The sequence below is a fragment of the Cyanistes caeruleus genome, chromosome 16 (genome assembly GCF_971803275.1).
Source record: "Cyanistes caeruleus chromosome 16, bCyaCae1.hap1.1, whole genome shotgun sequence".
Taxonomy (NCBI): Eukaryota; Metazoa; Chordata; class Aves; order Passeriformes; family Paridae; genus Cyanistes; species Cyanistes caeruleus.
The window spans coordinates 6,529,565-6,744,146 of record NC_141716.1 but is presented as its reverse complement, the minus strand read 5'-3'; the positions used below and the strand labels follow the sequence as shown (position 1 = coordinate 6,744,146).

Sequence of the window (214,582 nt, the reverse complement as noted above, 5' to 3'; positions counted from 1 at the left end):
CGGGAGAGCTCGGCTGCCTGGGGGTGGCTTTCTGGCAGCTCCACGTGCTCTTTGAGACCAGCCACCTTTGAGGTCTCCTCTTCGACGTAAACGGTGCCCATCGCTCATCCTGGCAGCTGCTCCGTGTGTGCAGAAGTGCCACCGTGTCCATTTGCTGCATCCGCAAAACGCAGTTCTGCATCTCCAGGGATGAGGGTGAGGGTAGATAGGGGAGCTTGGCCACCCTGGGATTAGACAGGGACAGGGAGAGCAGGCAGCTGCAGGCTGGGTGAGGTACAAAGGTCTGAAATTATGCAATATGAAGGCACCCACACTTGTTATTTTCAGTCTCTACAGAGGGGGCCAAGGAATGGACTTGAAAGGAGCAGCAAATGTTAAGCAGATGCTGAGGAGTGCTTTGTTTCACAGGCAGAGCTCTGTTGGGAAAGGCAGGAGGAGGAGGAAGAGCAATAGGGGCAGTGGTGCTGCCTTCCTCCATGTGCTCACGGGAAAACATCACATCTCCTCTTGCACCGTGGCTTTGTGGCAGAGGTGGGTTGTGGATGAGAGCTCATCCTTGCAAACCAGCACGATGCTGCAGAGGGAGCCACGTGGTGATTCCCCAGCACTCTGGCCCCCGGTCTCTGTTCCCACTGTCCCCACAGTTCCCATCACATGAGGCAGGAGGAGGCCAAGGAGCAACACCCAGGCATGCACTGCAACTGTAAATGCTGGAGAAGATGCTTGGCAGCAGAGATGAAGCAGTCCAAGCCATTGAGCACGTAAATTAAATTGAAACGGACCCTAGGAAGAGGAGATGAGGGAAAAAACAATTACATAGCCTGTATCAGCGAGGTCTTGCCACCCTACAGTCCTGACATTGCTTCTCCAGCCTCTCGTGCTGGTGCTGAGCAGATCTCCCTGGAGCTGCCTTGTGTCTGCCAGGATGCAGCCAACACAGCCACCTCCACCCCAACCCAGCAGAAATTCGGGTATCCCCGACAAGGATCGGTTCTGGCTTGTAAAGACACCTGGCCAAGAGTTTCGAAATCCAAAAATGTAAAAACCACCCTTTAAGGAAAGGCAGGAAAAAATCTGGCTTTCTGGGTGCAGATCCTCTTGGGATGTTGGGATCTGGAGGCAGATAAATGCTGATGGGGCATTTACACTTTGAAAAGTGACTTAAAAGCACATTTTAGAATCATGGAATCCCAGAAAGGTTTGGGTTGGAAAGGACCTTATAGACCCTTTAGTTAAACTTCCCCTGCCATGGACAGGGACACCTTCCACTGCAGACCAGGCTGCTCCAAGCACCATCCAACCTGGCCTTGAACACTTCCAGGGATGGAGCATCCACAGCTTCTCTGGTCAACCTGTGCCAGTGCCTGACCCAGAGGTTGCAGCAGCACCTTTCAGACCCTTAAGTCTGTTAGAACAAAATGTGTGTTGGTTCTGCAGAGCCTCTTCCACATGTTGCTGCTCTGGAGACATCCCAAAAACTCCCACTAACTGCTGTGTGCATGGGGCAGCGTCTCCACTGGTGGGATGGTGAGATGCTCAATGAGTGGGACTGGGAGCACTGGGAGCACTGTGAGCACTGGGAGCCCAGACTTGAGCCCATGTCTGCTGAGCCTTGTGCAAGGGACGAGTGAGGGAAAGGCCATGACTGATGCCCAGATCCAGGATGGGAGACTCAGCAATCCCTGTCTCCCAAGGCTTTATCCTGGGATAAAGGATCGCAGCCGGCTGCTGCTTCCCCTTTATCCTTGGAGTGGCAGGGGGACAAAGCCCCTTGGAGCAGCCACATGCTCAGACATCCACAGGACAGGCTGTGCCGAGGCTGGTCCGGCTCAAAGAGAGAGATTCCTGAACAAAGAGGGATTTGCAGCTGGTTTGTGCAGCAGCATCCGGGCCAGCCCAGCCTCCTCCCGCACGCTGCTCCACAGCCTGGGCCGCTGATTGGAAACCGGAGCCTGCCATCACTCCAACAGCCAGGAATTATGCTGATGGATTTTTTTATTATTTTTTCCCCCTCCCTGTTCTTGAATGCACTCAGCAAATATAACCAAAAGGGGGAAAAAAAGAAGAGTGAGAGAAAATCCAAACAGATTCAATTTTAGATATGGCAACAAAGCAAAATGGTTGCAGTGCAAAGCGGGAAGGCTAAGGGGGGAAAAGCTCCTGCCTCACAGAGGAGCTGGAGCTGTAAAGCTCCCAGCAGCCCTGAGGCTGCTGTTCATGATTTACAGGGTTGTAGTGACATGGGGCTGTGTCCCATGAGGATCCATCCCAAGCCAGGGGCACCAACAACCCCACGGAGGGCAGTGGGAGCTGGGGGATGCAGGACAGGACTGGTGATGAAGTTATGTGGATTCATCAAATCCTTCCTAGTTTTAGAAAATGCCTCCTCTGATGGGAAGTGAAGAGGCTCATTTTCTGTTGGGGAGTGTGAAGGATTTTCCTGGAGTCCCAGTAACAGCCTGTGCAAATGTGCTGCCTGGGAATGTTGTGTCAAAACCAACCCCCAAACTTGCCCTTCCAAAAAAGGCCCAAGTGAAATGCTGTGGACATTCAACTTGGTTTTGCAGCAAAGCTACTGGTGCATCCAGTCCGAGGAGCAGTTCTGATCAACCCAAATGATACTTGCTTTGGATCAATTGTTTATCTCAGACCTGTTGCCTTCCCTGGGCTGCCCAACTCCCACCACTTGTTGCCTTCTCTCTGCTGGCTTCCAGCCTGTGGATGTTGCCTTCCCCTTGCTCCAGCCTTGCCAGGAGGTCCCATGTGCCACCAACCCCAGTGCAAACAGCCAAGTACCTGCTCTGACCCTGCCCAGGTGCTGCCAGCACCTGGCACTGCTGCAAACCTGGCACCAGCCTGGTGAAAGCAGCAGCGCCGTAGCTACATCTGCATCCACCTCTCTGCATCCTTGTCCCAGTGAAAGCACCACAGCCATACCTACACTCACTTCTGTCCATCTTTCCTGTCTCTGTGTCATGTCCACTGTCCCTGGGAGTGTTTCTGGCTCTGAGGAGACAGAGCATTCAGAGGGCATCCAGCAGCTGAGAATGAGGACCAAAAATGAAGGAAGCAATATAGGGGAACAAAATGAAATGAAGCAATTATCCCTGCTCTGCTACTTTCTAATTAAGGAAAGTGTCACCCTTATTAAGAGGCCATTAATTCATTGTCACAAGTCACCACCAGAGTGCAAGTACCAAAAACGTGCCTGGGCCATGGGGAGTGGAGCAGCTTCCCCTCCTCCTTGCACCACAGGCTCCAGCCCCAGCAAGAGCTGCTGCTTGAGGCCACAGGGCTGCTCATGGATTTCTGCAGGAAATGCCCTGTCCCCACACCCTGGGCTGTGCTTTGGTGTGCTCTGCCACAACACTCAGCCTATCCCAAACTGAGCCCATCCACCTCCACCTGCATCCCTGTGACTGCACGCTCTTCCCTGTGGGCTCCAAGTGGATTTGTGCAAGGCTTGTGGTGAATTCTCAGCAGAGATCAGCTCTTGGCTGCTCTGGGGAACCAAGCTGCCAAAGAGCTGCCCAAATATCTCCAGCCCTGCGGTCAAGGCCAGCATTTCCCCCTGTATCACCTCCCATTAACAGCCATCTCTGTCTTGGCAGCCTCTCATTACGTATTCTGCATGGAGGGCCCCACATCAGCTTAATTAACAAGGTAAGAAAAACGGGACCTTTGAGGAAATCTTAATTATATTATCCATCTCACCCTGAGTGGCACCTGATCCATCCCAACACTGTTTTCAAGTTCATTAGCAATAAATCAAGATTGATTAGTCCTGGATGTGCAGCAAGAACACACCGGAGCAGAAGACTTCTGCTGCCATCGCTGTGAGACTCCGTGTGTGTTCCCATGCCCTGTCTTGTCCTCCAGCACCAGGCAGTGGGATGGTGACCAGGGCTACAGGATGAGGCAGAGGGAGACATGCCAGAGCTGGGATGTGGCTGTTGGACCATCCCAGGAGGGGCTGTTTCACTGTGCCACTGCCACACCCTGGAACCTCAGTCTTCCCTGGGATGCCTTTCCAGGCTGCTGCACCCTTCCAGGGATGAGGCAGCCACAGCTATTCTGGGCAACCTGTGCCAGTGCCTCACCACTCTCACTGGGAAGAATTTCTTCCTAATATCCAACCTAACCCTGTCTTCTGCCAGTTTAAAACCATTCCCCCTTGTGTTGTCACTTCATGCACTTGTTCAAAGTCACTCAGCTCCTTTAGGCACTGAAAGTGGCTCTAAGATCTCACCAGAACCTTCTCTTTTCCAGTTTTACCAACCCCAGATTCCTCAGCCTGCCTTCATTGCAGTGGTGCTCCAGCCCTCAAGAGCATCTCTGGGTTCGAGCTCTGGACTCACTCTAGCAGCTCCACAACCTTCTGATGTTGGGATCCCCAGAGCTCGAGGCAGCACTGCAGGTGGGGTCTCTCCTGAGCAGAGCAGAGGGGGACAAACCCCTCTCCCTGCTGCCCTGGTGCTGGGGAGGCAGCCCGGGGCAGGGTTGCTGGTTACTGGGCTGCCAGCACATGTTGCTCATATCAAGCTTCCCATCCAATGACTTGGGGTGGTTTGTAATCCTCCCTGTGCACCTGATGGGATGACAGGGTCCTAATTAGATTGAGTGTGCAATCCACTGGGGACAGGCATTCAATTGAAGCTGGCTCCAACTCAGCAGAGCCAGTGGCAGGCGCTGCCAGCCCTGTGCCCAGCATGCCGTGTCCTCCCACCCCAGGGACAGCACAGGCTGCCTTCAGCACCCGTGTGAATTTCAGTGTTGGAGGAATGGGGAGCATTCCCTGCATCACAACCACAATCAGTAGTGCTTCAGAGTTGGAGGTGTTTACATCATCAAGCTAGGCTCAGTAATTACTCAGCCAAATTTGCATGCATTTTCTATGGGCATCTCTGCTGGCTTTTTTATTTTCTGCTTGAAAACCTTGCTGGAATCTGCAAACTGCCTCTGCCACTGGGAAGGGGCTGCTGGATTGTTCCTTTCTAAGAAGATGCTGAACATAACTCCTGATGCCAGTGACACATTGGCCCTCTTATTCAAAAAATTTCCACCAAATAAAGTGGCAAAAATTTTTTTTAGAGACAGGAGTTGTGTGGCCATTGCCTGCCCCTGTGCCCTGGTGCTGCTGCCTGCATCCTCCTGCCTGCTGCAGGGAACTGACTGATTCTTATTGGTGTTTTCTTTTTACTTCAATTGTTGTCTGGTTTTAATATTGCATGAATTGATTCATCTGTGTTTCATTGTCGGCACTGTTTATTTTGGGGCAGTGCCTGGAGTATCACTGGCAGATAAGTGCTGGACAAGTAGAAGGTATTTTTCTTGCTCGGCAAAAGATGAGGAGTGACCAAGCTGTGCCTCAGCTCGAGAGGATCCTGAGCAGCCTCCAGTTCCAAGGGTCCTGGTGCAATACTCACCACCTCAAGTTCTCACCCGTGAGGACTGTCCTTCCTTGGATCCACCATGTAGATGCATTTTGCTGTATGCCCAGAGCTACCAAAGTCAAAACAGTGTCAGGGCTGCTCCTGATGCATCCCTGCTGCCTTGGGCACAGTCCTGCATGCCCCTGGGACAAGCCATGGGCATTAGGTGGCACCAGACACTGTCAGAGCAGTACTTCAGAGTACTTCAGAGCCAGCCTGGAGAGATGCTTTGCTCTGACCATCACTGTCCTCATCAGGACAAACACATAGAGCAGGGCACTAGGGGCAGGACAGTATTCTCCTGCCAGCCCTGGGAATATCTTTTTCACCCTTCTCGTCCACTTTATCCCGTGCTGGTGGGTCTCAGAAAGATGGGGCCAGGGCTGGGGCTCTGCCTGAATACAGTTAGTTGTGTTTCTGCTTTCTTCTGTGCCTCCTTTCTTCCACGCAGAGGAGCTGGAGGGAGCCAGAGCACCCTCAGGAGCACAGCAAGGGGCAGCTGGGCTTTGGGGCAGCATCTGGGCAGGATCCCTGCCTTTTCCAGAGGGTCTGGGATCCCCAGCACTGCTCTGTGCACCCCAGCTGCATGACAAGATAAATCTCCACCAACTTACTGCAGGAGCCCAGCTGGAGCCTGGAGAAGACATTTCTCCCTGTGTAACTCCCAGGCTCTGGAGAGAAGCTCAGCGTCTCCCTCTAACGATGTGCAGACACCTGCAGCCGTGATCTGTGGTCTGGGCTTCTGGTCCCCTCGCCACCCCACAGCTCCCTGTGCCTCCCCACCAGGACAGAAACAAACCTCGCTGTGGGAAAGATGGGCTTTTTCCTGGCTTCTTTTTCCTTTTCTTAAAACTGAATAAATTCTCCCAGCTCCCAGCTCTGTTGCTCGTGAGTGAGGTGAGGTGAGAAGAGTAAATTTTGTTGCATATTTGAAAAGGTCAGTATGGAAACAGAGGAAATTCTAATTCCTGTGTCCTGGGGTACTGGGGGCTACACACAGCACAGCCCTGGAGCTGCTTCCCTGCAGACCAAGCTGAGGGTCACAGACCCCTGACCCACAGGCAGGGAGGGAAGATCTTCAGCATAGCATGGAGGGATTTAAGGCTGTAGACATCTCCTAAGCATATCCAGGAAGGACTGGAGGGACCAAACTCACAGGGCAGGTTCAGGTGTGGGAAGAGTCAGAAGAGCAGTGAGTTAAAATAACAGTCTATAATTTATTATCAGCAGAGCAGTGATGCCTTAAGTTTTAGCTTTCATATTTTCCAGATTCTATACTGCATTGGTATATAACTCTGAACTTCATATAAAGTGGTAGCAAGTTCTCTTCACAGTGTAGTTAGACAAAACAATCCTTTTCCAGCCCAGGAACCAAGGACACCATTGCAGCTTCAGGCCCAAAAAGGATGAATAGCAGGGAATTGAGAAGAGCAATCTCGGAGGATGTAACTTCATAACCTGAAGCTGTGATTGGACAATTAACCCAAATATGAAAACGGACCAAAACTTATAAAAGTCTGAAACTCATGACTGGTCATCCATCTTGGGTGGAGCCACGGCTGGGCTCTTGTACTGCCCAAGGTGTATCTTTGAAGGCCTTTTAAAATAAATACCTACTTTATTCCTTTAACACTGTCTAGCCTCTGTTCTAGGTAGCCTCTCAAGGCATCAGAAGCAGGCAGGAGGGTGCCTGGCTGGGGGCACCGTGACCTGCCTCCACATCCCAATGCCCCAGGGGTTTTTTGGACCCCCATGACCCACAGCCCTTCCCTCATCACTTGAGGTGGAATGTGGGAAGGTGGCAGCATCCACCCTAGCCAAAAATCCCAATTTACACATAGGTTTTCCTTATCTGCCCACAAAGGCAGTCTGTAGCTCTGTATGGAAGAGTTTGGGAGGTGGGGATGTAACAGCAAGCACTTTCACTGGGGAGTAATGGTGAAGGTCATCAGGAAGGTGCCTGGCTTTGGTGGCACCATTGCCAGCCCTTGGGCAGGAGGTCAGGACAAGAACCTGCCAACGCCTGGATGAGCAGAGCTCTGCAGAGCTGGTGGGAGCATGGAGCAGAGCAGGACCAGGCATGGGGGCTGGGGAGGACCTGGCACCCAGTGATCCCCCAGCCCTACCCTGGGCAGCACCCATCACCACCCAGCAGCACCCCTGCCTGCTCCCCCCAGCCTCTACATGGGCTCCCCTGTCTGCCTGTGGATGAAGGATGAGCTCCTGGCACAGCTTCCTCCAGGACATGGCACCTTCTCAGTGCATCCACCCTGCTTTTACTCCCAGCTTTTCCAGCTCTGATGACTCAGCTCCTTTTTTAACTCACCAAGTGGAGCTGGGTGCTGGAGTCCTGGCCCTGCTTTGAATTTTTTGGCTGGTTGTATCATCTTATTTGCTACTGATAACGTCACCTCCCCGGACGCTGGAAGACAGCCCAGTCTGATGAGGAAACCAAAGCTCCCTAAATAATCTCTGAGGCATGGACACGAGTTGCCGGGTGCTGGGATGTTGCCCAAGTGCATAATGCTTCAGTGTCCTGCACATGGCTCCGAGCTGTCCCTGGAATCACTGCATTCCCTTTCTCCACAGTGCTGAGCCCTGCCTTTTGTCATCTCCTTTTTTCCATCTCTTTCCCTGTGAGCCATCAGGCTCAGGTGGGTGGAAGTTCATCATCTGTCCCAGCAGCTGGTTTGCTGATTTTCCTCCAGCCAAGAGCCATGTCTGCTGGAAGAAACGTTCCAACCCTGCACAGGAATGTGTTCTTTTAAAATTCCTTTAAAAGAAAGAGAAGGAAGAAGCAGGAGAGGAGCCCTGGAGTGTCTGGGAAGCTGTCTCTTCTTATTCCAAGCGTGTGGCTCAGGTCTCGTATCGGCGGTGCACAGCCCGTCCCAGCGGAGCTCGGTTCACAGTGTTGGTGCAATCTGCCAAACAGACGGATCAGCTAGGAGACATTTCCAAAAGAAGCTGGAACAAGGTGGGAGAGGAAGGAATAAACAGCCTGCAGGGCAGCACATCGCACCTCACCCACTGCTAGCCCCGGAGAACGTCTTCCCTTCTGTGCAAAAGGCCACTGACGGATTTTGGGCTGCGCGTGGCAGCCTGGCCCTGTGCATCACAACTCACCCCTGTGCTCCCTCAACAGCCCCACAGCCCATCCCTGTGTGCCCCAGCCCAGCCCCAGAGCCTCCCCCTGCCCCCTTGGCCCTACCTTGGCTGAGCAGCTGCAGGTTCCGGACCTCCTCTCGCACCTGGAGCTGCAGGACCTGCTGCAGGACCTCCTGGCGCTGCGTCTCCAGCGCGATCCCCATGCGCTGCAGCTTCTCCCCGTTCAGCCGCAGCAGCGCCCGGCCTGCAAACACGGAACCACTCACACTGACCAGCCCCATGGGGTGGGAGGGTGACTCCAGGAAAGGGCAACACAAAGGGGAGCCCATCAGCACGGAGGAATGAGGAGGGAGTGCTCTCTCACTGCCTGGAGCAGTGCGTGGAGTGGCAGGATGAGGAGGAATGACTGGCAGAGGATAGGGTTAAACTGGATATTGGGAAGAAACTAATCCCTGTGAGGGTGGTGAGGCCCTGGCACAGGTATCCAGAGAAGCTGTGGCTGCCCCATCCCTGGAAGTGCTCAAAACCAGGCTGGACAAGGCTTAGAGAAACCCGGTCTAGGAGAAGGTGTCCCTGTCCCTGTCCCTGGCAAGGGGGTGGAACAAGATGGGCTGTAAGGTCCCTTCCAACCCAAACCATTCTGGTTCGTGACCTCCCTTTCAGAGAGCGCCAGGTGGCAGCTCATGTCCCCAGCCTCTGACAGGTACCGGCACTGCAATCATGTAACCCATCCCCGCAGGCAGCAGCTTTCCATTTCTCCGCTCCACCTCCCACATGAGGAGATGTTTTCTGAGCGCAGGGGCCCCACACGGGCCGGTCGTCCCGGGGGAATGGGGGTGCCCATCACAACGCATTAGCGCTCCGGTCCCCACCGAGCCACTTCCCTCCAGTCTGGGGCTATTAGAGGAGGGATTTTAAACCAGCTTTTGTCCTTGCTTCCCAGCGTACACTCGCTAATGCTGCCTTTGTTGCCAGATCGAGGGCTGGCTCAGCTCTTGCATTAGGATTGTGCATCCCCCCCAGGCAGCTCCTGCCCTCACTTCCCTGCCACTGTCCCCTGGCCCTGGCCGAGCTCAGTCTGGCCTTGCAAATATTGAAGTTGGACCGGAATGATGCTCTTACACAGAGGTCAAAGCCCCCAGGGAGCAAAGGGGAGGGAGCAGATCCTAGAGGTGAGTCTCCTTGAAAGACTTGATTGGGAGTTGGATTTAGACCTGGACAAAGGTCTTTGAAACTTGGACTCCAACTGGGCAGAGATTTTTTTCTCTTCTGCAAAATTTCTCAGTATTTAAAAACTTTAAAAATATTATTATTGTATTCATCTAGGTGATGAGAAGACTCTAGGTGGTGAGAAGACTCTTCCCTGTCTTAGAAACCAATATAATAATTTCTAAGAACCTCCAGCCTGTCCTGGAGCTCACTCTGGTGGCAAGATGCCTCCTGCCCACCTAGGTCAGTGTTGCCGTGTCCCCTGCTCTCACCCTGGCTGCATGTCGTGGGTAGAGGGGACAAAAATGGGGGCCATGCCCATCTTCTGAACCACCAATGTGCAAAGAGCCTTTCCCAGGAGCACGTGCTAGTGGCAAATAGTCCAGAGGGCACGCTGTACCTGTGATGGCGTGGTGGGAGAACGCCTCGACGTAGATGAGATAGTTGTGTGGGCAGTGTTTCTTCAGCCATTTGCACACATCCTGCTGGGTCCACAGCACCACTGGTTTGACCAGGCTGCCCAGCGTGGGGCTGGTGTGGTAGATGCCATAGTGGTCACAGCCACGGACCTGAGGGGATGGGGAGGGGACAGCATTAGTGGGATTCAACCCTGCGAGAGGAAAATGGAAATCAGTCCGTGGGGATGGGGGAGAAGCTGGTTGGCTGCATAGGATTGGGGTGATGCTGGCAGACTTTGGCTCTACAGCCTTGGTGTCCCTGGGCTCACCCTGAAATCAGAGGAACCAGTAAGGGAGGCAGGGAGAGTGGGGATGGGAGGCTGAGCTGGTTGTTCTGCTGCATATAGACCCAACACTTTAAACTTCCCAGCCCTTCTGCTGCAGTCAAGAGACCCATCTTCCTTCCCCTACACATCTCTCAGCCTAGCAGAGCATTGCAGAGGCTCAGGAAATGTCTTGGAGGGGTCCTCAGGGTCCCCACCTCACCAGGCAGAGATGGGCATTTGCTGGAAACTCCCAGTGGGGATGCAAATCTGCTTCTCCTAGGGAATCCTCCAGGTTGGCTGGGAAATGGGGCTGGAGGATACAGGAATCTCCCTTTCCCTGCTTTTAGCGCCCAGGAGAGATTGGTGAGCTCTCCACTGTTGCTGATGCTGAGACTTCATCCTTCAGCAGCACCAGCAAACAACACTGCTCCAAAGCATCCACTTGTGCCCAAGCTGCTGGGACTGTCCCGGGCTGGATCACAGGCAAATTGAGGTGGAAAAGGCACCCCTGCTTCCCACAGCACAGGGGGACTAGACTGCCAGGGCTCACCCATGCCCTGGACACGGCAGGGTCAGAGCAGAAATAGCAGCTGATGCTCAACACACCGGCACGGGAAAGGTCTACAGCGTGTGGCCCGCGGTGTGCCAACATCGACCTCTGCGTGTGAACGCTGGCTAATTAAGCATGTCTAATAGAGGAGCAGGGATAATTAGTGTAAGAGGGACTCCGGACATCCCGCAGTTACTGAAACTAATGACACGTTCCTGAGAGATGCTGCAGAGGAGGCAGTGGAGGGCAGCTGGGCCGGGGTGTGCTCCCTGCCCCGTGCCAGGCATTGCCACAGAGCCTGGTGGGGCTGCTGCCTGTGCCCAGGGGAGCGTTTGAGCTTGGAAAGGAACTGTTCCTCAAGCAGAACTTGCTGGGAACATTCAAACAAGAGCGAAGAAGGCGAAGTTGGGAGGCTGTACATTAATAAGTAAGGAGTCCATCTCCAAAGCAGATGGAAAATCCAATAGACAGTGCACAGGATGCAGTTTCCAAACCAAACCCTCACCTTTGGGGGACACCCCGGCAACTGCCCGGCTCCACCAGACGCATCCCGGGAGTCGCCCGCCTGCGGGAGCGGCCCCAGCCCACGCCGGCTGCGCGGCTCCTTCACACTTGGCTGAGCGCGCCCGAGAGTGTGCCGTGGGGAGGAGGAGGAGGAGGAGGAGGAGGAGGAGGCGATTTGCTCTGGATTCACTAACGAGCGATGATGAGAAGCGGAGGGGCTGGGGGGAATAACAACCAGCTTCCCGGGAGCTTCCCGCGAGCTTCCCACAGCTATTATCCAACTAACCCTCCGAGGCACCGGGGAAGAGGTGACAAACAACTGGCAATTTCCCTGGGCACACACACGGCTGCACGCACATCGCTCATCAGACACAGCCCTGCACCGGGAATCATCCCAGCATCCCTAAACCCTGCTCTGCCTGCTCGGTGCGCATCCCCCGCTGCCCATGGAGGGTCCCCAAGTGAGCCCCTGCGCTCCCCAGAGGGGCAGGGGAGGTGTAAGGGATCATGGGCTTGTTTTCCAGCCGGCTGAGCTGCGCTGTCTCTCTGATAAACTCTCAGCCGTGAATATCGAGCGCCGGTGTGGAGGAGAGCAGGCAGGAAGGCTGGGAGGCTGCTCTGGCAGGAAGGCAGGAGGTGGCTGGGGGAACCAGGGGGTGGGAGCCATCCCTGGGCACTGCAAGGACCAATTTGTATCACCTCCCTTCGCTCTGGCATTTTTCTTTGCTTACAGCAAATTGAGAACCTTTCACTAAATCTTTCTGGGCAGCACATAGAGGTGGAGGAGGGAGAACCATGATAAGCCACAGCTGGCAGGTGGAGAGCAGCTGGTGTGTCCCCATGCAGGAGCCACGTGGAGGTGATGGGACAGTGCCACCAGCACATGGGGCATTGTCTCCCCTGGAGCTGCTGCTCCTGAGAGCATCACAGCCATGCCCATCCCTGTGTGGTCCCTGCTCCCTTCTGAAGCCAGACCAGACAGACCCTGTGATACAAAAGCATCTCTGTGTTGGCAGCTGGAAGCCAGGCAGTTGGATTTTCCCCGATTTCTTTCCAGCATTCACTGTCTGGATGTGACACTTCCGAACCCGACTCCCAGAGTGTGAAGGAGGGGCTGGAGCCACCTGCAGGGGTGATATTCTTTCCTGTGTCTGTGCAGCAGTGAATGGATGGAAACCTTTGGCTCACAGCCTCCATAGTAGAATAAAGCTTCAAATTTTAGGAGGACAGTGGTCCAAACCTGGCTAAGAGACACACACAAGTGCTCAGTGATTTTAAGGCATTATAAGGAATTTGGTCCTGGCATACTTGATGCAAAATGGTATTAAGTCCCAGCTCCAGGTGGGAGGGCAGAGAGGGGAGGTGGCACAGAGAGCTCACCCCAGCACAGCCCAAGGCCCAATGAAAACACATAATGATGTTTATATATGTTACTATAACTAAACACCCAATAATCGTGAGGACTTTCAGCGAAACAAGATCTGAAGGCCTGATCCTGCAGGGAAAGAGGAGTTGCTCCTTCGGGGTGCCCACGGTCTGGCAGACACAAGGAGCTGTGTTCCCCTTGGCATGCCTGGGGTGGGGTGTGGGGGTACCTGCGAGCCCTCGGTGCCCGGCTGCCGCAGGAGTTTGACGGTGCGGCCGCCGTCGGGGCGCTGGCTGCGGCCGTCGTGCCAGGTGAGGCTGCTGCCCGGGTTGCGCTGCAGGCGGTAGCTGAGGTTTTCGGCCGACACCGTGTGCTCCAGGAGGCTGCGGCAGAAGCTGAAGTGAGCAGAGGCGGCAGCGGCGGCTGCAGAGGGAAGGGGGGTGAGAGACGGCCATGGTGCCCATCCACCCCATGCCTGGGCACCCAGAAGTGCCTTTGCTACCCCACAGGACCTGCTGAACTCAGGCTGTGGGCCCCTCTCTCCAAAAACTCCCTGTTTCTGCCTTCCTTTCCCGTTGGCAAGAAGAAAATCCACGAGCCTAGGAGCCGCCAGCTGGCGCTGGGATCCAGCAGGCACCCGACAAGATGTTTGCCCACACAAACCCCTCACGAGCGACGTTTGTTTTGACACCCGCCAGCCGAGCAGACGCGGGACCCGCAGCTGATCCCCAACACGTGGTGAGAACCTCCTGCTTGTCACTGCCACTCTGCTGGGACAGAAACCGGCAGGAGGCCCAGGGAAGCTGCTTCCCATGGCCCAGGCTGACAGCAAACTGCCTCCACTGAGGGAAGGGGAGCAGAGAAACCCTCCCTGGGCAGCCTGGCGGAGAAGGGAATGCAGGCTGGTCCCCCAGAACAGACCATGGGTGCCTGGGGACAGTTACTGTGCACTCCAGTGATGGCTGAACCCACACCAGCCCTTCCATAACGACCACAATGAGACATTTACACACAACAAGTGCTTCTTGTCCCTTATTCATAGAATCATAGGATATCCTGAGGTGGAAGGGACCCGCAAAAGTCATTGAAGTCCAATTCCTTGTGTGTTAACAAGCTGGGAGTGCTGGGGTTGCAACGAGGTTGCAAAGCTTTCCTTTGAGGGGGCTGAAGGGACCCAGCTGCCATGGGAGGAGGGTGAGTGGGTATTAGGGGCTCACGCTCTGTCTGCTCTGGATAAAAGCCAGACAGCTTGACATAAGCAGCTCTGATCCGCGGAAGCAAAGACCGGAGCATCCCCCAGCTCACCTGCTCCCACCACAGGGAGTCAGGCAAGTCATGAACCACCTCCAAGAGCAGAGCAGCACCCAGATGAGACCCACTTCCAGGACAAACCACCCTGGGAAAGCAGGAGGGCTGGAGAAATCCTGGTTCAGCTCATTTTCCTGATTAGTGGGTTTTAAGAGGGAATAGGTTTCAAAGAGACCACTCAAGTACACCTTTTTGCAATAGGAGAACAACTGGCCAAAAAAAGACAAAATAGAGCAGAAAAGAGTTGTCCAAGGATACCCAGAGCACATCACACAGTGCTGTTTCTTAAACACACCCAGCAGGAAACATTGACATGGGGAAACTGAGGTAGGGGACCTGTCTGATGGCTGGGGAAGTGATCTGGGAGAAAGTGAGTCGGAGGGAGATCCATGGATTGGCTCAGTGGGGAGCAGAGGCAGGACTGGTAGGGGTGGTCTCTGCACCTGTCCTGGGAGATGGGGATGTCTCTGATCCAGCAGCCTCAGACACCCTGAGCCCATGGTGTGAGGACCGGAGCAGGCTGTGCTCCCTCCAGCCAAGGATGTCTGAGATGCCACTGTCCCATCCCCAGCACCTCGAGCACTGTAGCTGTGCTGGGATACCTCTGAGCTGGAAACTGCCCATCCCACTGGGTGCTGTGGCAGATGTAAACCTGGCAGGTCTGGAGTTTTGTCCTTCAGCTGTGCCAGGGCTTCCCCAGGACTTGCTACAGGGGGTAGAGGGAAGAGGGCTCTGGCCATCAGTAGGACCCATATCCATGAGGTGCTGAGGAGCACCTGCTTCCAGCAGCAGGACATAGGAATCTCTGCTCCTGCAGCAATCACTGCTGGAGGCAACACTGGGAGCGGGAGCAGATGGGGAAGAGGGGTGAAGGGAAGAAAGGCAGGTCTGGGAGCAGAGCCTGTCCCCTTGGAGCAGGCAGTGGCTCCCTGCAGCCCCGAGCTCCAGCAGCTCGTCCACAGCCTCAGTTTCCCCAGCTCAGCCCTTGGGTCCCAACTTTCCAGTCACCTGGCAGCGCTCGACATGGGATGGTAGGGAGGGTGCTGAGGGGGGCACGTGGGAGCATTTTGGAGCAAAGAAAGGATGGGAGCAGAGGAGCCCCGTGTCAGGACAGCCCTGGGCAGGGACACGGGAGTGACAACCAACACGGAGTCTCCTCTCCTTTCCGTGCCCTGCACACGGCGTAGCCACAGCATCCCCAGGAGCAACCAGCCACCCTCCATCCCCTCCAACCCTCTCTGCTAAGCCTGTGCCCTCCGGCCAGGAATGCACAAGCAGTATCTCCCCCCAGGCCCGCTGGCCCCACAGCCCCCCGGCCATGCCCCAAGACCCCTCACCTGGCTCGGGTGGTCCCTGCGAGCTGCGGATGGTGGAGACGCAGCAGAGGGATGGCCGGCCCTGCTGCATCTCGGCGGGAGGAGGGATGCGCGTGAGCGCTCGGCACCGCTGTCACGAGTGCGGCTCCATCCCTGCCTCCCCTCATACCTCGTCCACACCTGACTGATTCCCCCGAACGCCTCCCTCCCACCGCCTCTGAGCACCGGCTGCACGCTCATCCCAGCTCCGGGCGGCCCCGAGCCGGTCTCACATGGAGAGGGGGTGAATTACACCCCCTCCCCGCCGCCCCGTGGGCGTTTGATCCGGAGAGATGCTCGGTGCTTTCCTCTCGTGCCCTGCCTAATCCCGCGGCAGGGCCAGCTGGCAGCGGCAGGGCCGGGGAGCCCAGCGGGGGCTGCTGCAGGGGACACCGCACCCACCGGGCATCCGAGTGCCCCGGGGACAAGCGGAGCCGTGGCACGAGTGTGGCAGCACCGGGGTCACCGGGGGCTTAGGGCGCTCGGGTGCAGGAGGAAAAGCGGAGAAGGAGCGTGGTGATGAACAGCATTAGCAGGAAGGGGCCGCAGGGCTCAGTGTGGGCTGCTCCTGCTCCCGGCCAAAGCTCTCATGGTGGTGTTGGGGTCCGGGTTCCCACGGAGCAGAGACTGTGCTGAATCCTGAAACGGGATGCAGGGACCTCCAGGCTGGCTGAGCCCGAGCTGGAGTGGGGAAGGGAGAGCTCAGCTCAGGTCCCCAAACAGCCACCGTGACCCCACTGTTGCACTGCCAGCTGCTCTGCGGTCCCTGTGCCCCGTCTGCCTGCCCCTGTCAGTGACACCCCACTGCCTGCTTGCCACCGGGGAATTGCTGCCGGCTTGTTTCCATGGCTCTTTGATCCATTTTGGGCATCTCTCCAGCCACGCAGGAGGGAGAGGCCAGGTCCGGGTCACCGCAGGGAGGGCAGCAGCGGTGGGACAGGGTCTGCAGCAGTGACAGGGACATTCCCTCCCCTCAGCAGGCACAAGGCTGCTCCCGCTCCCGTTCCCTCTCCAGACACTTTTATGGCTGGTGAAACGTGAGCACTGGAGAGGCTCAGAGCAACAGCAGCTGCTGCTGGGGAGAGGGACGGGAAACCTCCCGGGGCTGGGCACCTCGGGGCAGGATGTGGCAGCATTCCCCGGCCAAAGCATTTCCATGTGGGTGTCGAGCTGGCTCCGGCTGATCACTACCAACAAACCGGCTGCCAGGGGACTTTCCGCGGATGCTTCCTGCTCGCAGGTGACCAGGATCTGCCCGGGGGACACGGTGGAAGGCAGCCAAGCTGCAGGAGGAGCAGGCAGGGGCACAGCAAGGGGAGCCAAATGCCTGGACAGGCAAAGATTGCCTGACTCCTGCTCTGTCCTCTGCCACCACTTCTCAGCATGGCCTCAGGAACACCCCTGTGTCTTTGATGCCATCGTGTGAGTGGCTGTCCCACAGACCTGCCCTCCAGATGGGGCCATGTCTGCCGGCAGCTGCAGTGGGGGCAGTCAGGCTTCCCGGGGTCAGACAGGCTTCCCGGGATTAATGGGAGAAGCTTGAAACAAGCTTTCACAAGGAATGAAATCGCTTTGTTGGTTTGCCTGGGTACCCGTGTGTGATGACCCTTGGGGATGGGTCGTCACCAGGGTTGTCACACCACCTTTGGGAGGAAGACATTTAGCACCAAATACAACGAGGGGTTTGCTTATAATCAGAGGTAGATTTATGGAGCTGATCAACTCTCTTGTGTTCCTGCAGGCAGGTGAAGATGGGACCAGAAGTCTCTGAGTACTCCCAGCGAATTTGCTCAATTCAGGGAGCAGTTTTGTGAGGAACTCGTCCTGCTGCTAGTGGTGTCTGCATGAGCCATGAGCTCAGCTGGCACTGCCATTGCCCTGGTCCCCTCTGTCCCTTCTTGCTTCACCCTGGTGTGGGGCAGAGCTGTTGCTTGTGCTGGTGGAGCCTCCAGGGATGATTGTCCCAGTGATGCTCTCTGAGATCCCCCAACACATCCCTTCTTTGAATCTCTGCCTACAGGATGGACCAGGTCCTGCCCTGAGCTATTCCCTAAGGTCTGAGGAAGATGGAAACAGACTCAAAGAGGACTGACACCCCCTCCAGCCTCTTCAGATTCCCCTGGAGTGCGCTTGGCTCAGGCCCTGGGCGCAATGATTGTCACCCCAGCGCTTCCCTCTGAATTCTCCACTTGCAGAGAAGAGATGGGAGCCCAGCACAGGGATGGAGCTCAGGCTGCTGGTGGCTGCCCACTGCTGGTGCCTCCCGAGGACGGAGGAGGAAGGGAACAAAAGGCAGATGTCCTTTCTGTCCTCCCCGCGCAGCACGATGGGTGCCGTGAGCACACGCTGAGGGAGTGGGCACAGTGTTTGGGGGGAATGTGCATGCCTTTGGGATATCTGTGATCCTGAGACTCCCATGGGTACTGCCAGGAGGTCCCTGAGCACCCCAGGACTTCCGTAGGGTTGGACAGTGTGAGAGTGTGGGGTGAGGGCAGTGGACAGGACTCCAGGTGGCTCTGGGCAGGTCCTCCTGGCAGGAGGCAGGTGTGGGAGCCCACAGGCACGGACACCCCTGCCTGCAGTGAGCCCCCTTCCACCTTGACATGCTCTTCCCAGGGGTCCTGTCCTGCTCCAGCACCCCAGGCCTGCCTACCCTGTCCTCACACCTGCCTCCCTTTGCTCTAGCCAAATTTTCCAGCCCATTTCATTGGTACACCACAATACCAAGGGTAGGGCACGGGGACAGACTCCCCAGAATGGGGGAGTAAAGGGGAATGTGGAGGGACTGACTCCCGGGATGGAGAGGACAGCACTGGGGATCGAGGGCAGGCAGAACCCTAGAATGGAGGGGACAGCACCGGGGGAGGGATGAAGAGCAGACCCCCGGCATGGAGGGGGCAGCTCCGGGGGATGGAGGACGGACAGACCCCCAGGATGGAGGGGACAGCATCGAGGAGAGATGGAGGGCAGCCCCTCGGATGGAGCGGATCCCCAGGTCCGCGGCTGGGGGAAGCGCGTCCCGCCCCTGAGCACCTGAGCCCCCCCGCCCGCGCCCGGTACCTTCCATGTCCTTGGGCCGGCCGCAGCTCATCCTCCGGCAGCGGCGCCGCGCTCGGGCGGGGACGGAGCCCCGCGCCCCCCGCGCCGCCGCCGGCACCGGGCGCTCCCGCCCGCCCCGCCCCGGTGTCCGCGCCGGGGGCGGCGCCGCCATCCGCCACCCCCGGGGGCTCCGCCCGCCGCCGGCCCCGCGCTGCCGCCCGCGCCCAGCATCCCCGAGCATCCCCCGATCCCTGCCGGGGCTGCGGGCATCACCCCCCGGTCCCTGCCCGGGGCATCATCCCCGCTGTCTGTCTCCAGCTGCGGGAACAGGTCCTTGGGGACACCAGGGTGCAGTGGGCACCATGGACGGGTTTTGGGGCATGTTTGCAGTGGGCACAGAGCGGGAAACACCTGGGTGTTCCCAAAATTTGCTCCCCAAATATCTCTCCTCCCCACGACCTCCAGCTCCCTGGATGGGTGATAGGGGGCAGGCAGAGGAGGGTGCTCACCCCCGTGGGGGCTGCATGGGCTCCAGTGGATGGTCTCAGCATGAGTGAGTACACACCAAACCTCACTGCTGCTTGGCACGCCAGCACTGAGCAAAACGGTGTCACCAGCACCTGTCACTACCCCGAGGTGACAATCCCACAGGTATTTTTGTAGGTGCCTGCATTTAGCTGTCCCAGAGAGGGACTGTGACTGCCAGCCCCTGCAGCCACCAAGGGACCGAGATCTGGCTGTGCACGCTGTGCGCATCCTGCACTGGGCTGGGAGACGGGTGGGAGCACCTCTGGCTGCCCAGGACAAGGACAGGCAGGTGCCTGTGCTGTAATACTCCACCTTTGCAAGGGTTCCCTGTCACAGACCCACTGCAGCACAGGGCAGCACCCTCACCCTCGTTTTAAGAGGAAGAGCACTCAGCTTAAGCACACTGTGTGCTGATCACTGCCCTGCTGGCTGGGAAGGTGCAGCAGGTGGCAGTGACCTTGCACAGCCTTGTGCAGGGTTTGTGTGGCTGTTCACTGGCCTTGCATAGCTACAGCATAAAACCCTCTTGGATCTGGGCTGTGCAGCTGTGTGTGTGAGAGCGTAGCACTTGCCAAAACTAAATTCAGCTCCCCAAATCAATAGGAGCTTTCCAAAATTTTGGATGCTCAATCAGGAGCTGCTCTGGATGAGGCTCAAGCCCCTGACAAGGCTGGATGCTGGCTCAGCTCTGCACTGGGAGCTGGCCAGGGCTGACACATTCAGCGAGCCAAGCATGCTGCCGGGCAGGGAGCGGGGACATCGAGTCACAAACCACGTGAGAAGTGGGGACATCAGGCCCCAAACTCTGTATGTAGACTGCAAAGGGTCTGCTGCTAAAAGATCCCTCGAGAATTCCTGGGGGGAGCTGGCATTCCTCCTCCTGCTTCAAGAAAGCGGGCAGGGCAATGTTGCTTGTTGCAGGCAGATAAAGAAAGAACGTGTTCTCCATCCCTTTGAATTTCCCATCTCTCCCTCAGCCTTTGTCTACACACAGTTTTGAGCCATGGCAGAAATTTTCAGAGAGAAAAACAGTTAAAGTGGGGCCCTGGCAGGAAAAGGCTGATGTCGCTTGAGAAATGTGTGCAGATTACACCAAGCTGTTATTAAAAATAAGCGCTGTGCTGTTCCCAGCCTTTGCTTTCCATGATTTTTCTGGTAGTAATTCCACTTCTTTCCTTCTGCAAAGGGTTCACGTGTCCAGGGGATGGAATTTGTTTCCTCCTCATCTGCAAATGAGCCTGGTGCCAGCCCAGCATCCCAATGGCCTGGGGATACTGTGGTGGGATTTGTGTGCCTGGGGAAGTTCAGACTGCTTGTCCATCTGAAATTCCAAAGGATTTTCAGAAAACCTTGAGCTTGAGGCTGCGTGGGGAGAGTTGGGGAGGTGGTGTGGTCCCATGCATCCCCACACCTGCTCCATGGTCCAGCCATCCTTGGTTTTACAGCATCCAGCATCACCCTTGGGCTGTCACTCAATCCCTCCCATGGTGGAGCGTCTTTTAAACAGCTCCAGCAACTCTGTCTTGGGTTTTGGTCTGACTTTGAGTCTTTTAATATCTGGTTGAGCACCTTACCACAGCTAAACAGAAGTTAAAGAGCAGGGAGGGAAAGCCCTAAACCGAGACACAGCTTGGGACGCTCCAAGCATGAGCCAGGGCTCCTTTTCCCAAGGCAGTGATGGTGTGGGAAGGGGACAAGCTGGTGACAGTGGCTCCGGTGAACACTAGACCAACAGGCTTCCCCTCCACGTACATATGGATGCGGGTAGGGAGAGCTCCCGTGGGTTCCATCCCTCCCCAACACCGGGCTCTGGGGAGGGTGCGAGGCTGGGATGATTCAGCACGTTCGTTTTTCAGAGAATAAAGGAAGTAATTAAACATCAGCTTTCCTCCCGCCGCGCCCTGCGAGGATGAGAGGGAGGAGATGAAAAGCCTTTAGACGGAAGTTATTTGTCCAAGGAGAAAAGTGGCTAATTTCTCTGGTGCTTTGCTTGTCTGCTCGTTAACAAAAAACGCTCGTCAGCAGGAAAAGAGAGCACCCAGCGAGGGGGAGGAAGCAGAATCACACATCTAGCAGTGGCCAGGCACGTGGTCTTGGTGGCCTTGGGACTTCTTGCCCTGCTGGATGTCACCTCCACAACACCCCCCATGGCACCCAAGCACGGGCCTGGGGGCTGTGAATGCAGCTGGGCATTGGGGAACCTCCCTCACTGCATCCCTGTGGCTTGGGAACACACACTCCCAAGCTAAACACCATGGAAGGGTTTTCCCAAATCCCAACCCTCCCCCCTCCCCATCCCGATTTTTTTTGTGCAAAGACTTCAAAATGAATTTGTTGAGGCACTTGCAGGGAGATGGAATCCAAAACAGCTTCGTGCTGAAGCCTCCTGCCTGCTGCGGGCTGATGGATGGTGCTTATCTCAACCAGGCATGGAAATATTTAGTGTTATGAAAATCTCTCCCTGAAAAGATTTTTTTTTCATGCTGATAATAAAAGAACTAAAGCTCAGTGCTGCAGGGCAGGGGTGCTGCAGGTCACATCAGAGCTCTGGTTTACGGAGCCCAGGAGGTACCTGTACTGTCCTCTGGCCCCTGGCTGGGCAGGTGACCCTCTTGTCACTCACAGCGTGACATCTGCACCTCCCCAAGGTTCATGATTTACTGCCAGAGGACATCCAAGGCATTGCTCCCTCTCTGTGGCTCTCTGGGACACAGAGAGGGGTTGAAACGATGGAAGCTCTTCCATGTGGAGGTTTATATAGATATATTTCTAATTGGATTTTGGCACGTCACGGTTATTTTCAAGGCAGCCTGTAATTATTTGAGAGCCTGATCACCTCCTTTCCCTCTGAACAGAGGGCTGGCTTTTTTCTTTTTAATATTGTTTCCCCAAGTGAAATTGTGAATTTGCAACTTAATCCAATGAGAATCCAAATGATGTAACTGCAAGGACACGGCAGGACAGCAGGATCCACCTCTGCCAGGCTCCTAATCAATGCCCAGCAAGGGCAAAAAATTTAAGAACAGTATTTTAATTCTTTTTGTATTAAAAAAAAATATTAAAAATTAAGAAGGTGTTCATGGGTACTTGATGGGGTGGGGAGGTTTAGTTGGTCCTGCAGTAGTTCAGCCCACCTTGTTCTGAGACTGCTTTGTGTCCTTGTGCAACTCTGCAGCAGCTGAGCGCTGATCTCTGGCTTGTTCTGTTCCAACTGAAACCTGATGAAATTCCCACTAATTACAGGGTTTTATTTTTACATGTGTTGTAATTTTTTGGGGCCAAAATAATTTCATCCAGCTCCATCTACTCTCCATTAGGAGATTCTTAAGCTCAAGCAGGACAGATCCTGCCATCCTCACCAGGTTTCTCCCCAGGCTGGGCATTGCCACCATCCCAAGTGCTGCATTTGATATTCCAGTGCTCAGAATGGGCACAAATGAAAACCATTATCCAAGCAGAGTTTTCCACCATCTCACAGCTAATGACCATACACCACCCTGCTGCATCTTAACAGCCTCAAGTTCTTATTTTCTTCAAGCTTGATTTCAGGGCTCCGGGCTGCATTCAATTGCTACTGAATCCGATTTATTATTTACATTGCGAGGTACAGCCTGGCATGAATTGATTTGCTGTGCTCTGATTGCCACTGCACGCTGCTCTGGGATCTGGGAGCTGGTTGCTCACGCAGCCAGGCTGCAAAATCACGAGGAAATGCCAGAGTTCAAACTGCTCGGACATCCCAGTGCTCGGTGTTCTGCTCTCACCTTTGCTTGCACCTCTCAGGATACAAGGAGTGCTGCTCCCAGTGGGGGTGGTGGGTTGGATTAACTGATGTCCCTCAAGGGTTGTTATCCTGGTGCTGCAGAGATCAGATGATTTAAATTCACCCCTTACTGAAGAGGAGAGGTTTGGGGAGCTGGAGAGGGCAAGTTTCAGTTTTTTTAACTGGTTTTTAGGACGGAGCCATGGATAGGAGTGCAGAACCGATGGAGAGAGCAGAAAGGAGGTGGAATAACAGAATTGGAAGGCAAATGGGAGACCTGATGTTTTGGGAGATTTAGCAGGCCTTTACCTTCATCACCACTTCATTTTTATTTCCATCATCACCTTCAGCTTTACCTTTGTCTTTGCCTTTGCCTTCACCTTCATCATTACCTTCACCTTCATTTTTGCCTTCACCTTCACCTTCACTCCTTACCCTGCCCATGGTTGGAGCTTGCACTACTTGGGTGGCAGGAATGAGTGAAAATCCCCCAAACCCAAGCCTGTGACTCCGGGGCAATGATGACCAGAGGCAGCAGCTTTGCTGACACCTCAGCTGTTGGAGATGAACCTGGAACAGTGGGCTGGAGGGCAGGACCATGGACATGCTGCCCTTGGCACAGGGACCCCCCTCCCCCAACTCATCCAGCAGCCCAAATCACTGGGCACCTTGGGAAACATCGGTCCATCTGCCAGAGCTCTTAACTTTGGACATCACGGGATGAAAAGACAATTTTAAGGAATGCCATTTGGGCAGCATCATTAACATTCTGCTGGCGAGAGACCATGCCCTTGAGCTCTCTCCCACGTGGGGATTCTTCCCAGAAAACCTGCGGCTGATGCCAGCTCCGCTCTCTGGATTGCTGAGGGTGTGAGCCTTGTGTTGAAGACCCTTTAGGAATCTCTGCTAATTGTCATTGAGACCTCCAATGGCTTTGGAGGAGACTCTGAGAGGCACATCGCTCCCTCCCAGCTGCTGTGGGATCTTGGCACCTGCTGCTGCCGGCTCTGGCAAAATTCCCGCCGCACAGCAGAGCTCGGCTTGGGGTGCAGAGGGGAGCAGATGCTGCAGATGAGTCCTCAGGGCACCTCTGTATCATAGCATGGGACTAATTAAAACTTCAGAATGTATATTTACCTAATACAGAGTTGATTTGTTAAGTAGGACATCCTGTCTTCAGAGGATTTCACGGCATCGGGTGATAATCAAGTGAGAACAGGCTCCAAAAGTGTTAATTTAGGAACTGAGACAACAGGGATTAAAAATAAGCCCCTGTTTTAGTCTTCTCTCACACTTCCAAGTCTGAAACCCAAGTAATCATCCCATTTGGGAGTGCAAAGCAATGGCACCACTCCCCAGCAAGCACCACACTGGCTGAGGATGCAAATGTGTGGCTTCAGTGGCCGAATTTGGGCTCTTTGCCCTCTCAGGGCTCAACTGAAGAGCTCACAGTGCTCCAGGTATTCCTGGCACCTCTGGGATGTCCTGTCCCTGTGCCTGGCACTGGCACACAGAAAAGGACTGGATTTCTGCTCAGGGCTTGCAGGCAGGTGTTCTGCAACAGGGATTTTCATAGACTCATGGGATAGTTTGGGTTGGAATAAACCTTTTAAGTCCATTCCATCTCATTCGAACCTTCTGGCTTTTGCAGGGACATCTTTCACTAGACCAGGGTGATCCCAACCCTGTCCAGCCTAACCTTGAACACTGCAGGGTTGGAGCATCCACAGCTTCCTGATCCAGTGTTTCACCACCTCTGCTGTAAAATAGTTTTCCTTATATTTAATCTGAATCTCCCCTCTTTTAATTTAAAGCCATTTCCCCTTCTCCTATTTCCACAGGCAGGCAGCAGCAAACAGTGTTTGGGATGAGCCCCAGCGCTGATCCTGCCCTGTGGATGCATGCTTGCAGTGCTATGTGATATTTAAAAACACGAATTCCCAGCCTCGGGAGAGCCCTGGGGTTTGTTTTCCCGTTGTCCCGGGAGAAGCTGCTGCCGCCTCTGCTCTCCCCTGGGACACAGAAGCAGCTTTGTGTGAGCAAGGGGCCGCAGTGACCCGGCCGTGGGCTGGGCTGCTCCTTGCCGGGCTTTGGGCTGGACCCTGATCCCAGTCCCTGGCAGGATCTGCCTTGGTAAGCTCGTCCTTGTGCTCATCCAAGTGATTTTTTTTTACTTTCAGACTTTTGTGAATGATTCTGGACATTTGTGTGCCCAGCATCCCCTCCCACTTTGCTTTCCTCAGCCACACAAACACACAAACTGAGCTTGGGAAGTCCCAAACCAGAAGTGGGATGACTCTGTGCACCCAGGAGAGAGATTGACCTGCTGTGGGTGGTCTCATCCCTCTGGGGTTTTATTCCCATCCCCAGAAATGCTGTCAAGGGTGGTAAGAAGCGTTGTGCCAACACGCAGAGCCTGCAGCAGCTCCCTGCAGGTAAAAGTGAAGTTGCATATTTGCAACTTTAACAGGTTCTGCTGCTCCTTCACCTGTTCAGATTTTGTTGCACCAGGGAGAAAACATCTTTTCTTCCTGCTTCACATCCTGCTTTAAGGTGTTTTGGGAGGGCAGAGCAATGCACAGTGCAGATGCCCCACAACACCCCACTCCTTCCCAGCTTGGGGTTGGGCCACCTCCTGACCCTGATGATCCCAGGAGCATGTCAGGGATTTCTCCCCACCTCGCTTCCCACCCCACCACCCCCCAGTTACATTAATCAGAATAATTGCTGATTAACTACCCCATTGGGCTTTTGGTCACATTCCTGCAGCAGCCCAGTGCCAGGCTTGGACAGCAAAAGGAAACCCAAGGAGAAACCCATGGAGCGCCCAAAAAGTAAAGCTGGGCTGGAGAGGATGCCAGAGGGCTGGATCCCGATCCCTGCTGTGCTCCAACAGTGTGGGAAGATCAGCTTAGAGCTCCCAGTGCCTCTGCTGCCCAGGCTCGGTGGGACACACAGCCAGTGCTCTCCCCTGCATTCACCAGGACATACTAAACACAGGGTCCAACCCCAGAGATGATTAAAACTCATTTATGGTTGATTTTACTTAACCTATAAATTATTCTGATTATTTTGTTGTGTAAGAGTTGCTATGTAATGAGAGAAGATTCAAAGCCCTAACACCAGCCCTGTTGTGGGCTCACCCTGCTGCCATCCCTCACCTCAGCTCTGTTTTTCAGGAGATTGTCCCAAAAGTGAAATTCCTGCAGCTTTCAGGGCCTCAGCAGAGATTGGGCACTTCCCTGCTGTCCCCATCTATCCATGGGTTTGGGAGGCTCCTGATGGGCTCCCCTTAGTCCTTCATCCTCTGGCAGGATGGGGGAACCCAATTTACCTCCAACCCCCCTAAACTGACCACATTCAGCCCACAGGGAAGACCCACTGGTGCTCCATGACATTGGATGTGCTAGAACATGGATGCAGCTCTGGGTATTCAGAGGGGTCCAGGCTCACTGGGACAGGCTGGGGAGTCAGGGGGTCCCACACACCTCCCTGGTGCTGAGGATGCTCCCATGGGCTCTGTCCTACCCCAGGCTGGACAGGAGAGCTGGGACACTGCAGCCTCCCTCACTGCCACCCCAACTGTTTGGCAAAAGAAATTTTTTTTTTTTTTTTTCTCTCCAGCGAAACCCAAAAATAGATTGATGGGAAGCGGCTGGGGGTTGGGATGCCATTAGCATGCAAAATGGGGCTATTTATCTTCCCCGCAGCTGGGTTCTGCTCCCAGACCTGGCAGGGACTGGCAGTGGGAGGCAGGGCTGGTGCTGGGAGGGGGCTGCGGGGTAAGGACAGTCCCCAAGACAGCCCCATCCCCTCCTCACCCCTCTCGCTGCCCTTGTCCTTGTGCTCTGTGACACCCGAGGGACCACGACCTTTCATTTCTCTGGAACAGCTGGACACGGTGTCAGGGTCCCCTGGAGACTTGACAGGTGGCAGCTGGATTAATCCTGAGCCCAGGTGTGGGTGGGCAAGAGAAGCCTGCCCAGGGCTCTGGCTGGGGAAACTGAGGCAGGAGGTCCTGGGACATCCTCGGGAAGGATGGATGAGCACAGGGGCTCTCTGTGCGCTCTGAGGTGCTGGGCCCGTACCCCTCACCTTGGTACCTTGGTATGGCCATCCCTGCTGTCACCACACACCAGAGTTAGAAGTGACACTCAGAAGGAATGAGCAGAAAAGCAGCTTCTGCTCCCAGACATAATTTATCTTCGAAATTTTTATCAGGAGGGAAGCAGAGAGAAGGGGGGAAGCAAGGCTCACACCTCACAGCCGGGCAAGCAAGGGCTGGGGGAAACAAGGGTGAGAAGCACCGAGGCTTTGTCCAGCTCCAGGCCCTCCTGGAATGATCCTGACCCTTTTGCTCCTTTTTCCGCCCCATTCTGGCTGGGGGTTGTTAAACACAGGGTGTCAGCTCTGCTCCCCGCAGGGCCTCTCGCCGCCTCAGAGGTCCTTTAGCAGCTACTCGTTTCCTAATAACAATAAAAATAATAAATTGCTATAAATGTTAAACTTCATGACAGCACAGATCAACATCCCCATCCCCATGGCCTTCATCCCCACCATGCTCATTCCCACTTTCCCCATCCCCGTCATCCTCACCACGCCTCAGGACCTCCGCGTCGCCAGGGGGCGCGCTGCTCCCGGAGCAGCTCTGCCCTCGCGGGCACTCTCGCCTGCTTCCGCCGCCGCTTCCGCCGCCGCTTCCGCCGCTTCCCGACCGCCTTTCCCGGCTCTGCTCCGGTTCCTGCTCCGCTCAGGCCTCGGTCTCACCTTGTCGCCATCATGAACAAGAAGAAGAAGCCGTTCCTGGGCATGCCCGCGCCCCTGGGTTACGTGCCGGGGCTGGGCCGCGGGTGAGACGCCGCCAGGCCCGGCCTGGCCCCCCCAGCCCGGTCCCTTCCCAGCCCGGTCCCTCCGCCGGGCGCCGGGGCTCTCTCGAGCCCTTTTTCCCGGCTGGGCTCGCTGCCCCACTCATCCCCGTCCCCTCGGGGTGGCCCCGCACGGTTTTTCGATGTTGTCCCTTCCTAATGGTTCGCGTTCGCTCTGTAGCTGGGCGGGTTTGTGTTTCAAAGCGAGCCTGGCTCCAAGGATGAGTTCAGATCGGTTCTTTCACCGGCAGAGGGTTGTGTCCCTCCTCATTCTGTGTGTGTGGGACCGCCTGAAAAATGGTCAGACTGGGGGCTTTTGTTGAGGATACAGTGAGGGGGTTTGGTGGCGGCTGAGACCATTTTTGGGGTGTCCTTTGCTGGATGTGAGTTGTGTTCGTCCCCCAGTGATTCACTGTTCCCTTCCCTGGGGGATCCTGCTGGCTGTGCCCCACGAGGCGCTGCCAGGCGGGTGTGGGGGTTCAGGAGAGCTCCAGCTGCCCCATCCCTTTGCCCAGACCCCCAGCCCATGGTGCCCCACAGCCTGCAGAGTCAGCTGAGGGACCCAGAGACGGAGTTTAGAAAGGAGGCCATGCACAGGATGTGTGGCAGAGCCATAAGCTGGGTGGTTGCAGTGTATTTATAGAAGAAGTTCTCCATATAAAAGGTTGCCTAGAAAAGCTGTGGCTGCCCAATCCCTGGGATTGTCTGAGGCCAGGTTGGATGGGGCTGGGAGGAACCTGGGATAGTGGAAGGTGTCCCTGCCCATGGCAGGAGGTTGGAATGGGGTGAGCTCAGAGGTCCCTTCCAACCCAAACTAGTCGATGATTCTAAGGCCGTTTTCCCCCTGGCTTTATGAATGCTGTTCATGGGGAGTGTCTGATGCTGTTCTGCCAAAAGAATTATATTTTCCTTGCCTGTCCTAAGCAGTGACTGTGACAGGCTGAGGTTGCAGTGAGCTAAGCAGCCCCTGGTTTATCCCTGCAGAGCCACGGGTTTCACCACCCGCTCTGATATCGGCCCTGCCCGCGATGCCAACGACCCCGTGGACGACCGGCACGCTCCGCCAGGCAAGAGAACTGTGGGGGACCAGATGAAGAAGAACCAGACAGCAGATGATGATGATGAGGATTTGAATGACACCAATTATGATGAGGTGAGAAGGTTTTCATCATCCTGCAGATGTTTTTTCCCAGGTGGAACAGGAGTCCCGAAGCTCCCCGTTCTTAGCTGAGGCTTCAAACCCAGAATTTCCTGTAGTTTGCAGGCAGCATTTCCTTTTTTATTTGTTGATTGAGACCTCAGTATGTACAATGGCATGGTGCTTACAGACTTTTGTTGTGGCCTTGCTCCATGGATTGTGGTTTAATTACTGATACAGAGCCCTGAGAGTCTTGGGAAAATATCTATAAATAAAAATGAGTTTAAGTATTTCAGGGGTTGTATTTTTTTTTATTGTCCACAAATAAAAATGTGTGTGCTTTGACAGGATTGATGACCTTTGATATCTTTTCCAACCTAAATGACTCTGTGATCCTGTGCCATTTATTGTCCTTAAGTGGCCTGTGTAGTCTCTTGTGTTTAAGTCCCACTTTGCTTGGTTGAATGTTATGATATTCTTTCTGCTTGCTTTCACTGGTGTAAAAAGAAAAAGTGGTTAATGGAAGAGAATGGCTTTTCTATCCTGGGATCTCATTTATTGCTGAAGAGAAGTGATTTAGAGAGAGAAGCAATTTTGAAAAAAGCAATTTTGAAGCAGTTTTGCTTCAATTGGTGAGAGAGAATAAACACCACCATGACATGGTAGAAAGAGGATGCTTTTACTTAGGGATGTATTAGTCTGATGCAATGTTGTCAGAAGCAGCCTGTGAATGCATTTTCAGGTGGTTGTTGTCTGTAGCAGAAACATAACAGGAACTTTAAAAAAATTGCCTTTTTTTCCTCTTTTTTTTTTTTTTTTTCTCCAATTTCCCAGTTCAATGGCTACGCTGGGAGTCTGTTCTCAAGCGGCCCCTATGAGAAAGATGATGAGGAAGCAGATGCAATTTATGCAGCTTTGGATAAGAGGATGGATGAACGCAGGAAGGAAAGGAGGTAGGAGGTGTTTTCTGCTTAATTGAGGATGACAGGTATTTTGCACCACTTACTTTGATAGTGAATGGGGTTAAATTGCTTAAATGTAGTTAATTAAGAGTCACTGTAGTTCATTAAGATGGTGAGGGAAGATGCTGAGCAATTGATATTGACATATCACAGACTGCACAGTAGACTGGAAATTGTTAGCAAAGTCACCTCATGCTTGTAAACAGGATGTGTTACTTATTAAATTCACTACTCATTAAGAGGAGGTTAAAGGCTGGAGATGTCTGTTACACTATAATACTGTCTTATTTGGTAAAGGATCTCTTGTTAAAATGTTGATAATCTAAGCTTGGAAAAAATGCCTTTTTTTTATGCCCTAACTCTTATCAAACACATTTTTCTGTTATGTCAACACTTTAATCAAAGACTTGCCAAGTGTTACTTTGAGCATAACCTCAGGATTCCTTTTCCTAAGGGAACAACGAGAAAAAGAGGAAATAGAAAAGTACCGTATGGAAAGACCCAAAATTCAACAGCAGTTCTCAGACTTGAAAGTAAGGAAAAAAATGTCTGAAATGTGACTTTTTATGAGATACAAGAGGTGGCTGTGTGTTCTTTCATGTGTGTTTGTCTCTTCACTCAGATTTTGTGTGTTGGCAAATGAGAAATTCGACATTCTCCAGATTAGAATTGCTTTCTGTTGGAAGAATAAACACTGTCCGTGTGGATACACAAGGCAGTGAAATTTCTTCAAATTTTGATATTGATTATTTTTGTTTTATGCTTTATGGAAGGTGCTATATGAATGTCTTTGAAGGAAGCAGATAACTTGTTGGCATTGCAGGAGTAGCTGAGCAGAATCTCCTGACTCTAAATCTTCTTTTAAATAAAATGTATTGTTTAAGCTGTTGTCTAATGATTAGTAATGTACCATTCAATGCTCCAGGCACTAGGATTAATCTGAATGTTTGTAGCACTGAATCTAATAACAAAATTGATTTGGAATCTCAGTCTGGACTAAAACCAAATTCCAATTAAATGCATCTAATTCTTTTGTACATTGGATTAGGAAAAAAAGTCTGACCCTTAAGTGTTTAATTGATCTTGAATTATTTCAAGAAAATAAATCTATTAAGGAGTTACAGCACTTAAAAAGCCATTTCTGCAGCAAATACTGATGACAACTCCTGTCTTAACAGCGGAAATTAGCAGAGGTTACTGAGGAGGAGTGGCTGAGTATTCCCGAGGTTGGGGATGCCAGGAACAAGCGGCAGAGGAATCCTCGTTATGAGAAGCTGACTCCTGTCCCTGACAGCTTCTTTGCAAAGCATTTGCAGTCGGGGGAGAATCACACTTCTGTGGACCCACGCCAGACAGTGAGTACACAGCAAACCTGGGCAAGCTGTGGCCAAACTGGATCAGAGATGAGTGTTAAACTGGGATTTGGGAAAAAGATTCTTGACCAAAAAAAACTTGGTGTGGTTTGTGAGTCAGCCAAAGGAATTCTGGATGTTAAACTCATATGCTTGATGGAGGCTTTCAGTGCACAACCATTAACAGAGAAAACATGGGGATAAGCAGAGAGAAACTGGCTCTTGTTTTAGAGATGGAAGAAAGTGTCTCTTTTCCTATTTGCTGAATGCAGGGTGGTGATAGTTTTGGTGAGTGTAACCATTTCTGTTACAATAACATCTTGCAAAAAGGGAGCAGAAAATCAAGTTTGCTTTCACCTAATGGTTTGCCTAGTTCTGGGATGATTGTGTTAAGAATTGTTTGCTTTTCAGTTAACTAAAAGTGAAATAATTTAGGTTGTTGCTCTGCGCCCAGAGTCTACAATGGTCATAGAATTGTAGGACTAGCTGACTGGCCCTAGATTTGCTCCAGGTGTCCATGGGACTTCTTTGCAGATATTCTTGTTTAAATATGCCATGTTCAGATGCCTGTGCTTGAATTTTTCACTTTCTTGTTGCTTATTTCACTGACTTGACTAAACTTGAGTAATTACCTATAGATTTGCAAATACTGTCTAGAGTAATACTTTGAGATCCAGGGAAGCCATATCAGAAGTACCTGTGGCAATTCAGCATCTATGTCCTGCACCTTCTGGGGGAGTGGACATCAGCCAATAATCTGAACTCTTTTTTTTTTTTTTTTCTTTTTTTTTTAGCAATTTGGTGGACTGAATACTCCGTATCCAGGAGGTTTGAATACTCCATACCCAGGAGGAATGACACCAGGCTTGATGACACCTGGGACAGGTGAATTGGATATGAGGAAGATTGGTCAAGCCAGGAACACCTTGATGGATATGAGACTCAGCCAGGTAGGGATGTGGGAAGGCAGGATCTGTCACAGTTATACCTGGGGTTGATGTTGTGCTGCTGTTTAAGTCCTGGTTTTAGAAAAGTGTTGAATTTTCTTGGGTGTTAGAAGATCTCAGAACAGCTGAGCTGTGAAATAATTTTGTAGTCCCTGTCCCCAAATCTCATGTCCTCAAAATGAATAGAATTTCATGAGAAATACCAGTTTGTCCTTGGAAGTCTTGGTCATTATGGGAGAACAGACTGCCTGGTTATAGCAGCTCAGGTAATGCTACCAAGGGAAGCATCTCTTCTGTCCTTTGTAGGGATGCAGGACAAACTGCTGAAAAACACTGATTTTTGACTTCTTTTTCATTGATTTTCTCATCTAAATCTGATTTATTCTAAAATGAATGCCTTTAGCTGATGGGGCTACAAGACCTTTGGGTGACTGCTTATCACCAAGCTGCTTCTTGTCTGGATTTTAATGTTAAAGTTGTGTATTTCAGAAATGGAAAAAAGCTAATAAGTAAGGCTTCGTGTTTTCCTCCTTCCTTGCTTTTGGAAACAGATGAATATCTAGGATTTTTGTAGAACCACAGTGTCTTTTTAGGCACTCAGGAGCTCTGAGTGGTCATTTCAGTAGCTCTGACTTGATTTTCCCAGGTATCAGACTCTGTGAGCGGCCAGACTGTAGTGGACCCAAAAGGATATTTGACAGACTTGAACTCCATGATTCCCACACACGGAGGAGATATCAAGTAAGTTTAAGAAGGATTAACAGATTTATCCTCTTAGCAGTGGCACTGATCCTGCATGTAAATGGAAATCTGTCTTGCGTGGGTGCTTTCAGCTGGCATTTAGTTTGTAAGAAATGCCAGGTGAGTTTTTGAGGATGAATTCTTTTAACATGAGATCTGGTCTAGTCTTTCAGCTGAGGTATTAGCATCTGACCTGGATGCATCAATTGTGGAGACTGTTTCCATTCCACCCCTATTTCCATGCCAGAGTGATGGCAGTGTGTGGCTGCTTGCCAGCCAGGAAATAACCTGTTTAATTGTACCTATGTGCTGCTAATTTAGGCTTGATTGATGAGCTCTGAGAGCCTCTTTAGCCTGGAGTTTGACATCTGTTTCATAAAGAATTGCTCTTTTAAGTCAGAGCAATACATGCAAATATTGATGCTAATTCTTGATTTACATCAGTGCTTGGGCTTATCAGTTTCTGGCTGCAAGTGCCCAGCTGTAATTCCCAAAAATTTTGCTTAAATCCTTAACTGGTTTTCACTGTGAAACTGTGAACTGGTTTTCACTGTGTTGGTCTGTATTGATAAGCTTGTTTTGGTAGAACATCATTTGTGTCTCCAAAATGGAAAAATTTGGGATCATGGTTACTGTGCATCTGAGCACATCCTGGTTCAGGAGAATTGTTTTCCAATGTGCTGAAAATTTTTCTTCCTGTTTTTCCTCTTTTAGTGATATCAAAAAAGCCCGTTTGCTCCTGAAATCTGTCCGAGAGACCAATCCTCATCATCCACCAGCCTGGATAGCATCAGCCCGACTGGAGGAGGTCACTGGCAAACTCCAGGTGGCTCGAAATCTCATCATGAAAGGAACAGAGATGTGCCCTAAGGTCAGAATTGCTTTGCTTCTCTGCTGATCCTTGTGGGATAGTAGGAAGAAGTTGCTCATGAGCAGCAAACTCTCTGTTAAGCTTGACTGAGGCTCTACCTGATACAGCTTCACTGTCTACTGTGTTACAAAACACCTGCTTAGGCAGAAGCTGTGATTTTATATTCTTATTGTGATGTAAAGGGAGATGGGTTGTTTTTCCTGACAGAGTGAAGATGTTTGGTTGGAAGCTGCTCGGCTTCAGCCTGGAGATACAGCCAAGGCTGTTGTGGCGCAGGCTGTGCGGCACCTGCCACAGTCCGTGCGGATCTATATCAGAGCAGCAGAGCTGGAGACAGACATCCGTGCCAAGAAACGTGTCCTTAGGAAAGGTGAGAGCTCCTGTGGGCTCAGGGAATGAAGGCATTGCAGTCTTTGTATTGTGTTGTAGGTTGTTCATGATGTGGCCAAAAGTTCATCTGCTTTTTTTGCTTCCTTGTTGAAATCGCAGTTGTCAATTTGTGTACTAATGGTGGAACTTGCTGCTATTGAGCCAAAGAACAAAGGTGTTGAAGTGTTTGTAAAACATCCTTCAGAAGAAAGCTGCTGGTACTGAACAATTCCAAAATGGAATTTCACTAATCTAAGCCAATTCCAGCTTGATAAGTAGATGAAAGCAATTAAAAAATGATCTTCTAAGGATAAAAGGGTGCTCTAGATGTCACCTTGTGATACTTTTTGGAAAAGATACCTTAATTGATTTTTCCTACTTGCCTGTAGCCTGTTAGACAGCACAGTGGCTGCTGCTGGAGGAGCTTTAGAGGTCTTGGGGTTCTCATATCGTTGAGCTGCAGGATTTGCTTTAGTGTAGCAAGTTTTGTCCTTGACAAACAGCCTTCTCTCTGGTGCTTACCTTGGATTGCACTTGGAGGTTTTCCTCTTTAATGGAATTGCTGTCTTTTCCAAACAATGATCTCTTCAACAGCAGTTTCTTGTGTTAGTTTAAGTTGCTGGGCCTGTATTAATAGAGGCTACTTCCTTCATGACTACTGAATTGTATTAGTTACATCTCCTGACTTTCATCTAGACAGGGAAAAGGGTCTGCATTTAATACAGTTACTGAATCACTGTGAAACAGTCTGCAGTATTGAATGGTTTAGGTTCAAAGGAATTAGTTGCCTCCTACCTTTTACCTCTTGCATGTAAAGTTGCAGATCTCTAGTGAAATGACCTCTTACTACGTCTGGATGAAAGGCACTTCAAAGTTGCTGGATTTGAAGTTCTAAAGAGCTCAGATATTAACTATCCAGTAGCTTTTTTAATTTCCATTGGCTCTGCAGTGCAACATGGTGTGAAGTGCTGCTCCTGTGACACCTCATGTACTTCTCAGGAACAGTAACAGATGTTGAACAGAAAAACACTTTTAAAGGAGCAGAACTAGATCTGTGAGTCCAGCTTGGGTAGGGGAGGGTCTTGTGTGAGAGCAGTGATTTAGCCACTGAGTACTGAGCTTTGCTTCAAACATTGCATTTATGAAGAGAAAAACATTCAGTTTTTGAAACCACCTACCTAATCTCTTGATGCAAAGCTGTTAGTGGAATGGAACGGGATTTATCATTCTCTTCCCAGTTTCTACCTGTTAACAGCTTCACAGTGCTCCTTTGCTGCCTAGGGAGCATTAGTGAGCTGGAGCTTGGAGCTTTGAGTGGCAGCATAACCCATTATTTCTCCCAAAATAAAAAAAACTGAGTGCCAGATAATGTCACTGAAGTGTGACCTTTCATAATGTGTTTCTCCTCTCTGCTTGCTGTGTGCATTGCTACCATCCATCAGAACCTCTGGAGTTTTTAAAGCCTCAGTCTGACTGGAGACCCAACAAGCTGAGTGGCTGAAATACAGCTTTGAGGTCTAAAAATTGAATTCTGTATTTATGAAAACGTTCTGTCCTGCAGAGTGATGCTTACAGCTCTTGGAGGCTGACATTATTTGCTTAAATTCTTCAAGAAAAATCTCCTGAAGCTGCAGACTTGGAGACAAATGGTTAATGTTTGTTGTAAATCTCTGTGTTGAGGTGGGATGTGCTCTAGGTTGAGGCTCAGCACTATGCCTGTGCCTGTGCCTCTGCAGCAATGCCTCAAGGAACAGCCTTGCCTGGAAGCCCAGCTAGTTCCAAAGTGGGTTTAGATGCCTTTTCCCACTCATTTTTGTGTTCCTGTGATTGTGCTTGCTTTATTGAAGAGGGATGTGCTCAGTCCTGTTACTATGGCACATTTGTGTACAGTCACCATGGAAGCAGTGAAAGTAATGCTGCAATGCAGCTGATTCCAGCAGTCTAGGGTGCAAATTGGAGTGACATAAGGCTAAAAAACCCCTTTGGTTTCTCAATCTCTCTCTTAATGAGACGGACTGAGGAAAGTTGTTGTTTAGCATTTAACGTTTCAGACAGTGCATGTAAGACAGGCTGCAGAGAATGTATTTCTACCAGCAGCAGCTAACTCTTGGACAGGATTAAGGAAGCCTTGAAGAATCCTAATTAGATGGAGCCCATATTGGATTGCTGGAAGCACACTTGGTACTCCTGGCTTAGTGTCAATGAGACCTTTACATTTTTATGCATCCCTGTTTTGTATTTCCATGGCAGGACAACAGCTTTTTGGGAAGTTAAGCTGGGGTCCATTGAGCTGTCAGGAGAGGCTTACAGGAAAACTGCATTGTGAAGGGGCAGTTTCAGCATGTAAGGAACAAGGCTGTATTATTAGTTAGTATTGAAGGTGCTCCTTTTCTATCAAGGCAGACCCGGTGTGATGTAAGCTGTCCAGTTTTGAAGATTTTCATCTGCTCATTTGCTGAAACTGGAGGCTTTGTTCTGCCAGGTGTTTTACTGAGGAGGATGCAATTACAGCATGTACAACAAAAAAGCTCTTGGCTCTCCAAAGCCTGTTTCCAATTAAAATGATTAAGTGTTTAATTTTCTGATTTTAAATTCTCATTGTTGAAGCAGGAGCCCGAATAAGCAACTTCCCTCCCTTCCCTCCTTCAGGACATTTCCTTGTAATAGCACAAGTCCTTTATTTTATCATGTTTTAAAAATACAGATCTCATTGGTAAGCTACTTTATCATTATTGACATAATTGTTTTGCCTCTCTAGCCCTCGAGCACGTTCCAAACTCGGTGCGTTTGTGGAAAGCAGCCGTGGAGCTGGAGGAACCTGAGGATGCCAGGATCATGCTGAGCCGGGCTGTGGAGTGCTGTCCAACCAGTGTTGAAGTGAGTTTAAAAAAAGTGAAATGCAAAAACCCCTACACCCCACTTCAGGCTGGCAGTAGAGCTTTGCAGGGAGAAGGCAGGGTGAGCAGTGTTTGTCCGTGCAAGGTTTTTGCCCATGTGCTTCATGCCACAGTGGGAAGGATGTGATGAGTAGTGGAATGTGTTTTTTTCCTTTGGAGTTAATTGTCTGGGGGTCATTACATGCCTCATTTTGGTGTGTAATTGTTAGGTTGGTCATGGCAGTGCACAGCTGTGCCTGCTCTAGGCACTGAGCCATGTTTGTGTCCATGTGTGCTGCCTTGACAGTTGGGAAAGTAAGTGAACATTTAACTTGGTGAATTTAAAAGTCACTCATTTCGGAAACACCAAACCAGGGTTTTAAAATCATGTTTTGATTTTAAATCAAGCTGTTTGAGGTGATGTGAACAGAAAATAGGAGGTGTACAGCCCAGAAGGTGGGGATGATTCCCAGAGATGATCAGGACTGAGCTTCAAGGGCAGTAGCAGCCTGTTTCTCCTCTCCTCCATTGGTATTCCACAGCCTGCTTACAGTGCTTGAGGACAGTTGCCAACCAGTAGCAAGCAGCGTGAAACTGCTTATCTCTGTGGGCTGACACTGCCATACAGCAGCCTTGTCATCTCCTTGTTCTCATCTCAAATCCATCTTTTGTTGCTCTGCAGCTGTGGCTGGCGCTGGCAAGGCTGGAGACATATGAGAATGCTCGTAAAGTCCTTAACAAAGCCCGGGAGAATATCCCGACGGATCGTCACATCTGGATTACTGCTGCCAAACTGGAGGAAGCCAATGGAAACACCCAGATGGTGGAGAAAATTATTGACAGAGCCATCACATCTCTTAGGGCTAATGGTGTGGAAATCAACAGGGAGCAGTGGATACAGGTATGTGCTTGGTCTTGAAGGTCCAGGGGGACTCTTCAGGTTCTGTACTGAAGGCTGATGATAGTGGTTATGAGGCAGAGGAATTTGGCACTGGCTTATCAGTGGAGGTCCCTGTGAAGAGACAAGAGATGAGACTAAAAAGCTCAGTAGGGTCAAGGCCATAAGTGATACCCTGGGGTAATGTCAGGTGTGTTTGGCTGAGAAATGTCTGGTTTGCTTCTGTCATGGAAGATAAGTAGCTTCAAGTTGAAGCAGCTGCTGCCTTAAGTAGGACAGAGGCTTAAAGCCTTCAGTGAAGGATTTACCTTTTTTTTTGCATATGTCTCATTTGGCTTGACAGGTATTTGTTTTCCCCACAAGTCTTTGTCAGATGGCATTATGAGAAATCAATACAAACACTGCATTTGCAGCATGTAGGAAATACTCTATTAGTCCTGTACTGAAGCTCTTTCCTCCTGGATATGTTCTGTGCTTTGTTTGATCATAAGTCTTTAAAGCAGATTCCTACTTAAATAGTTTACAGTGAGTCAAGGCAGCAAAATCTTATACTGCTTAAGAGCATTGATAATGAATTAAATATTTAATATTAAATGTATATCCTTGTTAATATCTGAAAGAATTCTGACTTTCTTTACAGCAATAAAACAATTAAAGGTTAATTTCAACTTCTCTTTAAAAAAATCCATGAGCACAGCCTCTGCATCACTGTGTTCTCGAGTTCCTTCTTAGTACTAGAACTGCTCCATTTCTGTTATCTGATCAGAGGGCTTTTCAACAAGTATAAGCAAGACATGCTTGGCTTTCTGAAAGCTTTGTGTGTCAGGAAACTCCACTTTTCCATACATGCTCTGGTGAGAGAGTCTTTGTACCTTGACTTTACAGTGCTTGATGGGATACTCTTAAATTTAGTTACTGCCAAGCCCTTACTGAGACCTAATCATCTCAAAGCTGAAAGGAGGTCAGTAATTTTGGTGTTGCAAAAATTTCATAAGGAAGAGCTGTATTTTTTATTGGCCATGTCCCTCCTTGGTTCAGCCCAGGGTTTTGGAGCTGTAGGGAAAGACTTCTGGGTCTGGAAAGATCCCACACATTGTCACCTTTTCAGCAGATGGAATTGATGTGATCTGTTTCTTAACCAACTTGTGAATGACTCTGTGTACAGCTCTAGCACTTGTGGGTGCAGGCTCCTGCTCAGTGTCAAGGTGTGTTTTAGCAATGAGATGTTTGTCCTGTGGCAGTGACCACAATGTCTCTGTCTTTGTGCATGAGGAGTTGGTATTGCAGACTTTAACCTCTTGTGCTGAGCTCTCAAAATGAGCAGGGCTTTCCTCTTGTTTCTAGGATGCCGAGGAATGTGATAAAGCTGGAAGTGTGGCCACGTGCCAGGCAATCATGAGAGCTGTGATTGGGATTGGCATCGAGGAAGAAGATCGGAAGCACACCTGGATGGAAGATGCAGACAGTGTATGTCCAGCTGTGATGCTGCTTTTTGTTTTGTTTTATTGTGGCTTTGTGTTTTTTAAATAGAGGAAATTCAACTGGTGCCTAAGAAACTGCTTTGTCAGTGAAAGTGGATGTGATCCCCACACCACCTGCCTGCCTTTGGCCAGTCTCAGCCTCAGGAGGATGTTACAGAGCTTTATTCAGATTTGAATTTTTACTAAACAATACATTGACATTGGTATAGCTTGTCTGCTAGTTTGGTGTGGATTTTTTTTGGTGAGTGTGAGACATCAACAGAGATTGAGTTATGAGTAAAGGAGCTGGGAGTTAAGTTTCAAGGCATAACCATTGTAACTTAGGAGTTAATGTAACACTGGACAAGGGAGTGGGTAAAAGTTTTACCAGGCTTTTTTTGCTTTAGGGGAATAGTTTGAACATGTGCTAAGAACTAAATTGTATTTCAACATGAGAAATGTCCAACTTCACTGGCCTTGAATTGGGCTCAGAGCAGTGGGGGACATATGCTGCGGTGCCTAGGGTTTTGCCTGTGAAATAACAAAATGAAGTGCTAACATGAGAGCCTTTCCAATGCCTTACTGATGTTTCAAGCTGGCCTGTGAGTGTCAGTCCCACTGAAAGGCCAGGGATACTTGTACTCTATAGAGGGATACTCGGAAATTCCTTCCCTGCTTCCTTTTAAAAAGCTGATTCTAAGTGTTCTGTTCTCTATTAATTCCTCAATTCACGGATTACACAGAGTTACTGAGTTCTGGATTGAATTGTGCATGTGTAATTCCTGCTTGCTCTCGATTCCAGCGCTCCCCTAAGCTGACTTAGTCCTGATCTGTTTTCCCTCAGTGTGTTGCTCATAATGCCCTGGAGTGTGCCCGAGCCATTTATGCCTATGCCTTGCAAGTCTTCCCGAGCAAGAAGAGCGTGTGGCTGCGAGCAGCCTACTTTGAAAAGAACCATGGAACCAGGTATGTGTGCCACACAATCCCTGTGTGGAGGGGTCCATCCCTGTGACAGGGGGACAGGCTGGGGAAGGAAGGAAAACTACAGGATGGTCCCTGGTGTGGTGCAAGTGCAGAGTTAGTGCAGCTGGATGAAATTCACTGGCGTTTTTTGCAGGTCTGACCTTGTTTGTCACTGTTGTGCTCAGAACATCCTTAAGTTTTATGAAGTCATAAAATGGTTTATGGCAATAGGGATTACATGGTAAAAATAGCTGTGAAGAGACAAGGTAGGAACAATTGTCTTTGAGAAGACATCTCTGGAAAAATATGGGGATACCAATCACTTAAAATGTGTTTTATTTAGTTTTCATAGATAAACTACTTCATAGCTAAATGTGTCCAAGCATCTCTGGTATTTTCTGATTAAACACTGTGAATGTGTATCACATTCTGAATTAAGATTGGTGTTATACTGTTACAGCTCAGGCTCTTTTTAAAGTTTATTCACAAAGCTTTACATGTCAGAAACTTTCTGCCTACAGCTTAGATTAAAGCAAACAAACTCTGCAGTAGGCCACTTACACACGTGGAATCATCCTTATTAAAGCCAACAAGGCTATGTTGTGGAAATGACTGCAGATGCTGAGTTCTTCCTCATTCGAGCCTTTTTTTTATTTGGAACAAGTGTATCTTTGGTTTTGATGTTTTTGCATGTTTCCCAGTGGTGGCTGGCTTTTAAGCCCCATATTCTGCCTGAAAAGTATACTTGCCAGAGGAGAAAAAAATAAATTGCATAAGATCAAGCCAGCCTCATCTAATAATTTTGAAAACCTTCCTGTCTCAGTTTCTACTAAGGTTCGTTAAGCAGAATGACTCTTTCCAAGAGAAAGGAGCTGTTTGTGTGAGAGCTCTTTCCACAGAGGCTATCAAAGGTGTCTGAACAATGAGCTGTTTGTGGAGTGCTGATTTCAGAACCCTTGTGAAAAAAGACCCCACCCTTTCCTTGTTATGAAACAACTTATCAAGGTTTACAACGCTGGACTTTGCAACAATATTTATAACACTGAGTGATAGTGAAAATGGTGTAAGAGAGCTCGCCTTTGGCAGTACCTTGAGGGTTTGTAACTTGCTGTTTCTTGTCTTCAGAGAATCCTTGGAGGCTCTTTTGCAGAGAGCTGTTGCTCACTGTCCCAAAGCAGAGGTGCTGTGGCTCATGGGAGCCAAATCCAAGTGGCTGGCGGGAGATGTGCCAGCAGCCAGAAGCATCTTGGCCCTGGCTTTCCAGGTAGGTCTGTTACACTTGTCAGAGGGTGTTAAATGTGACAGGTAAATCAACACCTGATTCTTGCTGCCTTTCAAAGTGATGGAGACTTCTGCTATTTGGTTGTTTTGTGTGGAAAAATGTTCTGTAAAATAGCAGCAAGCAGGAAGTAAGGCTGTGGGATTGCCCTTTTAGTTGTTCTACAGCAGGTTCTGACCTGGAACAAGTTGTCCAGAGAGGTTGTGGCTGCCCTATCCCTGGAGGTGTTGAAAGCCAGATTGGATGGGGCAACCTGGTCTGATGCTTGGCATCCCTACTCATGGGATGGGGATGAGATGATCTCTAATGTCCCTCCAACCCAAACCAGCCTGTGATTCTATGAGTTTGCAGACCATCAGTTCTAGCATGGCTCCCACTAACCCTAGTCATGGATCAAAGTCCTGTTGTCTTGGGTCTCCTCAGGGAAAGGATTGTGGTCTGCCCTAATGAGGTCACTGCATTACTTATGTCTTGGATCAAACCCACTAATGAAGGGAATTGCCTGCTGGATGCTGTAGCAAAGATACGCAGAGTGTTTCTAGCACTGGGAATTAGGCTTAAAAGCTAAATGAAATAAAAAAAGACAGGTCCTGAAATGGAAGGTAAAAGATACTTCCTTAATCTGTTCTCAGTGCTCTTTGTTACTAGGCTGAAAAGTTCTTGACGTGGTTACCACAGAAATGACTTTTATTGGAAGAGTTTTCACAGACCTCAGTGGGGAATTCAAGCTGCAGCTTTTTTGCTTGAGGGTAATAAAATGAGGGTCTCATTGTGGCAGACCCTGTGATGTTTTCAGTATTTAAACTGGAAGTTCAGAAGATCAAGCATTACTGCTTTTCAACAATTGAGAAGCATCCAGCTTCTAAACTGGCATATATCTTTGTGTTGGCCATCTGTTTTGGAGGATTTCTATAAACTTCAAAGGTCAAAGAAGACTGGGAGGAGCTTGCACTGAAAAAAATCCTACTGTGGATTGACAAAGTTCTGATTTCAATTTTAATCTGGATCAAACAGAGGATTAAATCTGCTGTTGATTCACTGTGTGCATTTGTCTGTCACTTTGTGTTCTTGCAGGCCAACCCCAACAGCGAGGAGATCTGGCTGGCTGCCGTGAAGCTCGAGTCAGAGAACAATGAGTATGAAAGAGCGAGGAGGCTGCTGGCAAAGGCTCGCAGCAGTGCCCCCACTGCAAGGGTAAGGACGTGTGGAGGGTGGAGAGGCTCAGGCCTCTAGGCCACGGTGGATTTGGGACGGAAGGAGGAGTTCCTTCAGTTCTGTGGCTGCAGGGATTGACCACATGGCTCCCTGCCATTGCCTTCCGGGGCATGTGGCCGCTTTGCTGAGCGCTCCTCCAGCGAATTGCGACACAAAGTCGTGGCATGATGGGAAAAAAAAGGCTAGGATCAAGTGAAGGGTTTCAATTGGTTTTTTACACAAATGGCAAAAGTCAGGAAATTCCCAGTTTACAGCTGTTTGTGTAATGTTTGTTTTGCATAAAAGCACATCTTGGAAAAAAGAGAAAATACTTTCACAGAAGATTCACTTATGCTTCTACTAAAGACAGCTCTGGGGTGGTTTGGTGCTTAAAGTTACACTCCTGTGTTTATCACCAGTTACCTCTGGTATGATAAACTGTCAATTTTCAGCTCCTCAAATGGAAACATTATACCTTGTCCAAGTAAATGAAAAGTTAGTTTGATCTCTATCCTCTGTTCCTCCCCCTCAGTTGTGGTTGCATCCTACATCTTTTTAACTGTGTTCTTCCACCCTGAGCCAGGGAGCTTCTGCAGCTGAGGCTGAAGCGCTGCTCTCACACTTGATGCCTGTCTTGTGAGGTCACAGTGGGGGAGTTTGGGAATGGGGAGGATGGAGATCAAAGAGCAGTGAGAGAGCCTTTGGCCTATAATATATTTTTCTTAGCTGTGACTTCCCTGCTTAGCCAGAAGGAAGGATTTGGGGGACAGAGAAGTACATGTACCAATTTGTATTGAGCAGGACAATTAGAACCTGAAGCCAAAAGTAAGAAAAGATGGTATTGGTAGCTTGGATCTGAGGAGATCAGATTGTGCTGGTGAAGGAGGCTCAGGTTTGTTAATTGGTTGTGCTGTTAAAGCTGTGCTCTTTATACAAATCCTACTTTTCCATCCAATCTATGATTCTGTGATAATAAAAATGCCAGCTCTATTAAATAATTATGTAAATAGGTGAGATGTAGGTTGATCACACTGCTCTAACTTCTTTAGTATTTGCATTTACCTTTCTCATTGTTACTTTCTCCTGCTATTATTTTACTTTGATATTTTAATTTTTGTTTTACTTCAGACTGCAGCTAATCAATAACATTTGAATGGATGCATGAAAATGGGAACCTGCTGCTTTGGGAGATTAATGGTTTTCCAATGGCTGCTGGTGGTAAACAGCTCTGGTTTGTTCCCAGGTCTTCATGAAGTCTGTGAAGTTGGAATGGGTGCTTGGGAACATTGCTGCAGCCCAGGAGCTCTGTGAGGAAGCCCTGAAGCACTATGAGGACTTCCCCAAACTGTGGATGATGAAAGGACAAATTGAGGAGCAAAAAGAGCTGGTAGAGAAAGCACGGGAGGCTTATAATCAAGGGGTAAGATGGATGTTACTGCAGGTTTGCTTTGTGCTGCTGGCATGGAGAGATGTCTATCTTTGAATGAAAATGGAGAGCCAAAGACATGATTTCTGTCATTGGTTAAAATAGTGAAAGAAAACAAAAAATGAAATAAGCAAGAATTTCTCTTGCCCATTACCCATATGCAAGATGACTTCCTTGCTTGAGAGAGTTCTCTGTATGCCTGACTCCTCACAGGCAGGAAAAAAGGCTTTGCACAATAATTCTCTAAGACCTGTAATGACTAAAACCAGAACTCTTAAAAGAAAATCTTTCTCAGCAGCTCTTAGATACACACTGTGAAAGGAGCTGGCCTACAGAGCACTTCTCTCTCTTTTAAATGGTAATTGGTGGCCTTGCGTATGAACACTCAGTCAACAGCCATCAAAGTAATTTGGACACAGGTTTCTGCAGTGTCCATATCCTAATGACTCCCTGCACACTTTGCTGTGGTTTGGGGATGTATGAGAGCCCTCCATCTGCAGAAGGAGTACTAATTGTAGCTGTGTTAAGGGAGGTGTGTTCTTTCTCTTACTGCTGGGATAGCTCAATCATACCTGATGTACCTGACTATTTTGGATACAGGAAAAACTTCACTTCTGTGCTGTTTGACTGGAGAAATTTGAGAGACATAATCAACTTGCTCTCTCTTCTTCTAAACTCTCTAGAAGGATATAGGGAGGGAAGTTCTTTTCTATAGGAGTAACAGGAATTTTTTTCAAATTTACCTGTGAGCATACTTTTTTTTTTTTTAAAACAGTTGAAGAAGTGCCCCCATTCCATACCCCTGTGGCTCTTGCTGTCCAGGCTGGAGGAGAAAGTTGGGCAGCTGACTAGAGCAAGAGCCATCTTGGAAAAGTCTCGCCTGAAGAATCCAAAGAATCCAGATCTCTGGTGGGTTGTGTGGAATTGAACTGAATTTGGGTTACAAATTCAATCTGTTCTTCAGGCCAGCTATTTCTCATCACCTCAACCATTTGAGCCTGGGACTTAGGACCACTCCCATCCTGGAGTTTCCTCTGGACTAATAACTTCCCTGAATAGCAGAAATGCTTTGGTGATCCTGGCTAGCTACTCTAAGGATCTGGGAACTAGTTATTTCTTTACTGATAGTTGTGGTGTACAGAGCATGCAGGATGCATGGGGCTCTTTCCTTTCTGTTACATTCCTGTTTTCAGATTGTTTTTTATCTGGACCATTATGGAATAAAAGTCACATTTATTTTTAGATGGAGGGGGAATGGGAAGATGTCAGTCACCTACACATATTCAGAATATGGGCAGATATTTGCAGTTTCCAGTGACCCTCAAGTGACTCACTGTTTCAGCCTAGTGAATGTTGTCATAAATATCATCAGAGCCTCTTCCCTACCAGGTTGGAATCTGTGCGCTTGGAGTACCGAGCTGGGCTGAAGAACATTGCAAACACTCTGATGGCCAAAGCACTGCAAGAGTGCCCCAATTCAGGTGAGCTGGATCTCAGTTCTACCTTAAACACAACTGTTGTTCCAGCTGATAGAAGCACATTTTTTTCCCAAGTTGTGCTTTCTGGACAGGTCTCAGAATCTGGTGTTTTGGAGAGATATCAGTTTTCCTTCTGCAGAGGAAATACTGAGGGTCTTCAAGAACAATCCCAGTTACTTTGTGCTCTCTCACACCTGAGGGATCATGGGTTGGTGTTCCATTTTTCTGCAGGGCCCAGTATATTACTGGATCCATGGTCCACAGTCTGTCCCCAGGCATCCTGCAAAAACATCTTGGATATGGGTGGGCTTTTCTCGGAAGCTGGTAGAAGTCTGCCAAGGTTTGATATGAAGGAAAGACACTTCAATGTTTGTAGTTAGGAATTTTAGTGGAAAAGGAATGGTCCCTCTGGAGTACAGCTGGCCTTAAGAGATTCCCAGTTGCTGGTTTGCCTGCACTGGTTGCACACTGTGAGTTTAATAACTTGTGCTGGCAGTGAATTTCCACCACAGTCATCATTAGGGGCTTATGAGCCATAAAAGTTCAGTCCTGGTTTTTGATTATTTTAGCTCATGTAAGAAAAGGCTAAGAGGTCATATGATGTAAGTCAGTTCTAACCAGCAGTGGAAACATTTTCCTCTTGGGATGGGAGGATAAAGTACCTAACACATTGCTATTTTGGGGTAGAATCGTAGGAAGACTTAATTATTTAAACATGTTGACATCTTTGGGGAGAAGATGTCACATAACTACAAATTGTAGTAACTTACTGCATGGCAAGGCTTGGCTTGCCTTCAGGCTAGGTTTTGAAAGGTGTTTAATTGGTGGCTGCTTAAGTCTCAGTAAAATAATTGGGAATTAAGTGCCTTTTATGACATGATAAACTAATTGCAAGATACTCTCTATGTGAGTGTGTCACCAAAGCAGTACCACCCAAAATCCTGCTTTGTTTCTGTGAATGACCTAATGAGTGTTTGCCACCACAGGCTGTTTTACAGATCTGCCTGTTGCTATGGAAATGGGCAGCAGGATCTCAGTTTTTGTTTAAACAATTGCTTCCAACTTTATCTTAGACCTCAACAAACCATAATCAAAGCCTGCAGGACTTGGCTCATTGGCCACCTGAGGTCATGTAAACCAGAGGTTTGGGTCCCTCAATTGCTGAGTTGATTCCTGATGGGTGGCAGGCTGCACAAAGAATAAAATAGAAATATTATGGTGTTTGTGATCCTGTATATAAAGAGCAAGAAGAAGTGAGTCTCTCTCTGTCTGTCACTGCAGTTATCAAAGCTTGTGTGTGTTCCCGTGGTGCTGTTTATGGGAAGCAAGAGAGCTTTGATGGAGTCCTGGCAGACACCAGCTCTCAGGCTTTGCTTTGAAGTGATCAGGTGTGCCTGGCTGACATGAGAAACTGCAGATTTCATGCTCCCCTGAGCATATTTCCTTCCTTGATTTTGGCAGTGAGAGAAGCTAGGGATTAAACCCAGCTTCCCTGGATCTACTCTGTCCTTCATCAGTGTGTGTGGAGCCAGCATCAATAACACTGTGGTATTCTCCAGCACCCTTGAAACTGCTCTCAGACTGTACTTTGCACATTTTGAGACTTCTGCCACTGCAGTTGCCTGTTCAAACAGATAGCTTTCCCTTTGGAAATGCTGATTTGCCCTCTCTGTCCCAGAGTTTGCAGTGTCTCATTTGAAAAGCCTGAGCTCCGGGTTAGGCAGTGCTGGAGCTGCAGGAACTGTGGTACAGAAACCCCCAGAGCTGAAGTTCCAGCGTGGTACACATAGTAGCTAAAAATTCAGAGTACTGAATGAAGTATCCATGTGGAAGGAGTGATCTGGGATGAGGTTGGGGGTGAATAGCTACCAGAGTAGGAGCTGGACTGCTGCTTCTGTTGCAGAGCACTGGCCTGATATCAGGGTGGGGAGGGTTAACCTCAAAATAACACTAAACAATCTTCCTACTTGATTTGATTAAGGAATCCTGTGGTCAGAAGCAATTTTCCTTGAAGCGCGACCGCAACGAAAGACCAAGAGTGTGGATGCTCTCAAGAAGTGTGAACATGACCCACATGTCCTGCTGGCTGTGGCCAAGTGAGTTCCTGTGCTTGATCCATAAAAATATCTATGTCAGTGTGTGGCTGCTTCCAGGATGAAACACTGCACTCCAGCACAGCCCTGTGATTCTGGCTGCAGCAGCTCTAATGAGTCCCAAAGCAAGGAGCAACTCTCCAGCTGTCTCCTAGTAACTGTGCAAATCTCTCCCTTGATTCCAAGCGGGGAATGTCAGCCTGCCCTCGAGCTGTTCTGGTGGGTCTGAGACTGGCACTGTCAACAATGCAGTCACACACAGCCCTTTGCCAGTGCTGGGTATTGGCACCCTGTAAGCTGCTTTCCTTCTATCCCTTGAAGAGGATTTCACTGTGCTGTCCAGTGAACTAGGCTTAATTAAGGGGTTCAGGATATGTTTTAAGTATCTGTGAAAATAGGGGCATTTTTTTTTTGTTATCTTTCAAGTTTTATGTGGCTGACTGTATAGTTTTCATCTTTTTCTCTATCCTAGATTCTGTCAAGTTTCTTTTTAAATTCTGAGCTAGATATTCTGCTCCTGAATGTCTCCTATGTCAATGTTTTTCAGCTGTGCCCTTTCCCAGAATGCAAACCACCAGCCATACCGTAGTTTGCTTCTCTGAAAAGGGAAGATAATCTACTAGGAATTTTCTTGTCCATGTTGAGTTATGAGGATTCCAGTGCTGAAAACCCACTGTTAGAACTGACTTCTGCCACATCTTGCTCTGATGTGTGAGCAGCCTTACAGCAGCCATGATGGAAACAAACTTACTTTTCTCCCTTTGTGAATAGCAGAAGAGGTTAATACAGGAGACATTTTGTTCGAAGTTGCCCAATTCTTTCACAACTCTACTTTATAAGCCAAAGAAAACTGTAGGATACACTCCAGTGACTGCAACACTGGGTTCTGCCAGATCCTGACAGCTGACTTGTTCAGCTTTAGCAGCAAGTGAGAAAAATGTTAACTTTTGCTTTATGGCAACAACTCCCAGGCCCCTTCTGGTGCAACCTCAGGCTGTTTAACAGCTAATCCCAACATAAACAGCTTCCACCACCCATCAGGACTTGCCTCTGTAGATACAGAGTTTCACACATCTGTGACAAACTTTTGTTAAGTATGTTGCTGGAAATGGCCACTACTTGCAGGTGTTAAACCTCTGCTATCATTGTTTGTGCTCTTGTAAATCACAGTTTATTTAACACAGGACAATCAAGAGTATTATAGGGCTTAAAAACAATCACATAAGCTGTATAATTTTATGACAGGCTAAGCCCTTTATGAGGGGTGGCTGATTTGATAAGGACCTTATAGCTCAAATGAATTCTTTAATGCAAAGAAGTGAAACCAATAAACTCTTGACTCAGCTGGTTCACTACTGGGGAGAAATTTCAGCATTGACCAGTGCCTGGGTGAAATGGCAGCAGTGGAGCTGTGCCAGGCTAGGATTTGAGTGCAGAAGCTTCCATACTTGTTTTTCCTTGGAAAATGGAGCTGACAAGGCAGGTCTGCTCCACTCCACTCCAGCAGGCTTTGTAGGTGTGAGCATGTGACCATACAGATGAGCTTTTAGAAGTTATTTAATTGTTAGATGCTAAAATTGACTTAAATTGAAGGAGTGGGAATAGATGTAGGCATGTAATCTTGTCTCTTCCACGCCAAATCTGGAACAGTAAAATTAAAGTAAATTGAGGCAGCAAAGGTTGAACTTCAGTAGTGTTTCCCTTTCAGCAGAATCTGTGCATGGGGCTAAGTTATCCTGCCTCACGGTGGGGCAGTGAAGAGGAAGCGCTGGATGTTCTTTCCAGTCCTCTCACTCTCTTCCCTTCCCAGGGGCAGGATGGTCTTTACTTCCTGGGAGAGCAAAGAATTGGAACATCTGCAGAGCCCTTAAGTTGGAGCTCTTGTGGGTTGGCATCTTCCTTTGGAGTGAGGTTGTTTGTCAGCTCCCCTCTGCTTTTCCCAACAGGCTGTTCTGGAGCGAGCGTAAAATAACCAAGGCCAGAGAGTGGTTCCACCGCACGGTGAAGATAGACTCGGACCTGGGGGATGCCTGGGCCTTCTTTTACAAATTTGAGCTCCAGCATGGCACAGAGGTGAGTGTGTGCCTGGGAACAGGGGAGGTAGCAGCAATCCCTGGCTGGCAGGGGTTGCCCAGTCCTGGGATTGCTGCAGTGCTGGGCTGAGCACGCTGCCACTGCTCCTGCCTGTGTGGTCACAGGGGAGGCTGGCTGTCACGCCTGGTCATGAGTGAGCATGAACAGGCCTGTGTGGTGGCTTTTAAAAGGTGCTGTCATTAGCTGAGCTGTGTTTCAGGCTGCTTTGCTGTCCACAGTCCTGCTGGTTCATGCAAAAATCTCTGAAATCAATCTTCCTCCTGTAAAACTCAAGCTTGCTTAGAGGGGATTGTGCTCCAGTTGTGGTGCTGGGTTTGTGTAACTGGGGCTGTTTCTTCCCAAATGTCAAGTACAGGTTGCACGTGAACACAGTCAGAGAACAGGCGGCTCTAATCTCTTCCAGCAGTTTTTACTGCTGGTACTACTGAAATGATGGGGGTGTTTATCTTCTGACTTCAGAGACCTTTCACTTGACACAGCTCCTGCAGGTGGTAATGCAAAGGAAATTTCTGCTGCAGTTTATCTGCAATAACCAAAATTTTCTTACCTGCAGCTCAGCCAGTTTGTTCAGCCAGGCAGGAGACTTGCTGCTTCTGACTTGGACTTCCTTTGAAAATAATAGAGCCCAAACCCCGCCATAATCTTTGGAAGAGTGTTTGAATCAGGGAGGGTTCAGTTTTTGGCTGTGCTCTGGAACAAACCAGGACAAACTGTCATTTCTCTTCCCTGTAGGAACAACAAGAAGAGGTAAGGAAGCGCTGTGAGAATGCTGAACCTCGCCACGGAGAGCTCTGGTGTGATGTCTCCAAGGACATAGAGAATTGGCAGAAAAAGATTGGAGAGATTCTTGTGCTTGTGGCAGCCAAGCTGAAAAATACCTTCTAGAGTGTGCTGGCCTCAGCTGCCTCAGAGGTCCCTGTAGGATTTAACCTGCTCGTGGTGCATTTGCCCTTTCAGTGGCACAGATTTTGAAGGACAGGACATGGATGATGATAAGAAAGAGCTTTCTCCCAAAAGGAAAAGCTGCTTCCTTCTTTCCCCAGCATGGCCATCAGCTTCTACAGCACATGGGAACATTGTAGCTGGTGTCACACAGGAGACAGGAGCAGTCTTGTGAGGCTCTGTTGGCATTTCCATGTTGATTCCCCATTCCCCCCTGCAAACACAAGCTTTAATTAGCGCTTGTATGGATTCTGACATGTGGCAGTCCCTCTGTTCTTGGCCTTGGCATGTGTTTCCTGTTCCCCTTTAGAGTTTGGCCCATCTGATGTTGGTTCCTTGTCTGTAGATCTGGGTTGTTGCTGTTGGAATACACTGATTGTCCCTGAAGGAGATGGGTGGAGTTGCAGGAGCAGCCCAGCAGCACAGGGAAAGTTCTGGGCTGGCTTCTGTTCTTCAGGTGCTGTAGTTTGGTCTCTGCTAACAAGCTGCTGCACAGCTTGGAGGTGTTCCTCCAACCTGAGCAGCTGGAGCATTTTGTCAAATTCAAAAGCATATTTTTAGAGAACTTTTCCTCAATTATTAAATGTATATAGTAAAGCTTATTCTTTTAGGTGTTTGAGTTCATTAAGCACAGTGGTGGTTTAAAGTAACAAGGCAAAACTCAGCAATCCCTGAAAGCCCTTTTGAAGGAAGAACATTTTTTTAGAGTTGTTGGGAGACTGCTGTTACACAGCTGTGACTGCCTGTGGCTGGGAGGTTTGATTTCTATCTCCAAGTGCAGATAGGAAAAAGCAAACTCAAGAGAGGGAAAGCTTTGTGTTTGAGAGCCTTTGTACACTGTCTTCAATTTTCTATACTTGTGATGTGTACTATTTTTACCCCAACCTCCTGACTTTCTTGTGATCATAGAATCAGAAGCTGTATTGTCTTACACCTGAGGCTATAGCAGCTGTATCTAGGTCTGTGGATGTGCATTATCCCATGTATTTAGTTGGAGGAGAAACTCCCTTATTACTTGTTGGAGAATATGTATAAAATACAGCCTTTTTTTTTTTTTGTTTCCTTCTGTTGTCTTTGAGTGTGGTCTTGCTCTTTGATTCTGACTGGGAAGAGTGGGTCTGATAGCAGCAGCCTTTGGACTTATCAGGCTCCCACCACTCTGGGAAGGTGCCTGCCAGTGGTGGCTGCACCCAGCTGAGCTACAGCCTCTTGCCAAAACGGATGAGAAGCCCAAAACGAATCTTTTAACGCTGGAGCATAAACGGTTGGTCAGGAAGCAAAAAGTCTTTTTCTCCTGGGGTTCATAATGGAAACTGTGATGCATTCTCTGGAATAGCTGATAGAAGGGTGTAGATCACTGATGCCCCGTGGAACTGTAGTTTCCCAAAGGTGAGTGAGGGGCACTGGGAGTTGAGAGCTCTTGCTCAGGGATTTTGTGCCATTGCTGACATCCTTCAGGTGATTGGGCTCAGAGAGAATGGAAGAGTTTGGGAAGGGGAGTGAAGATGATGTTTGAGGGAAAGGGTAGACATGGCAAGGGAACCTGGCTGGACAAAGATTCAAGACTGAGGCAGAAATTGCAGGATAAAAACAGGTTTAAAAGTAGCTTTCAGTGTGTGCTGTCTTTCAGCCTCTTGTGCTCACATGGGGGCTATATCCTGCTTTTCTGGGCAGGGAATGTGGCATTCTGATTCCTGGTGTAGTGATGTACTGGGGGAAGCTGGGTGCCTGTGGTGCATAAATCCCCCTGCCTAGCAGTGCTGTGTTCTGTTGTGCAGAATTGGGATGGGAAAGGGAAGTGGGAATTGCAGTGGTGTGGCTTTTCCTGCTGGACAGATCCCTGACATGTGTTGAGACCATTTCCCTTGAGCCAGATAACACAGCTGCAACCCACTGATGAGATCCTCATGCTGCCCCTGCCCCTTGCTTAGGTGGCAGCACCACATCTTAAAAGGAATTTTTGGGATGTGGAAACCCCAAGGAAGGGGCGCCGTGCTACTGTGCCACCTTCTCACAGCATCAGGCTTCTTCGGCCACCTGCCCCTGGTACCTGCAGCTTCCCTTTCCTTTGGGCTACATTCCTTAGTTTGGGGATTATTTTTTCTTACTTAAAAGGGATGGTCAATCTTAGAGCCTTTTAATGTTTGTAGATATCTTGGTGGTTTTTAAATGGATTATGGCACCCATGAATTTTAGCTATATATAGAGCTCAATAAAGAAGTTATATGGGTCCTGTCCTGGTGGAATGCTGCAGTGTGCTGTGGGTCCCACTTCCTGGGGAGGAACATTCTCAGCAAACCAAGCAGAGCTGGATTATTCACCATTTGTTCTATTTCTTACTCAATCACCCACATTCAGCTCCTCAGCAGAGCCTTGTTGCTGTCAGTTCAGTTTTTCCCAAAATTGATACGAATTGAGTCAGGGCCTGGATTGGGGGTGAGGTACAAAACGCAGAGGGGAAGGAAGAGAGGGCTTTGGTTGGAAGCACAAGGACGCTCCTCCTGTTGATATTTTGGGGGTCTCACCCTGGACGGTCACTTTTGCCACGGGTCGGTGCCGTTGTCAGTGTTCACCCAGTGAATCCAGGGTGAAACAATCGCCCCACACCAACAGAAATCGAAAGCGCGGGGGTTTGCAGCGCAGCGTGCAGCTCCGGGACAGGGACACGCGTGGCTTGGGATCCCCGGCTGGGTGCGAGCAGGGGGCACTGCCCCGCCGGTCCCTCCGGGGCAGGAGGACCCTCTGCCACCCCCGCAGCCCGGGCACGACGCGCTCCCCTCTGCGCTCCGCCGGGGCCCGGGGGGGCCGGGGCGGCCTCCCCCGCGGGGCCGGGGCTGGGCCGGCCGCGGTGCCGTGTCCCGTCCCCTCCCACCGTGGAGCCAAGTTCAAACCGCGGGCCCCGGCGCAGCGGGACGGGGCCGGACCGGGCTCCCCGGGACCGCCGCGGGGGCCGCGCCCGCGGGGCTCCATGGTGAGTGCGCCGGGACACCCCCTTCTCCCCGGGACACCCCCTTCTCCCCGGGACACCCCCTTCTCCCCGGGACACCCCCTTCTCCCCGGGACACCCTTCCCTGGAACCCACCGGAGCCCGCCGCACTGCGGGATGGGGCCGGCTCGGCCGGAGTGGGACCCATCGGGAGGTGACTGGTTCTGAAATGAGGCTTGGAGCGACCGGGAGAGGGGCTGGTCCGTCCGGGAAGAGGCTCGGACTGGTCGGGATGGGGCCGGACCACTTGGGAAAGGGCTTGGAGCAGTTGGAATGGGGCTGGGCTGGGTCCAAATGGGACTTGGGTCCTTAGAAGGGTGGCGATGGGACAGAGCTGGGAGTCCGTGAGGAGGAGGATCTGGTTTGGCTGGGGAAGCTGGTCCAGCTGGGATTAGGCTGCTGTGTCTGGGATGAGGTTTAGACCTCGCTGAGATGGGGCTTGAATGTGGCTGGTCCTGAGGGTCTGTCCCTGCCTTGGGGCTCTGGGTGGTGACAGGGTCCCTTTGGGTAGGAGGGAGTCAGGGACAGGGTCCGTCTGGCTGGAAGGACCTGGTGACTCCGGTGGGGCTCCCAGGCTGGTGGCAGGAATTGCCCCTTGCTGCCTGGGACTGGCAGGAGTGCCAGCAGGAGCTGGTCTATCAACAATGGTGATTCCCCTTATCTCCCCGTATTTGCTGGAGGATTAGAGGGAGGATGAGATTAGCTGTGCCTGTCCTGCATCTGCGCTTCCCAGGGCTGCTCCTTCACTGCCAGCTCTCCCCTAGGAAGGGATGTGCCACCAGCCTGTAGCTTGTTGCTGTGGGATGGGGGCAAAGGCAGAATGAATAACCCTAAATCAGCTGCTGAACTTGTTCTCCATCCTGAAGGGGGTAGAAGTCAGGAGCAGGATTTGCCATCTCAGTCTCCCTGCATCCTTCTCTTGCCACTGCTGCTTCCCTGCTTTCCATGGTGGGGGGAAGCACCTACAGCACCTGCCGACCTCCTGCCCTGGCTGTTCCCTGGACTACTCTGCAATTCCTTCCAGGCTGAGCACTGAGCCCAGGCTTGGCTGTCTTGGAATGTGGGAAATGGTGTGCTTTCTCCTGAAACTGGGTCCCAATTGTTTAACAAACCATTTCGGGGAAGTCATTCCCATTTTCATGATAAAATTACAGTGCTTTGCCTTCCTGGCAGAGGAGATTTCTGGAGAGTAACCCTTAGACTTTGGTCAGGGTGTCCTCATGGAAGCAGTGCTCTCCTTTGATGTCCCTGGGGATTATACCCTGGGCTCTCTGCTCAATCACCTCTGGGGTAAGGTCTCTCAGTGGTTTGCAGGGAGCAAACCCAGCAGCACAAGGAGGCTCTTCCCTGCCCTTCCCAGCTCCCAGGTAAAGCTCAGCACAGCTCTACTGGAAGGTGGGTGGTGATTAGGGATGCTGAGGAGCTTGGTGAGATTTCTGCTGGTTATACCTGGATTTGCTCCTCTCTTTGCATGTGCCTGTCCTCCGAGGTCACAGTTGTGTCCATGTGTTCCCAGAACTGTGCTGGCTGAATTTTGCCTTGTTAAGTCTCCATCACTCCCACTGAGCTGCAAGAGGGTAGGAAAAGGTTTCCTCTCCCTTTTGGAGCCAGGTCCAGCTCAGGATTGAGTAGGGAGCACAGAGCAGGTGCGGATTTTACAAACAAACCCCCCAGGTTCTCACCAAAGAGGACAGATGGAGTGTGCCTGGGCTTGGAATTCAGTGAGGGAAATTCTTCCTTCTGGCTTCTTTGAGCAGAGGAGCAAGTGCAGAGGTGCTGGGGAAGGCAGTGACCCCTGAGCTGAGGTGGGGAGCAGCAGGCACAGGCTGCAGGGAGAGCTGCGGCCCCTTCCCCCTCGCTCCTGCTTTGGCTGCGGCGCAGGGGTTGCATAGTTGGAAGGAGCTGAGCTGCTTCCTGCCTGCCCAGACCTGACACCTGCAGCACAAGGGTTGTTTGGGAGGGGGCTGTGTTGGGGGGGGACTTTTCCTGAAAATGTAAAATGATAGAAATACCAGAATGGGGCCCCAGGGCTGTGCCATCACTCAGCAATGCAGAGATGTGTTGAGTTGTTGGGCTCCTTTCCTGGCACAAATTTTGAGCTCCCCATCCTTTCTTTGCTGCTCAAATATCCCCAGTCCTGGTCACTCGAGCTTGTGCTGGCTTTTCTTCAAAGCTGTGGGATTCATCCCTGCCTTGGAGGGTCCATCCACCCCCTCCCTGTGCCCCTCTGCCAGCTCAGGTGTCAGCACTTGGGGTTCCCCGCCCGCAGGGGCCAGCACGGGCTGTTGGGAAGGTTTGGAGCCAGCAGGCTCAGCAGCAGCTGGGATGTGCTGGTGAGAGCAGATGCTTCTGCTGCTTCTGTCTGGCTTGTGGTGAGGGCCCCTGAGCCTGAGCTGCAGGGAAACTGGAAAAATGCTGTATTAGTTCCATTCATGCAGCAGAGGTGTGGCTGTATCCTTTTGAGAGTGTTTGGATCCATTTGGGCTGAGGTGTGGATGTTGCTGGTGGGGACCAGGCAGCTCCTGCCTCCAGCTCCTCTCCAAGGAGCCCAGCACCTCCCCTTGGGTCTTGGCACTTGAGGTTCTCTGGCCTTGAAATGACACAAGTGGGGATCTAGTGGAACCATGTTGGGGCAGAGAGCTGAGGGTTGAGCCCTGTAGACTGACACGGGTCCCTGGCATAGCTCTGTGCCAAGTACCCACCTGCTGGCACGAGAGAGAGCTCTGTGTGTGCCATGGGCATCACTGCTGGGCTGAAAGCTGGAGCAGTTTCCCAAGGGCTTTGCTCCAAGGAGAGATGGCTCATCTGGGAGGATGTTCTTTGGGAGAGGAGACAATTGAGGCTCCTCCATCACATGTTGCATCTTCAGGTACGGGTCCAATGGAGCTCGTGACTAGGGGTTGAAGGCAGAGCCCAGAACATTCCTTAATCCCCAGTTGACTCTGAGCCCTTCCCTGGCAGATTTTCCCCCGGGTGCTCTCCTGTGCTGTTCTGCTGCTCCTGCTGGTGGCTGTGCTGAGCAGAGGCAGGAGGTGCAGCATCGCCAAAATCCTCCGGCAGTACCGCGCCGTCATCTTCCATGAGATCCAGAACCTGGTGAGCCAAGACAGGCGGGCCCAGCTCTGGCTCTGGGAATGCTGCTGGGCTGGATGCAGCCCTGCAGTGGGATGTGGGGAGGGAATATGGACTCAGCAGTGTTGGGGAGGGGTTGTGTTTAAATGGGGGATCCTCGCTCCAAGTGGGAAGCACGGATCCTGCGAGGTGCTGGATCTTCTTGCTTTATTTCTCCAGAGAAACCTGACTGGGTCGGTGTACAGGAGTGGGAGGGCTGGGCCCGCCTGTCGTTCGGACAAGGTGAGCGTGGAGGGACCCAGGGCTGGGGCATCGCTTGGCCTGAGCCCCCAGGGAGCCACAGAGCCTCCCTCCCTGCCCGGGGCTCTGTGCTTCTCCTCTGCAGGACCAGAAGATCCTGCTGTCCATCTACAACATCAGCATGTCCCTGCCGGAGCTGGGGGCTGGCACCCTGCAGGGCACTGAGGAGCTGGCGGTCTGGAGGGTGGCCAGGAACACCAACTTTGTGCTCCGGGAGAACTGCAGGAAAATCAGCAAGGTAGGAAGCCCTCTACTTCCCAGCCACGTCAGTGGCTCCCAGGGCTGTGGGCAGACCTTGCCTTGTTTTGTGCTCTCCTGGCTGCCTGTGAGGAGTCTCTGGGCTCTGCCTGCTTGATTCTGGGAGCTGGGGAATGCTGATTGCACATCCATCCCTGGGAGCTTCAGAATAACCAAGGGAGGGAAGTTCAGTTGTGGCAGTGTGGGCCAAGCTGGTGGGGTTTTACCAGTGGCTCCCAAGTGAGTTTTTCCACAAGTGCCACGATGCCATGGCTGAGGGGAGCACAGCGCCTTGTCCTGGTGGGATGCTCGCCCTGTGGGTGCATTTCCCCTGTCCTGCTCTTGCTCATAGGCAAGAATTGGGATTTCTCCCCTAAGGGCTGGTCTGGGTTCCTCTGGCATCTCCATGGCTCTGCTGGGGAAACCCCATCCAGGAGAATACCTATGGCAGCACCAGCAGGGAAACCAAGGGCAGCAGAGTGCCAGCTCCCAGCTCTGCCTGACCCTGGCACATTGCTGGGACTGTCCTCACTGCCACTGCTGGGGACATGGGCTGGGGACAACCCTGCCTGGGGTCTGCTGGTGTGGGATGGAGCTGCTGCTGCTCTGGAGATCTGACCTGCTGTCCGTGGGTGTGCTGTGGGGTGCGCACCCCCAGCTCAGACAGGGACAGCCACCTCTGGGGACTTTGGGGACCTGAGACCACATCCTTGCCGTGGCCATAGGCAGTTTGGCCTCCTCAGCCATGCAGAGCCTGTGTGTGGTGGCTTTTGTCCCCTGACTAATGTCTGTGATGTGCGGGGGGGATTTCTGCTCCCTCCCTCGGCGCACGGACCGCAGAGCCCAGCGCGCACCGTCCCGGCACAGCCCCGGCCAGGGGCAGCAGGCCGCAGGAGGAAGCAGCTGCGGGAGATCGGCAGGAAGGTGGAGAGGCTGGCGACCTGCTGGGAGAAGCTCAATGCCCTGCACGCACCTCGCCAAGCGCCCTGGGACTCGTAGGGACGCCCTCGCCGCACGCCGGGGGGATGTGCTGCTCCAGCGGCTGCCGGGGGCTTCTCTGGGAACCCGGGACAAGCTCAGCCTTGAGAGCAGAAGGGTTCAGCCCAAGCTGAATTCATCCTCCTGCTCCAAGAGGTGCCCAGGGACCGGACCCACGTGGCTGGGGCTGGCAGGTTGGTTTGCTGTGGGATGGCTGTGGCAGAAACCTGGAACAGCAGAAACACTGGGAAGAAGGGAAAGAATCAAAAATAGAAGGTCAGGTGTGGATTCTTAGTTGCTCCTGGTCCTGCAGCACCTGCTGCTCTCTTGAGGACAATGGGTGTGTTTGGGGGCAGGAAGAGGACATGTGGGGCTGTGCTTCCAGGGGCTCTGCTGGAAGTGAGGCCACAGTGCATCTGCAAGGCTGTGAGGTTGTTAGGGCTGTGGGTGGGAATGGGTGTCTCTGAGGCTCTGCTGGGGGATGCAGAGCAGCCAGGCACCCACAGTGGACAGGGGAGTAAAGGTGAATCACTGGGCATCTGGGGCAGCCTGGGGAGCTCTGATATCCAAAAATCCCAGGCCGGTGTGGGTGCTTGAGGCCAAGGCTCAGCCTTGGTGACAGGCAGCACTGTGGGAGGGAATGCTGGGGCGTGGGGAGAGAAGTGAAGGGCATCCTCCCTTGTCACTGTGCTCTGCCAGCACCCTGTCTGTGGCCTCCACTGCTCTGTTGGGTGGCAAACAGCCTCTGGGAAGCCAGAAATAAGACCTCTCCTTCCCTGGAAGTACTCTGGGTGCTTTATCTGGTGATCCAGGGACTCCTGTGCTGTGGATGGAGCTGGCACAGTGCAGGGTCTGGCCGTGGTGCTGGGCCCGTGGAAGCCCAGGCAGAAGCTCACAGCAGTGGAGGGCACAGTGGCATCCTGCCTCTGCTCACTCTGTCTGCATCCCTGGTGTGTGGGCGATGGAAACCAGGAGCTGCTTTTCTGGAAGGACATTTCCCCTGGAACAACGGCCAGGAGGGCCTGCAGTGTGTCCGTGCCTCAGTTTCCCCATCCCACCTCCCCGGATGCTGTCTGGGAGGGGATGGCTGCGGAGGACACGAGATGGCAGCAGCGGGCTGTGCGTGCTGAGCGGAGCCGGGCACTGCCCACGCCGTGTTCCCATGGCCACGCCAGCATCGCCGGCCCTCGTCCCCACCGAGCCTCGGCCACCGGCCCCGGTGCGGGCAGGGCTGTGGCCAGGGGGGCGATGAGCGCTGTCAGTCAGCGGGACACCCCCCATGCCCTGGAGGAGGTAGGGGGGCGGCTTTCCCTGGGGGTTTCTGGGGGGTCGGACTGGGAAGGGGGCATTCGGGGAGGGGATGGCAAGGGATGCTCAGGGGTCCTTGCCCACCCTCAGCCTCTGGGTGTTGGGCTGGCAGGAGCTGGAAGAGCTTCATAACCGGGGGTGGGTGGGAGAGAGCCCCCCTGGCATGGGCACATCAGAGTCCCCGGGCTGCAGCAGGCTGCAGGCAGGACCGGTTGGTTTGATGGGGTGGGACAGGGACCCTGGACTGGGGGTCAGAGCAGGGGGTGCAGCCTGGGAATGCTGCTCTTGTGGGTGCCCTGGAAATGCTGTCTGCCTGGCACGGGGCAGGCTGGCACCAGGGGCCATCCAGGGAGCCACAGCCCAGCACAAGCCAATGCCAGAGGCCTCCCGGTGCCATGCTCCTCCCCGGCTGGCCCCATAATGCCTGGGCTCCTTCCTCTCAGCTCCATCCTCCTCCTCGGCAGCGAGCACTGCCCTTTCTGCTGCCCCCACAGGAGCTTTTGCACTGGTTTAGTTCCTAGTGGTTTTTTCGTATTCCTCCTCCTTATCCCAACCACTGTCCCTCCACAAACCACTGGCATCCCAAAATAGCCTTATTGACACTTGATATCCCATGGGTGAGGCTGGGGGCCACGGCAGGACCTGATAGCTCATGCACCAACAGGATCAGGACAGTGGCTGGGGACAGGGTGACTCACAGCCTTTCTCTTTATCAAGGCTGGAGCAAAGTCCCCCCTTCCAGTGACCCGTCAGCACCTTCCCAGATAAACCAGAGCAAAAACCACCTCCTTTTACTGCCCTTCCCTCACAGGCAGCTGCTGCCTAGCTGGGAACCTGCTGTGGCAGTGGGAATGAGTGCATGGAAAGGAAGGAAAGAGTGAAGGAAGAAGCAACAGGGAGGGAGGGGGAAAAACGAGGTCGAAGTGGTGGTGGAATCACAGCGAAAACAGCCGGAAAAAGGAAACAGGCCCTGAAAAGTCAAATAAAAATAGCAGCGAGGCGAACCCAAGTGTGCAGCACATGGGAGTGAGCGCATTTCCTTCGAGGGCAGCACCGCACGCTCCCGGCTGCTCTGGGGGGGCCGCTCTGATGTGGCTCCAGCTGCTGCCAAGGCCCCCCCAGTCCCCCTGTGCTGTGCCAGGCACTTGGCAGCAGCTCAGTGCCCAGCCAGCCCCTGCCTCGCCCGGGGTCCCTGAGTGCCCTTGTGCACCCTCTGCCCTGCAAAGGCTGCACACGGGTGTTGGAGCTGAGGGGATGCAGGGGCTGGGGGCTCCTGGCCGTGCCCACACCCCTGCCTTGTGCCCCGTGTCGCTCTGCCAGATGAATCCGAGCACTGTGCGAGCAGCACAATCTCGGCTTCCTCCCCTCCCCGCTTGTTTTGCAATCACAGCAGAGCCCCGCTGGGAGATGGGGGTTGGTGGAGGGGCTGCGGGGACAGGGGTAGGGGCGAGGATGGGGGCTGGTCTCCTTGCCAGGACTGGGGGGCTGCATCCCAACGCAGCTCGGGGCTGAGCCCAGAGGCAGCAGCAGAACCCAGCGTGCAGGGCACTGCTCTGGGGTACCGTGCCTGGGGCCCGTGCAGGGGTGCAATGCCCAGGTGCTGTGGGTCTGCACCGAGGTACCGTGCCCAGGAACTGTGTGTGGGGAGCTTGGCCAGGGGTTCATGCTGGGGGACCATGCTGGGGGACAGGGGCTCTTGTGGTTCCACAGGGGCACATTTCAGCCCTCCTCACCAGCACTGTCCCACTGAAATTCAGCTGTCCCCGAGCCATCACCATCTTGGGGTGCCAGCAGCTCCTCTTGGCTCTGGGGTACCCTCTGCTTCAATCCTCACTCTGCCGTGGGGCTGGGGGCCCGAATCCCGGGCAGCCCTGGCACATGCAGGCTGTGTCTGATGGAGCAGAGCAGCGTTTTGTTCTCTCCCATCGCCCTGCAGCTTCGTGAAGCTGCTGAAAGCCCAGATTTACAGTGTGATAAATGCTGGAGGCTCTGCAAAATATCTGACTGCTCCATCCTTTGGAGAGCAACTGGTTTGGAGGAGCGGGGAGCTCTGGGCAGCACACCCAGAGGCAGAACAGCGGGTCTCAGGGAGGAGGGACGGCCGGGACTGGGGCCATGCCATGACCCAGGTGGGTCCCAGCACCCCTGGCCGTGGGTCACCGGGCGCCTGAACCCCTCTGGTCAGCCAGAAAGCGCTGGCCCCCTGTCCTTTCTTGGGCTTCTCGCTGGTTTTTGGAGCATCTGCCGACCAGATTGTGGCGCGGCGTGCCGGGGTGCCCGTGCCAGGACATGCCAGCCGGGAGGCGGGGTGTGCCCCGGCCCAGCTCCGGGTGTGCTCCCTCCCTGCGCCCTCATCGCTCGCTCCCCTGCTGGCTGCCGCGGGCTGCTCAGCGGGAGCCTGCATCCTCATCCTCGCTGGGAAGGGCTGGGGGATGCTGGAGAGCGGCTGCTCCGCTGTCCCTGACAGCAAGAGGTTGGCAGCCTCAGGGCTGTGCCTGCGTGTGGGTGTGAGTGAGTGCTGGGATGTGTGTGCACGGATGTGTCTGTGCATGTGTGTCCACGTGTGTACACATGTATGTACCTGTGTGTGTGTTCCTGTGTGTGCCTGTGTGTCTGGGCACACAGCTGTGGTGCTGTGAGTGTGTGCAGGGCTGTGCACACGTGTGTGTGTGTGTGTGTGTGTGTGATTACCGGTGTGTACACGCCTGTGTGTGCAGCTCCTCTCACGGGGGCTGGGGCCGGTCCCGGCGGCTCTCGGGAGCGGGGCACTGCAGAGGGCCCGGGCCGGCCCCCGCTCCCATCGCTCCACACTGTCATGGGGCACATCCACACCGAGCTGCCAAGAAGATGGGGGGCTCCTGGGGCTCGTCTGGGGAAGGGGGAACCGAGCTGCCTCCCGCCCGCAAGACCCCTGGCCCCTCTGCTCAGCCCGCAGCATCCTGCGCCGGGGCCCATTGTTCGGCCGCGCCGGGCTGCGGGGCAGGATTTCTTTGTCAGAGCTCGGCAATATTTTATTCTAACAATTAACCAAACACGCCCGGGCCCCCAAGCCTGTTTGTGATTATTGGAGGGCGAATTCCCCAGCCTCTCTCCCTCTTGGTGTTGGCTCCGCCTGGGGCTGCACCGGGTGGAAGGGATCCAGCGCCTCTCCCACCCGCTCAGGGTTGGGGACCCCCAACCACGCCGAGAGCCCCCCACTCCCGCAGCCAGAGCTGGGGGGCTCGGTGGCCTCGACCCCCTCGGGAGCCCTTGAGCATGGCCCGCATTGTCTCGGCAGCAGCGGGCTCCGTGGGGGCGCAGGGGCAGCGGTGATTCATGGCAGGGGGGATGTGAATCACAGCCCTCGCTCTCCGGGCAGGATGCGGCCCCGCGCTCCCAGCTTGCCGCATGCCAACCATGGACCGCAGCCTTTGTCCTCCGCAGGGTGGAAGCGGCTCGCTGCCCGTGGTGGGATGGGATGGGGCCGCTGCTCTTCCTGGGATGCTGGCGCAGCTTTCCGAGCTCCAGCTTCGGGGTGGGATGAGGGTGCTGTGGTCTGCTGGTGCCTCCTGCATCCTGGCTCTCTCCGAGGCTCCTCGCCGTGCTTGGGCTGCATCCTCACTGCTGCACACCAGTGTTAAAAAGAGTTGACGCTTCCCTTTACCAGCTCTCCTGGAGGGTGAATTGTCCAGCTCAGGTTATCAGATCCCTGTAAAGTCCTTTCCTTGGGGCCATCTCCCTGCTGCCGCAGTTCCATGCTCTGGGCAGTGGGCACTGAGCTCCTTTCCTGTAGCTGTGGCCTGAGCTGGCAGCCTCCTCCAGGTGCTGCCCATTGTGGGCAGGGGAATCTGGAGCTGAGGGTCGGGGTGAGCACCAAGGGTGATGCCGCTCGCTGAGAGTGAAGCAGCCGAAGCCAGTGCCCTGCAGAGAGGCCATCTGGGTTCATCGGGGCGATTAACCATCCTAGGGGAGACACCTTGAGCAGGTCTTTTCTCTGGCTGCTGCCGGGAGTGAGCGGGTGCTGGGAGCCCCTGGGACATGGGGTGGGGGTTGCAGCTGCAGGGTGGGAGGGTGGAGAGGTGACCAGTGCTGTGGTGCTGACCCAGTTATGCTGGGATCCTTGACAGCCAGAGCCAGGCATGGGGCAGGAGCGAGTGCAGGCAGCATCTCCTGCCTGCTGGTCCTGCCGGTAACATTCCCTGGCCCTCCCTGCTGCTGTGCACACACCACTGCCTAAACCTGCTCCTTCAGAGCCAGGGCTCCTTCCTCTGTGCTGTTATCTGGCTCTGGGCTCTCAGCCTCATCCTGGATCTTAAAATACTGCGAGTCATCGAAGCAGAGCCGCTCGGGTGGCCGGGCCAGGCAGGGCAGCCGGAGAGCGGCACCGGTGAGCAGCCCGGCGAGCAGCGAGGCACCGACGGCCACCGCCAGCCCCGCTGCCTGGCACAGCGCCTGCCCGGCCACCCCCCTCTGTCCCTCCACCACCTCACTGGCATTGCCCCCAGCGGGGGACAGCTGAGAGGGTTGGGGCCCAGAGGTGTCCTTGGATGCCACCAGGACAGCCACGACGCTGGCTGCGGCACCAAGAATGCCGGGCAAGCCGTGGAGGTTGTGGATGCCACACTGGTCGTGGAGCGTGAGCTTCCTCCGCAGGAGCGGGCTGAGGAACCTGAAGCCAAGGACACAGGCCACGGCCGAGAGGCTGCCCAGGGCAAGAGCGGCCACTGGTGGCATGGCCATGTCGGCCACCACGCCGATGGCCACCCCGCCGGCCAGGCTGCCGTTCTGCAGGTGGCCGGGGCTGAGCTTGCCGTCCCTCTCCAGCAGGCTGGAGGCCACCACGGTGGTTATGGCACCGGCACTCATGGCCAGGAGGGTGTTCAGGATGGCACGGTGCTGGGCATCGCCTGGCTGGCAGAGGACAGCCACGAAGCTGGGCCAGAAAACCCAGAGGATGAGTGTCCCCACCAGGGACATGAGGTCAGAGCTGGGTGTTGGGGTCTCCTTGGGGTGCAGTGGCTGCTGTGTTGCCCTGAACAGAGCCTTGGACACACCAAGGCCGAAATAGCAGGAGAAGACGTGGATCGTGATGGTGCCGCCCACATCCAGAACGCCCAGACAGGTGACGATGACCCACTCGCTGGCCAGGTAGATGGGGATTTCACAGGTGGCCATGACGAGCAGCTGGCAGGGGCTGGCCCTCCCCAGGATGGCCCCCACGGAGATGAGCACTGTCACAGCAGCAAACTCAGAGATAAGGAGTTTGTGGAGGTCCAGGTGGATCTGGCCGTGGTGGAAGTGATGGAGCAGGCCCTGCAGCACCAGCGCCCACTGCAAGGAGAAGTTGAGCAGGAGGAAGTTGTGGGTGAAGGCGCTGAACCCGTAACGGGGCAGGAAGGTCAGAAGGAGTCCCAGCCCCACCACCAGCATCACCTGGATGTCCTGGAAAAAGGGAAAGGTGCTGTAGACCTGGTTGGCCACCAAGTTTGTATCCTCCGCCTGCACCGAGGGCTCATCATAGGTGACGAAGAGGGCAAAGAAGAGTAGCAGGGTGCCCTGGAAAAGCCCCAGAAAGAGGGGCAGGAGGCGACGGGGGTAGGTGGAGGGTGGCACAGCCATCCTGGAGCGGACAGGAGGGGATGGTGGTCAGTGGTCAGCAGGGCACTGGTGTGAGGTGACAGTCCAGCAGCGCTTCCGGGGTGAGCTCTGCTTGCTCCCACATCGGGGGTTTTATGGCCATGGTTAATTATTAACCCAAAATCCAAGTTTATGTTCCAGAAGAGGAGGGGTTTGCCCCTCCCCTCTTCAAACACAACACCCATAAAATAACCACATGTTCTTGTTTGGCCGCCATAAAAGTGGACATGAGGGACATGATGATTTTGAAGGGAAACAAGAAAAACCTGTGGTGGGGCAGATGAGGGAGAAGGAGCTTGGTGAGGAGCTGGCCAGGGGGCACCATGGCACTCACCACTGCTGAACTTATCCAGGAATGGGGACCTCCCTGGAGTGATGCTGGCAGCTCAGACAACCCCAGCTCCCTCTCTGGTGCTGCCACATTCCACTCCAGGTTGGCTCTGGCACTGCCACCACCCCATTCTGCCTGGTTTTCCTTATCCATCACTTGGATTTTGTGAAACGCCATAAAGCTCCGAAGTCAGGGCTGAAAAGATTATTTTCTCACAGGTTTGCATTGGCTTAAATGGCTGGAAATTCATTAACAATTAGCGCGCGAGAAAAACAAAGCCCAGAGCAGCCAAGCAGCTACCCCGAAGTTTCTGGGTTGCTGCTTAATGTGACATTTTGCCAGTGAATGTCTGGAAAAAAAAAAAAATTGAAAAAAAAAATATATGAGAACCACAAGAACAAAAGGCAGAAGGGTTGGTAAATATTTGTTCCAGAGAGGAGATATTTTTGTGCTGTCCCTGATCTCAACACCCCTGCCGCGGGCGCTGGCTCCGCGCCGCTCTTCGTCATTGTTACTGGAGGATGAGGCAGGCGAGGGCGCAAAATGGGAAACAATTGTTGAATAATCTGCACGAGGCTCCTCTGCCAAACCCTCCCCGGCCATTTTTCAACCCAAAGATGCTGGAAATGGGGGCAACAGAGAGGAGGAGGTGGTGCTTTGAAGGGAGTGCCTTTGATGGGTGAGGAGGGGTTGTGTTGTGCCCAAGCCATGGCCAGCAGCAACAGAGGAGTGGTGGGAGCAGTGAGGGTTTGGGGATGGGAGTTGGGATGCTTTGTCTGCCCCAAACACGTCCCTGCTGCATGGCTGGTGGTGCTAATGGCAGTGGATGCTCCTTTGGGGATTTCTCACCCAAGGAAATGTGGAACTGGGGTCTTCATGGTGCCATTCGGCTTCTTGCTGTCCCTGAGGTGCCTGGGGATGGGATGGGATGGGATGGGATGGGATGGGATGGGATGGGATGGGGTGGGGTGGGATGGGATGGGATGGGATGGGATGGGATGGGATGGGATGGGATGGGATGGGATGGGATGGGGTGGGGTGGGATGGGATGGGATGGGATGGGATGGGATGGGATGGGATGGGATGGGATGGGATGGGATGGGATGGGATGGGATGGGATGCTCCCATTGCTCCTGCCTCTGCCTGCACAGGGGAACAGCCTGTCCCACCTCCTGCGGCTGCTGCCAGCTCCCAGCTCCACCAGCCAGTGGTATGAAGGACAAAGGGATGCAGGCAAAGCCTCCCCCACCCATAGCTGGTATAAAAAAGGAAAAGAAAGGGGTTTCAGCCCCCATCTCCTCACCTGTGACCCTTCACACACCACACCAGCCCATCAAGGGGATTTTCAAGGAGCCAGCCTGGTACAGTGAAACCTCTTGGGCTGTTTGTGGGTGACATACAAACCCAGGGAGATGCTTGGAGCAGGCTGTGTTCCTGTGATGGAGGAGCTGGGCTGCTCTTACAGAGCTGAGGAAGCATTTTGGCTCTGGGTCAGCAGGGGTTGGGCTCCTCTCAGTGTGGCTAGAGGTGGGTGCTGCCTGCTTGCTTCTCTCCTGCTCCCCACAGCATCTCAGCCTGCCTCTTCCTGCTTTGGTCTGGGGCTTTTTTTAAGGTGTGGTTAAATCAAATGCTAAAAGGAAAAGCTATGGATCAGCTCTTTTAAGAAACAGAGTGCTTGGAAGACTTCAAGGTTATGGCTCAGTGCCTCCTGCAAGGAGGAGGAGGAAGATGCCGGAGGGATGCATCCTTCTGGAGCATCCCAGCACTGCCAGATCTCTGGAGAGGACAAAGAGAACATTGGGAAGTTTGGGACGTAAATATTCTCCTGGATCTGGCCATCATCTCTGGAAAAGAGCAGAGGTGCAGGGCACCAGGAGGTCGGGGTCCCTTGCTGGACTCTGCCAGCTCAGGAGATGCTGGGGACACACGGGGAAGCTCCTGTGCAGGGCTGGGCTGCTGGACTCAGTGCTTGGGGTGTTTGAGGGGGTGGCACGGCTGGCTCAGTGGGCATAGGGGGTTGCAGGATGTCCTTGGACACACACTCCTTTTCCACTTGGAAATCTTGCTCTGGCAGCACTTGGGGATTTGGGATGTTTCTCTGGGCTCCTGGGATTCCCTGTGACCCACAACCCCACACATCCCTACCAGCAGCACCCTCAGCTCTGCCACATCCATGGGCCAATCACTACCACATTCCTTTGATGAGCTCTTGGGTACCACAATCACCTTCCCTTGGGAAAAGGCCATCCTGTGAGCCTTTCCACCTCCCAAACCACATGAGGCACAAAAATCAGTGATGCCCAAGTTCCCCCTGGACCAGAGACCCCACAGCCGAGAGGGGGGAAACCCTACCAGGTTGCAGATTAAAAAATAACCTTTATGGCACCCATAAAAGAAGGTCGAAATTCCAAGAGGTCGCTGGGAAGGTGAAAGTCCCCCCCAGCCCTGGAGCACCCCTGAAGGCAGCGAATGATTAACCCCACAGTGCAGGGTGCACCACTGGGATGCCACGGTCCCTGTGGGGAGAAGGTCCAATCCCTCCAGTAACATTTTCCAGGCACACCGAGTTTTCTCTTGGCACCAAAGGAGAAGGGATGGAGGAAGCATCTGGCGAGGGCCTGGGCAGCAGGGAGGGAGGGGAGCATTGAATTCCACCCCCCACATCCCCCTTTCACTGGGGGGGGCAGTTGTTTTATGGCAGGAGGACTGGGGAACCATTTTAGCAGGATCCACGCTGGGACTGCTGCAGGAGTACCCCGCTGAGGGCTGGATACAAAGAAAAGCTGAATTAACCGAGGGTCATATAAGGCAACAGGATCTGACAGATCTGAGCCAATATATGCTGGCAGCAGCCAGTCCATGGCACTGTGAGAAACACTCCTGCAAATTTAACAAATCCCCATGGTCTAGAAAGTCATGTACAAGAAATTACTAATGAAGGGATCTAGTCATATCTGGATTTCCAGACGTTGGTCATGCTCCCACCGCGTTCTGCAGGCCATATAAGTACATGGATCTGAATCCCGGGTGCTGGAGACCGGGAGGGTTGTTACGATCGTCTTGCCTGACCTCCTGCGTCAGACGAGGGCTCCCGGCGAGGAGGGGATACCGGGCGGTGGCGGCTGGATCCTGCGGCCGTGCCGGGCTGGGGATGGATGGAGAGAGAAGCCTGAAGGGGAGCAAGGTTTGGGAATGCTGCCGTGGCAGTGGAGTGGCTGGGTGCTCCCATCACACACCGGCACCCAGGTGGGTGCTGGGGACCCGCTGCTGGCCAGGAGGGAGCGGGAGCTCCAAATTCATCCCCGCAGGGCAGCACCGTGTGATGGGAAAAAAACTGCTGACAGCACCCCCGGCCTGGGCATCACTCTTTAACCCGCTGCTCCCTCCAGGCTGGAGCTCCCCAGAATTCCCCATTCCCTAAAGAGCCTGCCAGAAAGCCGAGCTACCCGCGCAGCTCCGGCTCTTCCATCCCCTCCGCGGGTCCTACAACCACCGCCCTCCCGCTGCCCGAGGAGCCGGGAGCCATCCCCGGGGATGTTCGCAGAGCTCCGGACCAGCTGTGACCCCGGTGCCGGCTGTCAGGGGGCGGGCAGGGGGCCAGCCCCCTCCTCCCCAGCCCCTCGCAGCCGGGTCCTGCCGGGTGGGGGGGACACAAAGCCCAACAGACGTCACCCCGGCATCACGCGGTCCGAGTGGCCTTCTCCATCTTGTTAGCACATTGTGTAACACAACATGTGGAGGCGCTGGGACCGCACACGCATGCACTCCCCGACAGCCCAACCGGGGGGAAAAGAGGGAGGGGGAAAAAAAAAAAAAAGAAATTAAAAAAAAAAAAAAGAAAAACCCAAGAAAAATAAAAAAAAAAAAAAAAAGGAAGCAATTTAAGCTTTGAATCTTTCTCTTTAAAATGTTCTCATGGCTTCATTAGAATTTGCAGCCACAGAGGCTTTGAAGAACATGGTATAAGGAGTGAAACATCTGGAAAAATTAGGATTAATGAAAACATAATTCCCAAGACTAAAGGAAAGATTAATCCTGCGTTACCACTTGTGTGTTCCACAGCTTTTCCCCAGCTCGTAACACTGAACTTATTAAATCGCCCTGAGCTGAGTTTTCCTTTTCTCTCTCCCTCCCCTATGGAGCCCAATGGAAGCAGCTGATGCCAAATGTAAGGATAACCAACTGTGCTGGCCAGCACTGGTGTGAGCACTCCTGCTCTGTGCTCAGGTGGGCACCCAGGGCCCTGCTGACCTGCAGGGGGGCCCTGCCTGGGGCTGGGGGCGTCCAGCGGGTTTGAGGCTGGTCTCTACTGGGCTGGTGGGTGCTGTACCCCACTGGGGCTGCACCTGCTCCTGCCTGGGGTCCTGAGCAGCTCATGGGATGGGGGGTGCTGGGGAGCTAAAGATAAATGAATGAGCCACCTTCTCTGCTGCTGGATGCTCGGCCAGGGTGAGACTGAAGCGGCCCTGAGGTGCTGGTGTCTCTGTGAGAGCAAGGGTAGCCCTGGTGATGTGACACACTGTGCCATGCCACACCACTGCGCCATGTTGTGCCATACCAAGCTGTGCCACACCATTCTATGCTGTGCCATTCCATGCTGTGCCATTCCATGCTGTGCCATGCCATGCTGTGCCATTCCATGCTGTGCCATGCCATGCTCCAGGATCTGGGCTGTGACCAGGGGGTTGGGACATGCCAGCCCTGTGCCAGCTGGCAGTGTTCAGCTTCGCCACTGCAGTGCTGGAGGGTACTGGGGGTCACATTGGCTGTGCCACTCCCTGTTCAAGCCCCCTGGACAGAGCTGGCCTGAAGTCTTGGGCAGCTCCGAGTGGAGCTCAGCCATGCTGAGGGACCCTCTGCTCAGGGAAGATGCTCTGGAGTGACAGACCCTTTGTCCCTGTAAAATCCTGCAGCAATTCCTTTGCCACCAGCAAGTACCACCGGTGGGTGCCGGAGCTGGTTTGGGGTCACATCGGATGTTTGTCCCTGCAGCTTTATCACCACAGACACTGCTCTGCACAAACGGGTGGGGCTGGGTCGGGTCCCTCCCCAGACCATGGAATCGTGGCGCTTCTTGGGAAGAAGGAAAACAAGGAGAGCTCACTCCATCATGTGTTCATCCATCCTGCGCTGGGCACAGGGAGGCACTGCCAGCTCCACACCTGGGCTGATCAGCCCAGCACAGCGATCCCAGCAGCTGGAGCCTGCAAGGATCGGGATGCTCCAAACGCTGGGGACAGAGAGCAGCACCCGTTCTGCGAGTCCCTGCTGGGATTTGGGTGGGGTCTTGCCTGCTGGGTGCTCCCCGCGACATCAGGGTGAGGGAACCAGAAGTTTGCTGCATCCCCTCCTTGCCTCATAGCCCGGATTATGCCAGGACTGCATCTGGACGGGGCCAAAGGTGTGTTTGACCCATGCACGGAGAACAGGGATCATTCGCCCCAGGCCTGGTGAAAAAAGGCTGCTTTGCCCCACACACGGAGTGCAGGAGGAGGCAGCGTGCCCTGGCCACTCCCCAAGAAGGGGAGGCTCCCAAGGGCCTCAACAGAACCCCTTTCTCCCTCCTTCCCACGCTGCTGTCCCACTCAGCTCCAGCTTGTTTTCCAGAGAGGAAACCGACAACCTTGCTCTTATTTTTTTTTTTTTCTATATATATTTTTTTTTTCTTTTCTATTTTTTTTTTTCTCCCAGTGAGAGCGGCGGGGCCCAGCTGGGGGGCAGCGGTGCCGGCGGGCGCCAGGTGCCGGCGGGGCGGCTCGGGAGGTGCCCGCCGGCCGCGGGGGGACAAAGCCGGCGACGGCCCGCGGTGCTCGGGGCCGTATTGTGTGAGCGAGGAGGAGATGGATGAAGGTCACATCCTGCCGCTCTTCCGATGCCCGGCATCAGGAAAAAGCTGCGCTTTGTAAATATAAAAATAAACAACAAACTCTTCCCCCCATTTACCACCTTCCCCCCGCCCCAAAGAAAACAACAACAGCCCCCGCGGTATCGCAGCCACCTGCTCGGGGAAGTGATTTTTCATATAGGCAGGAAACGGGGGTCTAATTAAATCTGGGGTCAAGAACATAAAGGGAGAACGAGGTTTGTTTAGGAGTCCTCGAGGAGGGTGGGAGGGGGATGCTCAGCAGGGCTGTTGGGGAACCATAGGGCGGTGTTTTGGTGGGGCTGGGGGGGAAAGGGGAAATTAGGGGTGTTTTGTCCCCAGGATGGGTGGCAGGGCATCCGCTTCCTCCTGCCAGCGGGTCCAGCGTGCCACAGCGGACAGTGCTGGCAGTTCGGTCCTCACCAGAGCAGGGATGCTCTGGGGCACTCCTCACTCTCCCTGTTCCCCTGCGGGTAGAGAAAGGAGCCCGGGGAGCTTCACGCTCAGACCTACAAGAGTGTCCCCAAGCCTTCAGCGAGATCATATGAGGTTCCTGTTTCACAAGACGGAGGATGGCATTTCCATTGTGCTCGCCGGGGATGTGTTGCAACGGGGCAGCCGCTTCCATCCTTTGTCCTCCTCCCCGCAGAGGAGGAGTCTCAGCCTCTGCCAGGGTGACCCGTCACACCCTTCCCCTCCACCAGCCACCAAATTTGGCTCCACTGGCCTCGGCAGCCCTCCTCGGCGGGTCCCGTCCGCAGGCATCGCCCCACCGCCAGCGCTCTCCGGCTCCAAAGGCGCTTCCTTGCAGCCACCGCGCTGGGTGCCCTCGGCCGGGGGTCCCCACCAGGTTAGGGACACTCCAGGAGGGTGATGCCCACCCCGAGCCGCTCCCAGCGCTGACGCTGGGGTGCTCCGGCTGCCTTCCCCCTCCCGCTGCGGGGCTCCTGTCTAATTTTCACCACCAATTAATAAACGAGGGACTGACCCCACCAAAGCTTAAGTGGGGAGTCCTGGGTGCTGGCAGCAGCCCCAGCTCCCCGGGGTGATGCCACCCCTCTCCCACGCCCGCAGCGGGCAGCTTCCAGCTTTTAGGAAGCACTGCAGAGACCTTTGCCTTTGGGTCGGGTGCTCCCAGCCCGGACCCGCTTTCTATTCCCCGGCTGGGGTGTGCCGAATATAAAGTATCACAGCATTGTTATGAAAAATAATTCAAACCCACCAAAAAGGCCAGCAGCAGATGGAAGGGCGAAATCGGAGCAATCCGGGCTGGCTGTAACCCTTCGTGGGCAGGGAAGGCAGGGCAGGCAGAGGATCAGCATCCACATGCCAGCCCTGCCGCTGGTGCTTGCGGGTATGGAAGGGAAGGTGAAGGGCTGAAAGTGTCCCAGTGCAGACTGTGGGCAGGACACGGAATGATTTCCCATGGGAAAGGGGAAACTCGTGCCTGGAGGCTCATAAAACAGCCAGATTTTCGGACAGGCTTTAGGGATGCTGGGGAGTGCCGCCATCCCCAAATTCCTGCTGAAGGAAGGTACACGCAACCTGGGCATCACTCAGCTCGGTGGCTGCCCATCCCCACACTGCAGCGGGGCGTCAGGTCCCTTCCGTGACCACTGATGGGACGCAGGTGCCACCCACCCCACTGGGTGTGTGTCCCCTCCCTGCCACCAGCGTCCCGCCGCCCAGCCGGGTACCACGAGCGGCGCTGGGGACGAGGACGCGTCCCCAGCCTCGGGCCTCGCTCCAGCTGGGCGCTGTTTTGTAAGGACTCCTGGGCCTCTGCGGCGCAGAGATAAGCCCAAGAATTCGCCGTCAGTTCCAAATATCCCGTCCGCTTCCTCCCGCCGTCCTCGCCGCCGCTCCAGCCCGCTTGTCTCATTTCCGCAGCAGCGTGCTGGGGAGCGCTTCCTGTTTTCCCCCCGGCCCCGGGGCGGCGGCGGGGGCCGAGGGGCGCGGGGAGGAAGGGCAGGACAATGGGCGCAGGTCGGCACGGGCAGCTGCCCATCGCCCGGGATGGGGGCTCCTCGGTGGCCCGGGATGGGGCTGCGAGGGAGGGGGAAGGCGGATGGCAGGTGGCAGCGGCGGGGATGTGGGTCCTGGGTTGAGCTGAGATTGCGGTTGGGGTTTCTTTCCTTTCCTGATTGCTTTTTTTTTTTTTTTTTTCCTCTTTCTTTCTTTCTTTCAAGGGCTTTTCTGTAAATCAACCCAAGCTCCCTAGAGAGCATCGTCTCTGTGCCGCAGTGGGAGCCCCTGCTCCAGCTGGGCATGAGGACGGGAGTGAAGCCGGGTGGAGCACAGCCCTGGGCGGGGGGACCCTGCCCTCTATGGGGCAGTGGGTCACCCCGCCGAAAATCACATTTTAGGGTCCCTTCAGTCAAACCACCCACCACAACCTTCTTCTCCCCAGCCACAGTACGGGAGAGCAGCATCCCCACGGGACTGCCACCTCCTAGGAGCTGTGTCACGGGGCAGGAGGTCAGGATGTGGCTACCCCATCCCAAACTGCAGCTCTGAGACAAGGAGGATCCATTCCGGAGCTCTGCTCGCTTGGAGCTCAGCGACCTCCTGCCACAGGTAGGACCAGCCAGAGTGTCCCCCCATTTTTGGGGCTCCTGTCCCCCGGTCCTGTGTGAGTGTGAGTGTTTACTCGGTGCGTTTCTCACCGCTCGCAGCGTGGCAGGAGTTATTCAAAGGCGGGCGGAAGCGAGCGCAGCAACTGAAACAACAATGAAAAGGAAACAGAGCTCGAAAAATTCTCCGTTCATAAATCAACTGAACTGCAGGTGATCCCTGGGCAGGAGCGAGCTGAGGAAGAGACACGGCTCGGCTCGGCATGGCCAGCAGCCAGGCAGGCTCCGGCCCCCCAGGCAGGGATGGGGGAGGCCGGGATTTCCCAGGGTGGTCCTGAGTGGTGCTGGGATCCGTGTCCATGTCCCTGGGGCTGCACATCAGGGACTTTGAGGCAGGTGAGGTGCAAGCGTTGCTGGGTTTATTTTTATTACCAATTTTTATTGTACATCTGGGTGAGAACGGTGAAGCTGTGCTGGGTGGAGTGGGTTTGTGGGGTCAGCGTTGCACACACACACACAGGCACACGCCTCCTTTCCCGGCCAGAGGAATGCAAAAAGCCCAGGGATCTGCTGGAGTTCGGGGACCATGCCACAGCCCCTTGTGGCTGGCAGAGTGGGGGGATATTGTAATATTGATGCTTGAAGGGTTGCAGAGCAGTCTCATGCTCTTTAATCGTCTCCTGCCTTTTTGGCTTGAAATTCATCACTTTGGAAGCAGAGAAGCCAAAAAGGTGTGGGTGAGCATGGCTCCAGTCTGTGGCTGTGCCATGGGAGATGTTTGGGTTAACGGGAGATGATCCAGGGTTCTCGGCAGCATCAGGCCATGGCTCCTTGCTGGGATCTCATAAAGGCTTTTTCCTCCTTAGGAAATAGAGCTGCTGGATTGGGACGAGCTCCTCAGTGCTGGCAACATCTCTGCATGGGCAGGGGATGGGCATGGTTGGAAAAAAATCTCCCCCTCCTGCCTCCAGTTGTGTCCTGCAGCATCTTGCTGCAGGCAGGATGGGGGCCAGTTTGGACAAATCTAGCTGTCCCCTCCTAGCTGTGCCCTCTGCCAGCTCCTGTAAGCTGAGAACCAGTCCTGGGGACACCAAAAGGAATTTATGCTTTTGGGACCAGTGGATGGCCCCAAGGACCAGGCTGGTGGCAGTGGGCTGACCTTACAGCAGAGGAAATGATCCAGTTGTGTTCCCGCACTGGGAAAGCCAGGAGATATTGCATGTCCCCTTCTGCTGCTATCCGTCCTCCCTCCTGTGAATTCCCTGTCATCTTGTCTTTTGGCAGAGCTGGAAAACTGGGGGACCACCGTAAATAAATCCTGTGTCTTTAAGCCGTTTTGTACAGTACAAGAAAATGCACTCGTTGAATTACAGCTTTTTAATCAAATACATGTAACCATGTCACTTAAAGTGCTCGCGAAAAGCAAGGAAAAAAAAAACCCAACACAATTGGAAGAGTACGATATTAAAACCAGCTGCCTGCTTACCCCCACCACAGTTAATAGTTTTTGAATGTTCTGAATGAGAGAGAAACCAGAGCCAAGCTCCACTTTCATGTCCATCTTTCTGATCAAGCCCTGTCAGACGGGGGGGCCGGGCAGCCTGGCACAGAGGCGGGGGATGCGGGAGGGCTGCACTCCCTTGTCCTGCCGCTTTGCCCATCCCTTCGGGCTTTGTCCCCGTGCTGATGGGATGTGAGAGCTCACCGTCTTCCTGCCTGCCTGGGACCCAGCCTGGAGATGGGAGCACAGGTTGCCCAAGTCATGCAGAGGTGAGGGATGCTGCCCTGGGACATCACCACCACGTTATGTGTCCCCTCCTGACCAAATTTTACCCAATTCTACCTCTTGATGCTTATTCCTGCAATTTGGCATCGCCGCTCGTCCCCCAGAGGCACTGTGCTACCTACAGCATCCCTTCCTCTGAGGGTGCCAGCGCAGTCCATGGTGTCACATCCCTGTGCCCCATTCCCTTGGGACACACATGCCAGGACCACCTCAACGCCTGCCTCCGGCCTCACCGGCCACCGACCCCCCGGCCAGCACAGCCTGCCAACCACCCGAGCTGCGCAGTTCCCCCGCAACGTGGACCAATGCTCATTAAGCATGAGGCAGAGACCACCAAATATGTCAAAACACACTTAAAATTTATTGTTTCATACCATACGTTTGAGTCTCTTGAACGCTGGCCAGTGTTTCTCCCTCTCCGCGATGGGGCCTATCTGCTGTCACCGACGCTTCGCGTATATGTATAGCCCGCTTGCTTGCTGGCTTTTTTTTCCCTCCCCCTTCTTTCTTTAAATGCAAAATACAAACAATTGATGGAAAATGTACATTTGTTCCATATGGGACGGTCGGAGTGTGGAGAGGAGCCAGCGGAGGCATTTTTAGGCAGACTCCTCTCTCCAGCGGATGGCTGGATGGCTTCCCAGAACGGCCCCGCGCGGCCTGGCCTGACTCTCCTGACGAGCTTCAGACGCTCTGTGACGCTCCCACGACGGTGGGGGGGACGTGATTCAGTTCCCTGAAGGGATCAACCTCCCTGGGCTGCTGAGCACAGGAGGAGGGAGAGGCTTCCACCAAAACCACTGCAACATCCCGGAAGGGTTGAGCTTGGCTGCGAGGGAGGCGATGGGGAGACTTGCTTTAGGACTTGCATAGGAAGCTGAGTTAGGCTGGTTGGGTTGTGTTGGGTTATGTTGGGACAGGTTGACTGGGTCCTTGAGATAGGTTACATTGGATTGAGTGGGTTGGGTTGGGTTGGTTTGGTTTGGGTTGGGTTGGGTTGGGTTGGTTTGGGTCGGGTTATGCTGGGTTGTGCTGGGCTGGGTTGGGTTGGGTTGGTTTGGGTTGGGTTGTGCTGGGTTGTGCTGGGCTGGGTTGGGTTGGGTTGGGTTGGGTTGGGTTGGGTTGGTTTGGGTTGGGTTGGTTTGGGTTGGGTTATGCTGGGTTGTGCTGAGCTGGGTTGGGTTGTGTTGCTTTAGGTGCACTGGGTGGGTTGGGTTAGGTCATGCTGTGTGGGCTGTGTTGGGTTGTGTTGGATTGGACTAGGTGACTTCTGGAGAACAGTCCCAACCCTTCCATGACCCTTTGGCCTCCTGGTACACCACAGCATTGCTGAATCACCTCAGAAGAGAAGGACAAAGTGGTTCTGACAGATGTTGTGGGGCTCAGTCAGCTCAGAGCCAGTGAGGAGAAGGAGCCCCCAAAATCCCTCATGGTTCACACAATGAAGCCTAAACCTACCTCCTTCACAGGGACCTATCCTCTTTATGGGGACCCCAGCATGGTGCTGGGTGAGCAGATGTTGGTGTGGGGCTGGGGACTGGGGGTCCAGGGGCTTGTGGTGGCTCTAAGGCAGGGGAAGGAATGTGAGGACTGGTGGGGGCAACGCTGGGAGCTGTGGAGGGACAACAAAAGCTCCACAAGGGATGTAGAGGCTGAATTTCACAGCAAGAAAAGTGCTAAAGCATTTCAGGCTGCACAGATTTCCCAGGGCACATTAAGCACTCCTTGTTGGCTTTTCTTTTCTTTTGCAAAACCTGTAATGTTTATGACACCCCAGCTCCTGTTCCCTGCAGGCAGCTGCCCTCCCCTGCCTGCAGAGGATTCCTGCTGCCAGGAGCAGAGCTGGGGGGGCACCCAGCCTCACCCAAGTGTTCCTGCTGCCCAGCAGCTCTGGGCATGGCGCAGAGGAAACGGGGCCTTTCCTGTCTGCAAGGAGAACTGAGATTTCCAAACATTTCCTTTCCCAAACTGAGCTGCAGAGAAGAAAGTTAGGGAAGGCTTGAGAACTTTGCTTCTGCTTGACCAGGAAAAGTTGTTCTGGGAACTTTTGAAACCTTGCTTTGCATTTCAACCTTTTCCCTTTGGTTAACCTCCCACCACAGAATGCCATTACCTCTCCAAAGGTTTTGCCTCCTGTCTAAAAAAAAAAACCTGGAAAGTTTTTTTTTTTTTCCAATGCACTTTTTCTCGAGTCAGGAAATGTTTTGGAGCTGTTTCCCACAAACAGATTTGGGTGATTTTTTTTGTTTTCTTTTCTGGAAGAGAGGGAAAAATATAAATTCCACCACTTTGGTCTAGAGCAGCTGCCTGGTGCCACAGTGGGGAACCAGCACCGGCAGCTTGTTCCTTCACCCAGAGATGCCCCCATGCCAAACACCCAAAATACAGGGATCAAGAGGCTATAATTCCCTGTTCATCCCAGCCAGGATGACTTCATCAAGGTTGTTGTGTCAGTGTTCTCACCCTGACAGTGAGCTCTGGGCTGGGATGGCTGGGGCTGCCCTGGAGCTGCCTCTTGCCACCTTGCTCATCCCGCTTGCCCCTGGATGTGCCACGGCCTCGGCAGTGGGAACAGCGAGCCTGGAGCCGAACGCTGCCGGGCCAGGCTGGCAGGCACATGAGGTTTTAATATTTGGATGGGTGATGTCATCGAGCGCTCCGTAACGCTGTAAAAAATCCAGAACGTCTATAAAGCTGATCTGTGAACCTCCAGCAGAACACACACACACACATGGGTTGTGCATATGGATAGCCATGGATATCCATGGATATGGACATGGACAAACACACGTGCACACGGAGGGGTGCATACATGGAGATGCACACACACAGATGCACCTCCATGTGTGTGCACAGACATATCCACAGAGGGATGCACGCATGGATACACACAGAGCGACACATGGATGCGTGTGCAGGCTCAGACACACAGAGGGACAACAAAAAAGATGCACAAAAAGGAGCAGCACACTCCTGTGCAGAGGTGCACACGCATGGCTACACGCATGCACACACACAGCCCACCCAGATGCAGGCACACGGATATGCAGGGATGCACACACACACACACAGATGCCTGCACACACGGATAATGCACACAGGGATGGGTGTGAACATGGATGCATGCAGTGCTGCAGGTACACATGGGTGCTTGCACACGCCCATCACACCAGTGCTTGCGCACGTGCAGGTTTGCACATGGATGTGATGGGGCGCACACACACAGTCACACGTGGGTAGAATCCACTGCCCCGCACCCCCAGGGGACACAGAGCAGATGCCACCTGCCCTTAAAGCCCAGGTAGTTCCTGGCATCACCTCCCCCTCTCCCTGCATCCTGGGAAAGCCGGCAGGATGGCCTGTCAGGTTTTCCATTTACCTGTCAAGTACCTTCTCCATATTTCTGAAGTAACGACCTGCTAAAAGCCCCTTGCTCCTCCTCCCAGGCCCAAAACCATCCGGCCTTGAGCTTTGGAGAGATTAAGTCATAAAAATCGGAAGGGGCTGTGCAGTAACAGCCCCAGCCTGAGCCATAACGGCAGTGAAATCATCCCCAAACTATGTCAGCTCCAGCCATTTCCAGTCCCACGTCACACCTGAGCCACCGGCATGCAGTGAAAGAAAACACTGGGAGATGATTTCCTGGCCCCCGAGCAGCTGTACAGGGACAGAGGGAGGGGAAAGATTAAAATAATATATATATATATATATATATGTAACATATACAATATTGAACATAAATATATACAAAATATATTTTGTATATTAAATATACAAATATAAATATATATATATATAAATACATATGTATACATATAGGTATATACATACATATATAGATACATGTATATATAAATATACAAATATATATAAATATAAAAATAAATTCTAGTGTATAAAAATACAGATTAATATAGAATGTATATATAAGATATGAAACAAGATTTAAAATTATGAAAATATTATGTAAAAGAAGTGGTGTGGTTAAATCTCATCAAGGAACCAGCACAAACCAGGTTGGTTTGGGACACTTCTTGATAAAGCTGATGTCAAAACAGTGAGTTTGGATGAAAAGGGCTGTGTGGAACACCAAGGGATAGTAGGAGGTGGCATCTTTTGGAGCCTGGCACAGGTCTTTCTGCCTGCTGATATCTACTCTGGTTTTTTTTTCCTCTCTCCTTTCCCTTCTCTTTTGTTTCCCTGAGACCTGGGGTAGGGCTGGCCAGCAAGCTGGGGCTTTCACAGTGGTTGTGTCTTTAAGGTGGTGCAGTTATGGATGGGAATGAGCATCCATTTCAGCTTTCAGTACCTGCTGTAGCCCCACAGCAGCTTTCTGGGGCATAAACCAAAGTGTGGTTTGGGATGGAAAGGACCTTAAGAGTCATCCAGTGCTAACCATTTGCCATGGGCAGGGACACTTTCCATTAGACCAGGTTGCTCCAAGCCCAATCCAACCTGGCCTTGGACACTTCCAGGAACAGGGCATCTGCAGCTTCTCCAGAAACCTGTGCCAGTGCATCACCACCCTCATTCTAAAGACTTCTCATATCTAATCTAGATTGACCTTCCTCCTTCAATTCAAAAACCACAGTGAGCTGGCACAGTCTGAACCATGGGGAAAAAAGGGAATTTCTTCTGCAGAAAAGTGACTTCATGTTTCCACGATGTGATGGACAGCGGCTCTGCCCGGCATGGAGGGGCAGCTGGGCGAGGACCGGCCTGCTCACCGCTGCTTTGAACCGCAGGAAGTGACCGCATCCATGCCTGGAAGGTACCTGGAAGCTGGGGGCTGGAAAATAACTCAGGGCTTTCTTCTTCTCTCCCCTCCCTCATCTCCTTCCTCCCAGGCCGCTTCGGGGAGCGGAGTGGGATGGAGCCCATAGCCGGCTGCTTCCTTTCATAGTCATCGGCGGCGGCACAGGATGCTTCTCATTTGGTGTTGTGTTTGTTTGCTGCAGCGCGGGTTCTGGCACCCGCCGGGCGCCCGCCAGCCCTCCCGTGTAGGTAGTGAGGTCATTTTTCCATGTATTCCCCCTTTTTACATACTGTATATGGAAAGACAATGAAGCGCCTTTGTGGCGTTCCATGGGAACGCGTCGCCAGCCCCCGGAGTGGTCCCGTTTATTAGCGCTTCACATTCAACAACAACAAAAAAAAGTGAGTCAGGATTGAGTCCTGTTAACACTAATGTGAATTTAATTTAGGAGAAGCTTGAAAATTAATGTCATTTGTTAAATATCCATTTCCCCTAAAAGGCAATTCTTTGCCAACAACAACAACAAAAAAACCTCTTCTTCTATTCAATTTTTTCAAATTATTTTTTTTAAACAGCCTTTTTTGGCGATATCAGCCTGGTTTAAATCACTTGGTGCTCAAGGAACGGATGCCACCGGGTTTTAAGTAACAGATTGTTGTTCCTCCTTTTCAAACTGAACAAAAAAGCTCCCTGTAAATCATACAGTGATTCACAGGAGGGGGATGAAGCTCCGGCAAAGCACCAGCAGCTCCGAGCAGGATCCGGCTGGGCATGGTGACGGCTCGGCAAGACCGCCGCTGCTGGAGCCAGGAAGCAGCCAGTGAAGGCCAGGAGGAAGAAAGGCTCTGGTACAAGGAGTTTTCTTCCATCTCCGAGGACTGGAGAGAAAGCATTGGAGCAGCCTGGCTATATTTTTGGGGGGTTTCATGGGAAAACAGGGTGAGCCATGGGGACCACGTATTGATGCGCTGCCAGCCTGCCAAAACAATGACCACACCAAGGCTCGATTTGGAGGAGGATATCACATGTTTTATTATATTTTAATCTGAGAACAGCTGCTTTTACTGCTGGGAGCATCTCTGGGTGGCACGGCACGGTGCTGTGGGGCTGCTGCCAGAATCCCATCCCATCCTATCCCATCCCAAGCCACCATCCCGTGCTGAGCCGGGCAGAGCCGTGCTCGCGGAGCCCGAGGCGGCTGACGGGGCGGGCGGGCAGCAGCTTGGAAATTAATACATTTGCCAGGTTGTCAAAACATTAATCAACGGATACAAAAATCTGGAAATGGTTGGGACAACATGTATTTGCGGAAAATATGTGTTCACACAACAAGCACACAAGATGGGAACAATTATATGAAGATGTTTTAATAATTAACCAGAATAAAACAGTTTGCTCTCCATACAGTTCTAGACAATAAAAGTGTTTGCAGTCATATTTTTCTTTTGTACAAAATTCCAGTCAGTTGTTCCTCAATATTTACATTATCATTCCCTTTTCACAAAATATCTCCTTTTTTCCCCCCTTCCGTTTTTTTTCTTTAAATCCAGCTTTGCTACATAAATGCTTTAGATCTCATGGATATCCCTTGATTTCTTTTTAAAAAGTCTAATAAAAAAACCCCAAAAGACATTAAATACCATTTTATATATAAAAATGCTTAGTAAAAATATAGTTTTGTTGCCCAATTAAAATATATTGCTGAGAATACAGTAAAAACTGTCCTAAAGCCCACCCCTAATGGGCGCCGACTCTTTAACAGCCCCGGCAAAGTCTTTCTAAAAGCTTTTTCCCCCTAAAAGTTTGCCTGTCCTTGGGTAAAATACTGGGGACAGGTCACACTTTGGCTCATCCTGGTGTCATTGTTTCAGGCAGGATTTACTGGAAATGGCTTGAAAATGCCCCTTGGAGCTGGTGGGAGCTGGAGATGTGCCCTGCCGAGGGCTGGAGCGGGGAGCACGGCGGGGAAAGGCGTCTATCTGTGTTATATAGTTATACGGTATATCAGTGAGTTCAGCATGGTCTGTCTCTAAAAAAAATTAAAAAAAAAAATCAAAATAAAAAAGAACAAACAAGAAAGCGATGCATTTAATGAGATACTCTAAATATGATGGAGCTCGTGGTTAAAGGAGGATGGCTTTTTGTTTTTAGAGGAGAGTCGGGGCTCTCCTGGTGCGCGCATTGGATGGTGGGATCAACCTAACCGGTGATGCAGGGGCTATAGTAAACAGCACTGCTGGCATCGGACAGGGCGGATATCAAACTGCTCTCCTCGCAGGAGATGCTTCTAGGAGTCACTTTGGACAGGGAGACATGGTAAGGGAGGCCCGAGGCTTCGGGACGAGTCCTGCTCATGTTCAAATACTGGTCAAACTCGTTGCGGTCAACATCTGTCCAGAGCTCGGTTTGGTTCAAGTGATCCACGCTCTCCATGTGGTGGGCTTCAGGCGGGGGCGACAGCTGGCCCAGGTGGGCTGAAAGCCCGTTCTGAGTTCCCGAGCACATCTGGTTGTAGTAAAGGCTGGAGGGATGGGGAGTCCTCATGGCGTCGGCCAAGTGTGAGGGGGTCTGCGTGTAGGGCACGGCCACGTCCCGCCCCATGCACTTCTCCTGGGGAAACTCCATCTGGTGATGGTGGTGGTAGCCGCGAAAGGGCATCATGTTGCAGTCATCCTGCATGTGCGGAGGGAAAAACGCCGGCTCGGTCTGTTCCAAGACATCCAAGGGAGACATCTCAGGAGTTGGCAAGCCATAGTTTTCAATATCCGACCCCATGGAGTGGAGTTCTCTGAAGTGGTTAAGTGGGGGAGGCTGGGGGTGGCCCGGCTGGCTGCCGCCATGGTGACTCATGCTGAAGTTGTCACTGCAAGGCTGGGAAAGGTTATGCAGGAGGATATTGGGTTCCATCCTCTTGATTTTCTTGGCTTGCTTCTTTCTCCTTGGGCGGTATTTGTAGTTGGGGTGATCCTGGAGATGCTGGATTCGCAGTCGCTCTGCCTCTTCCACGAAGGGACGCTTGTCGCTGGCGCTCAGCGCTTTCCACGATTGGCCTGGAAGAGGAAAGAGAAGCTCTGTGAGAGTGGCTCAGCCACCCGGCACTGGCCACGACATGGGGACACGCAGGAAGAGGCAGCCCAGGGATGAAGGGCTCCTGCAGATGGCTTGACACCTGATCAGGGTCTCACTGCTGGCACCAGGAAAGGTTGGGGAATGGGTTCCCAAGCCTTGTCTCAGAAGAAGGTTCGGGCAGTGCTCAGCACTTCAGTGGTGGGAGAATGGGGGTACGTGGAATGGGAACCCCTCTGCCAGGGCTGGGGATTCTGCCTCCCACTGCCCCTTGGTACAGTCCACATCCTGCTTCCCTGCATTTCACATCCATAGCCTGCACCTCTGCAGACCAAATCACCCGTCCCAAAAACTCACAGCACCATATCCTGAATCCCACATCCCCACACCCCGCAGCCCCGTGTCTCTGCATCCTGCTGCTCTGTCTGCCCATATCCTGCTTCCCGTAGTCCCGCATCCTGCAGCTCCATTTACCCATATCCTGCTTCCCGTGTTCCCACATCCCGCATCCTATGGTTGTGCATCCCGCATCCTGCAGCCTGTATTCCCATATCCTGCATCCCTGCAGCTGTGTACCCCTCAGCCCTGTATCTCTGCATCCTGCAGCCCTGTTTCCCTGCATCTTGTGTACAAGTATCTTGTATCTTCACATCCTCATATCCCACAGCCCCATATTCCCACATCCTGTAACACCACATCCCACAGCCCTTGATCCAGTCCTGCATCCTTACAGCTCGCATCCCTGTAACCTGCAACTGGTAGCCCTGCATCCCAAATCCCTAAAGCTTGTGTCCCACAGCTCTTTAACTGTGCAGCCCTGCACTCCCCAGCTCTGTATCCCACTGCACCCCATCCTTGTACCCCAGTCCCTGCACCCTCATATTCTTGCACTCTGCATCCCGCAGTCCTGCACCCTTGGAGTCTGGCTAGCAGAGCCCCATATCCCTGCATTCTACAGCTCGCTGCCTTGTATCTGTGCAGTCTGCATCCCACAGTCCTGGACACTCACAGTGCACATCCCAAATCCCTGTCCCCCAGCAGTTCGCATCTCCAGCTCTGTATCCCTGCATCCCACTGCCTTGGACTATCAGAACCAAACCAAACTATCCCAACACCCCCAGCCCTGTACCCCCACCTCCTGAGCCCTGTACCACTGCATCCTGCAGCCCTGCACTCTTGCAGCCCACATCCCCAGACCTGTAGCTCTGTATTCCTGTATTCCCAGCCCTGTACTCCCACATCCCTGTCTCCTCAGCTCGATATCCTCCCCATCCCACAGCCCTGTACTCTTGCAGCCTGGATCCCCAGCCCCGCATCCCCATGTCCCTAGCTCTGTAAGCCTGCATCCCGCAGCCCTGTACTCTTGCAGCCCGCATCCCCAGCATCCCCGCATCCCTATCTCCATACTCCCGCATCCCCAGCCCCGCACCCGCATCCCCGAGCCCCCAGCCCTCCTCCCGCTCCCCTCCCGCTCACCCAGCATCTTGCTGAGCACGGCGTTGTGCAGGTCGGGGTTCTGCTGCGCCAGCCGCTTGCGCTCATCCTTCGCCCAGACCATGAAGGCGTTCATGGGCCGGCGGATGCGGGAGTCCTCGGCGGCCTTGCCCTCGGGGCGGCCGGCCGGGGGGCTGTATCCATAGCCCGGCTCGGGGCTGGGCGTGCGGCTGGGGGCCGCTCCGGGGGCCGCGCCGCCGGGGCCGGGGCCGAAGGCGAAGCCGGGCTCGGGGCTGGGCGTGCGGCTGGAGGGGGAGGCGGCTCCCGGGGGGCGCGGGAAGGCGAGCCCGGGCTCAGCGGCCGGCACGGCGGCGGTGACCCATGAACAGTCGCCCCGGGGTTGCGATATCTCCTCTCGGCAGTAGTTAGACTCAGATATATTCATTCCAGCTGGACAGCACTTTGTGTCCGACCCGACCGGGTGCCGGAGAGAGAATCGGGATTCCTGCCGCGTCCCACCGGGTCCAGCACCGCCGAGCAGCCGCCCGCAGTTCGCCTCCCTCGCCTGCCTTCGGGGGACTCGAGCTCTCCTGCGTTTGTTTTGGTTTCTTTTCTTTTTTTTTTTCCCCTATCTTTTTTTTATTTTTTCCCCCCTTTCCCCCCAAAAAAAAACTTTTGGGATGATGCTGGGCTGGAAGGGGCAAAATATAGCCGGGGTGGACCAATCAGCGGGGCGAGGGGAGGAGGAGAAGGAGGAGGAGAGGGAGAGGAGGAGGAGATGAGGGGGAGGAGGAGAAGGAGGAGATGAGGGGGAGGAGGGAAGGAGGGAAGGGGGGCGTCCCCAGGCACCAGCAGGAAGAGCCACCCGGGGAGGGTCGAGCTGGGACCGGTGTGGAAGCTGCTGCCCCGTTCCCTTCTGTCCAAGGAGGAGGGTTTTTAAATTTTTCTCTTTTTCTTTCTTTTCTTTTTTTTTTTTTTTTTTTTCTTGCTTTCTTGCTTTCTTTCTTTCTTTTCCTTTCTCTCTGTCATTCTTTTTTTTTTTTCTTTCTTTTTTTTTTTTTTTTTTTTGTTCCTCTCCTCTTTGCAAGCCCCCTTTCTCTGCTCCCTGTGCCCTGCCCTCGCCCCCCACCACCCGCGGTGCCGAGGCAGGGAAGCGTTCAGCTTTCCCTGCCGTGTGCAGGAGCACAGGGATGTTCAGGGCTCAGCGTTTATTTTTCTTACGGCTGACTCCGTGTGTGTGTTTTGGCCAGCGTTCCCCATCCGGGGCTGGGAGCAGCCCTGGGGTGAAGGCAGGGGTGAGCCCTCTCCCCCCGGCAATTTTCTGTGGGAATTTCACTGTCGGGCAAAGAAACTGCTCCTTAAGTGCTGTTTACATGAAAAGCATTGTGTTTTCCAGGGTCTGTGGAGGAATGGGGGGTGCGGTGCCGGCCAGGTGATGGTGGCTAAACCCAGGCTGCAGGGGCTGGCACGGCTGTGCCATCGCTGCGTCCTTGGGCATGGCTGGGCACCCACAGCACGCTGCCATCGCCAGCCACAGCAAAGCAGCTGTCCCCTGCCACCAGGTCACGGCTCCGCTCGCTTGGCTGCCATCCAGCAGAGATTTGCAGCGCCAAGGGCCGGGCTAGGTGGTCTGAAGGTCCTTCCTGCCCTTGGCACTGGGAGTTACGAGCTCTGCGGGACCCATCTGCAACCAAGGAGATCGGCTGGCGCACTCTGCCTGCCCCCTGACATCCCCGGGGCGACCCGGCGGACTTGAAAGAGATGTCCCAGCTCCGGGTTCCTGCCCCCAGGCCCTCTCTGGCTGTGGACATGCCCTAGACCCCAGCCTGAAATGTGAACCTCAGCGTTAGGAAGACTTGGGGCACTGGGTTGCGCAAGAGCCCAGCTCCAGCCTCTCACAGCCGTGGGGTATTGCATGCCATGGTTTCTGTGTGTCTGGAAGTGATTTGGACAAGCCGATCTGCTGTTAACCCTAAACAAAACAAAGGCCTCTAAAAAAAAATAATTTAAAAAAATCGTGTCTCACTTATTCTTCAGTCATCAACCAGGAGCGACAGAGGTTTTGGGTGAGATTTCCTTCATGTTTCTGGAGCTTCTTATTAAAATTTTGAAAGTGCAAATCAGCACCAGTCCACAGGAGAGCCCACACAGCTGCAAGGAGTGTCCTCTCCTCTCTCCCCCATCCAGAGGGAGCTGGAGCACTGCTTTGCTGGAGATGCAGTCCCTGCTGCCATCCACCGCAGAGCCCCTGGAGGCTTTGGCTCTCTGCCCCTGCCCTGGGAGAAGGAAGGTGGGTGCTGGGGGATCTGGGGACTCTCAAGCAGGGGCCTGTGGCTGTCTGTGGAGTGTAGTGAGCAGCCTTTGGGGCAGTCAGCCTGGGCAGCTGGTGGGGAAATTCCCCTTCTCCCAGGCTTCAGCCAAGCACGTGGTGCTTTTCCTGATCACATCCTCTCTATGGCCTCCTCCATGGCCCTGGCAGAATCCTCCAGGTGTGCTCAGAGCTGCCCTGGAGCAGGGGTTGGGCCTGGTGGCACCAGCTGGCATTTGGGATGTGCTGGGGATGAGCTGCAGCAGGGTGGGAGTGGGGACAGCTGGCTTTCCCAGCCCTGGAATGATGTTTAAAACTGGGACAAACCCTCCGCAGGGGAGGCAGAGCCTCATGTCCTCCACACTTGCTCTGTGCAGCCACTCCAGGGCTGGGCTTCTTCCACATGGGATAACCAGGGGGCTCAGGATGCTCTCCCTGTTGCAGGGGGCAGAGATGAGGGTGGTGCAGCTGTCCCTGCTACAATGGGATAGTTTGAGGACTCCTGACCATGGAGCAAAGCTGGGCACTTCGACCCTCAAGCTCGCATGAAACCCAGCCTTGCACTGGGTCTGCAAACCTGGTCTTACAGGGCATTTGCTGTTGGTTCTGCATCATTAGGGAATCATTAAGAAAAAAGGAAAAGAAAATTAAAAATTGCAAAAAAGGAAACAAATAGAAAAAATGAGATGAAGAGCCATGGAGTGTGGCATGGTTTTGGAGGAGGCAAAGGAGAAAGGGGAAGGAGAGTTTGGAGGGGGATGGAGCAGTATGCAAAGCACATAAAAATGCCTGTATGCAGAAATGCCTGGGTGCAAAGCACCCAAAATGTCCCCAGGCCAGCCCGGGAGGAGCCTGCCTTCCAGAGCAATGCCACCCCACCTTGCTCCCCTCCCTCTCCCACAGCCAGCACCACAGAGCTTCACTCCAGGGAGTGAAAGGTCCCTCACCCAGGTGTGGGGTGAAGTTGCAGGATCTGTGCCTGGCTCAGCTTTCCTGGGAGGGGGATAAAGCCCTCCTCTCACCCTGCTGCCCACAGGGCTGGGACATGGGGTGCTGGTGACCCCCTGGCTCCTCAGCAGCCACATCTGCAGCTGCATGCAGGGAGGAAGTTCTGGGCATCCCTAGGCAGAGCCAGGATCGGTGTGTGCCAGCCGAGTGACCTCTCCCCACACCCTCCTCGCTGGCTTTGGAATCAGGCAAGCTGGACCCCAGTAGAGCACACAGCCTTGGGAGTTGTGTATTTTTTAATTTATTTTTTTTTTATTCCCTCCCCAGGTTTTATTGAGCTGGCAGCTGGCTGACCCCACCCCGGCCCCTGGCTTCCCTTCTTAGCATCCCGCTCAGCCCAGCACCACACCTAGCAGAGGAAGCACGGCGGGACGGGCCTCCTCTGCTCCCCAGCACAAAGGCATTTTCCCTCCCTGCTCCCAGCCCTCCCACTCCCGATTATTTCTCCCAGGTCCAATGCCGAGCTCCCAGTCAGCTAAAAATAGATGTGGCACCACCTGGATCATCGCTAGGGGCCTCGGGGATTTGAGGACTCAAAGAAGGGTTGATGGGGATGGCAAGAAGGGAAGAGCCTGTTCCCAGCTGAGTCTGATGGTTATTGCTGCTGCTGCTGCCTGTGGGTTGGTGCAGGAGCCCCAGGCTGAGGCTGTTCAACCAGATCCAAGGGATTTGTCCCCAGAATTTGCATCCAGGTAACAGAGGTGGCAGGTGGATGCTGGCAGGATCCTGCAGCACAGCAGTAGCCAGGCTCCAAGCTGTGGTGGGAAAACTGCTTTTTATTCTCATTTTGCAGAGGGTGCAGGGCAGGGGCAGAAGCAGAATGGGTCCTTGGGTCTGGCTACAAGTGGTGCACCCTCCTCTGGTGCCCAGCACTGCCTTCCCTTGCTCACACAGACCAGCCTTGCCTCTAGATGTGTTCACACCACTAATTGATTAATCACCATGCAATTACCAGCAGTGTGTGGCTGGTGCCTTTGTATGTCCAACTGGATGAATGAGATATTTCACAGGAAGAGATTTGTTATTAATTATAGTGAATAATTATTATTAGGCCACACTGGTCATGTACCCAGAGCAGTGCAGCCAGGTGGGATGGATGTGACCTACACCCACACCTGCCAAAGGAGATGGGGATCCTCGGCTGGCCACGGCAAGTAGGGATGTTCCTCACACAGTATGGGGGGACCTGTGCAGCACAGCCCAGGCTGGCAGCTCCCCCAGTGCCCTGAGAGGTGCCCCTGTGCCTGCAGCTCCTGTGGGCTCCCCTGGGGCTGGGGCTGCTCCAGCCTTGCTGGAACAAAGGCTTCCCAAAGAAAGGCGCTTCCTGGAGAGCAAAGGACTCAGGGCTGGGGCTGTCTGTGAGCCCTGCTGGGAGGCTGAAGTCATCCGCTGGGAAATGCTGTGTTCACTGGAGCCTCCCTTTCTCCAAGGCCCAGCTCAGCGCCCGGTTTCCTCGGGCACAAATAGTTCAGTGGGTCAGGTGAAGCTGGAAAGTGTCGAGCAAGGCAGCTGGGGTTCAGGAGCATCCTGGCTGCAGCCACATGCCTGTACAAGGGTGACAAATCTCCCGTGACCCCAGACTCCCACCCAACTGGAGGAAAGTGGGAGGTTGTGCCATTCCCAGTCCAGGGAATGCCCAGCTCAGCTCATGTGCTCTCTTTTTTTGGCTGCCAGCTCCCTCTGACAAGTGAAGGGCCTCAGGGACAGCGGGAAGGTGTCCTGGGCCACCGTGGCTCTCTGCCTGGGTGCTCACTGCCACTCTGCCCTGCTGCCAACTGCGCTGCAGGTCCCCAACAGCTGCAGGAGCTGAGCCGGGAGCACGGCGTGGGCTGCGTCGGCCAAGCCTGGAATCAGACACCGCATCTGAGGAAACAGAGAAAGTTGTCTTTATTTTCAGCTCTTTTCAATAACCAGAGGTCAGCCTTGTTTATACAGGATTATAACTGGAACGACAACAGCGATATCCATTGTGTGAGCAGCAAAACCCACAGCTAACCTAAAAAAGCTGTTTGCTCCGCATGGGTGCAGCCACTGCACCTACTGGGCGATGGCCAGAGACCTTGGGCCCCCCCAGGGCTGTCCTGCCTCCCCTTCCCCTGTTTTTGCTCTGCTACAGCCCCTTCTGGCACAGCTGACTCTCTGGTCCCACCATCAGCTTGGGGGGCTGCACTTCCAGCCACATTGCCCTGTTTGCTTCCTGAGCTGCTCTCTGTGAAACCTCAGGTGAGGTCTCCCCACCCCAAGCATGAGCAGAACTGTTGCAAATCCTACCCATAGTACTCATGGACACCAAATCCCAGGAAAGGCTTCAGCACAAGGAGATCAGAGCATGCCGGAATGCGCAGGGCACACGCTGCCTGGAGTTGCTTCCCTGGCAGCTGATTGCAGCAGCATTCATTGCTTTAATACCCAGTTCCCATCACAGAGAGAACCCAGGCTTTTAGGAAGGAAAGTCTTACACTTCTAGCAACTATTTCAAGACTTCCATAAACACATTTTTGGTTGAGCATTAATGAATTACCTCAATGCAGAGCTACTCATGCCAAATACATGAATACAGAGTGTAGAAAAGCCGCCGAGAAGCAGATTTGGCTGCCATTCAGCTGCTCCGATCCGCACAATTTCTTTTCTTGATTATAGCAAGAAAATGCTCCCTGCCTGTGGCACTGCATCCTCCCAGGAACAGGCAGCTGGCCGACAGTTGGGCTGTGCAGAGCCTGGGCATGCCGGGGTTATTTGCTGCTTCCATCGCTTGAGTTGGCAGAAAACACTGCTTGCTGGTGTCTGTGCAGGAGATGCAGCCAAGAACCGGGATCCTGCTCCCTCTGCATGCCCAGGCTGGCTGCCTCAGGATGCCTGACCTCCTTTCGGGTGCTGAGGAAAGGAAAATTGCAATTAGAAGTATTTCTCAAGCTGGATTTTTTGGGAGGTGGGTTGGAGCTGCCCATCTGTGGCCGCGCAGCCACACATGTCCATGAGGACCACAGCCATTTGCAGCTCCAGCATGGCCCCTGTCCATGGTCTTAGCCCTGGGGACTCCCAGGAGATGATGTGATCCCCAAGAAAAGTGAAGTCTCCCATTTGAATACACCCTTCTCTGCTCTGTGCGTTCCCAAGCTCTGTGCTCACGTGAGAGAGTGGTGGTGGCACCACCATGGTCATCGAGCCCCCAGCTGGCAGCAGAAGGGTCACCCATCCTCTCTCTCACTGATCCAGCAGCACAGGACATCTACATCTAGGAATGGTTTGCTGTCTCAGGAGCTGCTGTGGCTCCTGGCATGGTTTAACTCAGCATGAGGCATGACCTCGCTGGGCAGCAGCAGATGGCAGATGGCTGCTGGCTGTGCCATGCTCCCCTCTTCCCTTTCCCCTCTTTCCTTTCCCCTCTCTCCTCACTTTCCCTGCAGCCCCCAGCCCAGTGCTTTCTGCTTGCCTTTTCCATGCACTGGCTGGGTTTTCCTCACAGGAAGATGTCTTCCTGGTTTCTGAGCATCACCACAACCAGTCCTGGAAGAGGAGCAGACCTTTGCAGCATCCCTGGAGGAAGAGGAACACTACAGCATCCCTGAAAGAAGGGGAGCCCTTTGCAGCATCCCTGGAAGTGACAAACTTCACCAAAGCTGGCAGCTTACCCCATTGCATGGCCACCTCTGTGCTTCACCAAGGCTTTTGACACCCAGCAGAAAGAATGACGATGTTGCTGAGAGAACCTCACCTCACACAGACAGAGAAATTCATGTGAAAGAGAGAAATTTTGGCTCAGAGTGGGGTAGATGCTGCTGTGGCTCCATGCCACAGTTTTTCCACGTCTTGTACAGGGGATAGGGCAACCCAGCCTCTCCTCAGACCCTTTAGAGACAAAAATCTCCCCAGAAATGGGAGGCATGTATCTCTGACAGAGTGCTTCTATCCTCAGAGAGAATAATAATAATAATAATAATAATAATAATAATAATAATAATAACAATAGTTACAATAATAACACCAAGAATAAAGAGAAGGATTTGAGAGCATTGCCTCCTTGCCAGCAGAACAACTTTTCATTTAGATGCTGCATTGGGGATATTGAGGAAAGAGGAAGGGGATGTGCTACATTTGCAGCTCAAAACCCCAAGAACTGTAACACCCCTCCCATAAATTTGCCTAAAAATGAGATTTTAAAGCTTGCCACAGGCAGCAGCGTTTTCCTTGCTTTCTGATTTCAGAGCATCCTTTGTGCTGCAGCTCGGAAAACAGCAGTGAAATCCCCCAGCAGCAGAGCCGGAGTTCTGGGATGCTGGGAGCATTCATGGAGGGGTTTGGCACAGGGATGCAGGGTGGGATGAGGAGGATGCTGTGGACCCCCACGGCTGTGCCGATGCCGGGGATCCCCGTGGCTGGTGGAGCGCAGGGGGCCGGGGCAGGAGGGAGGCGGCAGGGAAGGGCTCCAAGGGAAAGGCTTTGTTCACGGGCCAGCCGGGAGCGTGCGAGGGCCTCCGGGCTCCAGCGTTTCTCCTCCACTTTGCTCCTGCTGTGTGCGGGAGCCGAGCCAAGGTGGAGCACGGCGGGGTGGAGCGGGTCCCTGAGGAAGGCAGGGGACAAGGGACGGCCGTGCATTTGGCCCTTAAATTGCCTGGGAAAGCAGCTCTGTCTTTCCATCTCCCCGCAGGGCTCTTCTCTCACCCAAACTGAGGCTGTTTCCCAGGCTGCTTGCCCTGAACACCTCCACCTCTGCCCTTTGCCAGCGACCCCTCTTCTTGGCCCATGGAGCCCGTGGATCTGCAAGCTCAGGGGAAGGATAAGGAAAGGCTCATGACAGAATGGCCCTTCGTGGAGCTCTCGAGCTGGAGAAATAAGGTTAAAGGCTCTTATCTGATGGAGCTGCAGCCTTGCCAAAGCCTGTTGCTATCAGCTCGGGACACATGTGCTATTGGCAAAGCTTCGGGGACACAATAATACAAACAGTTTTCATTGTCGAGTCAACAATGATGGGAGAAGGAGCCTGGTGCTATTACCGGTATAAAAGGCACTGTAGGAAAGCTCAGGACAGGAGGATGCCGTCGGGATCAACAGCAGGGTTTAGGAGATTACAGTTATATTTGTATTCGGGAAGGAGAAACCTTCCATCCCCAGTGGGCTGGAGCCAGAAGGATGGAGCCAGAGGTGGGGGTTTAGGCTGCAAGGAAAAACTCTTAGAGCAGCACTGGAAGCAGCTGCAGCAAAGTGCTGATGGCAGCGGGTTTGGACAAGGGCAGGTTTGCAGCACGTCAGCCCAAGGTTGTGCTCTGCTCGTGAGGAGTCACTCCGGGAAAAACTCATGGCTGCAAGGCAAGAGAGGCTGTGCAGCAACAGCCTGAGGCTTGCACAGTCCTCCACATTTTCACTAAAAAGTCTGTTTATTTGGAAAAGCCAGTGTTTGCAGGGTGGATGGGTGACGTGGCACATACTGTACCCAGATCCTGCTGTCACTTGGGGAGATTTGAGGATGATGGGGAGAAGGTGGGTGCCTCCACAGAGCTGGTGCCCCGAGGCCAGGCAGTATCTGCGTGTTTCACAGGCATCCTTCCAACACCTGTGTTGCTCACCCCCACATTTCTTCTCCTCAGCCTTCCTGGCCCCTGTCAGTCTGAATGGGGCATTTTTGGAGAGCACACACTCCCATGCAATCCCACACCCTTGGATGTGGATGGTGAAGTGATGGGGAGCATCACCTCTATTGTGCCCATGGCAGTGAGGAAGAGGATGCAGGTTTGTCAGCTGTTGTGCCATGGTGGCAGGAGACAATCATCCATCTATCTGTCTATCTATCTATCTATCTATCTATCTATCTATCTATCTATCATCTTTCTATCATCTCAGGCACAAAAGCCTGCCCACCATGGGAGGCCGTGGGAGGCTGAAAAGCCGGACAGGAGGTCAGGAAATTGTTGGCTAATGTCAGGGACCGAGTGGGGCCAGGGTGGCCATTCCCACCGGGAGCGATGATGTCAGGCGGCAGCCGGGGCCAGGAGGCAGGAAGCCCAACGCAGCCAGCGAGTCTGTCCTCCTTGGACTTCCCCATGTGTTTTCATGAACAATGCACCTCGTGTCAGGGACATTGGGAGGCAGGTCCTCCTTCACCTGGGACACTGCAAGGCTCATCCTCCTGCACTGGGAGCACCGTGGTGCCGTTCCAGGTGCTGCTCTTTGCTCATATGGGCTCTGGGATGATGCTGGCGTTGCACTTTTTGCATGGGGATTTGGTGTGTCTGCTGCATCGCTGTGAGGTCTGGAAGTGGCAGCTCTGCTGCTGTACTGTGCTGCTTCCCTGGGTGGTACATCTGGCCTTGTGTGAGGAGAAGGCAGGCTGGTGAGCTCCAGAGGAATTGAATTGCTTGGAGAAAGGATGGCCATGCCAGCTGCTGGTCCTCTCCCACTTCCAGCTTGGTGGGACAGGGTATATACCTGCTTTGAGCATCCATGCCTGCTTCAGTGTCCAGAGATTCCATCTGGAAGTGGAAACAGCAATTACTCAAATGTGACAGGAAAGGCTCTGAGGGACTGACACACAGGGAAGCTGTGAGATGTGGGAAAGCCTCTCCAGGCCGCAGGTCCCCACTGAGGTGAGGAGTGCCCATGGCCCTGCCTCAATCCTCCCAGGCCAGGCAGCTGGGGCTTAGCTTTGCATCTTGGCCCCTTTGTGAACTGAGCGGACATTCAGAGCGGGCAGGGGCTGCCAGCAGGGTGGCTGGGACAGGGCAAGACACCTGGTCACAAACAGCAAGAGGGAGAGGGACTTCCCGAGGGCAGCGAGCTCATGGGTGGCCCCAAGGACTCGAGCTCGGCCTCTTCCCCCACCCCACCCATCCCATCCCAGCCTTGTTTTCTCAGAGGTGCCTCCGCGCTGGGGCCGGGGCAGGCTGCGTTTGCCAGCGGCTGGCAGCGATGGCTGTGCTGGTGCCGACAGGCCGGCTGGCATGCTTTCCCCCAGGGAGGCTTTAGCAGGAGGCTGTGCATTTCTGGGAATTGTGTTGGTTATTGTTCGAGCTGCAAGTGTGCGGCCCGCTGATGAGATCAGGGCTCGGTGCTCGGCGCTGGGGCAGCGCTGCAGAGGGAGGCACTGATGGGGCGATAAGCGGGAGCAGGTTCTTATCTGAGCTCCCATCGCTGCGGGGAGCAGAGGGCACGGCACAGCCGCGGTGACCTGGCTCTGCTCGATGAGGGCAGTGAGGAGGGAACGCGCTGCCTTCGCCCTCCGGCAAAGCACGGCTGAACTGCTGAGGTTATTCCAGAGAAAAGGCTCCAGCCCTCCTCACTGAGCCTCTCCTTCCTCCCTCTCTGCCAGTCAATCCCCGTCTCCAGCTCCTCTGAGGTCTCGACCCCAGTCCTGTCAGCAATGCCACACGCTTGCTCCTTTGCTGGCAGCACACAGGTCCGGTTGATCTGAGCTCTGTGGGAGTCAGTATCAGAGCTCTGCTTGCAAAAGCACTGAGAGGAAGGGGCTGGGGGGTTCGAGCCCCTTGCAATCCTTTGCTGTGGCTGTACTGAGAGGTGTCGTGTTACCCCATGAGAAGTCAATCATTTTCCTCCTCTTTCTCAGGACGATGCCTCCTTCCACACACTGTGGCTTTTGACACAGAGCGAGTCATGAGATCCCGAGGAGGTCAGACCTGCTGCCACGGAGGGCACTGCCGTCCAGAGAGCTTCCCGCTGTCCAGGTCTGGGGATTGCACGGGTGAGCAGGGACAGCATAGGAAATGCTACAAGGGAAAGCCCTGTGTGGGAGCCCAGGAGCCCCTGCCTTCCCACAGCAGACTTATCAAGGCACCAGTTCAGAGTGGTGCTTTCCATGGGCCAAAAGGGAAGTGCATACACACCAGACTTCTCGGGGTCAAGGATGCTGGGCAAGCAGTGAGAGGAGAGGCTGCAGGGGGCAAGGGAGGGAACCGGGGCGTGGGGAAGGAGACACAAATAGCAAAATGAATGGCTTGAACTTCCTATGTTTTATGGAGGCAAATAAAAGGAGACAGAGAGGGGGAGAGAAAGGAGACCTGAGTGTCTGCACAGGCTCTCACGCTCACACAGGCCAGCCCAGACCCCAGAAATTGCTGGGGGCTGATGTGGGATCACAGCCTGCACCCACTTGCTTGTCATGGCTCTGGCCTGGCTGCTTGTCTGGCCCAGTGTCCCCTGGGGGCATCTCATGAAGTGTGACAGGCTGCTGCTTAGCATTTATTCCTCTCCCTGTCATTATTATTTTGAACAGCAGCCAGTATAATTAAAATCATTAGGAGGAAGAGGTTTAGGGAAAATCCAAAGTGTCTCAGAAGAGCATCTGCAAAGCTGGAGGTCCAAACTCCACCCTGGCACTCACGATGAGCAGGGCCCATGGGAACCATCATCTCCTCTGCATCCTCCCTTCCATGCTCCCCATTTCTCAGGATGGCAGAGGCTGGGCTAACACACAGGGTGGTCCTGGCCACGTTTCCCTTGCAGCTGCTGCCCACTGTAGCCAAATCCTGCAGCTTTTCCTGGTGTAGGACTTGTCCCAGGAGGTCCAGATGGCAGTGTCCCCAGGCACGGGTTCTTACCTGCAGCCCCAGGACAGATGCAGTGGGGGGATGTAGGGAGTGGTGGACATGGAGCCTCTGTGGGCTGCTCTTCCAGAAGAGCAGGGGTGGATCCTGAAATATCCCCTGGGAACCATGATGCTTTCTGTTGTGTTAGGAAGTGCCACAAGAGGAGGTGTGGAGAGGTCCCTTGGCACCTCAAAGGAGAAAACAGGATGGTCTGTAAGACAGAAATGGAAGTCACCATTCATACCACATTCTCCAGGTTTCCTAAGTGTTTTGAATGGAGGGTTGACTGCTCCAGGCTCAAATGTCCCCAGGACTAGGAGATTAAAGACATCAGACATATACAGCAAGGAGTGGAAGGCAGATCCCTGCCTCCATTCCAGGGCTGACACAAGTGCATGGTTAGAGGATGAGAATCAGGAGCCCTCCAGCCAAGGCACGCTCCTGAGGGTGAAAAGGAGAGGAAACACATCAAAACCCTTCCCCAAAATAAGTCCTGCTCTGGCAAAGCTTACGGCAGCTGCTCCCATCTCCTGCCTCAGCATCTGCCAGCTACTGATTGTCTGCTGTTCTCTGGATGGGGTCACTCATTACCAGCTCAGAGCCCAGTGTGTCACCCAGGACACTCAGTCCTCCAAGCAGTGACCCAAGGCTGAAGTCCTGGAGACCTGAGCACCCCTGAAGTTAAGGGGGTGCCTCAGATCAGAGCTTCCCTGTGGGTTTTGTGGTGGGTGGATGGACAAGGCAGGCCCAGGAGTGCCTCTCATCATGCTTTTTCCAAAAGTGAACCAGACCAAGACCCTGGTGGTTGGGAGCAGAGAAAGGGTGGGGTTTGATGGCTGATCTCCAAATGACTTGAATTTACTGGGGACTGTGGAAGCAAGGAAAGCTCATCCAACTTGATCCAGCCTATTCGCTGTGTTCAAATCTGCTGAGAGTTGCTTGGGAAATACAGTAGCCCAATGAAAAAAACAGGTGAGATTTTGTGGGGTTTTATTTTGCAGGAAACTTCTCCTGTCTCTCCCAGATCTGCCTGCCAAGGACAGCTGCCAGCCAGGCACCACATACAGAGACTTTCAGGGAGTCTCTTGGTGTGCAGGGGTCAGCAAAAGCCCCCTCCCAGCCTCTCCCTGACAGACTCGCCCCTGCTCTGTTTTTAGCACATTCAAGTAGCTGCTTTCACAAGAGGTAAAAGAAAGTTCATGGATCCGTTGACAGATCACCCCAAGCGGGAATTTCTCTGGGAATTCCTGCAATAGCAGGTTGGCTCCCGCGGAGGTGGAGTTTCCTCTGGATCTACCTCCACCCAGGCTTGGGGAGCGCTCCAGCCACCGGCTCCACGCTTGGGGGGCTGGGCTGAGCGACGCCACCGCTGCTTTCCAGCCAAGGTCAGCCAGAAACCCTCCCCGCTCTGCAAGTGCCTGGGCTGTGGTGTCCTGTTAACCCTTGGGAGGAGCAGAGATGCAGGCCAGCAGGGTTGGGCTGCACAGCTGGCCCATGACCACGGGCACACAGGGGATATATATGTCTAGCAGGATATATAATCCTGGTGAGGATTTCGTGCCATTCCGTCCCTCGGGGATCCGCTGCCAAGCAGGCAGAGGTGGACTCTGGGTGAGGCTGGTTGCCACTGCAGGAGGCCAGCATTGGCAGGGTGATGGCTCCTGCTCGAGGCAGAGAGCGACGGGGTGATGGCACTCTGCATCAGTGACTGTGTGCTCTGGAATCCGAGACACGTCCCCGGCCATACTTGTGGTCAGGAACCATCTCTGCGCTGCAGCAACACAAACCACACTCACAGTGGCAGCAGTGCTGCTCGAGCGTGTCTCTGACGCCAAGGACCGGCATGACCCGACCCCACACACGGGACAGGCAGCTGCTCATTTCCAACCTTCTACAGAAGGTCCGCCTTGTTGGGACTTGTTTCCTCCTCCTTAACAGAGGTGGGCCTCTCCAAAATGTCACCCCCTGACTCCACAGCCAGACCCTGCCAAGGGCTGGAGGATTTCCAGGTGCTGCACAGGCTCCAGACTGTGGGGTGGTGGGAACTCATGCTCACAAACATGGGGTGAAGCCAAGAAGTTTCAAAGTATCATGCCAGGGAGTGGGTCTGGGGCTCACATTTGGTCTGGGGCCACCTTTGCTGATTTTGGGATGAACTGACATCCAGGGAGCAGCTCTCGATCAAGGGGATCCCAGAGCTCTGTGGTATTGCTATAAATCTCCTTTATAAATCTCCTGCTTATATAAATCTGGGCTAATTTATAAATTATATAAATCTATATAATATAAAGAATAGTAAGCTGGCAGCTTACTGGTGGGCAGATTTGGGGGTCAGCCACCCATCAAAGCTTTAGCACTGATCTGATCAATCCTTCTCTCTCTGAAGGTATCCAAAACCCGTCTGGACAAGTTTCAGTGTCACCTGCTTTAGGTGACCCTGACTTCGAAGGGCGGTTGGATGATGTCCAAGCTGTTGAACCCTACCAATTCTGTGATTATGCCCTCAGTGACTCAGCTGCCCCAGGACAGAGCGCAGATGGAGATGAGTGCTGGGAATTCTGGTTCCCAAGACCTGACTGTGCATCCCAAGGCCACACGTAGCATATCCCTGTGCTTCCCCATGAACTGCAGCTCCATCGGGGCAGGACACGGCCGCCCTTCACCAGCACAGTCAGGACCCTCTCGGAAACATCAGTGCTTGGCGAGGGCTGTGCAGGCGGCTGTGAATGGAAGTTCTCCCTCTGCCAGCAGCCGGCTGGAGGCAGCGACAGCGCTCAGCAGCAGCTCCTGGGGGATGCGCTGCCCTCGCACAGTGTGAGAGTGCCATCTACAGGGGGTCCAGCCTGGCCCCCCAAAACACCCGTCCTCTCACCACGGGTAACTCTGTCCAGCCCCCGAGGCCGCATGAGGGGCACAGCCTCGGTTTATCCATTAAACCCCATTATCGGGGTCAGCGCTGCTCCGCACAGCCCTGGACAGCAGTCACACTCACAGAATGCTGCAAGGGGCCTGCAAAGCCCATCTTGTTCCAACCCCCTGCCACAGGCAGGGACACTTTCCACTACCCCAGGGTGTTCCAAGCCTCGTCCAACCTGGCCATGAACACTCCCAGGGATCCAGGGGCAGCCACAGCTTCTCTCGGCACCCTGCGCCAGTGCTGTCACCACCCTCACAGGGAAGAATTTCTTTCCAATACCCCATCTAACCCTGCCCTCAGTCAGCATGAAGCCGTTTCCCCTTGCTCTGTCACTCCAGGTCCTTGTCCAAAGCCTCCCTCCATCCCTCTTCGCGCCCCTTTAGGCACGGGAAGGGGCTTTAAAGGTCTCCCTGTAGCCTTCTCTTCTCCAGCCTGAACCCCGCAGCTCTCAGCCTGTCTTTACTGCAGAGGTGCTCATTATCTCCGTGGCCTCCTCCGGACCCGCTGCAGCATTTTGGGGCAGGGCTGTTCCTGCCCCCGCGGTCGGGGGCCGGGGGTCCCTCAGCCCCGGCTCCTCTCCGAGCCCCCTGCGCGGGCCGAAGCGCAGCCCCCGCAGCGCTGCCGGCGGCCGGGCGGCACCGCGCGGCACGGGCGCGGGGCACGCTGGGAGTTGAAGTCCCCACCCCGGGCTGCTCTCCGGTAGGCAGCGGGTGGAGCTGGCGTTCCAAGGACTACAACTCCCGTCGTGTCCCGCGTGAGCCCGCCCTGACTGCGGCACCGGGGGCTGAGGTGGGCACCGGGCACCGACCGCAGCTCCCCCCGCCCGGACCCCCGTCCGGCCCCGGCACCGATCCCGGGGAGCGGCGCGATGGGCGGGGAGGACGAGATCGTGCGCATTGCCAGGCGCCTGGACAAGATGGTGGCCAAGAAGAACGCGGTGAGTGGCGACGGCAGGGCCCCCGGAGCCCGGTTGGGATGGGGGCCGCCCACTGCCCCGGCCTCTTGTCTGGCGGACGAGCCCCCCCTCTTTCCGCAGGATCCTCTCCTCGCTGCAGCGCTGGTGGACCCCCACCTCTCCCTCGGTGCTCGTTGTGAGGGGCCTCCCCCTCCCCAGACCGCATTTTGGGGGCCTCTCGTTCAGCGCCGCCCCGGTCATTACATCGTGCTGGATGGAGCAGAGGCTCCCCCCATTAAAATGGGGTTCCCACTCCCAGGCCCCTTCCTTCTCTCCCTTCCCCATCCTTGGCTGAGGTGTGGGATCCACCCACCGCCAGTCAGTGGGCGGGCAGCCCTAGGTGCCCCCGTGGGTGCTGTGGGAGCCTCCAATCCCCATAGTGAGCCCCCCACCCCAGGCCTCAGGCGTCCCCAGCGCACATCTCAGCACTCCGGGGCTCACCCTGTGCTGCCTGCCTAGAGAGCATCCTCAGCTCCTCTCCTCTGTCCCCTTGCGAGCCTTTTGGATGGGGAGTCCCCACCAGCACCGCTCTGGGGCTTCAGTTTGTCCTCGGGGAAAACCCCGGTGCTGATGGATTTGCTTCCTGCATTCTCCATCCCACAGCGGCACTAATGCTCATTCCCGTGGCCTCTGGAGTGTGGAGGGCTGGCCAAGCTGCTGTCTGCACTCGGGGAGTCTCGCAGGGTGTGCTGTGACCCGTGTGACAGCCTGGGGGGACAGGAGCCGGTATTTTCCAGCTTAATGGGATATATCAGTGCTTGTAGGAACACAGTGCTAAGGCAGAAAGCTGACCAGGGTTTGTGACGGAGGTAGGCTGTACATCTGTGTTTGGGGTGGGGGAGAGGGATTTGGGGCTGGGAAGGGTGTGGGGAGTGGGAGATGATGGGCGAGGAGGGGAGGGATTAGAGGAGTGTGATAGTTGTGTGGTGGGATGCTGGGTGCTATTATCAAATGAACTTTTGAATGTTGGACTGGCCCTGCCAACCGTGGGTAGGGCAAGCACTGTCACTTGTGTCGCTGTTGGAACAACCCAGGGAAGTGTGTTTGGGCTAAAGCCCAGCCCGTGATGTCTGTTCTTGCTGGTGGCAGGTTTTCAGCATCAGTGTTGAAATAGGAAAGGAGCAACTTCGCAGAATTTGCTTCCAGCTTCATTGGGAAAGAGGCAGCTTCTTACAGGAGGGGGTGCAACATTTCCTCTTGGCTGGCGTTTTGAGATAGTGCTGAACTGCAGCGTGTTGTGTGTTGGCTAATCTTAGAACTCTTCCTGCAGGACAGTTTCCTGGAGTACCTGTTTGTTGTTCTAGTTTTTTTCATGGATCCTCATTTGCTGCCATTGTGCCGAGTGGCTCCATTTGGAGTCAGGAGCCACCGGGTCACTTTGGGTGTCCAGGGCTGGAGGAACGGGAAGGTGTGAAACTGCCTGAGGGGGAAGTCAGTCGTTCTGGGTACGGTAAATGTGTGTGGTTTATGCTGGTGTGAGTTGCTTGTGTGCACGCTGAAAGCTTTGACTCTGCTTCGATTTTGGCATCTGTTCTGTAGGGTGGATTGCAGCTGGATTGCTTCCTGGGATGTGTTGGAAGCAGCCCTTCTGCATAGGGAGGACGGGATGTGAGGACAGGGCTGGCAGTGCAGGCGGCTTCGCTTCCCTACAATGGTGGCTGTGCAGGCCTTGTGCTGCAACTGGGCTTGGAGTGGTCGGTGTTGTAAATGAGCTGCTAAATGTGAACACTGGAAGCCTTGTTTGAGGGAAGGGGGTTGGGAGGAAAGAGCCAGCTGAACGGAGACAGGCCTACGCCAGGCTGGGATGTGCTAGAGGGAGACAAATGATTTCCAGTTCTCTGAGGGACTGCCAGTTTTAGGTATCTACAGATTCCTAGTCAGATTTTTCCTGGTCCTGGGTTGTGGGATGTAGAGATGATGTAAGGAGACTTCACAGAACAAGTTTCAAATGACCAACTCTTCAGCATCACAGCTTGCTGGCTTTGCTCCTGGTCTCAGCTTTTGTCCTGAGCAGAGTGGGGTATTAATAAGAAAACTAGTAAACAGCTACATAGAGTCACTGACAGTTGTAATTCAGAGTGTGTTTTTCAGGTGTTAGAAATGTTCAGTGTGCCAGGTAAGGATAATAAACTAATGCTGAGCTTGCACCATACACAAGCAAGGACCTCTAGCACTCCAGTGATCTTCTGTTTTGACCATTCCAATAATTCAGGTTGCAGGATCTACTGTCTGGAACAGCAACCCCAGCAGTGAGCTTACTGATGTTTCAGGGAATGCTTGTTGGTGTTTTGCCCTTTGAATTTAACTTTCTGTGTCTATTCACAAGATGTTGAATTTCTTTAATAAAAGCTGAGGTACTCTTTCTCTTTTCCTCTCCAGGAAGGTGCAATGGATTTACTGAAAGAACTGAAAAGTATGCCTATGACTTTGGATTTACTGCAGGTGAGTTGCACAGTTACGGAAAAAAAAGCTGAAGTTTGCATCTGGATGAGTTAAAAATGTCTAAATAAACTTCATAGATTTCCTCACACTTCTCATCTCATGCAAAGAATCAAAATAAACATTAAATCAAATAAAATAGTGCAGAAGTTGGGTTTTGGACTGTCAGTTAAAGAACTCTGGGTCACCATGTGTATAACTGCTCAGATCTTGTTTGTAGGCTGCAAAAAGAGGAAAGACTGGGTTAAAGTAGCAAACACAGAGGGCAGTCTTGGAAGAAGTTCTTTGTAATGTTGATATTTAGGACATTGGGGAGGAGTGAGCAGAATTACAATTTGGATGCTGTGATGCATATTGGAGTTTTTCACTCTAAGCTTGAATGTCACAAGTGTGTAGGGAAGGGATTTGTGGGAGATTGGATGTGTCTTCTGTTCAGTTGTGCAAGCTGGAGAGTGTCACTTCGCTCTTCCAAAGTTGTAAGGGTCATAGAATCATTCTGCAAGCCTTTGGATACTCCTATCTTGGTCATGGCTTTGACTTTGTTGTGGTTATTTGAGATTTCAGTAAGTAACTAATAATGAAACTGTTCTGGAGTGATTCACTGGGGTGTTCCTTGCAGTCCACCCGCATTGGGATGTCAGTGAACGCACTGAGGAAGCAGAGCACAGATGAAGAGGTGATATCACTTGCCAAATCCCTCATCAAATCTTGGAAGAAACTTCTAGGTAAGGAAATCAGCATGTTCCTGTCAGATTCAGCTTGTGAACAAGCTGCCTTCAGTGGGAGGCTGAGTTTTTTGGGAGAGCTTCTCTCTTCATCTGAATAAACATTCTAGCAAATCAGCCTTTTCAATTCCACCCTCTCTGTCTTTCGAGTTTTGTGTCCTATCATGCATCCCCCTAGATTTAGCTCCTGTGTAGCCAGCTCATCATTGGAAAAGCATTGAAAGCTTCAGGACTTGTAACTAATAACTCATCACATAATAATTAGCACCGTTATTTGTAGAAACAATATCTGTGCTCTGAACCCTCTGCCCCCACTTGTGCTCTGTGTGGCATTTACACCATGTGTGCTGTCAGCCTTGTGCAACAGCTTAGGAAGGGAAGTGCTGGAATGGATTTTGGGTGGTGAGCTGGAGAAGGATCTTAGCTCACCATCTCATAGATAAACTCACATGGACCATTTCCAGCTGGGGAGACTTTCCCAGTTTTGGGCTCCCATTTCTTGCTAGGCTGGATGAGTGTTAAAAGGGTTCTTTTCCTGTCATGCCTGGATTGTTACCTCCTCATTAGATTGGGTGTGTATTTGCTAGTCTCGGACAATTTACTTCTGGGTCAAACTTGTTCTACAGTATCATGAAAGACCTCTCCAGGGTTGTGCTGTTGGCTTTCAGCAGCACTTGGGAATCAGAAGACGCTATTCTCCCACAAGGACCAGCCTGTACTGGCCCTTCAGCTGGTGTTGGCTGGAAATTCTGCTTTTAATGGTGCTTGAGAGAACTTGATCTAATCCCTGCTCAGCAGCCTCTGAAAGAAACTTTTGTGAAGAGGCATGTCTTGTGAGGAAGCTTATCTCCCAGGCAGGGAAACTGATTGCTCTCTAGTTTGGTGAGAAAAGCTTTTGTTTGAATTAGTTTCTACTTGGAGGCAAGGAAAAGGTCTGTTGGAAAGCAGGAAGGCCATAAAGACATTTTCTCCTGATTCTTTTTGGGAGAATAGTAACTTGCTTTAGGCCAACAGTGGGTAGTGTGAAAACATTGAGGAGTATAGGCAGGGCTGTAGCACAAAGACCAGTTCTGAACTGATTTCTCTTTTGAATATAGATGCTTCTGAAGAAAAAAATGAGGAGAAAAAGAAAAGCCTGTCTTTGCCAACATCTTCCTCCAGGGAGACTGGTAACTCAAAAGACCAAAGGTAATACTTCCCTTTTACCAAAGATGACACTGTTGGAGAATTTAAATTTTCTTAAGGCACTTTAGTTTTTATTTTTAAGTGTCTGAGTCAGGAATTTTGTGTAGAATTTACCAAATTTCTGGTGAGAGACACGGAAAGTGTTTCTTCTTCAAGGTTCATCTGTGTAGTGTTATTAACTGTAATGCAGAAATACACATCTTAAAATACAGTGGCTTTAGTGAGTTTTTAAATTTTATTAGTATTTTATTTAATGTTTTTTACTCTTCATTATGTATTGTTTTTTCTAATAGTAGAACATTCCCCTATTCTCTTTCATATTGCATTTTTATGCATTTTTGTTTATTTCTAACTTTGCATTCCTTAGAATGAAGATTATTTTTGGCCTTTGCAGTGTCAAGTGATGGATGGGATTGATTGATACATTACTAAAGTAAAAGTTGCATTTCTTTGTCCTTGACAAATCCCAGCAGAGGTCCCCTTTTCCCTATGGCTGGTGTCTCCCAGCTGGCAGGTCAGCTGCATGCTTGCTCCTTGCCATGCCTTGAATGCTGCATCCTGTTTTCCACTGCCTGTGACTGCAGTTGTTGAGTGCAGGCAGTGATCAAAGAGGAGGGGAAAAATGGGATTTAAAGCTTTGTTCTAGAAATTTCTTCCAGCCTCAGATCCCAGGAGGGTGTGTACTTCCTAGATTTGGCTCTTAAGTGATTTAGCCAATTTCCCAAGTTTGACAGAAGATTTAGAATGTTCAGGCTGTAGTCCTGCTAGCTCGCAGGATTTTCCATGTTTGCAGCCTTTGTTGGTCGCTTTCTTGTCACTACTTTGTTTTTGCTCAGCTCTCTCAAGGCTTGACATTTCAGGGTGAGCCTTTGCAGCTCGATACAGAGCTGCTGATGGAGAGAAGGCTGATGCTGAGCTCCATGACTTTAAATTATTGGTATCTTGGGTTATCTTGCTTCCATAAAATGGGAAAAAGGATTTGCTAAGGATTGCAATGAGGGGACTTGGGAGACTTCACAGCCAGGATGGAGTTCAGTGATGCCATGCAGAATGGAAGCCAGGGCTGTCCAGATCTGTGTGGGATTTCACTTGGAGCAGGATCTTGGCTGTAGGCACAGAGGCAAAACACCTCCTTGCTGCCTCCTTGCTTTGTCTCTTATCATGGGGTGTGTGGAGTGGAGCTGTCTGGCTTGTGCTGCTGATGTTCCCATGTGCCCTAATGTGCTGCAGATACTGCAGTTTGATGGGATTTTTTAATCCTTGATGCTTTTTACATGTATTCAGCCTCCATCTTCTGACTAGCAAAGCGTCTCCTTGGCTATGAAGGATGAACAGAAGCCAATGGATTAGTGTAGGCTAGACCAGGAGCAGGGGCCAGCTCCTGGTGTCAGTCTGTTGAACCAGGCTCTCTTCCAGAGACAGGAATGTTTTTTCTCCAGTCCTGCAAAATAAACTACTAATCTGCCTTAGAAAATAATAATTCATTGGCAGAGGGGAGTCTCTGTTCTTTGAAGCAGAGACTGCAGTGGAGTCAGACTGGTTGCTCAGTGTGTGATAGCTGGTTCAGATGAGGCTGCTGTCAAGACACTAAAGAGATCAGTTTGTATTCAGATATTTCAGCCTCTTAGTCTGTGAGATTTTGGCTATGCCTTCCATTTTGGTCAGGGAAAAATATTTGACTAACTTTTAGCCTGAAACTCATCTTGCTTTCTGGAGCACAGATGTAGAAATCCCTGTGTAGTGAGTGGAGCTATCACTGCAAGACCTGAAGGCTCTGAGCCAGCCAGCATGTAGCTGGCACCTGTGAATTTAGATGCTGCATTACTCTAATCCAAAGCATATTCTGTTGTGCTGTAGAGTTTCAGATCCATAGTGTAGTACATTTTAATGGGCTGTGTCTAATGTTTCTGTCTCTGGCAGCATGAGGTTTTTCTTTTCCAGGATTCTCTAAACTGCCTTTATTAGGAGGTTTTGGATCTGTGGCCTGAATTTAGCTCTTCTGTGGGATTTTCTTCCAGTGCAGTCCTGAGTTCTGCTTGCAGTCCCTGGCTGCTGCTTTGCCACCATTTTGTTCCAGCATAGCTTTGTTTTATGTATAAACTTTTGCTGCCTGGATAGATTTACAAGCTCTTTCTCCTGCTTAACAGGAACAGTGTAAACCACAAGGATTTCCTGAAATAAGTCTTCTAGGTGTATTTGAGCTCTATTTCCCAACTATTCTATTTATAAACTAACCTCTAAACCTTAATAAATAATTTTCTGTCTTTGGAATGGCTGAGAAGTCTGTTTCATGTAATTCTTGAGGGATCAGCTCTCATCTCAGTGTATGGATAATGTGTGTATGTGCAGGCAAATGTGTCTTTCCTCATCAGCTAACAGAAGTGGGACTACCATGCATCTTGTTGAACTTTTTTCCACCCCCAAGGAATAAACATCTAAATATTCAAGTCAATAGCATTTGCAGATAGAACCTTTCGGAAAATCAGCTATTACTTCTGCAATTACAGGTTTGAAGTTCTGTGTTGGAAGGTTCATTGTAGAGGAGGTCAGTGTTCTGAGTTCACATTGAGGTACAGGGTTTTGCCCTGGGAAACCTTTGTTTGTTGCTTGCAAAATGATACAAAATTTAAATCTGTAAGAACTCTCAGGGAAACTTCTCCTGCAGCCCCTTCTCAGCACAGCACAACCTCTGCCCAAGCTGTCCCTGACAAGCTTTTTTCTAGCTCTTTGACAACCCTAGAAAATCTCAGGGCAAGGCATTTCCATAGCTGCCCTTGGCAGTATTTCCAATTCATAAGTCACCTTTGCAGTTCAAAACTTACTCTCTATCAAAACCTTTCATACTAAACCCATTTCAACACCATTCTGTGGATTTTTTCTTACCATCTCCCTTTGTAAGGAATTTCAGGACTTGTCTCCTTTAAGTTTCCCTTGCCACAAACCACCCATATTCTTTTGGTCCTTCCTTTTACTGTAAGTATGTTTTGCCTTTGTCCTTTGGGAAGTCTAATTTTTCCAAACTATTTTATGTAATGTGAGAAGCTGTGATTTTTTTGATGGGTTATTCCTGAATTATGGGTTATTCCTTAGTGTATGCTCTGGTATATACACCCCCATGAGTGCTGCCTGTGATTTGTGTGTAGCTTCTTAAGCACAAAAGTACCTGATGGCAGTTTCTACATTCCAGATGGGAGAAAATCATCATCTAATGGATTATTTACAGGCTAAGTTGTTTCTTCTTTTTGTAACATGTGCAGTGTAAATCCTATTGAATGTTTTGAGCTGTTTGGACACAAATCTGTTCTTTAATAAGCTCCTGCAGTGCCGACCAGTAAAACCAGCTGGTAAAAAGGGGTTTTATTCAGCTACTGGTCAAAGAGAAACACACAGTGAGCTTACACTACAATCTGCCTCACAGAGTGCATCATCTCCTTCATATGAGCAAGAAATCAAAGTTCTGCTTTGGTTTGACCTGAATGATTTGCTGAAGGTTCACTGGTGGATGCTTCTGAAAAGGGCTTGGCGAGATTCTGAACTGCGGAAATCCAGTAGCCCCAGTGGTGATTTGTGGGATTTGAGCCAGACTGGATATGACCTTAGTCACAGGAGCTCCCAGGATAAGTCCCTAAAGTCGTCTGGCTCAGTTTGTGTGGCAGCAGATTCGGAAGATTTCTAGCTTAGTGCTGTTTTTTTGTGGGCTGACTAATCCCTTCCAGGACAGTGTAGTGGAAGTGCTTGTTCATAACAAATTTATTTTTGATGGTAAAAAACTGGCAGTAGTGACTCAGCTTAACAAAAATTGTCAAGCCACTTGGATCTTCAAGAGGATATTGCCAGCATGGCATGGGTGAAATATTGAGGTTTCTTTTTTCCCTTTCTGTCTCTTTGTGCAATAATGGTACCAGGCATTGGCCATAAATACAGGGAATTTTACAGCCAAATCACCAAAGCCAGAGCAATCTCTGCTGAAAAAAAAATTGCTGTTCTGCTGCCTAGATTTAGGGGGGTGAACAAAGCTCTAGAAAATCATCTGTGAATCATACTAACCCAGATCTTTTACCAGCAGTATTTGCAGGGCTGACTAACACCATGTGCAGATGTTACGCTTTCTGGGTGCACAACCAGCTGAGCTGCTCATTGAAGTTCCATCTCTGCATGCAGACCCCGCAGGAGTGACTCACCCTGCCCACATCATGTGCTGATTGTACAGGCAGGTCTCCATCCAGCTCCCCTGGCAGGTGACCCGACTGAGTCAGCCACAGCAGGCAGGTGTTTGCATTCCCTTGCCTGTGCCCATGAGTGCTCACAGGTGGAAATGCAGTTATTTTTGAGAATGAAGCAGTATTTCTGTCCTGTGCTAGCCTAGCACCTGTATGAGCTTGCGTGGCTGTGTAGGGGTGCTCTTCTGTGAGATGAGTAATCAGTGTCTTGCTCAGATTACAGGAAAAAGGAAGAACCTTTTATGTTCTTTGTTGGTGGTGTTTTTTAAATATCAAAGCTGAAGGAACCATTTATTTCTTCTTCTTTATTTTCCTTAGCACAGCTCCTTTTTCTGGAGCTTTCTGCTTGCTTTCTGCCGAGAGCAGTTATGGGCCTGGTGTCCTGCAAAGTTAAAGAGGAAAGAAGTACCATGAATCTGCACTGCACTGCCAAACTGAAAGAGTGCTGATGGTCTCAGATGTCCTGAGTGTATTTGGGTTACTGGTGGTGTCCAACAGTAATGTTTTCACTTGATGCCCGGTGGTGCAGCAGCTGATACGTGTTGAACAACACAAGATGGTTGGCAGGGTTGTTCATGGATTAAGCCTCTGCTGGCAGCCAGCAGTGTCCACAGGAGAGTTCATGTCTGGGCTGAGGGCGTTGGCTGCCGTGTTGTGCTCTATGCTGATTTGGGACAGTGACTTCGCACTGTGTTCTGACTGGTTGTGTATTGTGATTAACAGGATGCTTGGCCACATACCTGCTGCTCCCTTCTCTGCTCTCAGTGCCCCAAACTGAGACATTCTGACAGGTGAAGTTTTTCTTTTAGCTCCAACAAAAGGCAGGAGCCTCCAAAGACTCCGACCACCCCTAAAATCACCACCTTCCCTCCGGCCCCCATCACCTGCGACGCTGTGCGCAACAAATGCAGGGAGATGCTGACAGCAGCTCTTCAGGCTGATGGTAAGTGCTGGTGGAAGCCCTGCATTGCCTCAAGTGCTTCACAGCTTCTGGACCATTCTGACAGAGACTGTCAGTGCCAGCTCAGCTTAGACACACTGTTCTGGAGCAGCCTTGTCAAAGGGTAACTGCCAGCAACTCAGTCTAGCCACTGGTTACCCCTTTGATGAACTGGCTGCTGTTGCAGCATTTTCAGATACACAGGGACCTTGCTTGAGCTGGAGGCATGACAATGTGTCAAGCAATGCCTGTTAGGAGCATGGGGTTTGTCACACAGGGTTAGTTGGGGTCTTCTGCTCTGCAGCATGGGGTGGTCTGTGCAGAAGTTTAATCTTTCAGGTGTGCAGGGATTTGCTTCACTTTCTAGATCTTTTCTGATTGCTGTAAAGTGAAGCTGTCTTCCTTGTCACGCTTGGGGCACCAAGTGAAGCTGTAACTCAATACAGGAATGGTGCTTATGCCAGTCAGCATCTGCTGTCAGACTCTGCTGTCTTTGCAGACAGAAGCTCCTTAAATATTGTGGTCCTCTGGATCTGGGATGGAACAGATCCTTTTGCATTCAGACTGTGCCATCTCAAGTGAGAGGCAACTGCAGGTGCTCAGCATGTCTGGAAGTTTGAACATCTGGTTGTGTCCACATTGAATATCCCTTTAAAAAACTGTGGTCTGTGCACTGCAAAGTCTTATTTATTTGGAGCCAAAGAATGTAGATGACAGATGGAGAAGTTCATGAGGTCTTTATTTCTAGCCTTCCTGTGCATGTGTTTATATGCTGCATTAAATGCTTTGCACAGTTCTTAGGAAAACCCTTTCCATATGAAATCTTGGAAAGAGTTCCCTTGAGCCCTTCCCCAAGCTCAGCTGTTCCTTACCTTCCCTGCTTTATGGTGTTGGTTATCATACTGGCTGTCAAAACCCACGGCAGTTATGCACTCTGTATGATGCTGTTTAACTGGTGTGTGGGAGAAGAGGGGAGGAGCAGACCTAAGGTGAGATGAGAAAGGAAGGCTTGATCCCGATGCTGCACACCTCCAGGCCCTCCCAGATGGTTGGTCTGAGTAGAGTTACTTCTCATTGAGGTGATTATCCGAGGAAACTCAATTCCTGCCTATATATGTTTGATTTCAATTATATGAAAAATATATTGGGAAACTAATTTCTTGGGCCAAGGCTGTTGTTAGCTTTGTCTCATGCAGTCTGTATCCTAGAGAGGCATAGGACACAGGCTGGCTAGATTAGTCTGTTTTCATCACTGCCCTTTTCCAAAGGGTCAGAGAGTAGAAAGAGCAAAGACCAAGATGCCATTTGATAGGAAGAGCATGTGAATCAAACCAGCAAACTGTTCAGATTTGTAGCTCAGAAATACTGAGCCTGGGGAGCCCTGGCTTGGTTGGAAGCTACTGAGCTCCGGTTTGTGCTGTCTTACAGACGACTACATCGCCATCGGTGCCGACTGCGAGCACATAGCAGCCCAGATTGAAGAGTATATCCTTGCTGTACAGTGCTTCCTCGAGGGCCTGCATGCCTCCAGCAGTGAAATCTTTGTGCTCAAAGGAAAAACGAGACTGTCTGTGCATAAATGTTCTGCTGCAGCTTGTCAGCATTCTGGGTCTGGATCCAGCTCTGCTTGGCTGAGTCCTGGGTCACTGTGGAGTTGAGAGCTCAGAGACTGTAATCCCTAGTTTATCCTTCCCATCAGAGTGCTGTTTCCTGCTTTTGATTCTGCTTCCAAATACATGCAACTTCCCTGTGCTCCCTGTTGAGGAGAGTGTGCTGATCTAGACAAAAGCAATGGAAAGGATAGAGCAATGAGGATCAAATTTCATGTTGATGTGAGATAAGCCTTATGTGAGGTTTTTGCTTGGTTTGGGAACTGTAGGGTTGGAGGTGCAGCTGGGCTCTCTCAGCAGAGGGGTTTGTGGCTGCCTTGCTGAGAGAAAGGGGAGGTTGTAGAACCTGAGCATAGCTGAGTATTTCCAGCACAGTGAAAAAGGCCAAGCTGGAAGTCCCTGGACTTTGGGATTGTATAAACCTGCTCTCAAATCCAGCACTGACCTCCCAGAGCAGGTGCTGCTGTTGGGTCCCAGCACCCCCATCCTGGCAGTGGGGGACAGTCCCTGTTCTTCATGGTTGGCTGGGAAGTGCTCGATGGCTCTGGGTTGGTTGCAGGCTCCTTGACTGCCCTTACGCATCTACCAGGATGTCAAGAACACCGACATGAAATACAAAAACCGCGTGAGGAGCCGCATCTCCAACCTGAAGGACTCCAAAAATCCAGAGCTGAAAAAGAACGTGCTGTGTGGGGCCATCACCCCCGAGCAAATCGCGGTGATGACCTCGGAGGTGAGGGAGCCTGAGGACCAGGGTTTGCTTCTCACAGGGGATGTCTCCTGAGGCTTAGCTGGGCTGTTGCCAGCAGTTTTCTCAGTAGCTGCTGCCAGAGTGCGTGGAATGAGCTTGCAATGGGGTTTGCAGTGTGAAGAGTGGTTTGTTGGGCCTTCACATCATCCCGGGGCCCTGGGTATGAACCAGAAACCAGAATTGGAACAGGCTTTCTGTCGTAATGCCCATCTGTCAGGCTGCCTTGTCCTGTTGGCTGTTTCCATTGTAGTGGGTGTGGTGGTAAAACAGAGCAGATGTGATTTTACTGCTTTTTTTTTTTTTAAAGGAAATGGCCAGTAATGAACTGAAAGAGATCAGGAAAGCCATGACAAAAGAAGCAATCCGGGAGCATCAGATGGCCAAGACAGGAGGGACACAGACTGACCTCTTCACCTGCGGGAAATGCAAGAAGAAGAACTGCACCTACACCCAGGTTGGTTTTTCTGCTCCTGTCTTGGCCTCTGCACAGGATGTGATCTGTCACGGTCATGAGCTTGCACTGCTCCATGACAGGCCCTGCAGCACAGCACGAATTTTGCTACTGGTGGACAGAAAACACTTGAGACTGTCTAAAATGTACTTCTGCACATGTTTCTGTGAGCTTGTGTAACTTTTTGGCTAACTTGTACAAAAGCAGGAGTTGTGTAGCACCGAGGAGGCTTTCAAAAATTCAGTAGTGGTCTACTCTGAAAGCAGGTGCTGGGAATGCTGGGATTCAGACAAGAAAGGAGTGGGTAGTGCAGAGGAGAGGCTGCAGAAAGTGAGTCAGACATTTTGATGGTATTAAAAATACAAATTAAGAATATAGATAACCTGCATCTGGATAAGTCCCAACTTACTTAAAATCGAACAGCATGAAATGGGTGAAACAAAAGGAAGAAATGAAGCTGTGATGTGAGCAGACGGAGGATTTTTCTTCCCCATGGCCAGCTGCTGGAAGCCTTGTGCATTACCAGTGCTTTTTAGCTCCCATATTCGTGCCAGGCATCTGGAGATAAATGTGCCTTTGCTGTGAGTCAGTGGTTTAGAATGTGCAGATACCCAAAAATGCACCAGCAGCCACCAGATTGCTGCTGAGTGACTGCGCACAAGCTGCGTGTGCAAGTGCCTGGTGAGACTCCTGCATCTGCTTGGACTTGACACACAAACACATGGAAAGAGAAGGAGATCCAGGAATCTGACCAGGGAGTTTCCTTTGGCTCAGCAGCAGCCTTGCATCCCAAAGGCTGGCTCAGGCAAGAGGCCTTGCTCTGCCAGTGCTCCCAGTAAGCATTCCTGGGCTGTCCCAGCACATGGCACTGTCTCCACCTGTAGTGGACTGGAGTTTGACTGCCTGGAATCTGAGCAGGAGACAGCAGTGTCTAAACAGAGGTATTTGGAGGTTTTCTGTGTTTTGGTTTGTTTTCTAGTGAAATCACTAGTGGGGGTGAGATGTCTCAAGTAGATGAACTGGCATTTATGAGCATGTTGGGAGCAGACAGTAAAGGGGGAGAATTACAGAATTTAGCTATCCAGCATTCTTGCAAAAATGATTAATTTGCATCATGAAAATACCATGATTCTTGCACATTGGGTAATTACACATGGAGATCACCATAATTGCCCCTCGGCACAGTTCTGCCTGACTGGTGTGGGGAGAACCAGTGTTTTCAGTCTAGATTTGCCTTGTGGTATTTAAATGCCACGAAAATCTGGTTTTTAGTAAAGTATGTGTTTCTGGCAAGAGCCAGTCAGAGGCAGCAATCACATCTGGGTTAAATATCAGAGTTCCTTAATGGCTCAAACACAAACCAGACTGGAACTGTGCAGAACCTGGTAACCCAGAGTGTGTTCCTGTGAGGCCAGGATGTAGGACTGCTCTGTAAATGGAAATGGCTTGAGTGCTTTTTTATGCTCTTGTGCTTGGGACTGAGGGGTTTGTCATGGCCACATCCCTTCCTGGGGCACAGTCTGGGGAGGGATTGGCTGTGGGCATGTCTACTTCCAGAGTCACCTGCAAGAAATGGGCAGCATATTGGGTGAGAAGGGAAACGTGCCGTCCCAAAACTTGTCACTGAGGTAGTGTCAGGCTGAAGGGGGTCAATGATGTGTGTATGTGTGTACTGCATGTACAACCACCAGACTTACTGTACTGGAAAGCTCCTTTTGCTGTCCCAAGCTCTCATTGATTTTGTGAACCCGGCATGGGTCCCTGGAGGCTGGAGGGACAGGGCCATGTGTGATGCTCAGCTCTCACCTCCCTTCTGTCCCCTGCAGGTGCAGACCCGCAGCTCTGATGAGCCCATGACCACGTTCGTCGTGTGCAATGAGTGTGGGAATCGCTGGAAGGTAGTGTACCAGGGCTGTTACTGGCACTGAGGGGTGTTGGGGTGGCTGCACCCACCATGCTGCAGGCACTTGGCTGCTGCTCAGAGGCGCTTGCCAAACCCTCACTGGCTCTAGAGAGTGATCTTCCCCCCTCCCTGCCCAGCACAGAAGCAAATACTCCTGGGTTCATCCACAAGAACCCTAACTCGCAGACCAGTGGGGGTTAAGTCTCACTTCCACATTCCCACAATCCCTGCTCTCTCATATCCCTTTTTCCATAACCTGCTTTACAGTGTTTTCCATGCTGCCTCTGCCCTCCGAGGGATAGTGGTGATGAAGTTCAGGATTTCAAAACTGCTCTTCCATGCTGTGCACAGAGCTCAGAGATGAGCAGAAATGATGCCACTATAAAGTGCTGAAGAGCCACAGTGAGAGATTCACATGGGAGCTCCCTTTGGCCCCTGCTTCTGAGAACCCCCAAGCCCTTACCAGCTTCTGAAACAAGTCCACACCTGGATCCTTACCTTCTTCTGCAGCTCCCCTTGGCAGCGAGGTTTCTAACGGGTTTCAACTCCCTTCTCTTGCAGTTCTGCTGACATGTGCCATGGCCTGAGAGCGGCAGCCAAACACAGACCTGAGCGCAGCCTCCACACGCCGGCTCCCACGGCAGTTGTGTTTTGTGTCCCAGTGAGTTTGCATTGTCACACGCTGAGAGCAGCAGCGGGGAGGCCTGAGCCTCGTAGAGAGCCACAGCCCTGGGCTGACAGGTTGGCAGGAGAGCTCACTAAACACACCCAGTCATTTCTTTCTCATCTAAGCGAGTACGGTCACTTTCTCTTCAAAACTAATATTAAACATTTTTGTCAGTTTCTGACTTTTATTTCAACTGTGTGTGATGCATTTTGTTTTTCCAGCATGGGAAGTTGACAGGCGGTCCATGTCCAGGTGGATGAGGACTGAATAATGCCTGGAGCAGCAGAAAGTGAGATGTGACTTGCAGGCACACCCTTGGTGTGTGAAGGCTGGTTTCTGTTACCTCATGGAATCTCAGCCACTGGGCCAAGGCCTCAGGCAGCTGGGTGGGCAGTACTGTTGACAGGACACAACTTTTGGGGCAGAGATCAGATGTTGCTTTCCATTTTGGCAGAATTCACTGGATTTTGCACTGATTCCTTGGCATCTTGAGCCTTTAAGTGCCAATAGCATTTTTTGCTGCAAAGATAAAGAATGTACTGCCCCAGGTCGTAACAGACTGAAAGCAGGGTGACACCAGCCACAGAAAATCCCACCCCAAACTGTTCAAAAGGAGTCCCAGGCACTTTCCTGTTTGTGCTCTGCTTGTAGCTTGACAGCTGAAAAACAGCCTGGAGTTTCAGAGGGGCTTGCTGGAGAGGCTCAGGAGGAGGGAAAATGCTGCAAATACAGGAAATTTTCCAGAAGCTTGGATCTGGACAAGGTAAGGGCTAGAGGGATGGGTGGGAGCTGTTAGCACTTAGCTGTAGAAGTGGAAGTTTGAAGCGAGCTCAAGGGGTCAGATAAGGAAAGGACCCTGTAGCAAAGCCAGCCCCAGGTGTCACATCTGCAGATGTGACCTTGTGAAGGAGATCTGCAGAACCATGTTCCTTCTGGGAGCTAACTAAAACCTGGTGGGGAAATTGCATCTGAGCTCACAACAGCTTTCAACCAGACTTAAAATCTCTTTTCTGTCCTTTTCATAGCCTTTAACCGGGGTCATGCAGCATTTGGGGGACCCCAGCAAGGTCTGTGGGTCTGAGGCTGCCCAGGGGCAGTGCTGTGCCCTCCAGCTCTTGTGCTGACGGGCAGGGCAGGAGCATTTGCAGTCACATCTCTCATGGCATCGCTTCCCTCTTCCAGAGTGAAAAACAAGTATTTCCACTGGCTTCCCAGCATGCCAGACAGCAGACATTGAGCAGAGACCTCGGAGATGTTTGGAGAGGAGTAAGCAGCCACATGAAAGCAGCGGAAAACGTGCTCCCAGCCCCTTTGAGGGCTGTGCTGCTCCGGAGGCAGGGATCCCACCAGCATCCTTCGCTCAGGGCTTTCACTTTACAGGGTGCAGCCAAGTCTCCCAAGAAGGAAAATATTCAAAGACGCTGACAACTCCTTTAAGCCTCACGAGTCTTGTGGTGAATGGGATTATTCAAGCCAGGCTTGGGAGGGAGCAGTGTCCTCGCAGTGATGCTGAAAAAAAAGCTTCAGGATCTGAAACCCACGCTGACCACAGCACTGGCTCGTGCACTGGGAAAGGGAGCCAGCTCTTTACCAGTGCCTCTTGCCTTTCTTCTTGTGTTCCTGTGAGGAGTGGAGCTGAGCTTGTGTACAGCCTTCTGGCAACCATGAATTAGGTACCAAGAGTCCCAAGCAGGAGTTTGGGAAAAGTACATGTCATTTTACAGTGCCATTTTCTGGGATAACATTAAGGAGAGCCAGGGAGGGGAAGCACACTGGATAAGAGGTGTTTCAGAAGTAAAGATTTGCTTGTAATGTGTTTAAAAGGGATTGGCAGCAAGAGAAAAACTAGAGTGTCTCGTGGCAGTGGGGTCCTCCCTGTGCTGAGACCTCTGTGGTGTGTGGAGGGGCTCCGACCCCCTGCCATGTCTTGAACAGCTTCAGGGATGTTCAGCCTGCAACCCTCAGGCTGGGGCCACAACTGAGAGTATTTCCCTTACTCATAGAGTAAGCCCAGAACTAAAACTTCCCCTGTGCAGGGTGGAGATGCTGTAAGGGGGAAAACCTGCCAATAATAACAGTACTGACATTCCTAATAAACCATTGCTGGTCTCTCTCAAAAATACATTTTCTTGAACTGTATTTCCAGCTTGGCAAAGAAAACTAAATTTACTGACATGAATTTCCACACAGTCATGCCATGAGGAAGGAAGGAAACAAAAACAAACAAAAAAAAGCTGAAAGAATTGGTTTGTTTAAAAAAATATGTTCAATAAAAAGCACTTTTTTTCTTTTGGAAGGGCTGAAGAGAGGAGGGGAAGGGGTGGATAAATAAGAAACTGCTGCGGTGGATCAGGAAAAGCAAAGACTGGCATCAAAACCCCTGTGTTGGCTTTGTTTCAGTGTGAAGGGCAGGGACAGACATGTTTTAATCCTGGATACTGAGCCTTCAGTAAATCATTCCTTATGCTGTGCAAAAGCATGGGAATTCTGTATCCTCCCTGTGCCACTTCCCATCCTGTGTGGAGCCCAGGTCCCTGCTCAGTGAGGGACCAGCGCAGACCCCCGGGCTTCTCCTGGCTGGCAGGGCAGGTCTGGGCCAGCTGGGAGCTCTCATGCAGGTGTCCTGGTGCCTGTGGGTTCTCCAGGAGGGCAAACAACACCTGCACAGGTGTTTTCCCCCTTCTCTGAGGTCCATGAACCAAGGATGGAGGGTGCTCTGGGTTTGGGGTGACTGTGTGGTGTCCTGGGGCTGTAGCAGTGCTGATGGGGCTGGCAGGGGAGGCAGCTGTAACACACCCCCTGCCCAACACCCAAGCACATCCTCATGGTCCCTGCTGGCACCTCAGAGCTCTGCTCCCTCTGGGTCCATTGGGAATACAAACAGGCTCTAGCACCACCCCCCTGCCCTTTGGGCCACCTCAGACAGCTGGAGCGAGGTAAACCTGACAAGTTTTTATATGTACAGAGATGCTCATCAACCCCCCTCCCACACCTCAAGTCCCTCAGTAAAAGCCAACCAAAAGAGCATTTAAAATAATAATAAAAAAAAAAACAAACCCAAACCAACAACAATCGACCTCCCCCCCACCTCAAAAAACCCCCAACCCAGTCCCCAACTGGGTCTCGGGTGGCAAACGGGGACGGGCCATGTCCCCAGGTGTGGTGGAGATGGGATAAAGTGACCTGTTCCAAACAGGGTGTGGGGGGAGCCAGGCCCCGGGCGCTGTCCCGTGCTCCCCCAGCTCGCTCTGGCCAGCGCTGGGGATGGGGCAGGGAATCAGTAGTATGAGCTGGCCCAGGCTGTGTCCTGGGGACAGTCCTGCAGTGTGGCCCAGACACCGGGGTGACAGTTCATAGGTAAAAAGCTAAAAACTTGGTGAGGTCTGGCAAGGAGGGTGGCAGAGGGGAGCAGGCACCAACCACCCCTGGCCACCATGTCCCCACTGGTGTCCCCACGGCTAGTGGGTGCCCTTAGGACTCCGAGGAGGAGTGGGAGACGGTCTGGAGCAGCGATTTGTAAATGGCAGAGTTCAGGAAGCGGGGATAGGAGTCTCTGTGCATCAGCGTGTAGATCTGGAGCTGTGCGTCGTCGAAGGTGTGCGAGGATGGCTCCTGCATCTTCCGGTTGATGACCTCCCGCACCCGCGAGTCCAGGCTCACCTGGGGGGCACGGAGAGAAAGTGGGGGCTGGGGGGCACCCAAAGACAAGCCCCCGGCCCAGCACCGCTCTCTACACCCCCTCTCACGGGAAACTGGGTAACAATGCGGCACCATATGAGGTGTGCTCCATCACAGAAGATACCGGCACTGAGGCCCTGGTGGTTGGGGAGGGTCTCAGGGAGGAGTGGGGATCTTTCTGGGTCCCCTCTGTGTTCCCCAGCTGGGCACAGGGAGGTGGGTTGTGGTGCTCCTGCCCTGGGTACCCCCACTCCGAGGATGCTGCAGGCCGGGATGCAGCATTTTCTCGGCCCGCTGGTGCCCTCGTGAGGTCTCGGCCCCGCAGCACAAGCTGGCCTGTGGTCCCACTGCCAGCAGCATCCCGGCGTTTTTGGGGGGCTGGAAATCCCCTTCCCTTCAGCTGTTACCCTGCCAAACTCATCCTTAAACTGTCACAGGGCTGTGGCGGCAGCTGGAACTGAGCCCTCTCCCTAAGAGCCCTCCCCTCAAAGGACCTGCCTCCTACCTCCTTGGGAGACAGGATGGAGATGTAATCCTCGTAGATCATCCTGGCCTTCTCGTCGATGGTGTGCTTGTTGCACTCGGTTTTGAGCTCCTCACATGCCAGCCAGAAGAGCATGTTCTCCTCGCTGTACTCAGTCCGCAAAAACTCCCGGAAGACGTTGCGCCCCGCCGGGCTCTTCATCAGCTTGTCAAAGGACTGTGCCCAGCCCTGCACCTCCTCTGGCGTGGGTTTGGCACTGACAGATCCATGGGAAGGCAAGGGGAAGGTGTTAAAGCCAGCCAGGGATCCCACTGTGTCCCTCCTGCTCATCCCTGGTCCTATCCCACAGGAACTGTGCCCAACCGCATCCCCTGTGCTCATGACGAGGCTGTTCCTGCTCAGGCTCCAGTGGTATGGAGCTTTCAGAGGTTACTTGTGGGGTCTGTCCTGGCTCTGCTCTGCCAGGCTGGAGCATGGCCTTGCTTTGGGATGGATTTCCCAAACTGGGATGTATTTTGGTCCTGGTTCTGCACAAATCCCAACAGGAGGGAAAAGCCCTTTGGTGGAGAGGCAGCTCTGAGCCAAGAGAGACTCACATGGGTCCATCACCCTTCCCAGCTGGGGAGGGAGAGAAGGGGGTGGAGAAGGAGGGAGGGAGACATTTGTTTCCCAGAAAATGCTCAGCACTTGCTCAAGCAGGCCAGGTACACTCATTATCCATGGCTAATTAGCACATCTAACCCTAACCCAGCTGTGCCAAGCACTGCACAGAGCCCCCATGGCTGGGTGTCACACTTGTCACTCAGGGAATGGGTGCTTGGTGCCAAGCATTCCTCGAGTGGGGTGCTGCCCCATCCTGCTCCTCCCTGAGTGGACATGGACACTGCTGCTGCTTCCACTTCAGTGCTGAAACCCCCTGGGAATGCCCTGTCCCCTCCTCTCCCTGTGGCTGCAAGGTGTTCTTGGCAGTGGGTCTAAATGGCAGAATGAGATCTGAAATCTACTGAGGTTCTTCCATGCCTCAGTTTCCCTGTGCAATGGGCCCAAGGGCAGAACCACAGTAGGATTCAGCCTGTGGCTCCAGGCTCCCTATTTCTTGGTGAGAACTGGGGATGAGCTGCTGGACACATCACCAGGAACCCCTGAGCCCTGGTGTCCTGATCCTCTGCCTGCTGTGTACCCCAAGGGCAGAACACAGTCCTGGCAGAGGGGACAGTGCCATGCTGTGCTTGTCCCCCACACTGCACTGCCCCTGCACTCACCACGCTTCACAGTTTGGGATGGTCTCCAGTTTGGTCTCCCGGGATGCCCTCCATGCTCGCTCTCGGTCCTCGTTCCTAACGGGGAGACAGAAAGGTAGTCAGGGGCATTGGGGACACATGCTGACCTCGCTTTGACCACTGAATCTCATCCATGGGCACCAGCACCACCCATCCATGGGCACCAGCACCACCCATCCATGCCCTCCTCTCACCCACTGGCCCGGTGGCACCCTGGTTTGCTCATGGAGTTTTGCTGTCACCATGTGAGGGTGTCCCTGTGATGTCCCTGTGCTCAGGCACTGCTGTGGCCCCGATCCTGCTCCACCACCCAGGCTGTGTGCCAGGGCCATGTGCCAGGACTGAGCTGAGCTGGAGTGGCCACAGCAGCCGGCAGAGGTCAGTGCTGGATCGGCCCAAGGCGAAGCCGTTGTGAACAATTGTGAGCTGTTGTGTCATGAATAATCACCAATAAATAAACAAGTGTTTATTGGTGATGTGCCAGCACTGGTCCAGCCCAGAGGCAGATAGGGGAACAGTGGTGTTGGGGCTTGGGGATGTGGTGTTCCCTGTCCCTGTGTCCCCTTGTCCCTGGGGGTGCTGGTGGCACAAGTGGAGAGCAGCCATCAGCCAACTTCCCCTGGGCCCTTGAATTTCGGTGCCCAGCACTGACCGCAGCCCTTCCTGCTTGCGACACTGTCCCTTACTGCTCTCACAGGACTGGCTGTGCAAACCTCTGCCCCAGCATGGTTTCCCATGTTCCTGATTCAGGAACAGGACACAGAAGGGTTATCTGTCCCATCTCTGGGATTTCTGCTCCATCTCTGCTTGCAGGCTCTTGCAGAGATGAAGGAGAGACACAGAGAGGAGGGAGATGCACAGGGCTCAGCTCCAGGGATTTTTGCTCCTCCAAGCTTCCTGCTCCTGGTGGCTGTAAAGACCAAAGCTGCTGCAAAGCTGGAGCCATCAGCAATCTCTGAATGAGCAGATGCTGAGGGGGAAGAGCAGATGGGCTCTCCAAAATCTGGGCTATCCAGAGAATAAGGAGCTGGAGAGCCTGAAGGACAGGAGATGCAGATGGAGGCAAGCAGCTGGTTCCATCCTTGGCTTTGGGCAGGGCTGGACTGTGTGTCTGCTGCTCCAAGGCAGAGCTTCCCAGAGGGCTCATATGGGCTGGGGCCATCCTTCCCTGGAGACCATCAGGGCAGCACTGGGGAGTCCCTCTGCTGCTTTCTGCTCTACATATTCTAAGAGATTTGGCTCACCAACAGGAGTCACAATGCAACCAGGACTCTGTGACCTATGGCATGACGAGGTGGGTGGGTGATGCTCGCTGACCCTGCAGGAGCCAGGGCCAGGCGGGCAGTGGGACGTACCATGAGCAGCTGCAGCAGCAGCACCAGCAGAAGCAGCAGGCGTTGGGGCGGTGGTTGCTGGCGGGTTGCACCGTTGTGGGAGAAGTCTCATGCCGGGACATCGGAAGGAGTGACTCTGTGGACGCGGGTCCTGCGTACTGAAAGGCAGGAGGGTGGAGAGGGTCAGGGAGCTGCCAGTGATCATCCCCCACCCTGTGCAAGCACACAGAGATAGAGGAGCAATCCCCATGCAGCAGCTTGCTGTGATTTACTTTTGGCTCCTGCTTGCCACCCTGGCCGGTCACCCCTCACCTGCGTCTCAGCCTCATACACGGTGGACGGGGCTGGGTTGTGCTTCAGGGGCTGTTCTGCTGCTCTCAGCTCCTCCCAGCCCGTGGGTGAGCTGTGAGACCCCCCAGCTAATGTCCCTGCCGCCTCCTGGATGGAGCCTGTGGGGAGGGAGAGGAGTGGCACCGCGTTACTGCACAGAACCCCCGGCTTCGAGCAGCTCTGGGGGCTTCTTAGTGCTGGGAAAGCCCTGGGCAGGTGGCAAGCAAGGGAAGGGCAGCAGGCAGTGTAAGAAAAGGAAGTGAGAAGGAAAGTAGAAGAGGAAATGCACTGGGACATGCTCTACCAGCTCCCTGCTTTGCCTGGGATCCCATCCCACACTTTGGGGATGCTGTGGGGCTCACTGCAGGCAGCAGAGCAGCTTGGCAGGGTGGGGGCTCAGTGCTGGCCCTGCACAGCCCTGGCCATGCCCTGTGCCATGAGGAAGAGTGGCTGAAATCCCTGGTGTGTTCAGGCACGGAATGGGGAAGTCAGAGCTGCTCCACGGCATCATGTGAGTGGACGGAAACAGGGTGGTGGTGGTGCTAAGTTTTCACAGCTCCTGGCACTAAACCAAACCTTGTTCCATGCCACCTGTCTGTCCCTGCCTGCACCACTGGCTCAGCCTGGAGCAGGGATGCTCCTGGGCAGGAGAGATGCTGGGTGCTGTGGTTATGTCAGGCCACAGCTGGCTCTATCTCCCTGTGCTTTGCCAAGGGTGATGGGCAGCAATCAGGGTGCTTCCCCGGCCAGAAAGGAGGAATGGGAGCAGAGGCAGCAGGCAGGGAGAGCCTCAGCATCCCCACCTTGAACAGCCCCAGGTCTCATTGTCTTGGGTCTGAGTCTTGCTGAGGACTCAGCAAGGGGACAGAGGAAGGGTGTGGGATGCAGCTGGGGACACAGCTGTCCCCAGAGCCCTCCATGAGCCCTGGGGGTAGAGCCCCCCTGTTGCCAGCACAGCCATCACCCAGCTTTCCTAGGCCCTCACAAACCCTCCCACAGTCCCAGTGCTCCCACAGGAACGAAAAAGGAGAGAGTCTGTGTTTCACTCCCAATTGTCCCTATTTATAGCCCCAAGTGCTGGCACGATGGCTGTGACCTTGCCACCCAGTTCAGCAGAAGCTCTGCTCCCTCTCACACCGTGCTGCCTTCAGGTCCACTTAACCCCACACTTTTTCCCCTTTTGCTTCCCTTGGCCCAACCATCTTCCACTCCCAGCACCCTTTTTCCCACTGCCCACCCACATCCCACTGCTCATCCCACGGCACCCAGCACTGCCAGGGCTGCGGCACCAACAACAGGAACCGGGGTGGAGGCTGTGGGAACAGGTGAGCAGGAGGACAACCTGAAGACTGGGAAAACCCTGCTCCCCCCAGCTCAGCCTGGCTCTGCCACAACCCTGAGCTGTGGAATGGTTGGACTGGGGGTGACTGTGGGACCGGGATGTGGGGACAGCGTGTGGCTTTGCTCTGTGGGGACCCCCAGGTACTTGGCCGGAGCTGACGTGCAAGTGGCTGAGCCAACACCAGAGAGGCAGCAGGAGGGGGTGGCATCCCCTGGCAGGAGCATCCCCTTCCCATGCCAAGGGGAGCGCTCAGCACCCGGCCAGGAGCAGCATCAGGTCTCTGCCACCCTGGGTGCTGTGGGACACACCCAGGGCCATTCTGGAGGACTGTGCTGTGCCATGGGGAGCAGGGACAAAGGAACTGTGGGCCTGCACAGGGGCCACAGGGACCCTGTCTGACAGCACCAAGGGGTGATGCTGGTGTGATCCTGATCCTTGCTGGCACCAAAAGGTGATGCCAGCACACTCTGATGGGCACTGAAGGGCACTGCCACCATGGTCTGAATTTGCAGGGACGATTTCTCAGCACCCCTTAATATCTCTGCCACCTCTCCACGCTGGCAGGGGCTGGGTGCTGTGGGGCTGTCACCAACTGCCCCAGTGCCAGGCCCCACCATGGGGCTGCTGGGGCTGGCGGATAGGGAAGTGCCGGAGGGAAGGCGAGGGCGTGCGCTCGAGGCTGCAGAAAGAGGAAGGATGACAAAAAAGGGACATTTCCCCACAGAGAGGAGACACCCCAAAAACCACCCTCCCTGAGCTCCCCAAGCCCCCTGTGACTCTGGGAGTCCCCATGTGCTGGGTGTCCCAGGGCTGTGCCAGGTGGCATCACACACTGGTGATGTCCCCATGATGTGTGGCACCACACTATCCTCTTGCCAAACTGAGTGGGGACCCTCCATGAGCTCTCCCCAAAATCACTTTCAAAGGGGAACCTCCCCTTCTACCAGGCCTTGCTGAGATGTTGGCCCCATCCCACACGCCTGCACATGAGGCTCCTTGTGTCCTGCTCACCCTGGGCAAAGCAGCCTCCCCCAGTTCTGCAGCACGGGGCACAACTCAGCACCCACCTCAGTCCAGGGGCACTGCCAGCACCACCTGCTGTCCCCCGATGTGCCCACCGACCCTGAGCCGGGGGTGCTGGGAGGACTGGGGGGTGTGGGAGCAGCTCTTGTGGTGTGTCCGTACCTGCAGCCTGGCCATCGTGCCAGCCAGGGTGGCCCCGGCCAGCTCAGGGGGTGCGTGGCATCGCCAGGACCGCCGGGTCCGCGGGCAGGGAGGTGGGGGAGAAAAGAAGAGAGAAAGAGAAAAGAGGCCTAACACATCCTCTCACAGGAAAGGGAGTGGTAAGGGAAGTGGCAAACTCAACTGAAGAGTTCAGGCCTTTTTTGGGAAAGCCCCAGCCCGGCCCAGACGCTCTCCTTGCTGCTCCATCATGGGGCCAGCTGCCCCATCGAGGGGCACAGTGGGTCCCACCAGGGGCTGAGCCAGCTCAGCTTCCTGACTCCTCTCCTGCCAGGAGGGCTGGCTCCAGCAGCAGCTGTAAGCACGAGGGCTACCAAGATGGGGCTCCCCAGCTGGGACCAGCACTGATGGCAGCAGCTTCTCAGAAATGGCCCGGGCACGCCGGTGCTGGAACAAGCCCACGGCCAAGGAAGTGGCTGTGCCCAGGGTGACAGGCAGGATGTGTCCCCAGGGTGCGCGCAGGCTGCACCGAGCCCCTCGGTGAGCAGCCCAGGCCACTTCAAAGCGCAGTGCTTTCCCGATGTCCCCGGGCTCCCCGCAGGGCACAGACAGCGGCAGCGAGGTGGGCAGTGCGGGAAGGGGCTGTGCCGAGGCTGGGCTGAGTCAGCCAGCACGGTCCGTGCGAGGTGGGATGTGCCAGCCTGATGCACCGAGCGCAGCCCCGCTCCCTCGGCCAACAGTGACTCACAAAGTTGTTTGGTTTTTTTCCTCTTCAGGAAAAAAAGAAACAGAAGAGAGAGAGAGAGAGAAATCAGCCGCCAACCTCCGTTTTCTTGATTAAATTCACCCTCGGCAGTGCTGTGGGCGGAGGAGGCTCCAGCCACCAACACCGCTTGTGGTCTCTGCTGGCGGCTGCCCCTCACAGGCACGGTCCCACCGCAGGTGAAAGAGGGCAGCAAGGGGAGAAAGAGAGAGGGATGCTGGCACCCACCCCCGCTCCCTGGGGCAGTGCCATGTGCCTGTTATCAGCTCATGCCAGCGCCCGGCTTCCCTCGCCTTCCCCGGGACTCGAGCTGTTATCTCCTCTCCTCCCGAGCCCGTTCGCCCGGCACCCCAAACCCGACGCGGTTGTGCTGCTGCTGTCCCCAGAGCCACTCCATCCCGGGGGGAACCTTCCCATCACCCGAAAGTCACCACCGGAAGGTTTTCCAGGACTCCCTTTGGTGCTACAAGGCAGGGAGGGAGCTGGGGCTGCAGGATACAGCCACGCTCCCACGGCCTCTGGCACCCCCAGCTCACAGGCACCGAGTGTATTTTTACTTTCTGGCCACCTCTTGCCACTCTCCACCCCAGGAGGGACCTTCCTTTTGTATTTTATGAGCCAGAACCGGGACAGCAGCTTTGCTGCTCGTCACAGAACCCTGCAGGGATCATTTGGGTGGGAACAATGAACAAACCCTCAGTGGCAACGCAGACACCATCCCTGGCCAAGTTGCTGCCATAGCCCAGTGATGCCTCAGCCAGGAGCAGCACCGGATCTGACCCCTCTCCATGCCTTGGAGGAGCTGCAAACACCCATCACCGGCTGGACCAGCCACGCTGGACCGGCACAAGGAGAGCCTGGCAGCCCAGGCTGCCCCCGTGGTGCTGGATTCTCCGGTGTCTAATAAGGGCTCAGCACAGCCTGCAGCTTCCCCACCCCCTCCCTGGCATTCTCCCAGGAGGTCCCAGCACCTCTGATCTCTGCCAAATTTGGCTGGAACCAGCCACTGAGTGCAAGCAGAGGCGAGGCAGCCCAGCAGGCAGCTGGGGTGGGTGACAGGGGGCTGGCACCCCCCGGGACCCCTCTGCCGGGGTTACCCCATGGGAACAGCCGAGGCACCGCCGCCGAGCCCCACAGCTGCCTCCCGCCCCCGCAGCCTGTCCCAGCCACCTGCCAGCAGCACAGGAAGTTTTAGGAGTTATTTTTAGACTCGGTTTTCAATCCCCCCCTCCTTAGCAATCTTTTAGAAAAAGATTAAAGAGGTTGAGGGCTTGAGCCCCCCGGCTCTGTGGGATGGGGCTGGGCTGACCCCAATCCTACCACAGAGGTGCCAGTGATGCCTGGCAGTGGCTGGGTGGGCTCTCCGGGTCCTGCCGGGGTGAGGGTGTGGTTGTGCCCATGTGGCTGCACCCTGCCGTGTCCCCGCTGCCCTGCGAGCCCGTGGCACTGATAACGCCGCAGATGTGCCCGCACACCTGGCCGAGGAGGCAGCGGCCAGCGGGTACCTTTGGGCAGATCCTCTGCCCTGCAGTGATTTCTCTGCCGTTCCCAGAGGCTGGAAAGGCAAATCCTGCTGATAGGAACTGTGAGATGCTTCAGTGTGTCTGTCCAAACACCTCCCCAAGCCTTTACCACAACAGCCCCTCTCCTGTCAGGATGAGGACAATGCCAGGGTCCTGCTCCCGACCAGCCATCTCCTCTGCTCCCAGTGTACTTCTGCTTGAGCATTCTTCAAGCTAAACCCCACCAAAAACCCTCCAAAAAGGACCGCATGAACCTCTCCAGCACCTGCTGGGAAGAGGAGAACGGACCCATGGCTCTGTCCTGTCACCATGGCTGCTGGGCAGCACGACAGGCACTGCTGCCAGCACCCACACTCCTGACCCAGCTCGTGCACTGAAACAGAGTTCATTATTTTATAACATAAAAATAGCCCCATGCCATTCAGCTGGGGGATTTAGTACAGCAAGCCCTGACAATTATGTTTCTACTACTGGAGGTATCGTGGTGTCAGGGCAGGCGCCTGCTCTGCCTTTGGTAATGATCCACAGGAAAGGAGAAGACAGATCAGTGATCAATACTCAGCAGGGGCTAAACGGATGGAGGAGCCTGGTGGTTGATGGGAAGGGAAGATCAGAGGAAAGATATGGCACTGGCATGGCCAGGGTAAGTGCTGAGCTGGTGGTGACAGGGTGCTCCTTGCTCATAGCAAGCTGCCAGGCCCCTGGGACCACAGGACAGTGGTAATTTGAGGGATGAAGAATGGCATCTTTCAAGGAAATGAGGAACCAAACAGGGCAGGACTGTGATGGCTGGGTCAATGGGCTGGCTTAGCACAGCTCTGAGGGATGATTTTTCCCCCAGCCCCAGCACAAGACCAAGCACGGGAGGCACCAGGAGGTGCACCAGGAGGTTTGGGAGGCTGTGCTGGCACGGGCAGGAGATGAGTCTGACCATGCTGAGGACAGGTCTGGCCCTGCTCTCCAGCCACACTTCCTGCCCAAAGCATGGCCCCATGTGGCATTGATGTGGTCAGGGCAGGGCTGAGCCTGGCTCAACCAGCAGTGGGACCAGCCAGGCCAGGGCCACACCAGCAGGACAGCTGGGGACAAGGGGAGCACGTCCCAAAGGCTGCACCCAGGGGCATTTGCCCACCACGGTTTATTCAGCTGTGGGTGATGCTGCCTGCACACTGCCAGCCCTCACATATGCTTTTGGAGGCATCTGGCTTCAGGCAGATGTCACTTTGTGCTGGTGGGGACATGTACCAGGGTTGGGACATATCCCCAGCATCAGGTCCCTGGATGACAGCTTTCAGAGCTGTCACCTGTACCAGCAAAACTTCCTCCCACATCAGACTTTGGTCCTGCATTAAAACATGGAGGGACTGAGGAATGAGCCCCCCAAGAGACCATCCTGCAGGCAAACACCCAGGGAAAGGGAGATCTGGTGACCCAATGCCCTGCCCAAGTTCTGGAGAATCCCAAGGGTCACAGGTGACCCCTGTGGTGTGGTCATGGTGCCAGGGCAGCAGTGAGGCTCTGCTCAGATCAGAAGGGATCAGGGTGAGCAATTTGTGTGCTCTGAATCCAGTTGCCCTGGTGATTTAAGGGGAAGATTGATGGTGGGGTTCAGCTCCATCACCCCAGGGAGGAGCTGGCAGTGTGGGGAGGAAGGAAGCACTGTCACCCTGTGTGGCCCCATGCCACAGAGATGGTCCTGGGGCAGTGTCTGGCAGTGCAGCTGCTGCATCCCACTGCTGCCAGACAGGGCAGGCACGGCTGGGTGCAGGACCCTGGCCATGGTGGGTGCCCATCTGGGGATCACATTCTGGGCCCAGACCCAGTGGGAGAGGGCCTTGCAGGGGACCTCAGTGAGACCCCTGATTTGACAGGCCATAGTGATGCCCTTTGCTGAGTCCCCAGGATGCTGCAGGGTGCAGGTCCCATCAGAGAACACGAGCTGCGCTCATGGCAATACATTTCTGCAGCCCCAAATTTGCTTTTCCAACTCTCTCCTTCTGGTGAAACCCTCACCAGTGTCTCAGGCAGCACTTTCTCCTGGTTTTTGTTATTTTATTTCCAGTCTAGCTTGAAGCTTTCTGTTGCTTTTTTAGAGCTCCTGCCCACTAATGCCAATATGTACCTGTTTGTTCTTCTCCTGCCCTTTGCCCTGGAACGCTGCTTGGGCATTCGCCTTCTGTCGAGGAAGCTACAGCCCTGCATGGGCTCAAACCAGCAGGAGGGGAGCAATGGGAAAACCCAAACCCTTACCCCAAACCCTTTTGCTGACCCCCTTTAGGCTGACCCAGCAGTGTTTCCAGCAGCAGGAGTGAGCTGCCAGTGCACCACAGCCTGTCCCCCACACCCAGAGCCACAGCCACGCACAGGAATGCCGCGAGCTCCGCTTGCCGCCCACCCCATTGCTGCCCTGGAGGCTTTGCAGCATTTCTGCCTCCAGAATGGGCAAGTGCTGACAAGTGAGTCTGGAGTGTGGCAAACCTGGGCCCCCAAGCCCAGCGTGTCTCCACAGCTGGAGCAAAGAGCCCTCAAGAGGTCAACCGAGGCTGGTTCCAAGTGCTTGGAGAACTGGAAGGGCGGCTTGTTCTAAATCTCGACCGTACATTTATTTTCCTGCTGTCAGGAAACCCCCTTTTCTCCATGTCTAAGATGAATGGTGAAGCTGAACCCCAAAGGACTTTGTTGTTGTTTTTGTTGCCGCTCCACCCTTCTCCTGGTTAAATTTTGCTTCCACGAAATGGCCAAGGGCGGGAGGTTTTGCAGGATGGGTGAGTGGCAGAGCACTCCCTGCCCCTCCTGGTACACTCACCCAGAATGACTGAGGTCCCATGGACCCAGAGGAGATGATGGGATGGGCTGAGGCATCACCCTCCATGCCCAGCACAGTGTCTGGGGAGGGGGAAAATCCCAGGCGGGAGTTTTCAGTTACTGGTTCACTCTGAAGAAGGAACCCAGTGGATTTCCAGCCAAAAATAACAGAAATAAAATAATTCTCCATGCTCCCAGGGAGCACTTTAGCAGAAGGGTAAAAGGTCGATCAAAACTCAGGGGTTGCTGCCTTGTTTTACATGGTGCTCAGGATTTGGATGGAGCCAGGATTCTGCCTTCACTAGTTTCATTCCAAAGCCACCAGCTCCTGTGTCCCCAAGTCCTGAGGAAGCTGGGGAGCTGCACAGGGAACTCACCCCAGGGCTTGTGAACCAGCACAGCCAACAGCTCCTGCAGAGCATGCACAGCTGGATTTAAGATGTTTGATCCCTGTGAAAAGTTCTGGATATCCTGAAACCCATGGGAGCAGAGGGGAGAGCTGGCCACTGGTGTTACTGGAGTTGCCATCACACCCATTGGATGGCCAAGGCAGTGAAGATTAAGGATTTTCTGCAGGTCACCCTCCCTGTGCTGCATGGGGAAACCCATGGAGAGGCAGCTGGGAAAGGAAATGGGCTGGCTGAGCCCAGCAGTGATGGGAATGAGCTGGAGGAGGCTCGAGTGGTGCTGGTGCAGGATGAGCAGTGAACAGGGAGATGCTTGGGGCTGGATGCCCATTCCCTGAGCTGGCAGAGCTGGGGCAGTGATGGCACCACAGAGCTGCTTCCCTGGCTGTGACAGGGCATTTGGAGTCCCTGTGAGTTCAGTTCCTTCCCCTCTCACACCACGGAAGATGTCAGACACTTCCCCTATCCTGTTCTCCCCACAGGTAAAACCCAGGTTTTACACATGGGAGGGATGCAAAAAAATCACTGAGAAGGTCCAGGATCTTTTCTTCTCCCCAGAATAAGAGACAACCATGAAATAATATATATATATAAACAGCTGGATTTAGACCCCGCCCTCTCTGAACAGCTTCTGTAATGGAAATGCAGAGAGAGATGTGCAGATGAATAAGGAACTGAGCAATAGGAAGTCTCGGCTGAAGGCCGTGGGCACCAGATCACTCAGAACCTGCTGTCATTCCAGGCAAGAGCTCTCAGAGTGTGGCATGGCAGTGGTGGTGCCTGCTGGCCTTGCTGTGCCCTGCCTTCTCTTTTTTGGGGTGCTCAGGCATGGCCAGGGGTTGGTGCATGAACTGATCCAAGGAGATGGGGGAGAAAGGCAGAGCGGCTCTTACCTCCTCCTGAGTTTTCCAAAATTATTTTATCCAGAGGATAAAAATTTGGGGGAAAAAAAAAGAGGAAAAGCCCCAGCAGCTCGAGCTGATGCTCTGCAGAGGTTGAGGAATGACACAGTGGCTGCTTTGCTACTCCTGACCTGCTGCTCACAGGGAAGAGCTCTGAGCACTGAGCTCACCCACTCACTTTGCAACAGCCCAGCTGAAACCCAAGATGCTGGAGCCCAAATCCAGCCTAAAACCAGAGACTAGAACCAAAGCTCGGCCAAGATGGGAGAGGATACACTTCAGGAGGAGGCTGAGATGGGCTGCTCCAGCACCTTGGGCAGACTCAGAACCAACTTACCCAGCCAATCCCGTACCCTTTCTAGGTTACATTTGAATTATTTATCTGCCTTCAATTCCTTCTTTTTTTTTTTAATAATATTAATATCAAAACGGGTGCCTGCACCCTGACTGAGATATATTCGTGTCACTAAACTCCTGCTTCTCCACTACAATCCTGTGAGGTGGAGGTTGTTTAATTGCTGAAGAACATGACTGTATTTTGATTAGTGGCTTGAGTCATTTGTGGGGAAGGGCTGACGCGGAGCAGCTAAAATCCTTGTAGGGAAATCTGATGTGGCGCTCTCCCTTGGGAGATACTCTGAAATATGTGCCCACTGGGGCGACCCGTTTTCGCAAAGAAATCGACGTGCACCGGGCCAGCGAACGCCACGGCTCCGCTCAGCCAGCGTGACACAGGATGAGCATCTCCATTGACGGGGATGGAGATGCATCCAGAGGGGAATGAACTCCCCTCGCAGCAGGGGAATCCCTCCCACTCGCTCAACACTTTTTGTTTAGTTTCTTAAATAAGGCCATGGATCCGTGCCAGAGCAGCCTCATGGAAGCGGCGGGGAGAGGGAGCTTCCCGGGGAACCTCTCGGTGCCCGGGGACGCGCGGTGACCCGCACTCGGCGCGCTGGCCTGGCCCTCTCCATCCCTTGGCCACGGAGACGCAGCGCCGAGCGGCGGCATCCAGCGTGCTGGGCTCGTGTTGGGCCACCGGGGCATGGCACGTCCCTTGGGGGACAGCCGCGTCCCCGACACCACCGAGGCAGGTCCCTCGGCCAGCCCTTGGCCGCTGCTGGAGAACCCCGCGGGGACCGGAGCTCCAGGCTGCCCTGACCTCAGGCAACCTTCCCGAGCCCCGGCCGGCGGGGCAGGGCTGCCCATGGCCCTGGCGAGGCGAGGCTCCCTTTGCGCGGTGCCCGGGGAGCAGCACGGGCAGGGAGGGAGCTCTGCCCGGCCGAGCCGCTGGTGGATGCTCCGGCGCCGCCCCGGCACCCACCTGTGGGTGCAGAAGAGCCGGGGAGGCCTCCGGGGAGGGATCCTCCCTGCAACCCCCGCCCCGGGCTGGGCAAACCCCGGTGCGGCCGGCCCTGCGGCTGGAGGGTGCCCCCCTCCTTCCCCCTCTCCATCCTCCTCCTCCTCCTCCTCCTGGCAGGAGCCCTGCCCTCCCCTGGGGGGATGCGGCGGGGAGTTCCCCCTCCCTGCTCGGTGCTCGGGGTCCCCCCGCCCCGCCGGCCGCTCCCTGCGGAGCATCCCCCCTCCCCAGCGCTCGCACACGGGGCCGGTGACAGGCGGCAGCCGGACACACGGACGCACGGACAGACAGACAGACGGGCACGGGCAGGGCTCTCCATCCTCCGCGGGGCTCGGCGCGTGTGGGGGGCAGCCGTGCGGGAGGGAGGATGCCCGGGGCGGGGGGAACCACGCGGGGGGAGCGTGCGAAGGGGCCGGGGGACGGAGAGGGGGGTGGGCAAAGCGGGGTCCGCCGGGGGAGCGGGGCTGGGCTGGGCACCGGGCGAGGGAGGGGGCGATGGGCGCGCGTTCCCCCCATCCGCGGCAGCCCCTGGCCGGGGCACGGGGTACTCACGGGCCGGGCATCCGCGCCGCCGCCGCCGCCCCCGGCCGCCGCCGCTGCGCTGCCGCCGGGCTGGGCACCGGAGGGAGAGGGAGCGGCAGCGGGAGCCGAGCGGCGGCGGCGGCACTGCGCAGGCTCCGGCCCGGCCCCGCCGGCCACTTCCGAAAGCGATTGCAGCCCTGGCACTTCCTCACGGCACACACACGCACACGCTCACACACAGACACCCACCCACAGCACCCACGGCCCCAGCCCCCTGCCCCCAGCGCCAGCACCAGGCACCCTCTGCTGTGCCCCAGCATCACGGAACCAGCGCCGGTACCCACTGCCAGCACCCTGTGCCCGGTACTCGCACCCAGCACCAGCATCACACACCAGTATCGGCTCCCAGTACCAGCACCCTGCACCCAGTACTTACACCCAGCACCAGCATCGTGCACCCAAACCTGGAACCCGGCACCAACACTGGGGATCTCCTCTACCCCTCTGGGGTGTTCTCCCATCCCCAGGGGGGTGGGGAAGGGCTGTCTATGAAGCTTCCCCCACACTGCTTCCCACCTAAGGCTCCCTGCCCAGGAGTGGCTTTCCCTATGTCAGTGGTTTCTCTGCTTTTTTTTTTTTTTTTTTTTTTTTTTTTTTCTCTCAAAAGTGGAGATTATACATCACTAAAAATAAAGGGTGATAAAACTTTGGGAGAGAAAGGAGGTATAAAAATTTCATGATCTTCCCAGCCGGGGAAATTATCCCACTTTATTATTTAAAACCTCATTAAAAACCATTTCCCTGGGAGAGACAATGATCAAACCATCTATTTCAATCCTCGAGACGTGCACTCGGCGACGTGGGGGATGTGTTTAAAATAGGCCCCAAATGTGACTCCTGCACTGAAAACTCCACCCCGACCCCCACCCATGCGAGCAGCATCTCTGAGCTGAATCCCTCTGCCTCTGCACAGGGGGGTTCAGACAGACCCGATGTGCCTCCCACATTCTCACCCTGCTCAGTACTCTGGATTCTCCTCTTTTCAGCCGTCCAGCTCAGGACAGTGGGATCTACACAGCTCTCACCCAGGGGGGACTTGCCCCAGGACCTCTGGGGACAAAGCAGGGTCCTTCCTGTGACTGCAGCTTTTGCAGATCTTCAGAGCAGCTCCAGTGTGGAGTTGTGACTGCCAGTCTGGTCCCTCCTGCTGTGTGACCGGGCCACCAGCCCTCACGATTTTCTTTAGCAATTCATTTAACTGGAAGCTCACAACTGCCCATAAAGGCTCCCACGTCTTCAGGAACTGCTTTTTAGTATGTATTCGGGAATTTTAGAAATCCCCAGGAATATTTGCCCCTCCCTGGAAATGTTCCAGGCCAGGTTGGATGGGGTTTGGATTAACCTGCTCTAGTGGAAAGTGTCCCTGCCCACGACAGGAGGTTGGAATGAGATGAGCTTTAAGGTCTCTTCCAACTCATGCCATTCTGTGATTTGCCATGATTTCTTGTGATTCTCCATCCAGTCTTGTCTTTTCAGATGATGATGAGAAATAACTTTTTTTTTTTTTTAATTAAAAAAAGTGTGGATTGGGAGGAAATGCTTGGAGCTTCCAATGGGGCTGTCAGTGAACAGCCAGACTCGCAGCGCTGTGTGCTCAAGGTGCGGCAGCTCGACCTCGCATCTTTTCCAGCAATTGGAAATTGCTGCCATCAATAGCCAGGAACGCTGCTGCGGGTCTGGAAAGCGGCTTTCTCCTCCATCCTGGAGAGCTCCCGGGGAAGGACTGGCAGCATCCTGCCGCGCCCGGAGGCACCGGCGGAGAGAGCGGCAGCCTCGGTCGGGCCGTGTCGGTGCCGAACGGTGACAGCCGGGGGCGGAGGCGCTGCCCGGAGCCCCCGTGCCCGTGTCCCGGAGCCGTCCCGGTGGAGCCGGACCCTCGCCCGCCGCTGCAGTAGCGGGACCTGCCCGCAGGTGCCGCCCGACTCCGCCGGGAGCGCGGCCGGCGGCGGCTCGGGGGGCCCGGAGCTCGGGGGCCCCGGAGGTTCTGGGGGTCCGGAGGTTCTGGGGGTCCGGAGGTTCTGGGGCCCGGAGCTCGGCAGGTCCCGGAGGTTCTGGGGGCCCGGAGCTCGGCGGGTCCCGGAGGTTCGGGGAGCCCGGAGCTCGGCAGGTCCCGGAGGTTCTGGGGGTCCGAAGGTTCTGGGAGCCCGGAGCTCGGCGGGTCCCGGAGCTCGGCGGGTCCCGGAGGTTCTGGGGGCCCGGAGCTCGGCGGGTCCCGGCAGCTCATGGGGCCCGGAGGTTCGGGCACTGGGGGTTCCCCATGGCGGTGCGGAGGTCCCCGGCGGCTCGGCGGGGCTCTGGCGGGTCCCTGTCCCCGCCGATCTCCGGGACAAGGAGTTTGTCCGGAGCGGGGAGCGGGGAGCGGGGAGCGGAGCCGCTGCAGTGCGGGGCAGCATCCCGGGAGCTGCTGCCGGTTCCTCGGGAACCCGACGGACACATCGGAAGGAAGTCCTGGCAGCAAGAGCTGGGCACTCCATCGGTGTTTCCCCTAATTTTCTGCTGGTGTTGCTAGGTAGGCTCAGACCTGGCCAGCAGGACCGGGATAGCGACTGCCCTCCCTGTGCTGAGGTCACACCTCAAAACCGGTGTTTGGTTGACAAAAATGACATTGAGGTGTGTCCAGAGAAGGGAACGGAGCTGGGAAAGGGTCTGGAACACAAGAGCCTGTTGAGGGAGGTGATGGGGCTCAGAAGAGCATTTTTCCTGCAGAAAGGGAGGCTCAGGAAGGACTTTCTCACTCCCTATGGCTGCCTGAAAGGAGATCCTAGCCAGGTGGGGGCTGATCTTTTCTCCCAGGGGACAAGCAACAGATCAAGAGGAGATAGCCTCAAGTTGCACCATGGGAGGTTTAGGTTGGATAGAAGGGGAAATTTCTTCACAGAAAAGGTTGTTCAGCATTGGACCAGCTGCCCAGGGCAGTGGTGGAGGAGTCACCACCCCTGTAGGGGTTTAAAAGCCACGTGGATGTGGCATTTGGTGACATGGTTTAGTGGAGGGCTTGGCAGTCATGGGGTACTGACTGGACTTGATCTTAGAGGGCTTTTCCAACCCAAACAGTTCTGTTTCATTCTGAGTCTGTAACTCTAGGAAGGTGCTGGGTGAGCAGAGGTGAGCTCTGCCATGGGCTGCACAGAGCTGTGAGTACAGGACAGCACCAGCACCTGCAGAGCTGGTTTTCCTCTTCAGGGAGAACTCCAGTAACTCCAGGCAAGATGATCAGGAGCAGGAGGCCTCTTTTGATGAATATCTGAGACGAGCCAGCCTGTGTCAGGACTGAGATACAGAAAGGTTACCAATGGGTCTGCAAAGCACAATTTGATAGAGAAATCCTGTCAACAGTTGCTCAATCCCATCTCCAAAGTGTTCTGCTCTACCAGCCTGACTGCAACAGCAAAATGGGCTGATCCCTTCCAGGGTGTTTCCATCTTGTGCATTCCTTGAGAGGTTGCTGGTGATGAAGCTGGATGGATGAAGGCTTCAGAGATGTTTTGCTTTGGGAAAGCCTTTCTCCCACCAGCTGCCTGGGCTTTTTAAAGTTTTCCAAGCAGCAGAGGATATTCAGACTGGAGTGACCAAAAGAGATGCTCCTGGCACTGGGCTCTGAGGAAGTAACAGTCCTTGAGCTTCTACAGCCCAGAGGAGAAGCAACTCTGCTGTCACCCTGCAGGAAGTGCTTGTCAGAGCTGAGATTGTAAAGGTCATGTTCACCCTGTCCCTGAATGTGCAGCTCCTCTGCTGAGGGCAGCTGGGGACACGTTGAGGTGATACTCTTGTGTGTGCACAGAGCTGGCACGTGAGGGTGCAGGAAGCAGAGCTGCTCTGGAGACCAGCCCTGCTCCAGGACGTAAATCTGCCCTGTGCATCTCAGTGGTGCAGCTGTTTTTGCAGAATACCTGGTCTGAGCTGTGCTGTCTCATCATGGCTAATTTACTCCCTTGTGAGAAGTACCCATGCACCCTTTATAGCCTTTTTACTCTTTTAAGACCTCAAAGCTTCCTGTGGAATGTCAGAGACACATTTCCCATCCAAATCTCTGCCTTTGCTATCAGGTGTGCTACAAACCTGCATAACTCTGTGGCTCCCCAGGACTGCTCACAGGCTGACTCAAGAGTCATTCTGCATGGGGTCACGTTTTTTTCCATAGGGACCTGAAGTGCAAAAATTGCCTCTCCTGTACTCAAACTCGAAGATAAAGCAGCAACTTGAACCTCTGGAGTGTGTCTGGAGGTCTTGGAGCAAAGTTTAAAAGAGGATTTTGCACTACTAGGCTCAGAATTTAGTCTTTAAATTATATCCCATTTAGAGGGAAAGGGGTCGGTTATTTTGATTTCCTAATGTAACAGAGCTTATGCAATCTCACTGTGTATCAGCCCACTCACGTTCTTCCAAATTATTCTCTTCAAAAACTTTTTAACCCTTTGGCCAGTTCTATCAGAAACTGAGAGTGGTTAGAGCTGAGTTCCTGCCATTACAAACAGCTGGGCAAAGAATGACTCTGCCAGGGCTGCAGCTGTGAGAAAAACCAACACATGCTGTCAGACCTTATTAGACACTGGAGAATGCACTGGAGTTGACATTTGATTGATGCCCAAACCGTGGGAAAAGCTTCAGTCGGGGTTTGTGCCCTCACAGGCACCCAGGTCAGCCCCCCAGGAGACGCCAGCCTGCTGAAAGCCAGACTCTGCAGATTCTGCAGCTTCCAGAGCTGTTTGTTTGCTTTCCAGTGCCAAGCTGGGAGGGGGTGGGCAGGGAGAAGGAGCTTAGCAGAAATCTTGACCAAAAAGGCCAGTGCTGGTGTTCCAGGATGGGCCTAAAGGTCCCAAGGCCTCCCCGTGGTGATGTAAAGATGCTGCTCTTGAAGGAGCCACTGCAAGTTATCAGCTCTGCTGTTGGCTGGCACAAACTGAGAGTGCCTTGGAGGGCACTAAAATCCATATTACCCCTACAGCTGTCACCTGAGCCTCTCAGTGACCTACAGATTTTCACTCAAACTCTCATCAGTGCTTGAGAAGTGGCTGAACACTCATTATGAGGGATGTCAGAGAGAAGTGGTGACAATAAGGACAAAGCTGAGGTGGTTGGACTCCTCTGGTTTTTTTTTTGCTGAAATCGAGTCAGGCAAGGGAGATTTGGGCAGATGTGCCCTTTCCCTGGCTACAAGATGGATGGTGGAAAAAGCTGGACCACATTTTAAAAAGTCACAGATGTTTTGGAACTATCACAGCAGATTGGAACAGACAGGAATTGGGAGACACTTTGGGGATCTTCCAGCTCGGTTTGGTCTGGTCCCTGTACAGAAGTTCCTAAGGCAGGTGGAACAGCTCCTGCAGATGTGTGGAGAGCCCATGGGAAGTCTCCACTCTTTGGCTGCAGGGGAAAGCTCATGCTGATGCTTAGAGATGAGAAGAGTGTATTTGAGAGGAAGGTTTGAGAAGTCAAGTGTCTATCATGGAAATAAAATACTTTGTCCCAGAGGGGAAGATAAAGGTGCTCTCAGCTGTATAATCTACCCTGAAAACTACATTCTCCCTTTTTTATTCTGCTTGCATGAAGAGCATCTCTCCATTGCCTCCTCATCTCTAAATCATTTGGTACACTGAGTTCATGACCTGCTGACTACAAGACGGCAGGCAAAGCAAATGATGGTTGTGAGAGTGTGAACAAATATCACCCTGATATTTCCTTTTTAACACAGCAACGTCCAGGAGTCAATGTCAGGAAAAGCTGGTCATGATTTTGAGGTTTCTCACTTATATGCTAAGATGAGAACAACTTTGATATGCAGAACAATGATGTTTGCATGTGGTTTTTGGTTTAACACCATACAATCCTTATTTCTCATTGATTTAATTGACACTGAAACGGGTAAAGCTTTGATTACAGCCTGATTCACATTGTCTGCAATGCCAGAGCAAACACAATCGATCTGCAGGATTTATATTGGCATCTTACATCACTAAGACCTGGTGAGATGATGGAGTAAAGGAGAGCAGGGTGCTGTGCCCTGAGAAAATATGTGAGTTCCCAAGTTGTGATAGGAAATTTTCCTCAATCCAGAGGAATAAAGACAGTAGAAATATAGATATTTTCTCGCTTTCCCCTCTTCTTTCTGTAGTGGCTGTGGGGCAGAGGCCAGGTATTATTTGATATCCCTGCACTCTTAAGACATTTTCACTGTAGAATTGTCAGAAGAAAGAGCCTGCCTCACAAAGCCTGGTTCAGTGTGGGAAGCACCATTTCTGAAGGGAAAGAGTTTATTTCTGCTCAGTCTTGAATCAGTCCTGGCCTTCCCTGCTGTGAGAGCTGGAGGAGGAGGTGAGGCCAGGCAGGCTTGTGTGTGAGGATTCATTTCCTCCAGGTCACTAACAACTCTCAGATAAGGTGGCACTGGGCTCCAGCTGCCCTAAGCCCAAACTGAACCTCAACCAGGGTTCCCACTTGAAATTCCCAGGGTGGGTTGGGGAGACACCCCTGTGCTGCTGCTTGTACAATCCCCACTCTGCTTCTCCTGCTGGAAATGGGTGTTAGGAGAGGTCTGAGCTCTGAAATCTTCTCACTCTTTTCTAAGACCTGTCCTGGGGACAGACTTAAAAATATCCCAGGAACAAATTGACTGATGCATCCTCTCTCTGACACGCTCTGGGATAAGAGGAAGGGAGCTGTGTGCTCCTTCCTCCGCCCCTTTTCTCGGTGAGACAGATGCAAGCCATGCAGCTCTCCCTCTGCTTTGGTGAAGGGAGGGGCAGTTTCCTGTTTTTATACAGAAATTAGATAGATCCAGGATGCCTCTGTGCAGCTGCTGGTCCTGATGCACACAGAGGGGCTAAGAGTGTCCGTGTGATCTCCAAGTTTTATTTCAGCTTTCGTTCCTGTGATCCTCCTGGCTGTACCCCAGGGACAGACCTCGGGTGTGAGGATGGAAGGACATCCTTCTGACCAAATGGGCAGGAGGTTCCCAAGCACCACTGAGAAGCCTTTCCTGCAAAAACAGAATCTGCTTTTCTATTCCAGGGTGTTTGCAGGGTCCTGGCGCAGCAGCACAGCTCCATCCTGCCCCAACCATGGGACTGCTCGTCCCAGGCCGGGGCTGTGTCTGGCATCAACATCCCAGGAATCTGCTGCAGGCAGGCAGGAACAAAGTGGAGAGATGTTTACAGCTGCTGGAGGGGAAGCACAGGAGGGGGAGCAGAAACTGCCCAGCGGAGCAGTCTCACGGTCCAGCTGTCAAGGAATTGGTCTTGCATAAGGAGAAATGGAGAGCAAGCAGCAAATTGGCCTTGCTGAGTGCTTTGGCCACAATTAATAAGGAGGGAACTGGGCAAAGGTACTGGATAATTAAGTTGGCTGACAGCAGAGCTCTGTCCAGAGCAGGAATGTGTTGTAGCTGTCACGCTAAAATTAGCAACATTTTGTTATAGTGCTTTTCCTTCGCAAAATGCGCTCGGTTAAAGTTGCCAGCTGCCCTCGATGAGGGAGGCACCACGACCTGATCCTGCGTGGTGGAGGGGTCTGGGGCTGGCAGAGGGATTAGGAAGGGGCTGTTCCTGCAAAGCTCCCCATCTGGAAGACACAGGGTCCCTCGGCCTGGTGTGACCTGTGGGATGGGTGAATTTTGCCTGTGAGAAAGCTGGAGAGCGGAGGGGTGAAGTGGTCACCAACTGAGTCATGGGTAAAGCCAGGAATAGAAGCCAGCAGTCAGGCTCCCAGCTGCTGTACCTATGGTTATTTCTGTTTATGCTCTTCACTTCTCTTGCCCATGGTTTACTGAGTGCATTCCAAGAGTAGCTTGCCTGCCAAACTTCCTCCCCTTTAAAACCAGAAATGGACAGATAAGATAGTAAAAGAAATAAGTTTAACTGCTGGTATGTGCACAAACATACCTGAACCCCGTCCAAGTTATCAGACAGATTTTTTTTAATGTTCTTTTGGGGCAGGAGAAACTCCTCCAGTCTCAAAGTGCCTATGGCAGTTTGCTGGCACAATGTCAGATGATTTATTTGCTTTGCCTGTGGTCAAAAGAAGAAAAAATTTTAAAAGGAAAAAATAAAGAAACATGTTAGACATAGCAAAACCCGGTCAAGTGACTCCACTATAAATCCCATGAAGGCAATGGGAGAATTGTGGCTCTGGGAATTGGAAGCTTAGACTGTAAACCAAAATAAAACTGAAACCCCAAATAAATGCTACATTCTCACCCAATAAATTTTCCCACAATGCCTTATCTACTTCTCAGTGAAGGCCCTGAGACTTTCTTCCACCAACTTGTAAATCAGATTGGGCCCAAGGCCAGAGCATCTGGAAAGCCCTAAACTGGGGGTAATGACTTGGATCCTCCTTATTCTTGACATAAGCAGAATTAGGCTGCTCTGTTAGCTGCTGTTCAGAGGCAGCATAGAAAGGTTAATCCAGGTAGTAGAGCTGACATGAAGTCAGACTCTCACATCAGATGGTAGTGGCACAAGTGTCCAACAATGTACAGCAATGCTGTGCTGCATCTGTACCTCAGGCTGCTGTCCCAGAGCTCACTGAAGATGAGCACTTGCCTACACTGTGACCTGAGCTAAATTCACTCAAACTGCCTCTAGGTGTGGATCAGAGGATGGGCTGCCTTTGCATCTCAGAGCAGAATCCCATCTCCTCTTCACACTTGGCTCTGTCTCTCCTTTCTTCTCTGTTTTCTTTTTTTTTTTTTTTTTTTTTTTTTCCTTCCCCTTTTGCATTCTGCCCTCTCTATTTCTATTTCAGTGCTTTTATTGCAGTTTTGTTTTATGGTTCTTTTCATTCCCTGACTGAGAGGTGATGCACTGTGCAAGGCATGCAGAAGCTACTGCTGCTGGCAGGAGTCCCCTGCAGGAACAGACAGAGGTGTCTGGGTCCCCAGGCTGTCATCTGACCCTCAGGATGAGCATTCCTGACAGGGATCTGCACTGTGGAAGCAGGAACTGCCTGATCTTTGACCAGGAGAGGTTCAGCATTGTGTGGTTTTCTGTTTCCTCTGTTCTACTTTGCTGGATTCTCCCCAGCTTTCTCTGGGATTTCTTTGCAGAGGGAATGATGTTGGTTTGGTCCCCAGATATCTTGTGTACACAGGAGGTGACTCCCAGAGTGTCCCAGGCACAAGAGCTGACCTCTCCTCTTTGCCCTGGTGGTGATTCCCTGATGCTGGAGCTGATGAGCAGTGTCCAGCTGAGCTCTCCCTCCTCCTGCCAGCCCTGCACGCTGCACTTCCAGGTCCTTTCACAGAAATTAACATTTACTTTAAGAGCTAAAACAAACAGAACCCAAATAAATCTCCTCACAAAATAAGATCAATAAAAACATAGCCAAGTGCTTTGTTTTGCTTAGAAGACGCATCTTTGTACATGTCCACTTTTGTGTTGCCAAGTTTTGGAAATCAGCAAAGGCTGACATTGTTTACTGGAAATTAAAGACCCTTTGGAGACACTCTGTCTTGCTTTCCAGCGTAGCCTCGGGCTGGGGGAGGGAAGCACTTGGACAGTAGCATAGAAGAAACCCTGTTGCAGTGTTGCTAACTATAGCATTAATTTCAGAGTCATAAATAACTGCAGTACCATGGTTACAGCACCAGCCAAGTATGATATCATTTAGTTTAGGATTAGGGGAAAATATCTTCCTTGAGGCCGTGGGTTCTAAAATAAGCGACTTTTCCAGTGTAAGTTTTCTCCCAAAGACTACACAAACGCCAGCCTGTGGCAGTAAATTAGGGGGATTACTCTGGTAAAACTGACTGGATGAGAAGTGTCAGCAGGTAAAACAGCTCAGAGAGCAGATTCTTCCAAGTCCCTCAGGGAACGACAGCCTGGCACTCCATCAGTTTTCTTGGAAAACAGCACCTTCCGGGGAGGAGAGCAAGCACAGCCTTTCCAAGCCGAGCTCTGCAGTGGAGAGGAAGGTCCCTTCAGAAATCAGATGCCACTGATGACCATTAGAGAGATGGATTGAGAGGCCAGCACTGACAGCTCCCTGCGTGGACAGCATTAGAGGAGCTCGTGGGCATCCACGGGCCCAGTCGAGCAAACAGCTGGGATGTTTGTTTTACAGAATTCACACACAATTACACACACACACAAATCTGCAGGGGCAGCTGGGAAAGGCTGTTGTGAGGGAGAGCCTGAATATGTGCTAAAGGGAGTGCAGCACTATCATGGGCTACAGCAAGGACTCAGATGGGCTAAGGGTCTCTCAAAATACGAGAACATTTGATGGAGAAACACAAGCACAGCAAAAAATGGCCATAGCTTGATGAAACAGGAAACCTGGTTTTAGGGCTCCTGGGTACAAAATCCTAGACCACACAACCCAGAGCACTGATCCCATTCAAAACTGTGCAAGAAGTTATGACATGAGGTCTGTATTGGCAGGCTTTATGCCAGATTAGATATTGTCTTTCTTCCTGCTGCCGGCATCCAGCCAGCACAAACGCCGTGTTGTGAGCTCTGGCTGATCCAACAGAAACGTCATTGTGTGCCCAGGCACGATCTGGATTGAATTTGTCCTGCTAAATGATCCACTCGTGCTCAGACCTGGCATAAGGAACTGCAGAGTTGTGGTACAAAATTCCATTTCAAATTTCTTTTTTCTTCTCTAACGCCAGGCAAGAGGACTTTTCCCCATGCAAATGTCTGTGATAATCATTGGAATGTTTTCCCTCAGTTTAGTGGGTGGGATAAGAGGGTGTCCCCCCTCAGAAAGCAGTGAATAAACTTGAACAGACTGTGAAAAATGAAATGTCTTTTTTATTTCTGCTCTTCCTGGTTCTAACCATGCAGACAACATCTGAAAAGTGACATTTTGGGACAGGCTGAACCAGTCTGATGCATACACTGCATTCATTAGCCCTACCTCTCTGTGCTGCAGCCAGATCCCTGCAGAGAGACCCTCTGATGGTTAACCTAGCCTCAGATCCTGAGAGCAGAATCTCAGCTTTCAAGGAGATTTTGGGCCTCTGCAGCTCTGAGCAGCATGACAACCCCAGGCTCTTTCTTTTGCCTTTTACCTGTGCTAGGCTTGACTTGGGAAGTAACTGCTCTCCACCACAAAGGTGTGGGAGGCCAGCACAGCTTTCATCCTCCCAGCAGTGGGCTCTGCAGGCACCACACTCCTTTCACTCTTTTGGGTTGTGTTAGACAGAGGGATGCTTTTGCTTTAGCAATAGTCCTCTGTGTGTGTGAGTTTCTCTGTCTTGAAGTCACCTTTATTGCAGCTGTGCATTGCAAAGCAGCCTAAAGGGGAAAAAGAGAGGAAGAGGATAGGAGAATATTTGTGTAAGAGGACAGAGGTTTTTTGAATTACCTGGTGTGAGTTACATGATGAAATACAAAGGTCATCTGGCCAAGGGAGTGGATAGAAGAAGTCAACTGATATTAGTACTAATTTAGGGTGTCAGTAGCTTCTTTAGTACAGCCAGTGAATAAAAGTATTGCTGTCAGGCCCAGAAGATGGCTTTGCTTGTGGCTTTGATGCTGATCTGTCCTTTAACCCTCACAAACACAAATATTTGCCATTTCTTGTGCTGTGCCCATTTTCTCTGCAAGAACTGCAGGATATCCATTTGCTGCCAGATAATACAGGATCCTGATCTACACTGGGATTTCTACCACCACACAGAGCATCACTCTTACAGTGACCCAGTCTTATTTCGTCAGGGTTATTTAGAGCTCCACTGTTCTCTTCAAATCCTCTGCTGTCAGGGAATGGAGTCAGGTCTGGCCCACTTGGGATATTTTGCCGGTAGCTGAGCTGCAATATGCCAGACAGCCTAGTCTGTATTTGGGATGGGGATTGAAGAGCCTAAGGAGCCCTCTCTCCTGCAAGGAGGAGCCATCTGTCAGAGCTGTGTGTGGATCTCTGCTTGGAAGCTCCTGGAAGCTGCTCTCAAGTACAGTTCAGAAATTTGCAGGAAATTACATATCACTGCTGTTGTACTGAGGCTGCCAGCTGCAGGGTCAGGTTGTCCCCTTTGTTTCCCAGTAATTACTATTTTTAGTTCAGGTTTCATGAGCCCAAAGGTCCTCTGGCTGTGCTCTGTGCAGCTTCTGAGAAGACAGATGGGGCATTACAGGCACAGTGTACTTAGTCCCTGCCACTCGTGAGGTTCAGGATCCAATTTGGTTGGCTACAGAACAATATTTTCAAGTTCTGAGAAAAGCTCTCTCTGGGTTGAAGCAGAATATCTGCAGCAGAAGCACAATTAACAGGGAATAATTTCACTGCACAGTAAAACAAGAAGATTGGAAACGTTCAGGGACCACAGAGAAAGTCTGCCATGGCTGACTCTGTTGGACTAGACTGTGTCAGCTTGTCAAATGCATCCTGAGACATCCACATCCCTCCTCAATTCCACGGCAGGAATCCAAACCAGCCCAGAATCTGAGGAAGGAGCTGGGTGTGCAGGTGCTGGGCAGAGCGAGTCAGCACAGCTCCCCAGGCCAGCGGGGAAGCTGGGCCAGGCAGCATTCCTGGAACTGTGCTTCAATCCCAGCCCAAGTGCTGAGGCTGCCAGGGGCCATCCCAGCTGCAGTGTGAGCTGAGGGCATGAGTCAAAGCCACGAGGGGCTGCCGTGGTCTTGCCAAGTATAAGAAGCACAGAGATGCTGCCTTGTGTGTGATTTGCTTCTTTCTGTCTGAAAACAACAGAGAAGGTATGAGCCACTGGATATGAGTTGCTCAGGAGATCAAGAAGTCCCAATACTGCTTTGATAGATCCTAAAAAGAAGAAGAGAGAAAAAAAAACCCAAACAGCTTATATATATGTTTATACATATATGATGCTCACAAATTATCATACATATTCTCACTTTCCACAAACATTAACTGAAGGATGATTGTAAAAGGCCTGGGAAGATCCCAAATAGCACAATCTTCATTTTACTGAGGCCACAAATAGTAATTAGCTGACTAAGGACTGCAAACTCAGCAGCCACATTAAAACTGGGACTCGGGGAGTTCTGCTCGTGCCTTGCTGCTGCTGCCACACACCTGCAGCAGGCACAGCAGCTGGGGAGCACTGCCCAGGATCCCAGCTCTGGGAAACCACAGCACTGTCACACCGACACAGGGGTCTCACAGGCAGCCTGTCATCACAGCAGAGACCCCAGACAGGCAGGGTGAGGCCAACAGCTTCTGAAAACAGCCTGTGTAGAACAGAAACTGCTGCTGAATTTAGCTTGTGGCTCCAAGCTCCTTGGAGTCCCAGCAGAATTCCAGATAAAACCCTGCAGTTCAGGGTTTTATCAGGAGCCCAGGACCCTGGGCTCCTGGTCCCAGCCCCCAGTGTAAAACATGGCTGGCTGCAGGTTAAAACAAGGTGGCCACAGGTGAAAATGATACTCAAGGTGGGTTAAACACAGATATTATGGCTGAAATGTGGTGAGGTGAAAGACACAGGGAGAATCAGTACAAACCCATGGATGAGCTCTGGGAGCTGAGGTTGTTTCCACCACATTATGTGAACCAAACCTGCCGAGTTTCACATGAAGGGCAGCCCGAGGCACACTCGTTTTGTTCTCAGAAACTGGAATTTGTAATAAATATGTGGCAGTCCGTGGTAAGCAGAAACTATTATTATCATAGGAAATGCTGCTGGTCAGGAGGAACAAATGTGTTTGATCCCCATGGTGTGAACAAGCCTTGAATTTGTCTGTGCTGCACAGACCCTCGGGATTGTTACATGGGCAGTGTTCGTAATAGCAAGAGAATCTGAGTAAATGGGTTTTACTCTGAGCAGAGAAGCCAACAAGCCATGGAGAATAACTTGTTCTAAGCAGAGGAATATTGTGGAGTGTAAACAGTCTGCCTTTGCCTCAGCTGGGCTCTCCTTAGAGCTGTACCCTGATGAACATGACCAGCAGGAAGGTAAATTGATTTAATTCATGTATTAATAGAAAAGGAAGAAGTTTAGGGTGTTTGGAGGGTTTCTAACACACAATGGAAGGTGGATGGTGGTTTAACTGAGCGTAAAATATTCTAATTGAGTGTATAGGAGGTTAAACTGCCAAAACTGCCAGAAAATTCCAACTTATCTCAACTTAGGATCCATCAAAGCAGTGCTAAAGCTGGATCTTTGAGTCAGCAGCTTACGTTCCTGTGGGAGGGAGTGGCATCCCAAACACAGTGGGAGTGGTGCTTGGTGCCTGCAAATGACTCTGAATACATTAGCTTTTCACGGTGGATTTTGGGATGAAGATGGAAAGGAAATTAATTTCTATTTGAAATAAAGCCAACAATGTTTGTGGTTATTAAGATCAGTAAGTGATTTTGGTGAAAAAATTGTTCCTGTGCATGACCTGAAAGCCTTGCTGTGCTGTAAAGATATTTTGTAGCAGTAATTGTGAATCTTGGGGCTTCTATGTTCATAATAATTGTATTTTTATTTTTTTTAAAAAATAAAACAGCAAAAAGTGAGGAAAAGGTTTAGACTGTAGAGAAAAACTACTCTGAATTCCAGGGGAAAAAAAAATAAGAAAAAGAAGAAAAGAAACAAGAAAACCTGAGAGAAAAATGCTTTAAAGAGGGATTTTGTAAGTAGACCTGAAAGAAAAGCTGCTAAAGAGAGAGAAAGGCTTTCTATAAATGAGGAATCCTTTCATTTGTGCTGCTCTTACAAAACAAGGCAGGAAATCACACAGGATGTGCTGACGGGGAGAAGGAAGCGGTTTTGAGGATGACACTGGGGATGCCAGAAGTGCTGGGTTCCCATGGGGAGCTGCTGCCCCCCAAACCCCTGAGCAGGCACAGAGCCTGTGGGGCTGGACAGGTGGGCTTTTCCCACTGCCAAAACCCCAAACCCCCAAGAGGGCACAGAGCCTGTGGGGATGGACAAGGGGGCTTTTCCCACTGCCAAAACCCCAAACCCCAAACAGCCCCGGCCCCTCCAGCTCCTGCCTAGGGCTGTTGCAGAACCTGCTCAGGATCTGAGACTTGTGAAGCCTTCCTGAGCTGTGTGGTGAAGGCAGCACCTCCTGAGAGTCCTGTTCCATCGGGACACGTCCCATGGGAAGCAGGCAGAGCGTGAGGAGATGTTGTTACACAAACAGGGCAAAGCGCTTGGCTCCCGCAGAACTGGAGGCTGCCTTGGCCATTCTGAAAGGATTCCAGCAAACAAGATAACCCGTGTTTATTGAGGTCCTTGGGGTGTTGTTTTCCTTTCCCCCTTGATGTGGTGTGCAGGTTCAAAGGCAGCAGTGCAGCTCTTTGCTCTCGGGGAGGTGCAGGGGGTGGTTTCTCAGTGTGTGTGACTGCTGCCATCCCCTGTGCCACTGCAAATGAAAACAGTTTCTGCTCTAGACACTCATTTGCCACAGATTTGAATACGCTTAAAAATAACTGTGCACACAAATAATACGTAGAGGTGCACCTACAGGATTTGTGTGTGTGTGTGTGTGGATATCTATAGATCTATATCTGTATTTATTTGGCACATTTTCAATGAAGGTGCCTGTGCTGCACAGAGTTGTAGTCTGTGTTTCTTTTCCTGTGTAGCTAATGCAGCTCAGGTCCTTCTCAGCTAATCTACACAGCTTTTAAGCAGTTGAGTTCAGGTCAGTAGCTGCATGAAGCTGAAAAATCTTAAATTTCTCTCAGAGCCCTTAAATCCAAAGCCAGAGTAAAATAGTTATTCACAAGGCTTGCTCATAAATGGATCATTACAGTGTTGTATTGGTGAGCCTATAACAAAATGCAGGTTCCCACCTCCACGCTGTTTGTTACTTGTGAACAGAAATTCAGGAGACAGACTCCACAGTATTTAATTTAATCAGAACCAGCGCAGATCTAGCAGTGCCTATTTGTGTGTATTTTGTGTGTATTAAATCTCCGAATGCAGTAATGCATCAGTTCTGTCAGCTCCTGCAACAAAACTAAAATAAATTTTCCTGCTGTCACCTAAGCCTCAGAGGGATGGATGTCAGAAGGAAAAACCCCAGCTCTCAGCTGTGTGGCTCAAAAGGTCCCTGTTTTAGTGGCACATGTCCTACCTCCCCTCACAAATTTGAAATGTGCTGTGTACCTCTGTCTTCCAGGCAAAACATGGCTCCAATCCCTGGCTTCTGTAGCAAAGCAAGGAGCAGCTTTTCCATCAGTGAGAAAATATTCTGGACAAGACAAGAAAGAGTAAATGTAGTCACATTTTAAACCTGCAATTTATAAAACACAAATGAGTTCCAAATATGTTGGAGAAAGAAGTATCCTTGCCTAACAAACAAGGTCCACCTGCTCTTTGGCCCTTTTTGTTTCAAGGTTAAACACATAGTGTTTATCCAGTTTCCCAAGTGGAGGTCAGCTCCTGGTATTCCTGTGGTCCAAGGTGAAACAACAGGGGTTTTCATGATGGTAGAAACGAGCCAAGTGAGATCCTTGCTGTGCACCACTTTGATAACTGAGGTTATCAAAGAGCCCTGGGGCCAAGGCTGTGCCCACAGATGCTCTCCTTGGGCAGGAGAGAGAAGAGCAAGCATTGCTTCAGCACAGTGCAGTGCTGCCCCAGATGGAAAACACCTTTGCAAATGAAGGAAAGATGAATTTCCCCCAAACACTGTTCCCTAGGGTAGTGGAAGATGCTTCCCAGGACAGTCTGGATTGCTGCTGCTGCAGTGAGGGTGCAGCCACACACATTTGTGCTGAACACAGGCTCCCAGTGTGAGCAGTGAGCCTGCCTTGGCTCCCAGCGCTGCCTTCCCAGCCCAGGGAAGTGTGAGGAGCTCCTTGCAGAGTTCCTCACTCTGTGTGGCCCTGGCTCTTGCCTGGCTGGGTGGCAGAGCTGTGACCTCCCAGCCTGGCACAAGGGTGGATGGTCAGCAGGGCTCAGCTGCTGTCTGGGTGCTCCCTTTAGCAGCCAGGCCTTGAGCACAGCTCAGCTCTTCAGAGGCTGAACTGTCAAAAATCTGCTCAGTTGTGTAACAAAAGGAGCTGCCACGCACTAATTCAGAGTGATTCTATCTCTAAGAAAAACCACTTAGCTGACCTGGACAAGGGCTGAAGCTGATAAGAAAAGAACTCATTAAACTGATAGAATTAGAGATCTCTTTTAGCCTTCTCCCCATCTGTCTTTTGCCACCTGTCACTCACTGTTGTTTCTGTAACTCAGAGCTGTAGGTTTGGGGAACAGAGATTATTTCTTCCTACATCTTCTTTCCTAAGGTTCTTTTAACATTACATAATTACCAATAACACAAAGGGAATAAGTTATGAGAGCTGCAGAAAACCAGTCTTTGTGATGCTGCTCTTGACAGCAAAAAGCCCCTTCTAGCTCACAAATCCTTTGTAGTAAGTACATCTCCTAAATAAAACATGAAAAGACTCAAAAAAATGAAAACCCAGCAATGCTCTCTGGAAAACCTCTGTAACTTATACATTGCTGGAGCCAGCAGTGGGATCCTCACCTGCCCAGCTGTTGATCCAGGCTGAGAACAGCTCCAGCAGCAGATGATCGTGTTCAAACACCACATTTCTCATGGATGCTGAAGAAACAGACCTTAAATATATTTGTACAGATATAGATGTTTTAAATGATCCTTTCTAATTTTTTCCCAAGAAGGCTTGGGAGAAATCACAGATCAAGGAACACAGGACTAAAGGACACAGGACTAAAACCTCGTGGCCAGCCCAGCCCAGCCCAGGGTGGAGCAGGGCCCAGCTGCCCCAGCCCCAGAGGGGTATTTTCCATCAAGGTTATCTCCCTGCTCCCATCCTCACTCCCCCACTTTCCTCCATCGCTCCAGGGCAGTGTAGGGAGCCCTCAGGGCCTTGCTGGCAGAGGCTGTTCACAGACATCTTGTTTTCCCTTTCCATGTCCCAGCTCATCTAGCAGAATAATTCCTTTTATTTTAATGTTTAAATGCCTTTTTATTGAAGGAAAATGTGTATGGTAAAATCTCAGTAAGGGGGTACTGAAACAAGTTGCCTCATAAGCCTGTTTTTGTTTATTTTTTAAAAAAAATTATTATGAAGACAACCACTTTCAGAAACTCTGCTTTTGTTTCCCAGCACCTTTCATTTCTTTTGGCTGGGCACCATCAGCCAAACAGGTCTAATAAAACCGTGGAAGAAAAGCAAATGTACAACAAGGCGCTTTACCTGGGCAGATGTAAAATTGCACTCATTAAAGAAGCACATTTAGGCATAAAATGCAGCTCAAAAACCTCCATTAAGAGCTTCCACTAAGGGAAAAAGATTGCTTTGACCTTCAGAGATTGACGCAATGTGTGATGTTTATTAATAGTTTTAGCAAGAGGGTATCTATACAGGGGGTTTTCTTGCCTTTTATTTGGCTGATTTTGAGAGCCCTTATTGTTTCTTGGCTTGCCTACTGAATAGGGTTGATGAAAAACTCCCTGCTCTTAGGTTAATGCCCATCAAAAGATTTCTCTGCTCCTCTGATGATGAAAGTAGCACTGTGAATGCTGCAGACCTTGGGCTTAATCCCATCCACCAGCTTTCCTGAAAGGGAAGGATGGCTCCAAGGCTCCCAATAGCTGTTCTGTATGTGAGAAATGCTCTCTGAAGCATGAGGGCCTTGGAAGGACTCCTTGTGGAAGCATCTCCTCATGAGATTCTTCCTGCTCTTCAGGAGGTTTTCTGTTTTCAAGATTTTCACGATCTGTTTTCATGTTTTTGCTCACGATTTGTGCTGGGTGTAATTACTCATGCTGAGAGGTTTTGAACACCACAACCCTAAACCACCAGCAGTACAAACCTATCTCTTTGCTGACACGACTTTCAAGTGTGAGAGTTTCTCCATCCTTAACAATAGATCATCTGAATTTCACCAAACCACCCATTTCTCTTTGCTGACAGAACTCCACTTACCCAGACCATAAGGAATAAAGCTGACACACGGAAAGGAGTAAAGCTGACACAAGAATGCCACTCCCAGGTCTTAACACTCACAGACATGGAGTATGTGAACCCGGGGAAGGGTTTGTGGGGTTGATTTTCACAGGCAGCTGGAGCAGGGCTTTGTTTTCTCCCTTCCCCACCCCTGGAAGTTTTCAAGGCTGGGTTGGACGGGGCTTGGAGCAGCCTGGCCTAGTGGAAGGTGTCCTTGCTCATGGCAAGGGATTGGAATGAAATGAGGTTCCTTCCAACCCAAACCATTCCGGGATTCTCAGATTGCAGGGTTCCTTCCCCAGAGCCTGCCCGCAGCCCAAGCGAGCCAGCCAGCAGAGGGAGCGCAGCTCATGGCCTCACAAAAATAGGAGCCTGCTAAAAAAAACCCGCCCCAAACAAACCCAAACAGCAGAACGATTATGGTCTTTAGCAGAGTAAACAGAGTAGTCAGGAGGCAGAGGTTTTTCCCCCGGCAGTGAGATCCAGCTGCAGGTTGGATGGGGAGCAGGCAGCACATCTGGCAGTGAGCGTGTTCCTCCTGCGGGGAAATCCCCACGGTGAGGATGTTCCCATGTGCCAGCCCTGCTCCGGGGTGGATCCCATCCCTTTCTCACCCTCCTTGGCAGAGCCACCTCTGTAGTTTCCCGTGAGTGGCCGGCAGCTGTGGAGGAGGCAGGATGGAGCTCCCTGTCCAGAGGAGAGCAGGGTGACAGCAGTGTCACCCTGCTGTGCCCTCGGGCCATATCGTGCTCTGCAGATTTTGGCTACAGCCTGGGAGCTTTGGGGCTTGCCTGCGAGCACTGCACTTCTGCAAACGAGGGGATGTGATCAGCACGGCAGGGTGGAAGTTGATCCGTCTGTCTTAAAGAGGATGATAAATAAAGACTAACAGGAACTGGAGGTGTTCTCTGGGATTTTATCATCTACAAAAGGGCTTTTCCAAACGTTTGGGAACCTGCCTTACCTGACACATCCTCCTTGTGTCTGGGTGTGGGGGAGCAGAGCTCGTAGGGTGTGGGGCTGGTTTTCTTGGGGAGCTGCAGCAGCTGGTCCTGCTGGGAGCATTTAACTCCGGGACTTGCTGCTCTCTCCCTGCACTCCCCGGGGTGAGAGACAGCTAGAGCATTTCTCCCATGTCCCTACCAACATCTGAGTCCTCACATCTCATTTACTGCTTGTGAGGTGTCTCAAAACAGGACAAACTGCACATCCCATATCTGATCCTTCACTCAGAAGGATGGGGGAGTTTTGACGGACTCACTTCAGCCAGGATCTGTATCTGACACCAAACCTTTTCTACAGCAGGCAGGTCATTAGCTGGACCTCAGCTTTTGCAGGGTGTTTCCATAAGAGCTCTGTAGCCCTTCGAATCAAGCTCACTGCTTTCATTGTGGATTAAAAGTGCAGTGTGCAGCCAAGCTTTGTTAGTTTTTAACAAGGATTTCAGCATTTTAAATTCTTTCAAAGCTGTAAGGCCTGTAATTTAAACCCTCACAGACAGATATCATGGCAAAAATATGAAGCCTATTTAAAGACAGTCGGTCTGCCTGCGTGTCCATCTATTTGTCACCTTCTAATCTGCCTGACATGTGCCATCACCTTTCTCTTTCCAAACACAGCGAGGCCAGGTCTGCACAGGCACGTGTGGAGTGACCTGAGCTTCCCCAGGGTCCTGCACGCTGCCTGCCAGCTGCAGCCTGGCAATGGGAATGGGGATGGGGATGGGAATGGGAATGGGAATGGGAATGGGAATGGGAATGGGGATGGGAATGGGAATGGGGATGGGGATGGGAACAGGGATGGGAATGGGAACAGGGATGGGAATGGGGATGGGGATGGGAACAGGGATGGGGATGGGGATGGGGATGGGAATGGGAATGGGAATGGGAATGGGAATGGGAATGGGGATGGGAATGGGGATGGGAATGGGGATGGGGATGGGAACAGGGATGGGGATGGGGATGGGGATGGGAATGGGAATGGGGATGGGAATGGGAATGGGAATGGGAATGGGAATGGGGATGGGGATGGGGATGGGAATGGGGATGGGAATGGGAATGGGAACAGGGATGGGGATGGGGATGGGGATGGGGATGGGGATGGGGATGGGGATGGGGATGGGGATGGGGATGGGGATGGGAACAGGGATGGGAATGGGAATGGGGATGGGGATGGGAACAGGGATGGGGATGGGCTGATGCTGATCATGGAATCACAGAATCACACACTGATTTGTGTTAGACTGCTGTGGGCAGGGACACCTTCCACTACCCCAGGTTGCTCCAAGCCCTGTCTAACATGGCCTGAACATTTCCAGGGATGGGGCAGCCACAGCTTCCCTGGGCAGGTGCTGATGCTCAGCCTTGCTGCAGAGCAGCCTGGACCTGCCTAGGTTGGAGATTCAGGTTTGCTGCATGGGGAAGGTACCTGCAGGTCTGGTGGAGGAGTTTATCCACCCAAGGCATTCCTCCCTCTGAAGTCAGTGGGAGGAGGAAGGCATTCAACTCACCACTAGATACAGTTTCTTCTCTGCTTGTTTGGGAACAAGCATGACACAGAAACTACATCACCCTTTGGAAACAAGTGAGATGTGATATTTCACTTTTTTAGGTGACCTGAGTGTATTTAGTCCCCCCTGTAGAGAATTAAATGATGCTCAGCCAAGTCAATCTCTTACTTGGTCAGGCCTTTCCAGCTGCCCTTCATTGGCCAGGGACCAGTTGCCTTGTATGGGAGCCACGGCTCCCAGAGAACCCACTGACAGCCCTGCAGATGTTTTTTGGGGAGGCAGGAGGGATCAGCAGCTTGGGCTGACACACACACACGTGTCTAATTCTGGCAGTACAGAGGAGGGTAAAGGTGACAAACGACTCAGGGATGGCACATCTCACTTCTGAGGCTGGATTTAAAGAGTGGAAAAAATGTTGTCTGGTTACTTGTCTGAAAAGGTTTGGGAATATTATTTTTAAGATATTTTTTAGATCAAAGAACTGAGCCTAACTCAGTCTTAAGGAAATCGTTTTGGGGCTGGCTGAAATGCCCTTTGTGTCACTGGTAGTTGGAAAGAGAATCTGAGTTTATTTGGTGAATTTAAATGAGGGGCAGGATCATCTGAGCAAGAAAGTTCATCACAGAAATTTTTAAGGCTCCATCCTCATGGCTGAAGGAGCATTTCCAGTCTGGTGTCTTTCTGAGAGATCACAGTGGCCTTTGCCTTTATCAAAAGGATTTGACTGTGGTGCAGTGGGCAGCTCTATGGGGCTTAGCAAGGATCAACATCTGGATGCAAAATGCAGATGAGTTCAGACTAGAATCCAGGAAAACCATTCCAATAGTGAGAGACTGAAACAGCAGGACACTCTGCCAAGGGGAGCTTCTTTATCTCTGAATAATTCTAAGCTGTGGCTGATGACCTTTCTGCAGGTGCTTTTATCTATCACAAGTTCCTGGGCTCAGCATAAAAATAACTCTGAAGGGGGACAAAATGTAGCAGCTTCTTTTGGCCTTAAGGTCTCAGAAAGGTTGCAGAGGACAAGGCAAACTAAACTTGCCTTGTGTTACTGAGATTATGGGAGAAGATAAAGAGTTTGCTACAGTCCAGGCATTGCTGCTGACTCCCTGCCACGCTTTTTTGCTGGCTGAGGTCTGTGCCTCTGTCCCTGCAGCCCATCCTTGGGTTTTGGGAGAGTTAATGGGTATTTGCAGAGTGCTCTGGGTGAGGAGAGAGGGCATCATTTATTGCTGCAGAGATTGGAGACTCCCTGATGTGATTATAACGTGTAGTGATGGAGGCTATTTTTGTTGTATGTTGTGAATATTTCCTTGTATGGAATCACGAGGAGCCTGCCTGTGACTCGCAGCTCTGGTGAAAGCTCCAGCGACGAAGTTCCCAAAGTCTTTGGCGTTCCCAAGTCAGTGCTGAATGCAGCAGTGTTAATTAGCCTCGGGGGCAATGCATAATATTGATGAGATGATGATAATGGAAATGCCTCTGGCCTCTGCTCTTTGCAGAGGGATTGGATAGAGCAGCACAGTCTCTGCACCTTAGGACCTGGCATCTTGCACCTGGAGAGAGCAATCCCCATGGAGGAAACTCATAATTCATCTTAGTGATGCAGACTGCTGCTCAGCAAATCCCCTCACCACTGGAGCTGCAGATCTGAAATGGCATTAAAGAGGAAATCAACCTTTTGCACAGTTTCCTCTTGGAAAGTGAGTGTTACTTCTAATTATAGCGATTGCAATGTTTCAAATGCTCTCCCAGGGACCAGGATGCTGGGGGTGGGGAGGGACAGCTGGAAATGCAGATATGTTCCCCCTCTCCATTGATTCCTGGGTGTTATCTGTAACACAAGTGGAGAGAAACAGTCCTGGTCATTGTCCCCATGCTGCTCCTGGTGTTGATCACAACTGAGTCCCTCATAGGCATCAGCCTTGGTGGCAGAAACCTCTCTCCCAAGTTGTGGTTGCATTTCAGAGAAGCCCAAACTGTCTCTTTTTTTCCCCCTCTTCATCCAGCTCTTCAGTTCTCTGGCTTCCCTTCGGTGGCTGAGGGATTATGAGGGATTTTGTGTCCAGGCTCTCCTGCAGAAGAGCCACCATCCATGGGCGAGTTGAGCCTGCCACCTCCTGGTCACACTCTCCAGGACTGACCACAGCTTGGAGCTTTGCAGCAGCTCATTTTGGCTCACCCTGACCCCAGAGATCTCTTCACTGATGTGGGAGCTGCCCTGTGGCTCTCCCGTGGGGTGTGGGTGTGTGGTTCCCCCTCTTCAGCAGTGGTGAGACTCAGAAGCTCAGCTCTGCCCCCTTTGAAGTGCTTGAGTTTGGTGTCTGATGTTTGGGGACCTGGATTTCCTGTGTGGAGAGCACACAGCACACAGAAAAGAGATGTTCCTTCTGAAGAGGAGGGTCCATGTCATCCTCTGGAGGTGAGGCAGGGCTGTGGCTGTTTGGCTCTGAGCCTTGCCTGGAGCATGTCCCAGCTTTGGCCACCTGTGGCTGGTGCTGGGCTGCTGTGGGAGCCTGGTTTGCCCTGGGAGCTCACAGAGCTGTGGCCGTGCTCCGTGCTGTGTCTCTGGGTAATCTCATTGCAGCTACACTCAAATACCATCTCTATGGTGATGACTCAGGCATGCAGCCCCTCTCTGGGCTCTCCTCTCCCTGTCCAAATTCATATCTCAGAGGAGCTCTCTGACATCTCCTGAATGTCTCACCAATCTTTCAAGCACAACACAGACAAATCAGAGTTTTTAACCTCTCCTTCTCATCTCAGGGGTTCCCTGAGCTCAGCAATACCAGGATGCTGCTTTGCTGCCAGAACCTGAGTGCTGTCTTCATCTTCCCCCTCCTCCCACGTCTTCACATCCTGGGCACCTCAACAGCTTGCATTACCTTGCTAAGCCTCTCCTAAAGCTAAAACTCTCACCTTCTCTTTCATCACACCCCCCCTACCACTTGTTGCAATATCCTTTTTTGGCCTCAACAAATTTGCTGTGGGTCAGCTTGCATCCACTGGGATGCTGCCTCAGGCATTGCTTCCCACCTTTCCTGCCTCTCCTCCCTCACCCCTCTGGGCTGCCCTGCTGCCCACGGCCACCCTCTGCCTCCCTTTGATCTCACCCATGTCCCTGCCAGCTGCCAGAGCTGTATCCTTCTGTTAGCTCCTCTTTTTATTTCTTAATTGCGAGCTTTTGGCTCACAGGCAGCTTTCTTTGCTCCTCTTCTCACCACTGCCAGGCAATCAGGCTGCTGCATTTCAGTCCAGCTCCTGTTGACTGGCACAAAAGGGAAAACTCCTCGCTTGTGAGCAGGGAGGGGGGCACTGGATGGACAGGGCAAAGTATTTCCCCAGGCTCTTGTCAGGGGGTGGCTCAAAGGCTGTCCATCCGTCCCTGGGAGTGCTGGGCAGGCAGCCTGGGGGACATGGGGCTGTCAAGGGTGCTGACACACTGAGCTGCACCCTGGGCAAACCAAACCCCAGCAAAGGGATGGCATTTCAAATGCCAAAAACCATCCCTGGCTCCAGGCACAGAGGACTCAGCTTTTTCTTGCAGCTGCAGGAGTGCATCTACCCCAGAGGGTAAATAAGCCTAGACAGGATGCTAAACAGGGACTGGAAAGGGAGGCTGCTTCAGGGGAGTGAGCAGGGGTAGAGCCTTCACCTGTGAACAGGGTGAGGCTGGGGGGATGAATTCTGCCTCAGGGTCTGAGCTGTCAGCTGCACTGGCATGGATGACATGAAGGGATGCCAGGAGCTTGCAGGACTCCTGGGTCTGGTCCCCTTGGTGGGCAGGGGATGTTGTTCCTACAAACATGCTGCAGGACAGCTCTGGACCAGCTTGTGGCACAGGGGACACCAAAGAATTGGTGCAGAGCTGCTGCTGTGTCCCAGAAAGGTGTTGGCAGAGCCTGTACCTGCAGTTTTCTTGCTGAACATTCATTTAGGCAGGAGCAGAGAGCTGTGATGTGCCTGCTGAGATCTGCAGTGCCTCTGCTCAAAACCAAAGGCTTTCCATTAATTTATTGATGCTGGGCTCCAGCCTCATCTCTGCTCCCAAAGAAGGCAGAAAACAGCTCCTTGTTCTCTTCTGGCAGGAGCAAGGCAGGTGTGTGTCAACAGGAGTTTTATGCTGGCATGTTTTATGCTGGCATGAGGAGTTTATTCCTAAAGCAGCTCATTCCCTGATTCCTTCTGCTGGTGCTGATGTGCATCCAACATCCTGCAGCGCTCCAAGCCCCTGGGCCATGCCCTGACCTCTCTGCAGCTCTCACAAGGGCTGCCCTTCTCAGATCAGCCATCCAAATGAGGGATGGTTTTAATGTGGCTGCAGAAGAGGCACACTTACACCCCTTGCTGTGATCCTCCTTACAGGGAAAGGTTCTGTTCAGGAAGAGTTTATTGATTTCTTCAAGATTTAAGGATGGAAACGGTAAGAGAAGCTCAGCACTGCCTAGCTGTGCTCTTTCTTCATTCCCCAAATCTTCCCAGCTGGGATTTCTTCACTTTTGCTCTGTCTTCACTGGGTTCATCTATGGCATGACAAAAGCAGTGTCAGGTGTTTTGTTTTTCCTGTGAACTCATCCTGGGGTTAAAAACAATTGCTGGGCTCTGGGCAGTTTGCTTTGCAGCAGAGGGCACAGCTGCTGGGAGACAAAAATTGGTGGTGCAATCCCAATTTCGAAGAACTTGACTTTGGATCACATGATGTCACTCCAGCAGTCAGTAAAAGCACTGAATGGAAAATCCCCTTGATGTTCCCAAATCCCCATAAGATTCCCACAGTGCTGGCCTGGAGGGATGCCGTGGGTCTGCTCCAGCTCTGGGCAGGGAAGGGCACCACAGTGTGGGCAGGCACTGATGTTCTGCTCAGGTCAATTCTGCCTGCCTGGAATCACCCACTTCCCTGGGATGCCCTGGCTGAGCAGTGCCAACCTGACTCAAACAAGCTCCAAGCACTTTGGATGGAGCTCTCTGGGCTTGAAGCAGCTCTAGTTATTATCTGAAACAACAGGGTCTTCTGATATCTTGACACATTTACCTTTTCTCTACTGAAATGGCCAAAGGAGGGCCCACAGGTGCTGAGCACAGAAAGCAGCTTTGCTTTGCTGTGCTGGGTGATGCAGGGCTCAGCCCTTGCTGTGTTCACCCTGCCAAAAAAATTAAGGCCTTGCTGTTTCTACTGAAATTAATCCTTATGGGAATCTGGTCTCTGATGCAATGCTCAGCAGGAGATTTCTTTTTCCCATCACTCCGCTTATTTCAGCTTGAAAAATAAACAGAGGCGAAAAAGCAATAGACAGTAAAAATATCTGGGAGCTGCTGGAAGAGTTAAGGGTTTGCCATCTGTCCGTGGGGAACGCAGCGCCGTGGGGAACGCCGGGTGCTGGCTCAGCTGCCATTCTTCAGCAGAGAGAGCCGAGGGAAAGACCAAACACCCTGCCTCCTCTTTTGGCTTGGGATTACATTAGAAATAATAAACATCTGAGCTCTGATTCTCTACTGACAATATCTCTAAATGGAAGGGAATGTATGGGATGGGAACCAGCAGGCAATGGCCAAAGGGAGAGAACAGCTACTGCTGGGAGTGTGTGGAGAGGCAGGGGAGGGGGCTGTGGTGGGGCTGGGGGTGCCTCAGAGTGTGGGATGGGGACCAAAGGGGCCTGCTGGAACATCCATTCCTCTGAGGACAATGGTGAGGTGGAGAAGGAAGAGGAGGAAGAGGAGGAAGAGGAGGAAGAGGAGGAAGAGGAGCAAGAGGAGCAAGAGGAGCAAGAGGAGCAAGAGGAGCAAGAGGAGCAAGAGGAGCAAGAGGAGCAAGAGGAGGAAGGTTCTTGTGTTTCTTCACTGCTTCATATCTGGAGCATATCTGAATCCTGGGCTTGAGCTTCAATTAGAGCCTAAAGAGTGCTAACATGTCCAGAGTGCTCAGCCCGAGGTTTCTGTTTGTGCTGGTCCATTGCTCACAGCAGGAGAGGGCTGCTGTCCTGGCACTTGGGACCAGCCCTTTGAAGCCCATGGCTGTGACAGTCTCCTGGGTTTGCTCTGCATCTCCAGGGCTGCTCTGCTTTGGTGTTCTTCTTTTGCCACTTCTTTCCTGCTCCGCTGCTGGGTCCATCTCTCCCTGCCTTTGCCAACCCAACACAGATCCCCTCAGTGATGGAGTCTGCATTTGAGAGGGTTTTTTTTTAAACTACTCATCAGCAGAGCAGAGTGAAGAGCAGTTTTCCTCGTTCAGTGGCTGAGCTAAAAACAGTCGGGGAAAAAAATCATTTGGGGTTGAGCTGAGATCTATGGGAAAGGCTCTCTTTGGGTGTGCTCAAGAAGACACATGAGCTGCTGAACACTTCCAGGAGCTGGGGGCTAGTGGCCTGCCTGTCCCCTGCCCATAACATCACTGTGCCGCCTCGCAGACCCAGGAGGAGCTGCTGCCCACTGCCATGGGAGCTGACTCAGCCTCTCTGCTTTTTCTTCCAGGGGCTGTTCTTCTGAAAGTTCTTTGTGGCACTTTTCCTCCATTCCCCTCTCTTCTAGAGGGCTCATCTGTCATCCCCTGCAGACCATTCCCAGTCCTGCTTCCATGAGGAACCCAGTGAGGTTTGATGTGTGAGACCAGAGACAGCAGAGTCAAATGCCACCTCCAGGGGAGACCTGATTTCCCAGGGAGGGAGGGAGGAAGGGAGAACCTCTGCAGGTGTTTGTTGTCACCCAGACCCACACTCCTGGTGTGCTCAGGGTGGGCACATGTAGGTCCCCGTGGTGTGCTGGGCAGTGTGACCTGCAGTCTGACAGCCATAAGAGCAGGGGCAGGGCAGGATCACCTCCACTTCCTTCTCTTTCCTGGCTGTAATTTCCTGCAGTGAACCAAGTCATCGTTTCACTGGAAATAAATGAATAGCAGGAACACTGAGAACGGGTTCTTGAGGCATCTGTCTTGTCAAGGGGATGGGTCAAACAGAACTACTCAGACTCAAACACTGGCCATGTATTGCCTCCTAAATATGACTCCATTCTCCAAGAGGTGGATTCCTAATGAGATGAGCTCGAGGCAGGCAACAGAGCACGCTGCAGATAATAGCCTGAGTGAAGGAACCAGCCGAGTAGAGGAATTTTAATTAAACCTGACAAACCCTGAGAGGAAAAGGGGAGAGACAGAGACCAGCTGGCATAAAGATGCTGAGTAATCTGAGTTTGGTGAGTGCTGTTGACCTGCTGCTGTTTGGGAGGATGTGCATGTCCCTGGGTGCAGGGGTCAGTCACAGGTCCTTCCATGATGCTGGGTCAGGAGAGAAGCCAAAAGGAGCTCTGGTCATGCTGTGCTTTGCACAAGTACATTAAACCTTCCCTGCCAGTGAATTGGCACTGGGATGCTCTGCCCCGTTTCTGACAGCACTGAGATGGTGGGGTACAAAGGCAGGATGGGCTGGGCTGCTGTGCTGGGGGATTTTGTGCCCCCTCTGTGATGCAGATGGGGTTGATCCATCCTCTGCAGCCTCCAGCTGATCCCGTGCTGCCAGGCACATTCTGGGACTTTTTGACTTTGCCATGTACCTGTCCCCTGCTCCTGAGGGAAGGCAGAACTATGCAGGGGCTGGGAGCAGTCCTGACACCTGGAGCCTTATCAAAGATTCACAGAATGGTTTGGGTTGGAAGGGACCTTAAAACTGCTCCTGTTCCACCCCCTGCCATGGGCAGGGACACCTTCCACTATGCCAGCCTGCTCCAAGCCCTGTCCAACCTGGCCTTGAACACTTGCAGGGATGGGGCAGCCACAGCTTCCCTGGATTAACCTGTGCAAGGGCCTCACCATCCTCACAGGGAAGAATTTCTTCCTTATATCAAACCCAACACTGCCTGTGCCAGTTTGATGCCAAAACCCCTCCTCCTGTCACTCTATGTCCTTGTCAGAAACCCTCTCCAGCTCCATCATCACCCAGGGCAGCATCCCTGGGCCAGGAGTGGTGCAGGGTGGGTGGCACAGGCTCTGCAGCTGGGCATGGTGTCTGTGGCATGGGGATAAACCAGGGAAGGGCTGGAGGAGCTCCAGGCTGTGCACAGAGCATGGCTGCCCTTGCTGAGCTCTCTGGGGCATTTGACACACAGTCTGAGCCAGCTTTAAGTCCCCTTGGGCTATTAATGCAAACAGCAAGGCTTCGGTGATACATTTCAGTTTAGCTGGAAAGGCCTTCAGAGCGATGCTGAATAAGGATTAAAAGGCCATTTAATCTATTTTTTTTTTTTTTTTTGCCTTTGCAAACACAAGGAAAATTCAAACCAGCTGACAGGACTGGTGGTTTTGAGCCAGTTGCAGCAGCCTCTGGGATTTCCTTGGCATGCTGGAACTGCCTGTGGGGAAAAGCTGGAATGAACCAGGTAATTTGGGCTGTGTCCTGGTGGTGATGCAGGCTGGGCTGGCTGATGGGCTGCTCTGCTTTCCCTTGCCCTGTGATGGAACCCTCCCCCATGTGCAGTAAGCATTGTGCCAGGTGTTTGTTTTACCTGCCTGGGGTGAGGATGGATTCCTGCCCAAAGAGAAGAGCCAGGGAAACAGAGCTGAAGATGGAAGGAGGGATGCTGGAAAGATGTATTTTACTGTGTGGATCCTGCTGGCAGTCAGATACATCCCCAGGCATCCCTTCCCTTGCCTGCATGCCCAGCATCTTTGCTTGGTTCTGCCCTGGCAGATCCAAACTCTCCATCTGTCTCCTGTGCTGGAGATGATCTCAAACCCATGTTGATACTCTGTCCCTGTTCTTATTTCCCAGCTCTTTGTGTGTGGCTCTGGGGATCTTTTCCTGCCTGTTTAACCCAACTGGGAGGATTCTTCAGGTGCTGTTCACATCTGCCCTGTCTGAGCCCAGCCCTGCCTGGACATGAGTCTGAGCATCTCACACTTCACCATGCTCCACGTCCATCCACTCCTGGTAAGATGTGTTTCACCAGTCCTGAACACAATTTTTTCCCGACTGCAAGTTCCATCTGGAGTAATTGCATCTTTATTGTGGCCATTGTATTATGCAAAATCATAAAATTCCATGAATTTGGCATAAAATGAGAGCAGTGGAGGCTGGAGGGAGGATGCACATGGGGTACAACTGCAGTATCCAGTGTTGGATGCCACTTTCTGCTGCCTGCAGGAGGGCTCAGGCTTTCCACAAACCACCTCTGGGGCTCTCCTGGTGTCCCCCAGCCCTGCCCTGCTCCTGCCTGGAGCTGACCTGCACATGTGAGTGAGGGCACGTCCCCAGCTCGTGGGCCAGAGCCCATCTTCATGTGCCTGCAGCGCTCTTGAAATAATTGTGCCCAAAGATTTTGACTAAGCCCTTTGCTGTCCCCTCCCTGCTAGCATCCCAGCTCTGTGGTATCCCTGGAAAATGCTGGCTCTTGCTGTGGGACAGGCTCTCCTGGCTGCTCCACCAGCTGCCGGTTGGTTCAAATTAACTTTGAAAGCAAAGCTCTGCCTCGTTTTCTTCTGACTCCAACAAGCTTCAGGCTGCTCAACGCCTGTGTGGCCTGTCCCCCCCTGAGCCTCGGGGACAGAGTTAATGAAAATCATTCTGAGTTGAAAATCACAGCCTGGGAGAACGGGTTTCTCCTCTTCTCACCAGGAGCCAGGCTGCAGAGCCCGGGCAGCTGAGCAGAGGAAACTGGTTTTGGGGAGCAGGCAGGGATGTGGAGCAGGGCTGGGTGCTGGCATTTGGGAAGTGTGGTGGCTGGGAAAGGGAGACTCCCTGCAAAGCTGTGCAAGGTCTGAGCTTTGCTTTTATGCAAACCACGAGCATGGGCTGGATACACCAACCAGAGAGGCTGGGGTGCCACAAAGACTGCAAATCCCCCAGGCACCAGAGCAGGCTGCAACCCCCTTTAGGAATTGCCTGGTGGACTCACTGCCTGGGACAGACCATGTAAAGGGAGGGGTCCCAATGCATCTCAGGTGCCTGCAGGGATTTTGGGAAGAGGCTGGTGCATTTTTGGCAAGTCTTGGTCCATGTGTGCCACATGCTCAGCCCATTGGTCCTGGAGCACGTGGGTACCGTCCCTGCATCCCCACAGCCCCATCCCTTGCTTGTCCCAGCGTGGCTGTGACAGCAGGTTCACTAAGGAGGGGGTTTATTGGCTGAAAAACCAGAAAGATTCTCAGTCTGCAGGGGCATGGAGAATCCTTGGGAGGCCAGGAAGGCTCCAGGGAGTCTACCTGGGCTGCTTTGTTAGGATCATCCCTGCCTCTACAGCACTGCAGGCACGAGTGGACACAGGACGGTGATTAATTACATTTCCCATTGCTTTGCATGCACAATGAGGTTAGCAATCCCAAAAATGAGGGGCAGTTTCCCAGGGGAAGAGCTGCAGCTCAGCCCAGCAGGGCCTGGTGTCCTCTCTGTGGCTCGGTGGAAGCAGCACGGTGGGGCTGGCAGAGCTGAAGTGCTCCCTGCTCCAGTTCATTGAGGACCAACCAACAAAGCTGTGCCAGCCCTGGGGGCCGTGTTCAGCCTCTGCTCGGTCCCAGGCGTGCACAGGGACCTGTGTGAGACCTGCCCTGGGACACATCCCACTGCCCCTCGGGGTTCTGCAGCCCCCCAGAGCAGTCTCCCTGTGGCTTTAGGAGGAGAAAAGTGTCAGTGGGGAGCACAGCAATCGTCTTGGTTAATTCAGAGAGTGGAAACACCAAAAGCTGGGGCTGATGTGCTCAGTGCTTTGGCAGTGCCCAGCGTTACCAGATGTGCTCAGCCTGCTGTGGGCATCTGGCTGCTGTTCCCAGGGGAGTGGGTGGAACCCTGCTCCAGGCTGAGGAAGGAAAGCAGGAGTGCAGAAGGATGCTGTTCTCTCCAAAGCTGCCTCCAGAGCTGGCTGGAAGCATTTCTTTTGGAAATGTTGGCACAGGTTGCAGGGGAAATGGCTCGCAGAGGAAAGGCTGGCTTATTCTGAGGTTTCTCCTGGGTTTAGGTAGCTCAGGAGAGTGTGTTTGTAACAACTGCACCCTGTGAGGAGCAGAGGGAGAGAATTCACCTTTGAGTGTGTCTCTCAGGGGGAAGAAATCCATTGTCAAGCTCAGCCCAAAGCACAGAGGAGCAAATTGATTTCAGTCCTGAATTTCTATCTTCTTTCTCTCAGCACCCATGGAAGCACCCATGAAGAACTTGTCAGTGATGAGCTGTGGGAACAATTCTTTCTGCACACTTTTCCTTCCCAAAGAAAGAAAAAGAAAAAGAAAATGAAAAAGAAAGAGGAAAAGGAAAAGGAAAAGGAAAAGGAAAAGGAAAAGAAAAAGGAAAAGAAAAAGGAAAAGAAAAAATAAAAATAAAAATAAAAATAAAAGTAAAAATAAAAGTAAAAATAAAAATAAAAATAAAAATAAAAATAAAAAGAAAAAGGAAAAGGAAAAGGAAAAGGAAAAGAAAAAGAAAAAGAAAAAGAAAAAAAGAAAAAGAAAAAGGCTTCTTTTTCAATTGCTGGGTCAGCGCTTTGGCTGCTGCTGGTGATTCCAATGGATGCTTTTCCCCTCGTTAAACCCTGCCCTGTGCGGAAATGCGTGAGCTGGGGAACTTTGACACCCTGGTCCCTGCCAGGGCCCTGCCACCACATCTGCCGTGATTGATGACTGTGCACAAGGGGCTGCAGATGCTGTGGTTGCACAGAACAACAGGGAGCTGGTTCCTGCGGTCGGGGGAGATGCTATCTGCCTGGGATTTGCCTCAGGAAAAGCCCCCACAAGCCTTCCCTTCAAGTTGCAAAACCAGCTGAGGCCACCCCAGATTTGGCTGTTTCTTTGCATGAGCACTAAATGGGAGGGAAGATTTTAGCAAGCCCCTTCAGATGTGCTGCTCAGTGGGAAACTGGGCAGGAAAGCCAAAATTCACAGTGGCTGCTGCCTGCAAGGACACAGGCTTTGGTCAGACCTCTCGTGGCTCAGTAACAGTGGAATTGATGGAGCCGTGGAAAAAAACTGAGCTGCAGGGATGTGATCTCAGTGTCTGTGACAAGGGGAGCTCTGGATGAGTGAAGATGTGACACTGAATCTTTAAAACCTCGGGGTGTGTGTCCCCAGACCCTGGGGCAATCCTGGCGTGAGCTGGGTGGATTTTGCCCCTTGTCCTCACAAGGGAGAACTGAACCTCCTGACCTCTGTGGGCCTGGACCCATCAGTCCCATGGAGATTCTCCACTTTGATCACTTTTTCTTCTTCATGACAAGTGGCCAAGACACAGATTTCCAGGGGGCCTCTTTTTTATGTACAGATTATTGGAGTGGGAGCATCCCAGAAGGATGGAGCCCACCTAAACACACAAATGCACAAAAATCTCTCGCTGCTTCAGGGTGTAAAACAGCCCTGCTCAAATGTGTTGCAAAACCAGGCAGGTCGAGCCTCCCCTGCTGTAAACAGCTGCTGTCAGCTGCAAAATACCTCCTTTTTCAATTTGCAATACCTGGACAAAGCAATCTGCCAGGATTTGGTGAGACACCATGCCCATCTATCAGCTGCTGTCACCCTAACCTGAGTCTTGCTTGATCCCAGAGAATCAATCCTGCCTGATGGATAAATACTTGATCTGGAGTCTCAGCTGTGGAGGGAAACACAGAGCTGTCAGATAAGCTGCAATTAGTACATTTATCTACTTTATTTTCCTGTCGTTTCCCAAGCACCATTTGCCTGCCTGCTTTTAATACACATTATTAAACCTGCAGTAAATGTTGATTAAAGAAGCCTTAATCCCAGGTGTTTGTTTTCTAACACTGCTGTAAGATGCACTCCTTAACTGCCTTCTGTAAATTTTATTTTTTAGGAGTTCTCCCCACCTTCCAAGCATAGTCATGCCTGGGAAATAGGTTTTTAAGAGCACATTAGTGAGGTGTCCTTCTGTTTTGCTTTGATGTGCTTGGCTCCACAGGAGAGGGTGATGGGTCATAGCTTTGCAGGCAGCTCTGCTGCACTTCCCCCTTCACCAAATGTGCCACAACCGCTTTAAACAAAACACTGCAGAAGAGATAGATATATTCTTATTAGTCTTGCAAGAGAAACTACAGCAATCAATCCCAGCACTAGACTAACTCCTTCCCTTTGCAATTTGGATGTTTAGAAGTAATTTGGGGAGTAATCTCTGCGAATGGCAGCATGGAAGTAACTGCCTGCAATAAAACATTGCGGGGGTGACTGTTATCCTAATGATATTTCCAACAAACATTACTGAAATATGTTTTCCTCTCTAAAAATGGCAACAGAATTTAAATGTTCTTAGTGGTAACGTGGAAATGGAGTAAAAATTAGCTGGGTTGGTTCTGTGATGATGATTTCTTTATTATTGCCATGGTGGGTGGGTTCCCCCCTTCCTACTGCCCTGTTTATCCAGGGGTGCAGCATTATTCCTTCTTCATTACTCTCTGCTTCACAACCTGCTCATCTGTTATTTCATGTGACAAAGCCTCTATCCATTAAACCAGCATAAATAATTGCTGTATTCTTTCACAGAGGAAACAGGAATATTGCATGTGGCAATAGTATTACAGAAAAAAGCTGCTGGCCTGATCTCCAATAGCCTGTTTTCCTTTTTTTTTTTCCCCCCATATGGGTTAATCTCTTATTCTTTGTGAATAATTTATCCAGATATGCTTGGAGAAATGCTCTAAAGATATTACAACTGTCTTAAAACACCTATACCAGTGCTCCCTGTTGGAAAGGTTCTCCAGTGATGCCTAAAGAACTTTCCTTTTATCCTTTCAGCAAAGTGGTTTCCTCTGTGTGTGTGTGTGAGCAAGCCAGGGGTGTTGGGCTGTGCTGGGATTTTGGGAGAGGAGCTGGGGAGAGTCAGAAGCTGGAGGTGGGCAGTGATGGGCAAGGTGTGTGGACCATCCAGTCATCATCTAACTGTGAGGTTGGAGGGTGGCTGAGATGTTCAAGGATACAATCTGGAGTTGGGAAAATCCTCTGGGACCTCTGGAATCACAGAGGTTTTAAAGCTGGAAAAATCCTCCAAGATTTTTCAGTACAACCATCACCGCAGCACTGACAAAGCCAGCACTAAACCACGTCCCCAAGTGCCACATCTACACATCTTTTAAATCCCTCCAGGAGTGGTGACTTCACCACAGCCCTGGGCAGTCCATTCCAGTCCTGGACAACCCTTTCAGTGAAGAAATTTTCCCTGCTAAAGAATCTAAACCTTCCCTTAACTCAGTCTGCTGGCTGCATTTGGGTTGGGTTTATAGATCAAGACAGCTGAGGGTGGGGGCTTAAAGGGGCCCTGCCCATGCCTTCCTTGGGTGTGGGGGTGAATGTTGGGTACTTCTGGTTGCAGATGGAGCCTGTGGTGGCCAAACCTCTCCAGCCAATTTCTTCCTCTTTTTCAGCATTTCCAAATCGAGGTGGGATGGATGGAGAAGCACTGCCAAGCCTTCCTCCTGTCTCCATCTGGTCAAACCTGCTGAGAGGGCTTGGAGGCCAGAAGGAAAAACTCATCAGGATCACCATCAAGGCATCTGAAATCCCAGGACATCATGAGCTACAGGAAACACAAGAGGGGAAAAATTTGGGGGAGGCTTCAGACATTTGCTGTGCCTAGTGCTCCTGCTCAGAATGCAGCCAAGCACCATCCTCCCCTGGAGTCACAGCAAAGCCCTGCACGGCCAATTAAATTCTGTGTGAGATGAAGGCCGGGCTGCTGCTCAGCCCTCGCTGTCCCTGTGCAAGGGGGGCTGCTGTGGTTAGCAGGACTCTGTCCCCCCTGAGAGGGGAGCAGCTCATCCCAGATCCCAGATCCCAGATCCCAGATCCCAGATCCCAGATGCTCCTTCCATGCCCTGCCTCTGTCAGATGCAAAGCTATTAAGGCAGGTGATTAAATGTGATGCTGCTCCATCGATCCTCCGCTGCTTGCCAGGGCTGATGTAATCCTCTCTGGATATTCACAGAGCTGCTGCTGGGAGCTGGCTCAGAAATCCTCCTGGACAAAGGTGTCAGCAGCTGTCTGCCACCTTCTGCAGCACTTTTGGCAGCCAGGCTCCCGTGTGGAGCTCCTGGGCACGGGGGCACAAGGGCTTGTGGCCACCAGCCCCAGAACAACCATGGTGTGACCCCATGCAGGCTGTGAAGGTCCGTGGCCAGGAGGAGGGGGAGGAGGACAGCTCTGCAGCTCTGCACCCATGGCATGCCGATGTTCTCTCTCCTCTGGACGTTGGGCAAGCCAGGTTGTACCTCTGGGGATCATTTCTTCCTTCCCACTGGCCGTGAATACCATTTTCCCCATGGTTCACGTAGTTCTGTTTTTTTCTCTCCTATTTGCCTAATTTTCAATGGAAGCATCCCCCCATGAGCAGATGCTGAGGGAGCCCGAGTGACATCACCCTCTTATTTGGATGGGGAAGTCAAGAACAGAAGGGAAGGCCTAAGAGCAGGCAGGCTGTTCTCCAAATGCACTAGAAAAAACAAAAAAAAAAATTGGTTTTAAGGCATTTTTACTAGGTGTTTGGTTTGCAGCCAACAGCCTAATGCATCACTGAGTTTAGCTCCATCCATTCTGCGGTGCAGTTGCCCAAGAAATCAATGCCCTGACATACTTTCCTTTGCTAGAAAATACACTTTTGAGTGGGTGTGAAAACCGAGCTCTTGCCAAAACCTTGTGAGTGCTGGGGAAGGCTGTCCCGCTGAGCCCAGCTTCCAAAGGAGCCACAGGACAAAGGCTTCGCTCTCCAACTTCTGTTCTACCCGCAGGGGCCACGGGGCTTTGAATACTGACCAGAGAGCAATTTAACAAGGGAAATGTCTTCCAGTTTCTGGCTGAAAATAACCTTTTTCTACTGCCTGGCCAGGTGGTTTGTAGTCTAGGCTGATTTTCTGGCTTCCTTTATTCATAAAGCATAGAAACCTCCTCCTCTGCATCACCTGGGCCAGGCTCTGAGTTCTGCCCAGCCCCAGCTTCTCTGGGTGTGTTTGGTGTGGGTGCCTGCTGGGGTGATGTTGATGGGCTCCCCCCAACAAAGGTGATTTTTTTTAAGCTGTTCTGCAGGGTCAAGTGGCTCTGCGTGACTGCCCACTGTGAGCATGGATTTTGGGAAATAGTGGTGTCCTGCAGGGATTTCCCTGCAGATTTGGGTCTGGGGGTTGCCCTGCTGTTGTCAGCCCCCTGCCATCCCGGACCTTGGCTCGCAGGGTCTCTGTTTCTGCTGGCATTGTCCATCCCTCTGCCTCCCTCCTGCGAGGTCTCTGACTCAGAGCCTGTCTCCTGACAAGTTTATAGGTTTTCCAGAGCCTTTCCAGGGCTACTGAGGCAATGCCTTTCATTTGAGGGTGAAGCAAGGGGTAATTAATGCCTTCAGGAACGGGTGAGCCATGTGGCTGGGCTGGCTTCTGCAAGGCTACTGTCCCTTCATGTCCCACGTCCTTGCTCCTGATGCAGCATGGAAAAGCATAGGAATGCCCTGATGTTGTTCCTGGAGGGTATTGGAGGGGCTTGCCTGTGTTTCCAGCTCTGCTGGGGAGAGTCTGGGTGGTTTTGTTCACATCAGAGCCCTTTGCTGCCTGCTGGGGTCACACACTCCACTTTGGGATTCACTCTGCCACTTCTAAGAGGCACTTGATGTCCTATCTCCTGCCCAGCTGGCAGCTTGTTTTCCTCCTGTGGGTCTGGCCAGCTCCTGGGCAGAGCTGTTTGCTCTCCCCAGTCCTGGCACCCACACCCTCTGAATGCAGCACACCCTGGGGACCCTCCTCTCACCTTGGGGGATGCCAAGGTCGTTAATCCACTTTGTGGATTAAAAAACTGAAAACATTTGGAGCATGAGGAGCCGTCTCCCAGACCCCTGCTGCCCCAGCACCCGGCACTGTGCATTTGAAGGAACTGTCAATTTGTAGTGTCAGGCCAAAAATGGGGCTTTTTAGTGGAAAAAAAACAAACAAAAAGTGCAGCTGGGAAAGGGCAAAAAAAGGGTGCTTATTCCTTTTCCACATTATAATAGGATTGTGATGGGGAATAGTGAGGTGATGCAATGAGCAGAGTGCTTGTGAGTGAGTCCTGTATTTGTGGAAGGGGAGGCTGATGACAGGACCCACATCTTTGGGACCAGGGATCATCTGTGCCAACAGTGGGGTGGAGTGGACAGTGGGGCTCTGGGGACAAAACACCAGAAGAAAGGAAGGCCAATAGCAAAACCTTCATAATGATCCCTTTCTTCTGAGCTCAGAGCCCTTGAACCAAACCTTCAATCATTCTGGGAGGGATGTGCCTGCATGGTGGCAGGAGGACAGTGGCTTCCCTGCTCGACACTGGGGTTTGCACAGAGACTGAGATCTCAGCTGGGACAGAAATCCACTCAGCAGAGTGCAGGGGAAGGAGCAGGGAGAGGCACTTAGGAGTCCCTGTGTGACACCTGTGAGCTCTGTGTGAGCTCTGTGCCCTGCTGCATGGCCGTGTGTGGAGAGAGCAACTCTCAATTTGGGCTGAGAATTTTCCAAGTATCCAAAGGTTCTGGGGAGCTGATTTTCATTACCTGCTCACTGCAGGTCACTCCTCTCCAGGGGCTGGGAAGATGATCTCTGAAACTTAACTGCAGAAGAGGAGTCAAGTCAGATGTGCTCCAAGTAATTTCCACTTCTGGAGCCCCACAGGGTTTTTGGAGGATTTTTATCCCTTTCAGGGGAAAAAGTGGCTCCCAGTGCTATGGAAATGATGTGAGGTTGGGCTCAGCCCCTTGCCTGGAGCAGTGAAATCCAAGGGAGATGCTCTTTGAGCCAGAACACGATGCCCAAAGGATGTCAGCTCCTTTCTCCTGCAGGGTGCCAGGGAGAGAGGCTGAGGGAGAGATGGCCCCAAACCTCTGCTCTGAAGTTCCAGCAATTATACGAGAGTGGGGGCTGCCCTGTGGGAGACACATTGGGAAAGCGACCAGGGTGCAGCGTTCAGGGGGGACAGTTTGGGGAGCAGCTTTGAAGCTCGGCACAGACATTCCCCAACCAGCAGAGCTGCTGTGGGTTTCCTGAACTCTGCTCTAAGTGCAGAGTCAAGCAGTTTGTGCTCAGCCCTCGGCTCACAGGTTACCAGCTGGGAGTGTAAAACCGGGGTCAGCTCTGCTTCCCCAGACTGGTCCAGCTGGCTGTGACCTGGAGAAGCTGAAGGTCTTGTCCTCCCCCAGGACACGCTGGATCTGCAGATGGAGTATTCTAAATGCCTTTGCAGAAGCTGAGCTAGTACAAAACAGTGCTTTTTCTTTAATCTTCACATGCCTCCCCTTGCCCTTGTCCCTCTGGTCCCTGCACTGGTCCTGCCCTGTCACTGCCTCTGTCCTGCCCTGCAGGAGAAGCTGTGACCCGCTCCTGGTGTGAAGGAGATAGCACTGGAAGAAATGCTCTGCCAGAATGGTGAATTCAGCTCTTTACAGAGTGTTCCCACAAATTTCTGCTGCCCTCTTATCAGCCCATCAGTTTAACCAGATCACCCTGCAGCTCCCACCAGACACCTCTGTGCCCCCGCAGTCCGAGCCTTGGGAGCTGCAGCCTGACTCACACTGTGTGGGAGAAAATAATTGTTCCATCCACAGCAAATTGGACCCTTAATAACCTCTCTCTCCACAACAGCAATGATGCTCCTTCAAAAATATATTTTAATTGATTTTGGATAATGAATTTGGCTTAGCAGGGAGCGGGCAGTGGAGGGATGAGGAATGGCTGGATGGGGAAGAGCGAGTGGAAGGGAGAGGTGCTGGTGTGTCCCGTGGAGAGGGTGCAGGGGGCCTGGTGCTGCAGGCAGGGCAGGGCAGGGTGGTCTCTGGGGCACGAGCAGAGGGTGAGCAGCACCACTGGACTCATCACCAGTCTCACCTGGGGCTGTTTCTTGGTGCTGTGCAAGGGCTGTGTGCACACAGAGCCTTAGTGAGCGTGAAGGGGCTTTCCTTCCTCCTCCTCCCTCTGCCAGCCACAGCAGAGGCTTCCCCAGGGTTCTCTGCCCACCCCAGCACCCTGGGGTGCTGAGGAGCTGCTTCACATCTTTGAGAAAGGACAGTGGCTCCTTTGTCAGCAGTCCTGCTGTGTGCCAGCAGCGAGCATCTGATGGAAGGCTAGCTCGATCCAAAATCCCAGTGCCCTCCTCTGCAAGGCTTTGTTCATCCTCACAGCTCACAGCAGAGATATCCAGGGGGTTAATGTGAGATTGCCATGTACCACTGCAGCAGTTTCTAGTCCTCTGCTTGGAGATACCTCTGTTCCTGTCTCTTGCTGGGAAGAAAATGCAACAATGCTCTCTAGAGGCAGAAGAAGTCAAGGAGAGCTTTGCTTTCCCTGGCTCTGTCTTTCATCATGACCTCACTGCTCTTCCCAGCTGTTTATTTCCCACAGAAACAGCAGTTTCTGGGCATTTTGTCTCCTGAGATGCAGCTTGGGTAGTTTGCTTCTTCCCCCCTCCTCACAGGACAATCTGATGCAATTATTGCAGCTGATCAGAGGAGGGCTGAAAGAAGTGGGGAGTATTTGGGTCAGGGGGGGAGCATTTTGGGTCAGGATGCAGCTCTGGTAAGAGTTGGCTGTGCAGAGTGATGGATGAAAGGGGAAAGGGCTGGAGGAAATGTGCTGCAGCATGGTCCAGCATCACTCTGGGGCAGGGAAAATGGGGCTTGTGCCTGTGCTGAGCCACAGAATCCCAGAATGGTTTGGGTTGGAAAGGACCTTAAAGCTCATCTCATTCCACCCTTCTTCCACTGGCAGGGACACCTTCCACTATCCCAGGATGCTCCAAGCCCTGTCCAGCCTGTTCTTGGACACTTCCAGGGATGGGGCAGCCACAGCTTCCCTGGAGAGCCTGTGCCAGCTCCTCAGCATCCTCACAGGGCAGAATTTCTCTCTGATGTCTGATTTAATTCTGCCCTTTGTCAGGTTTGATGCCATTCCCCCTTGTCAGCTGGACTCACTGTATTTTCAAAATAGGTGGGTATCGTCCCTTACCTTATACCTGGAGCTGGTTGGATGCAATGCCCAGACCACCCCTGGTCATCAAAGGAAAATAGAATAATTAATTTTACTATCCTGGACAGTTTCCAGTCCACTCAATTACGTTCTGCTGATCCACCCTGCAATCCCATATGTTGTTGTTTATTTTATTAGCTCATATTGCAAATCTTTCAGTAGGAGCTGCCCTATGAATAGCCTCTCCTGCTGAATTAATTGTGCTGCTGAAAGTTTCAGGTTAATGTATAAAATGTACTTGCAGGGCCTGCATAAAGGAAACAAAGGAAATTATATTACTGAGCTGGGCAAATCTTGTGTCCCCAGGTGACTGGGAGGATACATCAAGAATTAACTGGACAAATCACCACCCTCACAGGGAAGAATTTCTTCCCAATATCCTATCTAACCCCTCTGGCAGTGGGAAGAAATTCCCTCTTGCCCTGTCACTTCAAGCCCTTGTCCAAAGTCCCTTTCCAGCTCTCTTGGAGCCCCTTTAGGCACTGGAAGGTGCTCCAAGGTCTGGCAGTTCTGAATAATGCTGGGTTGGGCTTCATCAGCCAAAACAGCTGTACCTACCCTCGCAGGCAGCTGGCCTGGGGTACCTGTGTGCTTCTTTATATTCCTGGTAACTTTCCTACTGGAAAACAGGTCCCATATTGCCTGTCTGCCTTTATTCAGGATGCTGGATGCATCTGGCCACATCTTTTAGCTTTTATTATGTGCAGTCTGTAAGCCAAGGTGGTTTGTGTGGGGCTTTGTGCTTCCTCTGCTGCACTCTGATCTGTCAAGGGTGGCAAATCAGTGCTGGGGGTTACACGTGCAGGCTGCAGATATACATGGAAAGGCAGTTTGTGTTAAATTGCACCAGATTAAAGCATTTCTGTTTGGGAACCCTTGCTCTGGTTTAATTTCATGGAGTTCTGTGGTCTGAGAGCCTCGGTTGCTATGGGGAGCTGACTGTCTCTGAGCTGGAAGGGATCACTTTGGGTGTTTACTCTGACCTCCACTGGGGTGTAAAGTATTCCCCACAATTCTGCAAAGCCACAGTTCTGCCTGAGCTCCTGCATATGCTGCATCCTAACTTCAACACTGAAGAATCTACGATAGAAAACCCCTAAAAGACCTTGTTAAATTTGGAAATGACCCTGGCAATTAAAAGCTGTATTTCTAGCTCCAACTTTATTTCACTTCAGTTTCCAGTGCCAGGGGCTCGTTATGGCTTTCCCTGCTGCATTAAAAGATGTTATTGGGCAGCACCAGGAGGGCTGTCCCAGAGAGGCTGAAGGGAGATGGCTGGATGGCCTGGCTGAGTAACTGGGATTCACAGCTGCTTTGGGAAGGGGACAGACAGGAATGGATGATAAAGGAGTGTATAAAATAAATAAAGCTTGAGGAAGAAGCTTTTTTCTTATTTCATAAACCTCAGTTCATCAAGCTGATGCTGGACTTTGCAAGCACCCTGGCTTTGTGTAAAGGCTCAGGCAGCTCTTGCTCTCTTAAGACTCCTTTGCTCTTCCATCTGCATTTTCCTCACCTCTTTAGTGTTGTTACGCAGATGGATAAGCTGTGCCTCGATTGATCTTTGGTTACTTCTGCTGTCTGTCACAGCCCAGAGGGTCCTTTGTCACCCTCTCCTTTGCTTCCCTGGGGCAGAGCAGTGTGGCTGGGATGCTGGGGAGCTTCAAGGATGGGGGACTGCTGAGATCAGAGCAAAGAGAAAGTGTTCTGCTTTCTCCCACCCTGCGTACAAGGAGCCATGAGAAGCACAGATTCATCTCCAGGAAGATGCCTGAGGTGTGGGAAGGGCATAGTGGTAAAATTGTGGGGAAATTTGAACCCATTAAATGTTTTCACTCCCTGCTCTCTCACTCTCCTTTCCCTGGCTGTGCTTGCAGGACACAAGCTCTGGCCTTGGCAGCACTGCAGAGCCCTCCTGTCACTCAAGGGTGACCTGTGTTTGCTGCCAACCCACACTTTGGCGTTAACCCTTATTTAACCCAAACTCCATGGACCTGTGCAGGAATTTGTGATGCTGTTGAGAGGAAGTTGCATTTGGTTGGTGAGAAAACTGTGTAGCCAGAGGAATGCTGGTGTTTCCCATCAGGCAGTGAGTGCCATCCATTACTCGCTGCTTTAACTCGATTTGAGGCGCTGTGCTGTCAACTCTTTAAATCTGATTAGCACAAGTGTTTCTTCTTCTCCTCAGTGGTTTGCTGTGGTCTTAATGTGATGCCCATTAATGGCAGGGGAAGAAGCTAAGCCAACTTATTTTCCCATCAAATAAATGGCAACTTTCATTACTCTTAAAAACAGTGAATGGAAGAGGAAACTTCCTTTGTGGAGGCTGCTCGATGGAGTCAATGAATTCTGACTGCTAGGTGTAAGATAAATTGGGAAAAGGGAGTTGGACATGCTCTCACTCTGTCCTGAGAGGAGGTGATGATCTACTCTGGCTGCTCTTAGGCCTGGCCAGGGAAATTTGGAGCTCAGAGGATGCATGGTTTGGGACAAGCCAAGTCTGGAAGCCACCAGTAACCCATTAACTTGCCAGATTTCTTGCTAGCACCATCCACCTCTGCAGCCCAGCTTGCAGGAGGAAGATGTATCCTTGGGGATGTTTTGTGTAGTTCCCCAGGTATGGTGCTGGTTCCTCTCCCTGTTTGTTATGGCAGAGCTAGAACCAAGACCACGGGGCTCAGGACCTCTCACTGCCAAGCAAGGCTTTATCTTGTGACCCACAGAAGTTCCTGTGAGCACTGGAGTGGTTCCAGAGTGTGTCTGTTCAGCTAAAGGTGAAGCCAGCCCTGAGCCTCCCCCCAGCTGCAGAGTGCATCATCAGCTCTCTCCAAACAGGGGTGGGAAATGCAAGTCAGACCTGTCTGCCAGAAGCACTGCTCCTGCTTTGCATGCAGAGTGCAGCTGCCCAGACAAGGGGAAATGTGGCAGAGGCTTTGAGGTGATGCAAAAAAGCACCCACTTGGCTTTTTTTTTTTTTTTTTCCCAAGTGCCTGTCCTTTAGGTCAAGAAAAAGTACACTGAAATAGATTTTTTCTTTCCTGATGTTATTTTTCATTTTTTCTGTATGTGTTTTGCTGCAGGATTTACTACACAGAGCCCTTCATGCTGTTTCCACTTACTTATCCACTGGCTTATTCAATATCTGGTGTCTGTGGCAGTTCTTCCCTGGCCTATAGGCTTTGCTGGGCTTTTTTCTCCACACTCTAACTTGCTATTAAATTTTACTGTGCACCCTTAAGTGCTTTTGTGGAAGGATCCCACTATGTGTTCACTGTGATAATCATAGCCCTGTGCTAATTACCTCCATCACAGGTAACTGTGCTTGGCTTTGAAGCATTTCCCCTTCTCTTTCTTCCTTTCTGTCTTCCCCTGTTGCTCCTCCCTCCTGGGCAGCATCCTGATTCTGTGTTCTGATCATGAATGCCACTGAAGAACTGCTCCTTGCTGGAATATGCCAAGTAAGTTGTTTGTAAATCAGTGCTGTGTATTACACATCCCATAGTGATCCCTGCTCTAAATATGCAATGTTCCTTTGTTGAGGTTTGTGCTGCGGGATCTCTGCAGACCCTGGGATGGCAATTTCCGTGACTGATGTCCTATTGAAGGAGGTGATTTAATTCTGCTGAAGTCATATTTGTTTTCTACAAATCTCCCAAAGTTCACGAGGCAAATTAATCCAAGGAGATGAGACTTTAATGGCACTGATGTATCATCCTGTGTTGAGCTCATCCCCACGTGCGAGGCAGGGTGATGCATGGGATGATGATGATGATGATGATGATGATGATGATGATGATGAAGGCTTTGAGCAGACCCTTGGAGCCCTGCTCTCAGGCAAGGTGAGATGCTTTGCTCCAGATGGACACAGGGCAAGGCCAGGACTGTCCCCATTTGAGGGAATTTGCAGTGCTAAAGTATGACTCTGACACAATCCAGGACAGATTTACTGTAGAGCCTGACTCAGAAATCATCCCATTATAAGTAAATATAAAAGGCTGCTGAAGAGCAAAGCTTCCAGAAGTGGAGTAACATCATGTTACATGTTCCTCTGCTCCCATCTGCTCTAGAGCATTTTTCCCTCTGTATTTTCCAGCTTGGATGATGCCAACTGGCTGGGGATCCAGGACTGCTGTCAGCTGGGTGCTGCTGTAGCTTTTTTCATGGAAGAGGCTGAAGATTAGAGACGTGTAACCTTTACACCCAAACCCTCCCTGGGGGTCCTTCATACTCAAATCCTCCTGTTTGCCCTGTTCCTATAAGCTGGTTTCTGTGAGCTGCAACTTAATCAGGATGTTAATTTTAACCTTTTCTTGAAGGATTATGTTCCACCCCGCTTAACTCCCAGAAATGCTGACACCCCATGGGCATTCCCTGGAACCAAATGTTTTTCTCCCTTCAAACTTCCCCCTGTCTTTGCAGTTCTGCCTTGTTACTTCTTTCTAATGGCGCCAACACAAATCCTGGGCCTCACTGAATAACTTTGCTATGTGCTGGAATTAATAATTAATAATAGGCATCTGTCATCTGGAAGCTGCATTATTGGAAGAGGGATGATGTGGGTGGGCAGCTGCTCTGGCTGGTGGAACATCTCTCCCGTAGCATCATGTCACAGCGTTAGGGGAGGGCTGGGTGATGTGCTGGGTGTCAGTGGGTGTGTGGGAAGGATGCAGGTAGTGATTCAGCCCTGTGAAAACACGCCTTGCCTGCTGCCAGGACCCATTTCTGGGGAGAAGGGTAGGAGAGATGGGTGTGAATCTCCCAGGGCTTTGTCAGGATATTGGGAAGTCAATAGGACGGAAGGGAGGAGCTGGCACTGCAGAGCCTGCTCTGCTTTCCAGGCTCTGCTGCCTGACTCAGGGGCTTGGATCACAGGTTTGCCTAGGTGACAGCTTTTGCAGGTTTTGTTCCCATAATTTAGGTGGCTCATTTTTTTTCCCCAGAGGGTTTTTTGAGGATTTTGCTTCGTGCTGTTTCTCTGGGGGGTTTTTCAGTGACACCTCCATGGTGTTCTACAATGCTGGAGCAGCCTGGGGTGACCCATGATGAGGGAGGAGCACAAGATTTTCCCAATCTTCAATATGGTGAGGACAGGACTCCCTGAAAAGAGGATGCTCGCGTGTTTGCTTCAAGAAACACCTGGGAAAGAGATGCTGATGGATGGTAGCCTTTTGGAATTATTTTTCCCTCTCAGAGGCTTTTTATAAAGTAAGAGCAGGATAAATATCATCTCCTGGTGCCAAGGGTGGCTTCTCTTTAGCAAGGAGCACTGCCACTGCCATGGAGTGACATTTCAGCATGGCAACAGCATGGTTCAAAATAGTAATGAGGATACAACTGTTGTTTGCACAGATGAATGTAGAAAGTGATGTGAAATGGCAAGAAACCCATTTGTCTGGAAACACAGGTTTCTTAGCACCCACTTAAGCCCTCTGACACATGACATTTCTTCCTCTGAGCTTCAAAGGAAGTGAAGGCTGTGAAAAGCAGGTTGTCTGCCACTGGAAGAAGAAATGTGTCTCTAGATTAGAGATGTCAGTCCACATTTGTTTTTTGCTGTGGAAAGGATGAGTTTGCCCAGGGGGTTGTGGGAACTTCCCTCTTTGTCCCTGTCCTTGCTGGGCAGGAGGATGCTGAGGGTGGGCATGGATGGAAGGCCTAAATTTTGCCATTTTCCTCACCACCATTGCAGTTAGTAAACACCATCTGCCTGCCAGTGTTTCTGGTGGAAACTGTTCAGGAAAAATGCTCTGAAAAAAAAAAATGCAGTTGCACAGAAGTGATGCTTTCAAATGGGTGCTTTCTACTTTTTTCATCAGCTGTTGCTGTCTTGTGAAGTACCAGTTACTAATTAGCCCTCGTATCTCATTAAAATCATAGTGGGTTTTTTTACCTACTGAAATTTTGTAAATAGCCTTTATTCTGGTCTTTAATGCACAGTGATTGAAGTACTTATTGGATGTCACTTATGCAGCTCTGTGCCTGTGTTCATTTTCTTCTTAAGACATTTACTAAACCACTGCTTAGAATTACTCCAGCCCATCTGGCATATTAAGTGCTTGCGCAGAGTGTACCCGACTTTCCCATCTACTTCCTCAATTAATATTAAATATTCAGGGGAATTGAATTTTTTTTTCCCTCCTTGCCATCTGATCTTGGTGGCTGTAATGGCATATTTGGGTGGAAATGTGGCTGTGGCAGTGGAGGGTGAGCTCAGAGGTCAGGAGGGGGTGTTGGAGGTGAGGTCAAGGTGTCCAGTTCTGCACAGCAACAGAGATTGCAGCGGGCAGATGGCTCTGGTAATGGGTATCCTCAAAGCCAAGGATATCAAAGTCAAAAGATATTATTCCAGCTGATTCTGGCATAGCAGGGAAGGGGCTCCTGGAGGCAGGGATTTAATTCCACCCCGCCGGCCGTGTCGGCTCTGAAAGCTGCCCCGCATCCCCAGGGAGCAGCGGGGATGGGAAGCATTAGGAATGAGCTGCCCTGGCAGAGCTCCTGGGGAAGCACTTGGAGGAAACCTGTCTGCACCAGGCATGACAGCGACACGGATTCACTGCTGTAGCCAGCCTGCAAACAAAAGGGAGAACAGAACACGTCACTTGCCTGCTGATTATCCAAAGCTGGCTAAACCCCGTGCCAGCTACAAAATCAGGGCTAAGAAAGGATTTAAGTGGCAGTAAAATATTCACAGTGGGGTCGAGGGCGGAAGGCATTTATTAGCTCCAAGAGGATCTGCAATAAAGAGGGCTCTGGCTTTACAGCTCTTCCCATTAGATGGGAGAAGGTGCTGCTTGGACTATGCCAGCCTTAAACCCATCCACCTGGAGGGAGAAATAAGAGATACTGAAGAGGAGGTTTGCCGAATTCTTACTCCAGGATGTTGTACAGTCTTTATAGCAGCATTGTGGCTTGGAATGTTGATAAGAAAATCTCTCCATATATGTTTTCCATTACCAATTTTTTTCCTTTCTATCCTTTCCACAAGATGAGAAGAAGTGAGCATTCATGGAAGGTGAAAGCACAGGGAATCTTCCCCCTTGGAGGTGGCTGTGATCCTGTGTGTGTGCTGCTGTGCAAGGCACCAGGAGCTGGTGAAGAGGTGGCTCTTCACTGAGCCAGCAGCCACTGTGGTGACCCCTGAGGTCCCTCACCAGGCCCTGGGAGCCCTTGACTCCTGCCATTCATCTCCATGAATTTCCCTACCCTCTAACAAAGTGGACTCTGCAATTTCTGGAGGTCATTGGGAGCTTGGCTTTGCCTCTCAGCCAGCTGGATTGAGAGAAGCTGAGGGGAGACGGAGCATTACAGAGCCATGTAGGTGCAGGCACACACTTAGCAGCATAAACTCAGTGTATATAATTTATGTTGATCCAAACAAGGCTGTAGAGATGCAAATCAGCTGTCTCATGCCTCATTAATGTGCTCCAAACCTGCCTGTGCTGCTCTCAGCAGCAGCAGCACAGCCCCTGGGTCCCGTGGGGGATGTGTGGTGCTGCAGTCCTGGCAGGAGATGAGGCTCCAGGGCTTGGTTTGGGGTGAGGCTTAGATTCTGGCCAATATTTTACTTTGCAATGGAGTTGTGCTGGGTGTGAATTCAGAAAAGGAGTAACTGTGTGTTTGTGGAATCCCTGCCCAAAAAAGACCTCATGTCTCCAGCAATGCCCTGAGATGGATCTCCGTGGGAGGGCAGAGCTGACCCATTTAGTGCTGTGCTCCTGTGAGCTTGCTTCCTGTGTATTCTTTCTCATGACATTTTTTCCCCTGAAAATAATATGGAAAAGGAGGGAAATACCTCTTCAAGCTCTCCTCTCTCCACATGGAACCTGTGTGTTTTGGTCTCTCCTTGGGGCATCTGCAGCTCCCTTCCCTCTGCTTCCCTTTCCAAGCCCCTGGGGACCCAATATCCGGATTTTGGAGACCCTAAGCAGCATTGCCTGCACATCCACACTGCCCAACCCAGCCCCAGTTTGCTGATATTCCTAAACAAAGCAGTGAAGAGCTGTGGTGCAACTGCAGGGTCCTATGGAAATCCTGGTTTTTCTTCCCAAAATAGCAAAGACGGTGTTTATCAATAATAATTCCTTCTGTAATGGGAAGTGACTGACAACAGCATCTCCTGGTGAGAGAGACAAATGCGGTGTTTCAGACAAAAGGAGACATTTCCTTTCCTACCAGAACTGCAACCTGTGTTTTGCAAGTTAAATTGCTGTGATTCAATTGAAATCCACCTGGTGACGAGCTGGTTATTTAGTGACACACTGCTCCAAATTGCACACCCCCTACTTCTGGTATTTCTAAATTACTTGCCTATTAGAAATTAATCCTAAAGAAGGACAAACACTCAGTGTGCTGACAGCCTGAGGGTTCACTGCCACCCCTTCAGTAATTATGAATTTGGCAGGTTTGTGGGAAGGGGAGTGCAGGAAAGCCTTGAGTGAGGTGTTGCCCTCCCTGATGCTGTGAGGGGCCAGGGGAGCATGCAAAGGGAAAAAAAACCACTTTTTTGATCATGTGGATGTGGTGATTTCTGCAGTGTGGGTGGCAGGTGGGCACAGAGGTGGTGCAGAGCCCTCCTCCATCTGTGCTGGATGAGAGCCGGGGGGGTCTCTTCCCAGGTTTTGCTGACAATGTGTCTCCCCAAACTTGCCAAAGCAACAGAAGGGAAAATTAATCACAGGGAAGGCTGCTTGGAGCTGTGCTGGAAAACAGGCAGAAGTGACTCGCTGTGTTGGTTTCACTGGTACAATGCTCCAAATTGAATTTTAACCACTTCCATTACTTTTCTCTCTCTAGAGGTAGATCTACCCTGAGGCAGGGATGGCATCCCCTGTCCCCACCTCTGCCAAGCAGGATCCTTCCTGGAAGCAACTGGAAGTTTCAAATTCCCACCTTCTCCCCTCCTTAGCTGCTGGTTTCTGTGCAGCCAGCTCTCCCGTGGGAATCACCTCTGGGAGCTGCTGTGGGTGTGTGCAAAGGGACATTTGTCTTTGTTCCCTGCTTGGGAAAACTGCCTTTGCTTCCAGGCACTTCTGTGTCCCCCTGGATCTCCCCCACTGCCCTCCTGGCCAGGGAAGCCCAATGCAGAGGGAAAATCCCTGCTGGTGGGTAGCAATGAACATGTGTAACACCATTGTGTAAGGCGTGGCAGCCCAAATTGCTGGCAGATTTCTGGGTCTAAAAGAAGTGATCTCCTTCACTGTTCCCATGTGGAAAATTGCATATGGTGATAGTTCCAGCTCCCTGCACCCTGTGGTGACTCTCATGCAGGCTGGGTGCAGCCAGATTTGCTCCTGACACACTTTGTCACCTCCTCAAGCTGCTCCTCACAAGCTCAGCAGCTTAAATGTGCCTTTCAGTGAAAAATGCCAGGAGAAAATGGAAGTGTTTTTCCTCTTTTCCAATCAAAGTTGAGGGGTTTTCACCCAAACATGTGCCTGTCATCTGGAGTTATGAGAAGCTACAGAATGACTCGGTGCTCAGCAGATGCTGGGGAGTGCTTGGTGCAATGATCCTCCTTGCTGGAACTGCTGGATCCTCACAGCAGCAACTGAAAACAGGCCAAGAGAGATAAATTTCCTTTATTTAACTTATTGATTTGCACTGGAATATCACCCTTGTTTTTGTGCTTATCACTTTCTGACTTAGTGCTCCAGAGTTTGGCTGTTCAGTGCCTTCAATGGGCAAACAGAGGATGAAAGTCTGCTCAAGGCAGTGCAATAAAAAACCTCACCTGGACAAGTCCAAGGTCTTGATTTCAGCAGGAATGGCACCAGGAGAGACGTGCAGGAGAAAGGAACATGCTGCAGAGGAGCTGCAGGTGCATGTGGGGCTGCTGGTGGGGAACCAAACCTGAAGGTTGGATGATCAGAGGCACAGGATGTGCTGGGCTTTCCACACCCACCTGGCTCAGACATTGCTATTAAAATGAGATTTAGCATTTCTCTCACCTCATGTAGCTTTATTTGGGATGCACAAACCAAATCTGGAGCAATTTCCAACTGTCTCAAGAGAACCTGCCTTTGAGAAAACCCAATTTGGAACAAGATGTACATATGACAGCTGCTTGTCTCTGGGTTTGAGACAGCTGCTTATCAGCTTAATGGCAATAAATGAAATCCCAGGTGGTGCTAATGGTGTCTTTGGGATGTCCCTGTGCTTAGGAGCTGCTTGGGTAGCTGTGTTTCTCTCTATTTTTGGTGATCAGACTTTTAAAATAGCCTGTTTGCCCTGCAGCTCTGAGGCTGGGTGGGTTGGGAGTCTTGCACGTCCCTGAACTTTGCTGTGCAGGTGGCTCAGCCATAAAGGGAGGAAAAATACACAGAAACAGAATAGAATCATTAAAGCTGGAAAAGACCTCCAAGTGCATCGAGTCCAACCTGTGGCTATACAGCTCCACTAAACCATGTCCAACCAGTAAGTGCACCAGTCATAGCTCTATATAAAAACCCCAACCTCTATATAAAAACCACTCCTGTGGTTTAAACACACAGGAATTCCCTCCAGCCCCATCCCACTGGCCTGGAGCTACATCCCATGGCATCATCCCTTCAGTGCCACAGACTGGTCACACCTGCAGGAGAAGGGAGAGCCTTGTATGGGGCAGAAACCCCCCAGCTTGGTGGGGTTTTGGGGGAAGGATCTCTCCATGGGATATGGGGATGGAGTCTCCTGCTGTTCCTGGGGCTGTTGGCAATGCCTGCCGGGAGGAGCAGACAGCATCTGGAGCGCTGAGCACAAACACAGCCAGGGTGGGTTGACTCACGCCTGGTGGTGTTACTTGCCATGTGTTATAATCACCGAGAAATGCTTTGCCTGTGGTATCATTTTCTTTAAATATATCATTAGGGAAAATGACAGCCCAAATTGTGGGAGGATGTTAATGGCTCTGGAGTGGCAGACAGATTGCAGAAAATAGTTCCCTGCAAACACGTCTCAGGTGGGAGCTGGGAAAGGAGGAAGGGACAGGCACGTGTGAGCTGGGGCAGTGGTGGGGCAGGACACCCCTGTTCCCTCCAGCTTTTGGAAAACCCTCTGTGCCTCTCTGCTGCTTTTCCTTGGGAGACTTTAGAGGGACTGGGATGAGGACTGGGCTGTGCAGGACCACTGGAAAGAAGCAATGTTTGTTTAAGCTCTGTGTGATGGAGAAGTGCCTTTGCAAAGTAGAGTCGGGATGGAGCTGGCACCTCCGCCCTGCTGCTCCAGGCTCGGTGCTTGGCTGGGTGGTCCTGCCCCTCTGCTGTCCCTTTCAGGAGGTCTGGGTCTTCTCTTCCTGCTCAGTCAGAAAGTCCTGGTGGTCCCCAGGGCTGCTGAGATGAAGCTCCTTGTGTACAGCATCAGGACTCTTTCCACCCTTTCCATGAGACCTCCTTTTTACACCTCCCTTTTTTTTTTTATTGTGTGAAGAATAGCAAGGAGCAAAATGAAGTTTGAACTTTGCAGCTCTCAAAGTTTGTTGTTTTTAATCAGTCCTGTGCCCTCAAAATTTTTTATTTCTGCTGAGCCTCTGTAAGAGACAATAAAAAACAATGACATTTAATTTCCATGCAGCAGCCTGCAGTTCCTGGGGATGCTGCACAAATACTGTGTATCCTGGTGGATAAAGGTTTTCTGCCTTGTTCTTCAGAGATTTTGTGCTTGAATCTTCTTGCACTGGAATTTTTACTGAAATTATTCCTCTCTGAGAGCACTTAGCAGTGAGAGTTGCTCTCACATGGAGGCATTAATTGCCTCAACCCACTGGCTGCTCAGATCAAATGCTGAGGGCTGTGGGGAGTCCTGCAGTGCCCTCTGCATCAGAGGAGTGGTGTGGAGATGGAAGGAGCCTCTTCTGAAGGAAGAACCCTGTGGAAATGCTGGTGCTTCAGCTAAACCTGCAGTGTTGAGCCTGCCCAGAGGCACAGACAGCAGGATCCACTCTCCTGGGAGTGTCAAAGCCATTTCTGCTGGTGGCACAGCCACCCCATGCCCTTGCACAAAGTCCCTCCCCAAGCAGGAGCACCTTTAGGTACTGGAAGGTGCTCTAAGGTCTTCCCAGAGCATTTTTTCTGCAGGATACCCAAGGTTTCCCCTCAGGGTGGTGGGAATGACTGCCCTGTCCCTGGCTTCTCCAGTTATTTCTTTGCACATTTGCATTTCTAAGACTGTCCCATTGCTCCTGGCACCGCTCTGGGGTGAAGGGCAGATTTATGGCTCCACAGAGGGGGATGTGCTCCTCTAATGTGTCTGGTCCTGGGGTAGGAATATTTATAACCCACAGCCAGCCTGAATCATGTCCTTGCTTGTTTCAGGGGTTTCCAGCTCTACAGGGAAGAGGGGGACCCACCATGTCACCTCCAGCATGGCAGATGGAGAGAAAAGGGATTTATTTACTATGAGCAAACTGGAAACACCCCCAAATGCTCCCCTCTGCCAGCAGTGGCAGTTGGGAATGGAAAACACGAAAAAAATGATGGAATTTGTTGACTGTCATTAATGTTTTATCTCCTCCATGGCTGCTGTGTGGAAATGTTGTTTCAGGCTAGCAGTGCTCCCAGGCAGGGAGCTTCCAATGGGATAAATCAATGGGATAAATCAGATCCTGTTCATGATGTTGGGCCCTGAGGAGATGTTGTGCCTGTTTTCTTGGCTTTCAGTTGTTTCTTCTTCAAATTGAAAGAAGAATTAATTAATGAAATATACTTTAAAAAGGATTTTCTTCTAAAGCCAGTAAGAATTTAGGTGAAATGGCACCGAGTTGTCCTGGCTGATATGGGAGGGATGGATTCATCACAAGAAAAGTGTTTTCTTCACATGGGCTGATAAACAGCCTGCAATGTGAATATTTTCACACATTCAATTGAGGTCTGGCCCTCTGAGAGGTTTTTCTTAACACGGATCTGTGAATAAAAGAACATTTCTGTAAAGCTACAAAAATAAATAACAACCCAACATGAATCTCATGTTCCTATTCAGACAGTAAGAAAGTCACTGCGTGTTTCTTGAACAGAATTTGAAACCCCTGAAATGTTAAGGAAAAAAGGACTGAAAAATGTTCAGTTGTGTGGAACCATTTGGCAAATCAAGAGGGAGGAAGGCTCAGCTGGTCCCACCTGTGCCAGATTCTTGTGGCTCTTCTGAGTTGGTGAAGCTGGAAATGATTATAATAAATGTGAAAAGCTGATGCTGGGAAGGAGATGGGCTGGGTGGCCTGAGGGAATGTTCCATCCCTGGAGACACTGCTCACCACACAGGTATGATGTGTGAGGAGTGTGAGTGTGGAAAAGCTGCCCTTGCCTCAGCTATTTTTATGTGTGTTGGTTTATGACTCTAATTCCACCTTAATTTTCCTTTGGCAATTCTTCATGCTCTGTGTATGATGCAGCAGGCGTGAGATGCTCTTTGATGCAATTACAGCTCCAGAGCTGGAGCGGGCTGGAACACCTGATTTAAATTCCAAACCTACTGTGAGACAGATGAAAGCAGTCACTTGGATAGCTGCTGGCTCCTGGGTTTTGCCTCTGCTATCAGTGCAGGATCTCGGATTTGCTCCTTGGCTGGATGAGATCACCATGATCCCACCTCAAGGCTCCCTCATGGGGATTTTAGTGGGTTTTTTTCAGTCTTTCTGCTACTTAACTGCAGTTAAAAAGCATCAAGTGCTGCCTCTGGGTGAGGGAAAGCCTGGCTGATGAAATGTGTGTTCTTTTACTCTTGGGCAAATGTCCATAGTGACAGCCAACAAGGGGACGTGGAGGTCAGTTCCTCAGGTACCCAAGGGCAAGAGAGAGCAAGAAAAATTGATGGGATGTGAGGCTAGCTAGCTCTGCTCTGAAGCAGAAAGGAAAATCCTCATCAGGGGATGTTTCGTGAACAGTTACCCTCATGTCTAGTGCTCATCCTGGAAGAAATAACTTAGAGTTGGAACATGATTTATAGATAAATTAGTGATAAACCGATTATCACATTCTGTTTGGCTTTTTTGCTTATTTCATCCTTCACCTCTTCAAAAGGGCAGTTGGTGATTTGGGTGATTTTCCCATGCTCCAGCTGTGCACACCAGCCCTGTGTTTGCTCCCCAACCTCCCCTTTCCTCCTCCAGCTGCTTCAAGAGGGACTCAGCTCCTGGCAGGAGCTTCAGTATGTGCAGATGTGCTTCATCATCTCAGCTGCTGCTGCTGCTACATGAATATATTTATTTATTGCTGTTTTCACTAAATAAATAGCCAGAGCTTATCTATGTGGTTCTTAAGGAAACTGGAGATAGAAAAGATAGATAACAATAGGAAAAGCCTCTTGTGGCGGGCTTGTAGGAGTTCTGTCTGAAGTCTAGCAGTCTGACCAGCATTAACCATATCTGCCATTAGTGCTGGCATTCCTGTGGGAACCTGCCTGCTGAGGTACCTGCCTGCTGCAGGGACAATGTGGAACAGTTGTCATTTATGTGCCAGAATGTGTGCCTGAGATGGAAATAAAGATGTCCCAAGTCAATAGAGAGTCATTAGAACAGATTTTTCTCAACTCTCACTTGTTTCTCTAAAGTCTCAAATCTCATTAATGTTTAAGGCAGCAGCCAGGTGTATTTTGCTGAAACCAGCAGGACCCTGGGAGTCCCTGACAGGATTCTGGGGTGCTCCACACCTCAAGCTGGAGGTGCTGCCCTAATGGGGAATCTCCTCTTTGAAGGGAATGTGCCTCCTGTTTGTCTCCAATCGTTCTTATCCAATATTATCCTGAAAAACCAATCAACGAATCCACAAAATGACTCACTGAAGTGAGGGCAGGTCAAATTGCATGTTATTGTATGCCTTGCTGAGATGTTTTAAACTGTCAGGATTAGGGAATGAGGGGAGCTCTCTGCTCTGTCCTGCAATCTGCAGGCACTGGTGTGTGGGAGCGTCCTGCAGGATCTGTCCTGCTCCGAGTCCAGAGACGTCTTGGAAGCGACAAGAGATTCACAGCAGACTTTAATGTCTGTCAACTCATGAGGAGCTCTTATGTAAAAAAGGCAAAACAACCCCAAACCCCCCTGGTTTACACCTCCATGGAGAAAAGCAGATATTCAATTAAGGTTCTAATCCCTCTGAGCAATTACTGTGGCGAAAGGAAACTGCCTGGTTATCTGTGAGTGCCGATAACTCGTCCTGCACCTTGCAGGCAAATTGCCAGAAGCTGGGAATTGTAAAGGCCATCGTGTTGGGTTCCTGGCTGTGAGCTGAAGGAGGACTCCAGCTCTGCTGTGCCCGTGCTGGGGCTTTGCCTGGGGACTCCTCTGGGTGCAGTGAATGCCATGGAAGCCGTGTGTGGAGCAAGGCAGAGCTGTCCAGCACGGACACAGCGCAGAGGGGTGAGCCTGGGGCTGCCTCCTGGGCCTGCTCCACCTCCCTGTGTGTCACTGGCTCAGGTCACTCTGCACCTCAGGGTCAGTTGGTGACAGAGAAGCATTTTGGGGTGCTCAGTGAGCGGCAGGGACAAACAGAAGGCATCAGGTGTGTGCAGGAGCCACGTCTGGGACAGCACGGCTTGAGCTCTAGGCCTCAATCCAGAGGGCACCTCCTGTCACATCCAAACATGAAATTGCTCTCTTGGATGGCTGTGTCTGCTCCAAGGGGAACCCTGAGCCTTGACTGAATCTGGGGACAGGGCTGAGGAGGAGGAGGAGGAAGGTGGAAAAGTGGAGAAGGAGGGTGGCCCGCAGCAGGCTCCTGGATGGCCGCGCTGCTGGGCTCCCCCAGCGCTGCAGAGGGAGGAGGCTGTGTGGGTAATCCAGTGTGTGTCACCTTCCCTGGCTTCCTCTGCACCATCCACTGCCTCTGGGATTTAACTCATCCCAGTTTGGCTCTGCTGGCACCTCCTGGCCCCTAATGAGAGCCCCAGGCTGCAGAGGTTCCAGTTAAGGGCTGTTTATAAAAAGCCATTCCCCTGCTCAGATCTGTGGGGAGCTGGGGCAGGCTGGTGCTTCTGAGGAGGGTGGAAACAAAGCTTGAGGGGAACACAAAAAGGTGGCACTCACTAAAGTTCTCATCTTTCATGGAGGCAGCTTGTCCATGAGATCATTAAGGGATGAAGGAAACCACCTCACCACTGAGCTGACTTTCTGCAAGGACCAGAAAGCCTTCAAATATCAGAGATTTAAGGAGCAACCCCTCCTGTTTGCTGCTTATCCACAAACAGGATGTGAAGCCTCCTTTGCCCCCGAATGAGCAAGGCAGTGCTGCAGCCTGGATGGGGCTTGTGGAGCTCCCTGCAAACCTCATCAAGCCCAGGCAATTTATCATCATTATCATTTATATAACAACTGGAAAACAAGCTGGGAAAACTCCCCAGAAAGGAGATTTGCTTCCTCAGCAACAGATTATCCTCATGTTTGTTCTGCTCTCCTCTGGTGAAGGAGACGGTGTAGGGAGCACTGTTGTGCTGTGTGGGGTGGCTCTGTGGAGAAAGACAATAGGAAAAATGTCCTGTGTACAAATGAGGTGCTGGTCTGGCCTCTCAGGACTCACTCCTAGTTCGGAAATGTGTGTGGGATGGATTCTGCCTGAGTGGTGCTGCCTTGGCATGGTGCTGGACCACAGAGCAGTCCTGGGAGTTGGGCTGCTGCTGGTAAAAATGGATCTGTGCCCTTCTGTGCTGTCTTCTCTCCAAAATCCAGCTGGTGATGGGGAATTTCTGCTGTTCCTGGCTGTATAGAAGAAAATGTTGTGTAATCTGTAATACAGATGCTTTTTTTTCTATTCCTTTTCACTGAAGATAGTGGTTTCCTCCCTCTCCAGGGTGACTATAACATACACCTTAAAAACAAGTTATGTTCTGTAGAAAATCAGTTTTCCTGCGTCCTTTTCCCATCTGCAGTGGCTCTGGGGAGGAAAGCAAGACATCATCCCCATGGTCTCATGTGGGGAGAGGTACAAAGACAGAGCAGACTGATACAAATAGGAACCATTTTTCATGAGATGTCCCTGCTTGCACACAGAGCTGAAGAGCTGACAAGGTGGGCAGAGTGGGAAACACGGACAGAGGAGGCTCTGCTGCTGAGCATCTCCAGCAGCCTGGCCTTGGAGGAGATATTCCTGGCACATTTCTGGGCTTTCATTCAATTTGCAAATTAATTTTACCTTTCTCAGTTGCGTAAAGGGACTCTGACATGTACCTGTGACTGAGAGGGGGGTAATGTCCAGATACTGAGGGAATTGCAATGAAATGGTAAAATCCCTTAAGCTTATTAGTGAATAATGGTGCTGGCTTTCAGTGGAGTTGGAGTAGCAGTAGCGTTTTAATATTCCTAAAATGTCCATGTAACATTGTGCCTGGTTCTCTCAGTTAGAACCATAGATAACTCCTTGCCAAGGAAAGCTTAAAGTTGTTCTCCAACAAATTGACTTTTTTCTTCATTATTCCTTAGACTCTTATCTCTGATTCCAGGCTAAGGGATGCTAAACTTGAAATATTTGAAACATTAAAAGTTGCAAGACGCAGGCAGAAGTGGTCCCAGGACATGGGGTGTGGACAGTTTTGTGTATCTGCAGGAGTTTCATGGTAATCAGGGGAGAAATCAACTGAAATAAACTTTATTGGTGCATTGCTGGATGGCCTTCCAATGGAAACTGTGCTATGAATCAAAGGAGCAATGAAAATTTCAATGTTCTCTCCAGGGCCTGCAAAATAACAGCAAAATCTTTGTGTCTCACTGTCCTGGGCTGCAAAGAGCCTTGCTCTTGCTGAGCTATTGTGGTTGTAGCAATGCTTTGCTTTGAAGTTGGGTCCTTTTGAAGTTGGATTTGAGCCCCTGTTCTGGGAATCACACCTGTCCCAGTGGTTCTCTTCCAGTTTTGGGCAAGTTCATTTTTTGGGGGGTTTGCTGGAAGCATCTCAGCCTACCATAGCTCTGTCCTCACTTGATGTGTTTGTGAGCTGAGTCAGCACAGGTCAAGCCCCAAATTTCACCAATATGGGAAAGATTAGGTGGGAAAATCTCAGGAGCTTGAGCTCAGCCTTCTGTTTCTGTGAACACTCCTGTCAAGAACAGAAAGGCCAAATGGGAATTGTGGGATAGGAGGGATTAACTTTCCCAGGTGCTTTCACCTGAGTTTTGTGAGGCAGGGGCTGCACTGAAACCACAATAATAACCAAACACAGTAAATACAGGTAGTTAAGGAGCATTAGGATTTGACAGCTACAAGCAATCACCACACTTTTCTGGTTTATTAGGCTATGGAGGGTGTAATTGGGAGTGCTGCTCCTGCCTCTCCCCTGCAGTGCTTTTCACTCGGTGGATTATTAAACAATTCCAGGAGAACCACGCACAAGCCATTTGTTTTGCTCTGTTTTTTCCACTCTTTTCATTTTCTTTAATTTTTTTCTGTTATATGAGCTTTTGGGAACATAATGCTAAAAACACTATTAAGAAGCCATTGACCATACATGCCCTGCAGATTTCTCTGATAAAAGCCACTGCTTTTTGCTTTAGAGAAAGGAAGATAAATACAGGGCGACTGCGAACATGTTCCTGGGAAGGAGTGGGTGAAGTTGCAAAAGCAAAGACCTTCAGATGTCAGTGACGTCCTTTGTGGCTGACATGATGGCTCGGGGCCTGTGAGGACATGGGGCTCCTGTGGAGAGCTGTGGGTTTATAGATGGCTCTTATCTGCAGAAAGTGGAATTAGATGAGAACGTTGTGACCTTAAAGCTTCCTGAACAGCTGAACACATGTGCTGAGCTGGGAGATGGAGTGTGGAGGGGTCGTGTCTGGTTTGGGCTGGGAAAAGGGTGAAAAATGGGAGAGCTGCTGTGGAGGAGGGGGTTGAGGCAGAGTGAGAAGGGTGAGCAGGATGATGAAAGTGACTGTGGCTAGATTAGGGGTGAAAGAGTGCCTAACTCTCACCTGGATATTTAATTTTGTCATCTTAAGAGGAGAGGTGTGATGTTGTGGCCTGGGAAGAAGGAGGCAGCAGAGCTGTCCCATCCCCATCTCTTTGCTGGCTCTCAGGCAGCTTCTCTTTCCTCATCAAATGTGCCCAGCCCAAGGTTTGTGATGGTTATGGGCAGCTGAATAAGTTACAACTCGACTCAGTCCTGCCCTGGAAGGAAGTGCTGGACCACTGATGAGCAGGAGACAAGCTTGGAGCCCACCTCCCACCCTCTGTAAGGAGGAGCTGCCTGTGCACAGATGCCCTCTCCGTGTCTCCGAGCTCTGAGGATGGAGCCCGAAGCACACTGTGAGCACTGACAGCAGTTTTCTAATCAGATGCAGAGCTCTTGTCAGCCCAGAGCTGGGTGTTTAGCCCATGCATCTGAAACAAGCTGCTGCCAGCTTTAGTTCCAGAGTATTACCATTTGCACATTTTAACAGGGAGAAATCCTGCCTCGCCTGGGAGCTGAGTTTCTGGGATGGAGTGATCTGTGCAGCCACATGGCTGAGATGCATTACCTAACTATGGCAAAAATGTAACAAGGGCTGGATAAAAAGCTCTGCTGCTCTTCCAGAGGGCTGCTGGATGCAATTCACCGAAGCCTGAAGTTGTTATTTTCCTCTCTGGCTGTAAATTGTTCTGATCAACAGCGTATGAAAGACACTACATCAAAAGAAGTGGAATCAGAGAGATAACAGACCTTCCTGGGGAGCTGGAATTACTTGGCATTTGACTCTGTGGCTCTTGAAATGAGCCACCATGAGACATCTGTGTGTGCTGGGTACCAGCTCACCTGCTCTGCCTCGGTGCTCATCTAGTCCTGTACCTTGGTCTGGATGTACCCTGGGTCAGCACAATTGAAATGTTGTTCTTTTGGGGTGCTGCAGCTGGGCGTGGGCTGGAGCTGGCAGATGGAGAATACAAGATTTTTGGGGGGGGAAAAGCCCAGATGTTACTCTGATAAGCACCCCTGTGAAAAGTGATGCCAATCCCAGCTCTGGAGTCCTCTACTGCGGTGGGAGGGAGGTTGTTCACTCTGATTAGAACACTTGTGATTCCAGCAAGGCCTTTCATTTCCACCCTGGCTCCTGCTCTGCATATTTGATGCTGTTCTCTGGTGACAGAGTGCAAATGTTAAGATGTTAGAGTAAGATTGCCCCAAGGTTCAGACACTAATGACAAGAATTATCACAGTCTGAGTAGTTCAGGACTTGACAAAAGGTGCAAAACAATTAAGCCATGATTAACAGTCGAGTGTTCCTGTAATTAGAAGAGCAAGGTTTTGTGTTACTTCGGTACTGTTTACCACCTCTTATAAAACAAAAGGAATCCAGTTGCAGAGACTGGTTTACTAAAAAAGCCCACTGGTGATGCTGGGTAAGCAAAGACCCAGGTGAAGCCCAGCCCTGTGTTATGGTGTAGAAACTGGGGGTGCCAGCAGGGTGTGGAGCCTCGTTCATGCACACTGATGGAACAGTTCTCTACCTTTAGGTGACAGATTGTGTTGCAGTGCCAGGGACTATGAAACACAAGCATTAAAAATTACTTTCTGGACACCCTTGTCATCTCCCAGCCTTTCTCAAGGCAGTGCCCCTCAGACCCTTTAAATATAAAAGGATGAATTATTTTTGCATGGGGAAACATCTCACTGAACAGAAGAGAATTTAACTTCACTTTTTACATACAAAGACTTTCAGAAGCAGATTTTTTTAGAATTAAATGAGGGAATTAAATAAAGGAGCAGAATAGAGAAATGAAAAGGTTTGGACAACAAGCCTGTTTGTCTGTGAAGAGGGAGGAAGCTGTGTTGGAGGTCAGCCCTGGATGATGCTGGTTGCCCTTTGCTGCTCTCCAAGGAAGTGCCACGATGTAAATGTAGCAGAGCACTGGATCTGTTACATCCATTTAACCTGTCAGCCTATAAAGAACTGTCACCTGTATGGAAGAGGAAGCTGGGATAAATAATGAATAGTTAAATTATTAGGTTGTGGCATAAACATTCCCTCCAGCCTCCTGGGAATTGAAAAGGTCCTGTTTTCCCTCTTGCCAGCAACAAGGGAATTGTTGCTGGATGAGATCCAGCCTGACTGGGCTGTGTCCAGGGACCAGCGAGTCCCATGGGGTGAAGGGGAATTTGGCAGCTTGCTGGGGCTCCTGAGTCTTGTCTGAAAGCTCCCGAGGTCATTGGTAGGTTATTTATAAGCAATCAGAAATCAGGAGTGATTTGCTATTACCCAGAGATGCTAATTCAGATTCTGGAGGGGATTCATTAGCTGAAATGGCTTTGCAGTGTGTGAGTTGATGACAGCCCTCTGGGTGCAATGCCTCTGACTCCAGGGAGGACTCTGGTGCCTGTGGGAGCAGAGGAGCCCCAAATAGCAGCAATCTGGCACCAGTGGTTATCTGAGTCCACCTGGGCAATTCTTTCCCCCTGGGTATTTTACTGTGGGATGAGCAATCCCAGCTCATCCTGGGGTGTCTCAGATGGCCCTTGAGGAGCGGATCCTCTTCAGCCTAGAGGACTTTTCCAGCCTTAACATCACCAGGTCTCTCTCCCCAGAGGGAATATTTCCTTCCCATATTTTTCCCCAGAGTCATGGCAGGAGCACTTCTTGCAGGAGCCAGCACCACTGGTTAGGAACAGCTCTCATTTAGCTCTTATTTGTTTGGGACAGCCTAAGACAAGGACAGAAAACCACATAAAGCAAGGAAATACATGGGCAGCGTGGCTGCAAATCATTCTGTTTCTCTTGGCAGAGGAGTTAACTGTTGAAGAAATTTGGGCAATTGGTGGTGCTGCCAGCTCTACACCAAGGTGGTGGAGTTAATTTTCAACCCTGCTGGGATGAAGAAAGCTGTGAATTACAGAGGGTGGAAAATGCCACAATAAAGAGATGAATAGAGGGGAAAAAAATTGATTTCTTCCTTGAAATATTTCTTGATATGAAAAAGCTCTAGTTCTGAGCTAGAAGAGGACCAAGCATCTTGTACTTTGTGAGGGTTTTATTACTGTTTGACACTGTTGACACATCACTTATCATTTATATACATGTGAGAAAGGAGGAAAAAAGCCTTTGCCTTTATTTTCATGTTTCCAGTTCCTTCCTGGTGCAGGTATTTTTCCTGACTCTGTAGGATCAGCTCATTAATCAGCCACTGCTGCCCTTCTGTAGGTTATTCACAGGAAGCCTCAAGGAGAACCAAGGTGGGTATAAAACAGGGCTGCCAGGAGACAGCAGAGCAGAGGGGACATCATCTGCTGTGGAGCTGGGACTCCCAGATTTTCCTGCCATTTCTGGGGTGTTTGCAGCATTTCCCCTGTCTGATACAGGGTAGAGCTTCCATTTGAAGATGGGTTTTAGTGGGGGCTCGATTTGGGAGGTGCTCTGGTTCTTGGGACCAGGCTGGGGAGATGCCTCTGCCCCCATGGGTGGATCAGGGAAGTGCCTTTGTACCTGGGGCTGGTGGCCTGGCAATCAAACACTGCTCACTCGTGGCTCTGTGCCTCCCCAGCTCCAGCCTGGCTCGCTCTGGCTGGCAGGGAGTCAGAAATGCTCCTGCCTGCAAATAAAACCCCACTCCATTTGGCACTTAGAAACAGAAAGGAAGGAGAAAACACCTGTGAAGCAGAGAGTGAGGCTGTCAGCACTGGTTTGTGTTAGTGTGAGCCCTCTCAATGCACAGAGGGGACAGAGCTGGGCTGTCTTTGCTTAATGCTTGCCAGGCTCTTTAGGAGAGGGATTAGCTCAGCACAGATAGAATTATTCCAGCAGGATGATCGCTTCTGCAAGGCTGAAATTTCCCTGATGCAAAGGCTGTGGGGAGAGGGGAAGGGGCAAAACTATGAAGGTGAGGGACAGCCCATTGTATTAATGAGCCTCAAAACACTGAAGGAATGAGCTTTCCAGCTGGGCTGGTGAAGTGAGGTCTGAACTGTTCCAGTGCCTTTTGGCCCAAGAACAGCCTCCAGTGGAGGCCCAGCTGGAAAGATGAACACCTGAGGACTTCCTGCAGCAGAAATATCCCAGGCTTGGGTTGCTGGGGGTGTGGAGGCAATGTTTGGTCCTCTGACACCTTTCATTCCCAAATTCCAGGTGAGATTATTCCCAGTCTTGTGACAACCCTGAGTTATGGTTTTGGGAAGGAAAAAGCATTGGAAGGGAGTGGATGAAGCTTGGACATCACTAACAGAAAAGTTCCCCTGCTTAATAGACCCAGGATATTTGTTTTGTAAAACATCTAATCTGGTCTTCGAAACATCAGATATTCCTGGTTGTGTCATCTCTCTCAATGCCCTGTTTTGCTGCTCAGTTACCTGGAATGTGGGTTAAACCTTGGTCCATGTCCAGTCTGACTGTGCCAGTGTTCACATTGCAGGTCGGAAAAGGCTTTGCTGGTCTTTTCCATGCATGGAAAGAAAAAGCAATGCAAAAAGGGTCCTCATTTCCTGCAGGAACTGCACAGTTGTGCCTCATGCCTTTCCATTTCCAGCCTCTCAATCACAAGTTGTTTCTGGGGGCTGCTGATCCCCTCTTGGGGCAGCAAAACCTCGGTGGAGATGGGAGACACAGGGGTGATCTGTCCCATAGGGACCTTTTCCTCCAGAAGCACCAGGAATGGAGAGTCAGGCAGGAAAGGAAAGTTCTTAAAACACTAAAATTAAAAGCTAACCCCAGCAGTCAGTCCATCAGTCACCATCCACCTGCTCAGGAGGATGCTCTGCTTCACCCCGCTGCCTCCAGCGCTGAGGGCATTTTTATTTAACTGCCCAACACTTTGCTTTTGCCTTCTGCAGAGAGATGAGCTGTTTACTAAGAAAATAAATGTGATGTTTAAAAATACAGCAGGATGGATGTGCTTTAAAGCAGGTGGGGGGAAATGTGAGAGGCAGTTCTGAAGTGCCCTTCCCTGAGTGCCTGCAGCACTTTTCCCTCTGGTGTGGTGCCCGCTTGCTGCTGCTCCCTGCTCCTCAGGACAGGCTGTGGTTAGTGCTGGAGCAGGGTAAAAGGTTTCTGTTTATCTTGGGTTTGTTTTTCAAAGGGAAGACAGAATAAATACCAGGCAACAAAGCTTTTACCTCTTTGCCCATTGTGTAATGCAGAGACCACTTGTGATTAATAGTGGGTGACCTCAGCTCCAGAAAAGTTGGAATTAAAGCCAGGTGAATAATGGATTGTTTTTCTGCCTTTGGGGGTGGCTCCAGGAGAATCAAGTACCAATTTAATTTGGGCTTAATTTACAAAGATATTTTTTGTTAAGTTTAGGTTGTTTTTTCCTGCTGTGATATGAGAGAGTCATGTCAGCAAGGTGATGGCTTCAGAAAGCCACAACCTTGTGTCCATTATGCACCCTGTGGATGCAGAAATCTACATCTGATTTTGGCAGGGTGTTTGGGACACTTGCTGGGAGTATGTTGTTCTATTGTAATATTTATTTTCTTGAAGGGGAGTTTAATGGACAGACCATAGAATCCTGGAATGGTTTGGGTTGGAAGGGAAAGCTCATCTCATTCCACTCCCAGCCATGGGCAGGGACAACTTCCACCAGACCAGGCTGCTCCAAGCCCCATCCAATGTTACCCTGAACACTTCCAGGGATGGAGCAACTTCAGCTTCTCTGGGCAGCCTGAGCCAGGGCCTTATCACCCTCACAGGGAGCAATTTCTCCCTAATATCCAATCTAAACCTGCTCTTTCTCAATTCCTGTGGGGGCTGGGGCTTTGAAAGACTCTCCTCCCCTTTGGGTAACTGCCAGCATCCCCAAGCTGGTTCAACACCCCTTCCCCCAAAATGCTGAAAAGCCAAGCCCTGCACTCACAGACTCCTTTGTCAGCAACACAACCTGCAAGTTTTATCTCATCATCTCCTCACAGAAGGTAAAAGCTAGAAGACAGAATGTGATTTGGGATTTTTGGTCCATATTTATGTTGTGTCTTCAAGTTCCTGTGGAGCATGATAAGCCCTTCTGCTGGATTTCTGAGTCCAAACCTTCTACCATTGGTGTCAGCTTTTAGTACCTGGCAGCAAAAGTCTTGCTGCAGGATTTAAAAATACACTGGAAACAATTTTGTTGCAGGCAAGTTATTAAAGATTGAATGATGTCAGACAATATGTTGAAAGCAGTGTGAGTAGTTTAATATAGGTATAAATATTAAACTGTCAGGGGCAATATGAGAAAAACAATCCCTCAATGGTATGAGGAGGAATAGGTAAACATCACCTTTCAATAAAATCACTTAAAAGATTCTGCCAAATTTAATTCAGATCTTACATTTAGGTATATGGGGAAATAGTTGCTACCAGACATCATAAAGAAAACTATTGTTTTCCCCTTTTTTGCTTCTGGAAATAACTTGGGAGTTGCTTTTATCCAGTTTGCTTTGCTGGATGCTGAGCACAAGGGAGAGGCAGGTGGGTTTCAGGGGGTGGTGATGCTGTTGGGGCTGTGCTGCTGCACCAAGCACACAATTTTTCCCCTCCCTGTACATTCAAACTTGGTCTGGCTGCTGTGGAGCACGTAGCCCTGCCTAGTAAAAAGTTAAATTGTGCAGTGTCCTGCACCTTTGAGCAGCTGATGGGGATCAAGGATCTTGAAATGGACAAATGGGAGTCAGGGGAGTTTGTTGCACTCAAGCCCTGCATTTGGGAAGAGCTTCACTGCAGGAACATCACTTCCCAAAGAAGCACTTGAGACTCAGATCCCTGAAGTCTAAAGCCAGGCACTTAAAAACCTGTGAGCTGCAGAGTTCCTGAGCTCTCCTATAAAGGGTATTTCTGGATATACCAGTTCTAAAAGCAACTCTAAGGAATTCCAGAGAGATAAAGCACCCAGAGATGGGAATGGCTCTGTGGATCAAACATCTTTACCCTGAGCATCTCCTGTGCAGCCCCACCACCACTGCAGCCCAAGCTGCCCAGGTATGACACATGCTCAGGTGAAGCTGCTTCTTTACTGATGGAGGCTTTGTCTGGGTCATTGGAGTGGGGTTTGCTTCATGTTTAGCAATCTGAAATTTTCTCTGTCTCCTGCAAAGAGCTGCAAACATTTATTTATTCCCGGGCTTTGACCTAATTCCTGGCCATAAATATTAAATTTCTGCAAGGGACCAGAGAAGAGATGATAAAGCAGAAGCCCCAGTCAAATGGCACAGATGTGAAAGAGCCTTTAATTGACTTACTTTTGTCAAACATAATTAAGTCCTACATTTCATTGCAGTCCTTGGCTCACAGTCAGATCTCGAGAAGTCTTTGGTGATAAAGGAGTATTCTGGCTTCAAATGAGACTGATGAATTCGTGCAATCACTTGCACAGGAGGCACAACATTTTCTGTTGTATTGGCTGAAAGTAAAGCCGTGAGGCACTGCCAAAACCCAGGTTTCTGATTACAATGAAGTGCCAAGATGTCACTCCTCCTTCTGTGCATCTCTCTTGTGTATTCCTTCCACTCGTGTGAGCATCAGTTGCTTCACAGTTTGTCAGCTCTGGGTGGGCTCAGCTGCCCACCCCTCCTGTCAGAGTTTGCCTGTTCATGCTTAAGCACGTGCTTAAATCTCCAATATATAAATATATATCACTCCTAATTTTTAAATTTTAAATCTTTTTTTTCCTGGGTGAGGATGGACTTCAACACCTCTCCAAGTGTTTCAGTGAGCTGAGGGCCCAGGGTCCAGTGCTGTGTCTGCAAAGCCCATGCCAGAATGCCCAACATGTTTTGCTGGGAGCAAAAGTATTGGGAATTTAGATTCCTTTGTACTGCTCATTGTCCTCCAGAATCAAGCAGCACCTTTTCCCTGTGAAAGAAAAAAAATTGTGATAAAATGAAGGAGCTGGGTCAATGGTTTGAGTAGCAAACCCCAGTCCACATTAAACTGTGTTGGCTGGGAAGTCAGATCCTTGTGCAGCCACCCAGGAAAGCCTGTGGTGAGTCTGTATGGGGAGTATTTGAGGCACCTTGGTTAAGAGGCTGAAGATAACCAGGGAGATGCAGATGTGAAGGCTCCTGTAAGGTTTTCATCTCTCTTTGCAGAGAAAAAGGACTTGAAAACCTTCCCTTGCCTTGCTCTCTTTCTGTCTGCTGCATTATTGAATCTCACCCTCACTCGCTGGATTTCTTATGTGCTGAAAGGAAATGAAATCTCTGCTGTGCTATTGTTGCTCCCTGCTCAGATAAATAATGTTCTGCTGAATTCAGGGAATTGCATCCTGGCTTTTGCCTGCCAGAGACACCGCTCTGGGGAAGCATGGCTCTAACAGGTAGGAAGAACTCAGAAGTGTTGCAGAGAAATCTTTAAATCCACACTTTTGAAGCTGGATCCTTTAATATCTAAGCAAAACTACTGGGTGTCTCAGATGAGAGTAACTCCAGGAATTGTCACCTACCTGGAAAACAACAGCAAAAACTGAGTTTTGATTCTATTTTAACAGAGATGCTTTGTCTTGTTTCTTGCTTGCTGGGCTGAAAAAAACCCCTTTTCTGAAGGAAATTCATGCCCAGGCTCCGATTCACTGGACACAGAGTCTTGGTGTTTCACACAGCTCAAAGCACAGCTCAGCTGCTCTGAAAGCAGAGTTTTCACTGTGGTATGAAAGGTTCTCCTTGGGCAGTTTTGCTTGTCCCCAGAATGAAGACAGCAAAGAGAGGCACGTGTGAGCTGAGCTTCCCAACGTGCTGGGAATGATGCTGTAGTCCAGCAGCTCTGGGAGACATCTGATACACGAGGGGATGGCTGGGAGGAAGGACAGGGAGATTTGGGGGGAGCATTAGGGGTACTGAAGGTCAGGAGGGAGCTCAGTTTGGAGGGGGTGGCTGCCCTACAGCTGAGCCTGGGAAAACTCGAGGATGGAGGGAGAGGGGGCCTGGTTTGCTCTGATTGCTGTGGACACTGCCTGCTGGTGACCTGCACTGCAGTGGCCACGTTCCCTCTGCAGAGGGCATGGAGGACACCTGGCACAGTGGCTCTCAGCAGTTTTCCCTTTGCCCAGTGTCTGTAGCATTTCTATTTTTGGACATTTTGGGACATCATTCTCCCAGGGCCCTGCTAAGATGTGAGAGCAGGTCCAGGTGACCAACTCTCCCTGTGATCTCTGTTTCAGCCCTGCCCTCCTGATGGTCCTTTGAAAGGTGCCAAGAAGTTGGGGTTTTCTTGTGTTGACTCTTTCATCTCCTGCTGCAAAGGGCTGTTTCATCCTCTTTTGAGTTGTCTTTGCTGCTTCTCGGTTGCCCACAACCTCCAGACACTTAAGAAACTTTGGAAAAAGATGAGTCTAATTCACTTTTTAATTAACTGAAGAAAAAATAATTTATCTTTTGGAGAGAGAATGTTATTTTCCATCAAGATTTTCCTGATTCATATTTAATTTCTGCCCAGAGGGAAATCTGAAGTGGCTTAATACAAGCAGATAGGAGCGGAAACCTGGCGAGATTCAGCTCCGGCAAATAACTCCTTACTCAGAAACGTGATCAGAAGTGCTGGGAAGCTGAAAATTTGGGAATCACGTGGCTGGGAAGGGAGATTTCCATCTTCAGAAGCAGGGAGTTCTTTTATCTGTAACTCTGTAAGACCTCTTGCTTCACGCAGGAGGAGTGAACGTGTGTGGATGTGTTTCCTAATGGACCCTGGAGATGTGGGAGAGGGATCCTTTTCCCAAGGAGATGCTGCATCTTGGAGCGGGGTGGATTCTGCTGCTCCTGCTGACCACCTGTGGGAAGAAAACTGTCATCATTCCCAAGGGTGGCTTTTGCTGGAAGTCACTACTACTGCTGGTGCAGCCAGTAATTAAAACCCCACAAGGCTTTCTCATAATGAGCTGATAATTTTCTAACACAGAAGATATTTTGACCAAAACAAACCTGGAGCCTGTTCTGGACTTGGTTGCTGGACAGGAATTTTGTGGTTGCTTAGGAACTGGTGATCAGTGCCTGATTACATCCAATATGGGCTGATAAAGGGCACTTTCATCAATATCAGCATTATTTACAGCCATACGGTCCTACAGCAGCTTTCATTGGGCTGCCTCTCCAGCTTGGAATTGCTGGAAAGCTAAAACATGAACAGAAAAGGGTGAACAAATATAGAAATTTTTAGGTAGAGATTGTCATGTGGACAAGCCCCTGGAATTCATTCTAAAGAGATGGTGGCTTTGCCTTGAGGGACTTCCAGATAGAGGAGCCAGGTCAGAGAAGATATTCCAAAAACCCCAAAAAGCAGTGGTTTGTAAAAGAAGCTGAATAACAAATGGTGTGTATCAGGAATTATGAAGCTCAGCCTGGTGATGAGGGACAAGAGCTTGAAATCTGTGGCTATTGAGAGTAAGCACAAAAATTTTAAATATCATTAAACAGAAAAAAAAATAAAAAATAGTGCCAGCTGGTGTGTTCATCACTGGGTGACACGGCTCAATCAGCCCAGTAAGGTCTGGTCAGTATTTCTTTGTGGCATTTAGAAAGACAGAATGATGTGCTTTATCTCTGTAATGGGAGATCAAATTGTTCCTGTTCCATCTCTAATCAACAGTGTAGTAAATTATATCTGCACTGTCAGGGGGTACACTTAGAAATCAGTGTCCATGTAACTCGTGTCTGAGTGTCTCAGAAGATTGAGGTCTGCAGATGTTCGCTTTGAATCAACACCAGAAAAGTTGGGAAAGGGCTGGTTTATATTTTCAAAAGGCTGTCATTTATGTCACAGATAAGTACAAGCCAGTAATCCTGGACAAAATAATAGTATAGGTGAAAGGGAATTCAAATGAGGAAGAGTTAAAGGTTGGGGATAAAACTAATGGATTTGTGAAACACAGATCCTTAGATGTCTGAATTCATTAGTTTAGTCATGGTTATTAGGTAGCTCTAATATTCCTGGGGTTTTGCAAAGTGTTTGACATTGTTTCACATGGAATTAGGATTAAACCACTTGAGGGGGCACAGAGAAACAGTGGTGGGAGCAGGGAGCTGCAGGGATGGGGAATCCTTACCCCACGGTGGGAGCTTTGTTGGGGGAGAGGCACTGATGAGGGCTCAGCCTCCATCATCTCCAGCACTGGCCTTTTCAGGACAGAAAACCTCTTGCTGTGCTATTTGTTAGAGAACTAAGATTTTATTTCATTGCAATGTAATAATTATGGGTGAGGGTGCAATCCAGTAGAAAAGTATATTTTTTAAATGAAAAAAAGATCATTTAAAAACAATGATAGAATCTACACAAGTAGTCGTACTCCATCCAAGAAGACACCTGGATAAATCTTCAGCATTTGACTTAGCCCTGCTACAAACACCCAGATGTCACAGGGTCTGTGTCCAGAGGTGTTTCTTTACTGTGCTTACAACAACTGTGTCTTCCAAAGCCAAGACACAGGATCCTTTTGTCTTCCCCAGGATGCTGAGGGCTCTGCAGGAACAAGAGGAGCCCTGGTGTGAGCTGTGCCTCCCTGTGCCTCCTTAGGGACTACTCCCAGCTGTGGAGCGATGCTGCCCAAACCTGGCTCTTCCTCCCAACACCACCCTGTTAGCAATGACCCCCAAGCAAGCCATGAAACCCCAGGAGAAACACAAATTCACCCCCAAACAGGACCCAAGCTTCCTATTCTTCTCGTGCTTCAGGTTTCTGGGATGGACCCAGCCAGGAGTTGCTGAGTGACTGCTGCCCTCAGGGCACAACCCCCCCAAGCCACCCCTCCCGGGATGAGGGGTGAGGGGTGAGGGGTCTCCATGTTCATCCAACTCTAACACTTGGGTCTCCCAGGCTGTCCCTCCTGCTGGGAGCAATGGGCTGCCTGGGTGCCTTCTGCCATGCTGGAGGTGCTCAGCCCCCAGAGCAAACCTCTCCCCCTGGGCTGTCCACAGGGAGCATCCCAGTCCCCCTCCACTCCACCACCCCATGGCACTGGGGCAGGGAAAGTGTGCCTGCTGGCCAACATGCTTTGGTGGCAGTCAAAGACCTTGTCTGGATGGTTTTTTTTTTTGACTGTCCCTAGAGGGATCCCCAGTGTAGAGATGAGGAGAGCAAGATATAGGGAGGAAGGTCACACCAAGACTGGGATGAAGGCTTTGACACCTCAGGGTGTGCAAACAAATGTTTGTGGTGTTTCTGTGGACTTCCAAGGTTTTTTGTTTAATTTCTCAGGTTAAAGACAGTTCTAGGCTAACACAAAATTGTTGTTTGGCTTATCTTCTCCCTGGTTTCATGAGTGAGATGTGATTTCAGGTTAAAAGCTGTTTTTGCAGTGGGCTGGTGATGTTAGGGGTGAATTGATGCACAAGTGTTTTAAGGTCACCTTTTCCATGAGGACAAACAAGAGATATTTTAATCCATGGAAGCCAATGTTTTTAATGCCTCAGTGCTCTCTCTAAAGAACATATTGCAAAGTAAAAGGAAACTTGGTTTAGTGAATTTCTCTGGCCAAGTGGAAAAAAATACAAATCATTGTGTTTTCAGGATGCTCTCCCTCATTTTTGACATTGGAGGAGTGAAGTGGCTGCAAAGAAAGTGTGAGGACACAGCTCCCAGCACTTTTCCAGCAGCAGCATCCAGAAGCCCATTCCCAGGCCACGGCAGATGCTGCACAGGCACGAACTGAACATCAGGACATGCCTCAGAGCTTGCAGTTAAAGGGAGAGGAGTGGGAGAGGATGAGGAACCAGGGGCCAAATAAGAGCCATTATCTTCATTAGTGCTATTGAACATGCTCTAATCCCATTGGGTTTGGGAAGCTTTTATGTGGAATGTGGAGTAAACACAGATTAGGAGGTGAAGGATTTTTTTCCACTAGGGTTTTGGTGTTGAAAAAAGCTGCTGCAGATGATCTGGGGCTTGTGGTCTGGGAGCATGATAGAGGAAGCAGTGTCTTGTTTGGGGCCCAAGGTTTCTTCCACAAAACATCAGGAGGTTTTAGAAGCCCTGGGTGAGCTATTGATGTGATCTGCACAGAGAGCATAGCCTCACACAGCTAAGGAGCTCCAGGGCAGCTCTCCTGCCTTTGATTTGAGGATTATCTCCAAGCAGGGATGGTAAATTGTAGGCAGAAATAATTCCTGTTAAGGATCTAATGATGCTTCAAGTTCCTGCAACCTTTTAGATAAACAGGGTGGAACAGTACAGGGAATTTTAGAAGGAATCTCTGAAAATGTGCAGGGAACATAATGAAGCAAAATTGATCTGTTGTTTTCTCTCAGGAAACAAATACTGCACAAGGAAGTGAAAAGAAGATGGGCCAGAAAATTACAGCTGTACTCTCAAAATGGGTCAGTCTTTGGACAGCAGCTGTCCTCAGACATTAATGTTTTCACATTAAGAAGAAAATTTAGGAGATGTATTTAAGCAGCTGCATCTCAACATCCAAGGATGAAATCACCAAAAAATTCTTTTAAGTATTCAGCCCAAAGCCACATAAATTCAAGATCTGAAGTGCAAGTCTTAAGACATATATTCTGGCCTTGCTGAGAGACAGAGATTTGGGAAGGGGAGTTGGAATCTGTGATCCAGATCTGGGTGAGATTCACTTTACACATAAAGAACAAAACCAGGAGCTAGCCAGGAAAAAAGCCATGAGCAAATTTCCAGTTCATGGTGCCCTTGAGGAGATGGATGGCAAATGGAGCAGGAGCTGGGCTGGGAAAAGCTCAGACATGTCCCTCAGCAGGGCTCAGAGTAACATGTGATCCCAGGAGAAATGATCTTGGACGCCTCCACCCCTGCCTGAGTCCCTTGGTGGAGTCCCAGGTAAATCAGAGCAGCAGCTCTGCTCTTATCCAAGTACAAGTGGGCTCCCAGGACAGCAGGTCCTCAGGGATGGAACAGAGCCACCAGTGGGTGCTTTCTGGGGTCCCAAACTGTATCTGGGACAATCCCAGAGATTGCCTTGGGTTGGAGGGAACACACCGTAGCTGGACCCTGACACCCCTGAGGCTTTTTCTGTTCCTGCAGATTTGTTTAACTGGTTGTATCTCATCCCAGTATCAGGGACAGGCTTCCTTTGGCATCTGCAGCGAGCTGCACCTTCTGAAGATGCTGCTGAGAGCCAGAGAGCTCAGAGCTCCTGCTTCTGGCACTGACCCACTGCTTGAGGGATGACCTGGGAACTGACAAACAGAATTTCCCAAATGGCTTCCTAAAAGCTTTCCCATGCTTTTATACACATCCCATCACCTGAGGCTGTGATGAAGCAGAGATTTGGCTGGTGCTTTAATGTACCCACTGTACAGCAACAGCAAAGCGATTTCTGGGGCTGGAAAAGGTGCCTGTGTCATTTCTGGGGTGGGAGGAAGAGGAGGGTCCTGGCAGACCTGCACAGAGGGAGTGGGGGAAGTTCCTGCCCAAAGCAGATGATGAACTGCAAACAGGTTTGGAGAAGGTGAATGGTCTGGCAAGGGTAAGGAGTTGGAATTTGCTGCTGTGGATGTTTATGGCAGTGCCAGCAGGGCTCACATTTATGGCAGCATGAATTTACTGCTGGGTTCTGATGCTGTCATAAACATTTTCAGCTCTCCCGAATTTGGGCTGGCTCTCCAGTGCCCTGCTCCATGGCATGGGCAGAGATGTGCCCCAAATGCAGGCATCCATGTCCCAGGATTGAAGGAGCAGCACTTTCCTCCAGCTTCAAGGGGCTGCACGTGCTTCATCCTCCTCCTTCATTAGGTTTGGCCATGTCTCCTTGTTAAGGAGCAAAAACCCAGCAGCCCCTGGCTAACCAGGAAATGATTTTTCAATCTTTTCCTCGAGGATGGCAGCTGCACATGATGTTTCCTAGAATAAAAGCAGGCCTTTTTTCCTTTATTTCTTTCTTCCCTTTTCCTAGAAATTTTCATCCACGTCATCTGGTTGCCAGAGGTGACATTTTCTGCAGCTGAGGTGCCTGATGCCATGGGAGGAGGCTGTGGAGGACTCTGAGTGTTTCTGTTTCACATTTCTTCTGTGAAAATTCTCCATCAAGGTCACCATGTCTCTTAACCAGGGTTTGGCTCTTACTTCAGCTGAGCTTTCGAGAAAATGTTAGTTGAATCTTTTCTTTCTGGGAAAAATGCTGTACAAAGTCATCTGAAACTGCTTGAAAATGGATGAAATTCATCTAGGATTGAGCTAGGAGTTAAAAAGCAATATGAAAGTTTGCTCTGAACTTGTGATCTTTGTTTGTTCTGTTTGGATCCTTGTGCTGCGTGTGCCTTCAGGGAAATCAGTGCACATAACTGAACGAAATCCTCTGGGGAAGGAAAGGAAATAAATGCTTTTTACAAAAATATTCACCAAACAAAACTTTTAAGCCTAGTACATTTCCATCCTGGAAATAAATGCCTCCTACAGACCCCCAAACCACCAGGGTTTACTGTAGTTTTATGTGGAAGGCACCTGAGTACAGCGGTGAAGCTCCTTAGAAAATATGTAAAGGATTTGTGCAGGCAAAACCTGTGCCACGGCCTCCCCACCCTCACAGGGAAGAATTTCTTCCCAATATCCCATCTAACCCTGCCCCTGGCAGTGTGAAGCCATTTCTCCTTGTCCTACCACTCCATGCCCTTGTCCAGAGTCCCTCTCCAGCTCTCTTGGAGCCCCTTTAACCACTGGAAGGGGCTCTGAGGTCTCTTCAGAGCCTTCTCTTCCCCAGGCTGACCAGCCCCAGTCTCAGCCTCTCTCCAGAGCAGAGGGGCTCTAGCACTCTGAGCATCTTTGTGGCTTCCTCTGGACTCTTTTCAGCAGGTCCAATCATCCAAACAGAATATCTGGGTCCTGGTCCCTATGGTGAGTGGGGAAAGACTGAAGGTATCAAACTCTTCCCTTGACATGTTGAAGATTATTGTTTTCCTCTGAAAATCTGGCAACACTTGCACTTGTCAATGCCTGTCAGGAAGATCTTTTGCATTTCCCATCCCCTGGAGTGGTGGCTGCCTATCAAGTGTCTCTTCTCTATAGTTTTATGTTTCTGGTAAAGCTACTAATTTGATTTTTAGATTTTGTCTGAACAGAATTAGCGCGTATCACACATTGGAGCTGCCAGTTAAGGGAAGAGCCAAGGAATGGTCAGGGGAATGAAAGAAGTTATCCCTCCTGGGGCTGCATCAGCAGACAAAGCCCAGATGGTAAAAGTCCATGTGATCCTTCTTTTCACATCACAGAGATGACAGTGACAGAAGGGGATGATGACATTGGGATGGGTTCTGCCCCCATTAGGAGTGAATGTTTGCAGGGTAAGGGTGTCACTGCATGGGCTGGGCTGTCCCTGCCCGTGGTGGCATCTGGAGAGCATCAGCTGCTGTGGAAATGGAGCAGATGAGGTGAGTGGGGCTGGGACTGACCCTCTGTGTGCCATGGCTGGGGGAGAGGGGAGGTGAGCAGGGGCTCGTGCAGGCACCCGCTGCCCTCCTGCCATGCTGGTGCTGGAGGAGGCTGGTGGGAGTTTACACCTCCCAGGGAACATTGGCACCAAGAAGGGATTCTTTTCCACTGGTATTTACTGATGACATCCCCATTTCTCCTTCTTCTTTTTATCTAATAAATGCCATCTCTCCCACAGGCAGATGTCTCAGCCAAAACATTAAGATGCAGAATTAAGTCAAGGACTAAAAGCAAAAAAGCAGCCCAGAGAGGCACATCTGTGGCACTGCTAACCCTTGCAATGTTCCAGCTTCAAGGGAGGACCATCAAGATGATTTGCCAGGGAGACTCACAGCTCAGTGTGACTCCCAGGACCTGCTGATGATGCAAGGGGGAGTCCTTGGAAGAGGAGAAGCCATGACCTTGCTCTGGACAGGGCTCTGACCATGTTTGCAGAGGAACACAGCAGGAGCCAGCAAGATGCTGAGCATGAGTCTCCTCTCCCAACACAGCTGCTTCCCACCATGATCATTCCAACACCTGCAGGTGTGCAAGGGAGCACGTGGTGTCTGTCACAGACTGGGAATGTCACAGTGAGGTCACTGCAGAGCAGCTCTGGGGCTTTGCAAGCGCTGTGGGAACACCCACTCAAGGAGAGCTCAAACCCCACAACTTTCCACCAGAGAGAAGTTCCCATGAATTCAGGTGTCCTCGCTCTGTCCTAGGTGTGAAAATCCTGGAGTGTTTTCCCTGGGATTGAAGAGCTAAGTAGACAGTGAGAACAAAGCCATATGCTGCATGTCAGCATTCCTATCTTATGTTTCTAAATACCCCACCAGGACTGCAGGATTTTTCTCACTTACGAATTTGATGGGAGGAAAATAAAAGCCTAATAGAAGGCGGAATGAACTCCATGTTTTCTGCTTCAGCATCACCTGCTGGTTCCAATGGGAATTTACAAACTCGTGGCCGAGCTCGGGAGGTGTTGGGCAGGAGGTGTCATCAGCCCATTTTGCAGGCTTTGGGCTTTGTAGTGGGAGGCACGGGTGCCTCTCTGGAATGGTTCACAACCCGTGAGCTTCAGTGAAGAAAATGAGGGCAGAGAGGGCAGTAATAAGGCAGCTTGTTAAATCATTAAATTTTACTGTCATATTCTCAGCTTCACAGTGAGGACACAATAAAAGGCATCCTTGGGCAAAATTTACCAACCACCCTTGGAGACTGTGGCCCTGAACTGCTTTAATATCTACTTCAAAGTTAGTAGAAGCAACTCCAAGCATATTGCAAAATCTAATTCACCTTGTCTGAAAGATCAAAGGCCTGCAGGAAAACACTAATCTAAACCTCCAAAAGTATAATTGTCCCTCAGCATTATTAAAAATGCCATTTCCCTAGTTCTTCCTTTTCTTCAGCCCTCATTCAGATGTTCTTGAGACCAATGGATAGCATGAGATGGTGCCCCAGCTCGTAGGGTGATCTCATACACAGATAAGACCTCAAGAGAGGTTTATAATTTATGGACTTTTAAAATTCTTATTTTAAGAACAGAGTTTTTGAACATTCTGGGAGAAGTTTTTTTTGCTCTTGAGTCTGTTTTCTCACCTGGATTGATCCTCAGTGCAGAATGGGACCAACTTCAACCACAGGGAAACCTTGGGAAGAACTTGTAGAAACATCTGATGCAGAGGTCATGAGACAGAGTGGATCAGGACAGGGAGGAAGAATCGTTTCCAGGATTTTCCCTGACCTCTGAAGATTTTTATTGTGTGAGAACCAGAAAGCTTCAGTCACACATGAGGATGGTAACTGGAAGCCTTTGGCATGTATTGTAATAATAAAAAGTAGAGACACATGGCAATGGTCTTCCAGCATTGCCTCAGAAATTAATTCAGTGAAATCCTAAAAGAGTTAGGTGTCTAAGGCTGTTTCTGCATTCTTCAAGGCAACTCTGTCACTACTTTCTCACCCCAAAATATGGGTGTTTGGTGCTCAGATGTCAAAATGAGGCCTGGGGAATAAATTTCCTGTCACACATAGTGTGTGTAATAAAGTATTCCCTAATTACTGGATTGTATCTGAGTCACTTCTGGTGAAAAAACCCCAAAAACCCAAACCCAACCTAAATGAACAGATTTCACAAAAGCAAATGTAAGTTCCCAGTTTCATCTGCCACAGCTGTTCCTCCCTGTGATGCAGCTGAGATCTGGGCACGTCCATGGGCTCAGGAAGCTGCAGGACTTGTGGCTGCCCCCAGAATTCCTCAGCAATCTGGGATGCTCTCCAGGGGTAATCCACTCTGGTTTTTAGTGGAGATGGACTGTTTGGAGCAGAGCAAAGAAAGTGCTGTGAGAGGTTGTGAACTGAGCTGGGATGTGGTCAGTGGGAAAGGGGCTGGAGATCCACAGGGCTGTGCTGGTGGGGATGGGGTGGAAACCATCGGGGTGGGTGGCCCCACTCCCTCAGGGGGCCCAGCTCCCTGGTGGGATGTTTCTCTCAGAAGATGGTGCCCTCAGTCTGGATGTCTGTCAGAAGGGCAGCTCCTCTGGCATGGAGCAGCACTCTGCAAGGCTGAGGCATTTCCACCTCTCCGGGATGCTCTTCTGTCACCCCCAGGCTCCTGCTGTCTCTCCCCCTCCATCAGTCTTGCAAATGAGTTTGCAGCACTCTCTGGGTGCCTGCAGGAGAATCACGGTGTAAGAAGTCAAACCTTGTTTCTGTGATGAGTGCAGCTGGCAGATCCTGCCTGCGGCACCGAGCTCACGCTGCTCCGGAGACGGACACGGCCCGGCGCTCCTCAGACAGGGTGACGGGGCTGCGAGCCTGCAAGAAGCAGAAGACATGAAGCAAAATGGTCTTGAGGGCAATTTGAGGGAGGTAATGAGAGGTTGAGAAACTGGGACAGAGCCGGGGTCAGCCTTGGAGGAGCATGTCCTTGTGTGTGAAGGAGAGGATGAGGTGCCAAAGTGCAGCTGTGCCCTGCTTTGTGCTCCTGGTTGGAAAACAAATAACAGCCCCACATGTGTTCCTGTGGTGTTTCTGAGAGAGAGAAAGTTGTGGTAGCATATCTATTTCCTAAAGACCTTTCACACAATTTTTCACATCCAGATGAGGAAATTGTAATAGCATATATGTTGCTCAGGGTATTTTCACACAGTTTTTCACACTGAAAAGCTCAATCACAAACAGTCAGCATCAGTGGCTCTCCTGAATTTGGTCTGAATAGCTCTACCAGTTCCCAGGCTGCCACTGCAGCGTTTGTGCCACAAGCTCTGCTGGGGCTGGATGAGCCCAGAGAGAGGAGGAGCCTTGGTGAGGGTCCATGGTGAGTTCACCATTCCAGGGTGAAAGGAGGTGGTGTGGGTTGGGTGGATGAAGGATTAAACAAGGGTCGTGTGGGGAAGAGGGTTTGGTTGTGTGGAGGGTGAGGGATATGTGGAAATGGATCAGCTTGTGAGATGAAGCAGCTTCTTAGGTGAGGCTGTTGCTTTAGGCAAGGACAGAAAGGCTTCTGATGAAGGTTAAATGTCAATTTCGAAGGAGAATAATACAATTTCTTCAGCTGGGAGTGAGCTCTGAGCAGCCCAGGGTGCTGATAGTCCCTCTCATGGCCACCAGTACTTGTGGTCCTGTGGGCAGGCACAGCACAGCCACTGACATCTGTGCCATACATTTAGAAGTGAGTTTTTTTATCCTGTCAAACATTCAGGCCAAATTTTTTGGCTTTTGTGACTCAACACAGCTTTTCTGGAACCAGCTTGTCCCAGCAAGGCTGTTGACTCTCAATTCCACATGAAATTATGGGGAGCTGGAGTGTGTGTATGGTGCTGCTGCCATGGCTCTTTGTGTGACATCTCCAGAGCATGACAGCCACATAAATAGCCTATGTGAGGAGACAGCACAACATATCTGCTGCTTGGTGCATGTTATTTACATACATCTCCTCCATCTAACTGGTGGTTCTCCCCAGTTATAGGCTTGTTAAAGGCTGGAGCCTTTTCAAGGCAGATATTCAAGCCTTTGAGAAACGGATGGGAATACATTTCCCTCCACAGTTGCTCAAAAATTTTCAGTAAACATCTATTGTTTCCTCTTGCTGGAAAATGGAACAAGGGAAGGCTTTTGGGGCTGAGTTCAGGTGGGTTAAAGCTGTGAAAACATCTTGCTTTGGGGTGGTTTGTCAGGCATCAGCTGCTATTGATCCACACAAGTGAGAACTTGAGGGACATCTCTTTGGGGAGAGCAAGTTCAGGGGGAAGCAAACAGCAAATGGTTTCTGGGTATCTTGGTGTCAGACTTATTTTGCAGTGATTTTGTTGCTCTCCAAGCTATTGGCTGTGTAAAAGGACTGCAACACAAAGGTGATAAGCAGACCTTTACTTTGAAAGACT

The 214,582-nt window shown here is 51.6% G+C and overlaps 6 protein-coding genes, 1 long non-coding RNA gene and 1 pseudogene across 12 annotated transcripts; 4 read left to right on the top strand and 4 right to left on the bottom strand.

Moving 5' to 3' along the window:
- Positions 1-6,629: 6,629 nt before the first annotated feature.
- Positions 6,630-18,707, bottom strand: SAMD10 (sterile alpha motif domain containing 10). Of its 4 annotated transcripts, none has more exons than XM_086853248.1 (5): positions 18,614-18,707; positions 13,120-13,313; positions 10,147-10,315; positions 8,641-8,781; positions 6,630-8,396 (listed from the first exon to the last, which is right to left on the bottom strand). In XM_086853248.1, exons 1-5 carry the CDS (start codon positions 18,642-18,644, stop codon positions 8,374-8,376), a joined length of 558 nt encoding a protein of 185 aa, XP_086709374.1. In that variant the 5' UTR covers positions 18,645-18,707; the 3' UTR covers positions 6,630-8,373. The 4 variants fall into 4 exon arrangements, with proteins under 4 accessions (XP_086709374.1, XP_086709373.1, XP_086709372.1 ...); XM_086853247.1 differs by having other exon boundaries at positions 6,630-8,353; XM_023939696.2 differs by lacking the exon at positions 18,614-18,707 and adding an exon at positions 15,536-15,620 and having other exon boundaries at positions 6,638-8,353.
- An 8,761-nt stretch (positions 18,708-27,468) lies between these two features.
- On the top strand, positions 27,469-51,893 carry PRPF6 (pre-mRNA processing factor 6). The gene is made up of 21 exons (XM_086853245.1): positions 27,469-27,733; positions 28,733-28,901; positions 29,721-29,839; positions 30,303-30,381; positions 31,027-31,203; positions 31,995-32,150; positions 32,794-32,888; positions 33,603-33,759; positions 33,967-34,129; positions 36,887-37,005; positions 37,687-37,905; positions 39,247-39,369; positions 40,207-40,328; positions 41,451-41,589; positions 42,679-42,798; positions 44,042-44,218; positions 45,000-45,133; positions 45,614-45,705; positions 47,684-47,798; positions 49,742-49,868; positions 50,622-51,893. Exons 1-21 carry the CDS (start codon positions 27,663-27,665, stop codon positions 50,772-50,774), a joined length of 2,826 nt encoding a protein of 941 aa, XP_086709371.1. The 5' UTR covers positions 27,469-27,662; the 3' UTR covers positions 50,775-51,893.
- A 2,611-nt stretch (positions 51,894-54,504) lies between these two features.
- Positions 54,505-61,067, top strand: C16H20orf204 (chromosome 16 C20orf204 homolog). Its single transcript, XM_086853244.1, has 5 exons — positions 54,505-56,686; positions 56,779-56,913; positions 57,109-57,171; positions 57,275-57,427; positions 58,267-61,067. Exons 1-5 carry the CDS (start codon positions 56,552-56,554, stop codon positions 58,423-58,425), a joined length of 645 nt encoding a protein of 214 aa, XP_086709370.1. The 5' UTR covers positions 54,505-56,551; the 3' UTR covers positions 58,426-61,067.
- Positions 61,068-62,979: 1,912 nt separating this feature from the next.
- Positions 62,980-65,462, bottom strand: LOC111922170 (ammonium transporter Rh type B pseudogene; annotated as a pseudogene).
- Positions 65,463-73,666: 8,204 nt separating this feature from the next.
- LOC111938106 (uncharacterized) lies at positions 73,667-76,426 on the top strand. Its single transcript, XR_002868883.2, has 3 exons — positions 73,667-74,099; positions 74,198-74,491; positions 74,962-76,426. It is a non-coding gene; the product is annotated as an uncharacterized LOC111938106 (long non-coding RNA).
- A 5,218-nt stretch (positions 76,427-81,644) lies between these two features.
- On the bottom strand, positions 81,645-85,761 carry SOX18 (SRY-box transcription factor 18). The gene is made up of 2 exons (XM_023939817.2): positions 85,180-85,761; positions 81,645-83,687 (listed from the first exon to the last, which is right to left on the bottom strand). Exons 1-2 carry the CDS (start codon positions 85,580-85,582, stop codon positions 82,837-82,839), a joined length of 1,254 nt encoding a protein of 417 aa, XP_023795585.2. The 5' UTR covers positions 85,583-85,761; the 3' UTR covers positions 81,645-82,836.
- A 14,827-nt stretch (positions 85,762-100,588) lies between these two features.
- On the top strand, positions 100,589-115,946 carry TCEA2 (transcription elongation factor A2). Of its 3 annotated transcripts, XM_023939692.2 has the most exons (10): positions 100,589-100,844; positions 103,242-103,304; positions 103,921-104,026; positions 105,124-105,214; positions 110,241-110,374; positions 111,800-111,856; positions 112,560-112,714; positions 113,040-113,186; positions 115,010-115,081; positions 115,648-115,946. In XM_023939692.2, the coding sequence occupies exons 1-10, from the start codon at positions 100,776-100,778 to the stop codon at positions 115,654-115,656; spliced, it is 903 nt and encodes a 300-aa protein (XP_023795460.2). In that variant the 5' UTR covers positions 100,589-100,775; the 3' UTR covers positions 115,657-115,946. The 3 variants fall into 3 exon arrangements, with proteins under 3 accessions (XP_023795460.2, XP_023795459.2, XP_023795461.2); XM_023939691.2 differs by lacking the exon at positions 115,648-115,946 and having other exon boundaries at positions 115,010-115,140; XM_023939693.2 differs by lacking the exons at positions 100,589-100,844; positions 115,648-115,946 and adding an exon at positions 102,219-102,307 and having other exon boundaries at positions 115,010-115,140.
- A 2,036-nt stretch (positions 115,947-117,982) lies between these two features.
- On the bottom strand, positions 117,983-133,805 carry RGS19 (regulator of G protein signaling 19). The gene is made up of 6 exons (XM_086852646.1): positions 133,696-133,805; positions 122,842-122,978; positions 122,551-122,687; positions 121,178-121,252; positions 119,937-120,171; positions 117,983-119,413 (listed from the first exon to the last, which is right to left on the bottom strand). Exons 3-6 carry the CDS (start codon positions 122,649-122,651, stop codon positions 119,225-119,227), a joined length of 600 nt encoding a protein of 199 aa, XP_086708772.1. The 5' UTR covers positions 122,652-122,687; positions 122,842-122,978; positions 133,696-133,805; the 3' UTR covers positions 117,983-119,224.
- Positions 133,806-214,582: the final 80,777 nt, after the last annotated feature.

What these genes read in the sequence shown, in the direction of transcription:
- PRPF6 (XM_086853245.1), top strand. Translation starts at nt 27,663, where the DNA reads ATGAACAAGAAGAAGAAGCCGTTCCTGGGCATGCCCGCGCCCCTGGGT. An exon ending in ACACACGGAGGAGATATCAA is followed by an intron (nt 32,889 to 33,602) that starts GTAAGTTTAAGA and finishes TTCCTCTTTTAG; the next exon opens with TGATATCAAAAAAGCCCGTT. An exon ending in TCTTGGCCCTGGCTTTCCAG is followed by an intron (nt 41,590 to 42,678) that starts GTAGGTCTGTTA and finishes GTGTTCTTGCAG; the next exon opens with GCCAACCCCAACAGCGAGGA.
- SOX18 (XM_023939817.2), bottom strand. Translation starts at nt 85,582, where the DNA reads ATGAATATATCTGAGTCTAACTACTGCCGAGAGGAGATATCGCAACCC. An exon ending in CGTGCTCAGCAAGATGCTGG is followed by an intron (nt 83,688 to 85,179) that starts GTGAGCGGGAGG and finishes TTCCTCTTCCAG; the next exon opens with GCCAATCGTGGAAAGCGCTG.
- SAMD10 (XM_086853246.1), bottom strand. Translation starts at nt 13,704, where the DNA reads ATGGGAAGCAGCTTCCCTGGGCCTCCTGCCGGTTTCTGTCCCAGCAGA. An exon ending in CGGGCACCGAGGGCTCGCAG is followed by an intron (nt 10,316 to 13,119) that starts GTACCCCCACAC and finishes CCATCCCCTCAG; the next exon opens with GTCCGTGGCTGTGACCACTA. An exon ending in CCTGCAGCTGCTCAGCCAAG is followed by an intron (nt 8,397 to 8,640) that starts GTAGGGCCAAGG and finishes ACCTTGTTCCAG; the next exon opens with CTTCTTTTGGAAATGTCTCC.
- RGS19 (XM_086852646.1), bottom strand. Translation starts at nt 122,651, where the DNA reads ATGTCCCGGCATGAGACTTCTCCCACAACGGTGCAACCCGCCAGCAAC. An exon ending in ATCCCAAACTGTGAAGCGTG is followed by an intron (nt 120,172 to 121,177) that starts GTGAGTGCAGGG and finishes TGGATCTGTCAG; the next exon opens with TGCCAAACCCACGCCAGAGG. An exon ending in CCATCCTGTCTCCCAAGGAG is followed by an intron (nt 119,414 to 119,936) that starts GTAGGAGGCAGG and finishes CGTGCCCCCCAG; the next exon opens with GTGAGCCTGGACTCGCGGGT.
- C16H20orf204 (XM_086853244.1), top strand. Translation starts at nt 56,552, where the DNA reads ATGGGCATCACTGCTGGGCTGAAAGCTGGAGCAGTTTCCCAAGGGCTT. An exon ending in CCGCCTGTCGTTCGGACAAG is followed by an intron (nt 57,172 to 57,274) that starts GTGAGCGTGGAG and finishes TCTCCTCTGCAG; the next exon opens with GACCAGAAGATCCTGCTGTC. An exon ending in ACTGCAGGAAAATCAGCAAG is followed by an intron (nt 57,428 to 58,266) that starts GTAGGAAGCCCT and finishes CACGGACCGCAG; the next exon opens with AGCCCAGCGCGCACCGTCCC.
- TCEA2 (XM_023939691.2), top strand. Translation starts at nt 100,776, where the DNA reads ATGGGCGGGGAGGACGAGATCGTGCGCATTGCCAGGCGCCTGGACAAG. An exon ending in TGACTTTGGATTTACTGCAG is followed by an intron (nt 103,305 to 103,920) that starts GTGAGTTGCACA and finishes TGTTCCTTGCAG; the next exon opens with TCCACCCGCATTGGGATGTC. An exon ending in ATCTTGGAAGAAACTTCTAG is followed by an intron (nt 104,027 to 105,123) that starts GTAAGGAAATCA and finishes TTTTGAATATAG; the next exon opens with ATGCTTCTGAAGAAAAAAAT.